Below are 246,589 nucleotides of genomic sequence, written 5' to 3' on the forward strand. Positions count from 1 at the left end.
CGAAGAATTGTGGAGCGTCCTGCAAGCAGCTCGTGACTTAAGACACTAGATTTATCTCCAACACATGGACACACAATTAGAAAAGAAGATTTTGCCTGATTTTTTCTTTCCTACCTTTGTTATTTTTGCTTTTGGAATTGTGAGGGGAGGAAAGAAGAGAAAGTAAAATTACAAGGAAAAGGAAGAGGAAGCAGATGACAGCAGGCTGGGGGGCTGGCTAGAGCGAGAGATGGTACAGACAGTGGGGACGACCACGAGGACGGGCTGCTGGAGCGAGGCCGGGGCAGGAGGAGCACTGGGCCTTCTCTCCTTCCACAGCCAAGACATTCTGCGGCTCCTCAGACCAGCCCCTGCTGGAAAATCCTGCCCCATGAGCAGGGACTGTTCTGTCTGGGAGGTGCTCGGGCGGTATTAAGGCACACCGCCAGGTGAGATTTGCCTGGTGGCCGAGCTTCCTGGCTGTGTTTTTGATGCCAGGTTGTTTGAACTGTGATGAGTTCAAATGTCTCTGCTGGGGTCAGGCACTGTCTCTGAGGGAGGCAGTGTTGAAAAGGAGGCTTCAGCTTTTTTTCTCATTGTTTCAAAAAGCTCATTTGGAGCTTCCTCACTGCGGAATTGATGGAGTGGGGAACTTAATGCGGAAGCATGAACCTGAGTTCTTGGGGGTGGAGTTGTATGGTTTAGTGGAGGAAATTTGGAGACTTTAGTTGTAGCATTGGTTTTGCCAGCAGTGTGACCTTGAGAAGGTCCCCTATCCAGGCCCATAGTCGCACAACTCCTGGAGGGGCTGCTTGCATTGTATTTTTCTATGTGAATGGCGTCCCCTTCAGCCAGGATGTGGTACTGCACAATCCTGCAGGGCTTCGCTGTCTACCTACAAAATCAGGGGTTGGGCAGAATGATCAGATGGGAATTTATAGTCAGAATATTCCTAGCACTGAGAAAAATTTCCATTGTCCAGCAATGGAGCTAGGAGGTTCTTAACAACAGCAACAACAAAAGGGCAACAAAGCTCTCCCCAAATGCACAAGGCTGCCAGGGTGCACAGCTACACCCAGCATGTCCAGGAATTTGCCCCACCAGTGTGTTTTCCTGTGAGAAACATACCACTTGGAAGCATACAGTTCAGTGGCACTAAGTACATTAACACCATCCTGCGATCATCTCCACACTTCTCCAGAACTTTTTTCATCTTGCAAGACTGAAACTCTGTACCCAGTAAACACTAAATCCCATTGCCACCCCCACTCCAGGCCCTGGCAACCACCATATGCTAGTTGCTTTTATTTACTTATGTTTAATTTTGTCTGCTGGCCAGTACAGGGATCGAACCCTGGACCTTGGTGTTATTAGTGCCACGCTCTAACGCTCTAACCAACTGAGCTAACCCGTCAGCCCCTTGAGGTGCTTTTAAATACAATAGTCCATTTAATCCTCTGTCAAAGGCGGGGCTCTCTAGAAGCAGATGCTCAGATAGACTTCAAGGTGTAAGATATTAGGGACCAACGCCCAGTAAAAGAAGGAAAAGGAATCAGGACTGGGGTGAAGGAGAAGTCAAACTGCCAAGCAGACCCAACAAAGTCTTGGCCAGTCCCCCAGGAGCTCTGGGGCATGTATTGACCACCAGGGTGTCCCACATCTTGCCTAAATGGCTGGGTCCTTGTATCCCCACCCTGCTTGCTCGCTCACCGGTTGCAGGCTGCCCTGAGAAGGGTGAGGTCTCGCACAAGGCAGCAGCTGCCGAAGGAGCTGCAGCTGGAGGGGTCTGCTGACCGCCATCTCCCAGCCAGGCAGGTGCGGGCTTTGCAAGGGCTGTCTGGGTCGTGCATCTCCACAACTACCACATAGCAACTCAAAGAGATAAAGAAACTGATCCTCAGAGAGAATAAATGGCATGTCCGAATGTAATACAAGCCATTAGTTGTAAAGCCAGGATCAGAACCTAAGTGTGATGGGGGGAAGGCTTGGTTCCTGATTTGAATAAACACACTTGTAGCAAGCTCGTGCTGGGGGTGAGATGAGAGCAGGAGAGGGATTGGAGATGTGTGACAATGTCCAATATTCAGGACACACACCTAAACCAGGACTGCAACAGAAACCGACCTAGTGTGGTGGAAGGGCTGAGGGGGGACCAGTGAGCTGCCTCTGAGGGTGCTGGGCAGACCTCACAGAAGTGGCCATCAAGTCATGTCCTGAAGAACGATGAGGAGTTTGTTGGGTATGATGGAGAGCGTGGTGTTACAGCCGTGCAAAGGCTTTGCACAAGATGCCTCTGGCTGGAGCGCCAGGTGCTGCCGCTCGGCTCACGATGGCCAGGGCCCCTTGAGAGAGAAGGTGCTGTCACTGGTGTGGAAACACCCGTGGGGTCCCAGTGGCCAGAGCTCCCCACGCCTGCCTGGGAGAAGCATCATAGAGCTGCCTGAAAGCTGCTGCAGGAATTCCAGTCCCTGGAACTTAGATGGGGAAACGGATGTGCTCCTGTCCTCATCTGGGAGTTTGGCTTATTAGCACAGTTCTCCCAGAAAATCTAAGCCAGACGTGCGTGTTGGTTTTTATGTTCTTCCTTTCATGGAACACAAAAGCCCTCCCCCCACCCCTTTAAATATTAAGCCAGATGCCTCAAGTGTGTATCTTCTGACAAAACTCTCCACCACAAAGCTATCTGAGATGGAATGTTCATTTTTCTCTTGATTCCATTATTAGTGTGTCCGAATAACTAAGGCAATTTGATTCATTGTTTAAAAACAAAATGAAACTCAGCCAAACCAGCTATTTGGCACTATGTAGACCCCAAAACATTCAGTTTCTTTTCGCTGAATATCTTCCCTTTAGCAAGTTTTTTTCCCACTTTTTTGGAGTCTGGCCGGTATGGGGATCTGAACCTGTGACCCTGGTGTTATAACATTGCAATCTAACCAACTGAGCTAACCGGTCAGCCCCTAGCCCGATATTTTAACATCATGACGAAGTCAGTGTTTGGTTCCCCTTATTTTTTGTAAGATGGAGTTGTCAGTACATCAACTCACTTATGTAGTGAAAAGAATCTCTGAAGTTCCTCCCAGAGGGCTGGCTGGTTAGCTCAGTTGGTAGAGCATGGTGCTGACAACCCCAAGGTTCAAGGTTTCAGATCCCCGCACTGCCAACTGCCAAAAAAATAAAGTTCCTTCTGGGCCCAACACTCTTAACCTCTGGGGAACATGTCCAGTTTTCTAAATCTTTACATGTTGCACGCAGAGAGAGGTCAGTTCTGACCAGCCGAGAAGTCTTGCATAGTTATGGGATTCCTTGCTGGTCAGTAGGTGGGCACAGGTGATTTGATAGGTGGGTTTCTCCTCTTCCAGGTAGCAGCAAGCTTTGTCCTTGGACTCAGGTTGCAGCAGTTATACTCTGGAGGCCTGGCTCTCGGCTACCCTTCCTGAATGGGTTGCTTCTCGAACAAGAGCTCATATGGGAGAAAAGCACATTGAATTGGCCAAATTCTGCCCAAAGCCTGAGTACAGCTTTCTCATTCCCTGTGTATGGCCAGGGGAATGGGGCCAGGACTGAGTGTGTTCCCTTAGCAAGTCTGAGAGGCTGTGTACAGACACACAGAAGGGCTGACCTCACTCCTCAGACCTCAGGCAGGACTTTGGCTGGCTCCGGGACTGCAGCCTGGCGGAGCTCCTGTCCACCAAAAGAGAAGGGAAGAAAGAGAGAAAAGAGGTGAAAAAGTGGCTGGTTTCAAGGCATATGGCCTGCAGTTCTTCAAATGTTTTTAATTCTTAATTTGCACCTCCCGTTATTATCATTACTGTAGCCAATGGCACTTCTTTTTGTTGTAACACTTGACATTATTTTATGCCTTTGTTCATCCTTTGACTTGCACAAAGGCGTTTTAATTTTAAAAGAAAAGTTGGTCTGGAACAAGTCCTCTGACTTGCAGACTAAGCTGTCTGGCACCCAGTCCGGTCCAACAGGTGTTTGTTGAATGACTAAATGAATGAAGTGATGCCCTTGAAAAAGTTCAGAGAAATCTTTACTCTCAGCCAAGTTTTTTTCCTCCTTCTTTCTTAAATTCGGATTATTATTTATATTATTCTCCGTGGATTTGAAAAGGAAATCGGCAAGGCTGATTTAATTGTCTTGAAGAAACTCTTAACCAGGGCGCTATCTGAAATGGAATGTTCATTTTTCCCTTGATTCGAACACTAGGTTTGAATAACTCGGGCAATTCCACTCGATGATTGAAACGCAGGGGGACCGGGATCCTTTCCAGGTCCCTCCGGCCGTGGAGGAGCCGGGCAGGGTACGGGCGCGGGGCTCTGGTCAAGGACACCACGACCCCCCGGGAGATGCTTCTTGCTCCCGGAGGGTCCCTCGAGCCTCGTCGTCGCGAGTGGCCCAGGCGCCGACTTCGGCGCTGGAGGGACCCAGGGGCCGGCCGGTCCCCAGGGCGAGCGCGAGGGCCCCGCGCAGGTGTCCGGCCTGTGCGCGGGGTGCTCGGGGGTGCCGGGGCCTAGGAGACGCAGAGCCGTTATTGTTACACTGTAACGAGTCTGATTAACATGCTCCCGACACTTTCTCTTAGTTTCTCGGGCTCCTAGCAACAGCGCACAAAGGCGCGGGATTGTCCCGGGCTCCGCGGGGACACGGGGCAGCCTTTGATCTGCCACCGTTACAGCCGGCCTGCGCGACAGGCTCGCGGGCTCCCCCCGGCCCCGGCTCCACGAGCACCTCGGGCGTCCGGGGTCCCGTCGGGCTCCGCGTCCGCTCGCCCCGAGGGCCGCGGGGACGGGGACGAGGACGCGGCGTGTCCCCGCCGCGCGGGCGACCTTCCTCTGACGGGGCGCGCCGGCCCCAGGGTCGCCGGGCCCTTCCCGTCGCAGGAAGCAGGAGGAAAATCCAGCCGGTCCCCTACGAGGGAAAAAATAAAATCCAAACAACCTAAAAAGGAAGGGCGCGAGCGACAGCTCCCGAAAGGTTTGGGAGGGACAAGCGCGTCCTGCAGGCGGCGGCCGCAGAAAGGCGCTAACGGGGTCCAGCGCCGTCCGCAGGTCACTTGATTCCTACTGATCGGGAAGGAGGTGTCGTGACCGAGAGTCGCTGGGATGCAAACGAACAGCAGCAGCAGCGGAAGTCGCGCGTCGCCGCCGGCAGGAAGCGGCCGGGTGCCAGCGCGCGAGCCCCGCGGACGGCTAGGTGTCCGCAAGCGGCGCGTTTCTCGTCCTGTTCGCTCTCGGCTGCCCCACGGCCCCCGCCCCTGCCCCGGTTTAAAATAAAGCGCAGACGGACAGACCACGGCGTTGACGTTTAAACGCCGGGGCCCGGCAACTGCCTTTCCCCACGTCCGCACCTTCCCCCACGGAGCAACGTGAAAACGTCGGGGGAGGCCCGTGCCCCAGAGCCCGGGACAAGGCGCGCGGCCGCGGGCCGCCGGGGACCCTCGCCGCCTTCACGCGCTCACGTCCTCCTGCTGACCTCTAACCTGTTTGGTGCCATCAGCTGCCTTCCTAGGACTAGAGGGAAATAAAGACGGAAGAGTCAGCTCTCTAAGGCAGAACGAAACATGAAAGCAGAGTGTCCCTCAGATACAAAAGCCTGTGTTCTTTTCCTTCCTGTGGCATCGTTAGAAAATTCAGCGTCTCTAAGAAAGTCGGTTCCCCGAACCGCAGCACTGCTGGGGGCAAAGGTGTGGATAAAGCTACACGGTTTTTCTGTTTACCCAGCAAACTACGCCGGGCAACGAGGTACTTTCAGATTCAAACCGGAGGGGGCGAAGTCTTCATTCGACAGGACACTGTGTTCTCAGCCGTCCCTGGAGGGGAGGAGGTGACGGCGGGCGGGGGTCCACACTGGGCCATCTGAAGGGAAGGGTCCCCGATGCCGGGAACTTCCCGACTCGTGCTCCGACCGAGTCCCCCTCACTATTTCAATAAAACATGACAGTATTGATGTAATCCTCTATACATTAAAATGAGGTTGTCACCGATTGTCATTAAGACCTCAGTAAAACAATGAAGACATTATTGCCCCCCCCCCCCCAGGCAAGGTATTAGGGGAATAAAGCAATCTACACCACACGGGTCCTATTGAGATTAATGAAAAAATTATGCAAAAAAAAAAAAATCTCAATTTCATTTTCCCGGGACGGGGCTTCGCATACATGCAGTCAGTCTTGCCTTGCACCTGATGATTTATTAAACTAATCTACGGTGATCACCACGGATGTTCTCAACTCCATCTTGTCCCGGCTCATTTTCTAAGTAATTGTTTCTCATTAGTTCTGATAATGTTTTAATAGTGTTATCCATAATTTAGCCCCCAAGAATTAATAACAGGGGGGTGATATGGCGAACTGGCTTGTGATGAGCTACACAAAATATAAACAGGTATGGTTTTTAATTAATCAGATTAGCTGCAAGTTCCTCTTCCTGTCGTCCATTCCTAATGCAGGGGAGCTGGGCAGAGCTCATGTCCCCAGGATGGGCATTCCCGGCGTGCACGTGGACATCGGCCTGCCCAGCCCTCGCTGCCTCCCACATTCCCGGTACCTTCACCCCCCACCCCCATGGCACCGCAGAGATGCAGTGGGAGAAGAGGGGGGATACCTTCTGTCTCCCAGGATCTCCTTGTCCTGGAGTTTTGTTCTTCAAGGAACGAGGCACAATGGGTCTCTGGCCATGACTGAACACTCTTCTGGGGCCCTCCCTAGGGTCTTGGTTCAGAGAGTGGGGACTTGATCCAGATTTTTGGCTGGGTCCCAGTCTCATGATTCTACCACAATTGGGACCACTGGGTTATGAACAAGATGATAAACCTGACATCTGGGGAAACCTAAACAACAAGATGGTTTTGTTTGAACAAAGTACAGTTTGGGATAAGGGTGTAGAGAGCTGTCCAACATGGCTGGGAGTCTAGGAACCCGCAGGCCTGTTGCTCATGGGGGTCAGGAGACCTTGCCAGGTCTGGTTCTCAGCACCGCCCAGAGACTTGCTCAGGGGTTGCCTTTCCGGAGGTCCCAGTGCCTTCAGCTTGGCACTTGGGGCTCCCGCAGGGGGAGAGCGTGGCTCTAGGTGAGCCCCTGGGCTTGAAGAGGGCCACCAGTATAGGTTTGGGGGCTGCCTGTGTAACTGGGATGGAGACTAGAACGTCCCCTCAAAGGCGAGGAGTTATCTGGATCAACATGAGGATGAAGGGGAGTTAGGCTGAAGTGCAGGCTGCAGCAGGCGAGGGCGAAGGCAGATTCTATTTTCCTCTTCGCTTCCAGTAGTCACTGCCCATGCTTCTTCTAACACCCTGAGTGTGTGTTAGAAGGTATGGCAGGGTCAAAATGAGGAGGCCTTTCTTTTTTGCCTTGTGACTTCCCAGCAGCCCTCCTGTCCCTATGTTCTGAGCAGAGGGGCAGACAGGGTGGCATCCCTGGTCTGGTTTCCTAGTGCACACTGACTCCATGATTCCCAGCCTGGGGGGACACAGCTGCAATGACGGGGGCTGGGGGATTCTCCAGTAGCTGCTGCCCACTGTCCCTGTCCGTAGTCCTGAAGCACAGTTTGGCTGGAGGCCAGTCGTCGCTGAAGTTGGCGACAGGCCATCTTCTTTCTTCCGGCCCTCCGAGTGAGGATGGGGCTAGCTCCCCCTCCTTTCCACCAACTCTGGGGCAGCACAGGGAGACCAAAGTGAAGGGTGACAATGCTCTAACGAGAGGTCAGGGAGGACACACTACCCAAGGCAGGTGGGACACCAGCCTAGTGCGTCCCATCTCAGTCTAAGAGCTGTCTCCTTGTTTGAGAATATTAGTCAGTGTCTCAAGAATGCATTTCCCCAGGACCATCCTGCCTGGATCCGGTTCCTTCCATGTGCCTGTGGGAACTGGATCTTCCCTTCCCTTTCCTGCTGCACACTGGGGTGGGTGAGGGCTGCATGACGGGGGTGGGACTCTCGGACTTTGCTTTGGTGCGACGGTGGTGTCTTTCCCTGTATCTAACCTTCAACTCCACTCACCTCTAGGGCTTCCTGCAGGACTGGAAGTGGGGAAAAGTAGACCCCTGGGTGGGGCACACACTGGGGGCCACGTAGGAAATAAGCAAATAGGGCGTAGGAGGAGGTGAAACATGAAAATAAAAAACAACTGTTTTCTATTTACAAATTTAAATAAACAGAACAGCCTTCCCCGCGGTGTTTGTCTAAGAGGAGCAGCCTTGCTGCTGTGTAGGTCATGAAAAGGTTGGTGTAGAGTTTAAAACTTCCCATTCTGTTAATTTCTTAAAGAACAGTCATCCAAAGTCTCAACACAAAAGCTCATGATTTAATGAGGAACAGAAACAAAATCTCTGATTGTTGGTGTTTCAAACTTCATTGGCGTCCTCTGGCAAGCACAAGTTGACCCTCCGCTGCTTCAATACCCTTTAGCCTTCAATATAAGAGTACATGCTGAATAGGGAACAATGGCTGGTTGTTATGTTTATTTACCCTTACTACAGGCCGGGTTAACCTCTTCAAAACAGCTTTACTAAGCCCGTTAACCACACCACCCATATGACCTGTAGCAGCATCTCTAATGTCATGCAAATCTCACAGGGGGCCATATGCACCAGCTCGGTGGCATTGTGTCTTCTTAGACGCTACAAGTTTATGGCTGAGGGAGCCCTGTCCCAGCCATACATTTACAGGGGGAAATGGGCTCAGTGGCAAACAGTTAAATGGGGAAATAAAAGAAGAGAATGGATGGTCTTGTGTTTCTGCACATTTATTTTTTAATTGCTGGCAACTGTTGACCCAAAGCATTCACCCAGATGGGAGCTTTCGGATTCACCATCTAGACGTTCAAGGATATGGCTGTTTCATCCTGGGAGCGGAGGTGAAGAGCAGTGAGTTTTGAAAGTCCATTTTTAGAAGATATCATTATAAGCCAATACAATACTTAATAACTTTTCTTTTATGCCATCTGTGTGGTTTTTATCAGATTACTAGTGAAATGGATAGGGCTTCTCAATTTTGTTATTATTTTTTAAAGGCCTGGCCTTTCTTAAGATTACTTGTGGTGTCAGCTATACAAATGAACAGCGCAGGAAACACGGACAGGAGAAGCGTGGGGGGAGTAAATGTATTCGGGAAGGATCTGTCTCATCGAAGACCTAAATTCCCTTCACAGCCCATCTTCCCCAAGATTCGATCTCCCTGTGAAATCGTAAGCCCAAATTTTAATACATTAGGAAACAACAATAAAATCATAAGCTTGGACCCCAAAGGAAGAAAGTTCACTTTTAGGGAATAACTGGCCAGTAAAGAAATAAGCAAAACGAAACAAAAATCATGATTAACATGAACTATACATGGAGTGAGGTCCCAATCCGGCACACTAACAAGTTGCCTCGAGTATTGCGGTTTGTCTTTAAGAAGCCCACTGTATATGTTCGGCCCACCCGAGGAGAGCTTCATTTAACGGATCATTTTTCCTTGATGGATGTGGCAAGCGTAACAATGTTCTGGGCCTGCTTCAGTAATGGCATGTCGATCATACTCCCTTGGAAAGTAAAGGCTCCCTGGAAAACAGAGAATACGAACTTCCTGAAAGAATGCTCAGAAATTATAGGCTTCCTTTCTGTGCACACACTTGTCCAACAAGGACATTTTAGATTCCACCTGAATTAAACTGACTTTGCTACCCAACTTTTGAGAAAGCCAAAGTAAATTGCAGGGGAGAGATTTCTTTTTTGCTCCTAAAGAGGAGGAAAAAAAAACCTTCAGTATTTTAATGAAGAGAAAAAACACACCAGACACAAGATATGGGAAACTGTTCATTTAACTCTTGAAATCAAGCAGATAACACCTGTGGAAGGAAAATTTAAGTACTTCCCTATATGGTTGTTGAAATATTGCATAGGGCTTTAAAAGCAATAATATGTTCTGGCTACTGATTATTAAAAAAAATTGTTGATGGCAAAATGCTTCCTCCTTGCTGTAACATAATTGAGGGGTGACAATGTAAGGTGATGAGAAAATGCAAGATAGGATTGTGCCAGGTAAAAAGAGATTAGTCTGTTGGAGTACACTTGGAAAAGACGATTAGAATGACCCAGGGATGTTAAGTCTGTAGCAAAAAATCGTAGGTCTGTTGAATGTTGAGACTGGAAGGCATCTCTAAGATCTCCTTTTATGTGCCCATTTTACAGGTTTTTTAAAACCTTCTACAAATACTTATTGTGTCATGTGACCTAAGCCCTGTTCTAGCTGAGGTAACTGAGGCCCAGGGGAGTTAAATGACCTTCCAAGGTCACGTGACTAAGGAAAAATTAGAGCTGGGGCTAATACTTGGGTCTCAGAACTTCAAACCTTCATTGAAGATCCACACATTAATAACAAGGCAGGTTCTTTAGCGCATCAAAAAAAGACAAACTCAATGGACGAAAGGCAGCATGTGCAGAACGCTATGTTAATGTCTGGCTATTGATGTTCTTTTAATCACTTCCTTTTGCTGCTGACAATCACAGCCCTTCATCTTAACTCTCTTTCCTTGTATCTGTTGGCAAATGTGCTGGTGTGAGTGGGGAGCGGGTGGTCTTTTGTGACCTGGAGGTAGGCCGGAGCAGTCCTCGTCCTTACAGCTGTTGGCCCATTGGCACATACTGCAGCGCACCTCTGGACTGCACAAATGCCGCTCTCAACAGTCGATGAGGTCGTTACTCAAGGCTTTGGGAATAGGTGTGCTGGCATCTCACAATGAGGGCTATGAGGTAGTAATTGAGGGATATACTTAGGATGGAGGTAAAAAAAAAATTGGCGGGGAATCCTTAGCAATGACTTTGGAATTTAACTTTCAATCATGAGAGATTTAAAAGCCTACTAGTATTAGAATTTTCACCACTAGTGCCTAAACTTCTCAGCCTTGGAACGATGCATCTGACTCACGTGAACACCTGTGTGGCCTAAAGTCCTGTACTGTAAGTCACTTTCCAACCCTCTCATTTTTACTATTTATACACCCAGATTGGTTTTTGCCCCATCTCATTCAGCCTAGAGCTAATTTTGGCCATCTCTGTGACCCTGATGAGTCTGATGAATTTGGTTAGACGTGCCAAGGAGGTGCTGTAGGTTAGCATTACATGGAGATGGGGCGTGGGTCACATGCTGTTTTACAAGGCAATCGTCTAGTTTTCTTATTGGAGTAAATGATGAAGACCAAAGGCCTCTTGATTATCTGCCCACCAAGTGGGTTAGGGTCCTGTAAAACAGCACATCTGCCCTGCTATGGCTTAAATAATAGGCTGGAGAGACAGAATTAGCATAGATGCACATGAAATCAAAAAGATGCACAGAGAAGCAAAATGACGGTTCTGGGTCTATGCCATGTTCCCCGAATCTGTTCTGAGTTCCATGTGCACATCAAAGATGAAAAATGCCTCACATAGTTTTTCAAGACAAGGAGATCATTTCTTTCTTCTGTGGTGGCAGATTATACTTGATTTCCTTTATTATGGTTAAGGATGGAAAACAAAATTTAGTATTTTTGTTCTGTTTCTCTCATCCTGCAAATTGAGGATTTTAGTGTTGAATTAGAGTGCCTAATACAAATATCCTCATGCTTTCACGCATCAACTGATGATACGGTTGGTTTTTTAACATATGGATCTACATGTGAAATGTAAATGGTCTATGATGAGGATTTGGAAAAATGCAGTTTGTCAAAAAGCTACTTCAATTTTCGGGGAAAGTTTGACATATTGCCTAATGTATGATTATATATAACCACATGAGAAATGAACATGCCATTTCAAAAAGTAGAAGGAACTTCCATCAGCTTGAAGATTCAGATTATAATTTTGTTTAAAATGCCTTTAAATAGTAACTTGTTCATGGTTAAATACTTTAACAACCACAACTCCTCCAATAATAATAGCTACAATTTTTTGAGCTGAGCAGTTACCAGTCCCGGGGCCTGTGCCTGGCACTTTACACACTTTATTTCATGTAATGCTCATAACAACAGTTTGAAGTAGATAGTATTATCTATCACCACTTAAAATTTTTTTCTTTTTCTTTTTTAATCGTGGTGAAAACACAACCTGAAAATTACCATCTTAGCCCTCTTTTAGTGTACATTCAGTAGTGTTAAATATGTTTATATGGTTGTACAACAGAGCTCTAAAACTTTTTCATCTCACAAAACCGAAGCTTGGTGCCAATTAAACAACTCACCACTTCTGCCTCCCCCCAACCCCTGGCAACCACCATTCTACTTTCTGTTTCTATGAGTTTGTATCCATTCCCATTTTGTAACTGAGGAAACTAAGGCACAGAGAGCTTAAGAAACTTGTGCAAGTCTGCCCTATAGCTTGGAAGTATAGAACAGGGATAAAACTTGTCTGTATCTGATCCAAAGCTTGCACTCTTGAAGGCTTATTGATTGAAAAGTGTTCTCTGAGTGCATTCTGTGACTCCCTGAGTCAGAATCATAGGGTGGAGTAGGGTGGAGGTGACTTATAAAATGCAGATTTCTGGGCCCAGTCCTACATGGTTTGATGCAGAAAGCCTGGACGTTGGCCAGAAATCCTCTGATGATTCTAAAGCACATTCAAGTTTGAGAACCTCTGTGTTTTAGGTCCTCCGGGTAGAAATGTTTAGGCCAGCTTTGACATGCAGGACTACAGAGTGAAGCTCTTCTAGCCTTTTGTAAATGATGCCTTTCTCTTATAAGGCATCCCCAAGCTGCTAATAATGGAATTTTCTTAGGTGCCATCAGTCATCCACACGCCATTCATCCATCAAGGGTGGACTGGGCAGCGTCCTTGTGTCAAGCACTGGGAGAGACACTTGGCATAGAAAGAGGAGTAAGACTCAACCCCTGCCCTAAAGGAGCTTACAGTTTGCTGGAGGAGACAGAAGAAAAGAAGGAGGTGCCACAAAATGCAACAAAAATTAGGGAAAAGGCCAGTGTGGTGAGCACAGAGGCTCTGAGGGCTGCAGCGGCTGCCCTGTCACCAGCCGGGCTCATTGTTGCCCGTGTGTGCTGTTCTCACAAGTGTGATATTGTGTACCCGCAGCCATGCCCCACATTCGCCACAAGAGTCGCATGGAGCTCCGTGCACAATGGGCTTTTAGTCAAGTTACCGATTGTGTTATCTGTTGTAATAAATCACTGTTCAGTCACTTTGGCACATCTTACTAGGCACATGCCTGTGATTGCAACTCCTGGCAGTGCTGGGCAGTCACCGTAGCACACTTGTTATCTGCATGGGAAGGAAAACAATGACTAGTGGGCTGTGGTTTCCCTGACACCTCAGTCACCACCCAGTGATAAGACAGGCACTGGAATAACATTCACTTTACCAGGCCCTAAAGTTGTCATGGGAGAATCCGACTTACTATTTGATGGCCAGAGTGGTGACCATGATGACAGCGATGTTGACAATACTAGTAGTATCTATGGGAAATATTCATATATTCTGCATTTCTGGCATTAGTCCTAGAGAATTGTCTTTCTCTAGAATACTAAAAGTGTAAGTATCTAGAGGCCACAAATTGATCTAATTCTTCCCTACTCTGTTTTCAAGTAACTTCTCTGGGCGTTCAGGGAGTTCTCTCTGGCACATTCCGACGATGGGATTGCTGCGACTCCCTAAGAGAGGGATTTCTCTGTCAGCGTTAATGATGTTTGAGTACAGCTGTCACAGTCCTTCTTTTTCAGGGTGACACCCTTTTCCGCTGTGGTGCTAAGTCTTTTCCTCGATGAATTAATTATTAATCTCACAACAGTTCCCAGTAAATTCCTAAAACTTTTAGTCAGTGTTGGCCATTATCAAATTTCTCTTTAAGATCTTGGCGGTGCCCTCCTTGCTAAATAAAATCTCTCAGCCCCAGCCACGACCTTCTATGATATGGCCCTTCCTTACTAACCGAGTCAACTGCTCCTGATACTCCTCAAAAAAGGGGGAGGACAATGCTCCCACAAAGACCTTCTCATGGGCACCGTTTCATTCATCTTTCTTCCCTATTTTCCAACCTATCCCACTTGGAGAGTCCGTGGACAGGCCCTAGGTTGGCCTTGGCTCCCGCACAATTTGGTTGGGACATTCATTTTAAGGATGTAAGTTGGGTTGTCAGGCACCCAAAGCTCAGTGTGGAGGCTGCCCGGCTCCTAGGCTGGCTAACAGAGGTCTCGTGGGTAGGGTTCCGGGATGTTCTTTGGGGGTTGCACTCTTCTAACAGGGAACATGCTGTTATCTTCCTAAAGCAGATCTGATGGGATCTCCACTTTCTTAAATCTTGCCTTGGCTCTCTTTGGACTTAGAGTCAAGGCAGTCTCTCTAGCAGGGACCCCAAGGCTCCTCATGACAAGACCAGGCCCTGCCCCTCTTCCAGCTTTGTCTCCTGCCAGTACACCGAGGCCCCCATGTGCCAACACACACACACACACACACACACACACACACAAACACACATACACACACACACATAACACGTACAACACGCAGAGCGCACACGCATACAAACACCTCTCCACCTCTGCTGTATGCTCCGTTCTCTGCTCTGAAGGCCCTTTCCCTGTCCAGCAAACTCCTCCTGATGCTTCAGGATGTCAGAATATGTCACCTCTGGAAAGTGTTCCCAGGCCTCCCTGGCAGAGATCATCTCTCTCCTCCCTTTCCTTATACAGCCTCCTTTAGGACAGCCCTTGTCCCTCTATTGTAATTCTTTGTACACACTCCTGTCTTGCTCACTGTGCTGTGAAGCCCTGGAGGCCGGGGGCCAGCACCCAGCACCAGCACACGCAGCTACTCAGGAGATGCTTGGTGGATGCTGACCTGACAATGGTGGAAAAAACGAAACAGACAAAGCAGAGGAGCAAGGCCAACCTGATTGCGTAGGGAGGCACACTTTCGATAGTTGGAGATTTGGGTCATTTTTTTCTTTAATTTTGGACCTTAGGAAGGGACTGTAGTTGTCTGGGCAAAGCTTTGCTATTGTGCGTGACTGCTGGGTCCCTACGTGATCAGGACATGTGCAAAGAGATTCCATCCCAGTTAGTCCCAGGGGCCTGGGGCTCTGCCTCTCTCCCACCATCCAGCTGTGCAGAAGCTCCTGGCTCATATCTGTGACCATCAGCTCATTTGTCATCCAACATGGATTCAGAGCCTACTGGTGCCTGGCATATGTGAGGCACTTGGACTTACTGAAGCAGGGAATAGGGCACACATGGTCCCCGACCTCATGGAACTTCCAGTCTGATGGGGGAAAAGGTATTAAACAAACAACTATAGAAATGACTATATCCTTGCAAGCGAGCATGCACGCTCGAAAAGCAAGGCACAGGGTAGTAGAGAAACACTTAAGAGGGGACCTAGCCTGGTCCCATGTGGCTTCCTTTGGGAAGAGATGTTTACACTGCAGAGGGTGGACTGCAGAGGGTGGGCTGCAGCTAACTAGGGGAAAGGGGCTGGAGGGGGGAGGGAAGAGAGACCAGGGCAACTGCTGGTTCGGGGTGGCCTGAGCTGGTGACTGGGAGAGTGCTACGAGAAGACAGAATCATCCCTGGTCCCCATGAGGCTTTCCAGCTCCTCTCTAACTCTTCTGCAAGTGCCTTCTGGGCCCCTTGATTTTCCCTCATCTGGTAATATTCACTAGTCAGCTGGCCAACACTTGCTGAGCCTCCAATAGGACATAGTGGCTAACCTCAAAAATTGTACAGTAAAGTTGGGTTGGGGTCAGGTTAACTCATGCAGATGGCCTAACAGTCAATGTGCAAGGGAGTACATCACATCTGTGGAGCTACAGAGAGAAGGTGCCATTGAGATGGGGGCAGTTGGGCCAGGGAAGAGCTTTGAAGAACAGGTACTTTTAAAGTCAGGTTTAGAAGGTCAGGGATGCCAACGAATGTCAAGAGAGGGGCATGGGGACCTGGGAGACGTACGGGGGAGGAAGCGTGTGTGGGGCTGGCTTTCTCTGTCTCTGGCCACCAGTGATTCAACAGATAAGCAAAATGAAGGAACACAGGATGAGATACTGGATCTTTCTCTGGATTGTCTATCACTGAAGAGGTTTCTCTAGGGCCCAAAAAAAGGGAGCCTAACATAGCCTAAAGTAAAGCAGTCTGGAAGAGAGAAAACATTTTAAAATATTGGTTCTGCTACTCATTAGCTGCTTGGCTTTCCTAGGACTTCATCTCGACCAGATGAAGCTGGTCTGAAACCCGGTGGAATCGCTGTTCTTGCTGCTTGCACCGGCAGGCCCAGATGTGCTCCCTCCTGGACCCCGAGGGAGGAAGCTGAACCACCGGTTTCCTTTCCTTTGTTCTGGGCATCTGCCCTCTGTGCAGAGGTGGTCTGGTGACCAATAACAGGAAAGCTAGGAGCGGGCCTAGCCCAACTCAGCCTTGCTTGGAGTGGGACCGTCATGGACAGGTTGGCCCAGCACTGGCCCTCTGGGGGTCCAGGGGAGGGGGCAGAGATAGGGGAAGAGATGTCGTTTCCCTTTGAGGAAGAAATAGGAAGACTCCCGTAGCAACTGTAGCCTATACACTAGTTAACTATAGCCTTCAGTAAGCCCTAGGATATTAGTTTCCAAACTGAAAATTGGGCGGCAATATTATTAGGAAGACCCATTCCCCCCCACCCTGAAAAAGAGGTTTTATTTGATAGTACTTTATATGATCACAAAATAGTTTCAAAGACATTTTCTCACTTGTAGTAGGAAGGCGTGATTACTTCAGTTTTACAGATGCAAAAACTGGGGCTCAGTATCAGTTAACCCTTTTAAGGAACTTATGAGAAGGATAGGATTCAAATCTAAGGCTTTTCACCCCAAATCACCAACTCTTGCACTAATCAGTGCGCCCCAAAGTGGGGCTGATAACTCTGGTACCTGAGATGATGATAGAAAAATACTTTTAGTAATAAAAAAATTTTAATATGTATTTACTTTGTATATGCTACATATTTAAAATGTTTATTTTGATGTAGTTTATAAAAAGCAACTAGCACATCCTAACTGCTATTTCGGAGATATTATTACTTATGATGAGGGTGATAAAAGTAACCCAATATAGGTAATGTGCAGATAAGCAAATATCTGAAAATGCAGCTTTAACAACTGAATTTGGGAAAAACTGAAATGGAACATGCTTTCATCCTTAGTTTTTCTTGAAAGCTTTAACTATAATTTTTATGATATTGAAAATACTAAAATAAAGTAATATGTGAGTGACATTTTGTCTTAAAAAAAACAAAGTATTTATTAGGAGGACTGAAGGAAGTGACATTTGATCCTTGCATATGCTTATGAATATCAGTAACCATTTTATAGATAAACATCTTTGAAAATGGTCATGAGGATAGTAAAAGGCTATTACCAAAGACCTGGGAAATAAAGAACTTTTTTTTAACGCTTTAAATTATAGTGATAATTTTATAGATATTTTAATAGTATTTTGAATTAAAATTCAGCCACCATATACTCCTATGTCCAGATAATTTACAGATGCTAATGTATCTCTACGTGAAATTTCTAAAAGTTCAACTGAAGTCATTCAACGTGGACAACAATTCACATTGTGCTAATCTGTCACTTGCACTATCACTGGAATTCAGACAGATGACATTTCCTGGTCTTTGATGGGAAGCTCTTTAAATGATTCATAAGAATATAACAGTTGGAATATCTGAAGGGGGTTGGTTTTGCACATGATTGGGGTGTGCAGGGAGAACTTGGGCAGGAGCACCGTGCTGAGCTGCTGGGGAGGACCCCTTCAGCCCCGCCTCAGAGCACAGGAGCAGAGAGGCGGTGGAATGCGGGGGACCCTGCACCCCAGGCAGCACCGCGGATTTATTTTCCAAGTTCTGAAAGGTGGAAAAGCCTCGAGAAGCTCCTCCTTATCCCTCCCATCCCTTCCCCCGACTTTCCCCTGTAGCTCTCTGGCTTTCAAAACCACAGAGCCATCAACGGGGAACGGAAGGGAGGCCCTCCTTTGCTCCCGGTGCCATCCACCTGCCAGGTCAGTGCTGGCCTGAGAGGATGCGGGGACCATCTGCTCCACGCAGCCCCTCTGTGACTTTCCACCAAACAGAAATAGGAAACTTTCCAGGATGGGCACATTCTGAGGGAGTATTCGGTAGCCAGCGGCTGGAGCAAAAGGGTCACAAAGATACATGGAGAGAAAGGGTCTTGCTTTTCTGGGCTCCCCTTTGAGGCAGCTTGATGTGGAGGTGAGGAATATGGTCTTTGGGCTCAGATGCATCTGAATTTGAAGCCAGGAATGCCTTTTCCTAGCTGTGTGATCCACAGCAAACAAAGTTACCTTTCCTGGCCTCAGTTTCTTCATCTGCAAAATAGGGATGATAATACCCCCCTTGCAGGGGTGTTGTAAGAATTAAGATAATGTATACAATGGCCTGTCACATAACAGGCTCTCAGTAAACGGGAGCTGTTACTGCTACCACCACTGACACTACTGTCACCATTGCTGCTTGGTGTTACTGTCATGACTGCTACCGCTACCATTACCAATACTATGACCTCTACTCTGATCACTATCACCAATACCACGATCACCATCTCCATGATCACTGCCACCACCATGGCTACTAGTACTGCTACTGTTATTCTTGGCCAGAGATTATTTAATTCCATTTTATCACAGCAAGGCCCAGTGAGCACAGCATTTGAATTATAACAGGACTTTATGATTTCAGAGGAGCTTTAAGAGCTTGAAGAGTTTGAGAACCATCCTTGTTTTTGAAAATACAATGAGTAGAGGCAGATTCATGACCCCTCTAAACTCTTATAAATCATAGATTTAGCCATCTCTTTAAGAAACTGGACTCAGGGGTGCTATATATTTGGCAGAGCATCAGTACGAAAACAAATTTTCAAATAATTTAATAATTAGAATATCAGTTGGAAGAGATACTAATCAAATGCAGATGATCTGAAATTGGGGTCCTGGCTTCTACCACAAAAGGAGGTACTGAAACAGTGGACAGACATTTTCAGCAGAGGACGGACAGGAAAAGGAAGAGGTGTAGCAAAGACGAATGGCCAGATGCGTTTGTTAAAAAGGACTAAATTCCTTGGAATGTGGAAGTTGCATGGATATAAAATGAATAGACAGCATTAGCATTTTGCTTTTTAAAAAGGGAGCATGAAATTATTTAGCTTTAGCCCTACATAGGAAATACAGAAATTCATGTGCTGTACTTGGTAAGATTAATCTGGGACTTTACCACGAATTTCAGGAAGTCAGAGGAGAAAAGCAAAGCAGGTTTGGAAGATGGATTTGGCAGGAGCAAGGCAGGAAAGGTCAAGGCGACTAAACAGTAGGGAGGAGAGCTGAGGTGAATGTTTGGGTCAATTATCTTAATATGTGACTGGTACCAAGTCGTCTACTTGCCCAGATGGAGGGTCTCGGTGGACCAGAGCCATCCTTACTTCACATACCGATAGAGAAGCCTGAGGATACCTTCTGCTTTTTAAAATACTTCTCAGAGCCTACGAAATGTAGGCAGCAAGATTTATCATAAAAAATATTCAGGCAGAATGATCAGATAGAATAGACAAGTCTTTATTTTAAATATCTTTTGATAATTTAATCAAGCCAAGAATGCCACATAGAAAGCTATCTACTGAGGTGAAAACAATTGGATTTATAAGCAAATTGAAATCTAAAGGAGTTTCCACACTTGCCAGCACAGTGGACTTTGTGCTTAATTTTCTGGATTTTTTTTTAATGGCTTTATTGAGGTATGACTTGCATACCATAAAATTTACCCACCGTATCATTTGGGATTTTTTAGCAACTATATAGAGTTCTGCAACTACCTTCTCCATCTCAGATTTCTTTTTTGAAACCAGAAATCTTGTTTCAAAAAATTTTTTTAGTTTAAAAACCAACATAAATATATAACAGACCAAATGTTTAATATTTTTATTTAATTTCAAATATTTCATAGCAAATTTAAGCTGCCTATGAGAAAAGCAGATGATGAATGCCATTTTACAGCAGTTGGCGGCTAAGACCAATAATACGAAAGGTCCTCGATTTCATACACTGTAGGCTTATTCTTCCTTTGGAAAACAGATTTAAATGAACTAACATGAACTAGAAGATACTTTGAAAGATTTACTAAAATACTGATACATTTTTCAAAATACAATTGAGGAACAATAACTGATGAAAAAATTTTCTTTCAATTTTTCTAAACAGCAGCAAAAGGACAGTATCATGTACATTGCTAAAAGCACAACCAATAATTTATTTCTAGCACTGTCAGAAACCTGCAAAACAATTAGATAAATAGTATTTACTAAATGTGTTTCTTGTTCCTGTTTCTGTCCAAGATACTGCAGCGAGGTATGTGCTACAGTAGAGAGTTCTTTACTGTCTATAGCAGTGGGGAGAAATGGCCTCACTAATGGAAAAAAATAGAGAATTATCGAAATGCTTGATTTATATTTTTAAGATTCCATTTACCTGCTTTTAATATAGAAAATTATGACAAAATTCTTTAATAAGCACAACAAAAAAATTTTTTTAATGCTCTGAACTTCTCTATTATAATCAGTTAAAGGAGAGAAGGCAAGAGATGGCAGTGGGGTGTGGAGATGATATATGGTGAGAAAGAAAGAGATTTAAAGAAAAAGAGGAAACAAAGAATTCATGGAAAGGAAAAGGCGGGAGCAGGAGGAAAGATGTACGCAGAAACATCCACCCAGACCACACGTGGGAGAAATACGGTAAGAGGAAAAGAGAGAGGAAGGTGTCCAAGGAGTACAATGATCCTGTCATGGCCCTTGCTTGGATCTTGCTCTCACCGACGTTGAAAGCCATGGTGAGTCTGTGCAACCACAGGTAGAACTGAAAACATGACCTTGGGGACCTAGCCTTTGAGCGAGGTGAAACTGAGCTTTGGGCTAGATCTGCCTCTTTGCCAAAGTCCCCAGTCTTGCCCTGGCAGCTTCCAATCTGCTTTGGGAGACTGAGCGAATGATAAAGAGTAACGTGGAATGGGATTTGCAATGAATGGAGCCAGAAAGCCTTCCTGGGGCCAGGCGGGTGGACAAGGCAGGGCGGAATTGCCAAGGAGGAACCGTGGAGGGAAGGACAGGACTTCTTGGCTGCGGAGGCTGAGAACACGGGTGATCTGTGTTCCTTCCTTCCTCATCAGTTTCTGCTCATGCCCCCCAAAAGATATTAACGTGAACTACCTAAATCCACACTTTAGTTGTGACTGAATACTTTTACGGTTCTATCTAGGTCCGGTCATTAGCATGGGTATTCATTGTAATCCAGCTGGAACCACGTTTATGCTAACTATGCTCATAACTTTATTTACAAACTGAGTACTGAATTCTGTCACAGCTCGATCACCACCGTGGCCGTGAGTGACATTGGGCAACTTCTGAACCCTTGCTGGGGTTCATTGTATTTATTTGTAAACTAAAGGGATTTCACCAGAAGATTTCTGAGATTTCATCCAACTAAAAGAATGACAGTTTTTAAAATTGAAATTGAGCCAAAAAAAAAAAAGTCTGAAAAAATGTAACGTAAACTAGAATTTTAAAAAATTCGATTCAAATATCCTTAAGAATGTGTTTTAACTAAGGCCAATGCACTTTTAAAAGCTATCAGATTTAACCTACATTTTAACAATTTCCTTATCCTCAATTGCCACTAAAAAAGAAAAAGGACCTAGATCATGATGAGCACTAGGATTAAATTACCTTGCTTAAATGTTTAAAAACGAGCAATTTGGTGTTAATCAAACCAGTCTTAAAGTAATCATTGGCAGACCCTAAGCTTTTTCGAACAACTGAACTTTTTAAAGTCAAAATTATGGCAGATAGTTTTAAAAATACTTAATGAACAAGGAAATAAAAAGAGAAACGCAATTACTAAAACTCTCAGAAGCAGTTATGTCCCTCCATCTCTCACGTTCACTAGAAATCACTTGGTTCTGATTTAGCGTTCCTGCTCACAAATAAAGGGGAAGGCTGCGGGTGGTGGGGTGGGTGGGTGTGGGAGGACACACTGTCGCCTGTTAGTGGAATCCACTCTCTCAGTTGACAAAGACAACAACCAAATCTTTAGATGGTTTATTTGATCTGTGTGAAAGAGTGGCAGTGGGATTTCTGGCACTTGAATAAGCGGAAACAATATTTTTGGCTAGAGAGACTTCTCCTGAGTTCTCTCAGGGAGCCTTCTAGAAGGCCATCTGGACCAAACAGTATTTCTTTTGTAAAACCCTGCATTTGGAAACACAAATGAAAGGTGTGTGTGCCACAATCAGATACCTATGAAAATAATTTGCTTTCAACGTTTGGGTGAGGGGGGGATTCATTACTGTTTGTAAATTTTCTAGATGAAAAGACTTAAACATGAGGAAAAAATATTTTCTTTTTTCTTTTTTTTATTAAGAGATAAGAACCCAATTTATATTCCAGTAAAAGATGTGCTTGTTAATGTATACTTATTAATTCGCACTTTTGTTCTCTCATGAGTGAAATTAGAATGCTTCAGTTATGTGTGATATTTACAGTTATGATGTCAGGTAGTGACTTTGTTTTTGACCTTTATAATTGTTAATTGAACCTAGATTTTAAAGATGAATACTTCCCCCCCATCCTTGGTCTTTAGCTAGCTTGTGAAGCTATAATGAATGAAAAATATTGAAAAATTTAAACTAAATCCTTCCCAAACCAAATAATGCATTGACAGCAATGATATGAGTCAAGTAGAGTGTTTGGAAAACTGGAAATGAAGCAAAGCCATATTTGTTGCTAGATACGGCAGAAATACGAATGCTCCAGCCAAAGTACCTTTAAACACCTATCGCAGCTAATACATTTTGCTATTCCTTTTCGTTTTTCTGTTAGAGTTTCCATTTGGAAAGAAATGGTAAATTCTTACATTAAGATTTCCTGTGATTAGTGATCATTTTTAAAAAGCAACTGACTGTTTTCGTTAGCTGTCATTTTTGCCTGAAGTGATGAATACAGAAAGAGAAAAAAATTATCACTAAGTTCACCATATACATGTGAAAAAATACACAGTATCATACATACTTGAGTGTATCTATGTTATATAACTATGTATTCTATCATATGTATTTATTTATATACAAATTATAGTTTCTATTGATATAAATTAAGTAGTTATTTGCTTGAGATGTTTACAATGATCCAATTTTCATACTATATAAAATTTTAACTTGATAAAGAACTGTTAAAAATCGTATTTCTTTAAAAGCACTACTAAATTCAGTTTTCAGTGGAGAATTTTCAATATTATTGGAATCACCATTACTATGAAAAATGACATCAAAAATGGAATTAACTTTTAAGAAAATCCTGTATAAATTTAAAATAAATCACATGGTGGCGATTTATCCAGGCTAAAGTATTATACCAAAGAATTTGAAGCTGAAATAATTAATGATACACAGATTATATCTCAAAATACATTTTTCTAAAAGGATGGAAGAGTCAGTTTGATGAATATTGTGGATGCAGACCTCACAAATAATGTCAGCTAAATTAAATATATTGTAGCTTATGAGAATTAAAATAGGAGCACAGATTACATGGCAGGTTTAAACGTTTCCCAACAGATTTTAATAACAGAAGATAACTTTGAATCCCTAATGTCAGTCTATAGCCCTAATTCTTCTTAATGGGGACTGTTGTGCCAGGCACAATTCTTTAGCCTGAAAATATCTTTCAGTTTCCCAAAACAAAGCAGCCACAAGTATCACTATCTGCCAAACAGTGATAGATTACATGAGCTGATTATTATGTTTTTAATTGTAAAGTGGTTTTCACCTGACATTACACTAAGGGGGTCAAACTTTCCTTTGAACTTCTAATTAAAATAAAGCAAGCAAAAAAATTCTGTGATACCAAAGACTGACCCTAATAATTTACCTGCTCATGACCTAAGTATTCCATGAATTTTGTTACTTAAAGAGGACAGGAAGAAAAGGTAGAACTTTTATTTTATAATAATAATAAGCATTATTATTACTAAAGAAAATGCAAATGACCCAGTATTAAATGTGAACTTCAGCTGTATGCTTAGTCTCTCGGGCAGCATATAACTTAAGATGGGAGCAGGAAGAAGGAGAGAAAAGCAAAGATACATAATTTTGTCTCATTGGGTCATTTCTACTTAAAAGCATACTTGAATGAAATTTTCATCAGAGGGGGAAAAAAAGGTCTTTTAGGAATTTATGAGTGTCTCCTTAGGACACAAGCCATCAGTTTCCCCTCTTTGAGAGAGGCATCTGTACTTTGGACAAAGTATCCGAGGGTTCATGTTTTCATCAGTGATTCACATTTGAAATAAAATAGATTAGATGTTTGTTGGAAGCAATACTTTATACACTGAGCCACCTATTTATATGAAATCTTTACAAACAGAACCCACATTATTTAAACCCCAAGATCCCCTCAAGACCCAGAGTCACCTACCTGCAGATCCAATTTTTGTGACCAGCCAGTTTATAGGCAAAGTGAAAGAAACATGCTAACTGGATAAAATAACCATATGTCCCTACTGGAAGCCCCATTACTTGAATCATTTCAACCTTGCTAGACAAAGCACCAGGAGAATTTGCTGTAGGAAATAAACCTCCATGAATGGGGCAGGGAAGAAATTACCTAATAGTTGGTCTCCCCTCTGCTCTAATTTCTACAGTTCTGTGTTAAGAAAAGCCATCCTGCCACACTGTTGTGAAAGCTTATGCCCCAACAAGAGGGTATTTCTTGTTAAGAAGAAACAGCTCTAAATTTAACATTTAAGTTGCCATCATCAAAAGGCATGGACAACTTTGGGACAATTTTCCCCAAGAACAATACTTTCAAGATTCAATGGAAAAGGGTTGTTTTCCTCTTTCAAGAACTTAAATGCCAGGAAAAGAGTGTGGTTTTGGTTTGACTTTTATTTGCTGGCTCCTGAAATTTAGGATAACCTCTCCCATACCCCTAACTGCTTTGCATTGCAAGTGGCCTCCTTGAATGCCATCCAACGTGAAACCTAGTCTGGACGGTAAATGGAGGCAGTGCTAGCCCAGACTGGAATTCTGCTCTGTCTGTCATTTCAATGGTCCACATGCTGCCTTAGTTTACTATTTCAGTAGAAGCGTTTAGCACATGCATATCCACAGCTGGCATGAGGTACATAGCAGAGGTATGGAGCAGTTAGTGCATGTGTGCATAGGCAAGGACACGAGGAGAGTATGTGGAGATATTAGTGTATAGGAATGAAAGAGTCCGTGGCTCTTCTCTCTGGGTAAATATCTCTGTTTATTCATGGGAGATCTTGACTTTGGGGTTAAGATAGAGAAATGGACATAAAATACAGGGTTAACTGAAAAGTATTTTTCTATCAAATGCATTATTTTTCTGATGGCCACTGCTGTTGTGAAATGTACGGATGCTATTTATTATGAAATTGGTATAAGTCCAAATTGGATGTTTCCAATGTAACATATTCTGCCTTTGGATATTAAGTGTGAATTGGTGCAAAAATGAGCCTGCCTGTATGTCAATGTGAGCATGCATGCATGGGAGGGTTGAGGACAGCCCTTCATAGGGAATGACCCATTTAATATCGTTACACACTTTCGCCAGTCCTGGGATTTTCAGGTATTCTTACTACAAGGAACACTTTTCACATGGATGTCACAGGTTCACCAATGAAAATCAGTTTTTTTCTTCCTTTTTTTTTTTTTTGTGGCAGGGGGACATTTAGAACCTTAATAATTTTCCAATATTCTTTCTCTCCTAAGTAATTTTGCATTGTAGGTATCAAAATTTCACTCCTTACAGAAGTCACAAGGCTGAGTTTAGAGATTACCTTTAGGATGGATTTATAAATGCAACTTTCCCTCCTATCCTCTTAAAAAGAGGCAAACGGTATTATTGCAAATAACCTTTAAGATAATTAACTGACAATGCTGCAGCTAGCATAAAATCTTCCTTCAGGCGACACCTAATTTAAGTGTTACTGGCACAAAGTGGAGACAGATTGTGCATTACCACTGCAATATTTACATAGCAGAAACCCACAGAGCAGGAAACGCGAGGCTCAATGATGCACTAAATTAGGAACAACCGTACTCCAGTGTTAATTTGCTTTTCATTCTATCCAAACAGGTCCAGAAATTGGTACAAACACATATACAACCTCCCACTCTTAAATGACTAAACCGGGGGAGATTTTTGTACCCCCCTCCCATATTAAAATAACTTGAAATTTATTTCTTTTCTCCACAAGAACCATTTTGTCAAACTGTGTTTATTTCATTACAACTTGCTCTCTCTTTGATCTAAAATTATTGTCATGTGAATGCTGCACCAAAGTATACAGAGAAAAACTAAACAGCCTTCTCCTATTTTCTCTAGGGCTGCCAATGTACTTTATGAAAAGAACAAAATGAGAGACTTGAGAGCCAGTTAGTGAAATATCTAGAAACACCGGCAGGGCAAATCTACCTTAAGCAATTTTCTCACTGATGAATGTTGTTCTCTCTCCCACCGCCTCAACAGTGAATTTTTAAAAACCATTTAAACAATTTTTTTTTCATTCTTCCCCACAGTATTTTAAACATGCTTCACCCAAGGCATTAACAAAACATTTACCTTCCCTAATTGCTGATGTTCTTTAAAGGCAGCAATCAGCTCTTCAGCCCACTTAGTTTTTTCAGGGGAAGGAGAAAACTGCTCCTGGACCACCGCAATTTGGTTAGGATGGATCACTTGCTTACCTATAAGCAGATTAATAACACAAGAACCACAAAACAACAAACAGATGTTCAAACAAAATGTTTCCACCGTGTGAGGTTCCTGAATGCCTCACAGACTGAATGTTAAATAACTAATTTAGAACTTTTTTAAAGGAAAAAACAAAACAAAACAAAACCTGCAATCAAGCAGGCTTTTCCAGAATACCACATAAGAACAAATAAAACAATGGAAGTAATTGTGTTTCCGATCCTTTAGAAATGCCACCTTAGTGCAGATAATCTCTCATTTTTAGTTACAGGTGGATTGACTAGGCAGCTCGCTGAATAACTGCTTTGGCTGGGATTTTAAGGATAATGTCTGCAAATTAGAGCAATTATTTTGAATTAAAGTAGAAAAAAATTAAATTAGAATTCTTTTGAATTTTATAAATTGTCTTTTTCTTATTTTGTAGGATTATGCCACCTTCCACAATTTCTTCTAGAAGTGGTCTGTTGGTTTTCATAAAGCTTACAGAAGCAGATGTTACGACCATATTAACATCAAATACTGTCTTACAATAATATATTTAATTTTCTTTCTTTTAGATGAATATAATGTATAATTTCTAACCCCTAAAAAAATTGCATTTCAATGAAAATATTTTATTCAGTACTGTAAAGTAGAAGGCAAATTTGAATCCTGTGGCCTCTAGATTACTCCATTAAAGTTTTTTAAAATAAAATAATTACGGAAAGTTTCTCTATTTAAAAACATATCCAGATTCTCCCTTTTGGCTTGCAGAATGAAGATTAGGTATTTCCCCCTTTATAGAAGAACATTACACATCCAGAAGAAATCCTATCTCTGTAGAAATATCTTCCAAAAAGATTTATGATTATTTTTGAAGTTTGAGGATTTTAAATAAAATCATACAAAGATAAGAGTCACAGGATTCTGTGAAATCATGGTCATTAAAAAAACATTTAGCAATCAGGGAAGTTTGGAATCTAATCAGGTCATTAATAAAATGCAAATTAATTTAATGTTATAATAATGATGAGATATTTTATTACATGATAAAGTTATGGACATGTTTGTTTCTTTAAAAATGAATGTACCTTTAATGACCACTTACTCTGCTAAATATATTTGTTGGTCTATCAATTTGCTTTGCTTTTGAAATAGTTGTTTTAACATTTAGCCAGTACAAATTATGTCCTTGATATTTTATAAAATGTAAATTCCTGTTATTGTCATTATTCTGTTGTCAGAAAGAGGAGCAATGTTTGTAAAATTTTTTTTTAGTGTTTCATGAAAAGGTTCATATAGGTAAATATAACAGTATCTTTTCTTTACAATGGCATAATTAAAACATCTTCACATTGCTATTTCATTCATTTTTGTCAGCATATGAGTAAAACATTCAAAAGCTATATAAATAAAGATGCTTTAAATTATTTGAGGGATAATTTCTGGGAACAAATAACATGAATGATGACAAATGAGGGCTTTTTTCAGTAGCCGGTATTGAGATTATATAAGTAATCTAATAGTTGTTACTATATTGTTAATAAAGTATGTCAGTTCTGGTAGTCATTTCCTACTAATTGTTAGACCTGAATTTCATAATTTATGTACATAATTTACACTGATGTGTAAAAAGCCAGATTTCATGGGAACTTCTTGGTTATAGGTACTATAATTTGGGGAGCAAACATAAAATACTTAAAATACTGTGAAGTTATTGATGGCTCTCAAGTACACCTATCTTTTGGCAATGAGGCTAATTTTAAGAAAGATATGTATTAGGTTTTAGAAATTCCTGAATATTCATATGTAAAGTTCTCTTTTGTTGCATCTTATATATTTTAACAACTGTATAACAGATTTTAATACCATGTGGGAACGAAGCAAATATTTTATACAGAAGAGTTGTTATTGACAAGTTACTGAGAGGGTGCAAAATTGGAAGACATTAAAATTTATGACCATGAAATCCTTTTTACAGTACCACTTGATATATCATGCTTTAAATCAATACCTGTCAAGTCTTTTAGGTAACTGTATGATGGTGTCATTTTTGTCTTCTACAAAAGACTGCAAAAAAGAAGAAAACCTATAGTGCTTCATATTTATAATCTATCTTCTCAGCATGTAGTACTGGAGTAACTATAATGACTAAGTCAGCTGTTAAAGCTGTATTCCAAGATTTAGTTTTGGTTTCTTTTTATAAAAAAATTCCCAAAGTTAATGGCCATTTATATAGCCAAAGCATTGATTTAAAACCATGTTACATGGATTATGACCCCATGAAACAATGGCTGCAGAAGAGAACCCATAGCACACTGTTTGGTGCAGGGCTAACTTTTTAAAACTGCAACTCATTAAAAAACACATAATTTTTAAAAGTACAGAAAATCCTTATAGCAAAGACTCAGTCTTCCTTACCAGTGTTATGGATAGCACAGTACTTTCATTGGGTTTTAAACCTTCCAACCACCTAGTTCAGATAGGGTATGCATCTTTCCCTTCCTTTCCCCCCCACTTCCTTCCTTCCCCCATTTCCCCCTCTCTTCCTTTCCTTCTTTCCTATTCTTCTTTTCCTTCCTTTCCTCCCTTCTTACGTGAAGTCCAAGGTATAGCAATTAAATGCAAAACAATTAGGACAAACAGATCATGAGTGGTCTAAAATGCTCATTAAAAAAGCATTTATTTTTGTAAAATACTACAAATAATCTCCTATCTTTATGATCAGATTACCTTTTATTGGTATGTAGAAATATAACTGGGACAACAAAGACCTTCTCTCTAAAAATTGGAAAATGGCTATGAAGTGTGGCTTCCTAGTTTACCGCCTCGATCACTTGAATATATAATGGGCTGTGTGCCCTCTGTGCCTCGCATTCTCCCTGCCTCCATTTTTTTGTGATTTAATACTCCCTGTTGTGGAGAAACAATAGTACCAGGTCCATAAGCTCCTCGTGCTGAGTTGGGCACAGTCTAGACGTTTAAACCTGATTTGAAAGAGCTCGTCTTCTGCAATTGAATTAGGGACCAATTTAATTCAGTCCTGTATCTTGGAGGAACTCTCAAGCTCCCTTAGAAATTCTGGAGCAAACATTTACCCCAGAGGGGGCCGAGGAGACCCAGGTTATCCTGAGTGATGGTGACAGAGGCCAGTGTCAATTCGGTGCTTTCTACTTTTTATTGAATTAGGTCCCATTTCAGAGCAACATCTGGCTGCCTGGCAGCCAGTGCCACACATTTTAGGCCAACAACATCAGGCTCTATTAGATAGATTTCATGGAGGTTTTCTCCAACTTTTCCATTTGGGCCACATCCTAACCAGTCATTGGAAAGAGGCAGGGACAAGCACAACCCTGTGCATGTGGCAAAGGGATTCCTTTCTTTCTCAATCACTCTTAAATATAGGGAAGATTCCTTTATTAACAGTCCAGATAATTGAAAAATATTTCTCTATAAGGGATCCCATTTATTTATTTTTAAAATTGAGGAGAATCATCTTTACTTTAGCTCTTTATGTTAAAAACACAAGAACAAGTGTCAGAGCTTTATTTAATTCTAATATAACATTAAAATTGCTTCTTAAGTCTTTCAATTTTATTTTGAGTTAAATCATCATCCATTAAGATGTCTTTTACCAAATTTGAGGCGACTTTATGAAACATTCCTTTCAGTCACCTCTAACTAGATACATTTTGAACATGTTTTAAAAACGAATGTCAGGATGCTTATCTCTTTTCTGTATTATTTGGGTACATTTGTCATATTAATATTTTTAGGACTTTCAATGCAAGACAAATAGGAATCAAAGAGCTCAGTGGTGATGGTTTCCATGATTGCCAGCGCGTGTGTGTGTAACTGCACACACGTGTTTATGTGTAGAACCCTATTGTGGTTTTAAAAAAATAGCTTTCTGTTGCAAGAACACACTTTTCGGTTGCTCCCCTGGCTCGTGGAGATCTAAGTGGTCGGGCATTACTAATCGGCAGATACTGCCTGTGCCCCAGACTGGAGTGTAAGGGACCTGCTGGTCTTAGTGCCAGCCGACACCCGTAGGTGTCACCAGGTTCACAGACACTTACTGGGAGGTGGGAGAGAAAGAAGGGGCTTGAAGTGGCAGAAAAACAAAAAAGTAGTTTTGAGTGAAAAAACAAATTAAAGAAAATATCACCGAAATTTTTTTTAGAAATGATTTAATATTTTGAATATTTTAGGAAATTTTTCTTCTACCTGTCAACCCAAATTCTTATGGCAATTCACTCAAAACACTTCTGTAACAACCTCATCCCCTCCCCTTAGGTCATCCCAAACTGCAATCAACAAAATACTTAAGAGGACAGAAAAAAAACCAATAACTGATATAAAGAGAAACTAAAATGAGTGAGTTGTTTTTTGACTTGCAGAGCCAGTGAAAAACATGACAATTTGTTTGGCAGGCTGTTATCCTGCATGGCTTTTTCATGTTTCAAATAGTGGAATAAGTATATGAGATATCTGATGGCATTAGAAACAGTAATTTCTGGTTAAAGTTCTATTTTTCTGGAATGTTTGCTAATGTAGACACTGATTTCTAAGATATCAAGAATCATACCAGTGAATCCCATTGCGACTCCTTCTCTCGACTGTCGGAGAAGCCCGTCTACATCCCGAAAGTCAATGTACACCAGATCTATGGCTTGTAGACCAAAGGCCTTTGCGACGACAATAATCTTTTGTCGGGCATAGAGAATATCCTGGGTTTCTTTACTACTTGTTGCACCTGAAAATGGGATGTTGACAGAAAAAGGAGGCTTTAACTTTGGAAACTGAACCCAGATGTTTATTATAAAAACTCAGTTTGTAGAGACATCTATGTCTCCCTGGGAATTGCTTCCAGCAAAACAGTTATTCAAATATAAATGAAGAGAGGGATACGTGGAGGCAAAGGTAAGTCTCATATGTGTCTATTTAACCGGCCGGGCATTTTGCAATATAATTACTTCCACATGCATTAAGAAAAGGCCCCTCCCCTTCAGGAGCTAGAGTCAGGGTCACAAGTACTCCCGATATATTTTTGCCTCTTGTCACCGCTATGGAAGTGTCAATCCAAAGACAGCACCAAAAAGGTGGCCCAGCAGCTGTGCAGGGAAATAGTTAACCTCTCCCACCGAGCACAGAGTTGCGGTGTTGTGGTGGCACTGCCCTGTCCTAACAGAGGTGCCGAGCCAAGCACTCTAAGCTTCAGCATCTGGAGGGAGAACTAGAGGGAATGCAAGGACACATGTTGAGAGAGGCAGAGACTGTCACTATGCCTTCTGTAGCCCACTGAACTGTCGGATACTCAAAAGTCTCCTGGAAAGACTGATATTAAAATAAATTCCTGCTTTTCACCCTGCAGGCAGATGGGTGTCACTGTTTATATTTGAACCATGACACTCACTGCTCAAGGAAAGTGCCTGTCTTCAGGTCCCTAGGACTGTGCTTCTGCAAATGCTTTCTGTGGCCTTGGCCTCTTTTCTGGATGTCCTCACAGTCTCAGGTTGCACAAACACCCAGACCAGAAGCACAGTGCTCGAGGGACGGTGGAAATCAGTGAAAACCAGCATGGTGTCTCAGCAAATAGTTAATAATCAGAGTGCTGAAATATATTTTAAGAGAAATTTAAGGCCTATTTAAAATAACATTTACATACTACATGTAATGTAGAAAATAAGCCATTAATGCAAATGTGAAATTGCCTTAAATTTGTGTTACAAGCCTAGACAGCCCTCAGACTGATGTGAAAACAAAATATTTAAGCAACAACGAGGTTGTTCACATAATATATTTATTAGGAGTAAAGTAGATGCTGTATATTCCTGAACATGCCTGGGGCTGCAACAGGCTTTTTATTAGTTATTTTATAAACGAACAGAAGAAATAATGTAGTGTTCTGACAGAGGACAGCTACGAGGAGTTCTAAATTACCAGGAAGTATTGTCTATTCCGTTGTCATGAAAAACCATTGTCATGGTTGGCAAATATACATTGTCATGTAAATGTCCAGTCCCGAGGGGCAAAGTAAAAATATGAACAGACATACACAGAAAGAGAGAGAGAAAGAAGGAGAGAGAGAAAGGTCTTTGACACCTATGCTGGCTCGAAAGTCTTCTCCTCCAAAAACAACCGCGTCTAGAGAAAGACCTACTCGAGGCCCGATCTTTAGTGTTTCTTCACACACGGTCTGGAAAAGAGCAGAACAGAACCAAGTCTTACAGAAACACATGCACTGAAGAGAAGCGTGGTGCATTTCCGTAACAGAACGCTACTGTAACTCAATACAGTTTGGCTGAAAGCCGTCCTAAAAATGTAGCCCCAATTTCCGCCTTTAGATAGGTATTTAATATTGTCTACGATAATCATACTGTTTGTATTTGCTTCACCTGACGGATTCTATTAATACAATTATTACCACATATTAATATAGTTACAATGTCCAAATCATAGTGCATCCAATTTGTAGAGAAACTTTTGAGTTAACTCATTTTGATTGTACTGTAAGTTATTTATATTTTTCCAAAATTTGTTTTTGCTTTAAGAGGCTCTCAAACAATAAACATAAAACCATAGGACAGGAGGAAGGAATTTTTAAATCAAACTAATTGGATTATTTGCCTTAGGATCAAGTAAATGGTCTCAGGATTAAAGACATATAATACAAAAAGCTACAAGTCCAGAGGGGAAAATAAAAATGCAACAAGTCACCCAAGATGTGTTAATAAAGCACTTTCGACATTTATATACTGAAGTCGAGATTAATAACATTCCTCATAGCACAACTGTGAATCTCGGAAGGTGGAGAGACGTTATATGTGGGTGGGAAAGAAATGAGGGACCGGTGGGGACACTGTTGATTAATTTCAGGCGTTGTAAGTGCTTCTAAGTATGTTATGGAATAAAATGGTGAAACGGTGCTTAAAATTAAATCACTGTATGAATCTGGTTGCATCTAAGGGATGTGCTTTTGACTGTATTCTGAGGATTCTAGGCGGGCTGGGAGAATTTGTGGTTAGGTGAGTACACAAGCTGATCACGAGGCGAGGCTTGCAGCCGCTCCCCAAACGCTTGCACCCGGCCCCTCCTGCAGGCTCCCAGAGGTCTCCAAGTTTCCTCTCGGAGCATTTGCTCACACATTCTCTCTCCAAGTACAGTTCAACTACCTTTTTTTGTTGTTTTTAGTGATTCCTTTTCTCCTGCCCTCTGAAAACAAAAAGGTAGTCTAGAGATTCTGAGAAGGGGGTGGTAGATTGATGTTCACAGCTCAGGTGGAATGACAGGCATATTTTGGAAAACAATATAAATACCCCCTGATAAAGAGGGAAAAAACAAACTAGCTATGAATTTGTTAAGGCAGGTACTTTAAGCAACCACTCAACAGCTGAAAATACTTCAGCTAATCTTCCTGAATTTATATTAAAAATGTTTTATGTTCTAATGTGGCAAATTGAAATAATGTACTCCAAATTATTTGTGTACAATAACTTACAAACAATAATGTTATCCGACAGACATTATGGATAATGTTGCTACAAAGAGGCCAGGAAATTTCCCAATGAAAAGGCAATTGACAGAAAAGAAGAATTCAAAGTTAATTTATAAAGGTGACAAAATAAATTTTTCATGTGCATTTAATCTGTAAATGTAATAATTCAAAGCACATATTTACACAGTGATTATTTAATTAAAATTACTGCTAGGAAAATATTAATATTTTATTTAAATATCTAGGACTGGGAAGCTTTTCCTTTCTACTTAATATTTTTGTTTTCTAAGTTGCTCACAATCTGGTTTTTGGACTATTACAGATGACAAATGGTACTCAAGTTTCCCTTTGCTTATAAATCTTTTTAGAAAAATATTTTAAGTAGATGTTAAATTGAAAACAAAAATTCTCTTTAGGTTATAAGTAAAATACTAACTTACTAACCACATTATAGTTTTCTTACCTTAAAATTGAGCAAACCCATTGCAGTTTCCACAAAAGGGATTAAATTCATTGGTTGTTCAAGTTTTCGGCCTTTTAAGTGGAATGAAAATTTGTCTGAAAACTAAAATCAAAAGTGTCATAGTTGACTATTGGGGGAAAAAAACATACAATCACTGAAATGTAGACACAGAAGTAGTATTTAAGTCTTTGACCTGAGGAAGTAATATCCTAGCCTCTTTCATCCACACAAAAGAATTACAAAAAAAAAAAAAAAAAGACAGAAAAAGAAGAAAGACCAAAGAAAAAAGGTAACAAAGTTCCCACCACACTAAATAGTAAAACCCAAGCATTACAGGTTTTGTTTTTCCCCAAAGGAGCAACTTGAGGCCTAGGAGTTAGAAGGGGAAGGAGAAATTCTCGAGTTTAAATGCTTTCCCTGAAAACATATTTACTTAAGACTTCTCGCCCTTAAATGCAAATGGTAGACCCTCAAAACAACGAAGCCCCGCTCTACGTGCCATTCTGTTTTTGTTTCGGACCCAGCACTGACATCAGTGTGACCGTTCAGCAGCCTTCTCTGTGGAATCCACATTATTCATTACAGCACCCTTACCCTTTGTTCGGAAGGGTTTGCTTCATAATTTTTTAGCTTACCTAGGAAGACCTTAAAAAGGAAGTTTAATTCTTTGAAGACCAAAGCTCGCCAATTTTTTCCATGAGACCAGTTCACAGCTAGCTCTGTGCTGCCAGTGGGGTAGCCCAAATTCCAAAATCTATCATCTGGAAACATACAAAAGCTTTTGCACAGATTCCCCCCCCCCTTTCAAAAGGGGGAAAAACACACTCTAAATTGTAAATCTATTATGTCTATCTAGATCTAATAAGATGTGGGAAGATAAAAAAGAAACACAGGTATGATGAAGATATTTTTGTAAATAAAGATGAAAACATATATATCCATTTTAAATTTAAGGAATATTCAGACATTAATAGATATCAAAGGAAAAGAGAATTTTAATCATCTCTCCATTCAGTCTCAGTTGGGTAAATCATATCTAAGAGATTTGCATAAATATAAACCATCAAAGACTTTTCATCTTCAAAGGGGGTTTCAAGACCCTATAAGCTTTGTACTGTAATCATCACAGGTCACCACCCTGCAGGAATAAGGCTGCTATGGCAACATAAAAAAACTAATGCTTAAGGCTTAGCATAATATTCTGACTAATAGAAAGGAAACTCATTTTAAAAGCTGGCAGCCTATTTACCAGAAGCAGGATTAGAGGTGTTATTTCCCCTTTTAGCTGCCCCCTCCTTGCCTGTGCACCCCCCTCCCCTAAAAAAAATCTAATCACTGAGATCTTTAAAAAGCTTTTGAGCAATTTGCAGTAACTTTACAATTAGGCTAAAATAAATCACAGCTTTCAGTAATGAAGAATTATTCCCAGTTGCTCCCCTGCCCCTCCCTTCAGACAGCATCATCATCACCTCCTTAGAACTTTTCCGGGGAAGGAATAACTCAACCGAAATAGCAAGAAGGAAGAGAAAGCTGCAATTTGAAGGGACAGCACGCATGGTACTTGATGTGAATGAAAATAAAACATAATTCATGTCACATTCAAGCTAGAAAGTGGATAGTGACATATTAGTAGTTTGGGTGTTAAATATGTAGTAGGGGATTTTTTTTTTTTTCTCGTTAAGTAAAGAAAACTTGCAAGGATACTTGCCCCATTCTTTGAGATAATAGTTATAACTACAAAAATCATAAAATGTAAAACTAGGTAAATACTTTACAATATAGTCCCAGTTTTTAGTGAGAAAAATCTCTAATGCCTTTTGTTTTAAAATCAAATAGGGGCACTTAAAAATTAAATATTCTAGCCCTTCCTCCTTCTCCTTCTCCCCCTCTTTCTTAAAAAATTGCATTACGTACTAACACAAAAGGTAACTAGTGGAGAAGTTTCAATTAATTTTTTCAAAAGGAGACGATTAAATGTTTCCGGCCTGGTAAAGTGTTCATTTCAGCGAGGTGGAGGGGACTGGGCGGGGGGAGGAAAAAAGGGGAGAAAATCACAAAGAGATCGGGGAGGAGATGAAGTAGCAGGGCTCAGCAATTCTTTCAATTCCAGCGCACACCCAATAGTGTGTTGGAAGAATGCACACTGTTCGGGATTTGTGGGAGAATTGTCCCGCGACAAAGGAGGCAGAGTTACGCTTGTTATAGTCCAATAAGCCGTGCCAGTCAAACAAGAACCCACACTAGCGACAAAAGGCGAGCAAGAGATTCTCACACAAAAGAAAACAAGTAAGCCCATCTTTCAGTTGTGCATCAGGCTCTGGGTTTTATGCTTCTCATAAATACAAACGAAGAGGAAAAAATAAACAGCCCAAAGACTTCTGCTAACTAGAAGTCCTATTTAAATTTCAGTATGTTGCTCACATCCAAGGATTTAAAACAGTGAACAGAAGCTGAAGGCTGGGGTGGGTTCCCCCCCACCCTTAAATTAAGGGTAAGAATGGTGATAAATAGGCATTAACTATGAAACCAAAAGGGGACAGTGACTCCAGAGTGCATTTCAATCAACTCGAGACATATTTGAATGGGGTTGGACCCTCAAGTCTGTTAACATGCTCCCACCAGTATCTCCCAGCTTCTAAGGGTGACCTTGGAGAAGAGAACTCCAGGTTAGTAAGTAAATACTGACCCTTGAATACAGGACTTCAGAATGAATCCAACACGGAGCTGTCCAATAGAACTATAATGGCAGCTACATATACAATTTTAAATTTTCTAGTGGCTACGTTAAGAGTAAAATGAAACAGGTAAATTTAATTTTAATAATATATTGTATTCAACCCAATACATCCAAAATATTATTTCAGTTGTGATCCATATAAATTTTTGAGATATTTTACATTCTTTTTTCCCCTCAGGGGGTACCGAGTCTTCAAAATCAGATGTGCATTTTACACTTACAGCACATCTCAATTTGTACTGGCCACATTTCAAGTGCTCGCTAGCCACATGTGGCAGGTGGCCACCGCACTAGGCAGCATAGATCCAACATACCTAGGTGCATTTAAAAGGTGAGCAGTTTTGCCAGGTACGACAGCTACTCAGCATATTGCTGTGGATGCATCCACAGCCTTCGAGATGATACTAGATGTGGTTTCTACACCGTCGCTGTCCCTCACCCTGCCACAGACTCTTCCAGCACTCACGCCTCACAGGCTCTCTCTGCCCCAGAGTGGCATAATGAAATGTTTTATTCAACAGAGAGCTGTAGAATAATAGCAACCCCCAAATAAAATCTAACCACCCCCCCACACACACTTTCACAATTAAAACAATCATAGTATAATTAGGCCCATTTCAAAAGTTTTCTTAAGTAATTTGACATGCCAACCACTTTACATTTCAGGATTTTATTGGCTGAAAAGTCTGTCATGAAACACAAACACACCTGTCAGCAATTTAAAAAGGACGCACCAGAGAACTGTTCAGGAAATAATATCTGTGCTAATTAAAACCACTAGTTAAAAGCTTCCTGTCTATTCCTCTAGTTGCCCTAAGGAGTGACCTTTCGCTCCCCTTCTTGGGGTTCATTTTTTCATATGCAGCTAATGTGCTCGCACTGCCCATGATGATTTCAAATGAGTCCCAGAGAGAGCCACTGACGTCAAGGCTCTTCCAGGTGGACGCCTTGGCATAGGGCCTGCCAGGGTGGAAGAAGGGATGATGAAATTCTCATGCAAGCTAGTTTCCAGGGATTACTCTGGGAGGGTTAGTGAGGCGGCTGTTCTGTCCAAACCACAAATCTGATTAGGAGGCAGAAGCATCACTTCAGAAGCAGAGTTGCTCCCTAGAACACTTTGGGCAGAGCCAGGTTCTCCTTGTGTGAAGAAATGGTTTCTCATGCTCACTCCTTTTTCTCAGCGACCTTCCTCTCTGCTCTGTGTATGCATTTTCAGAACCTAGGGCACCCAGATCCATTCTTTCCTAGCGGGTCCTGAGTCTTAACGCAAAGCACTATCTACTCACCCACTGGATTTCTTCAGGACTCTCCACCTTTGGTAGCATCAGGCTGGAAGGAAGGACCCGGGACTGCAGAAGAGTCTCCAGGTCTTCTTCGGCCAGACCACTGGACACTGAGTTGACTCTCACACACTTTTCAGTTGGGCCCAGATCAAAGTCTTCAAGAGTTTTTACTATTCTCAGTCGAGCTTCATTCTATAAGTGGCAATAAAATGTATCTCCTAAGTTTATTTTTATCATCAAGGGGAACACAATCAAATAGTCTATGAAACTGTTATGTGGATTCAGACTCTGAGTACCATTGTTCTATCTACAAATTTCCTGTCCACCAAATAAATAATATTTGAAATAAGTCATCCAGTCTGATAGGTAGTGAGTGACTGATTGATTCCTAGACTTCATTCAAGATGGCTATAACACAGCTGAGATCCGCCATGATGCATACTGGCATACTTCTAAATCGTGTGTCATCTTGCTCATTAGCATTGCTTTCCAGTTGGAAAGGTAAAATTATTAATAGAGAATTATTCATTGATTGAGCACAATTAAGTGCTAAGCACGGTTCTAGGTCCTTCATCTGCATTTTCTCATTAAATAATATAAGAAACTGGATAGCATGGCAGTCTCATCCACCAGCATATTCTCATTAGGGAAAAAATAAGGATTTGATTTTCTTCTGTTTGTTTCCACATGCATCATGCTTTTTTATTCACTTCTTTATTTTACTTTATTTCTTGCAACTGAGTTGAATCTTGACATTCAAGTAAAAAGGCGCTCACAGGAATCTGACACTCCATACTACAAAAAGAGCTCCCGATTACTGCGGTGGAAGACAGTACAGCACCAAGAAATTCCTTCATGAAGTGGTTGACAAATACATTTTTTGTCTTTGATTTGACAGTCTTTGCTCCACAGTTAAGAAAAGCTGAAAGGCTGAAAGTCTGCATCAGTATTTGAACTATCCCCCGCAAAATTGTATGAAGCCAAATATGTAATGTATTAGCTTTGGGGTGGGGTTGATGAAGGTGGGGTGGGGGGAAGAGACAGGAGGGCACTGAAGGGGTGGGGGTTGGAGTCAAGGGAAAGAAAGCACTTGGGGTCATGACTTCCTGCCAATTTCAGTTTCAAAAACAAATTCCTCCAACTTGCAAACAGCCCTCAACAATTTCTCATTGTCAGAATGAACACTTATCAAAAGTGGTTTCATTTGGGAAGGGTTTTTATGATACTAATAAAACTTTAAAGCTTCTCACTGCTGATGAATGTGGTTAAAAAAAAAGTTTTAACAATATATAGCCATTTGAACAGCAATACTTACCTAGGAAAATAGCAAACCAAAGCAAAGACAAAAAAGACTTATTTAAGCCAATACTGAGTCTAAGACCAATCAACAAGACAACCCAGGACAGTAGATTTAAACCAGACGGCTTTAGGTCCTCGACCGAGTGGCAGCAAGGACATCTCCCAGATGTGGTCTGAGTTAAACAGTGTTGAGGAAACCGTAGCTTAGAGTTGTCAGGTCAGATGGAAACGGTACCTGAGAACACCTTAGGACAGTTCTGTGGAGTCCTGATTTACAAAGCTTCAACTGCCTATAATCAGGCCAAGCTTAGACACAAGCAAGAGTGCTTACACCAGCTAAAGTCAGAGATGATGCAGCCAGCAATGGCTTCCACCTGATGGTTCCACATCAGGCCTTTGGATATTCCACAGCTATAAAACTCACCACTTGCTCTACCATGTGCTCTCATTACAGCCATTAAATATAAACATCCTGAAGGTGAAGGGCAGAAGTTAGCTCAATATCAGGGTTCGAAGGCTAGAGCTGCTAGGAGAAATGCTTCCAGCTCTTTGGCAGTGCATGTATTTAGATCAACAGCTTCGGAGAACCTAAAACTTATTGTGCTCTGTGCAGCCCATACATAGCTACAAACTCGGGATAGCTCCAGCTTGTAAACGTGTCCACTTCCAGGTTCTCTTTCATCAGCAAGGCAGCCTTGCGGAGGGTCTATTGGGACAGAGTGAATGGAAAATTGAAGGGAACTCACTAGATTATTTAGGCTGAAATGCATTTTAAAACTTGAATTATTTGAATCATCGTCTCTGTCCTCTACTTTAACCTGCATGTGTGCTCAAGGACAAAGGATCCCTGGCAACATCACCTTCCAAAATTGTTAATGTTGGTGTTAAACAAAATGTGTCCCCTAAGCTGTTTTGTTGTTTCACTTGGATTTGAAGGGGAATGTTTGTTCAAAGCTCATGTTCTAAACCTGTTTGTGATTTTTATCTAAAGTCAGATTGCCATGGTTTCAGCACATTCCGGTTTACTTAGTAAAATTCAGCCCTTGTGAAATTGGCTGCAAATGAAATACCTGATTCCAATTTTTGGCATAATCTGATTAGTACTTTTCATGTTCTAATAATGAGCAGTGAATACTCAGCATTTTATTAGATTTTTTATTTTTTTGGCTCAGAATTAAAACCAAGCTCTTTCCACTTCATCATTCTGTACCTTTCCAAAAAAGATCTGATGATTTTGAGGTATATTGCCACACAACACCCTTATTAACAGGCTGTTGTTTGTTACAATTTACATAAACTAAATGTGCATCCCTCTGGTATGTATCCCAAAATATCCAACAACTTCGCTGAATTTATACCAACCGACAAGCATGTTGACTTTTTTTTTTCTTTTTGGTATTTTAATGGTGAAATATGTTACCGTGCTTGCAAACACACCCATACCATCTGTTGGGTTGAGAGGAAGGCAGTTTCTAAGAACAATTAGGTTTTGTCCTGGGTGTTCAGTTAAAGAGAGTCACAGTCTATCCAGTTGTGAAAAGAAAAAAATTCTGTTCATTCTGTTCTCCTTCAACACACACCTTACTTCCTGCTGCCATCTCTCTCTGTCTCTCTCATTTCCATCACCTCGTCTCCTTCACACTTTCTTTCTCTTCCTCTCTTTTTTCTTTGGCTACTGGTTGGCCATGACCGTTCTCTGATCTCCATCTCGGTAGGTGGATTTGTAAGAGGCCGCCTGGCAGACACCATCTTCTCAGAGGGCTCTCAGGGGGATCTGCTGAGATTATTGGGAGGTAAGATCTCCGTGGAGACAGAGGGACAAGGAAATGAAAGTAAAAGAGGCCACTTAGAAAAGAGCTTCTGGGGGGATGTTATACCCTGGAAGCAACACAGGTTGTTCAAAACAAGGTTTAAGAGGGACTGCATTCTAAATGTGTTAACACTACAAGGACAGCCTTGGCCATTCATTCTCACTGTGGAATGAACTTGTCCCCCTAAGATCTGACAAGCTGGAAAAGACTGGAAAATAGAATTAAGGCCTGTATCAATAGTTACATTAGATCTTTGAAGAGACTAATTACCACAGTGGGTTCCATATCATGTTTGATTCTAGAGGGAGACTCTGCAGAGGTCACAGAGAAAGTTGGTACAGATTAGAATCTTTGCAGGCCCCTTTCTAAAAAACGGTGTTCCCGAAGTTCCCGCACTCAATCGATATTTCGTGCCATGGGCTGCTCAGTGCAGTGGACCAGCAGCTAATAAACTTCTCCTTATCCATAAGCCACTGTATTATGTGACTCTGTCTGGGCCAGGAACCAAGGCGTGCTATGATTTCAGAGACTGGATTCCTATCACCTGGGGAAGAGACATGCTCTGGTGACGTAAGAAAGCGGATAAATCAACCATCACCAAGACCTGCAGACTCCGAAATTAAAGGAGAAAATATGCGTGCAGTTGGTTCACTTGGCACCCATTAAAGCTAATAACTAATCATCTTCGCAAGTTTCTAGCTCAGAATGATCAAATCTGCAAAGAAAACAACATCCGTCCACTTTTACACTCCAGTGGAAGAGGTGGTCCCTCGCGGCGGGGTGGCACAGTCTCGCCATCTGGAGAATAAATCGAGTGTGAAGTACAGTATAGTTTGGGACCAAGCTCCGTGGCGGCAGCTCAGCAGTCAGTTCATTAGTTCCAAACTTGCAGGGATTAGAGCGGCATCAATTCTACTGTCGGATAGGATGAGACAGACAGGATACGAGATTCAAGGAGGATTGTGACAACCAAGAGGAGCCCCTTGGGCTTATTTATAAAACTACAAAGTATAAACATACCCAAATAAGTGCCTTAAATAATAGCATTATCACAGTTTCATAACATCTGAATTAACACCTTTCCCTTCGCTTTCCACCCCCCACTCAAACCTTGAATGTTAATGTATAATTGTTTTCAAAGGAAATCCAGAGCCAAACCTGATGCAACAGGAGCAAGGAGAAAGCTCTGCGGCCGAGCGGAGATTTGGTAATTAAGAAACAGGAGAGACTCCAAGGAGATGCACAACATTTGTGATTTTTTTTAAAAAAAGGAACAATTAATATTTTCATCCTACAAAAGGCAAATTGCTATGCCACATATTCAAGAACACTCGTAAATTCTATCTTTTCTGAATCTGTCTATGTCATCTCATTTCCATTTTATCTAATTCACAAAGTGATGTCACAGGCATGGAGTGGGTCCAAATGTCGAGCAAAACGTCCTGAGATCAGCATCTCTATGAAAGTCTTTTTGAAAATTTCAAGATCAAGTTTGGCTTAAAATTAAACACTCTGAGTGAATTGTTCCGTTTAAGGGTCTCCTTTCTCATATGTGACTTCTTTTTATACATTTATATTCAAAACCGGAAGTGCTTGTGACATAAAACAGGTCAGCACTAGTAAATTATATTGGATTTTTCTTATAAATGTATAAAAATTCATTATAATAATGATCACAGAGACTGTTGTAGTGACTGCATTGAAAAAAAAGGCAAATGAATTCTCACTGATTACAATCTGGTGGTGTGTTTCATTAGGCAAGGTGGTATTGTTGAGTTTTCTATCCCACTGATTTTCCACATGAAAAAAATAAATAAAACTTGGTTTGCTTATTTCTGAAAAAAGAAAATCTACAACAACATTGAACATCCCGTGTGTTAACTGGTTAAAATTTCATATATTGATTCATCCCACAGAGTCTCACATGCCAGGCACCCTGTTACTCTGAAAACACAGATTTTGGTAGATCAAAGTTTTTGATGTGTTAATCATGAAAGATACATTAAAACAAAGGTTTATAGTAAAATTCTAAATCGGCTTTCATTCAAAGGACTAAGAAGGGTCAGGATGTGTACAGATGGGTAGCTTACAATATGTGTAGTTGGCATTTCTGCCCTTCAGAGATTTAACTGAAATAGAGAAAACCTTACAAAAACAACACTAAAATACAATAAATCTACAAAAAGAATTTTGAAGGGCTCTGAGCAATTTTCAAAAGACATTAGGACAATGGCTTTAACTTGAGTCATAAAAGCCTATACACATTTGTTAAAATTCACAGAATGTACATTTTGAATTTGTGCATTTCACTGTATATACATTTTACCTCAAATGCACAAAGAGAACTAGAAACAAATATTGAGTTCTTGTTAATGATAAGCATGCAGAAGTATTTACAGGGAAGTGTACTACTGTCTGCAATTCACTTTGAAATGAATAAAAAAGTAAGTCAAATTGATAGATGGATAGAGGGACAGAGAGATGGACAGGTGTAGTTTAAGACAGGCAGAGAAAATATTAATGGGAGAATACAGAAGGTGGGTATATGGTACTCGCTGTACAATATTTCAACGTTTCTGATGTTTGAAAGTTTTGTAATAAAATTTAGCAAAAAGTTTTAAAATGTGCCTCTAAAATGTTGATAATTTTTGGAGCTGATTTAACAGTACAGGGGAGTCTCTTTACACTACTCTCTTTACATTTGTATATATGTGAATATTTCCACAATAAAAAGTGAAAAGCTAATTAATGACTTAAACTTCATTTTACTTATTATCTGTGGGAAATAATCTTGGGGAAGATTACTTTTAGGTTTGAGATTTTTTTCTTTTTTTTTTGGTAACAGCTTTAATGAGATAAAATTCACATGACATACAATTCGCCCATTTAAAGTGTACAATTGAAAGACTGTTACTGTACAACCAGAGTTGTACAACCATCACCACAATTTTAGAATATATTTATCACACCAAAAATAAACTCTATACTCCTTAGCAATCACTCCCGTTTTCCCCCGGTCTGCCAGCCCTAGGCAACAACCAGTCTACTTTCTGTCTCTATAGATTTCCCTATTCTGGAGTTTATAGATGGAACCATGCAATGTGTGGTCTCTGTCACTGTCTTCTTTCACTTAGTATGTTTCAAGGTTCATCCATGTTGTGGCTTGTATCAGTACTTCCTTCCTTTTAATTGCCTAATAATATCCCACTGTATGGATATATCATACTTTGGTTATTATCAGTTATTAGGCGTTTGGGTTGTTTCTACTTTTTTGGCTCTTATGAGAAATATTGCCACAAGCATTCGTGTTCAAATTTTTGTTTGGACATATTTTCATTTTTCTTGGGTATGCACCTAAAAGAAAGTGGAATTCCTGGGTCATACAGTAACTATATGTGTAGCCTTTTGAGGAACTGTCAACTGTTAAAGTGGCTGCACCAATTTATGTTCCCACCGGCAGTGTATGAGGGTCCCAACAGCTCCACATTCTCACCAGCACTTACTACCATCTGTCTCTTTGATTACAGCCATCCCAAGGGGTGAGAAGTGGCCTCTCATTGTGGCTTTGATTTGCATTTCCCTGATGACTAATGATGTTGAGCATCTTCTTATGTATTTATTGGACATTTTAATGTATCCTCCAGTAAAATGTCTATTCAGTCCTTTGTAAAAATTGTGAAATATATGTAACATAATAATTTTCCATTTTAACCATTTTTAAATGTACAATTCAGTGGTATTAATTACTTTCACAATCTTGTGCAGCCATCACCACTATTTCCAAAACTTTTTATCACCCCAAACAGAAACTCTGTAATCATTAAGCAACAGCTTTCCATTCTCTCTTGCTCCTAGCTTCTAGCAACCTTTAATCTACTTTCTGGAGCTGGCTGGTTAGCCCAGTTGGTTAGAGCATGGTGCTGATAACACCAAGGTCCATGGTTCAATCCTTGTACCAGTGAGAAAAAAACAAACAAACAAAAATAAACTACTTTCTGTATCTATGAATTTGTCTATTCTAGATATTTTATGAGTGAAGTCATGTAATACTTGCCCTTTGGTTCTGGCTTATATCACTGAGCATAATAATGTTTCAAGGTTCATTCATGTTATAGCATATATTGGAACTTCATTCCTTTTTTATGGCTGAGTAATATTCCATTGCGTGTATAGACCACATTTTGTTTATCTGGTGATGGACACTTAGGTTGTTTCTACATTTTGGTTATTATAAACAGTGCTGCTATGAACACTGGCATACAAGTTTCTGTTTGAGTCCCTCTTTTCAGTTCTTTTGGGAATATACCTAGGAGTAGAATTGCTGGTTCATGTAGTAATTCTATGGTTCGTTTTTTGAGGAGTGGCCAAACTGTTTTCCACACTGGCTGAACCAGTTTACATTCCTACGTCAATGCACACGGGTTCAGATATCTCCACATCCTCACCAACCCTTGTTTGTTTCTGTTTTATTTACTTATGTGTGTGTTTGTTTTTGATAACAGCCATCTTAATGGGTGTGATGTGGTAACTGGTTGTGGTTTTGATTCGCATTTCTCTAATGGCTAATGTGCTTATTGGCCATCTGTATAACATCCTTGGAGAAACGTCTATTCAAGTCCTTTGCCCACTTTTAAACTGTATTGTTTGTCTTTCCATTGTTGAGTTATAAGAGTTCTTTATACATTCTGAATATTAAACCCTTATCAGATATTGTAAATATTTTCTCCCATTCTGTAGTTGTCTTTTCACTTTCTTGATAGTGTCCTATGAAGCACCAAAGTTATAATTTTGCTTAAGTCCAATTTATCCATTTTTTTTTCTTTTGTTGTGTGTGTTTTTGTTATCATTTTGGAACCATTGTCTAATTCGAGGTCATGAAGATTTATGCCTATGTCTTCCTCTAGAAGTTTTGAAGGTTAGTTCTAACCTTTACATCTTTGATACATTTTGAGTATATATATTTATATATGGTGTGAGGTAGGGGGCTTCTGATATTTTTATTTTTGTGTTTTCAGTCTTTGTTTTTCAGCAAAATGTGATGACAATACCTTGGGAAGTGGAAAGAAGGGGCTGACTGCCATCAGCCGCCTCACTCTGCTCTGCCCTGGCCCCGACTGGCAACTGCCTGGTGTTCGGCTTTCCTGCTTCCGTAGACCTACGCATCACCTTCCCCCTTCTCTGCCTCTTTCCTCTCCCTTTTCCCCATCTCCTCCTGATGGATTTTCCTCAACTGTATGTGCCACGGCTTGGGCTTCCTTTGAGGACCTTGACAGACTTCCCCATGGGCCTCTGAGGTGCCTCAAACCCAAACCCATATGGTAATGTGGAGCTAGTGCTGAGAGGACCTGCTGCCCGTGCTTTTTACATTTCTTGTTAACTTTATGATTGAGTAGTGTGGCTTTGATGTACACTTTGCTCAACTGGAAAAGACAGAGTATTTGCCTACCAAAGGCTGACTGTCTCAGTGCCAGTAACAACCACCATATTCAGATTTGTCTGTGGAGCTCTGGTGCCTACGTGGTGGGAAGGATCCAGAGAAAAACTGAAAAACACAATCACTCGTCTAGTTGTTTTATGCATCTAAGGCCAAACATTCAGATACCTGGAAACATTCAGATAACTGAGAGCGTTTGTCCCTTTAAGAATGTGTGTGATTCCAAAAAGAAAACTTCCTGAATCCCATGCTCAGATTCTGCCTGATGATCTGGGTCTGGTACATTTAAAATTTTTTAACCAGTAGGAGAGGGATGAATCAAATGCTGTCCACTACACCAGGTGCTGGGGACGGGTTTGGGGGCAGAGGGGAAAGATCTATAAACCGCTGCCTGTTGAACTCTAGGAATTCATCATCTAGTTGTGGCGATGAAAGGCCCATAGAAGAAGTGAAATAACAGTAGCAGCCAGTGAACAGATACAAAGGGTCTGGGGACTCAGAGGCAGGAGACAGCACTTCCAGCAGAGATGGTGGGAGGTGGGGAGGCTGGGACTCGTGCTGGCCTCTGGAGAGGCTGAATGGAATTTCAACAGGTGCAGAGGAAGGGACAGCACCCAGCAGAGAGCCAAAAATGGGCAAAGGGCAGAGGCAGGAATAGTGAGGGAATAAAAAGGCAGATGGTCTGTACATACGAGGTCAGGAAAGGAGGGTGCTCAAACCAGGAGACAGTCAGAAAGACACAGGAGATTCTAAAGGGGCGGGGGCCAGCCTGTGACCTAGAAATACGAGGCCTGAGGCTCTATTCCACTGGGGAGAGAAGATGATGGTGGTGGTCGTACAGGAATTGCAGTCCAGTTGTAAAGTGTCTGCTGAGAAGCTGCCCTGTGCCCTCACTGTGTTTGGGGAGGTTCCAATCCCCCGTATGTGGAGGAGGTCCCCTCAATCCAGCCTGCCCGAGAGCTCCTTCCTTTTATGGTGGGAGGGCGTCTAGTCCCAAAACTCTTCAGTCTTGCCTTTGGAATACATTTTTTTGCACGCGGGTTCCAGACATGGAGGAGTCACAGTCCAGTGCAATGAAAGAGAAATGGAAGCCACACAGCTCCTTCACATGCGTCTTCTCATCAGTCTCCCTGCACCCTGACCTTGGGAGGACAGAGAAGGAGGCTCCCTTCCCCAGCGGGCACAAAGTACAGCCTGGAGCAAAGCTGCCCTCTCCCTCTCAACTGCTATATTTATGTTTCACAACTTCTCTGGGTTAGAGGAGGTAATTAACTGTTTTGGTTAAACGCCCTCCTGCTGGGTCGCAGTCTGCGTGGGAGAATAAAAGTAAACAAGCAAAAGGGAACAGTGTCATCAAAGGACTCTGCACCTACCTTTCTTCATTATGAGGATGAAATCGTGCCATTTGCCACAGGTGCTATGGATCACCTGTGCAGGCAGAGTCCTCGGGCCTTTCATTCTTTTTAGTGGCAAATCGGGAGTGATTGGTTCATAATTTAATGAGGCAGCCTTGCCACGGTGCCAGACCTGCATCAGATAAGAGACATGTCACCTGTCCCCTGGTCTGAGCAATTGTAGAGTGAAGCTTGCTACACATTTTGGCTGATGACTTCCTCTAGTTCTCAAGTCAACTGGAGATACATTACTGGAAACTGTTCAAAACCATCCCCCTGATGTAAATACCAAGAACCAATTTTTTTAAAAAGCAAAAGCTGTCTTCACTTCTGTGGAGGAAAACATTGGTTTCCCTGCCCATCACCCAATTTCAGTGGTGAGTTCTCCGAGGTCGCCCTGGATGGGTTACAAACGGGCTCTGCAGCACACATGCTGCTGCCGGAGGTCCCTGCCTGTGTGCCAATTGCTTCAACAACACTTCTCTCAGGTGCTGACACAAAGAATCCTGTCTCCATAAGTAGGAGGTTATAAAAGTTTATAGATAGAAGTGTAAATGTCTAACAACAAGGCACAAACAGTCCTGCAATGGAAGAAGCCAAGCTAAGGCGAACTTCAGCTCGCTGCGGCATCGAGTCCTTGGCTCCTGGTCTTCCTGAGGAGGCTTTACGCCATGTGGTGGGGCAGTCTCCCAAACGAAGATTCATTAGCTGTTAGTCTTCCTGGCAGCCACGGAAGAAGAAATCGGGCAAAAAAAGGTATGTGATGGCAGAAATAGAACGCAAAGAAATATTTCTTGCAGGTACACGAAAATGGATCACTGTTCTCGTAAACTACTTTTAAAGTAAGAGAGGTCTTAAAACTAAGAGGAATAAGAAAAACTCATGCAATATTGTCTGTTTGTTCCACTTTTGTTTGTTTTGGTGGCCGGCTGGCAAGGGGATCCGAACCAGTGACCTTGGTGTGATAAGGCTGCACTCTGACCAAGTGAGCCAACCCACTAGCCCCACCTTTGTATGTTTTGATTTCTGTTGCATACACTCATACACTCATTTTATAGTAGCTGATCATTTAATTTTATTTTTAATTTTTTGTTGTTGTTTGTCTTACTTCCTATTATTTTCAAAAGAAAAACATAACTAAAAAAGACTTAAGTTTAGGTGGCAAATTGATAGGTATCCTAAAGGGTAGTACTTTTCCTTCCTATTCTTCATTTATTTTCTTTCTCTCCTAAAATCAACAAGGAAAAGACAAGAAAAATATAACGTGGAAGAAAGAATGGAAGAGGATGAAGCATCATGACTCTTTACTTTTAGAAAAAGGCAGACTGAGAGCCACTGGAGAACCGGGGCTTGGTTAAACAAAGGGCGCTCTTCGGGCCGTGGGCGGAGGCTCCTCTGCAGTCCGCGGCGGGCACAGGTGCCCGGAGATGAGCCCGCAGGAGGCCCGCGGCCGGCCGCCTCGCTCACGAACACCGGGAGCGCCGCGTCTATAATGAAATGTTTTCCTCGAGCAGATGTGAGTAAAGCAGTGCGTGGCTGGCTCCGCGCTCGATTTTCTTTTTCCCACCTGTCCTCGTGCCAGCTCTTCCGGGCGGCCTCCCCGGCTGCTGCCAGGTGGACGGCCGCGCATCCACTTGGGTTTTCTTGCCTCTTTCTGCGCCAGGTGAATTTTCATAAAGCATTTAACGTGAGAACAAGCAGGTTAATTCAGCGTGCCGTGAGCCAGGCCCCTGCAACACTGCCATGTTCTGGCTTCCGCGGCAGAGGCCTCGGTCCCAGTGGCGAGGACTCTTGCCAGAGCTGTCTCTGTACAGACACCAGGTGTGATTTAGCATAACAGATCGTGTGGACCCTCAACGGCTTCTATAAAGCGTGCGTGAAAACGCCATGGTGTCCTGCACGCAGGATGAGCACGAGAGTCTCCTGGGCTACAGGTTCCGCCGGGAACGGCCTCTGGACATACAGAAACGGGAGAATCACCCACCTTGCAACGCACGCCTCGTTTCAGGAACGTTCACGTTCTTAACGATATCAGCACCTTGTTAAAATACCCTATCATGTCACAAGGCTGTTTTCCTCTAACAATAGCCAGGCTTTTAAAAATATACAAAAGAGAGTATTTAAAAAATGAAATTATAAGGAAAAAATTTTTAACTGATTAAATATAGCCTTAGAAATATACCTAGTCAATTGCTTGAACCACACTTGAAATCTTAGTTGACAGTGACTTTGAACCCTGATGCTCTGGGTGTCATCACGATGAGGATCCTGCTTGGGGAAGACTTTTGGGGAAGAAGCCAAGCTTTGTGGCTCCCACAGTGTAAAGCTCAGATCTTCCCCAAAGACGGCAAGATCAGTGAGCCTTGAGAAAAGAATGGCCCAAAGATGAGACAAAGGTCACTCCACAGGGAGAGTGGTTCAAGTCACAAGAGGACACAAAAGGTGACTTTAGGAGAAGCTCAGCAGACATAACTGCCGGAATTACCAGTCTTTTTGTCTGGACCACTGCCAGGGGGACGGGACCAATGGCCTACCAATGATGTCCCAGTGCCCATGGCTTTGCAATGACATGCATGTGCTTGGACATTCAAAATCACCTGATAATGATGATGTAAATGTATACACAGTCCTTAAACTTTTCAAAGGGCTTTCATGCCTGTGATTTCATTTGTCCTCACAACAGTCCAAAGATGCCGAACTCTCACGGCCTCCTTCCACGCCAGCCTGGCAACCAGCAAGTCTTGTGTCAAGTCCTCACTGTGCCCAAAGACCGCCTGTGTAAAAGACAGGACAGCCTCTTAACCTCCTGTGCCTCAGTCTCTTCATCTGAAAGATGGAGATCATAACAGTGCCTGACTCAGAGACTAGTGAGGATTAAAATGGTATACCATAAGTGGTTCATAAATGTTAGATTAAAAAAAAAAATATGCTTATTTTAACATGTATGCTAAATTGCTTTTCAAAAAAGGTTCATACACATTTAAACTCCCAATTCCTGTGCCCATTCTCTTGGGTTGTTTCTGAGCTCATATTAGCATATTAGCTTGGCTCTGTTTTCAGTAACCCAATGTCCTCACACCAGGACTGTGACCACATTGAGGACTGGGAATGTAGCTTGAAGCTCTTGTGTCCCCAGTGCCCAACCTAAAGGAAAGCACAGGGAGCTGGTCTCTTGACACTGAGAAGGGTCCCGGAGGGGGGCAGTCTACTCACAGAAAATGGGAGCTAGCCTGTCCATTGATGGGGTTCAAGACACACCACCCCAAAACATGGCACCTTGGCATTTGAGGAAACAGCAGAAGCAAGGAGGTCACTCACACCTTCCCCTTGCCCTTCTCCCCTGGAGCAAGTCATAATTCATTCTACAGGGGCCCTCCCTATACCCAAAGGAAAGGAACATCCTTATCCTCGAAGACAAGAGATGCCAAGAAGAATCTGGACAAGCAGGCCTTGCCAAGTTCACCCTAGTTTATGACCATTAGATCGGACCCCCTTGTCCAATCATACTTCTGCACAGCTGTTCACGCTGCATCAAACCTAAGCATAAAAATACACAGGTTTCCCTCTATCTTTGGGTCTTCATTTCAGAAGGCTTCCATGTCATATAAAACTTATATTAAATAAATGTGTATGCTTTTCTTTTGTTAATCTGTCTTTTATTATAGATGCCTCAGCCATGAACGTTAAGATGGGTGAGGAAAACGATTACTTTTTCTCTCCTACAGCATCTAATTTTATACCTCATTCTGTATGAAATCAGATCTTAACTATCTAAACAGTCTGCTTTCCTCTGGGCGCCGTAGCCTTCAGGTTGCTGGATTCCTTTAGGAATCCAGATAGGCCTAGTATGCTCTCCATCTCTTGATAAAACATCAGAAAAAGCAACCTGCTTTATGCTTTATTCTAACTTAGAAACCTAAACCCTTGAATCTTGAATCAGTGTCTCAGCAGGATCAGAGGGCTACAGGTTGCAGATGGCCATTTACTTACTATAATCTGAAAGACGCTACACTATAGTATGAAAAGTGACCATGTTCCATGTCTTCCTTTGTCCAGCTGCTGCTGTTATGGCTTAGGAGGATAATTTTAAAGATGTAAATTTGGCTGCATACTGGCAAGCCATTAAAAAAATGTAAATTTGGTCTGCTTATAAGCTGATTTCTTTTCTTAAGCCATATTTAATATGTTACAGCAATAAACACTACCTTGGTGCTGTTTAACTAAGAAGGCAGTAGGGAATGAGAAGTTTTTCTACCATTTTTTAGGTTGTGTGCATATGAACCTTTTTGAATGGAGGTGGTTGTGATTCAAAATGTGAATTGTATGCAGTGAGTTCAATTATTAAAATTTTTTTTAAAGAAAGGAGAGCACTGGATAGGGAGAAGAATGAAGGAATGGGTACTGTAAGGAAAAAGAGTTCCATGATGCTTCCTTCCCGGTGTGTCTGATCATCTTGGGGATGTTAGTCCTGTCTCTATAATCACATAGTAACCACATGGATGAGATAAACTCCTGAGATGGGGACTGTAATCTGAAGCCCTCAGAGTTCCTAGCATAGGGCTGGGCACAGAAAAGCTGCCCTGCGTGGGAACACACATACACACACACACACACACACACACACACACATACACACACACACACACACACACACACACACACCATTTTCTCCATATCTGTCAAGTTCTTGCAGCAGCAAGAAGCAAGTGCCCCATCCTTAGGTATGGTGGATTCTTTCTTATATTTTGTAAACATGATCAGTAACTTAGGTCCCGGAGTAAGAATCACAGAGAATGAGAGTCTTGGAGTTCAGAGGGGTCTTTGGAGTTACCCACAGCTTTGTCCAGGGCAAGAGCCCTTTTTATGCTCCTGGCAGTTGATTATCTGCTTCTGCATAACCATGGCCACTGGACAGACTTCCAAATACCTGAGGACGGTCATTATGGTTCTCGTTATGTGTTTTCTAACACTCCTGGTTCTAATGATTGTCTCTCTGAAACCCTATGACACAGATGCAACATCCTGTCACCTCTGAGTTACCCAGGTTTGCAAATGCCCTTTCTAAACTCTACACCAGGGTTCCCTGGTCTTTTTCCGTGCTGCTCCTAGCCTGTGAATGCATTACTTTCTGGTTGGCTGGCTACACTGCTGGCTCATATGGAGGTTGGTAAAAAAAAAAAAAAATGGTATAGTTGACTACAATGTTAGAGTAGCCCTTCATCCACTCAGTATGCTTAACAAATGGCTTTTGTCATAGTCTTCTTGGATCTAACCAATCTTAATACCAATTTTTCAGTTGTCCAAGAGGGTTTTAAGAATATTAAGTGTTTAGCGATTTATGGTGATATGGGAAGAGTACCATATTTAATAGGAGTCATGGTTAACATTCTTCTAAAGCTAGAAAACAATATATGTATTCAGAATTATTATTTTTTTTGGCAACTCATTTTTATCTGCCATGAAAGATATGCCACAAATGATGGCATTCCTGAGATGATAATTCGTAGTGTTTAGGGCCTCAGTTTCTAAACTTACAAGATGAACTCTGAGGTTCTTTCTGGATTCAACATTCAACATTCTCTGTAGAGCCAGTTATCTCAAGAGAATCCCTCCTCCAAATAGTAGAAATATTCACCTTTGTTACTTCCTTTGAATAGAAATGCTAACATATTGCTGGCCTAATATTTCAACTTGGTATGTATTTTATGGTAGAAAAATGTAAAAAATGTAATGTTTTGAGTATTCTTTGGTTTTAAATATAAAAGCTTTCAATCTTTGTAATTTTAAATGAAAATGATGTTTTAAAAAAGTTAGCTGAAACTTAGTATTTACTTTTTTTTTTTTTTTTTTTTGTCTTTTTCGTGACCGGCACTCAGCCAGTGAGTGCACCGGCCAGTCCTATATAGGATCCGAACCCGCGGCGGGAGCGACGCCGCGGAGAGTGCGCCACGGGCTCGGCCCAGTATTTACCTTTATAAATACAACTACTATATGATTATCTATGCATATTCAAAGAACAGATAAAGCTTACCATCTTTAAACTGCAGTAAAGAAGCAATGACGGATATAAAAGCACTGGGATTTTGAGAACTTAAAGGCAGTTGACAGAGAGGACTGTAAATCAGACATATCAGGTAAAAAAAATCATTTCTAAGTTAAAAAACTATTTCTCATTTATGGTTAAGAAACTAGATAATGAACATGTTTTAGTATTTAGCAATTCTAGGTGATATTTGGTTTACTTGATTGGATGGGTTTGGATGGGACACAGTCATATGGTGATTCTGATGGACAGCCTGGGTGGAGAACCCTGCCCCAAAGGCACATGCGTACATGCCTCGCCTGCTGGACATGCAGCCCCCAAACCTCAGGTGGAGAAAGGCCTGCTTGGGAAGAGAGGTCCAGCAGCTCCTTGAGCATTTGCCATAAAAGCTCAAATAGCATTTTATACATCACATAAATCTTTACAAGTTCATTCCATTTTACTATGTAACATTTCTATTTGCAACACTATTGGCAAATATTGTTGCTGAAGCAACTTGTAATCATGATAATTATTGCTATTGGTTGGTGATTTACACTCTGATCCTTATTTTTCTATTCCCACCTATGCACTGCAGGGAGGAACATGAGAGTTAAGCAGGAAGAGAATCATAAGCATTAAAGTGAGAGACCACTGAGGCCAACCCCCTCATTTTACAGCTAAGCAAATTAAGGACCACAGAAATGAAATAATCTCCCCATCACCACCATCTTGGAAGAATTTCATTACTTTTGATGGCACTGTATTCTGACTATAAAAATAATACATATTCTTTATAAGAAAAATTTAAATATAGGAAAGTGCATATATGTGTTTTAACAGATACCTGTAATCCATCATGCTATTACCCCATGACATCACCATTTGGAGCACTGGAGCTGGGCCGTACATAAGCCAGGAAGCCACTTACTTGCTTCGTCCTTTTAATCAATATAGTCACTCAATACTGGTCAATCCTACTCTTCACTTGCCCCCATTTGACTCAGGTCTATTTATTCCTGGACTGACCACCTACCTTATCTATGCAAGATTCTAAGGTTACACTGTAGCTTCTGGAATATTACAAATTCCCTTACATCAACAGCCATTCCATAAAACACCATGTTTGCCGGACTGACGTGTGGCTTCATCCTGCTGACTCTGTCTTACTGCTCCCTTGAGGGGAAGGAAGGCCACACTCCCCTGTATGCAGAGCCAGGAGTAGAGGAAGACATCCTCCTCATCCATGTCCCCACCACCCTTGTCCAACACTGCCACCCATGGGAGTCTTGTGTCAGAATGGAGTCGTCTATTCTGGGACAGCCCTACTCTTCTGCCCTCCCAGGTGTGGGCTCACCAGGAGTGCTGGCACAGCCTTCCTGTCCTCAGAGATGGCTAGCTTCTGGGCTCTCCTGCTTTCTGCTGGGAGGAAGCCTTGGCAGGGATGAGCCTATTTCCTCCCAAGGCTCTTGTGGGCCTGAAGGGTCTCCCAATCTTCTTGCAGCTCCTTTTGCAGCATGAACCAGACACCAGCCAGGTTTCCTTCCTGCAGAACTCTCTGGCTTGGCCCTGGCCCACACCACACACTCAGCCCCGCCCATCTCTCTCGCCAGGCATCGCCCCTCCTAAGGAGGCAGGCCTGAAAGCACCCAGGTGTCCTCATATAAACAACAGGATTGCCCTTTCTTGTCACACACAGAGCTCAGAGGCTCTGATGTGCCAAATACCTGTGTGCTCAGAAAGTTTTATCTTGAGTATGTGTTGGGGGAGTTGATTACAGGACCCCTACTGGCAATTCTAATGACTCATTCATTCATTTACTCATTCACTCATTTTAATTTGTACTTTCCCATAAGTTGGGGGGAAAATGTGCTTACAACTTTCAACACCACTATGTAGCTATGGCAGCAACTCAAAGATTCTAAAATAATGCAACATTTACAGCTTATTTAACCCTTCTTCCTCTTTAAGCAATAAGAACTGATGGAATAAAAAAATATAAACTACTTAATGAAATGATATAAGACAATATCTCAAGATCTGTTAAACTTTTCCATTAACATATAATGGTTAGGTAATGGATTCTTTGGGGTTTTTTCTTTACTGTTTTTCCTTCTCTTTTTTTAAAAGGTGAGTTAAGGAAAGCAGTGGGAGTGAAGAAGGAACAAAAATTTGTTACTGGTTGTGACCAATGACTTGTAAATACCACTACACTTGGACCTGCCTCTTTTGTTTTTTGTTTTTTTTGGTGGTTGGCTGGTGCAGGGATCTGAACCCCGTGACCTGGGTGTTACAACACTGCACTCTAACCACTGAGTACCTGGCCAGCCCTGGTTTTTGTTTCTTTTTCTTTTTTTCTCTTTCCCTTCCGCCCTCCCTTTGTTTCCTTTTTCCCTTTAATAGATCTGATATGACATATCCCAGATTCAGCTGGCTTCTGTTGGTGGTCACATGGAGCCATTATTGACATTTGGCTCCCACTCTATCACTACCAGAAACCAAAGGTTATTGTGAAAGCCACACTCCTAATTCTGATCGTGACAAGTGGTAAATGGCCAGCTTGCCTTGTCCACTTAAGGGAGGAGTTCTTGAGCATCTCGGAAGATAACATCAGGACTAAAGCGTGGTTCAGAAGAAGAAATCTATCTGACAATAAAATTCCTTGTCAAGGTACTTCTCAGTTTTTATATAAATCTGAACACCCTGGCTCAACACTATACCCGGTCTAAGTGTGTGTTCTCCAGGTACTTACTCCATCAGTCCTTACCACCATCTACTGACATGACCCGTCTATATGCTGGTTTCTTCTACCTGGCTAACATGTTGTCATTATTAATAAATGTTTGCTGATTCAAGTTCAATATTAAGAAAAAGAAGTAGAAGCAAGGCAGCAGTGGGGTCTAACATGAAGATGTGGAAGGAGAAACAAGTGGTCTGCCCCAGGGGTCCTGCACCATGGAAGTATGGAACTGCCAGCTAAAATTAAGACCAGTACAGGCAACTGCTTTCATGGTTTCCTCATGGAGTCAACCATCAGAGTGAAGTTGCTCAGATGTCGAAACTACATTGTGAAAAACAAACACGAAAACAATGTGCTGTTATTTAAAAACCACTCATTTGGAAACAAATACATCCAATATTGTAACAAACACTGTAAGCTGTTCATCCTCTATTGTGAGCTAGTAAATTGATTAACATCATATTTTAAAACTGAAATGAAGACTATGTTGGAAAACAGTTATCAAAGATGTACTGAGACAGAGCTCTGAGAATAGGCCAACAAATTCTGGCCAAAAGACCAGATAGTCAACTGTTTGATAAATGCTTAATGAAACAGCAGAATTTTACTGATACTGTTGCTCTAAGAAGCTAAAATACCCTACAACAGAGAGGTTAATTAACAGTGTGGATCTGGTACAGAAACGAAGTTACCAAAACAAAGCTGGGGATGGAGAAATATCAGAACGAAGCCCTTTTTTCTGACAGCGGGTGTTTCCTTCCACCAAAAAATCTTTTTTTTTTTTTTTTTTTTTTTAATTTTATTTTGTCGATATACATTGTAGCTGATTAATGCTCCCCATCACCAAAACCTCCCTCCCTTCTCCCTCCCCCCCTCCCCCCCAACCATGTCCTTTCTGTTTGTTTGTTGTATCAACTTCAAATAATTGTGGTTGTTATATCTTCTTCCCCCCCCCCCCGGTTTGTGTGTGTATGTGTGTATGTGTGTGTGTGAATTTATATATTAATTTTTAGCTCCCACCAATAAGTGAGAACATGTGGTATTTCTCTTTCTGTGCCTGACTTGTTTCACTTAATATAATTCTCTCGAGGTCCATCCATGTTGTTGCAAATGGCAGTATTTCATTCGTTTTTATAGCTGAGTAGTATTCCATTGTGTAGATGTACCACATTTTCCGTATCCACTCATCTGATGATGGGCATTTGGGCTGGTTCCAACTCTTGGCTATTGTAAAGAGTGCTGCGATGAACATTGGGGAACAGGTATACCTTCGACTTGATGATTTCCATTCCTCTGGGTATATTCCCAACAGTGGGATGGCTGGGTCGTATGGTAGATCTATTTGCAATTGTTTAAGGAACCTCCATACCATTTTCCATAGAGGCTGCACCATTTTGCAGTCCCACCAACAATGTATGAGAGTTCCTTTTTCTCCGCAGCCTCGCCAGCATTTATCGTTCATAGTCTTTTGGATTTTAGCCATCCTAACTGGGGTTAGATGGTATCTCAATGTGGTTTTGATTTGCATTTCCCGGATGCTGAGTGATGTTGAGCATTTTTTCATATGTCTGTTGGCCATTTGGATATCTTCCTTAGAGAAATGCCTACTTAGCTCTTTTGCCCATTTTTTAATTGGGTTGCTTGTTTTCTTCTTGTAAAGTTGTTTGAGTTCCTTATATATTCTGGATATTAATCCTTTGTCAGATGTATATTTTGCAAATATTTTCTCCCACTCTGTTGGTTGTCTTTTAACTCTTTTAATTGTTTCTTTTGCTGTGCAGAAGCTTTTTAGTTTGATATAATCCCATTTGTTTATTTTTCCTTTGGTTGCCCGTGCTTTTGGGGTCGTATTCATGAAGTCTGTGCCCAGTCCTATTTCCTGAAGTGTTTCCCCTATGTTTTCTTTAAGAAGTTTAATTGTCTCAGGGTGTATATTTAAATCCTTAATCCATTTTGAGTTGATTTTAGTATATGGTGAGAGGTATGGATCTAGTTTCATTCTCCTGCATAACGATATCCAGTTATCCCAGCACCACTTGCTGAAGAGGCAGTCCCTTCCCCAGTGAATAGGCTTGGTGCCTTTGTCAAAGATCAGATGGCAGTAAGTGTGAGGGTTGATTTCTGGATTCTCTATTCTATTCCATTGGTCAGTGTGTCTGTTTTTATGCCAGTACCATACTGTTTTGGTTATTATAGCTTTGTAGTATAGCTTAAAGTCAGGTAGTGTTATGCCTCCAGCTTTATTTTTTTTGCTCAGCATTGCTTTGGCTATTCGTGGTCTTTTATTGTTCCATATAAATGTCTGAATAGTTTTTTCCATTTCTGAGAAAAATGTCTTTGGAATTTTGATGGGGATTGCATTGAATTTGTATATCACTTTGGGTAGTATGGACATTTTCACTATGTTGATTCTTCCAATCCAAGAGCATGGGATATCTTTCCATCTTCTTGTATCCTCTCTAATTTCTCTCAGCAGTGGTTTGTAGTTCTCATTATAGAGATTTTTCACCTCCTTGGTTAACTCAATTCCTAAGTATTTTATTTTTTTGGTGGCTATTGTAAATGGGCAGGCTTTCTTGATTTCTCCTTCTGCATGTTCACTATTGGAGAAAAGAAATGCTACTGATTTTTGTGTGTTGATTTTGTATCCTGCTACTGTGCTGAAATCATTTATCAATTCCAACAGTTTTTTTGTAGAGGTTTTAGGCTGTTCGATATATAGGATCATGTCATCTGCAAACAGGGACAGTTTGACTTCCTCTTTTCCAATCTGGATGCCCTTTATTTCCTTCTCTTCTCTGATTGCTCTGGCTAGTACTTCCAACACTATGTTGAATAGGAGTGGTGAGAGTGGGCATCCTTGTCTAGTGCCTGTTCTTAAAGGAAAAGCTTTCAGCTTTTCCCCATTCAGGATGATATTGGCAGTGGGTTTGGCATATATGGCTTTAATTATGTTGAGATACTTTCCCTCTATACCTAACTTATAGAGGGTCTTTGTCATGAATGAGTGCTGAACTTTATCAAATGCTTTTTCAGCATCTATAGAGATGATCATATGGTCCTTGTGTTTGAGTTTATTAATATGGTGTATCACATTTATTGATTTGCGTATGTTGAACCAACCTTGCATCCCTGGGATGAATCCCACTTGATCGTGATGAATAATTTTTCGTATGTGTTGCTGTATTCTGTTTGCTAGTATTTTAGTGAGGATTTTTGCATCTATATTCATCAAGGATATCGGCCTGTAGTTTTCTTTTTTGGTTATATCTTTACCTGGTTTTGGTATCAGGATGATGTTTGCTTCATAGAATGAGTTTGGGAGATTTGCGTCCGTTTCAATCTTTTGGAATAGTTTGTAAAGAATCGGTGTCAATTCCTCTTTGAATGTTTGGTAAAATTCTGCTGTGAATCCATCTGGTCCTGGGCTTTTCTTTGTTGGGAGCCTTCTGATAACAGCTTCAATCTCCTTTATTGTTATTGGTCTGTTCAAATTTTCTACGTCTTCACGGTTCAGTTTTGGGAGCTTGTGTGTGTCCAGAAATTTATCCATTTCCTCCAGATTTTCAAATTTGTTGGCGTATAGTTGTTTATAGTAGTCTCGAATGATTCCTTGTATTTCAGATGAATCAGTTGTAATATCGCCTTTTTCATTTCTAATTTTTGTTATTTGAGTCTTCTCTCTTCTTTTTTTTGTTAGCCATGCTAATGGTTTGTCAATTTTATTTATCTTTTCAAAAAACCAACTTTTTGATTCGTTGATCTTTTGAATTGTTTTTTGGTTTTCAATTTCATTCAGTTCTGCTCTGATCTTAATGATTTCTTTCCGTCTGCTAACTTTAGGATTGGATTGTTCTTGTTTTTCTAGTTCTTTAAGGTGAAGTGTTAGGTTGTTCACTTGCCATCTTTCCATTCTTCTGAAGTGAGCATTTAATGCAATAAATTTTCCCCTCAATACTGCTTTTGCAGTATCCCACAGGTTTTGGTATGATGTATCATTGTTTTCATTAGTTTCAATAAACTTTTTGATTTCCTGCTTGATTTCTTCTTGGACCCATATGTCATTAAGTAGAATGCTGTTTAATTTCCATGTGTTTGTATAGTTTCCAGAGTTTTGTTTGTTATTAATTTCTAGTTTTAATCCATTGTGGTCTGAGAAGATACATGGGATAATTCCAATTTTTTTGAATTTATTGAGACTTGATTTGTGACCTAATATGTGATCTATCTTGGAGAATGATCCATGTGCTGATGAGAAGAATGAATATTCTGAGGTTGTTGGGTGGAATGTTCTGTAGATATCTGCCAATTCCAATTGGTCTAGAGTCTTGTTTAGATCTTGTGTTTCTCTACTGATTCTTTGCCTAGATGATCTGTCTAATATTGACAGTGGAGTGTTCAGGTCCCCTGCTATTATGGTATTAGTGTCTATTTCCTTCTTTAGGTCTAATAGAGTTTGTTTTATAAATCTGGCTGCTCCAACATTGGGTGCGTACATATTTATGATTGTTATGTCTTCTTGATGGATCAGTCCTTTTATCATTAAGTAGTGTCCCTCATTGTCTCTTTTTATGGTTTTTAGTTTAAAGTCTATTTTGTCAGATATAAGAATAGCCACTCCAGCTCGTTTTTCTTTTCTGTTTGCATGGTAAATCTTTTTCCATCCTTTCACTCTTAGTCTGTGTGAATCTTTATGGGTGAGGTGGGTCTCTTGTAGGCAGCATATAGTTGGGTCCTGCTTTTTGATCCAGTCAGCCAGTCTGTGTCTTTTAATTGGGGAATTTAAGCCTTTAACATTAAGAGTTGTTATTGAAAGGTGTTGATTTATTCCTAGCATTTTATTGGTTGTTTGGTTGTCTTAGGTGTCTTTTGTTCCTTGCTTTCTGATTTACTGTTTGGTTTCTTTGTTTGTTGGTTCCTTAGGTTGTAGATAGTGTTTTTGTTAGCTTGTTTTCTCTTCATGAATGCCATTTTTATTGTACTAGCGGGTTTAGATTTTTCTTAGGTTTTTATGGCAGTGGTAGTTATTTTTCAGGAACCAAACCCAGTACTCCCTTGAGGATTTCTTGTAAGGGTGGTCTTGTGGTAGTGAACTCCCGCAGTTTTTGTTTGTCTGAGAAATATACTATTTGCCCCTCATTTCGGAAGGATAGCCTTGCAGGGTAGAGTATTCTTGGCTGGCAATCTTTGTCTTTTAGTATTTTGAAAATATCATCCCATTCCTTTCTAGCTTTTAGGGTTTGTGATGAAAAGTCTGATGTTAACCTGATTGGGGCTCCCTTATAGGTGATTTGACGCTTCTCTCTTGCAGCTTTTAAGATTCTCTCTTTGTCTCTGAGTTTTGCCAATTTGACTATGACATGTCTTGGAGAAGGCCTTTTTGGGTTGAATACGTTTGGAGATCGTTGAGCTTCCTGGATCTGAAGATCTGTGATTTTTCCTATACCTGGGAAGTTTTCTGCCACTATTTTGTTGAATATGTTTTCAATGGAATCTCCATTTTCCTCCCCTTCTGGAATACCCATGACTCGGATATTTGAGCGCTTGAGGTTGTCTGATATCTCTCTCAGATTTTCTTCCATGTCCTTGATTCTTTTTTCTTTCTTTTTGTCTGCTTGTGTTATTTCAAACAGCCCATCTTCAAGTTCAGAGGTTCTCTCTTCAACTTCGACAAGCCTGCTGGTTAAACTCTCCATTGTATTTTTTATTTCTCTGAATAACTTCTTCAGTTCAGCAAGTTCTGCTACATTGTTTTTCAGGACATTGATTTCCTTGTATATTTCCTCTTTCAGATCCTGTATACTTTTCCTCATTTCATCATGATGTCTAGCTGAGTTTTCTTGTATCTCATTCAGTTTCCTTAGAATTATCACTCGAAATTCCTTATCAGTTATTTCAAGGGCTTCTTGTTCTATAGGATCTAGAGTATGAGATTTATTAACTTTTGGTGGTGTACTTTCTTGATTTTTTGTATTTCTGGTGTCTTTTTTTTGGTGTTTATTCATTGTGGCAGGGGGTTTCACAGTCCACCGGTTTAAGACTAATGACTAACTAGGATGTTGCTGTGGTTGCCAATTTGGTATGGCTCCCGCCGTGACTGCTCAGTTGGCCTCTAGTGTCTTGTGTGTGTGGTTGCCTCGGGTCTTGGGCTTCTCCGGGGATCCACCTTTCTGGTCAGCTTGGACTCTGCTGGGCTGATGGATCACGTACCACAGGGTGTGTGATCTCTGTTGAGCTTTCACTTTCTGTACAGGACTTCTCCCCGTTCAGTGTGCTCTGGCCCAGGCTGTTAGATCGTGCAGTGGCGACCCCACCGGGTGTGTGGTTTCTGTCGAGTCTCCGCCTCCCTGGCCGCCCGTCTCCCCCCTCTGTGCACACTGTGCTGGGTTGGGGCGTGTCTTCTGCACCCCTCGTCTATCAGCTGGGCCTTCAAGACCCTGCTCAGCACCGCCTCGCCCAGGAAGTCTACCAGGTTTCTGCTAGGCACAGAGGACCAGTCTCTCTGGGTGCCTTTGTAGCACTGTGTAGATCTTTCTCGGGTCTTGTTCACCTTTGTATCCCCCTGGTATAAAACGAGTCTAGTGCCCGCCTGCAGCCTGCTCTCCGGCAGGTTCAAGCAGACCTGGGAACTCTCCTACCACACTATTCCCAACCAGAAATTCGTTAGGCTTTTTTCCAAACTGGTGGTCGCAGAGATGGTATCTGCCTCCCAGTAACAGGAAGTTTACCGGGGCGGAGTCCAGGGTGTGGTGGAGTGACAGTCGGCCCGCCCGTACTTCCTAGCCCTCCCAAAACTGGTCGGGATGCCCCACACCCCCAGCCCTGCCAGAGAACCGTGGAGGGAGTGGGAGAGGAGGTCGGCCCGCAGGGTCCGGAAAGCCCCGCGCCAGGCCAAGCAAATGGGCTCAGTGATGGCCGAGCAGGGCGGAGCTGCCCGCACCTGGGAAAATGGAGGCAGCACCGGGGCAGTGAGTGGCCTGGTGGTGCAGGCGGAAGCCGCGTGGGCATCCACCCCCCGAACAGAGCTTTGCCAGGGATCACTCACAGTGCTGTGCCAGGTCGGGCGCTCGCTCTGTCTCTGGTTTGTTGCCTTCCGTGTTCTCGGCGCTGCCGCCTCGGGCTGTTCAGTCGCGGCGGCGCCGCTCGGGCGCTCCCAGGAGTCTTCTTTAATGCCGGCCTGAAACCTCGAATCCTGGATAGGGCAGCTGGCCGCCTTCAATGCGGCCCCAGCCTCCGGGATCCTGGCTGCATCCACAGCAGCCCTGGCGCCGTGTTCCCTGCTTCAAGACTCACTTTTGCAGCTAAGAATCAGTTCTTTTCCTGCTCCACACTTCAAAGCTGTTGCCTGTAAATGAGGCAGCCTCTCCTGCCGGGGGCAAAGTGGCGTTGAGCCCCCACGACCGGCCAGCAGCAGCAGTCCTCCCTTAAGAGATGGCCAGAGAAAGGTCCACAAGTTTCCCGGCTGCCTGAGGCCCAGTGGCCACCTTTTCCACCTCAGCTACTCCGCGCCAGCCGCCGCAGCCGCCGCCATCTTGAAACCTGGATCCACCAAAAAATCTTAAGAAAATGGTGGTTCTTTCAGAAGGTGGTATTTATAGACAGCTATTATGTGAGAAAAAAATGCTTACTTCAAAAGAGACCTAATATTCCTATTTAATAATAATACTAAATTGTTTTAAGTCAGAGTTCTTTTTATATTTATTATCAGTAAGACCAACCATGACGTCAATAGGAAAAGAGATATTGGAGCTCCCAATTAACGACATCCATCTTCTGAAATATGCTCATCTGAGGTGATAGTTTCCTATCATTGTCATAACAAATCACCACAAACTTGGCAGCTCAAAACAACAGAAATTTACTCTCTCACAGTTCTGGAGACAAGAAATTTGAAATCAAGGTGTCGGCAGGGCTGCAGTACCTCTCCAGAGAATCCTTCCTTGCCTCTCGCAGCTTCTGCTGGCTGTTAGCATCACTCCAGTCTGCCTTTGTCTTCATGGGGCCTTCTTCTCCATGTATCTTCTCCTCTCTGTGTCTCTTCCAAGAACACATGTCATTGCATTTAGGGCCCATCCAGAGAGTCCACGATGATCTCATCTCCAGATCCTTAACTACATCTGCAATGTGACCTTTTTCCAAATAAGGTCATGTTCACAGGGATTCGGACATGAACATCCATCTGAGGCCTCCATTCAATTCACTACAGGAAGCATATTTCATGAACAGTGAAAAACAGTTCCTTAAAAGAGCTACTAAAAAAGTATGTTAACAATGGTGAGTTCTCCCTTTTCCATCTCTCCCCGTCTTCTCTACCTCCATTTAGAGGAACAGTACCTGGACTATTTGAGGTCTTCGGCGAGATCTCTAGGAGTGTAACTGTGTCCCAGGAGACAAGGCTTAGGACTGTCACAGACTCACAGGGTAGGTGAGTTGAACAGAATTTAGAGGTGACTTGGGCAACCCCAGCCTCACATGTAACTCCTCTCTGCAGCGTTCCTGGCCCAAGGGGCACCCATAATCACTGGAATGCCTCCACATCCATCTTCTTGTTCTTGGAGAGCTCTGAATACTGCATTACGTATCACAGTGCTGTCGGGAGCCGTGCTGGCCTTCCGGTTCTTTCTGTGCATGAGGGCCTGTTCTTTCCCACTTCACTGCTCATCCCCACTGGGAGAGCTCCTGGCAGGGGAAGGGAAGATAATCCTTCCAAACCACTCCTCAGGATGTGTGCTTGGAGTAATTCTTTCTACCATGAATGATGCTGGCCCTTCTATTTAGGCCTAATAGATATCTTTCATCATCAAGAGAATGCATTTTTACATGGTTGGCTAAGGTTCAGAATAATAAAATCAGACAATTTTAGGGTTGGAGAAAGCTCCATTATTATCTAGTCATTTTAGAAACAAGGAGACCAAAGTTCCAGAGAGATCGACAAATGACTAAAGGTTACTTGCATGGTGGAGGCAGAGCCAGAACTAGAATGCAAGTCTCCTGGTGCCCAGCACTTGTTCATACGTCACACGTGATGGCCTCCTTGGTGCCACCCAATGACTATGTTCAACAGTACCTACTGTGTGCCTGCTGTTGGCGGACAAGCTCTCTGCTCTCCCAAAGCTGGCACACTTGGGCGATTGAACGACTGAACAGCACCCGAAAGGCTGCAAGGCTCTGATCAGCTGTCATGGGAGTTGGTTGGGAATGAGGTCACCTATTCAGCTCTTGATTCTTCACCCTCCCCTTAGAGGAAGGGTAAAGGAACTGGAGCTAATGTCCCCACCTTAAAAGCTCGTAGAAGCGTCCAATATTATTATTTGAGTCAGAAGCACCTACCTACTGGTCTATTGAAAATAAGTCTCCTCCTTTCTGGTGCCCAACTCCAAGATTAAGCAGGAACCCAAGGTCAACAATGACAACAACACAACAAAGCTTTTTTTAATTAAAATTCATTATTGTTCACAATAAAATAAAGTATATCTCTTGGGAAGAGGAAAGCCATTAACTAGCTACTCATAAATGAGTGAGGCATTTTCTGGTTGACACAGGGAGAGAAAAGACCCAGATGGCAGATGCTTTGGCATAGACTGCTCTGCTCTGGCTGTCTAATATGTTTCTTCACTGTGTTAATTCTTCTTGCATCATAACTGTCATAGCTGTTTGTCTATTTCCAAAGAAGATCAAAAACAAAGGTTTTTGTCTGTAAGATTCCTACCTTCCTCTTTCGACACTGGGGTGGCCTGTTCTCTGGAGAAGGTGACTAAAATGACCCAGGTCCTTTGCTGAAAAATCTCAAAGCGCTGTCCCGTGAAAGATTCAGCATAATCCTTTCCTCATGAAAAAGGAAAGGAGACTTGACTTATGGGCGGTAAGTTACCTGGGCCTGACCTGATGCCTGATGAAGATTCAGGATTTATTTGAAAACAGGTTTTGGCATGTTGGCTGGAGCATGTTGCATTACTGCTGGCTGCAGAGTGAGTCCCGCAGGCTCGCGGCCCTGTCTTCTTTCATGAGGAACCCCTGCCAATCTAGGATCTGCGAACTGCTTCTGCCAGCCAATCTCTAATTTAGCATATGTACAAAGCCAATTTTTGGACACCATGATGGAGCCTGGCACCTCTGCAGCCCTCCATATTTGTAATGCTCACAGTGAAATAACGAGCAACTAGCAAGATAGAAAAAAATATGACATGAAAAGGCTTTCTAACTTCACAGATAAATTGTCTATGTATTATATATGTGAATATGTCTCCCTCCTGCTTTTCCAACATAAACTTCCCCCATGCCTCTCTCCTTGTAGTTATTTCATTTAGATTTTCAATCTGGGATGCACTTAGCAATAGCCAACACTGACAAAGATAAAACCCTGCTCCCCACTGAGAACATCTGATTTTTAAAATGTAGAAATGCTGCTCTTTACAAAATAGGACATTTCCCTTTTAATTAGCTTCAAAATAACACCCAAATAATTTGCAACTAGGAAATGATACCATTTTAGAGCACTTAAAAATAATTCCCATGCATGCAAAACCAATTCAATGACAGTCCCAAGCTAGTGAAACCTTCAGTTTTGAGATAAATTGAGCTGCTTCTGTGGGAGTAGCTGTCATGACCATGGGAAAATTCACATAACCCTCAGGTTTTATCATTGTCTTCACTCAGCAAACCTGTGACAAGGTGTGTTTTGAAATATTTGGAAACAAATGCTAATTGAGTCTCAAGTGTGTCATCCGTCTTTGCTGAAAATGTGGGTCTTCCTGTCTCCTTCCCTCCTATAAATTTTTTGCCAATCATCCAGTTTTTGAACAGTTCTTCAAAAGAGAATAGGTAGCCACAAAAACTCTATAGTGTTATTTCAGGCTATCTTTGAAAATAAATACATATATTGTGCTCACTCACCCTGCAGTCTGCTGGTCCTGAGTCCCCAGATGGGCATCGGGCATCTATCAGGAGGGGCATTTTAATTTTTCTCCGTGTACAAATGAAATAAAATCTCTGAATAAGACTAATAAGTTGGGGGAGACTATGTAATTTTCTGATGTCTATTTCTTCCAAAGCATGGATGCGTGACAACAGCCAACTTCTCAGCTATTTTGGTATGTGAGATCCCTGCTTCCCCACCCAGGTGAGCCATGGCTGGTGGGTATGCCAGCATGGAATGAACGAGCCCTCCCAAACCACAGCCAGTCCTTACATACCATGGCTTCTGTTGGTAGAAAGCAAGAGTCTGAGCCCTGCATGTGCAGGTATAAATATTTCAGGAGCTTGGCTGATGGCAAGCTCTGCACGGTATGCAGAAGCCAAGCTTGATTGCCCTGCCCTGGTGTGGGCTCCCCAGGTGGCAGGGCTGAGAGCGGGCAGCGAGGTTGGTAGGGGGTGGAAGTGAGTGCCTCCAGTCATCATGACTAGCCCCTGGGCTGATTAGTGACAAGGGCTGACAGGCTCCTAAGGGGAGGTCCTGTCCAGTTTCTTTTTGCAGCAGGGATGATGGGCCATGCATGGGGTCCCGAGGCAGAGACGAGGGACTTTGTTGTGTGACTGTGACTACATTCCTCATCAACATGACCACACTCATGGTCTCTTTGGAGGCCACCGACTCGCTGGAGGATTACCATTAAGGGATGTCTGCTCAGTGGCGCCAGGTCCTTTCCCCACCCCTTAGGGGCTCCACCCAAGCCAGACAGAAGGGCAGGGCACCAGCTCCGGGAATTAGAGAGGGGGATCGATATGTGTGTATGGAACACAGTCACGGACAATTGAAAAGGCTCACACGTAACCCCACTGGGAACTGCTTCAAACTGGTCTGTGGTAAATGACTCACGGAACCCAGACCCCAACTTGTCTGCTTGGGCATGGCCAAAGGTGAGGTTCGTAACATTTGTGATTTATTCACAGAGTTAAAGGGGCTAGAAAATATGTAAAAGATTCCAGGACTGGTCCTGAAAATATATAAATAACTACTTAAACAGGGAGGAATTTTTCCCTCCCGAGTGATCTTGGAATGTAGAATTATGAGATAACCACTTTTCAAGTTTAGTGTCAAAGGAAAAGACTGCTTCATTAAAACATAAAGCTTACAACCTGAGCTCCACTGCCTCGGCACCCTGGGACAACTGCCATCTCATAGGTATGTTGAGATTCCTTACTGATGGGCATGTGTTAGATCAGGCAGACCGTGTAAGGGAAACTGTACAGTTCGGAGAACCAAGGCAGACATGGGATTAGAATGCAGATGTTTTGAACTCCTGGCTTTTGGTGAGGTCAGATTGATAAGGATTTTTAAAAAGATAAAATATGTGCTTTAGTTTTATTAAAGTTTAGTAGATTTCAAGAAGTTCAGAGTTGGATTTTAATTTGGGATTCATTTTCATACTTTGTAGTTCTAGTAATGCAGTTAAAATATTGTGTGCTCCAGACTGTTGAGAGTTGGGTTATAAGTCAAAGAGAAAGGTAATTTTTGGATAGAGAGCAGCTGGATCAGTCAAGGCTCTCCAGAGAAACAGGGCTGGTAAAAGATACATAGATGATAGATTTATTTTAAGAAATTGGCTCGTGCAATTGTGGACTGACAAGTCTGAAATCTGCAGGGCAAGCTGGCAGGTTGGAAACTCAGGCAGGAATTTCCTGAGGCAGAATTTCTTCTCCAGGAAACCCCAGTTTTGCTTATAGAGCCTTCAACTGGATGAAGCCCACCCATATTATGGAGGGTAATTTCCTACATATGAATCAATTGACTGTAGGTGTTAACCACACCTATCAAATATCTTCCCAGCAACATCTAGATTAGTGTTTGATTAAATAACTGGGTACTATACCCTAGCCAAGCAGACACATAAAAATTGGCCATCACAGTAGCTTTCTTCCAAACTATGAAGAAATAATAAATGTCTTCAGTCCATGAAGATTCTCGCCTTCTCCCTTTCAGAAGGTCCTTGAAGCTAGTCCCCGACTACTGAGTCATGACAGACTGGTGATCTACAGCCCTTCACAGTCTTCCTCACCAGACAGCCATTCGAATAGGCTTACAGGTCCTGAGCCTTGTGTGGATGCTGAGCAAAAAGGGGACTGGGGAGTAAGCCACAGCACAGGAGAGGAAGCCTAGCTATTCTATCATTTCCATTCTGGGTCCACTAGTGCCTCGGGAGCACTTACTCCAGCTATAGCCAATACGCTAATGGTTATCTGTGCCACCCGCCTGGCCAGTTCCTGGCACATGCTCTCCACCGTGGATATTGTTCTCAAATCGTCACTAAGTGTATCCTTAAACATGATGTGTTCTCGACGCGGGGGTGAACCCTATGAAACGAGATTACTACTATGTTGTACTGGGCCAGTGAGTCATGGCTGTTCTCATTCCAGACAAACATAAGCTTCCTTCCCCACTCATTATATTCCAGATCTTTCCTTTCATAATTTTTATCTTTATAGAAAACTTTAAACAACAAATTATCCCTCATACAAAAGAAGACTAAACCAAAGGGAGAGATAACTTGAAATAAAAATGTATCATTTTGATTCTTATCTCTAAGGTCAACTAATAATAAGTAACATTTACATGGTACCTTATCATCTGTAAAGTGCTTTCACATATACTCATTTTATTTTTCTCCTGGCAGCAGCCTAGGGAGGTTGATGGTATTATCCCCATTTCAGATAACGACACTAAGGCTCAGAGGGGTTAACAGACTTTCCTGATGTCATCAGCCACCAGACTGCCAACCAGGGACTGGAACTGTGATCTTCTGCCTCCAGCATTGCTTTGGGCTACCCAGACTCCTCCAGAGCTTGTTGCTGGTGACCCCCTCAACCCTCAAACCTTAGTTTATGGAGTTACATAAAAGTGGCCAGAATCTGCTTGTCCAATAGCCCATGAAGCAACCATGTGCTTATGGAAAACCTTTGTAGAGGGCAGCATTCGCACACATGGCCTTGTGCCTTTTCTTCACCATGTGTCTTTCCTGGGTGCAGAGAGCTCTACTGGAAATCAGTGGGAGGCCTCTGCACAATAAAAGGGGGTGGGTGGAGAAGCAGGATGTGAATCTATTCCGTAAAGTGAAAACTTACATCCTGACAAATAATTAGGAAAAAATTCAAGGTTGTTTCCTCAGCTGATCATCACTGGCAGAGCCAACTTTGGATTAAACACTTCTGCTCAGTGGTTTTGACATTCTCAGTCAGGCATATCTTGATGAAATTAGAGACGCAGAAAATATTTTTTGATGGAGTGTGGGGACAAAACAGAAGGCAGGCCGATTCTGTGCACAAACTTGTGCAGACTGAGATAAAGAGGAAAAGAGAAACCAAGAGAATGAGGTGCATATGCTCATGTGAGTGTGTGTGTGCGTGTGCGTGTGTGTGTGTGTACATATAAATGAAGGAAGATGAAAGCAAGTGATAGAAGAGGAAAGGCGGGGTTGGGTGATACTAATTAATTAGACTTTAAGATCTTGGCATCAAGAGGTGTGTTTATAAACAGTCTTCACTAAAACATACCTTTCCAACTATTAACTGTTTTATTTGCCAGAAATAGTCTAAGCTCTAATTATTCTGTACTTGTTTCAATCCAAAAGTGGGGAGAGAAATACTAATAAGTGCACATATCCATTCTTATGCTATTATATATATCTGCATAGAGATTAACTTTTCTAATGCTCAACTAATGAAGTAAGGCAAATTCAAACCAATTCACAAAAGGATTAGGTTGGGAGATATTAGTCAGAAGGCTTTCAAACTAATAGAAAAGAAAAACTAGATCAAAGATATAAGAAATATATAAAAAATCCTAATCATTCAGAAATCTCTTAGTAGCATGCTTATGCCAAGCCACCAGCAATCCATCGAGTTTTTCTATTGATATTTAAGCCTAGAAAAGTCTGATCTGTGAGGATAGAATAAATACTTTTGCAGATATGCCAAGTCTTTTTAAAGGAATTATCTCCCATATGTACTTTCTGAGGAAGTAACTAGAGGATATGCTCCCCTAAAATGAGGGAATAAACCAAGAAAAAAGACATGAGAGCCAATAAACAAAAGATCCAACTCAGAAGTTAGGCCAAAGGACTTCCCAGGATGATGGGAAGGGAAGCTACCAAATAACAATTTAGTGGGCAATCAGCTCAGATTGGACCAGTAGATGACAACTTGAGGGGGAAAAAATAGAACTGATAGGTTACTTGATATATTTAAAGACATTTTACAGCTCTGTTGGAGAGTTTGGAATTGAATTATTGATAGATACACAGAAATAAAGCTAATTCAACAGGTGAAAGGATAAACAAACTGTGGTACATTCAGATAATGAAATACTCTTCAGCAATAAAAAGAAGCTAGCTATCAAGCCACAAAAAGACATGGAGGAACCTTAAATGCCTATTGCTAACTGAAAGAAGCCAATCTGACAATGCTACTTACCGCATGATTCCAACTATGTGACATTTTGGAAAAGGGAAACTATAGAGACCAGTGGTTGCCAGGGACATTCTGGGGGCAGGGTAAATAGATGGAGCAGAGGGATATTTTTAGGGTAAGGAAACTATCCTGTATGATACTGTAATGATAGATACATGGCGTTACGCATTTGTCAAAATCCATAAACTATACAATGCCAAGAGTGACTCCTAATGTAAACTATGAACTTGAGTTAATAAAAAAATTTCAAATAAATAAATAAGTAAACCCAAGGCAATTATTAACTTCAGAAAAAAACAAGAAAGCAAATATAACCACATAAGTCATATGGCTCAGTTATGAAAATATTTACATGTCATGTTCTGTAGACATCAAATATTGATATAATCCCAAAATAATTTATATTAGGAGGATGTGTGTCGGGGAGAAGTGTTATAGAGCTCAATCTTCATCTCACATAGAAGGAAGTCAACAGTTAAGATCTTAAATTGAAAAATCAAGACCTAATAGTATAAACCATGCTATGTACAAATATGGAGGTAAACAGCAAGAAAGTTGAAAGTAGTTTCTTCTAGGGAGTAAGACTTGGGGAAGAACAGGGAAGGTTGATTTTCTTTATGAGCTTTGTTGTAACAGAAAGGTGACCCCTAAATCCACTCCTGAAAATGGCAGGATAGCAAGTTTTTGGATAACAGGAGCCTATACTCCATTATTACAAATGGACCAATAGTATTGTGTTCCCAGCCCATCCAAAAACCCCAATCAACTCCCTTAAATAATGTTAACAGAAACAATAATTGCCTCATAACAACCCACTGAGTATTTTCTACATAATATAAAACATGAATTGCCTAATTATTTAACAAATGAACATTCATGGATGTGTTTTGTACAGTATGTGATACTGTACAGTAGCAGATACAATTTATGCTTTCTTTCTATGCCATGTTAAACATGTTGTATCATTGTTTATGTACATTACCATGCTAAGGATCCTTCTTGGAAAACACTGTCACTTACTAACATGAGATGGACATTAGTGACAATGCACATGTTTAAATGACAGTGCCATCCTAGTGGAGAACAGCTGAGCACCCTCCACTCCTCTACTCTGAATTCACACAAAACCTAAATGTTTTTGCCAGCACACACTTGCAAACCATGTTGGAATTTTGCTCTAGATGGTGAATTCTGGGTTAAAAGTTTCTGCAAGTTGTTATAGTGACTACTCTAATGGCGAAAGTTTAGACAGTGCAATATTAGTCTTGTGCTAAGATTGAGAATATGAAGCAACATGACAATGATCCCTTGGAGGGTTACACAACCAAATGAGGAAACAAAACTTTACTCAGGTGTATACAGCTAGGTATACATTGGGGGGGCAGGAGGAAAGGCAAACAAAGTATATGGTAGCAGTACATGGATTGTTACTGTGATAAGTTTCTGAGTAATTTTTTTCCCATTTCTATTATTCTATTACCATTATTATATTTTTGTTTGTACAGTAAAGACATGTAAATGTGGGCATATACAAAAATCAATGGATGCAATAACTGTGAGTGCACGCGAATGCAATACCCCCATCCCTGCCCACTGTGTGATCTTCAGTGCTTGACTGGCTCATGTGCAGTCACTCTAAAGCTCAGGTGCCCTTCACCTGACAAGGCAACCTGCTTCTGGCCTCTGAGCTCATGCAGAAGTGTCAGCTCCCTCATCCTGTGCTAAGAAACAGACACAGCAGCCTACATGTTCTAGCCTAAATATAACAGCAGGTGGAGAGGGCTAGACACTTGGGAAAGGTCGCCTGGGTCAGAGAGAATCCCTGCGTTAGGGAAGCGGGGATTCTCTTCAACCAGTAGCCACTGAGTGCAAATGCCTAACTTTACAGGTATGTATCTGTGAAGGTTAATTTTATGTGTTAATTTGACTGGGCTACAGGATACCCAGAGGGTTGGTAAAACACTATTTCTAGGTGTGTCTGTGAGGTTGTTTTTGGAAAAGATTAGCATTTGAGTCAGTAGACTGAGTAAAAAAGATCTGCCCTCACCAATGTGGGCAGGTATCATCCAATCCATTGAAGGCCCAAATATTTTTAAAAAGGCAAGTAGAACAACAAAAAGTGCAAATTCTCTCTCTCGTTGAGCAGGGACATCCATCTTCTTGGGACCTCGGACATCAGAGCTCCTGGTTCTTGGGCCTTCAATCTCAGACATTTACACATTGACCCCCTGGTTCTCCAGCATTTGGACTCAATGAATTATACAATGAGCTTTTCTGGTTCTCCAGTTTGCAGACAGCAGATAGCAGGGCTTTCCAGCCGCAATAGTCTCAAGAGCCAGTTACCATAATAAATCCCTCTTTATCTATCTATCTATCTATCTATCTATCTATCTATCTATCTATCTATCTATCTATCTATCTATCTATCTATCTATCCTATTGGTTCTGTTTCTCCAGAGAATGCTGGTTAATACTATTCATATTTTATATAAGCGTACTTCAGAAAGTTTGTGGAAAATGGAATTGAAAAATAATACAAATCTTTTCATAAACTTTTAAGTACACACACACACACACACACACACACACACACACATATGCAGTAATAACACAGGTACCTTGCTTTGTATGGTAGGTAGCTGAAGGTCTATTAAATTTTTGTAATATAAATTATACCTTAAAAACACAGGAAAACTCACTATTTAAAAATCCCCTCACAGGGCCGAGCCCGTGGCGCACTTGGGAGAGTGCGGCGCTGGGAGCGCGGCAACGCTCCCGCCGCGGGTTCGGATCCTATATAGGAATGGCCGGTGCACTCACTGGCTGAGTGCCGGTCACGAAAAAGACAAAAAAAAAAAAAAAACCCTCGCAGAGTTTGTTTGTTTGTTTTGATAAGTTATATTTTCTCAAAGAAGAGAATAACAGCAGCATCCCACATTTGTTTTAGACAATTACGGCACATCAGCTTGATGGAATAATAAGCAGTCCTTAACATTTATAATTATGAAGACTGTGGTGATGTGAAAAAATGCTGTGGTGTGTTAAGTGAAAAAGAGCTGAATATAAAATTATATTTAAACTATTACTGTAACTAGGTAAAAATGCATGGAGAAGGGGTGAAAAAAACATGGAACAATGAATGCACTTTTACACACATTACATTTCAATCTCAAGTGGATGAAGTAGAGCTTTGTAAAAAGCAAATCCTGCCTTACAGCTATACAAACTGAAGAAGTTAAAACAACTTCACAACATGTTTTAGCTGAAGTGACGAGTTGCTGTAACAGAGAAACCCTGCAACAGAGGTCAACAGTATAGTAATGCTTTTCCTGTTCATGTTGAATCTTATGTGTGTGTGTGTGTGTCTGTGTGTGTGTGTGTCTTCTGCTCCATGAAGTCTTCAGGGACACAGGCTGCCAGTGGCTCTACCATCTTTAACCCATAACTCCCAAGTTCTGTCTATTAACAACCAGCCCTAGGATGAACAAAGAACATAGAGAGTGCAAAGTTTTTAATGGGCGGGGCACCCACATTCCTTTGGCCAAAACATAATCACAAGACAATATATAACTGCAAAGGAGGTTGGAAAAATATAATCTGTGTGCCAAGGGGGAAAGGAAGTGGGTTTTGGTGACCAGCTGGCTGATGGCTGATCTCTGCCACATAAGTTCTTACATCTGACCAGAAGTAGAGCAAGAATTAGAATCCAGATCTTTCAACTTTAGCTCAGGGCTTAAATTTTCATATTCTCTCTCTCTCTCTCTTTCTCTCTCTCTCTCTCTCTCTCTCTCTCTCTCTCACACACATACACACACACACACACACACACACGCACACACGCACACACGCACACATGCACACGCACAAGGTAAAGATATACATGTTGAAATCTAAACCAAAGAGAGTTCTACATCTAAGGACACCCAAAACACAATCAGATTCTTTTTAGGAAACACATTGTACTCTCAATGAAAATTATCCCTGGGAAAGGAACAGTTACCAGGGATAAATCCAGGTTCTGGAACAGGAAGATTTGGCTAAGAGCTGATTTGGCTGAGAGAGAATGAGCAAATGCCTAGCAATCACATGGCCGTATTCATATTTCCAGCGGCATTCACATCTTTGCTTAGGCATTACCCCATTTTCTATGGGCAAGAGGAAAATAAAATCCTACCTGTAGCATAAATTAAGACCCCCTACCATTTCCCAGGAAATCCCAGCCACAAGGCACTAGAAAAGAGTTGGCATGTTTATCTTCTTTGGGACCTTAGTCAATTTGGGCTGCAATAACAAAATACCATAGACTGAGTGGCTTATAAATAGCATAAATTTCTTTCTCACAGTTCTGGAGTCTGGGAAATCCAACATCAAGGCATTGGCAGATTTGATATCTGGTGAGGACCTGCTTCTTGGTTCACAGCGGCTTCTCGCTGTGTCCTCACAGGGTGGAAGAGGCAAGAGTGCTCACTGGACTTTTTTTTATAAGGTCCCTAATCTCACTCATGAGGGCTCCACCCTCCTCATGACCTAATCACCTTTCAAAGGCCCCCTCTCCAAACATCATCACATTGTGTATTAGATTGCAACCCATGAATTTTGGAGGAACGCAAACACTCAGACCATAGCAGGACCTGTTTTTACTAGGCCTGCACCCGACTCCTCAGGTCCTAAGACACTTGCTTAGTTTCAGAGAATTCCACTGTGGTTATGACCAGCAAAAATAAAGGGCACAATGGTTGGGAGCCATTTTCAAGCAAAAACATCCTAAACAGCACATTAAAATATTATTTTGGGGTAGGCTTCCATTCTCTGAAAGACAGATATCTGTTCCAAGTTTGGCATTTTGATGTCAAATGTTCTCATTGGGTGAAGAAATCAGTTCAAATCAGAACAAATCACCAAGTATTATTGGTCTTTGGTGAGTGTTATTTATGCCAGATATGTAAGTTACATCCAGAGCTTAGATTTGACAATGTGAAACATAAAACTGCTATTTTGTATTTCTCTGTTAATTGCTATTTCATATTCTCATGGTCATATTGCTAAGATTAACCAGTGCGATGCCTGGAACATTTACGCACTTGATAAATACTGAGTCAATAATCATTGTGAACATAATTATTATGTATGTTGTTTCACTAGAATTCAGAAACAACTTAAGTACGGATAACTGTACCTATACAATGTAGCCAGGCAGCTCTGTTCTGACAGGTCTTCTCTGAACTTTTTTTAGGTCCATCCATGCGCTCATTACATCCCTGCGGCCATCCCCACATGTCACTCACACATGTGCACAAGTGTTGCATCTTGCTGTTTACAGGGTTTAGCTCCCTTCCAGGACCGTCAATTCTAATCCGCTGTTCTTGGGAATGCAGCTCCCCAAATCCCTCCATGGAGTGATCCTTACTGTCTTGGTGGTTAGTCAGGTCTAAAGTGCCTCCCCCAGAGGTGGTGTGGGATGATCGATGCATGCTCTGCTACCCCTGGGGCTGCTCAAGAAATTTGTGCTGCAGGAGGCCTGCCCTGGCTCACTCTCTATTTTTTATCTTGATGTTCAGAAAGGGAAACATTGCTGTTAGAATAAAGAAAGCTCTAGGAGGCTTGGTTTCAATGCTCTGAGTTCAGTCTCTGTTTCCAGCTATATGAGCTTGGTTTAAGTTCCTTGATTTTCCAATGGGTTTACCAGCACTTGAACCTGGGATTGTAATAACCCATAATTCTATATAATGAGGAGAGCTGAAATGGCAATTCAAAAGATGGTGTCAAAATTCTTCAGTGAGAAAACTGTCTTTTTTTAAAAAGGTTATTTTAATAATCACCTTCAATATAGTTAGTACAGGAAAGTTAAGGGTAGAAAGAACTATTTTCTGTTCAGTTAAAACAAACAAACAAAAAAAAACTGGTTGGGCCATTTGCTAGTGAAATGATACACCTCGGGGTCAGTGTGGGATGGACTGGGATTGAGACAAAGAAAACCAAATTTCTCTGCACAATAAAAAGAATGTGGAGCTTGGAGCAGTTTGAGAAGGAAGGGGGGAAGGAGTTCAGAGTCCAGAAAGGTGGTAGGATCTTGGTCCATGGCGATGGCCTGCAGACTTCCATTTTAAGTAGCTTATTGTGCTATGATATGACTCCCAAAGGCTGAAGGACTTGGGGACACCAAAGTGGCTGACATGTAGTTTACAGGTAAGATATATTGGGCACCTACTATGTACCTGGCACTATGTTATGCATATAATGTACATATTCTGATTTAATCCTCATACCCACTCTGTTCTGTCACTATCCCCATTTCACAGATGAGGACACTGAAGCTTACTGAAGCTTGCTGAAGCCAGACACTCAGTGAGTCAGTGGCAGAGGCAGAGCCCCAATCTGAGTCTGATTCCAAAGTCCATCTTGTCAGTCACTAGAGCCTATTGTCCCCATGAACACTGAAGCTCATAATATAAGCTAATGAGCAGAAATTATTTGTGCTTTACTAATTAAGGGTGATAAAAGCATCCCAGAAATGCAAAGTACTAATAAATAAATACTACTACTACTAATAATAAATACTACTAATAAATAAATACTAATATTACCATTCTTGCACTAGACCACTGACACTTGAAGACAGCACTGTCATCTAAAATGGAAATGTGACAGACTAACAACAGCTTATTAATGTCAGATGCAAATGATATGGTTAAGTACTCATGTTTGCATTCCACTGGATATTTCTATTCTGAGGACCATGTTCTCAGGCATGATCGCTTGCAAACCAGGTCAGGATCACTTGCAAAACCAGAAGAAAATACAGCTATATCACTTCACTTTTTTTCACTGAGACAATAAGAAGAAAAGTGGTTCACTGTCTTGGTGCACAATTTTAAAGCAGAAATCATGGTGCCTCTACTACCCCTGATTCAAAAAGAAGAAATTATAGCCTTTCATTCTCCTAGCAGGATGTAACTAAGGTTTAGATGAGTGAACAGATGCATGCAAAAATCAGCCACATGCATAGAAAACATTCATCTTCACAATCTGGTAAATCTGCTAGGTATGCATGAAACGGAGCCAAATTGATTTCAGCAGAATGCAATGTCACAGCCTTGGCATGACAGGGACCTTCTTCAGCCTCACTCGTCACCAAGGCTGTTACCATCCAGGGTCCTGGATGTACTGATCACCCAGCGACCTGAGAATCTGTAAGTAGTTTCATAACTGGTGACATAAGTTGCCAAGCCCTAGTTAACCATCTTGTGTTATTTCGTGCTTGGTGGAGGAAAAGAGACCTTTCCTGAGCTTCTCACTACCTGTTCTCTCCTCCCTCCTATAAGAAGTTCATAGAACATGAAATCTGAAAACCGGAAGTATCCTTAGAAATCATCTTGCCCAATTCTTTCATTTTATGGATGAGGTCTAGGGAGGAGAAAAGTCTTGCCCAAGTCCACGTGAGCAATTAATAACGACCGAGGCACCTTCTGATTCCCAAACCCATGCTTTTTTCACCACATGCTGACTCCATTGAAATCTGCACTCAGACTATATAAAAGGAAATTTCTGCAATTCCATAACCCCAAACGTAAGTCTATGAAATATTTATAATGCAAAGGGCTTTACTGAGTCTGCTCTAGGATTTCTTGTTTTTCTGCTGGACCATAAGTCCTCAGACCCATAACAATACAAGTTTACAACCCCTTGTTAGAAAACCTTAGAGACAAACGTGTTTTAGAATTAAGAATTGCTTGGACTTTAGAAAGGTAACATGATACCTAGACAGTCTATTTTATATTCTCCCTCCCCAAAACCTGGAAGAAAATATAGGAATAGTCACCCTAAAGGGATGAAGTCTATAGTCTTACATCAGGTTAGGTCAGGTTTTGCTGCTGAGTGATTCAGCTGCAAACCTGCGATAAAACTTTCAGTTTTCAGAGCTTTTTGTATTTTGGAATTGTGGGTAAAGGACTGTGGATTCATACTACTTTCTTCATACAGGAGGCCTTAAATAAACATCATGAACCAGTTGGCTATCACTTTACCAATCAAAAGGATAGTTTTTCCACTAGAATCATCATGTCAAGACTTTCATTTCTGTGTAGATTTCAGTGATTCCAGCTGCCTCTAAGTTATATCCCAGATAACAAAATGGAACAACCCCCAAGGAACTTGCGTTCAGATGCTGAATGGCCTTTCTGTTTCATGGAGTTTTTATAAAACAGATCCAGCCATGATCACCAGAGGGGCAGATGCTTTAGGAGGCAGCTGGAAGGTTATGTAACACCTGTCCTTCTGGGCATCGGTAAAAGCAGAGCAGAGAGCTCTTGCCACCAGCTCCCCAACAGGCAACTGATCTTGCCTGCCACTTCTGGGCTTTCTCTGGCTCCGACCGCTTCTCAGCTTCTTCTTTCTCATCAAATGGGCAGGTTTCCAGAGCTGTCAGATTTTCTTCTGCCCAAGTTAACAGGGACATTGATTTTGAAGGAAAGGAAGCCCTTCCTCCCACCCCCGTCCTTCCCTGGCTCCTAGCTGAGCCATGCCAGTGTTGTGGCATTGTCCAGTTTTATTAGTACTGCCTGGCTGAGGCCTCCTTTCCCAGGTGGCCCCTGTGATTTCCAGCCCCTTTCCACTTGGCAGGCTGACGTGCATTTCGGTCTCCCAGGGCGAGCCTGCTTACCTGGATAATGGGCACTTGACCCCCTGGTTGCCAAAGTGGGCTTCTGTACCACAGCGGGGCTTGCAGCTGTTTCTATTGTTTTCTGGACTGTTGCTGGGAGGAAGTCCTATAAATGTGACCTTGCTTGGTTGGCTTTGGGATTGACGGAAATCAGGTCACTTTGGGGGTTCTATTGGGCCTGGATGTAGGGGTTTAGAGTGTCACAAGAGGGTCTACAGCACCTGTGGAGGATGCCCTGTGCTCTTCAGAACTGGAACCCAGCTCTCCTAAAATGTTTCATGTGGCATAGGATTGTAGGCACCTGTTTCTTTGAGGAATTTCCCCACAAGGACAGGAGGATGGGATTTTGCTTAGAAAACTGCAAATATCTTCAAAGAAAAAGAACCCATTTCTGCCTTACGGAGCAAACAGAGAGGGTATGTTTGGAGAAGGAAGGAAGGAAAGAAAAGGACTCTGTGTCTGGCGCCATCTGTCTTCCTCATCACCCTCCTCTCCTCTCAGTGACCAGCCTGCCAGCCTGCCAATGGCCTCCCCATCCGCTCCTGCCCAGCTTGAATCCATTTTGCTGCATCCAGAATGATATTTGGTAAAATGCATATCTTGACTGCTTCACCCCCTAGGGCCTTCCAGTATCCTTAGAATACATCTAAAATGCTTACCGTGGTCCTATCCTGCATCAGCTAGCCTCTGCCTGCCTCTCTAGACTCATCTTGCATGATGCCAGTCTCTGAGCACTTTGGCCAAACTGCCATTCCCAGTTTCTTGAAAGTGCCAAGCTTCTTGCAACCTCTGGCCCTTTGTACATGCCTCTGCCTCCACTCAGAGGCTCCCTCTCTGGTCCACTTTCCCCTGCACTCCACATTTAGTGTAATTATCTCCTGTCCATCCTTCAGATCCTGTTTGAATGTCATTTCCACAGGGACTCTTCTCTCCAGGCTGAAGTGCTGTTTTATACACTTACAGCATTCTGTACCTTGTCTTCCCATCACGTATGACAATTCACAACTATACACTTATTTACGTGAGCCAAGGTCCCCATTCCCTGGAACAAAGCTGCTTGGTGGCTTCATCCAGCTTCATGTTTTTTTCCTGAAGCTCCTATGGGCCCTCTCTGATGGCAGACTGGCATGTCTTCCCATGCTCTCATGTTGGCCAAGAGGAACATGTCACACTGGTAATAATGTCAGTAAACTCTGAGGCTGCCGAGGGGAGCAGCAAGTGAAGGCCAAGAGGAAGTCGGCAGAGCCTGAAACCTGCCAGCCCGGGGATCATCTCATCACCGGAGGTGTCAGCCGCCACACCTTGGATGCGAGGGCATAATTGCTGAAAACAGCTAATCACTAACAGTGTGACAGCCAAGGGCCTACAGCCGTCCCTTTCTTCACTTCAAGATCTGTCCCCCCACAAGGGGAAAGGTGCCAAAAGAGGAAGCCAGGCCTAAAGACACAGCTCCTGTCTCACAGAAAGAGAATTTCTTCCCACAACTTTCATGAGATACTTTGGGAACTCTCTATTTATTTATTACCAAGCTTGAAATCTTGATGTTTCAATCCAAATGAACTGCCTCTGGACTTAGAGAAGTGATCTTGAGCCCAGCATAGCAGAGGATGGTCTTCCATGTGACACTGGCCGTTTTCAGAAGGGAGTCACACAAAAGTAACATTTTGCTTTCAGGAGAGTATGTGGAAAAACATGGATTAAATACCCATTGTATAGACACTACTGAATAAGGTTACTGTGGGAAGATTAAAATAAATAACGGTCCTCATAATTGCTCTGTTAAATTATATTTATTATAAATGCATTTATGGTAATTCATTCAAATAAGTGGACAGCTTCATCTAGCAAATGTCCAAATAGATATCAAAACAGAAGTTGTTGCAGGTACCTGGGAGGTGTGTGTGTATAAAATTAATAAGCATAGCAGCTGGATAAATTCAAGCATATCTTTTCCCCCTAATCCACCACCCTCAACCATCTGTCAAGTATCTTTTGTGAGCTTCCAGCTGTGCTAGGTGCTTAGGACACAAATGTGCTGTGGCCTCAAGGAGTTTATATACTAGGGGGAGAAACCCACAAATAAACCAGCAACTGTGCTTTGGAGTAGTAAGTATCCAGACCAGAACTGTCAATATGAGTTTTTTGAAGTCTCAGGGCTGCTTTTGTGCACAGAAAAGATCATGTAGATTATTTTGATTTTAAAATTAATATTAAATTAAAGTTACCATTCAAAAATCCATCTTCCTAAGTCTTTGTGTTCAGCCTATAATCTTATTATTCTATTTGTAAATAAAATTTATTAATTGAAATTGCATAATTGAAACAAGTTGATATCTTACTTGGTGCTGTTACAATTTACTAAATTCCCTTATATTTTCAAAACTATATAAATTTAGGGCTGGCTGCTTAGCTCAGTTGGTTAGAGTGCAGTGTTATAATAACCAAGGTGAAAGGTTCAGATCCTGGTACCAGCCAGCCACCAAAAAATTAATAAAATAAATACACAAACAAATAAATAAATAAATTTAATACATTCATTTCCTTTTTAAGTCCTTTGAATAACTGACCTAACAAGCAAAACCTTCCTAGTGCTTGTCAATCTGTAACAAAATCTTCAACAGTGCTTGTAAATTTATAAATTACTGATGCCATCTCTGGGAATGAGGTTCTTATAGGCCAGATATCTTCTCCATGTACACACAGGCCCAGGTGACTGTTCCTCTGCCAAAAGGATATTGAGTTCTCTCATGGCTGCCATGACCACAGGGAAATTCAGGTTCATACCCTTTGGGTAGAGTTGGTTTTCTCTAGTTTTGTAATCTGGATTGTAATCTAACCTCATTCTTTCCTCTGCTTTGAGTTGTAACCTTCCCACCCAAGTTGCTAACTTTTTCAACTAAGCTCTTTTCATAATTTTCATATTCTTGGTTGTGTCCCAATTATTTTTCTTTTCCCTTTCTAAAAAATATTTTATTGTGGTAAAATACACCTAACACAAAATACATCATTTTAACTGTCTTTAAGTGTACAGTTCAGTGGCATTAAATACATTAACATTGTTGTGCAACCATCAGTACCATCCATCTCCAGAACATTTTTCATATTGTAAAACTAAACCCTGCACCCATTGAACAAACAACCCCCCCATTCCTCCTTCCCCTCAGCCTCTGGAAACCACCATTCTACTTTTGGCCACTATAAATTTGACTACTCTAGGTATCTCATATAAGAGAAATCATACAGAATATGTTTCTGTGACTGGCTTATTTCACTTAGTATAATGTCTTCAAGGTTCATCCACATTGTACCATGTGTCAGAACTTCCTTCCTTTTTAAGGCTGAATAATATTCTATTATACATATATAACATATTTTGTTTATCCATTATCCATCAATGGATACTTGAATTGCTCCCACCTTTTGGCTATTGTGAATAATGCTGCAATGAACACGGTATACTGGGTCTCAATTCTTACAGATAGTTTAATGCCACCCAATGGATTCCACATCAAATTAGACCTTTGTGACTCATGCCAGGGGCCAAGTCTCAGTAAGAAAGCATATAGAAGGTGCCTATTGAGTACTAGGTGCTGAATAGATGTGGACTGGATTTTCTGACCATTGCTCTATCTTAGGAGAAAACAATGAGATGTGGTTTGCAATTACAGTAGGAGATCAGTCACAGGAATTAGCTGTGGAGTCTGAATTGGTTGGAGACAAGGAGGCTACTTTCACCCTCAAATATCATTGCAAGTGGGGTAATTCTACCTCAACAATCCTACGTGAACACTAGCTCTAACTGAAATTTTAGCACTCACTGAAATAGCTGAAATGAGGTCTCTGTACATCCTTCCAACCCTTCAATTTCACTATTGACCATCCATTCATATAACATAAGAATGCAGACATAGGGCTGGCTGGTTAGCTCACTTGGGAGAGGTAGTGCTGAGAACACCAAGATCAAGGGTTCAGATCCCTGTACCCACCAGCTGCCAAAAAAAAAAAAAAAAAAAAAGTGCAGACATAGACATCTAGAGTGAAAATGCGGTTTAGTCTGGCCAGGTCATGTCCATGTGTAAGCAAGATGGCAGGGCTTGCTCTGCACAGACCCCACTGCCCCTATCTATGACCCAGTAACTCAACCACCCAAGGGTGAGAGTAATGCAATAGAAGATTTAGAATATGGTAAAGAAGAAGAAGAGGAGGAAATTAGTAGGTGAATAACTCTAAGTAATAATAGTGTGAAGATATCTAATATTTATTGAGAATATTCTATGTGCCAGTCATTGTGCTAAAGTGGTTCATGAATCTCATTTAATCTTTGTAATAATCCAATGAAGTAGGTATTATTATTGTTTCTGTTTTTAAAGATCAGGAATCTGAGGCTTAATGAAATGAAATATCACTTGCTCAAGGTCAAGAAGGTAACAAAGGTAGGAACTGATCCACCTTTGTTTCTGGTATCTCAGGCCTTAATTACAATGCTAAAGCCACCCAATAGATAACTGAGCAAAGGGTCTAATGAGACAAAATACATGTGGAAACATATTTATCAAACACATCAAAACCCTGCAGTTAATTTAGAAAAAAAACAAATTAAAGCAACAATAAAGTATAGTTTTACCTATGCTTATTTAGTAAAGCAAAGTTAAATGTAATACTTAAAGCAATATTGGTATACTCCAATATTGCTGCTAAAAATGTATTATCAATCTTTGAAAAATAATTTTTTATATATCTCTTCTGTAAAACATTTTGGCAGTACAGTTGGCTCTCCAAATCCGTGGTTACAGCATCTGTGGTTTCCGCATCTGTGGATTCAACCAACCGCAGACAGGAAATATTTGGGAAATAGAGTGCAGTGTTATAATTCAAAGGTTGAGGGTTTGGATCCCATATTGGCCAGCCACCAAAAAAAAAAAAAAAAGAAAAGAAAAGAAAGTATTTTGGGGAAAAAAAATTCCATAAAGTTTCAAAAAGCAAAACTTGAATTTGCTGTGTGCTGAGTATTATGTTGAATCCATGTGAAAAAACTTATGTGTAGCCATTGTATTAGATATTATAAGCAATCTAGAGATGATTTAAAGTCTACAGGAGGAAATGCATGGGTTATATGCAAATGTTATGCCATCTTATATAACAGACTTGAGCATCCATGGATTTTGGTACCCACAAGGAGTCCAGGAACCAATTGCTAATGGATACTGAGGGACAACTGTGTATAAAGAAAGCCATAAAGGGCCGAGCCCGTGGCGCACTTGGTAGAGTGCTGCGCTGGCAGCGCGGCGACGCTCCCGCCGCGGGTTCGGATCCTATATAGGACTGACTGGTGCACTCACTGGCTGAGTGCCCGTCACGAAAAAACGACAAAAATAAAAAATAAAATAAAAGTAAAAAAAAAAAAAAAAAGAAAGCCATAAAAGCATCTCTATCAATTGATCTGGTAATCCCACTCCTAGAAATGTATTCTGAAGAAATAAGCCTGAGAAGAAAAAGTTATATACATGAAGTTTTTTACTGCTAAAATTACAAAATTTTAAATTTATAATAATTATATTATAAAAATTATAGTGAAAAACTAGAAATAATCTAAATATTCAGAAGTAGGGGAATGAATGGCAAACTGAATCGAAGTCAAACTGTTTGGTGCATATTATACACCTGTTAAAATAATTAATACAAAGATTTTTGTAGCAACTTAAAAAGCAGAAAATTATAACAATGCAATCATGTAAAAAATTACAGCTGCAAAGGGATAAAGACTGGAAAAAACCAGGGAAGTATTGAAATGAGTTTAGTGTGAGATTTGTAGATGCAGAATGATTTCTTCCCTTTTAAAAATACTTCTTGTTGCTGTTAAAAGCAGTAAAAATTAAAAATGTCAAGTACATGACAAGATTTGTCCATAAAAATAGGGGCACCTGCTGGGGTGTTTTGATGATTAAATAAGTTAATGGATGCAAACGCACCGAGAAATAATCCCTGCGGGCACTCAGTAGTGTCTCCCTCCTTGTGCTTCTCCTCATCCTGCCTTCCTCCCAGCTTCAGCATCCTGAGAGTGCAGGATCCACACTGGGCACATTGGTGTGGTACAAGTTTCCTGACTCTCTCCTCAAAATTAACTTATTCTTTTCTCCTTGATTATTATATAGTTTTTTAAAGCATATGATATTAACAGTATGGCAGTTCCTCAAAAAAAAAAGAATTACTATATGATCCAGCAATTCCACTTCTAGGTATATATCCAACAGCTACTTGCACACCCATGTTCATAGCAACACTATTCAGAGTAGCCAAAAGGTGGAAGCAACCCAAGTGTCCACTGACAGATGAATGGATAATAAACAAAATGTGGTATACACATACAATGGAATATTATTCAGCCTTAAAAAGGAAGGAAATTCTGATACATGCTACAATGCGAATGAACCTTGAAGACATTATGCTGAGTGAAATAAGCCAATGGCAAAGAGACAAATATTGCATGATTCCATTTATATGAGGTGCCTAGAGCAGTCAAATTCATTAAAACAAAGTAGAATGGTGGTGGCCAGGGGCTGAGGGAGAAGGGAAGGGGAGCTATTGTTTAAGGGGTACAGAGTCTCAAATGAGAAAGGTGAAAAAGTTCTGGAGACGGATGGTGGTGACGGTTGCGTAACAATGTGAATGTTCTTAATATCACTGAAGTATGCACTTAAAAATGATTAAAACGGTAAATATTATGTAACATATATTTTATCACAATTTTTTAAAAAGCATACAGTATTGAACAAGTAGCATATCGACATCTTACCAAGTACTTTCTGGAAGCAATGCCTTAGGTCAAAGATGAAGAAAATGGGAAAATTTCAGGCATCCTGACAGGCCAGACAGGAAGACAGTAGGACAGGTAGCCTTTCAGTCCTCTAAGAACTGCACTGCAGCTGCATAAATCCCGTTATGCTGCCTGCATGTACAGGATTGCTCTGGCCATCTCAGGAGCATAGAAAAAACAGAGGTGAAAGGCCAGCTTGAAGGATGGGGTAGGGTTGTGGTCATGGTAACAGCAGGGGAGAAAGTCATAAAAAGGATGGAGGAAAATCATAAAAATAATAGCAAAAGCATAACCAACAGAGACTGTGTCTCTAAGTGTACCTGCCTAGTCCAAACAACAAGAGTCTGTTCAAGGTCAAATGCAGATCTTTGCAAAAACCCTTGGGAGTCATATAGCCCAAGCTCTTGCCCTGGGTACGTCCTGATGAGTGGCTGCTCGGGGCAGGCAGCTGTGCTTTGCTGATGGGGCACTTGCTCTCTCCCATTTATGCATTGCTAATTCTTATACATTTCTTTCTCCTGTTAAATAAAAATCCAAGTCCTTCGCTGATGGGGTCTGTCCTCACTCCACTCTCTGAAGCAGCACACAGCAATACCACTCTCTTCTCTTGGAAGTCTTTTCCGGTTTCAAGGCTTCACTTCTTCAGGATTAACAAAACCCTCAGCATCTTCAATCATTTCTTGTCCTCTAGTCTATAGCCTCAAGACCTGAACTCCAGCCTTCAGATGTGGTCTGACCAACACTTACCTTCCTTTAGCTGGACGCCGCTCTCCAATTAGGGTGGCTGTTGAACCCCACTGTAATTATTACTGTGATGCCTGCCTGACTCCCGTACTAGACTGTAAACTACTCAACAGTTTAATGTGCAAAGAACCTGGGAGTTTATTAATTTTGTTGTTGATTAATTCAACCCATTGGACCCCCGATATCAACACATGAAACATCTTCTAAATGTAAAATAACATTTGCTGAGTACTTAATCTGTCTTAGGCACTGAGGTAGGTGTTTTACATACATATTTTCATTTAATCCACACATCAACCCTACATGAGAAGTATTGAATTCTCCACTACACATATTATGAAAGTCAGGCCTTAGTTCACACAAATAAGAATCAAATCCAATGTATCTGACACCAAAACCTATATGCTTTCTGCAGTAGTTCCATTTTAGTTAGGATACATTAGGCTGCAAAGATTGCAAAACCTAACCATTTCGGTCTGGCTTAATTAAACACTAAGGACATTTATGTGACAACATCCAGTAGTGGGATGGTGAGACCAGCAGCTCCACAATGTCATCAAGGATGCCTGTTAATTCCTTGCCTGCTTTGCCACCCACAATGTTACCTCTGTTCTAAGGCAGGCTGTCCTTAGTAGGGACTGAACCAACATGCCCCTTTGTCACTGTTAGCAGGAAAGAAAAATTGATTCACATGGTGCTCTTTTAAGATGAATAAAACCCTACTAGAAACCTTCACCAATAGGTTGAAACTTTTCATCAGTGATGAAAAGCAATTGCTGGCAAGGAGGACTGAATTACCCTTTGTTGGCCTAGTCACACTTAGCCCTTGAATTGGGATGAGTTCCCCAAGTTGCACTACCTGATGCTCAATGCAGAGGAGTGGGAAGTGTGATAGACCATGCCACTCCCACCTCTAATCAGAGCAACAAAGTGGCCCATGCCAGGCACAGTGCAGGGTGCTGGCCATACAGAGCCAATCCCTCCCCTTGTGCAGCTTTCAGTCTGGTGTGAAAGACAGGAACTGTACAAGTACTGTAGGTGTGACACATGTTAAAGAAGGGAAAGTACATACAGCACATATAGAACATACAGCTGGGGAAATAACTGTGACTGAGTGGTCGGAAGGCCTCCTAAGGAAGGACAGTCCCAGTGAGACCTGAGGATGCTGGGCAGAGGCAAGAGCACACATGAAGCATGGAGTGGAGAATGAATTGTACATCCCTCACACTCCATCTTAAGCGCTTGGGACACCTTCCAGCCAGAGACAGATCATTTATATCTATCCGCAGCAGGTGAGAACATGCATACCTTTGGCAGGGGGAAAAAGGAAAGAGGCTTACTTAAGAAACCCTTAGTCTGTGAATGAGTCAAGCCTTATACTTTCCCCTTTCTCATTAACCATCCCACTGTTTGTTGGAACTTCCACTGGAGTCTGGACTTACCCCAGAAAGGTGAACTTCAAAGCAGGGTGGTACACTGTGCTATCTCTAAACTTTGAGTTAAGTGTTAACAACAAAGAAGAGTTTGGAATTATTAAGTTAATATGAGGTTTTAAGATTGCTATAGACTAACTATATTCCCCAAATTCACATGTTGAAGCCCTAATTCCCAATGTAATGGTATTAGGAGGTGAGGCCTTTGGGAGCTAATTAGGTCATGAGAGTGGAGCCCTCATGAATGGGATTAGTGCCCTTTTAAGAAGAGATACAGAGAGGGATGATTTCTCTCTCTGCCATGTGAGGGTAGAGCAAGAAGGTGGCCACCTGGAAACCAAGAAGAGAGCCCTCACTATGAATTGGCCAGCACCTTGGTTTTGGACTTCACAGCCACCGGAAATGTGAGAAACAAATGTTTGTTGTTTAAGCTACCCAGTCTATGGTATTTTGATATAGCAGCCCAAACTGACTAAAACAAAGATTATAAGTAAATTTCAATGATCTGTGCTCTCTTATTAGGTGTTTCTATGGATTGTCTTATTCGCTTCTGATTTCAAACCTCAGCATATGCAGAAAGCAATAGTATCAATAAGAACACAAACTGAAGGAGAAAAGGCACAAGCTGCTTACCACGCAGAATTTGAACACAAAGCATTAAGTTCCGCTTTATTTTTCTAAGAAACATTCTATTTAGGATAGCAGTAAATTCTACTTCAAGGAGAATTCTTTCTTTCTATTACTTTCTTTTCCAAAACTTTTGACTCTTTCCAAATCAATCAATAATTATCACATATAGAATTCAGGCTGATTAAAAAAAAATCTGCCTAGTGAAATGACAATAAAAAATGCCTTGGAACAGTATGGTTCTTGTCATGAGGACACACATCTATTTTTCAAATTTATTTTGGTGGTGGAAACTGCACTTCAAACATTAATGTATGACCAGTACAGTGTATTTGATAAATATCAAAGTAATAAGAATGGGCAGGGGGAAAGGGAAAACATTAAGCCTGCATTTAGAAGTCTTTAATAAATGTTCCTCCCAGCTTGAGCTCAGTTGCTTGGAGGCCAGGAGACTGAGGCACTCCAACAGAGAGGTTACGGGGGAGAGGGGGTCTCGTCACAGTGGCCAAGAGCAGCTCCAAGCCCAGACTGAGGACAAAGGTGACCGTTCTTTGAACCTCAGCCTCCCCTTCTGCCCTAACCTCCTCCCTCATACTGGGCCAGCTCCTATTAAACCTTGTTCTCAGGAAAGGCTCTGGTGAGTCTATCCTACCAGTTAGGGAGGGCTCTTTCTGAAGCAAGGGGACAGAAACCCAATTCCTATGGCTTAAGCCAGAAGGGCCTTTACTGACTCCAGTGAGCATTTCCAGGCTGGGATTTCCTTCAGGGACTGCTGGAATCAGGCCCAAGTTATGTCCTCAGGATGGTATTTCTCTCCACCTCTCAGTCCTGACTTCTCCAGGAGCCCCCCAGGCACTGAAGGCTGATACAGCTCCAGGGTCACCACTCAGGTAAGATCCAGCAAGAAAAGCTCTCTCTCTCCCTGCCATTTCTCTCAGGTAGGTCGGAGATCCACTCTGATTGGACTGCCTGACATCACGTGTCCTGGCCAGAGCCAATCACTGGGACTAGAGGAATGCAGCTCACTGATTGGTTAGCCCCGGGCCCCAGACTCCATTGGGGTGAAGCCACACCCAGACCACGTGGGCTGAGACTGAAATCAGGGGCCCAGTTCTGAAGAAGGAACAAAGGCTCAGACGGGCAAAGCACTCATGTCTTCTGTGCTCACTCACATTCTTCCCAGGAGCATTTCCATTTTAGCATGAGCCAAAGCCTTAAAGAAAAAAGGAATCTCAACCGGATTTCCGATCGTGCAGTTTCCAGCTCTCTGCTGAGTTGGCAGTGCAGTGGGCGGCACAGCTTCCTCATACCACCAGGCCACCTGAGGGCACCTGACTCGGTGTGTGCTTGCAGACACCCAGCCTCGTCTCCCACATAAGAAAACACACGACATGTTTACTTCACATGGAAACCCGTACCAGAAAACCGGGGTGTGGACATGATTGATATCCAGGTAATTAGCCAGCCACATCTGTACGTGTGACGGCTATGCACAGGATTATCTACCTCAGTACCTACGTGATTGATCCCCATGTGATTATCTGCCATGAAGATACACCCTTCCCCACTTCCAATGCAATTACCTTCCTCTAGATAGATGAAATTGATGCCCACGTGATGACTTGCTCCAGATACACACATGATTGATGCCCGTGCAATTATCTAGCACAATGATATGCCAGTGATTGATACCCATGTGATTATCTCCTAAGATGATACCCGTGCAAATGAAAATTGGCAAGTCCTGCAAGCTCTAATAATAACCCTCACCAGCAAGGGAAAACCAATCACTAGGACATAAGAAAGAGTCTTCTTTAAAAATAAAAAGGCCACCCATACACTGTTAAGTGTGTATGAGTACATATGTGTATATATGTACATATACAGATCCACCTTTCTGTAGTGCTTAAAGTAAAACTTGGAATAGGACTATAAAGACTAAATAAAATAAATGTCAAGGGCCTTTCCAGATCTAAAAATCTAAGATTCCAGGGTCTAGTAATAACTGAAAAGTGTTACTGATTTCACAGAAAATAGAAGTCATTTATTCACCCATCAATTTGTGGTTTTGTTCATAAGCACTGGTTCCTACAGACTTTGGTGACCATATAAGGAAACCAGGAGTAAGGAATTACTGATGCAAATAACTACAACAGAAGGCGAGGTGCTGACAAATAAATCAGCAAGGCCCCGTTACCAACACTAGTGCTCACGTGGGTGATGCAGACAGGCCACGCTCAGCGTTGCTTCCCAGCCACCACTGCCCTTCCCTTCAAAAGAAAGTCTCTTAAGTAATAGCATGTTTGGTCATTTATCTTGCTCCCTTCTCCCAATTCACTGTTCTTACTTTTGAGAAAAGCATGTAATATCCCCATAGAATTTGATGATTTTCTTTATTGTCAAAAAATGCTAATCCACGAAGAGTCCCTTCCTGGGTAATGTTAACTCAGCTGCCTGTTTTATAATAGGATTATGTTTTCCAGGACTTAAAATTCCCACTTGTTAACTACCAAATAGACTTCTACAACAGCAATAAAATCTAATTTAATCCCTATTGGCATTAACAAAATAGCTGAGGTACAACTTATGTTTAACTACACTTAACACCCTACAACCTTCAATAAATGTATAACATTTCTTTTGAAGTTATAAAAGGAAACTGTTCGGTGGGATAACTGGAGTCTCGTGGGTCCAATCATGCAATATCTCTAAGGCAGAACAAATGTTGTTTACATATGGTAAGGATTATGGGGAAAGTTTGTTTAAACAGATTAATGCATGTTTATGTGTATTAAAATGCTTCCTTTTACATCATACAAATTCAAGTTAAAGTGATCTTCATTTCTTTCACTGGAAAATAATTATAGGGGGAGTCAACTATTTGGTCTATTACCATTTAGTGTAAGAACCTAATTAGGTTAGAATAAATTTCAGAATAGAACACCACACCAAACTGAAAGTAGAAGGCTAATACTAATATTTCACTTTACAAAGTGGGAGGGCACTTTTTGGTGGGTGGGTAAGGATGAAGGAGGGGGAAGGAGCCCCAAATCATCCTGTTGGCCAAAGAGAGTGGTAAACAGATTCCCTTTCGTCCTTGGGCTTTCATTCCTGTATCACTCTGTCTTCAAACATAGAGTTGAGTCGGCACTGAAGGGCTTTCTGGCACTGTAACATCTGAGCACAGTGAAACAGAGACATATTTCTTCATCTGCCCTCCCCTCCACTCCCCTCCTTCTTCAGACAGGTGACTATCAAGAAGCTTATGGTAAGACAGATGGGAACAGAGAAACACTGGCAAATATTGTTTCAAGATGAAGGAGAGGAAAAGAAGGAGGCTGACATGTAACATATCAAAGAATATCCAGGCACTCGGAAGTTGAACATGAATCTCAGGGCAGTCCAACCTCTTTAAAGATGCAAATTGCAGTCAAACACAGAAAACAGTAGGGTTCTGTTTATCCTTTCACAAAGGGTGCAAACTGCTAATCAGGCTCCATTGCTGGGCTGGCCACTTTGTTTATCAATAAACAGGAAGACAGTTAGACTATAATTTTCCTGCCTAGTACTGGTAGCCAAAAGGAAATGCTGGCAGCTTGGTAGTACTGAGTTCCAGTTGCATCAAAACCCAATTATTATTGTAATAATGTACGGGTGTTTGCAAGTTGCACAGGCGTGCTACACATGTCCACAAAATCATGTGAAATATATTGGCAGAGAACGGGCTTGGTGATACATGGACTAAGGGGAGCTGTCAAAATAGGCCTGGTCCTCCAAGAGCTCAGCTGTGGAGTGTTGTTTAAAAAAACACACACCCGCAAAGGAAAATAGTTAATGTGGCAGATACGGGAATCTTCTACATGTTAATACAACATAACAAAAACATGGTTTGACAAAAATCAAACAACAAATAGGAAATAAACTCAGCTCCAAAATGGGAAATTTGATTGGAATATGCTCCAACTGCCACTACAAGTTCTGTTAACACAGAATGCTGGTACACTCTCTAAAAGAGATGTTCAGTTACTCTTATGTCAATGGAGCTACCTTCCTGAGATGCTGTAAGAACTGAAATCTAATGTATAGCACAAGATCCCAAATCTAACATATAACAAAAAGTCAGTCATACATGTGTTTAGGCATTCAAACTGTCCAAATCATGACTTTAGTTCTTTCTTTCATTTTTGTTTCTATGATGCATCTACAAGATGTACTCTGAAATTTATATAACTCCCCAAATGGGGCATATTAATGTTGAAATAATATGTAAGTTAATAACAGTTATCATATATTGGTCACATATAACTCAAGATTTGCCAAGTACCTGCTCTGTACCAGCACTCTGGTAAGCTGTGGGGGATACAATGGCACCCTCTTTACAAAGCTGAGAGTCTACCAGAGAAGCAGACGTGGAAGAAGTCATTTCAGTGAAGTGCAGTGGCTGTCTAATGGAGTAGGTGGGCGTTCACTTTAGCATGTACTCAACAAGTCATCACTACTATGTATGGCTCTCCAAGATGCCAACCCACAGCAACCTGCCTGGCAACTTGACATGGGAAACCTTGGCTCACTTATGCTAGGATGATATTGGACAAGTGAAAATTTGGCAAGTTCTGTATGACTCTGTTAATAACTTTCATTAGCAAGTGCAGTGATCAAAAGTGCAGCACTGTGGTGTGGACTGCCTGGCTTTCCTGATCATTAGCTGTGTGACTTTAGGCAAGTTTGTTAACCTCTCTGTATTCCACTTTCTCATCTGTCAAGAGGGATAAAAATAGCACCTCTTTCATGGAGTTGCTCTGAGGATGAAATGAGTGGAGCACGTAGAGAAAGTGCTGGCACAAAGGAGTACTTACTAAATGTCTCTAGATTTATTCTCAGACCACCTTCAGCACCACGGTCAGCTCCAAAACCTGGCCCCCTTAGACTAGCAGAAGCTGAGAAGAATGACTTTGGGAAACTGCCTTCTTCTGCTCGGGAGTGGGCCAAAATCCAGAGAGGCTGCCATCCTCCAGCCAAACCCAGGAAGGATGTGGGATAATGTCTGCCCTCCCTCTGACCCTCACAGTTAAAGACTAATGCACATCTCCAGTGAAAATGTGGAAAAGCCCAGTCATGGCTCCCAGCCCAGGGAGCCATGACTGCCCTGACCAGTGAGAGTCCCTTGATGGGGTTCTCCCTAACCTTCTCATGTCTTAACTCCAGACTTGGGTTCTTCATACCCACTTCAGGCTCCCTGTGCTCTAACAAACTATGTGTAACAGCTTTTTTCACTCATTGGTCCTGACTCTCTACTTTGCCTTCCCCTATGTGTCTATCCATCAGCAGCTCTAGGAAAGAGAAGCTTTTGGACATCCCCCACTTTCCCTACCCTGCAGACCTGCACCAGTTGGGCTAGATCATCAGCCTTCCCCTGTATCTGTGGAAATGGGGCTAGGTGAAATGGATTAAATGCTATGGAATGCCTACTGGTGTTCAACCCTAGCTTCATTCTTCCACCCTGGGAAGCTCCAAGAATTCACCCTCCAATAGAAACACCTGAGGAGTCCTTAGAAAACCCACTTTTATCTCAGGTCAGCTCCCTGGCCATCCTTCTCTTGAGGCTTTTGAGCTCTTCTGACAGATGTCTAGGGAGGTCTTCTTGGTCTAGTATCTGGAGCTAATCAATAACTTGCCCAACAATACACTGCTGCTTAGGCTACACTTGGTTGGGAATTCAGGGTCTAACTGCTTACTTTTGAAGGTTAATTTCTGACCAGTGAATGGCTAGCAAAATCGCATCACATAAGGAAAATTACAAAAAAAAAAAAAAAAAAAAAAAAAACATTAAAACAGACAGCATATCTTTAGTAGAGAGGCAGGCCTTGTCTTGAGTTAATTCTTGTCTTAACATTTTCCTGGTTTTACCAATAAAATACTATCTTCCCCAGCCTACATAGCAGGCTTAGAATAAAAATTAAACCAGCACCACTATCACCACTCTGAGAAGCTCAGATGCATTTAAAAATACATGGCAAAAGTATGGTATTATTTCCTAACTTTCTGTCTAAATCAGAATATTAAATTATGCCTTAAAATATACCCATGGATTTATTATTGAAAACATGGTGGCATGTAGTACTTTGTTATAAATTTTGGCACAATAAGAAACAAGAGAACCTGAAAAAAATACAATTTTTAAAATATCAAGCATTTTGTTCTGCAAGGTTTCATGCTATCTCCCCTTAATTTTGGTTCTATAGTTACCAGGATTTAGCATACTAAAACCCCTTGGGTTTATTTTGTGAAAGTCACCTGTGGTCCTGGTCCCGTGGTAAAAAATAAAAAAATAAAATTAATAAAATAAATAAAAAATAAAAAAAACCAAGAAGGGATTTTAATTAGTGGCTAAATTTGGAATAAGTTTAATGATGTTCATATAGTCTCCAAGCTATCTCGTACCTCATTTTAGAGGAAATGGCTAGTTTCCACATTTATAAAGCTCCAGCTCAGTTAAACCGGATTCTTTTCTTTCTTTCTTTCTCTCTCTCTCTCTCTCTCTTTTTTTTAATCTTAATTTTGAGCTAGAGCTCAAAGATCTGTTTTATTGCCTAGGCCTGGGCTTTCCAGAGTCAGAAATAGCATGTTATAGATCATACTCAGTCTTACTTAATTGGATTCCTAGGAATTGCAGAAAAAGAAATAACTGGCAACTTAAAGCCTGCATCTCTTTGTAGAGAGACTTTGTTGAGCTCATTAAATGGAAATTGCTGACTATTATGACCCTAATAGAGATATTTGAATCCTTGCATTAAGAAGATTCCTGGTTTGAAGAATAAAACAATAAGAGGAAAAAAGTGGTTTTATAATTTTTATTTTTTTAACAATTACTCTTCAAAGGGAAAAGGTTATTTAAGGGTATAAAGAGACTAATAAAAGACTGAAAACATTTTACTACTTTTATAAAAACCTGGATAGGTTTTTATATCAGAACCTTTAAGGATCAAAAAGACCTTGCAGAGTTCTTAAGCACAGTTCAGCTTTCCATAGTGCTCCAAAAAGACTCACAGATACCCCAATTCCTATTGAAGAAATCTCCCAAGCTCTTAAGTCTTTTAATAAAGGCAAGGCACCTAGGAGGGGAGCCTTCCCATCCTAATTCCACACCCCTATTTTAGAGGAGTCAGCTCCTCATGCCCCTGTACACATTTAATCACTCACTGCACATCAGTCAGCCTCCCCCTGTGGGGAGAATACACCTAGCTGCTCTACTCATTTATTTCAACAAAAGCGACAGCACTGATAAATTTAAAATGTAGCCAAATGGATTTGTATATGTGTATGGCATGTGTATGTCAGTACAAATGGGGCTTTAGTGTCCGTGTACTTATGTGTGTGCATGCCCACCCACAAGAAGGGTAAATGAGAAAGTGCAAAAGAGAGAGAATACATATGCTCAGGATGGGAAAAGATCGCCCATCTGCATGGCAATGAAAGGCACTGCAGAGTAACCCAAGTTAACCAGTTTACAGTAATGTGTCAAAAAATCATATTTATATTAATCAAAGAATAATAATAAGCCAATAACCTTGATTGATATTTGGTGTTTCTTAATGAGCAACTCACACTCGCACATGGAATGACTCCCTCATTCTGCAGAGTCTGCCAAGGTCCTTGTAGGAACTACTGTTTGGGGAAGAGCCACTTCAGGAAGGGATTACTGTGGGGGACACAGTTGCACTCCCCTCACCTTGGCAACATTGCCTCAAATTGTTCTCTCCTCCACCACCGCTAACCTTCCTTGAGGATTCGGGGGTGTCCTGATATCCAGGATGGATGCAGAGAGCAGGGTATTCAATGAACATGACCCACTGGGGTGATCCCAGGGGGCTGCTGAAGCACTGACTGTCGCTTGCAAGGCAAATGGCTTCCTTTTGCTTTTCGTGGTGGAAGGCAGCTGAGACAAGCCAGCCATCCTGGCAGTCCTGGGTCTTCTGCCACGTGGAGCTGGGAGGAGAGCTGCTGCTCTAATCCCCACTCAACCCGGTACTTCCCTTGACCACTCTCTCCCCACACACCCCCCATGACAGCCCCCCCCCATTTCCCATAACAGGGAAACCTGTGTAAGTGGGTCTTGCTCAAGGTCCAGACCCCCGGCCCAGCTCTCATTTGCTCTGAACTGTCCTCAGGCCCTTGCCCTACAGATTTGTTGCCTTCCTTGGCCTAAGAACTGCTCAAGTATCCTGCACAGAAATGCAAAGTAAAACCTATAGCTTAGCAGCTTAAGAAAGACAATTTTCTCTCTGGTATCCTGAGGGGGAGGAAAAAAACAAATAAGATCTTTCTAAGACAGCTGTTTTTAGCCCCCTAGTGTTAAGAAATCTATGAGGGAGCTTGAGTGAAAAAGTGGTATTTTTCTCTTTCTAGAGTCATCTTTAGTTGTCTACCATAGTTGAAGGGGAGTTGCCAAAAATTGGCAAACTCCTTGACATTTAGATAGAAAACTGACCTGTCCCAATATATTACCCTAAGAGAGTCTAAGGTATTAATTAATCTAAGGTATTAATCAATACCAGTAAATCTTGGCATTCTAAGTAGTCATCAGAGACTTGAACTGATGCTTTCAGACCCTTGTCCAGGAAAACAGTTAAGACAATTGCTATTTATGTATTTATCAAACACTCACATGGCATTTATTATATTCTAGGCACTGTTCTAATCACATTACAATATCTTCCAATTTAATTTAATTCTGTGCGGTAGAATACTATTATTACCATTATTACCCTTATTTTACAGAAGAGGAAACTGAGGCATAAAGAGGCAGAATAATTTCCCCAAGGTAATACTGTTAGGACAAAATATTATCAGAAACCAGACACGGGCACAGCCATTTTGGTTCCAAAGACTGTGTTCTTGACCATCAAATTATGTTCTGTATGTTAACGAGATACTATAAGGAACATGCTAACTATCCATTCTCTTTGCTTACTCATTTTCTAAGCCTTCTCTCTTTAAAAATGACACCATTTAAAAACAAACAACAAAAAACTTCAGCACTATTTATATAGCACTTGAGAGTTTACAAAGTGCTTTTCTGTTTGAGCCTCCCAGCTGGCCTTGTGATGGGCGATGTGAGTTTCATTATCACCAACCTCATGGGACAGATTAAGAAAACTGAGGGACCTGAGATCACAGGACTCAAATTCTCTACATAGATAGTGGCAAAACTGGGAAATTTAAATAGGTTTTCTGTTGCCAAGTCCTCTACCCTCTCCACTGAACTGGGTTGCTGCTATCAAATTAAGTTACCCACAAGTGACATCCCAGACTTTACTAGCTTAGGTTCCCAAAAAAAGCCCTCCTTGAATCACAATTCAGAGTTATTCCTTTGGCTTCCTGAACAGGCTTTGTAAGACCCTCATGACCATGAACTCCTAACACACTGTGCTCTTTACAAACCAAATTAGAAAAAAAAAAATGAGATTATGTTCAGGAAAAGTTGCGTCTGTGCTTCAGTGGGCAGCCTTCTCTCGGGAGCCATTGGAGGGTGTGCCTCACCCAGGCACAGAAACACACCCGGAAGTAAAAAGTTCCAGGATGCAGAAAACAGGACATTAATCACATTAGAGAGATGAAGGGAATCTCCAGGGTGGAGGGTAAGGGAGAGTCCAGGATTCCCGTCGTGCCACAGGCCTGAAGGGCAAGCAACACAGACTTCAGGGAATCAGGAGGTTCAGGGAAGAATTTCTTCAAGAAGATCAAACTGACAGAGTACTGGAAGCTCCTGAACATACTAAGAGGAGATTTAGATAATTAGTCAAGAGTGTTGAATCAGGGACAATCTGAATAGAAAATCCAGCCAGAAAAAAAAAAAGATAACTATAAACTCTACCTCCATGGAAAACAACGGGTCAAGCAAAAAAGAAAAGGTTTATTACTACATGGCTCAGCTCTAAATAGTTTTTACACTAATGCTAATCTCACCGAAGTTACAACGTAATTCTATTGGGACAACTGGGGGATGGGCAAGGTTCACAGGGGATAGGGGTAGGATGGTGGGGGAAGGGAGATAAATCCTCATTCCCCATAGCTGGGAGTCAATATATCATGCCTGAAATTGTACATTCCCAGCCCTACCTCATTGTCTAGGGACCAGGTAGACAAAGGTTGAGTGAAATCACATTTTTAACTAAATAAGTTCCATGCAAACATAAGTCATTATTATAATGACTTATACATTTCACCTAATTGTTGAATAAATCCACGTTCATTATAAAAACCTAGAAAACAAAGTTAAACAAAACAAAATGAAACAAAAAGGACCCACTATGCAACCACCTACTAAGAACCTTTTGTACCTGTTTACAAATCAGATATTTTCCAAGGCTCATTTCTCTGATCAAGCCATGAGGATTTCAGCCAGAAGTTACAACCAACCCTAAGGTGCTGTGTGTAGTTTACCATTAAGTAAGGGAAATGGTGATTCATCCATTGGAAGACTATCTTCTATTTTCTTGGCATTTGTCCCAGAAGAAATAAAACCACTACTCCATATAACCAGTCATAAAAGACGAAATAAATTCCTAACTGCACTTTATTGGTCTGAAAAATTTACATCATAATTCTAGAATTATGTAACTCACTTACACTGACGAGCAAATATCATGGCCAAAACTGATTGAGTATCTAGCTCCTTATCTATGCATACACGTATTCACATCTACTGAAGGTCATGATTTTAAAATATATTTTGGTTGGATTCCTCCTTTCTCTTGGAGAAAAGAGACACACACACTCAGAATACATAAAAGGGCAAAAAATATATTAGTAATCAGCAAAAGATAAGTACTATAGAAACTTTCAAACAGTGAGCAAGAGCACCAAACTTAAATTCATTCCTTTTTCCCATCCTAAAATCATGCCATTACCTTCTTGTTTGCCGCCACACCATCCTCACAGTCAAGCACTGCACAATCTACATTCAGGGATGGAATCTTCTTTATTTTCTTTTCATCATTTCCAGGTACATAGAGCACTGCCCTCCGGGGAATGTACTTGTGATTGGATGTGGTACTATATCCAAGCTTGGAGACATCAGCTGCTAATGATGCTTTCCTGAAGGATACATAATTGGGGTTAGTCCTAAGTAGAATTTCTGTATTTATAAATTTGTGAAAAACTTTATTTTAATGCAAAATTAAAATAGAACACATGAGTAATCTTTTATTTATGGCAGAATGCATAAAAACTAGGAAAACAATAATAACAGAAATAAATAACCAATAAACAAAATGTCATTTTTGGCTGAGGTTTAAAAAACAGATAACACTGTTTATTGACATAATCTTCTGAGAGGAGGAAGGTATACTTATTTTTTCCTGGAAAAACACTTCCAGTATCAGTATGCTGTCCAAATAGCATCCATGGAGAAAAAGGTAAGAAATATATATGTGAAAGGTACTAAACAACAATACTATTTACAATTATATGTAAACTAAAAAGTAGAACATAAAAAAACTATGTAAGCATTACTCTATGGGCCCTCTTTCTGCCATTACATCTTTTTAAGTAGGTAAATCAGTGATTCAAGTTCAATTTTAATAACAGATAAGACAGGTTGGCTACTTCTTAAGTGAGTAGAAAGGACAGTGAATGGGAAAAGACCATTACAGCTCTGTAACTGTAAGCAACTTGATTTCTGGAAACTTCAGATTTCTCATCTATAAAAATAATAGTCATTTTGTAGGTTGTTGAGATTAAGTTAAAAGAAATAAAGCACATGAAATGCTTAACCAGTGCCTGGAAGATATTAGCTGCTTGATATGGTGGTGGGCATAGCAGGAATAGTAGCAGCTGCTGTTGTTATTAATGGAGAAACTATAGTTGTCAGTAGCCCCTACCTGCTATGCTTTCTTTCCCTTTCCTAATATACTAAGTTTAGCCTCCTGCGGAAAAAAGAGGACTTGGCTAGCCACAGCCCTTGACTCTAACCTAGTTAGTACACAGTTTATCCTGTGAAAACAGTGCTTTAGCCCATGAGATATGGTAAAGGAATATGAAATCAGCTCTCATAATCAGGACCAGCTACATAATTTGTGGGGCCCAGGGTAAAATGAAAATGCAGAGCCCCTTGTTTAAAACTTATTAGGAATTCCAAGATGGCAATAAAAGAATATTAAAACAAGCGCCATGCCCTTCTAGGAGCACAAGTTGCATATCCATGAAGCCAGTCCTGCCAATGACAGATGAAGCTTTATGTCATGAAGGCTGCCAGTTAAGGAAAGGTTAAAGCCCCAGCAAACTCATAACACCCTACTGTTTTACTTCTGGATAAATAGCATGATGCTTTTCAAAAGTATGTCAGCTGTGTGTGCTCTTTGTGAATGATCCTTTGACACCAGCAGTTAGCAGTTATCCTAAGTTAATGCCACCTTGTGACTTAATGTATCTCAAGAAAAATCACTGTCTTTTAGGGGGCCTAGAAATTTGAGTGAACTTCCTCATTCCCTCTTGCAGCCAACTCTAATAAACTTGAAAACAGGCCTCAAAATCTTATTTTTCTACCATAAGCATTGTACTATATGAGGTATAGTGAGATATAGGTTAATTTTAAACATGTATATGTCTTATAAAACATTTTATTTAATATAAAATATATAATGGCCAGCTTATTGAAGAATGTCTGAAATATGTCATCATTTTTCACTGACTGAAAATACCTGGTTTATCTAAAAACGGGGAGGAAATAAAATGACTTAACAGCAGCAACCACATTTTACATATTATTTACACTGGAAAACAGAATTTGCAACATATACATTTCCCTTATGAGGAAATGTTTGGGGCAAAATCTCTGCTCATCAGGATTTAGTGTAACCACACATATAAAAACCAAAGACAGGGGGAAATGGTACACTGGGAAGAACTAGGAATCCATCTCCATACCTAGACAACAATTGCACTGGCAGAATCTATCTGATATAACTGTTTTGGAACTCTGGGATCTATTGAAGGCTTGCAACTTCCAGGGAAAGGCTTGGATAATAAACTGTGCTTACTTTTGGTCAATTTCAGCTCCTAGCACAGTAGCAGCTACCCATCCATCTGCCACCTCTCAGCCACATGGTAGGCAGCTGTGTACCTGTTCCTGAAGCAACCTGCACACAGCTTGAGGTAGCCAGAGTGAGTAAAAAAGAACCCTGTTCTCTAACTATTAGGGATCTGTGCTCTGACTGATGATTGCTGGTTTTGATCACAGAGGTGCAGACAAACAGGATGGGGTCCATTGTTATTGCATCTCCCTCCATTGTTGTACGTTCCTCGCCCTTTGGCTAAGGTGAATTCCAAGGGATTTAAAGGGCCAGCACCTTCCCCCCACCCCTTTAGTTATTCTCTTTTCCCCCTTTTAGGAGCCAGACATTAAAGACTAGGTCATTCAAAAACAAGTGCATAAATGGAGAAAACTAGAAAATGACCATGCATGGCTGGGGAAGGGCTCAGAAAAGATCTGAGAAGACCTTAAGGTTACATCTCAGGCTGATCTTTAGCACAGACACAGTGTACAACCATCAAAATAAATAAAAAATAAATAACAACAACAACAAAACCCAGACAAATCCTGTGGAAGGGGAAGAATCTAATTAATAGAGTTACCACATTTTTAGATTCAAATGTCCAGCTTTCAACAACAACAACAACAAAATCACAGTGCATACAAAGAAACAGGAAAATATGGCCCAGTCAAAGGAAAAAAACAAGTCAATGGAAACTCTCCTTGAAAAAGACCTGGTGGCAGATATACTAGACAAGGACTTTAAAATAACCATCTTAAAAACGCATAAAGAACTAAAGGAATTTACAGTAAATCAACAGAATGATGTACAAACAAAATGGAAATATTAATAAAAAGAGAGAAAACCTAAAAAGAAACCAAAAAGAAAATCTGGAACTCAAAGTACAATAACTGAAATGAAAAATTCACTAGAGGAATTCACAGGCAGGTATGAACAGGCTGAAAAAAGAATCAGCAAACTTTCAAACAGGACAATGGAAATTATAAAGTGTGAGGAACAGAAAAAAGATTGAAGAAACAAACTGAAGAAAAGTGAACAGAGCCTCAAGGACCTGTAGGACAAACAAGCAGACCACGCACTGTGGGAGTTCCAGAAAGAGAAGAAAGAGAGAAATGGACAAGAGAATACTTGAAAAATCAATGGCTGAAAACTCTCCAAATTTACCAAAAAACATAAATATAAACATTTAAGAAGTTCAATAAACTCCAAGTAAGATGAATCAAAGAGATCCACATTGAGACACACTAAAAGCAAACTTTCAAACAACAAAGACAAAGAGAGAATCTTGAAAATAGAGAGACAAGCAAATTGTCACAAATAAGGTATCTTCAATAATATTATAAGCAGATTCCTCATCAGAAACTTTGGAGGTCAGAAGGCAATGGACCACTATATTTAGAGTGCTAAAAGGAAAAAATGAAAAAATTCTGCCAACCAAGAATCCTACATTCAACAAAACTGTCCTTCAAAAGTGAGGGAGATTTCCCTGTACGGGCCAGCCACCAAAAAAAAAAAAACGAAAGAAAGAAAAAAAAAGAAAAGAAAAGAAAAAGAAAAACGAAAAAAAAGTGAGGGAGAAATTAAGGCATTTCCAGATCAAAAAAAGCTGAGAGAATTTGTTACCACTAGACTTGCCCTGCAAGAAATGTTCAAGGGAGTCCTGCAGGGTGAAATGAAAGGACACTAGACAGTAACTTGAAGCCTTATCAAAAAATAAAAATCACAATAAAAGTAAATACACGGTGAGCATTTATAAACATAACAACAGCTTCTAATTCCACTTTTCGTTTTCTATATGATATAAGAGACTGATATTTTTTTTAAAAGTATTAGTCTAAAAGCTAGTATTATAATATTTGGTTTGTAACCCCCACATTTTGATTACTATATAATTTGAGACTAATGCATTTAAAAGAATGATTATTTTATGTTTTAAGGATGCACAATGTATAAAGATGTAATTCTGTGACATCAGAACCAAAAGGGGTGGGGATGGAGTTGAAAAGGAGCAGAATTTTGTATGTTATGGAAGATAAGATGTTATAAATTCAAATTAGAGTGTTATAACCTTAGGATGTTAAATGTAATCTCCACAGTAACCACAAAGAAAATAGCTACAGAATATGCACAAAAGAAAATGAGAAAGGAATTTAAACATGTTACTACAAAAAACAACTAAACACAAAAGGAGACAGTAATGCAGGGAATGAGGAACAAAAAAGCTATCAGGCATACAGAAAACAAACAATAAAATGACAGAAGTAAGTCCCTCCTTATCAGTAATTACTTTAAATTTAAATAGATTAAACTCTCCAATATGGATTAACTCTCCAATCAAAAGACATAGATTGGCAGAATGGATTAAAAACACATAATTCAACTCTATGTGTCTACAAGAGACTCACTTTAGATTCAAAGACACAAATAGATTAAGAAGGAAAAAATGAAAAAAGCTATTCCATGTAAGTAGTAATCAAAAGAGAGCAGGCGTAATTATACTAATATCAGACAAAATAGACTTTAAATCAAAAAAGTTTACAAGAGACAAAGAAAGACATTATGTGTTAATATAAATACAGCAAGATACAAGAATTATAAACATTATGCACCTAACGACAAGCCATCAAAATACATAAAACAAAAACTAACAGAATTGAAAGGAGAAATAAATAGTTCTACAGTAATATTTGGAGACTTTCAATACTCCACTCTCAATAATGATTAGAACAACTGGACAGAAGATAAATAGGAAAATAGAGGACTTAAACAACACCAACCAACTAGGTCATATAGACATATACAGAACAGCATACAAATTCTTCTCAAGTACACATGAGATATTTTCCAGAATAGACCATATTTTAGGCTACAAATTAAGTGTCAAGAGAGTTAAAAAGATAGATATACAAAATAATTTCTCTGACCATAACAGGATAAAGTTAGCAATCAATAATGAAAGTTAAACTGTAAAATTCACAAATTTATGGGAATTAACACACTTTTAAACAACCAATGGATCAAAGAAGAAATCACAGGAAAAATTAGAAAATATGTAGTGATGAATGAAAATGAAAACACAACATACCAAAACTTATGAGATGCAGCAAAAGCAGTGCTAAGAGGAAAGTTTATTGCTATAAACACTTACCTTAAAAATCAAGAAGGATCTCAAATCAATAACCTAACTTTACAACTTAAGGGAGCAGAAAAAGAAGAGCAAACTAAACCCAAACCTAGCAGAAGGAAGAAAATAAAAAAAATAAGAGCAGAGATAAACAAAATAGAGAAAAGAAAAACAAGAGAAAATCAATGAAACCAGAAGTCAGTTCTTTGAAAAGATCAACAAATTGACAGACTTTTAGCTAGATGGGCTAAGAAAAAAAGAAAAACGTCTCGAATTACTAAAATCAGAAAGAAAAATGGAGACATCACTACTGATTCTACAGAAATAAAAAAGATTATAAGACAGTACTATGAACAACCGTATGCCAGCAAACTAAATAACCTAGATGAAATGGACAAATTCCTAGAAACATAAAACCTACTAAAACTAAATCACAGTCCACGGCCATGCCACACTCAACGTGCCCAATCTCGTCTGATCTCAGAGGCTAAGCAGGGTCAGGCCTGGGTTGTACTTGGATCGGAGATTTCCTGGGAATACTGGGTGCTGTAGGTTTATATGTATATATAAAAAGACTAAATCATGAAGAAGTAGAAAATCTGAATAGACCTATAACTAGTGAAGAGATTGAATACGTAATAAAAAATCTGCTGACAAAGGAAGACCCTGGACCTGATAGTTTCATGAATGAATTCTACTAAACCTTTAAAAAAGAACTAATACCAATCCTTCTCAAACTTTTCCCAAAAATTGAGGAGGAAGAAACACTTCCTAACTCATTCTGTGACTCCAGCATCACCCTGATACCAAAGCCAGGCAAAGACACTACAAGAAAAGAAAACAACAGACCAATATCCCTTATGAACATTGATAGAAAAATCCTCAACAAAATATTAGCAAACTGAACTCAGCAGGATATTGAAAGGATTATACATCATGACCAAGTGGGACTTATTCCTGAAATGCAAGGATGATGTTCAACATATGAAAATCAATCAAGATAATATACCACATTAACAGAATGAAGAGGGGGAAAAAACCCATCTGATCATCCCATTATATGCAGAAAAAGCGTATGACAAAATTGAATAGCTTTTCATGATAAAAACACTCAACACACTAGGAATAGAAGCAAAATACCTCAACATGATGAAGCCATATATGAAAAACCCACACTAAACATCATACTCAATGGTAAAAGACTGAAAGGTTTTCCTCTAAGGTCGAGATAACAAGATAAGGACATCCACTTTGGCCACTTCCATTCAACACAGTACTGAAATTTCTAGCCAGTGCAATTTGGGGGTGTGTGGGAGGGAATGGGGGGAGAAAGAAAGAGAAGCCATATAAATTGAAAAGAAAAAATTAAAATTATCTCTATTAGGAGATGATATGATCTTCTGTGTAGAAAACCCTAAGTAGCAGAATACAAAACCAACACAGAAAAATAAGTTATATTTCTATACGCTAATGATGAACAATCTGAAAAGGAAATTACAAAAACAATTCCATTTACAAAAGCACCAAACAGAATAAAATACCTAGGAATTAACTTAACCAAGGAGGTGAAAGATTTGTACAATGAATACTATGAATGTTTGCTGAAAGAAATTAAAGAAGGCAAAAATAAGTGGAAACACATCCCATGTTCATGGATTAGAAGACGTTGTATTGTTATGATGTCAATACTACTAAAGTGAGCTATGGATTCAATGCAATTCCTATCAAAATCACAATGATGTTTTTTGTAGAAAAAGAAAAACCCACCCAAAATTCATATGGAATCTCAGGAGACACTGAATAGCCAAAACAATCTTGAAAAAGAAGAACAAAACTGAGGGACACATGTCCTGATTTCAAAACAATCAAAACAGTGTGGCATAAAGACAGACATATGGGGGTACTTCAAAAAGTTTGTGGAGAAACAGAATTGAAAGATAATACTAATCTTTCCATGGACTTTTTGAAGTACTCTCATATAGACCAATGTACTAGAATATAGAGCCCAGAAATAAACCCTCACATAATTGGTCAAATGATTTTTGACAAGGTGCCAAGGCCATTAAATGGGGACGGACAGAATATATAAGAATTTGGTTGAGATCCCCATACTGGCCAACTGCCAAAAAAAAAAAAAAAAAAGAATATACAAGAATTAACTCAAAACAGATCAAAGACCTGAATATAAGACCTAAAACTTAGAAGGAAACATAGGGCAAAATTTTCATGACATTGGATCTGGCAATGACTTCTTGGATCTGACACCAAAGGCATGGGCAACAAAAGAAAAAATAAACAAATTGGACTTTATGAAAATTGTAAAAATTTGTGCATCAAAAGACACGGTCAACAGAGTAAAAAGCAATCCACAGAATGGGAGAAAATATTTGCAAATCATATGTCTGATAAGGGATTTTATACAGGATAGAGAACTCCTAAAATTCACCTGTGGATGTATTTCACAGGGCCTAGCTTCCAAAGCCCTGTAGTTCCAAGTATAACCTAACTTTTAAAAATTACATATGGAAATGTCAAGCTTGCAAACAAAAGGAAACTTTCCTCAGGCTAAAGTCTCTGATGTAGATAAGAATTATAACACAGCAAAATTGTTGGCTCAAGGACAGATGCCCTTGGAGCATGTTAACCTAAAGTTATTTGATTGTTATGTAAAAATACTAAGGAAATTGCTGTAGGAAAAGACAGTATTTGCTAAAAACAAGCTTTTGTTGGTGGATTGACTTAACCTTTTGCAAATTGCATTATGGAATGTCATTTTGTTATTTCATTTATGTTACCAGTTTCTATTGTTAAACTATACTTAGCCATAACTCCACCTGTGTTCCTTTTCTGTAACTTTCTGGCCTGGAGAATAAATACTGAGAAAGAACCCCAGTTCAGGGTTATTTTTCCAAGGAGGAATGCCTCTCTCTTGAGGGTTCCTGGAAAATTAACCCTTTTGGGGCTTCTCACTGCTCAGAAGAAATGGGCTTTGAGTAATCCTTTTTGTGTCTCCCTCACCCAGGGGGTGAGAGGTGACAAAGAGAGTGCAACACTCAACAGTGAAACAAACAGATTAAAAATGGGCAAAGGACTTGAATAAACATTTCTCCAAAAAAAGATATACAAATTATCAATAAGCACATGGAAAGATGCTCAATATCACTAATCATTAGGAAAGCACAGATCAAAACTAAAACAAGATACCACCTCACACCCATTAGGGTGGCTGCTAACAAAAGAACGGAAAACAAATGTTAAACACGTGGAGAAACTGGAACCCTTGTGCACTGCTGGTGGGAATGTGAAATGGTACAGCCATTGTGGACAACAGTACAGAGGTTCCTAAAAAAATTAAAAGTAGAACTACTATATGTGCCAGCAATCCACCTTCTGAGTATATATCTGTATTAGTCCATTTATGTTGCTATAACAAGATACGTGGAACTGGGTATTTTATAAAGAATATGAAATTTATTTGCTTACAGTTTCTGAGGTTGGGTAGTCCAAAGTGCATCTGGTGGTGGTGACAGTGACCCAGGGGTCTCAGGTTACAAGATGGTAGAAACAAAAAAAGCAGAGAGAGGGAGAAAGACAGACTCTCCTCTTCTTTTAAAGCCCTCAGAACCACGCCCCTGATCACCATTTTTAATCCATTCACTACTGCACGGTCCTACAATCCAATCACCTCTTCAAGGCTCTTCCTTTCAACTACCATAATAGGATTTCCCACCCTCTTAACAGTCACAGTGGGGGCTAAGTTTCTAATACATAAAACTTGGGGGACACAATTCAAGTGTCAGAGAGTTTTAGGGGGACATAATTCAATCCTCTGCAATATCCAAAGGAAATAAAACCACTGTCTCAAAGAGATGTCTGCACTCCCTTGTTCAAGCATCATTACTCATAATAGCTGAGGTAAGAAAACAACCCAAGTGTCAGTCAACAGAAAAAAGAAAATGTGTTGTTTCTATGTGTGTGTGTGTGTTTGTGTGTACACAAGTATATAGGGAATATAAATGGAATATTATTCAGGCTTAAACAAGAAGGAAAGCATAGGGATGAATATGGAGGATATTATGTTAAGTGGACTAAGCCAGACACAGAAAGACATGACTGCGTGACCTCCCTTATTATGTGGAATCTAAAAAAAGTTGAACTCATAGAAATGGAGTAGAAGAGTGGTTACTAGGGATCAAGAAGATGGGGTGCAGGGTGGAGGAAATGGGGAAATGTTGGCCAAAGGGTACAAACTTGCAGCAAAACGAACAAGCCCCGGAGATCTAATTACAGCACGGTGACTACAGTTAATAATGCACTGTATACTTGAAATTTACTAAGGAAGTAGGTCTTCAGTATTTTCATCACACACACACACACACACACTCACACACAAAAGGTAACCATGTGATGTGATGGATATGCTAAAGCTTGATTGTGGTAATCGTTCTACAATGTATATGACTATCAAACATCACTTTGCACACTTCGAATATATACAATTTTTATTTGTCAATTATACCTCAATAAAGCCAAAAAACTGTTTCTAAAGATATTTAATGCCACATAAAGATAGTTATGGTTGTTATTTTTAAAAAGAAGATATAACATTATATATGCAATAGCATCTCAACTTTGTAAAAAATACAAAGGAAAATATCTAGAAGGAAATACATCAGAATTTTATTAGGGATGTTTCTGAACTGTAGAATTTGAGCTCAAGATTTTTCTGCTTCTGGATACCTTTATCCTATTTTGCACATTTCCTCCTTATTCCTCTTATAATACGGCTGAAAACAAACCCATAAAAGCATTTAAAAGGTTTTAAATGGCAGCATAATATAGTGAAAAGCATGAGGCCAGACTATATAAAATTGCTGATATTTGACCATTTTCAACCTACAGAATAGTAGTTTTGGTTCAACCCAATGTTTTGACTAGTAGTCAGAAGATGGGGTGAGAAGCAAGCATCAATTTCTTCTTCAATGAGAAGAAACATAATACCCACCTCACACAGGTGAAACAGCTACACACACAGGCGGTACAGCCACCTCATACAGATGAAAGCTCACCATAAACAGTAAAATAAGTAGCATGGAGATACAGTTACTATTATTATCTGGCACTTGTCACCATGTGTGCTGCTGGTCATAGCCCAGCACCAAGGATTTTGTGTCCAGTGTCTTCAAGTAGATGATAAGGTCTGCAGAGGGGTGCTTGACACAGGGCCTGCACATTCGAGGGACACATCGCAAGTTGACTTGTGAGCTCAACAAGGCCAGCTCTCTGGAGTGGGTGTGTAGGACTCCTCCACAACCCCACTGTCCTTGTTCTCCTTGTGGAAGAGTCAAGTGTTAGTGGTGATCACAGGTAGGAGGTCATTTTTATTTATTTTCTACTTTGCCATCCTTGAGCCTTTAATCCAACCCATGACCCATTGCTTCTTTTCCTCTGTTCATCCCCTCCTTTCTGTAATACATTCACATCCTCGTGTAGGGCCTAGGTGACTATGAAAGCCTCATAATTATCCTCATTGCCTCCAGTTGGTTCTTTTGCTTGTTCATTTGTTCATTTACTCAGTGAACACTTAGTAGGCACCCTATGGGCCTCCACCAACACACACAGCAGCACCTATGTGCAAATTTTTAAAAAGGCACCCCCTTGCACCTTCCAGGGGATGGAAAAGCAAAGCGGTGCCTCCTGCTCCTGCTCCTGCTCCTGCTGCAGCATGGTTTGGAGCATGGAGACAGGCTGAAGATCAGCCCTTATTCATGCCCCTCTCCAGGCACCCTGCCCAGGGCACACCCTGCACAACTGTATGCAGTGGCCCCGAGCTGCACCGTGCCAGGTGGCACTGTTGGGGAGGTGGCACAAGAGAAACAGGGCATGCTCAGAAGGTGTAGGGAAGCACACCCAGAAGAATGGCCTATAAGACAGGGTCAGGAAAGCTTATGGCCTGTCCATAGCCAAGCTTGAGTGAAAAAGAAGATTGACAGTAACTAAGCTGTTCAGAATAATGAAAAGAAGAAATGGGTTTGGGGATTTGGGCTTCAGGCTCTGTTGCAAACTCTGAGGTCCGGAGGGGGGCTGGCACTGGGCAGGTGGCAGGAGCCCAGTCCTGGCAGTCACGGTTCCGAACGAAAAGGAGGGCTTTCCCAAGCCTCACTCGTCCTTCCTGCTGGCGCGTCCCCTCCTTCCCCCACGCCCGGCTGTTCCAAAATCTGTTCTGCACCAGCGCTGCGTTCAGCACTAACTACTGCATATGAGTACAATTGCAGTAGGTGACAAGATTGAACTTATTTTATTTTATCTTGCATATTTGGAGTTAGAGCCTCTTGATAGTCAACATGTAAATATATTCAAACAATATGCAAAGCAAGGGCTTAAAATGAGTTGGAAAAAATCTGGTAGCCTTATGGTGAGTTCTTTCTGCAGAGGGACCTTTCTTAGCTATGACATCCCAGAGGGGCACCCCCTCCTGGCCTTGTTTCTGTCTTTTTTCCCTCACCAGATACCCTTAATTAACCATTTATATCACTAAAGACATAACTAGTCCCTAGAGTGACGGGGGTTCACACCTTGGGGTCCAATATAGCAATCACCTGGGGAACTTTTAAAAATTGTCAAATTCTGGACCCCATCCATGCAATTAAATTAAATTCACTGGTACTATGCCTCCCCCATCCAGGGGGGACACATTCCATGACCCCCAGTAGATGCCTGAAACCTTGGATAATACAGCACCTCATATAGACTATGTTTTTTCCTGTACATACATACCGATGATAAAGTTTCATGTATAAATCAGGCACAATAAGAGATTAACAACAAAAAGTAATAATAAAATAGAATGGTTATAACAATATGCCAACATTACTATTCTGTACTTTGGTGCCATTACTATGACAAATAAGGGTGAACTGGACACAAGCATTGCAATCCTGCAGCAGTCAATCTGATAACCAGGATGACTACTAAGAGACTAATGGGCGGGCTGCATTTATGGTGTGGATGTGCTAAACAAGGGGTGATTCACATCACAGGCAGAACAGGGCAAGATGGCAGGAGACTTCATCACGCTACTCAGAACGACATGAGATTTAAAACTTATGAGTTGTTTATTGCTGGAATTGTCCGTGTAATATTTTTGGACTGTGGTTGACGGCAGGTAACTGAAACCACAGAAAGCAAAACCGTGGATAAGGGAGGACTGCTGTAATAGGGCCCAGGCTTCAGTATTTTTTAAGCTGTCTAGGTCCTTGTGTTGCTGCAGACCAGCACCACCAGTCTCATATCTATTCTCATGGGAGAATCTCCCACCTTTCGCAAGAGAATCAATTATCATGTGGGAGCTTATTAGCAATGCAGAATCTGGGGCCCCATCCTAGTCCTTCCTAATCAGAATCTGCATAGTGACAAGATCCCCAGGTGATGTCTGTCACATGAAAGCTTGAGAAGCACTAGTCTAGGTTATTGATTCTCAAACCTGTTGGAAAACTGGAATCACCTGGGGAGTTTTCACAAGCTCGTGCCAGAGCCCCAGCCACAGAAAGTGGGATGTAATTGGTCTGGGGTAAGACCTAGGCTTTGGGACTTTTAAAAGTTGCCTACATGATTCTAATGTGCAGCCAAGTTGGAGGACCACCACACTAGATGATTCCAATGCAGGCACTGCCTACATGTAAGAAATTTTGCTTCAATAAAAATTTCTCTTCAGTGAATCATATGCAACCATTATGCACAAGTAAATGCTGTGCATAATGATTGATCATTTCAGCTAACTTGAAAAAAAATTAATGTTTAAAGAAAAGTCTGATAAAAAATTAACAGACTACTAACTATGTTTGAAATAGCAGTAATCAAATAAGCTAATGTTCATTTGAGGATCAGCAATTTAGTATACGACTTCTAAGCCCAAGTTAATGGTTTCCTAGCTGATAGCTAGTACAGAGGTCTCTACCTTGGCTGCACATTACAATCACCTGGGGAACTTTGGGGTGGGGGGAAATCCAGGCCATAGCCCAAACCAATTAAATCAGTCTTAGGGTGAGTCCCAGACATCAATATTTCTTTAAAGCTTCCAGGGAGAAACCAAAGTGCAGCCAAAGTTGAGAATCTCTGCAACAGGGACTATAAGTACAACCTAAGTGTCTTTCTTATTGGTCCTGGAAAGGACTTGGGGTTGTTGGACATTAACAACTCCCACTGCCTAGAAACTTCTGCTCCATAGCCTGATCCACCAAATTGTTCTTCCAGGGCACTGATGCCAGCCAACATACAAGCCCAAGTTCACCATGCACTTTGGTGGTCCGGGTGTTGGTGAACTCTCGACTGGGTTGGTTCCTCTGCCCAGTTCTTCTGGCCTCCTTCTCCTCTGACCTGGGCAGCTGAGGCTCCAGGGCACCCTGATGCTGGGATCTCCTCAAGTTCCAACTCATGCAGATAGAGAAGAAGCTTGCCAGAACCCACACAGGCCTCTAAATCCAGAACATTGGGTGGGCAGAGCAGAACTGAGGGCGGAGGCCTGAGCCGATCTCTCTTCACAAGTAGCAGAAGCTCTCTGAAGCCAACACCAGGCAGGACATGCTGATCGAGGTTCTGGGGACCCTAACTGAGGACTACACATCTTAGCCTCACCCATGGGGGACCCTCAACCAGAACCATAGGCTGGCGGGCTCAGGTGGAACACAGGGAAGGCCAAGGGGCTTCCAAGTTTGTCCCCCTTGTCACAGCTATGCTATCATTTCATAAACAAAAATGCATTTATCCTATAAGTCCTAATACTTTTGAATCATTTAAATGGCAGTCCAGACTTGACCAAGAGAAGAAAATAACTTGATTCCGGGCTTTTAAAAGTTATAATGTCATTCTTAAATTCAAAATGGAGTTTAAAAGTGATTGTTACTAAGATAATATTAACATGGGCAGCACAATTCATTCTAAATCATTTTAATAAATGTAATTAAATTTATCAATAAATTTTAAAGATGTACTAAACCCAGTATCAATCATGTATCCTGTGCATTCGAGCTCCCCACCAGTGCCTATGTAACGGGACTTGTATTAAATACTACTCTGTGTTACTAACTGGATAGTTACCAGAGTATGTAGGAGTGAACCGCTGCCACGCACTGTGCCTTACACGCACCTCTGCACTGTATCTTCCCCATCCTGGCCCAAGACACTATTACCTTACCCCCAACTGGTTTCCTTGGTCCTCTCTGTCCCTCTCCAGTCCCTTCTCCACACCACAGCCAGACTGGACTTTTAAAAATGTAAGTCGAATCATGATAACCATCTGCCTGAGTCCCTTTAATGGCTTTCCTGTGTTCTCATATTAAAACCCGAATTCCCCTCCCTGGCCAACACAGTCCTGGCTGCCTGGCCCATCTGTCCCCCTGTGCTTACTACCCTCAGCCACAGGGATCTGCTCCCACTTCCATGACACACCACATTTTCCTTCCTGCCTTGGGACCTTCCCACATGCTGTCTCCACTTCTCCTGCATCTTAGCATGTGTGGTTCTCTCCCATCCCTCAAGGCTCAGCCTAAATGTCACCTCCTCAGTGAGGGCTTCCCCAACCCCCATCCTGGGATGCTCTACTCCTGCCCGCTCCCTTCACAGACATTTCCCTCTTGAAATGAGTTCGTTATTGGCTTGTTTACTTGGTTATTATCCGTCTTCCACTGGACTGGAAATTTTTCAGTTTTGGCTATCCAGACAGGAACACTCCTCCTATTTGGTGGGATGAGAGTGTCGGCAGGAGGTGGAGACCAAAACATCTTTCTCCCATTCTTTAAGAGCTAGTGGGAGGGCACAGGGCATACGTTTGGCCAGTGAGATGCTGTACCTGGGGCCTTTGAGCCCTGAGGGAGTGATGCAAAGACTGTGGCAGCTGGAGATCTGTCCCAGTGCCACTGATGGCAAAGGAGGGAGGTGACTACAGCAAGTGCCCAGGAACAGTGGAGCTTAGGACAGCAGAGTCAGGGCAGCAGGAGAGGGCATCCTGCCCAGACTGGCTCGTGGCCTGACCTTGGCTGTGTTCTCAGCTGCCTCGTTTGGTCTGCCTGCTTTCCAAACCCAGTTCTCCATCTACTCATGTCCCTCCCAGAAATTTCTTTTCTCCAAAAGTTAGCCCCAGCCAGTGTCAGTCATGTGTGACTCCACACCCTTCATGCCACAGGCTCCTGTGGGCAGGGACCTGTCCATGGAGCTCTGAGCACCATGTCTGGTACATAGAAGGGACTTGGACATTCAAGCTGAAGGAATGACTGGATGGACTCAGCTGGATTGGGTGGTGGGCTGGAGAGTGTTCAAGGAGAAAGGGCCACAATTTCCATTGGCCTCTGCCCTAAGAGGGCTAAAAAGACAGTGGGTGTGATGATTTTAATGCTGTCATAGACTTCACCAAACTGTCTTCCCAATGGGCTGTGCTAATTTACACTCCCACCAGCAGTGTAGGAGTGCATAGCCCGCCACTCTCTTACACACAGCCCTTACATCTTTCCCACCCAGGCTTTGCATGCAGTGTGTGTAATAAGTGAGAATGTACGTCATGAGCAAAGGTCGCTGTGGAAAGGGGCTGGTGACCTGCAGCCCTCAGGAAAGTCTTGTAACTGTCTTATTTGAGCAACAATGAACCAGTAATCCATGGATCGCTTCAAGATCGTCATTCCCCACCTTGAGCTGGTCTATATTCTATCATTTTTAACTCCTGCCTTGTCAAATATTGTTTCTTCTTGTGATAAAATACATATAACATAAAATTTACCATTTTAACTATTTTTAACAGTACAATTCAGTGGCCTTAAGTCATTCACATTGTCGTGCAACCATCATCACCATCCATCTCCAGAACTAAACCAAAATTCTGTAGCCCTGACACACTAACCCCTCGTTCCCCCTCTCCCCAGCCCCTGGACCACCATTCTACTCTGTGTCTATGGATGCAACTGCTCTAGAGACCTCAGTATTTGTCCTTTTAGGACTGACTTATTTCACTCAGCATAATATCCTCAAGGTTTATCCACGTTGTAGCATGTCCGAATTTTTTCCTTTTTAAGGCTGAAGCATATTGCATTGTGTGTACATACCACATTTAATCCATTCATCTGTAGATGGACACTTGGGTTATTTCCACCTTTTGGCTGTTGTGAATAATGCTGCTATGAACATGGGTGTGCAGATATCTGTTTGAGTCCCTGCTTTAATACCTACATAAGGGATCGCTGGATCACATGGTAATTCTGTTTAATTTTCTGAGGAATCACCATACTGCTCTCATGGCAGCTACATCACTTTACCTTTCTACTCAAATATTATTTAAAAAATTTTATGCTGCATCCAAGTCTAGTTACCACTGAAGGGTTGTTTTGGAAGCAGAAAAAAGAATCATCTTTTATGTGTCCTTTAGAAATTCCCTCCACAATTTCTAATGAATTTCAGTAAGTTCTCATTTGTTCTTAAACATAAAAAGTTTTTAAAAAAAAAAATAGGGCATCACTAAAAAATACATCAACAAATTTCCATTTAGGTTACCATACAGAAATGCTAGGTATGAAAGACCTTTTAAACTCCTTTAAGGAGATTTTGACTTTAAGCTGGTAAAGGTCCAAAATTAAAATTTCTTATGGAAAAGTACATACACATCTATAGCACTATGACAGATTCATAGTGGATTCCTCTCTTCAGGGCTGTATCTTTAATCCTTTGAGGGGGCTGAAGGAACATAACTGCTCTATCATCGCCTCTTCCTTGGTTACATACTGGGAAAAACTGAGTTCTGCAGTACAGGACCCCAGGTCTGACCTCATCCGGCAATTCTGATGGTTATAGAAGAATGTGGCACTGAGTGGAGATAAGAGCCCAACTGCCCATCCTTTCCTACCCTCCAAGTGACAGCAAAATTCACCACACTTAGGATATTAATACCTGGGTATTTATGCCAGCATCTATAATAACTGAGGCCTACTTATGTTCTCACCTTGCTAAGTTCCCAAGTGCCCTGAGAGATTCCTTCCCTTCCCTATTTTGAAGAACTATGTTTTGGTTACTATGACAACAATGCATGGAGAAGAGGGAGCTTTCCATAGACATGAGAGTAAAAGAACAGCAATTTGTCCTCCCATTGGCAGAACAGGGCCATTCGGGAGACTGGCATGTGATGCAAACATAAATAAGCATGCAGCCCATCTCAGGAACACCAGGAAGACTGTGCAGGGCATTTCTCTAGCAAAGCAATGATACCACACCTCAATCAAGTGCTCCATTTTGTGCTGAAACGAAGAAACGGTCTTTTGTGTCCAAAGCAGACACACATAGGAGAGTACTTCGTGGTCCACTATGAGTGGCTTCTAAGGAAGGACCCAGGACACAGGATGGGGGTGGGCCACGGGCCAGCCTTTGGGCCATCGCAGGGCACCATGTACAAAGCAGAGGGTGCTGTGTAAGGATTTCCCTCCTGGCCTACCCTTGCCACTCTCTTTGCCACAGAAACCCAGGGGAAAGGGTGGCTGTCAGATAAAGGTAAGACTTAGCAGGAGTAGAGGAAAAAGAGCCGAATCCTATTCTTGTCCAATTTGGTGAAGTTTGTCTCATGTTCTTTCAGTGTGTGGGCTGTACTGCCAGCCCACTACTGTACATCCAGACCATCAGGATGCCAGGGGGCAAAGCACACTCCTAATAGTGACTCCAATTAAGGAAGTCCTTTTTTTGCACAGAATGGGAAAGCAAACAAACATCCATATCAAACATTTAAAGTTAGCCATCATGCTGAGTGAAATAAGCCAGACACAAAAGGACAAATACTGTCTGATTCCCACTCATATGACTGAGGAGCCTAGAGTCATCAAATTCGCACAGGTAAAAAGGTACATGGTGGTTGCCAGGGGCTGGGACAGAAGGGAATAGGAAGTTAATGTTAATGGGTTCAGTTTGGGAGAATGAAAAAGTTCTGGAGACAGATGGTGGTGATGGTTGCACAGCAATGTGAACGTACTTAACGCCCCTGAACCGTACACTTAAAAATGGTTAAAATGGTAGACTTTATGTTATATATATTCTAGCACAATAAAAAAAAATTAAAGTTGTCAAATCTGTTTCCCTTGTGACATCCATGTATCATTTCATAAATAAAAACTTATTGATCAAGTTCAGGATCAATCATGCACTCCATAAATACTGAGTCCACCATGAGCGAGCTGGCCCTTGCTAAGTAAGGGCCACGGGCCAAGAAGCCAAACACGGCCAAGAAGCCAAACACAGCCAAGAAGCCAACTGTCCAGTAGCACTTCCTTGTCCCTCACCGAATCCGCCTGGTATGGCCACAGAGCTCTAGTTGTCCAGGTAGGTGTGTGGCTCATGGGGGAAATCCCAGGAACAGGGAAAGCCCCATCCAACTGTGGTGACCATTAACGGATCCCAAATAAGAACGCAAGTTTTCCATGAAAACAGAGACCTGTGTTTATATCCCACCTGGGCTAGTCTTTGTTAATAAATATGGCAGTGGCAGCTTTCAGAGAGGCTCTACCTCATAGCACTTGGGTGCCTGGTGTCACCTCTGAGGCAAACACAGACACTTTTCTGAAAGGAAGATGAAGATACAGAGCTCAATAGGGGATAAGCCTAAGTCAGACCTGCAGAGGGTGTAGAGGAAGCGGAGGGCAAGGGGAGAGGAGTGAGAAGCAGAATGGGAAAGAGGCAAAAGAGACGGGCAGTGCAGGGAAGTGGGGGTGGGTAAGGACCTGTGAGGGGAGGAAGGGAGGTGGAGGGGAGGGCAAAGACGGGGGAGGGATGGGGCAGAAAAGTGGAGACGGGGACAGGAGTGGAGAGCAGCTTTTTGTTTTTCTGCAAAGCTCCTTGTTTTGTGTTGAAGAGTGGATGACAATAGAGCATGTGCCTGTTAGTGGGTATTCGCCTTAATCCCACTTTCTTGCTCTACTTTTGCTGAGAGAAGGAGGAGCAGAGGTTTCAGCTGATGGAAAACTGGAGGGATTTTTTTCCCCCTGGCGTGACACCGAGGTCAAGAGGGAAAACTGCACTGCTTCACCCAACACACAATGCGATTAGCATCTCTTCTGTTTCTGGGCTGCTTCTAGCTGGCCTCCTGGAAACACAAAGGAGTCAAAGGATGTTGTTCATTAATAGTTAACTATTAATGTCGCTGAGAACTTGGTCCAGGGATGACTGCTCAGGACTCTACCCATAGAGATTTGATAGACGGATTTCCCAGTGTAATTCCAGTGTTGGGAAGCACACGACATGGCAGTGTTTGGGAAATTGTATTTAAAACCTAAAGGACATGCCAGTCAGACTTCCCTTTGCCTCTGTACAGACTGTTTATAATTTTGGATGCTGAAATTCTATGTGTAAGGAATAAAGAAGAAACTCTCTCCATTACTGGCTGAATACTGTCCTCCCCACGTCGCCCCCGCCCAAAAAATTGAGTGGGAAGAACTACTTTCTCAAAATTGTAGACCAGAGGCTTCTAGTTAGCATTTCCTAAGAAGATCTGATTCTAAAACCAGTTGCAGAAAAGACAAATATTTAGTACTTAATGTATTGAAACAGCTAGTGGAGAGTACAGGAAATGTTATTATCACAGGACCACCAGAAATAGCCACTAAACTTTCCCATTTAGAGATTACATTAGCACTTGCTTATTCTGTCTCAAAAGAATAATCCATTTAAAGCTGAGATGATTATTTCCTGGCTTGTTCAGCACTTTAGAGGTAACTGAGCAAACGTGAACTAGAAAGATCAATTTCTCCTTAACTTTTTTTAAAGGTCACGAAAGAAGACTGTCAACCTGACAGATGTAACCATGGATTCTCTTACAGTTTTTCAAAAGCTCAAAGGCTGCTAAACGTGTCAAATTAATGCATCTCCCCCATGACTGGGCTCTTTGATATAAAAGTAATCATGGGAGAATTTTTTTTCCTCTAGAAAATGGCTCTGCAATTTTGAGAAAATAGTTCTTCCCACATCTTAATTTTTTTTTTTTTCAGTAACTGTCATGAAAATGATCTGGCTTAATGGAATCTCCGTTTTCTTCCTAGATTCTCTCAAAAATTCCTTTCAAGTGTCAATCTCAATGAAATGAGGCCAAAATGTTACATAGCTTAGAATTTTGATATTTTGTTAGCCACAGTACCTTGATTATTCTGATTTGTAGATTTTGGGAGAGTTTAATATTGATCTCTTTCTCACACTGAATAATTTTTTAGAAAAAACACAGTCTGAGTTTAATTGTCAGACCCATACCACACACACGAAAGCTGTGAATACAAGCTGTGATCACGAATCACTTGTATGTGGCTTTGATTGTGTGGGACCCACAATAAGATTAAGATTGTTTTTTCCTTCTTAATTATTCAGAGCTAAGTGTGATGAAAATTAAAACTAAACATATGGATACGATCATGGCTTTCTCTAACATATTTTTAAGTATGTTTAATGTACTACAAGCACTCATTCCTTTAAATATCTATTTAAGGCAAGACTTCCTAGAACTTGTTTTAATTTTAAGGGAGCTTAAGATTTTTTTTTTTAATTCAGTGCTACACTTACCAATGCACCAACTCAAAGAGTAAGACAGTTTCTTTCCCCTTTATTTTTACTTCCCAAAAAACCCCACTCTCACTGAATATATATTGTTACTTAGTTTTCAGTGGAATGAACTGGTCAAATTCAGAGAGTAATACTTTCGTTGTAAATAAAAGGAATAAAATTAAAAATTAAAAGGTGACTCCATTCCATAAGCTGTATGTTTATAATATTGGTGTTATGGGGGGTTTTTTGTGACTTGGTTCAGTTTTCTGTGATAATGGCGAGAAAGATGGACTAGGTCATCTAGAAACCCAGACAACCAGAAAATCTTGTGTTTGTCTTTGAAATGTGGTAACTAATGTGAAAAGCGAATTTAATCCTATATTCTGTCTAGACTAACACTGATCTTTATTTGTCTTCCTCTGGAATGTGCTAACGATATGCTAAGACGTAGGTTGCTCAGAAGTGTACTGGGTGACAAGGACAGACCACTTGAGATTGCAAGTTGTTGCAGGTTTTCTGGCACCAAATTGGCAGTCTCCAAATGGTCCCTCCTCTGACTCCGGTTGCAGAAGTGCGAGCAGAGGGCAGAGGACACTGAGATACAAATGAGGAGACCTGAAACATCCCTTACTAGACTGATCTGCCTTGGTCTCAGATCGGCCTGCCTGACACTTTTCCCAGCGAATTCTCTTTGGCATCCTTGTTCCAGTCTCTGTCTCACGTTGTCTTCCCTCCCTTCCCTCTGTGCTCCCCGTATCTCTCGCTGACTCCACATTTAGCCAAACTCACATTTCTTTGCTAATCCCAAGCCCCTAAATGCATTTCCAGGGGGAATTTAATTGCCATATATCTCTCTGAATTGGTCCTTACTCCTCTGGTTACTTAACTTGAGTTAGGCACTTTCTACTCATACAGGTTCCAAGAGGGCTTAGCTCCTTTAGGTCTGACACTGACAGATGCCAAACCCAGTCCCTTCAGCCAGACCAGAAAATCTTGTGTTTGTCTTTGAAATGTGGTAACTAATGTGAAAAGCGAATTTAATCCTATATTCTATCTAGACTAACACTGATCTTTATTTGTCTTCCTCTAGAATGTGCTAACCAATTGGTCCTCACTCCTCTGGTTACTTAACTTGGGTTAGGCACTTTCTACTCATATAGGTTCCAAGAAGGCTTAGCTCCTTTAGGTCTGACACTGACAGATGCCAAACCCAGTCCCTTCAGCCATATCCCGTAGAATCTGACCATCCGTATGGGCCTACCAGCTTCTAGTTAGTTTATGTGTGACCAGGTTTCCCTTGCCAAATCTCTGTGGCCATGATACAAGTTTCAAATGCCAGAGAAAGTAGCAGAACTTTCCTCTCTAACTCTGGTGTAGATGTAATGAGTGACTATCCAAAAACCAAATAAGACAGCAAACTTTCAAGTAGCTCTCCCTGGCATTCAACATTTTAAAGAAATCAGAGGAAAGAAGCAAAACCTTAGAGCTCAGCTTATCCTGATTCTCAGCAAGAACAGCAGACTGCAATAACATCGCAGAGGTACAGGAAAGCAACAGGATATTAAATTACAAAATACCAACATTTGCATAGTAATTCCCACTAATTAAGAAAGAGAGATATAAGTTGTTTGTTATAAACAAAACACCACCGGGTCTTGAGCAAACACCAAGAGCTCACCACGGAGCAGAACCAAGCATTTGTCAAATCGGAGCTACTTTCCAAAGCGGCTCATTGGTATAGCCGCAGAGCATGCATTTTATCACATAGGCTAATAATCCTAGTCATGGCGCCTACATTTTAATCATTTGTTCTGGGCTTGTTTCTCAAACAATTAACACTAATGAATGGCCAGAATACCTCGGATCATATATGTCTAATTGCAGTCAAGAGAAGTTCCTGTCTTCATGTACATTTCAATTTACCTCTGGGGATAATGTTTCTTAATTGTATTTCTTTATACACAAGTGAAGAAAAAGGCAGCTCAGGCAAAAAGAGACTAAGTGTTCTTGTCTCTCTCTTTGTTCCCACAAGAAGCTAAAGTCACTTCAAGAGGCACTTAATCCCATCATCCGCGGTTACAATTGCCTTGCAGCATCAATCAAAAAGAATCTGAAGTAAAATGATGCAGCTATATTGTGTAATTAAAAGCAATTCAGGTAGTTATTGCTTGGGGCCCTTTATGGTCTGAATACTTAAAATGGCCCTGCAGGGATCCTAAACACTGTAGTGTTTTAAATTTGGTCAGCAACAATCTCTCTGTGGAAAAAGAGGAATACGCAAAAAGAAAGAAAAAATCAAACCAAAACAAAAAGCCCACTACCGTCTTCTAATGAAAATTATAAAGCAGAAGAAAAGAAGAGCGAAAGTCTGAAGTGAAAAAACAAAAAACAAAAACAAAAAAACCTCTCAGCTACAAAATGAAATAAACACAGAAGGAAAAAAAGGAGAAAAAAGAAAAACAAATGATGTTTTCCAAATCAAATAGTCCCTGTCCCCATCCAAGTTTTGCACTTAAGAAAAAAGGTGTAATGATATTGGCTGACGCTCTTCAACATGAAGCAGCCTCATAGGATCTATAACACGAAAACAGACTATCTGAAAAATCAAACTTATCAAGAAATGCAGAATAAATTTACGATGTTCTAATTCCACAGTTACTTATGAAGGTAAGATGTGAGAAGTAGTTTTTAAAAGTTTGACATAAACTTATAAAGCAATTAACTTAAATCATTTAAAAAGAAGAAATTAAAGTGCTGAGGCTTTTAGGTTACAGAATTTTGGGCTTTTTAAGCCAATAAGAGATTAACATGGTGTTTTCTGCTGTGTACTTTGAAAAGAATGAAGAGCCACCATTGGCAACAGGCATAATTCTCTGGTTTCGATGCTTGGCTAAAATATTTTTAAGTAAAAACACAACTCCTCAACAGATGTAAGACTAGATGTTAAAATAACAACGTGTATTGTGTAGGTTTTAACATCATTTCCCCTTTTATAATAAAAACGGGAAGGAAGGCTTCCTGTTGATTTATGAAAGAATTTCAAGAAAAAAATTGTAAATGCATGCCTGAATGGGTTGGTGCATGGTAAGAAATTTTGCCAGACAGTCAGTGTAAGGTGCGTTCTGGAAGCAAATGACTCTACTTGGTTATGGAAGTGGTGGAAAGCTCCACTCCACATCACCAGAACAGGGCACTTCACAGCAGCATCTATAAATACGTTGTAAGGCACAAATCAGTGGCAAACTAATTTCTGAGGTACAGATTTCTAAGGCATAAATTAGTGGCAAATGGAATTGTGGCCTGAAAACTACTGTGGGTGAACATGTGAGGGTCCAATTTCAAGTCAAGTGAGATATCCAACAATGCATTGAAACACAGAATTGCCCTAATTATCCACATAAATATTCTAGCAACGTACTTCTCAGAGCAAATGCAGAAAACTGAAAACACAAAAGTACTGCCTCAAAAGTTTAAATCTTATATGAAGTACTGATGCAAAACGGTAGAATGGAACAACCATGTTTCTATCTCTGGGAGAAACAAACTTTTAAAAATCTCATTTTTGGGCTAGCCGGTTAGCTCAGTTGGTCAGAGCACAGCCTTATAACACCAGGGTCAAAGGTTTGGATCCCCATACCGGTCAGCCACCAAAAAAATTGTTTTTAATTAAATAAATAAATAAAAATCTCATTTTAAAAATTTGCCTACCATGCTTTCAACTACATTGATCATATTGTTAGAGATATTACATATGCTTCAGTGGTTTGGGGATGAGAGTTAATTATTTCCTATAAGTTTAAACCGACTTATTATTTAGCAATCACTGTTCAAGTATCCACACAAAATCATTGGCCCTCAAGGGTGGGAGTGAGGGTCTGACATCCTCTGACTGCCATGTTCTTATCAGCCTTACCTTCTAGTGGCCTGGTGAGATGACACACTCTGTGGGACCATGAAGAGGAAGTGGATGACACAGGAGTGCTGTGTGGCTTATCGGAATTTGATTCCCTGTCTCTCCGACACCACCAGCCTTCCCAGAAAATTTATTTTATAAACAGGTATCAGTGCATCTTTGCCACAATCATGCCATCAAAGTTTCTCTTTCATGTCCTATGGTTTTTTCATTAGCTTTTGAATTAAGATCTGCAGGTACTTTCTCTAAGGAAAAGGAAGTGTAAATTTCTAACAAGGGACATTTTAGGAATATCCAAAACTAAACTAAGCAAAAGGGAGAAAAAGGAATTAATAATGGATTTCATGCAAAAGTTTTGGACTGCAATCTGTCTCCAGTGACAATCTTTAACACGATTCCCAACAACAGGTGCTTTATCAATATCATAGTTCTTTCCTCTCACGCCCCAGGTCTGTGTACCGCCCCCTTGTCCTTAATGCTCTCCTGGAATTCCCCAGGGATGGTGCCCACCACAGGCTGCCAGGAGCAGCCCCACAACCAGGCCCTTCAATTCCTGCCATTGATCCAGCTGTGTGCACGCTGGTTAAATGCTGCCAGGTCAAGCTGGAGAGCAGGACTTGAAAATTCATTGCTAATTACTATGATTACAATCTGTGTCTCAAGCAGCCAAAGCCTCCAGGGAGAGTCTACAGGCAACCTGTCTACGAATCAAAAATCTCAGTTTGAGAGATGCAGAATCTATATATGCCGACTTTCCAGCTTGTTAAGTTATAATACAGGCTCCAAGTTGCTGATGTTACCTTCTGAATGTATATGAACTAAGACAAGGCCAGCACATAGAATGTACAAGAAAGACAGAGAGAAAATGACCAAATAGAACCCCAATAGCCAAAAAAAATCCTAACACCAGAGCCTTGCAACATGATGCTGCAGCCAACCCAGTGAGTGGGCACTTAAGGAAAGATGCTTACTGACATCATTGCTCTGCAAAGTACAGGGCAGAGCTTGTCATAAGAATCTGGAACCTCTTGGTACAGATGCTACTTGTGTATTTACTACTGAGTTCTCAAAGGCAGATTAACTTGAGTCAGAGAAAGTAAATTAATAAATATATCTCATCTGACATTAAAGAATAATTTATAAAATGCTAAGACAGTTTTGTTTTCTTAAGTGCATAAAAACATGTTTAAATTAGGTGGATAATTTAGAAATAGGTTGAGGAGCAGCAAGACATATTTACAGGAAGCAACTGGTTTTGCTCTGGAGTACACGGCACATTTTCCTTTCTTCGCAGACTATGTGCAGATATACTTGTCCTTGGCCAGGATTAGACACATACAGTCCTTTCCAGGCATGAAAATTAGAATGGAATTAATCACTCTGAATCATCATGTAGAATTCTAAAGGGACATCTATACTAACGGTAATGTAACTGTGCTAGGCTTCCAGAATGTGGCCAAAACTGAATGTGATCTTGCATTTAAACTGTCACAAGGACTTTTCAGCAGCTGGTAAGCATGCCACAGGCTTCCTGTGTGCCCATAACAAGGATTCTGGAGGGAGACAGGCTTTTCAGGGACACACTGGCCAGTGTGGTCTAAGACAGAAGGCAGAACCTAACCTGTCATTTTTGAGCCTGGCCTGAGTCTACCAACACGTGTTGAACACCACAGAGTCCTTTATAAAAATATGACTTCAAATATTTTCCTTGCCTCATTTCCTTTTTTCAAGTTCACACAGCAGGTCGAAGTGTGTTTATTTGAAAATGCAACCCCTTTTAAAGGGCTTGATTGTTTGACGTCATGAATACTGAAAATAGAAAGTAAAAATTTCGGTATGAACCCATTTTACAAAACACTATTATTTCGTGACTATTCCAGCTTGTTATTTGCTGATTATTCAACATAAGTAGATTTTTAAAAATAGAACTAATTCTACGTTTTAAATTGGGGTAACTTCAGACAGCAATTTTTCTCACTCTAAGAATTAAATGAAATCACAGTGTTAGCTTGACAAAATAAACCATGCCTACATTTTAAAAATGCCACTGATGTATATTCCTCCATACTTTTTGAATTCTCATGACAACTTCTGTGAATGGCACAACAAGAGTCACAGTTGGGCATCCAACTAGTCACAGGATGCCGTGCAGCATAGTGACAGATGTGTTGGCGACTCCTTCCCCTACCTCCTCCAGGAGCCTGCCACTATATTTTCCTTCCTGCTTTTCACAAGAACTTACCAAGCTCTGTGCCAGGCCACTCATAAAGTAAGTCAAAACTTTTGAATCCCTTTTTGGTTTTTTGATTTTCTTTTTTCCATGTACAATGACAGGCTGGCAAGTCCCCTTGAGTCTCTAGGTCTGTTTAGTTTTTTGACATTGACAAGCTTGTGGCAATGTCAAAAAAACTAAACAGACCCAGAGATTCAAGGGGACTTGCCAACCTCTCATTGTACGTGGAAAAAAACAGCATCTACACGAACTTGCATGTGGCCACATTCAGGTTTGTTGATTGACTGACTGACTGCCCAACTTAGCAACTTCCTACTTAGTTAATTGTAGGGACCACCCAAGTCATCATCTGGAGAAATGTCTCCTTTCTCAGTGACCAAGAAACCCTTATTTGTTCCATTTTTCAGACTCTTCTAATAACTGTCTGCCCTAAACTATGCCAATAGCCACATCTGTCCCTTGCAGACTAAAATATGGCTTACTCTATAAGACAGACAAACACAAAATGCACCAAAAATATGCTCTGATCAATACATACAAGTATAGGAAGACTACCCCAGAAATAATTTCAATCAATTTTATACAATCAAATTGTTCTTTCAAGGAGCCCTTAATTTACTCCATCCCTGATTGGGTTATTACATGAATCATGAAGGTTTAACTATTAAGATAAAAGGCAGATATTTCAATCAGGGAATACCCATGATGGTTTAATTAAAGAATTTTTGCATCTCACTTACAGAACATTGCTCCTTGAGTACTTCACAGCATTTATTTAAAATGTCCCAGAGGCAATTAAGCTCTTGATTAACAATAAAATTTTCTTCCTTAACTTCATTCTCAATTACCATGAAGCTCATTTCTTATTGCCTGGAATTTCCAGCACGTCGTACTCAATGGATTTAACTCATAGGTAATTCCATATAAGCCACCAAAAAGGGTAAGAATTGAAATATGCAGAAACTAGCCCTTCCTAAAAGTTGGAGGGCTTAATTGTGTTGCAGTTTGCCTCCCTGTCACCTTCAGCTTCAGCCTGTCCACATCTGTGTTGTGATGACTCCGCTCTGGGCCATGGGAGGGACTTCACGACCAGGACGCAATTCCTAACTCTGAGAATTCAGTTTTCTTGGACTCAGACAAGGGGGAAGGATAGTGATTAATTATCTTGCCCACATGACTCCTCTGGTCTGTGCTTCAAGAAGAAACAAAATGTCATAAGCCCCCAATCTTGTTGTCTCGGAAAGTCTTGTTCCCTTCCTTGGAAAGGAGGTGAGGGGTAGGGAAAGCATAGCAGTTAAGAGTGTGGGCTCTGAAGTCCTGCAGACCCGGAGCTCATGACACCCTAAGCGTGTTACTTAACCTCTCTAAATTTCACATTCATACTAAGAGTTGGATAGAATCTTAGGATTGTTGTAAGAAGTCAATGAAATGATGCACATAAAACACGTGATGAAGTGCCTCAGGCACAGGAAATCCAATCGGTAATAGCGACTGTTACTAAGAAGACACTCTCCCCTCTCCCTCTATGACCTCCGTGTGCTAGACGTCTGGAACAGAGTGTTGCCTAGGACAGAGACAGATGTGGCAGGCACTTTGCCACATCTGGGTAACCCACCTGCCAAGAGGACCAGGGAGCCTGCTTCCATGCTAAGGGGCTGACTGACACTGCAGAAAATAAAGATGGATTTATAGATACTCTCCGATGCCCCACAAATTCTTCAGAACTTAACAACTGGACAAGCTGTATATAAATGTGGGTTTATCTGCAAATTTTCCATCAGCTATAAAATAACATTTCATGGTGCACATTAGTCTACATCTGAAAAGAGAGGAGAATAGAAAGGGTTTTGTCTTTCATTTTATTTTAATGTCAGGCAAAATTTTTTTTAGTACATCATTGATTTGACAAGTAGATGTTGGGCTCCTAAGCTAGGCTCTGGGGAAATCAGAACGAGGAGGAGAGAATTCAGCCTTCAGGGAAGTTTGGTCCAGCCGGGGAGACAGACACAAAATGCTATCGGCCAACACTGGGGAGAGAACAGTGGCTGAAGCCCAGGGGTGGGAGGGGTTTATTCAGCTTGAGACGGGAGGGCGGTGAGAAGACTCAGAGAAGGTTCCTTGGGGGGAGAAGGACAAACTGCAGAGGCAAAAAGAGCACTGTGGGAGCAACAGAGTGAGGCGCATAGGAGGGCCCATCAATTTCATTGCCTCAACGAGCACTGTGGATTTTCCCTTGCAAATGACATGCACACCTCTATCGCTTATCTGTTGATTTCATGCACATGTGGCATTCCCAGGTATAAACACTAGATGTTTAGCAAAACAGTGAAACCCAATATCCTAAAATTATCTGTACCAAAAATGCTTTTTTCTTTGGCTCTCCTATAAGATCATATTCTAAATACCAAAACAGCTTCCTTTTCTGGTGGTGTAGTCTATCACACGGTTAGCAAAAACATGACCCCCAATATCTTAAAATTTTCTCAACCAAAAAGTTCCTTTTTTTGCTCTCTGATAAGATTAATTAATTAATTAATTTACTTATTTTTTAAAAAGATGACCGGTAAGGGGATCTTAACCCTTGGCTTGGTGTTGTCAGCACCATGCTCAGCCAGTGAGTGAACCAGCCACCCCTACATAGGATCCGAACCCATGGCCTTGGTGTTATCAGCACTGCACTCTCCTGAGTGAGCCACGGGCCGGCCCAAGATTAATTTATTCTTTAAAAATTACCTTAGAAATGTATAGGACTTAAGTAATAATTCTATTTCAAAAAGATAACAGTCTTCTTTTAAGAATACCATTAAAGACAACCCTTCTTTAAAATCAGAATTGTATTGGAAAGAGATATAACCAGACTATATTTGTATTACCTGAAGCTTATGAGAAGCATTATTTAGGTACCTACAGTACACTAGGGACTGTGTACCTCTGCACACAGAGATAATATGTTAAAATATAAGGCACCAGGTTTCATACTAAGGCAAACAAACCTAAATTCTCAAAGGCAGATTTTTTTCTTTTTCTTCTAAACGTTTACTGAGTCCTTTATTTGCATCATCTTGCTTAATCCTTTCAACAATCCTACAAAGTAGATACTGTTATTGCTGCCTGTTTTATATATAAAAACACAGGCTTATTTTATTCTGTAATTTAAATTTTCAAACAGGCAGCTGCAGACAATATTATACCACATTTTACAACTGATATCAGCTTTCTCGGGGTATTGCACAAGCCAAAGCATATTAACTCACATCCACAATGACCAGAAAAACTTCACTCTTAAAAAAAATCAAAACAAAGATTCAGGCAAAGAATGATAGGGAAAATGCCCCCCTACCCGCCCCCGCCTTCAAAACCGTCTCTATTTGTGACAGTTTAGAACGGGGGCTTGGCACACTTCTGTCTGAAAGGGCCAGATAGTGAATATTTTGGACTCTGTGGGCTGAGAGACAAACATGAGGATATTATATAGGCACTTGTATAACAAGATAGAATGCAAATTTCCACAATTTTTTTATTTATGAAATTCAAAATAACGAGAGCAATTTTTTTGTAATATAGTTCTACTTATGAGAAGAATGAAATTTTGGCGGGGGATAGCATTTGGCTTAATTGAGGTACAAAGGTAATGTTCCCTCTCATTAAATCATTCATCTTTAAAAAACATTCTTAGGTCGAGGGCTGTATAAAAACAGGTGGCAGACGGGATTTGGCCCGTGGACCCTGGTTTAGAATATTCGTCTATGGGTTTAGCCATAGAAAAAAATGCGTACACCCTGGAGACCCAGAGTTTCACAGAGAGGCTCTAAGTCTACAAAGAAGTACCCTGGTCCCAGGGTAGAATGTGTATCAGCTCTGGTTACTCTCAAAGAGACATCAGCAAGCGGAAAGCTTTCAGGGCCCCCCCTCACACGCTAACTTGGGAAGTTTGAAGTTGCTGCCACGCCTACTAGTTTGTACTGCACTAAAGGAAAGTCAGCTTGGTGTGAATTACAAAAGCCAATGTTAGATTCCTCTGTTTTGTTGCAATTTTAAAAATCTCAATTTCTCCCACTTCCCCTATTCCTCCTGTCCTGATGCTAATAACTTTCTTTTTTGGTAAAGTTTTAACGGATCAGTTTTGTGTTTCTAAGTACAGCAAGTATTTCATTCTCCTTTTAAAATACAAAACCCAGAAACTCTGTCTTTTGTGGGCTCCCTGCTCTTTGTGTGATCACAGGGGAGGGGAGCAGGGGGAGAGGGGAAAGAGGTGAGGAGGGAGGTTATTGGCTCACAAAAGTCCAGACAGTATTTGACTAAAAAAATGCAGAGCAGGGGAGCTGGGTGGAAGAAATGAATCAGAAATCCCACAAACAGAGGAGGGTTATTTTTCTTTTAAAAGATTAAGGATCGTAGGTTTTCATGCTTACTCAGATGGAACAAGAAAAGATTTTAACCTCTTTGCCTCATTCAGTTTAGATCTGAAGAAAATAAAAGTCGAGCACATTCAACACATCCATTATCATTTTCTTCTTCCCTGTAAGATGGTGAGAGGACATCTGGTGAGAGATTCAGGGTTACAGGGTTATTCCAGTCAATAATAATCACAGGGAAGAAACGTCGAAAGCCCACCAAAAACGGAAAGGGAGACAGAAGTTAGACAGCTTTCCCCCCTTTTAATGTGCACAGGCAGTGTAGGTAAAGCTTCCTTGCCACTGTGAATTAAGTTCTGGTTCTAGCATCAAGCCGGACACACTAATTCCAGTTGTTCAGAATGAACAGAGAAATGCACACGGCTATTTCATAAAAGCGTCCAAAGGAACATGAGCTGTTCCTTTCGAGGGAAGGAACCATATTTTCCAAATTAGTTCAACTTGTAGTTGATGGGCTGAATGCCCATTTATCTACCCCGATAATGAACTGGTGCTCCTGATGACTAATAATGCCTTCAGGAAGTAGTTAAATGCCACTATGTTGTACACTGTTAGCGCACAAGATAAAAAGCAAGGGAAATAGGCAAATGAGGAAAAGGAGGAAGTTCAGGCAGTAATTTTGACAATAAAGTGGAAAGAGTTTTAAGTGTTCAAGTTATAACAGGGGTTCAGTCCAGCCTTGGCAGCCCTCTCTGTCTACAGGGACAATTTCGGACAAGGCTGTTAATTTGTCTGGTAGAGTCAACTTCCTAGTAATTAAAATTTCTTATAGATTTTCCCTTCTCTAGCTGTCCCTACTGCATATTACATCATTGGGTTTACGAGATATTAAAAATTAATATAAATCTCTGGTCACAATGACAAAGCAGAAAAGGAGGTAATATTTGAGGGGGAAAAATATGTAGAGACAAATAACTGATTTTAAGAACAATGATTTTAGAAAGTACTCTTTTTGATGCCCCTGCCACTATATTTGTCATATAAGGGATGGTAATTAAATACAGAAATGAATAAATAAATGAATGTAAAAGCCAAATATCTTAGATTAGCTTTATATAAATGTCCGTTCCTTAATCATAGAATATTGATAGTAATTATTTACGAAGCACTTAAAAAATTAGAAGAGCAAGTAGAATTATACTACTTACCTACTAACCAAGGTGCTTCTGTTAATTATTCAAATAAAAAACAGCGACATAGTCAGAAGTTTCAAAAAAAGCTGATGTATTTTTAAATATCTTTGGGTCAAGTATAAAGTTGTCCTTTTGAAACTGATGGGCAGGGAAAAGGTAATGAATGTCTCTTATATTACAGCACTATATTTTCATATTTTAGCTCTATTTTTAAGCTATCAAGATATTTATAACACCTTAAGATTATGGGTGTGTTCCCATATGGATATGAGATCAGGAACTGGCTACAGGTGTTAAAACTCATTTAAAACAGCAAAATTACAAAATAGTGACTCATCATAATCCTCCTGTCCACATAGCTTAAGATACACAGGAAACTGATTTCTCTCTGAAAAGCAAAGAAAGAAAAAATTCATTTAAAATGCTGCCTTATAATGCTTAAATCCCTAAAATAATATGGTGTGAAAGATATAGGAGTCTTGATGGAACACATTGCATCCAGAAAAAAGGAAAAAGGAAGAAAGAAAAGAAAGAAGAACAAACATATCCCCAACAAAAACAAAGCCCCAGCAGAATGTGCTGCAAACATCCTAAGCCATGCAAGTATACCTACACATCCTATGTCTCAAAGTATGCCACGACATTAGCCTCCAGTGGAGCAGCAATTATATCACGTTCTCACTAAACAACTGAAGTACCAGGTCCTCAGATGCTAAGGCAAAGGAAAACCATCTTTGCATGGAGTGTGTCATTCAGTTTACTTCTTAGCTAGAAAACAAAGAGGTTAGAAGTGACAGCACAGGCCTTCTTCTTATTAGCAGATTCCTTGGTTCCTTCCTCCCTTGTCACCCAGCTGGCAGTCCCCAGGGCATGCTTCCCTGCTCCACATGCTCACGTGTCCGTGAGTCCCATGCTGCCACCATTCCCCACCTGCAGCCTCTGTCTTCTCACGCTTTGAAACTAGCGTACAGCCTTCTCCATCAAGTACCTAATGCAGTTGAACTGACTGCAAATGTTTCTGCTTTTTTTGGTGAAATCATCAGCAAGTTTTATTTCAATGCTGTGAGGCATTATTCTTTTTCTTTTAAAGTAGGCTAGAGAGTCATTTATTCTGCTGCTAGGCTTTTTATTTAAGTAAAGAAATGAAAGCCATCTCAACCTTTAAACAAGGCTTTGTTAGCTCTATTTTCATTATACCAATCCATATAACTTTTCCACCCATGTTTATTGTTCTTTATTATAGCTCAGCCTGCCAGTATCTGGCCAATATAAACAAAGTACGATGAAGCCAGTCCCCCCCACAACCCACTTTGGCAGTGGAGCTGATGGAGTATTTTGAGCTGGCTGCCCCTTCCCTAGTCCTGGTGTCCACGCTATTCTCACTGAGAATCCAGGCGTGCTCCTCTGGCCCTTGGCATCCTACAGAATAGTCCTGGGTTGCTTCACTGCTCCCTGAACTTCTGTGGCCTCTGCTCAGTGGCTCCCCTGTCCCCCAGCCTCGCCCACCTGCCATGGGGAGGGAACCACTTCGCCCCTCCTCTTGGCCCAGCATGGCCTGTCCTGAGGAAGGATGGGAGGGAAATTGCTTCAAGTCTCAGTCCCAGGTTCTCACTGGCAAAGAGGTCATTGAGGCAGCCAGATGCTTCTGCCCACCCTGTCACCCTGCTGCTGGGGCTGCCCCCACCAGGGCCCTCTTGCTGCATTTCCTGCCGGGCCTGCCACATCCTCCCCACACTGGCAAGCTGTGGTGCTGGTTGGTTCTACCACAAGTGCTGGTCATATTTTCAAAGGTGAGCCAGATATGGAATGGAATACATCAACGCAGGAAAGCGAGGCCCTTGCTGCCCAACCACAAGGCTGGCTTCCTGAGTGCCCTTCGGTACACCTTGAGATCTGCGGCTACAGTGACAAGCCCTTTGAGAGATAGGCATCCCCCAGTGAGGGGCTGGCCTGGCACAGCAGTAGCCCTGCCAACACGGCACTAGCAGTAGCGGGGAAGGCAGCGCTTGGCGGGCAGGGCAGTAACAGCTCCGAATACTCAGGTACAGGCTGAGAGTGGGCCACGAGTCCTTCTCCCTTCTTCCTAAACTTCACCAATAGTAGAAATCACGCTTTGCTAGTTGACAGAGAAAGAAAAGAACCTTTTCAATGACTCTCTAATGCCTGGCCCACGGGCCAATGGCCGTCTGCACACTCCTTGGTCCCCTCCGGAGGGTGGAGGAGGAGAGATAATGTATCTTCTGGCCTCTCTCTCCTCCTCTCATTTATGTACATTTCTAAAGCCTGATAAACTCTGACAATATGCAGCCTCAAACAGATCCATGTGTCCACTTCTTACTGACCAGATGAAACTATGCCTCAGAGATACAATTATGGCAATTACCTCCAACCACCATTCCTGTGTCTTTTCCTGAATCATAATTGATACTCGAGCAGATGGTTGACAAAGGAGCCCAATCTAAAAGGCTGCTGAAGAAAGGTTTAGTAATTGACCTATAAGCGGAGGGCCTTTGGCTAGGATCACATATACGTTATCTCCATATAAATGGCTGGGTACCATTGTTGGTCACCAACAATGTGTCAGGCATACCGCCACACACAAAGACACCCTCTCCCCCTTTATGGATCACACTTTTAAAAGACAAGAGAAAACAGTCCAGATCATTCTTTTCAGTGCTATTTGTTTCCAGCTTAGGGTGAGAAAGCCCTTTTAATGCAGCCCTTCATCCTGCTCTACAGGAAGAAGACAATTTGATGGTCCTTACCATTCTGCTTTCTCTGGCTCTAATAGCGAGGCCCTGCAGAACTTCCAGAACACAATTATGCAGAAAGAAGTTCTCAGCATTCAAAGCAGAAGGAACAACTGTCTTAGACATGTCAAAAACTGCTGTGTTTAAAAAGAATTGAGAAGGACCCAGTTACATTGAATGGGCTTGGGGAATACCCATCACAAAACTCATTAAGAGAAGTGTAATGGGACCTGTAATACCAATACTAATATCCTCTTCAAATAGAGAAGACCAAAAGGTAGCATTCCCTGTGAGATATATCCTAAGGTAAAAAGGACAATTTTCTTCAGCCAGTATTTATCACATGCTGGCCATGGGAGAGAGAACTAGGCATGTCTTGACCAGGCCACAGGTCTTGCTTGTCTGTTTCAAAAGAAACAGCTCATTTGCTAGGTGCCTACATTTGCTACTTCCTGCATCCTAGATCTGACTTGAAGGAGTTTTGTTTGGAGGAGGGTGATGCATGTTTGTGTTTATTTCTTTTTTTCTGCTTGGTTTCAGAAGATGAGTTGCCCAAAGGACCACAATCCTCCGATTTTACAAGAAGACCTTCCACCCCACCTGCCTGCTGAGACCTTAATCTGAAAAAGAACCTGTACCCCTGGAAGAAATGCAGAGGCAGGCTCGATTTTGTTAAGGAAGTTCTTTCTTCTCAGCAATTACCATGCTGATTTTATAAAAAAGCAACACTTGGAAGAGGAGGGAAATTCACTTTAGGAAGTATTGAAAATATCTGCAATTATGCTTCAAACAAGCAAATGAGGCAGGTTTATTCCCCAGATCTGAAAAGTCTTTGAGGTATTTTCCAGAGGAATGAGGTTCTGAATATACGTCCAGCACTCCTTTCTAGTGGCTCAGCGAAAGCAACGACCAGGTAACTTCCTGCCCCTCATCACGCAAGAAGGAAATGAGGATGTAAATGCTTGACACCCTATAGATCCAGTTTCTTAGGAATAAGGAAGGGGTGGGGAAGGGCACTCACAGGGGGAGCCCCATGGGCCAGGCCTCGGCTGGTGCTTTACCACATTTGGAATTTAATTCTCACACTGAGCCCCGAGCTACCGCTCTGCCTTTTCAGGAGAGGAAGAATAAGTGACAGCCTGTGTCCTTTCCATGACACCACTCCGCCTCCACAGATCTGTCCAGTTTTAAATGTAGCGAAGTCTATCAATCACACAACTTCAGTTAGCATTGCGAGAACTAGGGTGAGGCTGGAGTAATCTATTCAAAGACGTGCTTCAGAAAGAACACATTTCTTCCACAGAGAGTTAAAGCTGATTATCAAAAACTGGGGTACTCAGTGGCTTCCAATATTCGTAATAATCATTATAAATACAAATTAAAAACCAATTACATTGATAACTATAACAATGGCATTATAATACTGTGAGCCTGGCATATAGTAGAAGTTTAATAAATAATATTTGATGAATGGACAAGTTCATTTTTGGGGTCTTAACCTGAAAACACTATCAAATAAGAATCAATGAGAGAAGTCTAACATCTTATTCACTTAAAAATAATAATTTAAGAAAACTCTTATGGTTGTCTATTAAACTTTTATCAGAATAGTATTAATTATCATGAAACATACTCTAAAATTAATTCTGAAATCTTGCCTTAACTTGTTTACATAAATATATCTGATGATGTATAAATTTGTGAAAATAAAACCAGCTACACCATTTTCAACTAAAAAACAAATGCTAAAACTGACAAAGAAAGGATTCTATCTATCCATACTCAAAACAATCTTCTTCAATCAAGACTATTAACGTTTTGTCTTCATGCGCATGGGCAGTGGCTAGATTAACAGGACGGAAAGCAACAGCTCCTTGAATCAACCCAGTGTATCATGGGGGTAAACCAAAGACAAAGGGGGTTTTACACAACCACCACAGTGCCTCCCTGGGAGCCGTTCTGGTCCATCAGAACCCAAATCCAACTTGTCAATGGCACCTAAATATATGGAGACTGAATAGACTTTGCATTTGCAATAATAAACATTATACATTTCCAAAATCAGCTTATAAAATACAGTAGTTATGTGATTGAGTTTTGTAACTGAGCATTTTAAGTATACCCTAACCTGCCTCTATATCAAAATAACCAAAAGAGTTAACACTCCCCACTGGGTTTCTACAGCATGGTACTAAAATGTCCCTTCATCTCTCTGATGACTTCTCAACAAACAAGAAAGTTGGTAAATAAAAGAAAACAAATGACAATAGAATCCCGTTTCCTACCTGATCCTGCCCATACTGGGGTGATTCTTCAACTCTCCCACAACAGCCCCAGTGAAAGCTCACATTGTTAGCCTTCACTTTTCCTTTTCTTGCTTTTGTTCCCCTTGAGAGCTGTCCCTGAAACTGACCCAAGCTGTGAGTTTCTGAGCTAAGAGGCAGGTCCAGGACTTTTAAAAAGTTAACTACGGTAAATCAACATCCTACTTACTGTTGAGTCTTTCCTTCTTTTACATCAAGATTTTGTTTCTGCCACCAACCTGAAAGCAGGCTCTTTCCTACGCCAAGATCCCAGATAACGGTCATGTTTAAAGACCAGCCTTGCTTGTCCAGGATTAGAGCGCTGTCTGCAACATACGCTCCTCTTCACCATAGCCAAGTAGGCCCGATAAATGCTAATACTCAGCAGGACGCATCAAGAACTTTAAGCCTCGGCAATGGCTAAGAAGAAAGTATCACAAATTTACTGAAATTATCTGTGGCACAAAAGAAAAGAGAAGGAATTAATCAAAGTCTCCCTCTTAATGCAATGCTTGATTGAACTACCCCAATCCCTTTTTAAATAGGATACTGGTGGCAAGTGACCCTGACGACATGCCCTAGCGAAGTACATGAGGAACACTTGTTCCATTTTTTTCTTTTATGACCTCATTAAGGAGGATTTTGAAGATTGTTCCTGAATATGAGAACAAAGTGTCTTAAGACATCTCTAGCTTTTTACGTCCTTAGCCTTTTGCTGCTGTGATGGCCTTAGAGTCTGTGTTTACATCTAGGTACACTCTGCTTACCCTCATCTCCCCCCAAAACAACAGCCAAGCAAAATAGTGTGGACAAAAGCAATCAGAGCTGCACACGCCCATAAGCGGAGATGTGCTAGTTTCCTACACTGGGAAGTTTTGCCAAGACCAACTTGGGATCCATTCTTTTCTTCATCTTCTCTGAGTCGTAGCTGCCGTTAATTAGCTCTGGGGGCTGTTTCCAGGCTCTTGTCAAGGGAGGGTGCCGGCTGCCAACCCTGCCTAGTGTGAAAATACTCCACCGACAGGAACATTTTTCTCTAAGTGTTTGTTGATTCCACGCTTCGATTTAATATGGAAGATTATATTTTACGATGAGAAACAAACAGATTTATAACCAAAGACTTGAAAGGAAAGCAGGGAAAAACCAAGCCAAGGACTGAACCTAAATGTAGTATTTTTATTGACTTCTTAGAAACCAAATAACCTGGCATATTAGTGTGTGCATTCTGCAACAGACATTCAGCCCCATTGTACTACTTAGAAGAGAATAAAAAGAAACCCTACTGTTTGAAACCCAGCGGAACATCCCCACAACAGGGCACAACTGTTCCCTCATGCATGAATGGGAAGGAGATGAAAGAAAAGATGGACTTCTGAGGTACAGCAAAAAACAAAGACAACAAAAGTGCTGACCATGAGGGAATGACACAACTCATTGCAGCGAAAAGGATAAGAGAAAGGAGCTCAGACAATGGCGAAGACAGCTAAGTGACACATAGGAGAATTGAAAAATCTACACAAGTGTCTTTTCTCTCTACCCTTGATGAAAAACAATTAAATGTTGGTACATCTGTCATAAAAAAGATCATTGAAACCTGTAACCATCATTATGTATGGTAACTTAACTACCCAAACTGTAACTCTCCAATTAAACTTTGCCACCTCTGATTCTTACTTACCCTTACTAAAATGGAAAGTTTTCATTTCTGTGACGATTTACAACACCTACACACACTGTAACAAATTAGAAAGGCTAAGGGGTACTGAAAATGTTTCTGTGTGCACGTGTATGGAAGCATGGGTACAAAGGTTTAGAACACTGTATGTAAAAGAAGGACCTCAGGAAATTTACATAGAGAAATTCGGCTTTTGTTTATAAAATATTTTCCTCTTGACTCACATTATAATTATAGATATCTAATCTAAATTTCGGATTGATTTTCCTCTAGCAGCAGCTCCAAACATTTTAGCCTTAAATTTATTTGCTCCCAAACCCTACTGCCAAGAGGATATTGTTTGTAAACATTAAATATGAATGAAGAAAGCTCATGATTTAATGCTACTTTTAGGTAAATGCAGTTATTGGTGTGTGGTGGGAATAATTACCTTTTGATGTTTCTGTTTTTCTTAAACAGAGGCACACCTGTCCACACTTCACTAACATTGAGCCCTGCTAATGAAGTGTTCAGTGAGAAAATCCCATTGACCACATATATTAAAAACCTACCATATGAAACCTCACTAGATGTTTATTGCTCCGGAAGTCCACCAGCCTGGGAAAGTCACACCATGTTTTAAAGTAAGCCTCTCGGCCAGCTGCCAAAAAAAAAAAAAAAAAAAAAAAAAAAAACCCAAAACAAAACAAAAAATAAAAGTAAGCTTCTGAGCCTTATTCCTTGCTTGATAATGTGCAGCCCCACACAAGACCCAAAAAAGCAGTTATTGACCCTGTCAGAACGCCTGATTAATGGATAAACGCTGTAACTGATTAGCAGAGAAGTGTGAATTAAAACAGGGCATGGCATCAATAACCAGCCTCTGACAAAGGTAGTTGATGTAAAATGTAAAACAAGAGCCTGCAGCTATATCTCATCAAAGACACACTTTTCTTAAACAGGGAAGAAAAGGGGAAGTAAACAGGCTCAGCGTCCTGTTCTCTGCAATGCTTTAATCTTTTCCTCTTGGTAATGACGCTGGGTGAAGCCACCAGCAAATGGTATGGGGACTCGGTCCTCAGTCCTCCTTCACAGATCAAGCAGTGCAAGGCACTTAAGTGTTTCCATTGTTCCAGGACTTAAAAAGAATGTAAGAAGCCCTGTTCTCTCTTCGTTTTTTCACTAGGAATTCTCTTCACTTATGCCCTTACAGAAAAGTGAACTCTGCTTGCCATAGTGCCCCTGAAGACATGTTATTCACTGGCACTTTGCTTCCATCTGCTTCTGGAAGTAAAAATTCATTCATTCATTCATCCAGCATTTAGTATGGACCAGTTACTGTTCTGGGCTGGAGAATACAAAGATGAATACGGTTTATGGCAGGCTGAGTTGATGCAGACCCACTTCTACTTAAAATACACAGAAATACTAAATAATAATCTAAAACAAAGATTTTTTAAAAAGTTTTCATGCATGGCTATGTTTGAAAGAACGAAGAAAGGGAAAGCCCCAAGTGCCAGAAAGCAGAATCTCCAGGGCTTGGAAGAAACCTTGAGCTGATACTGTGTCCACTGAGGGCTATAAACCCTTGACACTAGAACTAGGGGCTGAAGTGTCCACATCCACCTGAGACAGAAGACACCAGCTTGGGCCTGTGTAAGGTGAGGAGGAAAATGGACCAAACTAGACTCCTTAAGAAGCTACGCGGTCCAAAAAGAGAGAACTAGAAGAACAACGCCCACCAAAGAAATAGCAAGGTAGCCTGAGGTCTGGCTTGGACTCTGAAAAATAACTAAAATGTTTTGTGAGTCATGGAAACTATGAACTGTGCTAAGAGAAAGTGCAGGGATTAAGTTTATACCGCCTGGATGGGCTAGAAGTCAAAAATAGAGAAATTAAAATTAGAAACTCATTCAAGACCCTAGAACAATTGAGTCTTGATTAGCGAAGAAAAATGCAAAGCAGTGCTCCAAGAGTGTATCCACAATCCACGGCACACAGACTCCCAGGGGCAGAAACAACCCCTGCTGAAGATGAGCTCACAATAAATTCAAACCATGTGAGGAAGGAAACCACCATGCACAAGGGCCAGCAAAGTACAACAGAAGGGCCAATGGGTACCTGGGAACTAGAAGTAAGTGAAAACCTCAAAAAGAATCTAATACATATAATGTTTCAAGTTATTGAAGTGATATAAAAAGGAATAGTAACCATTGAAATAATAGAACATTAGTGAAAATGAAAATTAACTTGAAAAATAGCAGTTTTAGAAGGAAAAATTAGAGTGAAATTCATAACTAACATTTTGTAGACTGATATAGCAGATAAAAGAATTAGTGAACTACAGGATGGATGCAGGGACTCATACAGAACATGGCACAGAGGGATAGGAGATGGGAGACACAAAGAAAAGAAACAGGAAAGGCAGCATGAGACCTTACAACAAACGTCCGACGGAGAATAGAAAGAATGAGGACTTGACTGAGACTTTCAGAACTGAAAAAAAATTTAAGTTCTCAGACAGTGAAGTTACAGAACATAATTAAAAATTTTTTTAAAGTAGCAATCAGAAAGAAAAGAAAGATTACCCACGAAAAAAGAATAATTTTGCTGCACAGTAGGATGTTCCCAAGCATCAAAATAAATCCAAAAATAATGGAATAATATTTTCAAATATTGAGGGAAAATAGCCTTTAGCCTTGAATTCAACTAAGTTTTTATTCAAGAGTAGGGGCAACATAAATACATATTCCAGACAAAGGCTGAAGAAAGTTACTACTCTCAGACCTTTACTAAGAGAAGTGACCAAGGATATATTTCAGGATAACAGAGACTCAATCCAGAAAAAAAGAAATGGGATCCAAGAAGCAATGATTAGCGGAGAGGTTGTAAACATGTAAGTAAATCTAGATGAGCCTTTACTATTAAAAGGACAGCAGCAGTAACAATAATGTCTCCTTTAACACAATGTACTAAAAAAAAAACAATGAAAAATTAAGTACCAGACTCTGACAACATACTGGACAGATAACATGAAAACTCGGGGTGGATATCAGGTACTAATATATTATTCTAAGACATTTTGTGTGGAAGGAGAATAGAGATATATCAGTTAACTTCAGATTTTATTAGGGCTGCCAGTTAGCTCAGTTGTTTAGAGCAAAAGGGTTGTCTGAAAGTCTGTACAAAGAGCACTCAGGCCCTCCCTTACCAACCTCCCTCATCCCAGCAGGGCAAAGGAAGTAACTCCCTGGAGAAACTGAACCAAAACAGCTTCCAACTTTTGGATGCAAAACACAGCGATGGGGTGGTGTTGGTCAAAGAGCTGAAATAGGGACCAAGCGAAAGTCAGCTTATGGAATGGTGTGAGTTCCCCAGTCCCCCTCCCGGCCTTGGCTTCTAGAATGCTGGCAGCCGGGTCTTATCGTCTTATCCCCCGAAGCTGGAGAGGGAAGACTTCCTCTCTGAGAAATAGAAGGGCCTAAGGGAGCAGCCCTACAGACAATTATATGTGGTGATGCCCTGGTGAAGCTGGCAGGCCCTCATCTGATAACCTTACAATGAAGCCCATCAATTCGCACACACAAAGAACGCTACATCAATTTTTAAGGTCCTCGTTCTCAAATATGGACTGATAGTCAAGGATCATCAGACATTTAGTGAAAGCCTCTAACACAAAAGATAAAGACCAAAACAGATAATCAGGAAGAACACTCAAGAGAAACAGAGAAGCAGAAGAAAATGAGATGAAACAAAACACTTACTATTAATACTCTAAGGAAAATAAGATATTGCATCTAAAAAACAAGAATAGAATATCATTTATATCATTTACAAAGAAACATTAGAGAACATGGAAAAGCGGTCAGAAATAAAACTATGAAAGCAAAGTAAATGTTCTTTAAAAAAAATTAGTGGAATATAAAGTTGAGGAAATCTTCCAGAAAGGTGAACAGATGAATAGAAGGATTTTTTAAATTAGAGAATAAAACAAATTCAACACCCAAGCAATGAGCGTTCCAGAAAGAGAAACTAGGGGGAAAAAATTGAGAAAAGGAATTTATCAAAGAAATACAAGAAAATCTCCTAGAACTGAAAGATATAAGTTTCCAGACTGAAAGGCCTATTGAGCACCTACATCATTAAGAAGAAATGGTCCCCACCGAAATATGTCAATACAAAGTTTGAGAAGACTAGGGATAAAGAGATCTTAGAATTTTCAAAAGGGGATAAAATTCACATAAAAAAGGATCAAGAATCAAAATGGCACTATTTTGAAGCAATGGCATTCATTAGAAGAAGGTAAGGGAACCAGGCCTTTAACAGTCTCAGGGAAAATGTCTTCCATGAAGTCTGAAGAACACTAAAGACATCTTCAGACTTATAGTTTTTAAAAACATTTACCTTTCATGAACCCCTTTTCATGTAACCACTACAGGATAAACAACCCCAAATGAGGAAATAAGTCAAGAAAAAAGACATGGTTTCGAGATACTGGAAATCCAGAGTACAAAACGGGTGAACACCAGGATTATGGTCAAGGAAAGTCCTAGAAAGATAGATATGCAGCTGGCCTAGAAAGCAACAAGTTTAGGATATTAAGTTCAGGATTCTTTTAAAAAATTAATTAAAAAAAAAAAAAACAGAAAAGATAGATTGCTTAATATTGTCAACTTTGTCAGAGAGTTTGGAGAGAAAATTAGTTTTAGTTAAAGAGTCAACTACTAACTCTAGGGAAATAAAAAATTATACAAGAATGGAAAAAGTTGTACAAGAAAGGAAACTTAATTATAGTGTACTATGTGGCTCAGCTGTGAACAATATTTTCATTGTAAATATAAATATAAACACTGAAAAATAAAAATAAATATATTGTAAAATTATTTTTTAAATAAATATATTGTAAATATAAATATAAATTATATAAACACACATATATAAATAAAATATATAAATAAATTAAATAAATATAAATGTAAATAAATATAAACACTTCAGTGTGCATCAGGGGTACAATACAACAAAAGAGAACTATATCTTCATCTTCCATAATAGGACATCAATGATGCTATAGACTGAATGTTTCTGTTCTCCCCCCCAAAATATTCATACATTGAAATCCTCACCCCTAAAATGATGGTATTAGGAGGTGGGGCCTTTGGTAGGTAATCAGATCACGAAGACAGAGCTCTCATAAATGGGATCAGTGCCCTTACAAAAAAGGCCTGAGAGAGACTTCCCCACTCCTTCCACTTCTTGAGATCTGTCTTTGAACCTGTGCTTTGATCTTGGACTTCCCAGCCTTTAGAACCGCGAGAAATACATTTCTGTTGTTTATAAGCCACACAGTTTATGGTATTTTGTTATAGTAGCCTGAACAGAATAAGACAAATGAGCAGTATCTAAAATTGAAATAAAAATCATCAAGAATAATAGTATATTATTTAGAAGCATGGCAATACAGGCAGATGAAACTGCCAAAAGAGTTAAAAGTCACCTTGGGGAACCAGACTTGGAGTTTTGTAGCTCTTGAAGAATTATTTGACTTTATATCTCTGTAACTTGCATTATTTTGCAGAAATTTAAATTTACATTTTGAAAAAATCAAGCAACATTCCCATACTCTAGCAACAATCAAGCACAGACTGTGTGAAAAAGACACAATTCCTGCCTTTTGTGGCTGTCAAGTTTTAGTTGGACTTACAGACATGTAAAAAGATAAATTGTAACACAACATGGTAAGTGCTAATCCAAGCCATTGTTTAGACCCAAATCGGGAAGGAGAAGTTTGCAAGAAAGCTAATGAATTCAGTTTGATGTACACAAAATTTGAGCCACCACACAAACCTCCAGGTTGAAATAAGATTCTGGAACCATCAAACGTGAAAAGAATGGAATCATCTAAGGAAATGATAGGAGAAAACAGCCACCATGGGCAGTGTCAGGATTTTAGGGCCCAATAAAAGATGGAAAATCCTTTTAGAAAACCATGAAGGACAGTTCAGACAGAAGGATGAAAATCCGGGGAACTAGTATACTTGAGGTAAACAGGTAAGTGAGGAGAGAGTTTTGAAAAGTAGAAGATGATCCGGCACCAAGAGCAGGAGCCACCTGGCCCAAGGATTAAAAATGGGGCCTTAGATTTGACAATTAAGAAGGCATCTGAGATCTTTGGAGAACACTTCCAGAGTCAGAGGGAATGGATGCATTCCTTATGGGCTGAGAATTCAGTGGACTCAATGGGAAGTAGAGAGGGAGGATCTAGATGACACTTCAAGAACTTAGGCATCAGGAGAGGCTGGGAGACATGTCACTAGCTTGAAGAAGACATGCATACAAACATAATACTGTTGACAGAGACGTGTAGAGAGTTATCTTGGGAGGCTGTGGGGAAGAACTCCACAATGAGGCAAGGAGTAAAAAAACAAAAGAGAGAAGGGCTAAATGGTGTGCCAAGACTCTCTGAGGAGAGGGAAAAAAGAACGAGGGGTTGACAATGGGGAGGAAGAATGCCACCTTCTCATTTGAGGAAGGAAGGCAGGAAGAAGGTTCCTTTCCCAGTGCTGAGCGGGGGTGGGGAGGATGAGACAGAGGGAAGTCCTGCGGTTTCCTATAATGCTTAAGTCAGGGCCTGGGAACTCTGGAGACCAATGATTACTTCTTTTTTGCTTAAAGAACAGGATATTTAAATGACAGAGAAATGAGAGACAGGCCATGGAGAAACATGATGGTTAAGAATATGGATTTCGTATGTTCCCCGGCAGTGAGGAAATTTGTTGGGAGCTGTGGTGGTAGCTCAGACGAGAAAGGTGGTGGTGGCAGTAGAGAGACAAAGGGCTGGAGGTGGGAGTTCAGAGGTCATTATAAAAGGACTGGAAAGGAAAAGGGCAAAAAAAGGGACGGGGGAAAACTAAAGGAGTTCGGGAAAGCAATATCCTGGAAGAATAGTCCCCTCTCTTCCCTCTCTTCCCTTCCTAAATAAAAACTCACAAGTTCCCTCATGTCCTACATTGTCTTCATAAGTCTCAATGACAAAGACCACTGATGCAAATGCTGTGCAGTATAAATAATAACAGCTTTATTATTCCCCCAGCTCCACTGGGGCAGAGAAATGTAGCAGACGGTCCCTGGGAAGAGCAAATGTTCTGTACTGCCCTGTGACTGCCCAGCCCAGAATGCAGCCCTGCTACATTGCTCTGGGCCTCTGGAGGGGAAGGAGAAACACTGTCCTATCTCTCAAGTTTCTTTAAAAACAAATAAAAACCAAGGCCACTTATTTAAAAATTGGAAAGAGTGAATGAAATCAGCTACCGAAATGCAGTGACAGGGTCTCTTCTTGACAAGATCTTTCCAATGGCTTCATTCCAGAAAGTGCTTATCTGCATTTCCTTTTTATTGAAAGAATTCACACATAGAAGCCTACAAAGTAAACTCTCACCTCTCATCAAGAGTTTGGGAGAGGCGTGAGCAATCTCCAGGAATTAACAATTTATAAGAGATTACGATATTCCAAAAAAGCTGAGGTGAGAAGAAATGTGGTAAGAGTGAAAACTCTTCTCGACTACAGCTTTTAGGAAGAGACACAGGAATGAAAGGGCAAGGAAATTTTCTTGAGCACCTATTCTTGCTAGGAACTTTCTTGCATGCTGTTTCATGAAAAAGAAAGAAAAGGACAGGAATACAAGCTGAGATGGAACCAATATATTTCCCACTGTCCAGGACATGGACAAAGGCAGGTTCTGAGAATGATGTCAGCTGTGATTGTCTGCTGGGACTTCTGGGACACAGTGCCACAAACTGGGTGGCGTAACCAATGCAAATTTATTCCCTCACAGTTCTGGAGGCCGGGAAGTCTGAAATGGAGGTGTCAGCAGGGTTGGTTCCTTCTGAGGGCTTTGAGAGAAGGATGTGTTCCAGTCCTCTATCCTTGGCTTGCAGATTTGGAATCCTATTTCCAAATAAGGTTACATTCTGAGTAACGGAGGTTAGGACTTCAAAATATGAATTTTGGGGGGACACAATTCAACCCATAACAATAGCTAGTATTTATTGGACTCTTACTGTGTGCCAGGTACTGTGAGTGAATGTTTCATGTAACCTCCTAACAACTATTATCCCCATTTTATAAATGAGGAAGGTGAGGCACAGAAAAGTTGAGCAATTTGTCCAAGATCAAATAGCTGGTGATTAACAGAGCTAGGATTTCAGAACATGATCCTTTTGGGTCCAAGGTGTTAACCACTCTCCGTCCTTTACTCTGTATATAAGAAGACAGTGTAAAAATCCCAGTATTCCACACATTCAGGTATCTTTGTAATAAAATCAATCAATAAATGCCCAAGCGAATGAATGAATGAAGTGCAAGAATGTGGAATGAACAAACTTGATGAATGATTGAGAATACCTACACGGTATGGAGGGACTATTGTCAAAACACCCGGCAGGTTTCTTGGAATCAAGTTTAGGATGAATGCTAAGTAGCATCTAGCAGAAAATATATAGGCTCTGAAGTCCAACATAATGTGTGTTTGGTGGCAGGAGACACATGCATTAATGTTTTTTGTTTGCTTAAACTCTAACGAAACAATTCTGAAACGATTTTCAAATGTAAGGGAGATGATAGCTATACTGGGAAAAACACAATTTGGGCAACTATACAAATCAACTTCCTCCTACCAAGTCAACTGTCATTGCAGTAGCAACATGACTAACTCCCTTTAAAGAGGGAACTTTTTTTAGTAACTGTGTTTCAAACACAGTTCTATTATAGAACATATCATTGTGATAATTCAAAATCATTAATCCAAAAACCAAAGCCAAACCTCTCTAAAAAAAAATCACACTACACTTGCACTTAAAGTACTCAAATTCAACTACTTGTGCTTGGAAGAAAAAAGTCTAAAGAGAAAGAGAAATAATTTGAACAGTATGACTGGCTCAGCCTGCCACTTTACTCACTAATGGTAAGAAGAAAGACATAATCAGTCTATAAAAGTCCTTCCAGATATTCAAGGTTCCATGAGTCTCTATCCTGTCTTGGGGGCTAAGTGTAATGCCTGTGTTTAAAATCAAATTTCTTGGCTGGCTGCTTAGCTCAGTTGGTTAGAGCACAGTGAGGGAGAGTTCAGATACCTGTACTGGCCAGCTGCCAAAAAATAAATCGAATTTTGAAATACTTCTCTTCCTAGAGTCTGACTCTAAATGTAACAACTTTCCTCTTCTGACACTCAGCTGAATAAGTGGAGATCTCCTCCAGTGCTGAAGGGAAAATATCTGTGATCAACTTGGTGACGTGTTGATCTAATGTAACATCATCAGAAATTTGAACTTGACTATCTGTGACTTTCCCTTTATATATTTCCCAAGAAAGATTGAATTACTTCATATCACATTCCACACAAGAATACTCTATCAATAAGCTTTGGTCTTGAAAAACATGGCACAAATAATCCAAAATTACCAAGAATCCAAAAGTCCATAGCATAATTACTGCAGCCCCATGTGAGAGGAGACTCTCAGGAGGCAAACCAGGCAAGAGTGGGAGCCAGAATTTACAAAAAAAGGTTGACACAGTTCTCATATTTTTGCTCTTTGAGGCATATTTGGTTAAGGGGCACATTATATCTTTTTGTGTGGCTTTGCCTTTATTATGTTGTTTTCTAAGTCATGGTAAAATATATGTAACATAACATTTACCACTTTAACCATTTTAGGTAGACAGTTTCATGGCATTAAGTATTTTCCCAATGTTGTACAACCTTCACACTATCTCCAGAACTTCTTCATCATCCCAAATGGAAACAATACTCAGTAAACAACAACTCTCCATTTCCTCCTTTGGTAGCCCCTGGTAACCACCATTCTAATTTCTGTCACTATGAATTTGACTACTGTAGGTAACTTATATCAGCAGAATCACATATTTGTCCTTTTGTGTTTGGCTTATTTTGCTCAGCATAATATCTTCAAGGTTCATTCATGTACATAGCATGTATCAGAATTTCATTCTTTTTTAAGGCCAAATAATATTTCATTGTATGTATTTTCCACATTGTGGTTATCCATTCATCTGTTAATGGCCATTTAGGTTGCTTCCACCTTTTGGCTATCACGAATAATGCTGCTGTGAACATGATGTACCAGCATCTGTTTGAGTCTCTGCTTTCAATTCTTTTGGGTATAGACCTGGATGTGGAATTGCTGTATCACAGGGTAATTCTATGTTTAATACCTTTGTTGTGTTTTGCTTACACATAATATTGTACACATTGTAAATGATGAAAACATAATGGTGTAAGCAGATGCATGCTTGCAGTGTGCTGCGTATAGTGGAGGTAGCTGAGGTTTCAAAATGCCTTAGATGACCAACAGTCACCTCGGTTTTTTTCCGAGTTTGGCTATATGTACAATGCAAATGCTAAGGAGGATTAAAGACTATGCTTAGGATCCCTGCACAGCATGACCTGTATGTGAAAATAGTCGGTCTGTTGACAACAAAGCGCTTAATATTCTAACACAATGAAATGTTCTACCATTGCATGGTACTTCCTTTTAATTTCACCAATTTAAACAACAGCTATTTATTAAGTGTTGACTGTCAAACAGCCCCCAGTCCTGAGATGTAGACCTGGCCCTTCAAGTTTATATGTAGCTGGGCTCATAGAAAGTACCTTAGCTAGGTCAGTTTCCTTGTTCATAGGTCATACTGTGAATATATAACCTGCTAAAGAAAGAAATGCATTGCTGTTAAACAAAAAAGTTAATAAATAGATATGATAATTTCAGTCCTAATTAACATCCAAATTAGTTTACAATCATGATTTAGTTTTATAGAAAATCAACCTATGGCAACTGGGCTGTTTTATAATTCAGAACTAGACTTTAAATGTTTCAAGAACATCCCTATAACTGGGTCTCGGGACTTCCAAAAAGAGAATGAAACCATCAAAAGTAATATAAATAAATTTTTCCTACACTCTTTCCTGAAATGTGTTAGATAAAGGAAAAAGACATCTAAAGGCTGGGAGGAAATGAATGACAACTCTCATTCAGAGTGACAACCCTCATTCAGAGGGAAGATTTGAATGTCATTAACAATACAAAGAAGTCTCACCCTCTTATTGAAGGCTTGAGTATTTACATAAGTAACTTTTACATAAGTAACCTCCACAGGTGGTTTTTTCCTTTATGCAACCTTTCTCTAGAAGTTACTGACAACTGAAAATGCGGGACTATTTCTACATGCATAAGCTCAGGTTCTGTTTTATAAGTATAAGATACATGAAACATAAGCATTCTATATATCTTTATATATACTACTCATTATCATATGTGTATAAATTTTTTAGGACTGTTGACATAAAAGTAGGATTTCCAGCCAGTGGATGGGAGAAGATTAAGGCCAAATTTTCCACTCTACTCTAAACTCAGAAGATGAGCTATGGCTTTGAAGAAAAAAAAAAAAAAAAGCTTTGTATAAAAGAAAAAATATAGATAGATAGATCATCGTTTTGAAGGTATCTCTTATGTAGAGAAAAGAATATAAATAAAAAACAAGTACCTTCCAAAGACAAATGGAAACACAAACTGAGTGGCACAGCAACCCACAAAATAAAAGAATAAATATAGAACTGTGCATGTTTGCATGATAGTTTGGGTCCAATAAAATTTTCACTTCAACTAGATTACATGAAATAGCTTTTTAAGAAAAGAAGCACTTAATATTCTAGGTCAATGAATACTATTCACATGATTCTAGAAAGGTACCAAAGAGTTCATGATAAAAAGTGTTCCCGTCACCCACCCAGTCCCTCTGTCCCTAGTTCACCTCAGTGAAGGCCACTAATATTGACAGCTTCTTGCATAACAAAGTGCTTAGACATAAATCCAGAAGTACTAGAGGCATCTGCAGTTGACCACAGTAAATGAAATGGAGCCAGGACAGGGTATTTTGCTGGGAGCATCTCAGTCTTTTCCCTTCTCACTCCTTCTTTAAGGCAAAAAGCTTCAAAGCTCTCAGAACACTTTTATCTCAAACTTTCAGGGAATTCTGCATGACGCTTGGTTTTTCAACAGTGAGCCAATTTGTTAAAAGCCCTAAGTAAGAAAATTAAATTAAAAAGCAGATTCAAAAGACATATGTGATGAAAACAGTGCCTAACATGTAGTAGATAATCAGTAAGAAGCTGCTGAATGAACGTGAATGTGGCTCTAAAATCTGACATACTTGGGGTTAAGTGTTGGCTGCCACTTACAGTGGGGTGGGGGTGGGGGAGAGAGAGCTCATTAGAGTCTCAATTCACTCCTCTGTAAAATGGGGATAAAAACACATCCTCACATAACTGCTATTACATTGTTGGAATTAAATGAGACAATATACGCAGAGTGGTTAGAGTTCCTGATATGCATTAAGTGCTCTGTGGATGGTAGCTGTCATTGTTGCTGCTGTGAGCTATTTGCAACCTCCTATATACTTTGGTCACAGAGATCATTTGGGGATATGGTGCCCCCCGAGGGCACCCAAGGCTGTCACTGCAATATTTCTAACCTGGGACCATGCCAGGGTGAAATGACAATTGGCATGGGCTCATGGCTGTTTTACATCATCCTCTGCAACATCACTGAACCAATGTCAACTTCCTCTGTACTGAGAGGAAAAAGTCACACTCCAAAACAGACATTGACAAAGGAATCCTGACAATCAGAGAGGAAACAAAAATCTAACTTTTCCATAATGAATGTTAAATCACTTGTTGTAAAGTTCTTTCATGCTGTGTCCAGAGAGACAGTATAGGGACAGTATCCCACAAATACCTTAATACCAAAAAGAAAAGCACTCAGCTGTTGATTCTTGATATTCACTCATTACTCGCTGTAGCAAATTACACATTTGAGTTTACTGAAGCCTTTGGACTAAAGGACAGCCCGTTCCATCCTCAAAATGCAAAAGGCCATGAGCAATGATGTCTTTAAGCACTGCAGTGTGAGGGGACCCCCAGTCCTGTGTGTGTGCTGCTCAGCTGCTGTGTGAAGTTGTCTGTTGTTAGACACACAACAGTTTTGGAGTCAAAACCCCAGACTTTGCAACACAGGTACGGCCTCAGCGAGGTCCTTACTCCCCTACACCACGGGTCCAGTGCCTAGCCATGAATGTTTACAAGTAGCCGTTGCGCACCTTCCTCTTCAATATTTTTACACTGAGTTGTTGCCTTTCCTGTGAAGGAGAAGAGAAGAAATGAGAACGCTGAAAACCATTTGCTTGTGTGTGCTACAATTTAAAATAGGAAAATGTAATGATATTAGGTTTGTTTTTTAAATAGCAATGTTTAAAATTTCTTCCATGTCAATGACAAAAAAAAAAATCTTACTTCTAAAAATGACTCCTTTGTAGAACATCAGGGTTAGTTTCTGAGTGGCACGTTTTTCAAACATTTAATCAGTAATCTGAATATATGTCAACACCTTCTGGCAGTGTGCTATAAAATGTGAACCTTGTCAACAGCAACAGAAAAAGGTGACACACTTGGGACACAGAGCCTTTATGCTAACACACAGTAATAATATAATTTTAAAATTTATCATCTGTTTAGCTGCAAGCAACAACAATTAATCTTTCTGACAAATCATACAATGCTTTATGTAACACCTGGGAAGAAAAACAACGCATTCTAATTTTTACTTCCATTCTCTCCCAGGGCTTTATAGCTACAAATGTGGATAAAGCCACACACAATAAATTTTGTGATTAGGATTAAAATGTTAGCAAAAAATATATCCCTTGTCACCGCATGTTCCTCCTTTCCTCCGTTAATAAAATTACTTAACACGAGAATGTAAGTGAGCAAGTCCCAGAGGAAATGGGGGCCTCAGAGGGTTCGTTTCTGTCACATCAAGTGACATTTTATTCCCAAATCACTTAACCTACGACTTTGCATAACTACTTATAGCTTGAACTTAATGCTGGTGGCGGCCCAGAAATGACACTGATCCCTCAACTAGAAACCCCATCAAAGCATGGCAATCCCAAGCCCACCTGATCCAACAATCTGAACTATACAGCAGGGCAAAATGTCTTCAATACGTTCAGAAGCACGTGAATACATACATGTGTAGGGACTTGTGTTTCATGTGTCCTGTGGGACTTCCTGAGACTTAATGTTAGGCCACATTAACATCCTTAATTAATCTCTTTCCTATTACACATGAAACCAAATGCATGTTGCCAAGTATACCTGGTGCCCTGCAACCTGGTGCTTTAAAAGCCTGCAGGGTAAGGCAGAGCCTACACAAAGGAAGATACAAGTGACAGTAAATCAAAAGCTGCTGACATCCGCAGATAAAACTAAAGGGGAAGGTTGTTGCAGAAAATAGTAAGCCCTTTGTCTGCACACTGTTTTACAACTACTCTTCCAAGACTTTGGTTACACCCATTTTACAGATAAGGAAACCAGAGTGCTGCCATTGCAACTCAGGGGTTCTCCAAATACAAATACAAACCCCATGTGTTTTTTATTTTCACACATCCTAAACATCAACTAAGACTCAAAAATAATAAAGAAGCTAAGAGAGCTTAGCTAAATGGGTTAGGGCATTAGAGTACAATGGCCCGTGGTTTGGAAAAGTACCAGCAGCAGAGACACATGGAAACTACAAGCTCAGCTACAGAACACAGAGGAGATAGGGTCAAAAGAGGCAGTAGGTTATGAAATATAGGTGTGTACATTTGTGAAAAAAATAGAGATTTAAGTATGTGTAGCTCTTTATCTACAGAAATTTCCTTCTTTTCTCATCTTCCTTTTCTTCCTTTTCTTGTTCCTTCTCTCTTGAGTCTAGGCCTCCTAGGATGTGATCAGATTGATTTTTATCATGTACCATGTGTCCTACATATTGGGACCTGAATAGTTGATTTAAATTTGAAATATTTTTACTAATATGATGGTTGTTACATGGTTTTGGTGTCAGACTTCTATATACCCCATAACTTTGTCCATACATTTATTAGAAAAAAATTGTAGAGCCTTTTCTGGAAAAGACTTACCAGAGAAGAGCTTACCATTCCCATAGAAAGTCAGACACTCTGTAGTGGCCATCCTGACTTAGGGACCATTACTTTAAATGTCTGCTTTGAGCCTCTCAGCCAAAGCTTCATTCAAAACTTCCTTTGTCCTTTATTACCATCAGGGCTCAGAACATGATACCCATAAACATGGTACTTATTAAGTTCTTTCTCCCAACTTCCAAAGGAAAAAAAAAATCCCCCACACTTAATCAATTGATATACAAGTTTCTTTTTAATTACACCTATGATTAACATTAAGTCTAAGTCCTAGAACAGAACTCGCCAGCTAGTGGGAAAGGTCCTGACGGCCATGGCACGTCCATAAGAGAAAAGAAACTGTGATAGCTGCAGAAGCAGGAAGGGCACCCTTTGACCTTCTCCCTCTTCCCCTGAGACTCATGTGACAGGTGTCCTGTCCTATACACAGACGGGAAAAAAGTGTCACAAGTCACACCGAGAAGAATCTGAACAAACAGACCTTGCTAAGTCCCCCCCATTTTATTATCATTAGATTATACCTTTTTGTCTTCCAATCATACTTCTGCATGACTGTCCATAAAAATGCAGTTTTCCTGGGTCTTCATTTCTGAAGTCTCTGGTGTCAGGTAAAACTTATATTAAATAAATTTCTATGTTTTTCTCTTGTTACTCTGTCTTTTGTCATAGAGGTGTCAGCCATGGACCTTGTGATGGGTGAGGAAAAGAAATCTTTTCATACTTACAAAATGAACTGATTCCCCAGAAGAAAGGGACCCAGTGACATTCCTTCATGCTCCAGCTCTGAAGAGTTTCTTATGTAGTATTTGAAACGGTAGCAGTCCCCATACCAGCCAGCAGCAAAAACATAAAATAAAATAGGATAAACGGTAGCAGGAACTTTTAAATATGGATACTTTATTTTTAAAGTTAGGATTCTGGAATTAATTCTAGTGCTATGGGGGGACTTGTGGCCCACCCAAGCCACATGGCTCTCCGTGTTGTAAGAACAAGGAAACTGAGCCTGAGGACTTCATGAATTTGCTGAAATCTGTAACTCTTTATCTCCTGACTTCTGGCCCAGTGGCCTCTCCCCTCGGTGCCTCCACAATGCTTAACCATTTTCCTATCCCTAAAAGGCATAAAAATGACTTTCCCACCGAGGAGTTCTTTTCTCCAACTTTCACAGGAAAAAAAAATCCCCCATGCTTAATCAATTATATACAGGGTTCCTTTCAATTACACCTATGATTAATATTAAGTCTAAGGCCTGAAACAGAACTCCCCCGCTAGCGGGAAAGGCACCGATGTCCGCAGCACGTTCACATGAGAACAATTTTTAAAATGTGTTTAATTACAGGGAGCCCCTCACAGCGTGGAACCAGGGCACGTGGATCTCAGAAAGCAATTTTCCATTTAGATTGTGCTCCTCAGCTAATTAACAAACCAAACGGGCCAGCAATCTGGACAAGGAGACAACAAACACCCCACACATTACAACACAGGCAAAGGTATGTGTGAGTCTGAATGGAAATGGAACCTGCAGGAACCCAAATGTGAAAAACAGCCACTTAGAGCAGTGGCCCTGACGGACGGGTAAGTGCCTGACTGGCGAATGACATGCTGGCCTCTCGCTTCGTGGCTGAACCACGGAGACACCATGGCCATCTGCTGCATCTGCGAAGGTCCCCACCATAGACTCAGAGGAAGAAATGCCTGCGTTGGTTACAGCTGTAGCACGTACGAGCTCACAGCTGATGTGTGCTCCAGGCTCTGCCAAGCTTTTAGGCATGACCCTCAATGACTGATATTCTCCCCCAATCGTTCTATCAGATTTCCCAGGTTTTTACAAGAATTAGTTTGTGTAGGAGGTGTGGGACAAGTAAAGGAGGGAGGACACAGAGTGGTCACTGACTTTCAAATGAGCTAAATTCTACTGTGACCATCGAAATGCCTCACAGATGAAGGAAGGAGGTTCCAGTGCCTTGATGGAGGTTTGTGCCAGCCATAAATCCTGCTTAGCTTCCTTCCATTTACAGTTTATGGCATTAACATTTCTTTTGTGCAGGCTGCTGCTGGGAACCTATTGTAAATTTGGGCAATTACGACTTTTGTTCCATCTGTCCCTCCCCTCCCCAGTACTGTAACATCAAAGGTGGCCAATTCAGTAGAGGCCAGCTCTGTCTCTTAAATCCAACCTGAAATATGTTAGAAATCACAGGCTCTGAGTGAAAGGCAGCAGAATAAATCAGAAAGATGCTGCTCTAGCCTTCTAAGAAAGTCTTAAAATAATCTTTCTTAAACCTTCTGCACAATGCTCCCAAGTCAAAGCCTGGATAGGTATTTTAGTGACTCCTTGTCCAAATCCCCCCTAAAGTGGATGTGTGAGTTATTACTGAATCATGTCAAACAGGGAACGTGCCCCAAATGCTGGGGTTTCTACCAGCCCTGCCTCTCCTTGGATTTCGGTGTGCTTAAAATAATCTCTCTTAAGGTATCTGCATAAACCAGAGCAGGTCGCATAACTGCTGCTGTGGGGGATGAGGCAGCCTGAAGAAATCCCAGGATTCTGGTAAAGGCCCCACAGCAGATAAGGAGGGTCTGCTCCCAGCTGGAAGGCTGGGTGTACAACACAGAGCTGCTTCTATTCCTGATAAGCTGTTACTTGCCACAGGGAAGGAAGAAACTACGTGTGTGTGTGTGTGTGTGTGTGTGTGTGTGTGTGTGTGTGTGTGTGTGTGTGTGTGTGTGTGTGTGTGTGTGTGTCTCAGGTATGGGGGGGAATTTCTAGGGCAGGAGGACATTGCATTGGTCGGTTCCATTCTCAAAAGTTTTCTGAGAACCTACTATGTGCAGTGGTGGTCACTGGACTGTGGGGGATACAAAGATGAAGGAGTACAATCCCAGTCTCAAGATACTTAAAATCTAGTGGAAGAGACACGACTAATGACAATGAACATAAGTTGCTTCATAATTAGTTTCATGATATAGATACAAAACACGAGGCTACCATATGACCCGCAATTCCACCCCTAGTCACATACCCAAGAAGAATGAAAATGTATGTCCAACCAAAACCTTGTACACAATAATGCTGTTTATAGCAGCATTATTCAAAAAGCCAAAAGTGGAAATAACCCAAATGTCCATCAGTGGATAAATGGATAAACAAAATGTGGTATATTTATACAATGCAACATTATTCGGCCATAAAAAGGAATGAAGTACTGATGTACAACACCTTGAAAACATTATGCTAAGTGAAAAAAACCAGACACAAAAGGGCACAATTATTTTAATACCATTTATATGTAATGTCTAGAACAGGCAAATCTGTAGATTCAGAAAGTAGATTAGTGGTTGTCAGGCGGAGGGAAGACAGGGACATGGGGAGTGAATGCTAACAGATATGGAGTTTTCTGGGTAGAGGAAAATGTTCTGCAATTAGACAGTGATGATCATTGCACAACTTTGTAAATAGACTGAGAAACACTGAATTGTATACTTTAAAAATCTGGATTTTACTGTATTTGAATTATATCTGGATAACACCATTATTTCTAAATGCTACAGGTGCTTAGGGTTTAGAGTAATCCTGACTAAGGGGACAGGGCTGTCCTATATGGCACCCTGCTGGCATTAACAACATCATCTGGATTCTAAGCACTTTCTTAAAATGAAAGAATAAGTGAATGAGGAAAACAAGTCACTGGATTCATTGTTCACTTCTGTACCTCCTGGCTGTGAAGGATGGACGCTGAGTTTCCACTTTCTGAAACTATTATTACTTGCTGTCCATAGAAACAGCATTCTAAAAACTCAGGGACTTGCAGCTCTGTGCAGCATGCTTTTCAGGCTTCTAGAAACTCCTGCTCTGTGTTCCTGCCTCCCCTGGGCTGTTTCATCATCACGTAGGCGCCCTCTATTTATTTGTCCTTTACACTGTGAGCGCTTTGGGGGCGGCGACTGTGCCTTTCATCTCTATATCCCTAGAACCAGCAGCACATAGAGGGGACTCACCAGGTGACAGCGGAAGGAAGGAAGGAAGGAAGTCACTACTTGTTTATGAGGAGCTTATAGTCTAATCTCAAGCTTTCTCATTTCTCCATTTTCTTATCAGACGGTTTACTGACACTAAAAATATTTTGGTACTCTAGTGCTGTTGTTTTTTTATTTTTTTAGGTTAAAATTGGTCAAATAGTGGCAATTTCATACGGCTCAATCTAATACAAGAAAAAATGTCTTTTAGGTCCTATTTCATTACACAATATGATTTTTTTTAACCTTGGAGTACTGAGCTCCTTCAGGCAGTACCAACAGAGAGATAAGGGAAGCAACTGTGATCCCTGACTGCCTCCTCCGCCCCTGGGAAATCTAGTTTCTATGTAAGAGTTGGTCTGAACTAAAGACTTGTGTCTAAAAATTAGTTTGTATAGTTTATAGCAACTCTAGATCAACTTAAGATATTCATTACGCTACCATGTAGGAGATTCTGAAGCGGGCAGTGAGGGTGTAACTCAAAGCAAGTAATGCAAGAGTTAATCAGGAGAGACACTAAACCCAGAAAGTGCTTATTATCCCGAGCCTTTCTGCATAGCGTCTATACCACCCTGCTGCCTCTAACTAAACAAAACACCGTAGGTCCCAGTATGAGAGAAAGCTTTTGTTCAAGTAGGAGGTTGACAGCTATTTGGGACAGGGGTTTTTGTTTGTTTGTTTGTTATTTAAATAACTTTTTCCCCCTGAGGGAATTGAAAGGGGAAACGTCAAAAGTATGTGATTAATGATTTTTGAAATAGATGGGATCCCCCCTGTTGAACTGAAAAGTATGTATTGAAGAGGAATCCATTCCACTAAATGGTAGATTTTCATATGTAAGTTTGATATTAATTCCTTTAAAAGAGTGTGCTTGTGAGTCAGATAAATTACAGGAAGATCAGTCTAAATACCAACATCCCCGGAAGGGTAGCTGTTCGGGAACATTCTCAAATAGTAATGATAAATAGAACTGGAACACGGATGATTCCATCAATTGATGGTAGGGGGATTCATCAATTCTGACTTGTCCTCCAAGCTGTGCAGTATTAATATGCTTCCTAAAATACATTCAAAATTAAACAAACAAACAAAAATGCCCACACTGTTGCGGATGATGGAAGTTAGTGACTGGAGTGGGGGTAGAGAGGGGAGAATAACAAGGGAAGAATCAAGAAGAGAGGATTTTTTTTTTAAGGTTCCTTTTAACAAGCTGTTTAAGCAAAGACAGAAGCTGAAAACAGTCCATGTAAATACACAGCAAAGAACTCCAAATGCTCAACCAACCACAGCACTGAAAGGCGCTCTCCTGGTACCACCAGGCATGACTGGCTTTAATGCATTTAACAGTAAGAAAGGAGATGGCACCAAATGACCAAAGCACCATGTGAACTTCCCTTGCAGCAAGGAAAGTGGATAACACTTTCCACTGAGGGTGGGGGAGGAGGCGGGGGACAGGTCCAGATAGATAAAATGCTACTTAACACAACAATGTGGATAGCATTGAGGCCACATGCAAATTTCATCCACAGAGCTTGCAAATGGAATGCAATTTACTGCCCAGAGGATGTAACCTATTTGAGTCGAGAGAGTTAATTAATAAAATAGTCTAAAAAGAATGCAGTGTTAATAGCCATCCATCTCCTGGGCTATTTCAACTTGGTTCTTTAAATTTGCTGTTAAACAAAATTCCAAATATTGTTATAGCAATCAGGTATTGGTTACCTTAACAAGAGGCAGGTTTGGTGTTGGTCAAATTTAAGTCCCTTTTAAAAAAAACACTTGAAAAAGTTGAAACTGCTCTTCTCCTCAGAGCTTGTTCCATGATGGATAAATTTCAACTGTAAAGGTTTCAAGTCAGGTCGCATCCAGAAAGTAATAGTAAATCAACCTGCTTGGTAAACATGGTGCTGGATCTTATTTGCAATTACTCAAGTTGAAATAATAGAATACAATCTTTGAAAACCATACTTTCATTTATAGATACAGTTGGGCACATGGGATTTAAACCATTCTCCTTCCTTGCTATATGAATCATGGAATTAAAGATAGCAATAATTTTCATCTCCCATTCTCCTGTTGATTTTTTCTCCCTTTAAGCATGCCTGCAATAAATAATTTTTGTTTTTCGCTGGTAAGAAGAGAAGTTTGAGTCAGATTATTTTGTTTGGGACAACCTGTTGATAATTGCAAGCACACAGTTCAAAACAACTTGCAAATAATATATTCCTGGCTCACCATGGGTCCTCTCCTCCTGAAGCTTCCTGAAGGAGAGAAAGATGCCTCTCCATTCTGTCTTAGTATGCATGTTTCCAGTATCCTGAAACTGAGAATAACATGCATCCATTTTTCAATAATGAGGCTTAAAATGTCAAAGATGCTATAAGAGATTTTTGAGTGGAGGAAGATATTTTATGGATTTGTATTAAGCCCCAAGGACTATTTCCTGGGACCCTGCATTTGCCAAGGATGGAAGGAGCGATCCTTGCGGTGCGTGGCTGATGTTATGGAGAGTGCTTTCAAACCTGAGTGGGCAGGCCTGGAAAATGCAGTTTCACCTTGGCCTCAGTCCCAAGGGTGCATCTGTGCCACTGGCTTTTGTCAGGATGAATGATGGTGTTGAGTCATTTCAGGAAAGCAACTCATCTGCCAACATATGATTGCCAAAATATTCAGAATAATGTAATTTAGCACTTCAATGCATTCTACTTTCTGACTTTACAATAAGGAAAAAAGCAGTCTTCTGGCCCCTCTAGCTTTTGCACTATGCTTTAATTCCCAGGACCAGTAGTTGTCACCATCCTCTATGCCATGCAGGACCTAGAAGAGATCTAGTGAGCATCATTTCTTCTTCTCACTCTTCACATCTCCACTTTCTCATTCCCAGTTCACTTGTTATTCTTACAGACATGCCAAGTTTGTACACTAAAAAAAAATCTGACTAAAGAAAAGCCAAATGAGTGATATAATTAGCAAATGCAAATATGTTAATGCAGATAAAAATATAATTCCTAAAAAGTCCAACTTGTCATATGTAAAATTTTTTAATGACATATCCAAGAAAAATCTGGACATTATGCTGCCAAGAAGGCAATACATTTAAGGCAATCTTACAAAATATATGAAATCACAGACTGTAATACCCTGCAACTATTTTAATTTTAAAAGCTCAGTTTACAAATATATACCAATATTTTTCTCACTTTTAATCACTCCCCCACTGTTTTAGCATAAGAGCTAAAATAACCCAAAACGGCCCCCTAAAACACACACAGCAAGTCTGTTACACAGACCTGAAAAACAAAAAAATGTATGAAGGAAAGAATTTTCAAAATAATCTGAAACAGAGTAGCAAAAAATGTGTGTGGTTTCTAGGGTTTAGCTACTAATAAAAATTTTTCCTGGGAAAATTTTACTTTAAAGCAACTCTAAATGAAAATGCATATAATTAAGGAAAAGACCATTGCTTCAAACAGATTGACTGTCTTTAACAAGTTTCTCTCTTTCTAGCTACTCAGATATGCTATATTTCCTAATTATCACCTTTTAAGGGCCATCTGGGCCCATTCCTCCCCATCAGGGGGCAATTCCATTTGCATTGTTCCCGGGCTTAGTCATGATCAAGTAGTCTGGTGGTAAAGTTCATTAGAAATTAGAACAGAAGCATTCAACCCAACACTGTAAACCAAGTATCTGATACTCAGGCACCCGCAGGAGAGATGATAAGCAAGTCATTCACATTCTCACATAACTAACAAGTCTTCCATGTGCATTTTAGCCAATTGCTTAAAGAAATATTCAGCCTGGTCCCTGACCAGGTATGCAATGAAAATTTGATTAAGTTTCCTCACACTGCAAAGTATTTCTCAATTAAGGCAACATAACCATAGTCCCTTATGTCTTTTGGTTCAAAAGTCTATTAAAAACCCTTTAATGGCTCCCTCATTTAGCCTAACATTCACAAGCAGTATACTACTTCCTTCCTGTAGAGAACACACAAGAATTATCCTAATTGTATTTTTTGTGAAACGAATGCACATTACAGGAAAGAGTGGATCCAACCCACAGACCAACTCTGCCTGACTATAGGTTCCAAAGAGCGTTTCCTTTTGTCCTCATCAAGTGATCACCGTATACATTCACAGGCTCTTTACAAACGTGTTTGTGTGCCAAAGACATGCTTGGCTCATGGATATGCTAGATAGTTTAGGCAGCTGCTCTTCAACAGAACTGATTGTAAAAGGTACGGCTAATTCAAGGCAGGCATATAAAAGGATCCCCGCTTCATACCTCGTAAGGCCTGATACATAAAACCCAGGAAATCGTTACCTGCCTCATCTTGCAATTTCTGAGCCTGGTTTGCAAGGACCATCTTAATCTGCAACACCAGCCTATTGAGATCGAGGAGGAGAGTTCCATGCTGAGACCCACAGTCTCCTCAAGCTACACCTTAGTCTTGCAAATGAAGACAGCTGCAGCGGGCCCTAATCTATGCAAGGCAGGTGTAGCCCCGGGGTTCTCTGCAAGTGACCCTTGGAGCTATTAGGGCTGGGAAGTTAAGAAGTTACTGTTATAAAAAGAACTATTTCATAGCCTCTCATTATCGAGGTTACTAAGCATTTTAAAGGAACAAAGGCTTATTTCCTTCCATTTGTACCTTGATATTCTCCCCTGCCCTCCTGAAATTCCCTTATTTAGACAGTCTCTAATTCTGACCCCAGCTGGACACTAAATCGTGACATAGCTCATTCCCAACTGATACTATTTGTTCAATACTATGTTGAAAAATTGGTTCTATGTCAAGTTCTCTCTCTCTTTTTTTTTTTTTTTTTTTTTTTTTTTGGCTACTGGGCCATTATGGTATCCAAACTGTTGACTTTGGTGTAAGTTCTCTATTTAAAATAACCTGTCCTAAAATCTACTATACAGACATTAGTAGAGATTTCAATAGAAAGTAATACTTATGGGATCTTCCCGAGATTCAATAATGAATAAAAATGATAATTCAATATTGCTTAGTAAATGAATCTACAGCAAAACATTGCTTCATGGAAACTAAGCCAGCAATAATTAACTCAAGAAGTACTCATTGAGTTTGTCTCTCTCTCTCTCTCTCAATCTAAGTGTGTTGAAACAAGTACAACTCCTGGCCTCGGGTGTTCCCCAAAGGACTGTGGAAACAGAACTCCAAAGATGTTTCTGTCCTAACAGGGACTAGGCTGCATCCCTAAAGTCCTTGGCCATGTCACCAGCAAGGCCATGTCACCAGCAGATGCTCCGAGGGGAGGCAGAGCCAATGCTGGGCCAGGCTGCTGAGCTGAGCGCTAAGAGCTGCCAGTTTCTGCAAGTTAGGACGGTGGGATCTGGGATCACAGTTCAAATTGGGCTGCTGTGTGCTCTTGAAGAATTCAGGGCATTGGGATGGTCTGGGTTGGAAGAGGGTCTCCTCCCAGGGCCCCCACCCTCTTCTTGGCTCAGGGTGTGTCCACAACAGCCCCACCCAAGTCTCTGAAACCTGCTTCCCTTTCTTCTGATGTGTAGCACAACACAGAATAATTGCGGAAATCTGGTCTAAGTCAGACAGATGTGGGCTCTGAACCTCTGTCTCCTTGATTAAGATTTTAAGGTTCCCAACAGAGAGGGGATTCAGCAAACCTTAAGGCCATACTCTTATCCACGGGGAAGGTGACCACCCCACTCAACCCCCTAACCTAAAGGAATGACATTTGCTGAGATGAGCTTAAGTTATGTAGGTTTCAACAGAGGAGGCTGTTGAAAACCCCAAATCATTGTATGAGATTACAGCGAAAATTCGTCATTAAATGTCATTTTTTAAGAAAAAAAAAAAAGTTTCGATTTTAAGGCACCCTTTAAAAATCTGGGAGCTGATATATTAGTTTTGAAATAAAAATATAAAATATTTTAAAATTTGGATTTTTTAAAGAATTATTTAAAATTTTTAAAAAGTATCAGTTCTATATTTTTCCTATCCTTCAGTTTTGGAATACACATAATAGGCTTTTTTTTTCCCTTTCAGTTCTTATAGAACTGTTGAGTTTTTATAAAAGTATAAAATTTGAAACAAGTGCAGAAAGCCTGTAAATGTACCAGAAATGCCGGGCTACACTTCCATACCCATTACTTCTAACAATTTCACAAGAAGGAGCACATTTTCATGAGTCGTGTGATGTTTTAAACAACGAGACTCCTATGGGCTTTAATGGAAGTCACACAGCTAAAACTCCATGCACCACTTTGAAAATTTAAGAGTAATTGCTAAGTCCCCCTTAGAGGGTCATAGAAATATTAAAAACCAAAGTATTTTGCTAAGAACTTCAATTATGCCTAAAGGCTTACATCAGATTTTATAAAATGATTGGTCACATATATAATGTACTCTAATACCATTTTATTGGCTGGTTGTTTTCTTTATAAAAGTAGGTCTTTGTGAAGTCCTGTCTCAACAGGAACATACAATACAGTGAACTTCAGCTTGAGTGTTCACTTAAACCCATGGCTCAGTCTTACAGGGGTGGTAGGTGTGAGAAATAAATGGACTTGGGAACACTTTATCTTGTTATTTGTCATTTCAGAGGGGGTCATTTAGTTCACTACATCATCAGGCTGGTAGATTTGGCAGAAATACATTAAACCGTTGAACATAACCTGGTAAACATTCACCCTCAGAATCCATCCTAGACAGACCGCCTCTCTATTGGTGAGGCAGTGCTAGCACTGGCCTGAGAACCCCTTTCCTGGTAGAACCTCTGTCTTCTTTCCAGAATGATGTGCAAGAAGGTTTGTTAATTTGAGGGGAATCCAGCTTTTCTATTTTAAATTTTTTTCATTTTTAAATAACTTCAAACTAACAGAAAAGATGCATGGATAGCACAAAAACTCCTGAATACCCTTAATCCAGATTCACCAACTGTTAACACTGTTAACGTTTTGCCACTTTGCTTTATTATTACTGTTCTCTTGGTCTCTTTATATATATACACATATACGCATCATGTATATACACATATACATATTTATTTTTATATATTACGCATATGTATTTTTTTCCTGAGCCATTTGTAAGCTGTATTCAATACCCTAAATATGTCCCCAAACCAAGGACTGTTTCCTACACAACTTTACTACTATTATCAAAATAAGGAAATAGAACACTGATACAACTCTACAGGCCTTACTCAGATTTCAACAGTTATCCCAATAATGTGCTTTACATCCGTTTTTTTCTGGCCCAAAATCTAATCCAGAATCACTAATTGTATTTAGTAGTTCATGCCTTTTTAGACACAGTAAATTATATTACTACCTCTTTCTTAAGGAGTTTGTTTATACAGAAATGATTGCTCTCATAATCTTCTGATGTTATGGCTCTCATCCAAAATAATCATAAAGGAAAAATTAAAATTTATAGAACAACTCAAATGATCTTTTTTCTTCCTTTCATGGGATAGAAAAGAGCATGTAGGATAGGCTATAGTAAAACATCCTGAAAAATGTGATGCATGTCAACTGGGCAGTTTGTTTATTTGTTCTGAGCCTGATGCTAACGCAACTAAGGCTTCAGACTTGTGAGAGAAAGCCACATGGTCTGTCCTAAGGCCACAGACTGGCCTGTTAGTTTCAGCAGCCATCCCACGACTGTGCTACTGGTCAGAGGGAGGGCTAGATGTCGAGCTTAGGTACTGCATAGACACATGTCAACAGCAACAGAGAACACATTCAGAACCCCAACTCCTACTCCACCCTGCCAGACCATTCTATGACGGAAGCACATTGGGTAACTCAAGGTCTCACATGGTATAAAACAAACAAGCTTTTCTACTAATGGTGACAAATTTTGGATTGGGATAGGAGGTTTGGTCAGTTCACTGACCAGCCTGTGTCAACTATTTTTGGAGGCCTCATGTAAAATCACCTTTTATATGGTTGGTCAGCTTAGGTATCATTCTTTTATTCCAGTGCAATGGGAATATCAGTCAGGCAGCTCTGCTCTTCTATCCCTACTAATGCCATCTCATTAGGATAAATTATTTACCTTCTAACTTGATTCACAAAACAAATGAAAGTAGAATCTGGGAAATGGTAGTATGTTTTTATAGAAGAGTGCACTGCAGCATCAAAGAGCTGCAGGCACAACCACAAAGAAGCACAAAGGGTACTCTAGAAGTCAGTGATGGACGTCTGATATTATCTTGTGAATGTATGCAGGAAACAATATTTGTAAAGAACTTGCTCTCATAGGCATTGTCATATTGAAATTCCCCCACTGGTAGGCCAACTTCAAACCGACATTACTCATGAAAAACCAGTTTGTTTTCAGCCAAACTCATGAATACTAAAGTTTCCAGCACAAATAGCTTAGCATCCTAAATTTTTATATTAACTATAGCCTCAGGAAGGTAATATGGTCATTTAACATTATTTAATGTCCAAGTATACACACAATATACAGCAATATACATAGCTCTTCAGGATGCTGTTTCTCATACCAGGACCTGCATTCTCATACCAAACGTTTTCTTTGAGTGAAGGTTGATAATATGAACCTAGAAATCTGAGGGCAGCCTAAGTGGAATTTTCTATATAACTAATGGCTAGAGATGTTTTTCTTCCCGTTTCAACCAGACGTTTCCCTCCCACCTTTCCCTTCCCATTTTGGAAACAGAAGAAATATTGTTTATATAAAGTGGATTGTGGTTACTCATTACATGACATTTGAACATATGTGTCATTTGCAGATATAACAGGTCTGTGCTTCACCACCCCCTACACAATTACTCAGATCACCATCTGAGGAGCTATAAGAGTGATTCACAAGGAAGAAAGAAAGTCCCAGCACAGTGGACATCTGAGTAACACTGGTAAACAGAAACACACATCTGCCAAGTGAGGAAGTTTCAAGCTGAATACCCTAAAAAATCATGTTGTTAAAGAGGAGTTCTGGGACATCAAGAGCATTTCTTGAGGCTTAAAAGTTTGATTCTCCTTTATAACATGTATCCAAAGCAGAGTTTAATTAGCTATACAATTTCGGTCAAAAGGCTCTTGTCAAAGGAGCAGTATATAGAAATACAAACAAGTTAAAGTATTTTGAGTGAGAAAAAAGCAATTGTTGTATAAATGCTCAGTTTTTCATTACCTGGAGCAAGTGCCCAGCACATAATAGGTCCTCAATAAATGTCTGCTAAATGAACGAATGCTAACAGAATTATCCTGTACTTTCTGTTTGTAAAGAGTTAAATTAAAATATCAGAAGAGTAAAATATTTCACACTAACTCTTACCACCTACCTTTTCTTTAATTATACAAAAGATGATTGTAACAAACCCACTATGTAAATCTCCGCAAACAAAAAAGATAATAATGCTTTCCCAATTTTGGTATGGTCACAGAAAAGGCAAATTGGTGCATAATTAACAATTTGTTGGTGCAAATTCATCTGCATCTTTTAATTGGTGCTAATTAGATTAGGACTAAAATTTCTTTAATCCTCTATCTTGCCTTTTTTGATGCAAACTAATTTTCTCAGCTGGATGTCAAAGTTTCCTATTAATTACACTTTTTTAATGGGAGCTTCTTCAACAATGTAGACTCAAACATATAGACCAAGAGCAGTTTTCAGAAGACCTTGAGGCTACCCTTTTAAAGAAAATAAGGCATGCTGAGAATTGACACAAAGGGAGATAAGGAGTGAATTCACCCAAAATCACTGGTGAATCAACGCTTCCACAATTAGCAAATCAGGGCCTGTCTGATACATGAGAGCCTCTAGCATTTGCTAGCTGTAAATAACCCCCTGTAACATAACTCTGCCACAGTGCAGATGTTACAGCAGACCTGCTGAAACAACAATGACAAAATGTTTAGCCTCATGGTTAAGATAACCTGCTTTTAAATCCCAAGAATATCAGTATGTTGCTGGCTTTTACTCTATATTACCCAGGGGCCATTCGAAATATCAGTAAGCCCATTTCCAATGCAAAACACATGCAAATGTAAACCATCTTAGGTGAATTAAGTTCCACATTTCATATGGTTTTCTCCAAATATTGCAACCCTTCTACAATGGTTAACATGTTGGGAGAAAAAGCCACAAAATACATTCAATATCTTTTATGGCAAGGTGACCCGAAATAAAATTTTATGTAGTCAAGGATTTTTGATAGTTCTGCATCCATTGCTTTACTCTTGCTGTGCAGCAGTGATGATTGAAACCCGATGTGTACTGCAAAAAAAAAGGCTATAAAACATTTTATGTACAAATAAAACGGTAGCCATTAAGTTTTGCTATGATGTCTGAGTAGATATTCAGCATGAAAACATGATAAAACAACTGTAAACTGATTGTGATCAAATGTAATTACAATGACTTGTCTCCAATGAATGACATGAACTAAATACAGTCACAGAGTTCGCCAAAATTACATTGGGCAAAGAACCAAGAGAACACTATATCCTTTCTTCACCAAAGGCATTTTGCCAAATAAAACGCAAACACACAAGCTTTAATAACCACGGCCAAAAAAGCACTTGGGAACTCATTATGGAGACGTTTAAAGCACATACACACATACGCACACATGCACACACATGGACACATGTGTACTCATATTTGATAAAAACTCTTTCATATTAATATAATTCCACTGAAAAAGCCACATATTTGAGATTTTTAATTGGTGCTCCCCAGAAGTAAATCCAAGGAGTGATAGGCAATTATGAGCCTTTTTTTTTTTTCCCTCTCAAAGTCAATGTATTTGGCTGCCTTTCCTGGCATCTTTATTTTGGGGAGGCTGTAAGAAAATCTACTAGAAGATTCTTATGCAGCCCAGAGTAAACAATGACCTGGATTCTGAAATAACCTTCTTTTCAATAAACCAATGAGATGGATTCTTTCCTTGACTCTCTGCTCTTTTTGATGTGACTTACTATTACACTATCTTCAAAAACAGAAAAAAGAAAAAGGACCATTTAGCACTGGAGTCAACACGCAACAATAATTATGGCTGAAACAGCACTAGGAACCCAAGGACCTGGGGGAAAAAAGGGGGGCAACTTGTGCTCTTGGTCCTACTTTTCAACTTTGTCTCATTTTTTGACCTCTAGTCTTGAAATTATAGCAATATTGATACAGGCCATTTGAGAGTATTTTCAAGAAAGCAGAAATCTAATTCCACTCCTAAGTATATATCCCTGCAAAAATATGTGCATATAAAAACTTATACAAAAATGTTCATAGCATTATTGTACTATTATTCGTAAAAGCTGAAAAGTAGGAACAGCCCAAATTTCCGTCAGCAGATCAATGGATAAATAAAATGTGGTATATATGTACAATGGAATATTATTTGACCATAAAAAAGAATGAAGTACTGACACATGCTACAACATGGATGAATCTCTAAAGCGTAATGCAAAGTGAAAGAAGCAAGTCACAGAAGACCATGTATTGTTTGATTCCATGTATATGAAGTGTCCAGAATTGGCAAATTCATAAAGACAGAAAGTGGTTGCCTAGGGCTGGGAGGTTTGGGGGGAAAGGGAGAGGGACTGCTAATGGGTTCATGGTTTCTTTTGGGGCTGATGAAACACTGATACAAATAAAATTTGAATGAATGCACACTTTAAATGGGTAAATCGTATGAGATGTAAATTATATCTCAATAAGGCTGATACCATAAACACATAAAGTATACATACATAAAGTAAAAATCATTTATATTCTGTAATGCAGTGGCCCTGGTCTCCACATCTGTGACAGTAGAAGCTGTAGGGTCAATGGTAAAGATTGATGACTGCTCCAAATACGGCTTTATTTCAATTTTGTCCAACCCTGAAGAGGAAGAATATTAGGAAAAACTCATCCCATACCACTGCCAAAACTGCTCCTGTCAAGGTCACCAATGACCCCTATGTTGTTAAATCCAATAGCCAATTCTTGGTTCCCAAATTACTTGACCCATCAGCAGCAGCATCGGGTACAGTTAATCACCCCCTCCCAATTTGCTGTACTGTTTTCACTTGGTCCAGGACACACAGTACTTGGTTATCATACCATCTTACTGCTCACTATTATTTCTCTGTCTCCTTTGTTGGTTCTTCACCCCAAACCCCACCATATTGGAGTGTCCCACAGTCAGCCCACGGTCCATTCCCAAGTGACCCCACCAGGTCTCTTTGCTTTAAATACTCTGCTAACAACTCCCACTTGTAAATCTCCAATCCCAACCTCTCTCCACCAAACACCAGACTCTTATACTCAACTGCCTACTTGACATCTCCACTTAGAATTCTAGGAGGTATCTCAAATTCAGCATCTCCAAAACTGAACTCCTGACCTCCACATCCCCCACCCCCACCCCCAACAAAAGCATGCTCCATTTGTTGTCAACCCCTTCTCAATGGAGGGCAACTCTCCTTCCAGTCACTCAAGCCAAAAACTGTGACAGTCTTCTTTGACTCCTTTTTTTTTCTGAGAAACATTCAATCTACCAGGAAATCTTGTTGGTTCTGCTTCAAAATACATCCCAAATCCATCTAGTCACTTCTTACTCTGGTTTGAGTCCCATCAGCTCTCATCTGGTTCACCACAACCACCTGCTCACTGGTCTCCAACTTCTAGCCTTGTTCCCAACGCTGTATTCTCAACACAGCTTCTGGAGGGATCCGTTGAAAATACAAGTCCTGTCATGTCTCTCCCTTGCTCAAAAATTCTGCAATGGCTCACCATTTCACTCAGAGTAAAGGCCAACATCCTTACAGCATGATGGAGTTTGGATGTGTTGTCCTCTCCAAAACTCATGTGGAAATTTGATCTCCAATGTGGCAGTGTTGGAAACTGATTGAGTCATGGGGGCGGACCCCTCGTGAATGGATTAATGCTTTGCCTGCGGAAGGGGGGATTAATGAGTGAGTTCTCACTCTATTAGTTCCCACGGGAGCTCGTTGCTTAAAAAGACCCTGGCACCTTCTCTCTCTCTTGCTTCCTCTCTCTTGCTTCCTGTCGCCATGTGATCTGCTTGTACCTGCCGGCTGCCTGCCACTTCTCCATGAATAGAAGCCCCCTGAAGCCCATGACAGATGCAGCTGTCCCAGAATCATAAGCCAAATAAATCTCTGTTCTTTATACTCAGTCTCAGGTATTCTGTTATAGCAACACAAAATGGACTAAAACACAGCAATTCAGCCCCTAATTACCTCTCTATTCTCATCTCCTGCTGTGGCCCCCTCTCTCACTCCACACTAGGCCACGGCCTCCTTGCTATCCACAGGACACAAAGGGCTCTTCTCTCTGCCTAGATCACTCTTCCCCCAGGATACGCAAGGCTAAGATCCTCCCCTCCTTCAAGCTCTTGTTTATATTTCACCTTTGCAATGGGGCTTATCCTTACCACCTGTTTAAAATTGCAACTTACCCCCCAACCCCCTTTCCTTTGCCCATTTCATCTTTTCTTTTATCATGACATTGAACATTTTCTAAAATTCTCCATAATCTACTTATTTATTGTCTCTGTTGTTTACTGTCCATCTGCTTAAATGCAAGCTCCAGGAGGGCAGATCTTTGCTCTGTTCACTGATGGATCCCCTGTTCCTAGGACATGGTGACTCCTAGATACATATTTGTGGCATGAACGAAGGACTGCTGAGAATCCCATCGAACCCATGATCAGCCAACACCTGGTTAATGGCAATATTATGGGTTAAGGGCATAAAATTTCGTTACAGAGATTTTTAAATGAAATGAACAGTGGAGAAAATCGAGCTAAAGTTTTTGCTGCTCTTTAATATTCATTATAGCCCTGAAATACACTAGTTGATATACAGGAGACTCTTCAACTCCACAAGTCTTACAATGAAATTGTGGCTGTTTAGATACACTCATCTAGCAAATGAAAATTCACAGATGAAGAAGGAGAATGAAGTGTAGGTTTCCCAAGAGCTTAAGAACCAATTTTTGGAGGAGATAGGAAAGAACAAATTATAGGAGATGTCCACCAGACTCAAATGATCTTCAAGATGTTCAGAGTTCTATGGTAACCCATGCTATGCAAGGAGAAAAGTTTAAATGACCTGCATATTTCACGTGTAACACTTGTAAGCAAAATGTATTGCTGAGTTTAGAAATAAGAACATATTTATCTTATTCACAATTTACAGTTTTAGAAATGTTATACTGTTCCAGTGAGACTGTTTTAGCACTGCTATATCCTAAGTCAAATATTATATACCACAGTGGATTGAGTTGTGTCCCCTCAAGGTTTAATGTGTTGGAGGCTTGGTCCCCACTGTGACAATGTTAAGAGGGTGAGAAATCCTATTATGGTAATTGAAAGATGGTGCCTTGAAGAGGTGATTAGATTGTGAGGACCCTGCCATAGTGACTGGCTTAATGTTGGTCATGTGTGTGGTTCTGAGGGCTTTAAAAGAAGAGCACATAAGAAAGGAAGGTAGGAAAGAAAGACCACCATAGTGCTGTGATCCAACAGAGGGAGGGAACATTCCTAGGGCTACAAATTGGAGTGGAGGGGGAGGGAGAGGGAGGGAGGGAGGGAGGTTGGAGGATATTTGGGCAGGAACAAAGGGTACAAAAGTAATTGCTGGTAATGGGTATGCATGGGCAGGAGGGGGGACAATCAGCTTTGTATCTCATGAATATTCGTAATAAATAAATAAATAAATAAAAAAGAAGAGCACATAAGTTCTCTCTCTCTGATCTGCCATTTCTGCCACATGAGACCCCTGGGTCGCTGTAACCACCAACAAAACATTCATCAGATGTGTTCCCTGCACTTCAGACTTCCCAGCCTCCAAAACTGTAAGCAATAAATTTTGCTTCTTTATAAGTCATCCAGTTCAAAGTATTTTGCTATAAGCAACAGAAACGGACTAATACATACACTCAAAAATTTTTGTCATGAAGTTTCTAATTAAGACTAAAGAAATTCCCAAAGATCTCAGTAGTCACCTACACTGCATTTGTTTTTCCTTGAGAAGGGCTTTAATAAGGGGCACTATAGCTAATAATAATATTGCTCTGTATAAAAGAGTAATATCTTTTAAAAGGCATGAGATACATCCATCACTCAGTTACTGCCCATGAGGACTGTAGTGCCTGCCTCAGAAGGGACAACTCCATCAAGAAGCATTTTGCCACTCCTGAAGAAGACAGTGAAGGAGGTAAAGGGTAAGTGAAAGTGAGCAGGTGCAATGGGGACTGTGCTTGAGGCTGAAATGCACAGTCCAGGAAATGAGAAGAAGGGGAATCTTTCACACATCCCTTCTCACCTACAAGTTTGGGTCCTTGTCACCTGCCAGTAGGACTTTTGCAATAATTTTCTAGTTTTTGCTTTTTTGTTTCAGTCTTTCCCTTGCTTCTACTAACCCCTGAAATCTATGTTTGCCCACTGCTATGGATTAATTTTCCTGAAATGCAATCATATCCCTCTCCAATCGAAAATGTTCAGCGTCTCCTCCCTGTTTAGTTCAAACTCCTTGGCCTGTAATGGGGAAAACAAACATTATATGAGAAAACAAAAAGGTCAATAAAAAAATTGACAGATTGTGATAAATGCTATAAGGGAAAGAAATAAGACGATGGGATAGAGAATCATAGTGAGGGGTTGAGGGGAAGAGTCATAAAAATAGGAGGGTAGGAAAGGCTTTGGGTCCTCAAGATGAAAAGGAGCAGGAAGCAGGGGGCAGTGGGACAAGCTAGTGCAAAGGTCCTGAGGTAGGAAACAGTGGGCTACACATTAGAGGCAGTGAAGGGAGATCGGTGTGGCTTACAGGGAGTGAGCAAAGGAGAGAAGAGTGGTATTAGATGACACTGGAGAGTCTGGCAAGAGCGAGAAATGCAGGGCGTTTACGGCCACAGTAAAGAGTATGGATTTTATTCCAAGTTCAATGGGAAGCTTTTGAAAGATTATAAGCAGGAAAGTGACATGATATAATTTTCTGGCTTGCTGTTTGAAAAATGAAATGGGGGGATAAGAACAAGGTGAAGAACATTGAAAATATTGAGATTTTTCATGGCCCAGTATCCCCAGTGAGCGGAGACCTAGTATGCTCCCCTGAGTGGAGGGGAGGGTTGAATGGTACAAAGGCACCATGGTCTAGCTGGGATCTCTGGGTTAGTTTTGCAATTAACCGGTGTTTGTTTTTGTTGTTGCTACTGTCTTGACCAAAAACAAATCATACAATTCCAAAGAACAGTAATAGAGAGAAATTTTTATAAATGTGAAATATTCAAACACCCTTGTTTTTTACTTGAATAGTTGAAAGAAAGTGCACATAGGGCTCCTGAATCTCATTGAGGTGGGTAGACGGATGCCTGTTCTTAGACGTGTGTCTAGAAATTGCAGACATGTTTTCTTTCAGGAAATAATAAGCTGCCTTGGGAAATTCTATATAAGATAATTTGGATAGTGAGAACGTGTTAAGTATCATTTATACACATGGAAATTTCTAACAGGCCTCTCACTAAAGTAATAGAACACGAAAATACACCTACAAGGACTAACAGATTGACTAAGCCTAAATTTGTCTTGTGGTTCTAGGAGCCTATCTCTAATCGTGAGGTATGCACTATGTGCCATGCAGAACACTGTTTATATCTCAGTTGTGTGTAGTGGTTCTTAAATGCCAAAAATAGGGATCTTTGTGGGGAATGAAAAAGAAACTTCACATTATCCATGCAATTGGAAGCATACTAAATTAGGGAATCAGTAAATTAGGAAATCTTTTCAGAGGTAAAGAAAATGACACAATGATTTGAAACTACCACCCAATTCTACATTTCCTATCTGGAAAATTAGGGTTCCTTGGAATACCCAACTTTTTCAAGTCTTCATGTATTTTCCCCTTGATTCTTGAAGAATTACTGTGAAAAGAGCCTGTGGGATTTTTGCAAATGGCTAGACAAGGCTCTGGAAGGATGGAAGGACAACGTTCTTATCTTGGTGTCCTTAGCCTCACTCCTCATTAGAAGCTAAGGACCTATAAAAGCACTGCTACCTGCTTCGCCCTGAACCAGCCTGTCCTGCCCTGAAGCCTCTGGTGGCTTTGAACCTGGCTTCCAACCCTCCAACTTTTCATCTAGATTAACACCTTGATTCAGTCATACCACGGCCTTTGAGTTTGGTTTTATCCCTTAATCCTGTTTCCTGGATTGGCTCCAGCACCTTGGACCTGGCCAGGACACCCCCAGCTTGGCATTCCAGAAGCCTGCAGAGTAGCTGGACCCCCTCTTGCCCAGAGAGGGAGTTTAGACACAGGCAATGAAGAGTCTTAGTTCTCTTTCTCCTGTCTACCAGAACACATTCATCTTGTTCAAAAGACAACATTTTATTAAAAGTAAAGATTTGTTTTTGTTCATCTTTTCGTACTTAATTACTTGGCAAACACTAATGAAAAATGATGGGCAAAAGCTTTATTTCTCAGGTGACCACAGAATTCTTCGTGTGTGTGTGTGTGTGTGTGTGTGGTGTGTATATCACCTTTTGTTACAAAACAGATCATATGCCACTTGAAATATTAGAAAGATTTTAGTTTTTAGAAGAAATCAGGTAAAACACGGAATGAGTTGATCAGTAAAAATTAAGAGAAAATGTTCATTTTGACTAAAGAATATTTGATTTAGTTTTAAAAAGCAAGGCATTAGTTTTTTAGATAATATTAAATACAGTGTATATTAAATGACTTTATTAAAATAATTTTTAATGTAAGCACTACAAATTTCTTACCCTAAAATGTTCAATTGTACTCTGCAAACACCCCAAAACTGTCTACAGCTATACCCCCCTGAACATGCCTTATCTTGTCTGAGCTTGGAAGCTGTGCAGGGTCCAGCCTGGTTAATACTTGAATGGGAGACCACTTGGGAATACTGGGTGCTATAGGCTTTACCAAAACAAACACCACCCCAAAACTATCTAGGAAATTGAGGCCAGTACACACACACACACACACATACACACACACTCAAACTACAAATTACTTATTACCATCAAATCCTAGACCTATTACAGTATTAGATGCAGGCAGCCTCTCAGTATTCTTTAAGCAGGACTATACTGTAAATCTTTCCACAACCTGGCTGTGTGTACGCATAACCCCGGTTGTTGCCTACTAATAGCAGATTTAAGATGAAAATGTTAAGTTGACGTTCTTCCACTCTGTTCAGAACATACCTAGCTCCATCCCTATGGGGTGGTTACACACGTCATTTCTGTGCAGAGGTTTTAGTTACATGTGGGAGCTCCCACTGTGTTCTGATAGAGCAGTGATTTCTAAAAGGCCCTGAGTCCATAAGACCCCCAAAGCCCTAAAGCTTCCAAAAGAACCTCCCAACACAACTTGCTTCTCTGCTGTATTTTGGGTCTATGTGAAGGTCATTCAATTTAAGGAGGAAACCCCTCTAAAGCAGAATTCTCACATGTGTGTCAACACTAAGGTGGGGTGCAGGACATTTGGACCCATGTCACATGCAGGATGAGACACATCAGCATGCCTTTCACAAGACCCCCCAAGTATAGCAGCATCACATGACAAACAGGAAAATGACTACAGAGAAGCCCAAATACCACCAGAAGCACCTTTAAAGACAGGACATTTTCACATTTGTTAATGTAGGTAGGTTTGTCCATTTCTGGTGGCTTTTTGGGGGCAGTGGAAATTTTCATATTAATGCTGCAAATTCTGCACCATATTTTGACACCTGCTACATCCGATTCAAACACGGGGAAAAAACATGTCGGCATAATGAAAAACCATTCGTTTTACCCTTTCCCATCCCAGCAGGTACAGCAAGCAATTCCAAGCCTCTTCGCAAATGCATCCAAGGTTAGACATTTTGGAGGGAGGGGCCACCCAGCATCTCATGCCCCAAATCACTGAAGCATTTCAATAGATTGACTGACTGAAAATAATAATTTGTGAAAGAAGGGAGGAAAAACCTTCAGGGAAAAATCCTATGAGATTTGTGAGAGTTTGATGCAGAATAGGTTGTTTCTAGAACTATCTCCAAGAGGCTTATCATGTTGGACCCAATCTTGGGGTCTGCTACAGGTGGCACACCCACCAAGTCATCCAATGCAGTGAAAGTCAGGCTGTTCAAAGCCATCTTGATGTGGTCAAAGTCAGCACTGGGCCCCTTGCTGGGATCTAAGCTTGGAGATGGCAATAGCTTCTCAGGACGCCATCAGTATTTATCTCCAAGTGTCCATCCCCTCTTCCTTTAACCCCCATCGCTACTACCCTCCATATGGGCTTCTCAGCCTTGTTGCCTATACAATGTCCCAAAGCCCAAGGCCCCCCAGGCCAGTCTTCCCCAGGTCTCTTCCCGCAGGTAGACCTGTGTCCGGAGGCCTTGACGTTGTTGCTCTCATTCGGCTCCTCCAAGTGACACCCTCAGTAAAGCCCTCCCCACACATACCAAGGAAATGATTAATCTCTCAGATTAACTGGATAGGCTCAAATATAAAATATTTTTAAAAAACAGTAGGGTCGTTAAAGAGTGACAGATTTAAGCGCCATCTGGGCTCGCTGGTCAGGGTGGCGCGAATTCCATCAAACGGCTGAACGGTGCACGATCTGAGAATCCCATCTGTTTTATCTAACATGAATCAGTCCAACAGTTTGGCCATTTTGATGTTAGAGTTGCTTAAAGAAAACCATCGACATATAATATCTCCTCTAAACTTCTAGAATACAGAAAATGCATACTTGATTATCACAATTAAAGACAGAAATTGAGCTTGATCAGATTCTAAGAACGGCCTCAGTGAAATTCTAAATAGACTTCTTTTCGTAAAATAATTATTTCCCCAGAATTTTTTTTTTAAGTCTTTGGGACTGTATGTGGAGACTTTTCTTAGGGTGATCGTGTGAAAGTTTACTTTAATAATTTTTTTTTTCACTGAAAACTATATTGATAAGATTTTGGATCTTGTAAAATAGGAAAATTTTTTGTTTTCTTTCTCAGTGTAATTCTTCCTCCTCTACTCCCATCATCAAAGTATTTTTATAAAAATAATATGAAAGCATTATTATCAAAAATATTCAAGAATATCATTTAGACAATTTTAATTATGCTTAAGAAACATGTATTTCTTTTCATACCTTTTTTTTTTTTTTCTTTTTAGTAACAAGTAAGGTCTTTCCCTAGTTTTTATAAATTGCTTTTAACTGTTAGCACTTTGGACTGCTTCCCTATCTTGCTGTGCTATAATAATTCTCAGAAACACTAATCACATTTTCCTGTGCCCAGTAATATAGTTCTGCTTCTTATTGGCAGCAGCAAATTGCCCCAAAACAAATACCTTGGCTGCCTAGTCTTTAACAAGTGGGGGGAAAAATTATTATTTTTAAGAGTAAATATATTTTGGCAATTTTGAGATTTCATTAAAAAAAATCATATTTTAACCAGACCACCCTTTAATTGGAAACATTCTTCCGCTGTGATATTGTGATTATAATTTCTGTCTTCAAAAATAAAATATGGGGGGGAGGAATAATTTTCCTATTTTATTATGCTATAACTATGTAACATATTACAGTATCTTACAAACACATGAAAACTAAATAATCATAAAACCAAGATTCATGTAATTGTGCACTAAAAAGGGGATTGCACACTATCACATGATTTTATCCCTGTTTTTTGTCATCTTTTATAGATATCATGTGGGCTTAAAACAACTTCATTCGTCCCAGATTTGTGTTTTCTAGACATTTTACATCCAAATATATTTCTTAAAACAGAATGCTCTGGTAATACAAAGTTGGCACTACGTGGCATGTTATAATTATGTGCATTTATTGTTTTTTCATCTATAAAGCCAGGATAATATCTTCCTGTACAATTCTTTCAGAGACTATATGTAACAATGTTTATAAAAGTATGTTAAAAATTATAAAGTGCTATGCAAAGGTAAGGGATCATTAGTAACAAAAACTACTAAAAAATAAAACATCCTCTCTCCAAATCTCCCTTATGGTTAAATAAAGTATGTTCATATAGATTATTTCTACAGTGGCACTTCACAATTGGAGGGAATTAGATTCCAGAGAAAAATCATTTCTACATTTGATAAATTTGAAAATGCAAAAGCTAACAGTCAAATTCTCAGAAACTTTATTTGTATCCTTTATTTTCCTAAAAGTTGGTGGCCAATTCAGAATACTAGGAGCACATGAAAACTGTTGTCCAAGGCGACTGGTTCCAGAGCCGAATCTGCACCAAGCACGACATCTATGACACTGATTTATCTGGGTAAATGTCAGTGGCCAAGAGTTACGATCCATTTAGGTCACCTACTAAAGCAAATGCTGAGACCACTGGATTTTTCTCTTTTTCCTTTAAGTTTATAAAATAAATCACAAAGAGAGAAAGAACTTTTGAAGGATAAATGCTATTCACAAAGTCCTTAAAGGAGAAAATTTGTACTGATTATTAAAGTTCCATTAAATTCGCAGTTTTATCCCTCCCTGCATCACCTGAAACAAAAGAAATGGGTTCCACCAACAGGCTCCTGGTTTATTCCTCCCCCTGTCCCTTTGGTAATGAAGCCTGCAACATGCTCTGGAATAGCAGTAGTAAAACGGGGTCCCTCGGAGCCCAGCTTTAGTGAAAATGAAGCAGCTCAGGTTGTCCCTGTGAGATGCCAGCTGGCTTCTGCACAAAGGTGACAAGTTTTCTTTGTTTGTGGCTAATCCTTTTGGCTTTCTTAGTGTTCCCAAGTCACACCGACCTTCCATCAGGTAGACACAGTACCCATGCCTGATCCCAATGGCGGGCAGCATGGTGCCCACGTCCCTCGGTGTGTCCCCAACCCCATGGCCTGGAGCGCTTGTTCAGCCGTCACACCAAAAAAAAAAAGGTCGGCTCCACGTCCTCACCAGCCGGTTCTGCTGCTGCTGCCCGGCGGTGGAGTGTGAGGACACGCTAGGCCACGGCACGGGGGATGGGCAGCAATGATGGCTGCGGGCAAAGTGACAAGCAGTCACTGCTGAGGGAGAACTACTGCCGGGACATTCCTCCTTGGCCAGGTAAAATGACCCTGATCAAGCAGCACACCCTCAAGGATGCCACCCAGAAAACATTATTATTTATACCCATTCATGTGGCTAGTATCATACAACACCCTGTTTGCTCCAGTTTCATACACTGTTCAATCAGTGGATGCATATCTTTAGGGTTTATTAAGTAGATGAAAATAGTCCCCTTGGGGTTTGCCTAAGTAGGACAATGTGACTAAGAGAAGGGTGGGCTTGCCCGCCCTGTGCTCTTACAGCACACTCCTTGACAAACAGTCATATTTTGAAAACACAGTTCATTAACCATATCTCATTCCCTGCATTTGGATCCATTTGAGTAATTTTACTTAACCTTGGTTTAAAGAAACATCCAGCCTCCTGCTTCCAGCCTGAGATGTTTTTTCTCTGTACCAGCCGTGACCATCTCAGATCGCAGCACTGTATCTGAAGTCCCTGAACAGTGGCCCGTTGAGAAGTAAATGTAAGCAACAAACCACAAGAGAGAACTACAGCAATAAATGAACAAGGAAAGTTCTCGTGCAATCTGAAAAATACTTGGTTCTTAATAATGTCTCATTATCCCTTACCAAAACTGGTGTAATGCTCAGTGAGAATGGGGAAATATTTTATAAACGTGCTATACTTTATAAATTATTAAATCCCATGGTGGCACAGGACAAAATGGTATCACCCATTTGTCAGGTTGTCCTATAAATCGTACTTTTAAATGTGATAATTTGTTAAATTTGTTACTAGCAATGCTAATGAAAAAAATAAGCCTTCTCCTAAAAACTTTGATTTTCATCTTACTGTGACTATTGCCTGACAATGTTTTAAAGACTTGGAACACATAAATCCAGTTTTTTAAAGCATAAATTCAACAAAATAGAACCAATTCTAACACCAGTAGCTAATCTGACTCTCTATGAAAGTAGCTATAGGGAAGAGATTCTAGGAGAGATCATCTATTTTGGCTTAAGAGAACTGATAAAAGTCTACTCCTCTTTAAAAAAAAATTAACTATTAATAGATTTTGTCAGATTTATTTTTTAAATGAATCTGAGTTCTAACATCTAGTCAAGTTACTAAAAATCACTAAATCTGTGCTGGGATGTACCTTGAATAATCCAAAACTTCTAAAACTTCTGTGGCTTTTAGTAAAAGCATCACAAACTAAACGACAACCAGAGTAAACCTCTTTAAAGGGACAAAACAGCAAGGAAAGGTCAGGGAGCCAAGCAGGTCAACAAAGTCCTTCTTCCCAATTTGGGGTCATTCTTCCCTCCAGCACTGATTGGTCTCCCAATAAATTCCACATTAGCTCCTCCCTTCAGCTGCAGCAGAAACCCTTGAACTGCCTTCTCTCTCCACAAAAGTTTAGTTTGCTGATTGGGCTTGAAACAAAGGGAAGACAGCAGGGGCACAACTTATAAGGGGGCAGGGGAGGCTGACAGGCTATTGTGCTCTGGAGGCATCCACAAGCTGTTAATTCTATTTTAACATCGTTAATAAGACTGTTAACACATCAGACTTTGTTTAGAGACCTTGAAAACATCAACAAACTATTAAACGACCCACCTGAAATAAAATAGTATCCACTTTAGAAGCATCAAAATCATGCTTCAAAAAAAAAAAAAAATCCTTAAAAGAGAAAGACCAAAGAAAGGAAAAAGGCAATCTATTTCTGTAAAATGTGTGCAAAGACCTCAAAATCTTGTGTTTAATACACTTGAAACATCCTTTTTATTATTTCGATTACATTATCTTTGATGTACGGATTTACAAAATAAAGAAGTTATATCAAAATGGAATCACTTCCACGTGCATATGCAAAGAAATGAAAAACACATAAATGTACAAGTTTAATAAAACATTTAAAATGAATAGTCTGACAGATTAACAGCAGTTAATTTTTCAGTAGAATAGAAAAATGTTTTATCTCAGTCTTAAAAAAAATAGGAAAACAATCCATTACAGAACAGAACTTTTTGTATTGTACCCTCGAGTCCAACTAAAAAAACTGTTGAGTAATTTCAGTAAGAGCATGGCTTAAGAGAAATATAATTTTCTGGAAGTTATTTTACTTTTTTTCCCCCTTTTGCTTCACTTTGCTTAACTTTAGGAATTAAGACCTATTCGAAGTAAAAAGTATTATGCTTAAAATTAAGGAAACCAAATAACTCGGTAATCAACATTTAACAATCAATGTTGTTAAAGAAGAAATTATTTCATCTGAATTTTTCAGTGTAAATGTATGTTTGTCAAACTTTTTTTTCAATTGAAATAGCATATTTCTTATGGGATGGTCTACTAAAATTACTATAATTGACATTTAACTATCCTTACATTTAAAATAAAAAACCCAAAATACATTGCAAGGAATTTGTAGTAACATTTTTGAAAACAATTTTTTGGATATTCTATGCATCCGAAATCTAGTGACTGAAAAAATCTGAAGCATTCTGGATGTGGCTTAAAGTATCGATTTTCCAACACACTGTAATACACATTTATACATGTTAATTTTAAATATCCTCGCCTGTGTTTTAAAGGAACAATTACTTAATACTCTTGCCAGCACTGGTGAGGAAAATATAAGAACATGAGAAATTAAAATAGAATAAAATTACGTAGAAGGGATATACAGCTTTTAGAAGAAAGCAAAGAATTCTAGGCAATATTTAAATATTTCCACTCCTTTGAGTGTGGCTATTTGTCGGTGGCCACTGGTGGGTTAGAGTTGGGGGAGATAGTGAATGAAAAGACTACAGAGACCATTCACAAACAAGGAAATTAATATGAGAACACAGGAGTATAAAATTGTGGGTAAATGTGGAGGCAAGTCTAAACGCAATCTCTGCATTGAACACAATGCAGAGATTGTGTTCTCAACAGGTCAAAGGACCAATGAGCAAATGCTGGTACAAGGCATGGGGACTTCGGGCGACACAGTCCGTGAAAGCATCAATCACCACACATTTTTAAAAGTGGAAACCGAGGCAGTTACCCTGAAGGGTGACCGACGGAGGAATAATATTTGGCTACCACTGTTCAATGCTTTTCCCAAATACAATGCTGGGCTTGTTTCTCTGGCTTCCTACAATCTTTCATGTTTCAGATACACACATTTCAATCCAAGTATTTCAGTTGCCATAACAACTTCATAAATTTGTTCTCAGATGTCCTTTTTAATCACATCATTTTTAAAAAGCTGGATGTGTCGGTGGAGAGCCTCAATTATTCTCTTCGCACCTAGCTCCTGAGGAGTCTGGTATTTGTTTCTTTTCCGCTAAGAAGCTCAAACACCTGAAAATAATGTCACTGTCTCCTCTCTCTATCCATAGGCAAAGATTTTTTTAAAAATGTGTTTGTGTGTGGCCTTATTATCAAGTTTTTAAAACCCAGGTGGTATAATGCTCAGAAATCATACCATGGTCCCTAGCAGGGACTGCTAACACTACCCGGGCCTGTACAGCAGGCCCCAGCCCAAAGAGTGTCTGCTTTATTTGCAGATATCAATTATTTATGCTGCCAAACAGGTTTTTGATAGAATCCTAGAGATTTTAATTGGCTTCTGGTGACTATTACTACATAGTATCTTTAAAATATTATCTACCTTATAAGGGGAAAATATAACTATGCTACTATGTAACAGTTTCAACAGCGTGCATTAATTTTTAAACTACTTCAGGATGTTTCAGGAGTTCACGCCAATAAAGAATTAGCCATAGTATTCCTGGTATCGTTAAATAAATGACTTTTGCCAACAGCAACAACCAAACAACAGAAAACAGGATGCCATCAACAAACAGAGAAAGGGTGTCAAAAAATTCAAGCCAGGTTTTTTGCATATGTAGTGAAATTGAAGGCACTTCCCCAGCAAGTATTGAAATGCACAGATAAGAGCACAAAGGGCCTTGAAGTGGTCTGGAGGGTCACAATTTGCTATTAAACACAGCAGATGGAAACCTGTGAAAGTCCACTTAACTGAACTTTAGAATGCTTGAGGGTAAAATCAAATGGAGAGTCATGGACGAGTTAGGGCAATCAGTGATTCCAGACAGTTTTATTTTTTAATTGCACTATCAGTATGTTAGTAGAGAAATACATATTTTTAAGCTTAGAAGATGAGTTAGAACAGGAAAATACTGTTTATAACCTCCATCTGTCAAAAATTAAAATGCAAGGTGAATGTCATGCCACTAAGCACCAGCAAAAAGTAAATATTGGTTATCTTCATGAAAAAGCATAAAAACAGATGTGATATTAAAAGTTAGACCTTTTACTTCAAAAAAATACTAAACTAGTTCTTTGCCACTGGGGGGGGAAATCTCTTTTAATTATGTAAAAAGTGAAGAGAGAGTAGTAGGATTCTTTACCTTTGAATATTAAACTAGGAAGCAGCAGCACCAAAGGCAGGCTTGATCTGTTTTGCCTGAAAAATTAATAGGCTTTACAAGTGCTTTGCAATATAGCCTAGGACGGCCAAAAAAAAGAGGCTCTGGTGACACCAACAGTCCCAGGAACAAAATGCAGCTGTGGAGGAGGGTTTGGGGTTGGGGGGGCTGTTGTTGGTTTGGGGTGCTTTTTGTGGGTTTGTTTTTCGGTCAAACCTCCACGGAGGCCCCCGGCCCACCGCCCGCGGCCACCCCAGCTCCGCGCTCGCACAGGGCGGGGAGGTGAAAGCAGGGGAGGGTCGAGCGCGGGGAGGCCGCGAGTCAGCGTTGCGCCGCGGCCCCGAGCTGCCCCTGTCCCTTCCCTTCTTCCTCCCGCAAGGCGGAGGCGGGAGCAGCGCTTCAAAGGGGACCTGGCGAGTGCGGGGACGGCCTGGCTGTCCCGCTCACGCTCCCTCCAGCCGCGCGACGCACACGGGACGCTCATCATCACTGCCCAACCTAAAGACCCCTCGCGGCACAAAGCCCGCAGCGCTTTCACCTCCCGAGCGGCGCTGCCGACGAGGCCGTCGGGGTTGGGGACGGTGGGGACGGCGCGGCCCCTTCTGTCCCCGCGCCCCACGCCCGCACTCGGGGGCCGGGAGCCCGAGGGCCAGGACGCCGAGGCCCGCAGCACAGACTTGGGTCTGCTGGGACTGGGAGCGATATGGAGACTCGAGGCAAGGACCCCCCAACGAAGCAAACCTGGCTTCTGTGCCTGGGAACCACGGATCGAGAAACTCGCCAAACTAGCCGGAGACCACTGTTTACAAGGAACGAAAGCAGAGCTGCTTAATTCACCCAGTAACAAATCTTAATTGCTCAAAACAAAGCAGCGAGGTTTAGAGAATGCTTCAGAGGCCTTTCCCAACGCGAACTGCACTACAAAGCGCATGGGATACACTCCCCACCCCCGCCCCAAATTTCGGGATCAAAGACCAAGTTAGAACTTTACCTTAATCTTTTTTTTAAAGGGTTTACTTTTTTTCCACTCCCGGAATTACATCAGAATTTAAATAATGTTATTACGATCTAACTATAATATGTTTATTTTACTGCCTTTTTAAAAGACGAGAGAAAGTGACATATGTGCCTTCATACTAAAAGGCCCAAAAGCTGAATTTATAAGAATAACATTACTAAATAATTATATGGAAAGTCAAGAAGGATTTTTGAAAGAGCTATCAAAAGACAATATTTGTATAGAATCTGAGCATTAGCGGAGGGCCTGACACAGCAAAACCATTGTATTTTCCACTAGTTTTGTTTTGCTCTATACAGCTGTGTTTTCACAGATGCAAAGCCATGTGTCTGCACCAAAAGGTTTAGCCCTCCCTTCAGATGTGAATGCAGATCAAAGGTTCAAACACAGAAATACAAGATCCTTTTCCCTTTGGAACATGTTTTTATTTTTCTGCAGTGGCTGCAAACCAGAATTTCCATCTGTTGTCCTTCTGCAGTGTACAGGTTAACCTTAACAGTGGGGCTCAGAGCACTGTTATCTCAGCTAAGAAGTGCACAGATGAAGCAAGTCTGCATGTACCATCTAAGCAGCTCCCCAAGATGTCCATGCAGTTAAGAGAGAAATGAATCAGGCAGGAGCAGAATCCGTTTCAGGTGACATATACAAATTAATGTTTATTTCTTTGCACCATCAGAACAGATGATGAATTTAAGATGGGGTTTTGCTTTTACATCACATGCACCTTGGTAAAGATAATAAAAGTGACTGTGATTTCCTGTCTATGCCTTCTCCCTCCTAGACCCAGCAATATGGAAACAACGTATTTTGCATTTGAATATGGCATGCTGAAAATGCTCTAACAATAGAAAATGATTTGACAAAATAAATCATTAATCTTAAATATATTACATTACAATTTACTAACCCATAATTTTAAATAGAAATATTTTAAAACATTTCTGTTACCTATTATCCTTTTTAATGATTCCCTTATCTTTAATTTCCATTCCTTTTACTGAACATACTCAAATGACTGAAGAAAGAAACAAGTTTCCCTCTGTTACCTACTCTAAAAAAAGGATTTACTGCCATGTAAACATTTGCTTAGGAGAACAGTAAAAATATAGCAATGCAGCTAACAAGGTAGGAGGCTTTGAAGGTATTTTTGCCACGCTTTAAAGGTCACTAAATATTGAGAGAGAGAAATGAACTAGAGAGAAACATATATATGCCTATCTAGCTATCTGTAGAAGATCAAGAGAGGTTAGAGGGATGAATGGATGAATGGAGAGATGACAAATACAAAGCTCTGGCTAGTCCCTTGTCAGATTTTACAGAAGCCAAAAATGGAAAAGTGTCATGGGCTTGTCTGAACGCTAGTGTGTGAGTGCCATCTAGTGATCTTCCTGGAATTGCACCCTAGTGTATACGACTACAAACTTCACCCTACAGCCTGGGGCTTCTTACCCCTATTTCCCCAACCCATTCTGTCTCACCCCAGCACTCCCAACCCTCCTGTCCAGAAACCTGCCCTAATTTAAAAAAAAAAAAAAAAGCCTCAGAAAACAAAGCAGGAAGAGAGATGATTCCAAAGGTGGAGGGTGGGTCTGGCAAAATCAACTATGGTATCAGAGGTCTCCCTGCTGAGGGCTGCATAGGGAAGCTTAAAGGGACCATTTCTACATAAAAATGGTCTTGACCACACCTGAAAGACCAGACTAAGTGAATAGGGAGCCCTGCCGTCCACACACATACCCACTCCCTGTTGCACAGTAATCTTCCCGGAGGGGAATAATCGGCTCTATGGAGGGGTACTCGCTCACTCACAAACATACCTCTTAGGTGTTCTGTAATGAGTCTGGTCCAATGCAACGTAAGTGGTGTCATTTTTACGATGTGAGGCCATCCCCGCTGTCTGACTCCTGGGCGTCTAGGGAGGGCTGTGCCACCAACTGACCACAGGCACCAGAAGCAAGGCCGACAGTTTCCCATGTTTCGAGTACTTACTCAGATTGTAAGCTCCACGGCAGACCAACCCACCAACACTGTGTTGACTGCAATGAGAAAGGACACCAGTCCCAGCTCGGCCAAGCACACCTCCTGGCAGAACCCCTCCAGCCAACCCAGGTGGCCTCCTGCAGTACAAACACATGCGCACCATGGCCTGGGAGGAAGAGGAGAGGCCCACTGCCCAGCACTTGTGTCCCAGCCACTAGAGGCCACTGTCCTGTCTTCATTCTATGAGTCACACTTCTGTGTGTAGACACCTGAAACAGCACACATTATCCTGGCAGTAACAAAATGCAACACCGTAGCTCTTGGCCTCACTCCCATGAGTTCTTAGGCATGGGCGGGAGGGGATTCTTCTGATAGATCAACCACCGCCCAGAAAGAACAGGCTTTGGAGCAGGTCTGGGCCAGAATCCTGATGCTGCCAAGCATCGGCACACAATCCTAGCAGGACACTTAACTCTGGGTGTCGTGCTCATCTGGTATGAAACAGGGGTCACAATACTGATCTCACAGGGCTGCTATCAGAGTTAAGCGAGATGATGTACTCACCAAGTCCCCAGCTCAGAGCCAACCTAGGGGTGGGGCTCACTGATTGACAGAAAGGAGGGAGCTCACCGAGGGAGCCGGCGTGTGACTCAATAGTGCACTGTGCACACTTCCCTGCCCATGTGACTCCATAGTGCACTGTGCACACTTCCCTGCCCGAGCCATGCAAATGTGTGGTGCAGCGTGTGCTTAAGAACCCAGGTTCTAGAGGCAGGCAGACCCAGGTACACAGCACTAGCTTGTCCCCTGTTCGCTGTGTGACCTTGGCCAAGTTTTTAACTTCAGTTAACATGTTTACTCATCTGTAAAACGGGGCTGAAAACAGGACCAAGTTTATGGGACCGTTCTGAGGCAGAAAAGTAGGTAAAGCCCCGAGTACAGTCTGGAACACACGTAGCAGTGTGAGGTTTGAGATATTAACCACTATGCTTGTCCCAGGAGGATTAATATCAGTCCTATCATTTCTCATAGTTATTAATAAAACAAGCTTCCTACATTCCAATTTTACCTGTTGGACTCTGGCAAGGAAGACCCTTGGACATTTTAGTTTTTTAAAATGTTACTTAATCTAAAAAGTGTGACTTGTCCCTTCATCTGGCTCATTGCTCGCTTTGAGGTGGGAGGCCATGTGCTCTGCCCACTTCTATTTTTACCCATTGCCATGTGTACAAGAAATATTCAAGTAGTCCACAGTTGATGTGATGGATCTGGAGACCGCTACAGTGAGTGAGTCCACAGTACCATACAGGCAGCACAATCCAGAGGGAAAGAGAAGACTCGGGAGCAGAAGTGACACGCAAGGCACTGTCTGCTCTCTAGGATGGACCCCAGGACAGGCCTATATATACCCAGCTAAGGATGACCTTTCCCAGCCTCTCCTGTGTCTGGGTGCATTCAAAGGATAATGTCTGGCTGATGGGAGGTGGGCGGGGGAGCCAAAGTGCAGTGTGCCCCATGTGACAGGGAGGTCAGAGCAGCCTTCTCAGGCCACATGTACACCACGTGCTGAGGATGGCTGCACCACAGAGAGAGGAGCCTGGGTCCTACTGAGCCATCATATCGGCTCTGTACCACCTGGCCATGTTTCAGTGAGAGAGAAATAAATTATCTGTGATAAAGTCATCGTATTTGGAGGCCTTTTTGATCACAACACCCACACTTGTATCCTAACTTACATGCTAGTTACTGGATGAGTCTGAATGAAATGGGCACCTCTTGCCCATCGTGCTTGGCACGTCATCACCTGAATCAATCTAAACTGAGCAGCAGGAGGAACAACTGATTCAAAACTATACTGTCAGTCCACGAGGAGATCTGAACCACTGTGAGATCCAAAGTAGAAGAGAAGGTTAATAGAAAATAGCAAGGAGAAAAAGAAAAGGAAAAAAAAAACAACTGAAGAGCAAATGGGAAGCCAAGAAAAGGAGAAAATAATCACAGCAGCTTCTCATGTGGTGTTTTTAAATTTTCAAATAGATGCATGTGATGAAGTAGACATATTTTTAATGAAACATTATGATTTCATTTGATTGCGACAATACTAGTGCATGAACACCACTACCTTCAGATAAGCAGACGGAGGCACGAGTTTCGAGTGGGGTGTTGGGAACCGTGGGTCTGGAACCCAACAGCCCTAGGTATAAGACTTTTTTTTTTTTTTTTGGGCAGTCTTCTCTGTCCCCAGGTTATCAGCCTCATGACAGAGACTCCTCAGCAGTGGCCTGCCACTTAATCCTGCTCTTTTAAAAACAGCACATCCATCATGATAGGCCCATTCTGAAACATCTACAGGCTCTCCAAGCTGCCTACACAGCAACCTCTAAAATCTTTAGCCTAGAATCCAAGGCTCTCCACAAGCTGGAGAGGCCCACGTGCGTCCTTCCAATGCCATTCCCCTCCCTCCCCTCTGCAAACCTTTGCCCTCCAGTCAGCTTCTCGGTCTCTTCCCAATGCACTGTACGTGTTCCTGCCTCGGGGATTTTGCTCACATGGTCCTGCCTCCCCCAGGGCCACCCCCTCCTATGACACATGTGCAAAGCCCACTCCTCCTGGGAGTGTTATTACTGCCATCAGCTTGTCACCTTTTAGGCTGTGTCTCCTTGGCTCATGACTGCAACTCCTCTCATCTTTGTATCAGTCACACAAGGTGGCCAGCACAGCCCTTCCACCTGGTAGAAGGGTGCGCATTATCTTGATTTGGTTGATTTATAGAGAAATAAGCTTCTCTGTAAAGGACCCAGCCAAGAGGCTACCCGCTCTCATGTGAAGGCCTCTTGAGTGACATCACCTGTGAGTGTGGAGGTGAAAGAGGGTGTGACAGACACCGCTCGCAGTTCTGGTGGTGTTGCTGGAACACTCACTGGCCTCATCGGCCCGTGTCTACTCTGTCCCCTGCATCCACAGGTCCTACTTTTGGCAGTTTGATTTTGGCTAGTGGAGGCTATGGTATCATCCCTGTCCAGAGATACCTGGATTTTAATAAAGGATTTCCTTTATTGCTCAGAACCCCTGGCAAGTCACACCAGGCAGGTGAGTCAGGGCGCTCGAGTGCTAGACACAGAAGGTTCACTCCCGTGGTGAACATTTCTTGGTTACTGACTGCCCAAGACCCACTCCACCTCTTGAGGAACTCCTTCATCCACAGCTGACAGTCTGCTGGAATTGCCATCAGGTGCCTGGCTCTTCCAGAGCCAAAGGGTGACCCCATAAGACCCGACACTCCCTCCCTGGCATCTGCATCCTGAGCAGTTCTGGTGGCTGAGCCGAGTCATGGTGGAGGAGGGGTGCTGGTGCCCACATGCCTATAGCTGTGGCCCACTGCCCCTGCCAGCGGGCCACATCCTCGCAGGAAATCCTCCTCTTGCCTACGAGAGCAAGATGAGGTGTCTGTTGCTTACAACCAAGAATCTTAACTGATAGAAAGCCATACCCACAATTTCACTTCAGTCAAAAAATATTTATTCAATTCCTGTGCTCAGCACCAAGACAGGCACTGGGCTTTCAAACAGGTACAGGAAGCAGCCCTACGCTCCAGGAGGCTTAATCAGGCATGAGAGACAGTGCTGGGTGCAAGGGACAATGATCACATACGAGCAAGGTGACAGGAATGCAGAGGGAGGGTGGGTGTAGGAGACTGCTAAGACATCCAAAGAGGAGGATTGGCAGGATTCCACCAGGTGGAAGATGGGGCAGAAGGAGCAGCGATGGCAGACACAGGAAAGAGCTGGGGATATCTCATCACAGTGAGAAGTTTAATACGACTGGAAGGTCAGGGGCATGGGGTGGGAAGGAGATGATTCTGGAAAGGTAATCCTGGTCAGGGTGTAAAGGCCTCTGTATGCCATGTAAGGTCCTCATTGTTCAATGGTGGGAGCTCATGAAGCTTTCAGAGAAGAGAGCAATGAGATTTGTGTTCAGAAAGCTCCTTCTGGGAGGTGGGCGGGAAGGACAAGGGAAGAGGAGACCAGAGCTGGCCGGGAGCCATGCTGGAGATGCGCAGAATCAAAGGATGGAGTCAAGAATAACTCCAAGGATTTCAGCCCCAAGACATGGAAAAGTGGCCTCAGTGTCCGTGGCCTTGATTAGTGCAGTGATCACAACAACACACAGCACAGCGGCCTCCCCGCTTACCTTACTCTTCAGAAGAGCACATCTACCTCTGGCCAAATCAAGTCTCCCCCTCAGGTGACTCAGTTTTGGACTCAGTGTCTGTCTCCCTGGGCAGAGAGGGTAAAAGGGGGTGAGCGCCTGAGGCTTCTAACACTGTCCTTGATCACTTTTCCTCTTGACATCTCTTTTCTCATGAAGAATCAGAGAACATATACCAGGTAAGTCCCCCGTCACTGTTTCAAATTTTCCCCACCCTTCACCCTCTTTCAGTGGCAGATAAGTAAGATTTGCTGAAGAAACGATGACATCGCGAGGCTACGTCTCATTGAAGTCCACTTAACTGTTACAATTGTTTAGCTTTTCTACCTTCATGACATAATTTTTAAGGGTAACTTTATTCTTCAAAGAACTGCACCTGGACTGTCATATGAAAAGTGGGTGCTCATTAGTAGTATTTTAGTTAAAACCTGTTTCCCCACATCATTGTCTTCTGCTAGAAGTGAGCTGGCACAAACAACAAAGGGTTGCTATTAATAGCACAACACAGAACGCAAGCAGGAAACTTGAGTGAAATTATGTTTTTTAAAACCCACTGTTTAGTGCCCAGAAAAGGGACAGACTGTGCAGCATCTGTGCTGGGGGGATATGGAACTAATAAATCATTGCCATTTTTACTACGCACAGGCAGATCTCATGTACATCCAAAGCCAAACACATTTGCTGTCCGAGAAAAATGATTTACGTTCCAGGACTTTTTTTCACTCAACTTGAAAGTTTATGCATTTAGGCATCCTAGATAATTTTATTAATTTAACTCTCCTGTAATCGTTAACAGTTTTTTTTTTTTTTTGATGTGGAGGGGGTTAAGTTAAATTTGTGAATGCAAAATCAATGTAAATATATGTGCATCATGTTGTTCAAACCTAAGTCCAATTTGCAGATGTCAAGTTATTTAACACGTAAGATTGAGCTGAGAAAAAAATGATACTTTGATGCATGTGAAAAAAAACTACTGGTTTTTAAAAACTACTAGTGAAGCAAGATGGCTAACTTTCTATTATCAGTTTAAGAGAGCAGTAAGAATAATGTATCTTTTTATTAAATTAATTTGACCAGAATTAAAGCAAGCTCATAAAAGACCCAATGATAATGCCATACCCTTCTTCAATAAATAACAATCTTATAATGATTTCTGAAGCTTTAGGTACCTTTGGCTGTCCTACCTGTTCTGGAATACAGAAATGTAATAAAAATGGACTTCTAAATAGTAACACAGGCAGTTCCACTAATCAGATTATCGTCATAATGTACTGACAGCAAGAGAAGTCACAGAAAACCAGGCTGACAGGAATATTGTTTCAGAATTCAAAGAACAATGGACTATTTATTTTAGCATTCTGTAATCATTTTACCTACACACTTTTTTTTGAAAACTGGTAAAATTCAGAAAAGAAGAGTTTAGAAGGGTTGACAGATATTCGAGCTTTCAGAACAGTCAATGGCGTTGAGATTTTTGTCCTAGGACTTGAAAAGTTAAAGGCACAGTCCTGCCAATTGTGAGATGCCCTCTCCAACACAGACCACCCACAACTACGGATTTTCCATCTGGTGAACAAAACAGACAGCTCCCTAATTATTTTTAAAAAGGATTTTTCCCCCTAACATACTTTCTTTATTTGTCTGTGACCTGGAACTTAATGGAAAACCTGGTGCATGCCAACTTCATTTCTTGTAATGAAACATCCCATTTTATTGTTTTAACTCGCTTTTTTTTTAAAGCTCTAAGATAGAAATTATTATCCCCACAGCTAGCACACCAAACCACCAAAGCAATTCCGATGAACAACTGTTTTCTCTGAACAGAGAATGTCTTGCTTAAATATTAACCACTGAAGTTTTCTCTCACAACCAAGAGGATGAAAATAGGAGGGAAATTATTTTCAATCGTTCTCAACTGGGCACCCATACTGCTAGTGTCAAAATCTATGGCTTTTCCAACAAGATGGCCACCTCTGCCAAAAGCATGCTCAGAAATGCCAACTGTAATTAAAATCTGGCACCTGTCTTGGGCACCAAATTTGCTTCTAATATCTCCATGTTGAAATGTGTCTCAGCTTTGAGAGGACGTACGATGCTTCTTGCCCTCTGCCCTTCAGAAAAACACTCGAGTGGAAAAATTGACGGCTGTTATCCTGAAAATTAAATTTCTTACATCTTCACTATCCTAAATGTTTTTGTGCTTTCTTTATCTGAATCTATTTAATTAGTCCCAAGAGAATCAGCATACATCCGCACCACACATTTTGTTCTCATAAACCTCAGGAAAAAGAGGCACTGAAATAAGTTCTTCCTACTCTGTAGTTGTATTGGGGGTGGTTATGGCGTGGATAGATTTCGCAAGAGTTTAGATACTGTGGAATTGCAAAGCTATGGTGGGGGTGGGGGGCTACCCTAAGCAGTAAACCTTGATTCCATGCACATTGTTGTGGTCGTCTCTGCTGTCTATGAACAAGCGTGGGTCCCACCTATTGTTTTGTTGAAGTGGGGCTCTCAAAACTAAGGCTTTTTTTGTTTATTGTTTTTAAAGAATCTGTAGGTTTTCTCGAAAAGGAACTCCCTTCTGGTTTCTCTTATGAGCCTTTCAAACACTGCACACCTGGCTCTACTTAGGTGAGGGCAGAGTGGTCCTCAGGCCCCATTCTCATGTTGGAAGATTAAATCTATCGCACAGCTTGGCACCAACAAGCATGACCAATGGACCAAAAGGCCAGAGTGTGCAGATGGCCCAAAAGCAGCCTCACAAGAGCAGAAGAGACCCCACCCACTGCTGTGTCGCTGGGCCTAGAAGAGTGCCTGGCACAGGAAGAGTGCTCATTAAACATCCATTGAAAGACTAGCAGGCAGATCTGGTGTGAGCTCACCTTTGCAAAGCTCCTTATATTAAGATCTATGTGACTGCACTGGCTTCCATGACCAGAGGAACCTGACAAGGTGAATTATAAATCATTGTAAATGCAGGAAGATGTCTTTCTCCCTGGCCTGGTGAGGGGCACAGACACTCAGCCAACTGCAGGGACCTTCTGACCTCTGGCCTGGCCTGAGCCTCCCTCTCAGAAGCTCTGTCCTTCAGCAACACTTCTTACCCCAGGCCACCCTGAGCTCCTATGACACATGACTCATCAGGAGAATTCAAAAGGGGTACAGGGGCGTGACAGACTACTAAAGGTACAAATAGATTTACTATTAAATACAGAAAATATATATTTTATGACAGGGTCTTGCTCAAAATACAAGTAAGTTACCAAGAAGTTGCTTCTTTGAAACTGAAGATAAATTTTTCCAAATGAAAAAAACGTTGCAAATGATGGTTAGGCCCTCAGGATAGCTCACAAAAGCCCACTGAACCTCACAATGTCCCAGAGTGCTACTATTTGTACCATCATGCTCATGGGAAACAGAATCCTAAGTTTATTTATTTGTTTGTTTGTTTTCTTGATCTTGGTGTTATCAACACCATGCTCTAAACCAACTAAGCTAACCAGCCAGCCTGAGAATCCTAAGCTTAAACCAGGGAATTTCTCAGCCATAGGAAAGAAGATACCTTGAACATTGCTAGTAGCTCATTAATACCCCTCACCCCTTTAAAGGAGGCCACCTCCCTGGATCAGAAATTCCCCTAAAAATAGCATATTTCAAAATTTTTTTACTGCAATCCACAGGAAGAAATTTTATATGGAGAGCCCATAAACACACACACACACACACACACGTACGCACCCCCCCATGTATAAAAGAGACAAAACTTTTATAAAAGGAAATGAATGACGAACTCTGAATAGGGTGTTTCTGTCCTATTATAATTCATCTTCAAAAAGGATCATCATGACCCCCCAAATTAATTTCACAGCGCACTCATGGGTTGAGACCCACAGTTTAAAACACCCTTGCCCCAAATGATCTGAACTGAGGAGCACAGGGTAGTGAGTAGTGGCTACTGATGTGAATCCCCAAAACTTCCTACACTGAATGTAGAAATTGTAGTGTATTTATGAACAAAATAAAATTGAGACAATTTCCTGCAAATGGCTCAGAAATGCATGGGTCTTTTGGTACAGGCTTCCGCCTGGTTAAGTAATTCCTTTCTCCTCATTTTCTATCTTGTTGAAGATGTAGGTATTGGCAGAAAACCTGAGGATATAGATAATTATAGATACTAGGTAACACAGACAGAGACTGCAAATTATGCTGGTGAAAAGCCTGAAGATCTGTACATAAAAAAGAAATTTTTTCCGGGTTGTTCAGAATACACAGCTGTCATTCCAATCGAAACCTGGGCTTTGGCACCACAGCAAGGAGGCAAACAGCTGGTCATGAGAACCAGTGATCACTTCCAGCTGCCTCCAGGACCGTGCTGGAGCAGAGCATGCAGAGCTTCTAGCCTCTTGGTATAGACCTACTGCCTTTTCTCTCTGGAGAAAAGTCAAAATGTTCTGGGTGAAGGGATGATTATGGTAACTTCGGGGACAATAAGTACCTCAAAAGATCTCCCAGGAGCCCATGTGTAAAGTCCTCACAAAGGCCAAGCCCAGCAAGCACTTGAGCTCGGCATACTAAAAACAAGCCAAAACTCTGGCTTTCACCCCCAAGATGGAGTCAAGCAACATTCCTAAAACTACTGCCAGACTTCCCATGACTGGCCTTGGCTGACTGTGACAGAACATCCCCAGTGCCCAGGATCATCCTCACATTAGCCAAAGCACAGCCCTGAACGGTCAGAGTGCACAGGTCCTGGGGCCCCATCCTCCCCCGTGAGTGTGGGCCTTTCCATCCCAACAGCTGATGGTCATAAGACGAGGACACTTCCCATTTTTCACTGGGCCCAAGAACCTGGGACCCTCACAGGTATTCTTCCCCAGGCAGGGACAGCTTGTCCTCTTTGAGATGTGTCCTATGGATTTTCATCAACATAGGTATGCATTTTTTGCATTCGGTCACATTTTGTTTGTTTGTTTGTTTGTTTATTATGAATATTCAGGAGTTACAAAGCTGATTGTCACCCCTCACAGCATCATGTGAGGGCCAGATTCCTACTGGCTGTCACATTTCATTTAAACATTCTTTTTTTTTTTTTTTTTCCGTGACCGGCGCTCAGCCAGGGAGTGCACCGCTCATCCTTATATAGGATCTGAACCCGCGGCGCGGGAGCGTCGCTGCGCTGCTAGCGCAGCACGCTACCGAGTGCGCCACGGGCTCAGCCCTCATTTAAACATTCTATTTAAGACATTGGGGAGCATTATTTTCAAATTTAATTTATTTTTTTTAAGTTGCAGATATTACAATAGTTTACTTCTAGATAATTCAGCATATATCTCTAGAAACAAGTTTTCTCCTACATAACCACAATACTATTAGTACAACCAACAAGTTTAACATTGATTCAATAATATAATCAATTCTACTTTTCATATTCAAATTTAATATGAGTATTCAAAAAGTCCTTTTTTTTCCTTTAATTCAAAAGGCATGCAGTGTACTTTGCTATGTCTGTTTAATCTCTTTTATCTAAAGCAGTCCCTCTGTGGGGGGGGTGTGTTTACTTTCATGGCCCTTGACATTTTTGGTGTGGGCTAGTTGTCACATAGAATGTCCCACTTCCCATTCGTGTACTTCCCACTGCATCACAGTGGGAGGCTCATGATATCTGTCTGTGCCATTACTGATGATGAGCAGGTGATGTCTGCTGTATCTCTGCAATATAAAGGTAACTAAAAAGTAGTCTGTAGATGATACTTTGACACTGTAAGACTATCCTGTTCTCCAACAACTTTTCACTTTATGGTCTTAGCATCCTTACTCCACTAAGCTCATCTTTGACTTTTTACTTCTGTATATTCTTTCTTCTTTTGTTGGACTATTTTTAAGAAATAAAGTGAGGTTTTGTATATAATAAATAGTGGGAAGATGTACAATGTCAGTACCAAAATATAAGTAGCTTTGATTCATTTGGGTTCCTTCCTTCATCCATTTACAATTCATTTTAACCTATAGGTTATCAATGATTAATTGCTCATATTTTAAAACCAGCAAAAATCATACTATGTCAACTGGGGGTTTATCAACTTCGAACAATGTGTGACTGTAGGTGTGAACTGGTGATTTGAGAAAAGACTCCTGGCAGGATTGGAAACAAGAATTTTCAGAGAACACTCAATAGAAAACAATTACATATCTTTCATATTTGTTGTGTGGCAATGTGATTCATAAAACCAACTAATGAAAATTCTATGTTAGAAAAACAATAAATTTGAAGCAAAGTAAAACTAGCCACTGATTTTTTTAAGTCCTCCCATAAAGGAAACATTTCTCAGAAATGCATCAGCTTGAGTAGCTTGGATTTGCACCTCCCACCACATATCATATACATCCACGTGTGTATTTATGTTCGTAGGTCTGTATCTGGGTATATGCACATGTATTTCCAGAGCAGTAAAAATCCTATTGGCTTTTAGACAAAATAGCAGGGGTATTGCCTATTAAGTTATCGTTTCCCGGCCTCCACTTTCTAATTGACAACTTCAGGGCTACTTTCATCACTTGTCAACTTCAAACCCACACTCAATTTTTCCTTTTAAACGATGTTGCATCTATAATACAGCAATGCTTCTGACAGTTCAGCACATTCTGCTAGGAATACTTCTTCAGAAGCAAAGCTTAAGAGAGGGTGAAAAGGAGTGAAACCTGCTAAAGGTTTTCACATTTATCAGCTACTCAAAAGAACACTAGAGTGTGGTGTTATAACACCAAGGTCAAGAGTTTGGAACCTTGCACCAGCCAGCTGCAAAAAAAAGAGAAAAAGAACACTGTAGGGAAAAAAAGCTACATTTTCACACAAAATATTTCCCACTAGCCTTAGCAATAATGCAAACTATTTAAAGCAAGTAAATATGAATTTAAATAAAACACAAAAGCATATTTGATACAACAAAAAAATATTTCCAGTCGAACATAGTGAAGCCAGTGAAACATTAAAGGCCACATTTTATGTCGATTAACATACAAAAACCACAGTGAAATATACTTGGCTCCAATCTAAATGATTTTTAAAACCTATGAGCAAAAATATTAAATATTTAAGTATGCAACTACCCAGTCTATTAAATTACCTTTGTGTAAAAAAATAAAATAATAAAATAATCATTTTGGGTAGACAGGTACTTTGAGCATTAGTTTTCATAATTAAAAAGCAAAATCAAAAACAAAAATAAATGAGCAAATTCAAACTTTTATAGTATCAAAAGAGATTAAAATCGCATCATTCTGTTTAATTAAAGTCTAAACTACACAGAATATAAATTTCAACTACACATACAGCATTCACATGCCTGGAATTTTCCCATATAATTTCACTTCCAAATATTTTGTCCCATTATCCACTTCCATAAATATACTCAGATAATGTATTCAAACTGCATATCACTCTGTGGTTCTAAAAATACAGTTATTTGTGTAGGCAAAAGAATGAGTTTTACGCTTTATTTTGATTTTGTTTTTTGGCTTCATTTATTACATATAAAAGCATTTAAGTGATTGGTAAGCCAATGGAATGCTCCTTTAAAAATGACTATAAATGCTTATTATGTTCTAGGACTGGATTTGGCCAAGTATTTACTGTTATGGTTACCAATATTTATCAAGCAATGCATAATTAAAGCATAGTAGAGTTATTCTGGCTTGTTTAGAGGCTCATATTCCAAAGGGTAATGGAATCTACAAATTACAATACACACATTGTGTGGGCATTAAATAACATGCTGTGTATACCTGGAGTGACCACAAGCCCCAGCTTGCCTGGATAGTCCTGGCTGGCTCCTGATAGCCCAGTGTCAATATTAATAGCACCTCTTTCATTCCTAACAGTGTCCAAACGTGGATGATAAATTCTAAGGCCATTATGCTCATCAATATGAAGATTCACAGATTGCTGGTTTTCTAATGGCCTTTATCACTCTCATCAGGGTCTTCAAATAGGTGATCTTTCAAAATACGATTGTGACTTAAAATTTAGTCTCAGATGAAAAAACAAGCAAGAGATGAACTGACATAGACTTGTCAAAAGAGCCCCAGCTCTGCCTCTTAGTTTGGTAGTGGGGAAGTTACATCCGCCTCTGCTCCTTGGTTCCCTGATCTAGCAATGGAGAGGATTAACTGATAGAACATTAATGAGCACAGGAGTCCACCATCACTACGGGGACCTATGAGTCATACTACCCTGGTTCAAATCCTGGCTACATTATTGCTAGCTAAGTTACCTTGGATGGAAAACTTAAACTCTCTGTGGTTGTTTCCTCCTTGGGAAAATGGTGACTATAAATAAAACTTATCTCGCACAGTTGTTGAAAGCACTAGATGAAATAATATTGAAAGTGTTAGCACAGTGCCCAGAACACAGTAAACTCTCAATAAATGTACACACATAGGTGGCTACAGAGTTTCTTCTTTACTATTTCTTTATCAGAATGATGGCTCCATGGGGGGCAGACACTATGTTTTGATCACTGCTAAATCCTTTGTATCTAGCACAGAGTCTAAAACATAGCAGGTAGTTAATAAATATTTGTTCAGATGATTTTGTGAAATGAATAAGGCACACATATGATCTGTGGGTGTGTATATATATATGTGTGTGTGTGTAATTATGTACTAATAAAATTTTCAATTATTTGGAGTAAGAAAAAAGAAGCCCCTGATAATTAGCAAAAAGCATTAAAGAAATGCAGTCAATGACAATTACTTCTCAACCACATAAAGCAAGTAGAAGGAGGTTAACAGGTGTACTTTAATAGCATTGTTGAGCTGACTTCAATAACTAGATAAGATCTGTAATTAGCTTCTTTGTATGCAGATTAATGTATTAATTAATTATTACATTAATTAATGTATTAGTTAGCTTCTTTTGTATTTAGTTTAACGTATCCACTATGCTTGAAAATTGTCCTCTAAAACTTTTCAGAAATATGAATGAAGGTGCATGTATATGGACACACACACACCATTCATACATACACATACAGAGTTTTTATACATTATATTCTATGCCAACTTTCTAAATTTCATGTTACATGAAATCCCACAATCAGAGTTCATCATCATAACGCTTTTAACTTATCAAGACTTCTCTCTTTAAATTCAAACTTATTGTCATGAACTCAATTCAACAAACACTTATTAAGCACTGCTGGCCTCAAGGAATGTATAGTCTAATGGAAAAGACATTTAATCAGGAAGATTCAACACAATGTCAAAAGTGTTGTAAGAATAACAGCTCTAATAGGAACCATGCTAATCACTCAATATATACGAGGGTACTTCAGAAAGTTTGTAGAAAAATAATAATTAAATAATAATTGAAAGATAATACAAATCTTTCCACGAACTTTTTGAATACCCCTCATACTATCTTTAGTCCTTTGTCTGGGTAAAATAAGCAGTAGTATCGCCACCATACACATGAGGAAACTGAGCTGAGGGAGATTAAATAACTTGCCTGAGCTTATATAGCCAATAAACTGAAGAACCAAAATTGAAACCAAATCTGACCAACTCCAAACCCTGTCCTCTTCCTGTCAATCTCCATGGTCTCTCCAAAGGCAAGATAGAGAATTAACAAGAGTGATAGTACAGTAGTAGAGACAACTAGAAGAGAATAGGGAAGGCTTCTAGGACAAGATATCTGTGGAGGTGAGAATGATTTGCTGTGTGAAGAAGACAAGGGAATACAGGGAAAGGAAGAATCTAAGCAAAGCCAGGAGTGAAAGTGAGGTTGGGGGTGCCTGAAATGGTAAGGCTGGACCCTAACATGTAGGAGATAAGGCTGACATGAGGCAGGGGCCAGGTGAGGAAGGCCTGGACTAAAGAATGGGTCCTCACCCTGTAAACAGTGGGGAAGTATCAATGTCACCTTGGGGAAGGCGGGGTGGATTAAAAAATGATGATACGGATTTGAGAAGTATTTGGGTCAACTGGCAGGACATGGTGCTGAAATGAGTTAGGGAGGACTCTCAGGCTGCTGGCTTGGGTGAGAAAGCATGTGATGGCACCGTCATCACCTGAGATAAAGAACCCAGGGGCAGAACCAGCCCTGGCATCCAAAGAGCAGTCACTCACATCTAAGTAAGATTAAGCCAGATTGTGTGTTGAGGGGATCATTTTAGAGCAAGGGGTGTTTCCCTGAAGTTGTCCCTGAATGAATGGGGAAGTCTGGGATGGAGAAGAAGATGCAGAAAAGGAAGAAAAGTGTCAGAGGCCAGAGAACACTATCTGATACCTCCTTCACAGCCTTTGACACATGACACAGGGTCTTGTTGACAGAGTAGGAAAGAAACCCAGAATCCTGACTCCCAGGTCTACATTTTTATCACTTCTGTCACATTCTTTACAAGGTAAAGACAGAATATTATTTTCCCAACTCACATCAAGTATCTCTATTTCTTCCCACCTATTTTATGACATTAAATTTTTTATTTTAAAAAATAAAACTGATATACGCACATTAGAAAATATTCAAATAATCTAGAAAAGCACAAAACAATAATTTTGTCTGGCTTTCTATACTCCAAACTCTCAATCTCTCTCCTCTTTCCATGGGGAAGGTTACCATTGTTAAAGGCTTCTTGTGTATCCTTCCTGAAAAAATTGAATATCTTTATACATATTTTTAATTACACAAATGAGGTCATAGTCTATGCACACTGCTTTGTATATGTAATACTATACCTTGAGAGCCAGTTTGGCATATGGTTGAGAGAACAGCCTCTGGAATCAGAATTCTGGGTCTGAATCCAACCTGTGACACCTACTAGTTGTGTGACCATGGGCAAGTTACTCTGCACCTGTTTCCCAACTGTAAAATAAGGTTAATAATGGTATGCATTTCATAGGACTGTCGTAAGGGTTAAATAAGTTAATATGTCTACAGCAGTCAGAATACTAATTGCCATATACATATTATTACTATTACATGCTCATATCAACACATATAGATCCGATTATTTTATCATTTCTGTTGATCTTCATTCCTTCTTGTAGATCCAAGTTATCATCTGGGGTTACTTCCCTTCAGTCTAGGGAAATTTCTTTAGCATTTCCTGTAGTGCAGATTCCTTGCAACAAGTTCTCTCAGTTTTTGATTAACTGTAACAGTTTTTGTTTTGGCTTCATTTTTGATGGATAGTTTCACTGGACATAGAATTCTGGATTGACAATTTTTTTTTTCTTTCAATGCACATACCTTCTAATCTCCATTGTGTCTAATAAGAAGTCTGCTGTCATCCATATCACTGTTTGCTTATATATGTCTTTTTTTTTCCTCTGGCTGATTTTAAGGTTTTATTTTCAGATTTCAGCAGTGTGCCTCTCATGTGCATGTTTGTGTTTTAAATTGATCTTGCTGGGGGTTTGTTGAGTGATCTGCAAGTTAATACATTTCATCAAATTTGGGAAGTTACTCAAGTTAGACTGCTTGACATTGTCCCACAAATCTCTGAAGCTCTATTCACTTTTCTTCAATCTTTTTCTCTCTGTTCATCAAACTGAGTAATTATTACTGATCTATTTTTTAGTTCACTGACTCTTTTGAAATCTCCTACTAAGCTCATCCAGTACAAATTTTAATTTAGTTAATGTACTTTCCAACTACTTCTTTTCAAAAAATTTATAATTTTCACCATTTTAAAGTATACAATAAAGTGGCATTTAGTACATTTCATAATGTTGTACAAGCATCAACACTAGTTCAAGAACTTTTTCATCACCTCAGAAGGAAACCTTACACCCATTCACTCCCCATTGCCTCCTCTCCCACCCTGGCCCCAGGCAACCACTAACTTTTCAGCTCTTTGTCATAGCTTCTATTGCTAAACTGATACTCACTATCTGTTCATTCATTGTGTGTATATTTTCTATTAAGTTCTTGAATATATTTATGATAGATGCTTTAAGTCCTTGTCTGTTAATTGCAACATCTGGATCATCTTGAGTTTGGCTTCTATTAATTTCTTTTCCCCTGTTTCTTCATCTATCTAGTGATTTTTTTTTCTTTTGGCAGCTGGTCAGTACAGGGAACTGAACCCTTGACCTTGGTATTACAAAGCTATGCTCTAACCAACTGAACTAACCAGCCAACCCTATCTAGTGACTTTTGATAGAACATTACATATCATGAATGAGACATTGTAGAGACTCTGGGTTCTATACAATCCTCTGAAGAGTGATTTTTGTTTGAGCAGACAGTTAACTTGGCTGAACACAAACACACCAAACTCTGTCTCCCTTAGGGTGGGCAGCAGCCAAGATCTTTGCTCTGTTCTTTTGGCTTCCAGCTGCTACTTTTTCACCAGGCCATTTGGGATCTCCCCTGCACATACATAGTTCATAGCCAGCCAATGATTTGTGCCACTTTACATGTAGGTTTTGGTGATCACTCCTCTCTGTGACTTCCCTCCTAACTTTCTGGTTGCTCTGCCAGTCTCCACCTCTGCACTCTAACACCTCGATACAGTAAGGCTGTGGCTTTTTGCCACTTGGGTGGATTTGGGAGTGCCTTCAGGTTAAAAGCCACAAACTTGCAAACCTTATCCATTGCAGTTTGTCTTCAAGGTAGATTCCCCTCCAGTTTCTGCCTGATTTTGCTTGCTCTCCAGTATTATAACAGTTAATTTGATTTTTAAAAATATTTTGTGTGGATCTTATAAACGTTATATACAGGGGGATTAGTGCAATAAAGCTACTCCACTATTCATGGAAACTATCTTATTCTTTTTAACACCTACATCATTACTTTGGTATGATATACCATAATTCATTTAATGAATCTTCAATTTATAGGCACTTTATATTAGTATCTTGCTGGATAACAATAAAAGAATCCTCCTTTCCAACGGTGTCCAAATTAGATGGCTGAAATGTAGAGGTTCAGCATACAGGTTTCAGAAATGGGGATTTGGCCCCTGCTCAGCCCTTAGTAGATGTGTAAATTTGGATAAGTCAATTAACTTCCCTGAATCTCACTTTTCTCATCTGTAAAACAGGCAAAAGAATATTTTCTTCATGATAATATTTAATAAAGCACAGTGCTTGGCATGTAGAAAGAGCTCAAGAGAGTGTAGTCTTCCTCAAGAATAAGAACAGGATTTAGAAGAGCACAGAAGAGCACAGAACTAGGGTTAAGATCAACAGCAAAGGGCACCTGGGAACAAGAGGGCTCAGCTGGAATGGGAAGTCACAGGGGAAAGGTAAAAGAAAAAAAAGAGAGAAGAATAAAGACAGGCCAAAAATAATATGTCTTTGTACTACGTAAGATTCCATCAAATGCTTTTCTTGTTCAGAACTACTTTAGTCAAAACTTGTGAAACAGGCAAAGTTCATCCCTGCCAGCACTCCCCTGGTACCACCCCTTCCACTTTTAGCACTTCTCTGAACCTTCTGGACTCCTACCAGCCTGGTGCCTGGGTTATAACTAATCATTTTTAAAAAGAACTATGCTAACCAGCACCGCTACTAGAGCCTCCCTCAACCCCAGGAAGACCACTTTACACAAATACGTTAATGTTTGCACTATGAGTGACTCCAGAGTAAAGAAGGGGGAGGAGGAATGAAAAAACGGGATGGATTTGAAAGAGGGCTTTTACAATTTATCAGGACAATACCCCTCTCAAAAAGCATTGCTACGGCTCACACGACAGTTAAACAAGTGATGCTCCACACTGCTTTTGAAGCAGAAGATGAGGATTTGTACCCAGCATCCAAATGTGCTTCTTCCAGATGGGAAAAGTCCACTTCCTGCTCAGGCCCCCATCCTCACAGGGGTGCAAGCCTACCTAAGTTGAGAAGTGTGGAAGTTATCAGAACCAAAATGGAGTTACTTGTATTAAAACAAACAAACAAACAAACAAAACCTCTGGCAAATAGAGCAGGAAAAGGCCATGAAGGGAGGGTTCTTATGCATGGATGCCTGATAAAAATTATCACAATGGACTCTGCAAAACCACAACCTTGCACACATGCAAACGTAACCTTGCACAAAAAAATACTTCTGTGAGGACATCCGCCCAGCAACCATCTGTCCAACCTGACACTGTCATCACCCTTGTTATTGATCCTTGTAGCCAAGGATAATCATCCTAAAACAATTATGTGATCTTCCACCACTTTTCCTTTAAAAACCTTTGTCTTCCACCTCCCTGAATATGTATAAGTTTACTATGGTGTGTGTATTCCCCTTGCAATGCCCTGGCCCAAATAAACTACTTTATCTATTTGGCTTCAATTGCTTTTTTTAGGTCAAGAGTAGCCACATCCAACCAACTCTGGGTACTTCTCTGAGCCAGTGGGGGGAGCAGAGCCTTTTGGGCAACACAACTGGAGAACACTCTGTACCTGGTGACTCTAAACTGGTGGGTTAGCAGCAGTCACGTTCAACCAATAAACACCATCTCCAAGCAGAAAGGCACCAGAACATTTTGAGATTCTCAAGAGAGGATCAGCATAAAATTTCCTTGGTAAAGGAAAAAGTATTAACAAGGAAATGGGCTTAAAACAGGTATCCTGGGGCCAGCCCGTGGTTCACCTGAGAGAGTGTGGTGCTGATAACACCAAGGCCACGGGTCCGGATCCCTATATAGGGATGGCCGGTTAGCTCACTTGGGAGAGCATGGTGCTGACAACACCAAGTCAAGGGTTAAGATTGCCTTACTGATCATCTAAAAACAAAAACAAAAAAACCCCAGGAATCCTGAGCAATAGGAGCCCAGGGCCCAGAGGGTGCAGTGGTTTCTCCCAGATAATATTGATGTCTTGGTGTGGGGCCACCTCTCTCCAGCCCAATCCCATCTCAGTCCTCTGGAAAGAAAAAAAGTTTGAGGTGAAGGACAGAAATATTACTGAAGGCTTATACTTTCCTCTGTGGGAGCCCTTCTGAGTCACTCATGAGATTCAGAAGAAATGCTTCCTACTGGCCAGAGAAAAAGACAAGCAGTGAGGTCCACAGACAGAGAAGGGGCTGCAGAAGGAACCAGTGTCTCTCAATGCAACATGACCCAGAAGCAAGAGGACCGCCCACTGTACACCAGGGACAGCTCTGACCAGATGCGGAAGGAGAGGGCCAACCAGGGGCCATTCAGATAACACATCTAACACCTGGAAGAGGTGGGAAGAGCAGGCAGGTGGGGACTTGGAGCACTGAGAGTTAAACAGATACACTTCTACTCGTTAGGAGGCAAAGCCTGGACCCCCCTACCCACCATATAGAGATCATTATGCCCAGGTAGATTCTGTAGACTATGTTTTCACTCTACAGAACGGGTTCCTGAAATCTCACCTAACCTTCTGGTTGTCTTCATGGTTTTAATTAAAGAACCACTCTTAGGATCATCAACAAAAATACTGAAGCTGGGCTGGCCCACTGTCAAGGACATTTGTCATTCTCATGAAATAGAGTTCCCTACACCCTCATAACGTATACCATCTGCTTCTGTAGAATTGCTTGCTTAACCTAAGTAACTCCATTGCTTAAGTAACTCCATTTTGCCCCCTGTCTAACCTGCAGACTACCCCCCCACACCCGTATGAGAAACCACTGACCTTCTCATAGAAACAAAAGACAATTGCATAAAAACAGGAGCCATACACAGTGAATTATTACATGGGAACAGGAACCATACACAATGAAAACTTGTACTCATGACTGCTCGAACGGCTCATTCTCAGCCTAGCTCCCTAGCTTGCTTTGTGCACCTGGACAAACCCGTGTGCCAACGGGATGTAGTTTTTGTCTTTAAAAAAACCCCACAAGACCAAAGTCCAATGCCACTCTTCCTTGTTTGCACCTTGGGAGACGGATGCTGGCCAGCTGGAGTGAATAAAATGCCCTTTTCTGCACAAGTGGTGTGTAAGTGCATTTCTTGTGGGAGGGTGCCTCACAACACTCATAGGCAGCCATGAACCCGGGCCCTGTCCCCACGTCAGGGAACCCTCCACCATAGAAGCCAAATGGAAGCTGCAAATACCTCCCCAATCCCCAGGCCCCAAGGGCTCTGCCTGTCACATACCCCTTCCCCAGTGATACAAAGCAGCAGACACTGGGCAGTAATAGGTGTTTCAAGGTAAAAACCTCCATATTAGCTGTGACACTCAGCTGTCATCACAGTAAACTGTTTTCAACTAACAAAAATATTCACAATTTTACTTGCACTTGTAGAATTGGACTTTCCCTCTCCTCCTCCCCAGCTCCCAATCCATGAAGGCAGAAACAGAAAATAACAATATCACAATAAAGAATAGGAAATAACTGGCCATTGTATCTGCCTTGTATAGACAGATATTTCATGGGATTTAACCACAACATGTAAAGGCACATTGTGATTCGGATAACCTAAAACTTTAAACTATATTATAAACTGATTGCTGTCCAGAGCCTAAAGCTCAGGTTTACAAGCCTGTTCTGCCTTCCTGCAGGCCCTCTGTGCTTATAAATGACACCTTCCAGTATCTTAAAGTCTGAGAGGCAGCTAGTCCTGAATTCTCAGGCTGCTAATGGTTTCACATAAAATGAGCTCCTACCATTTTATTACCACCCTGGTGCAACTTCACAGGTGAGGAGCCACCAGGGAAACGATGAGGACACGTCTCTCACTCCTGGCCTTCGGACTCTTCCAAGCACAAGGAACCTTTCCACTCAACATTTCGAATGACTGCTCCAACTCCCAAGGCTGCTGATTAACCCAAATAGGCTCTACTATGTCACTTAAAGGAACCAGGAGTAAGTCATCAAGTCATCTCTTTGGACAGAGGGGTGATGTGAATTCGCTTCCTAAATTCACAGCTGTAAAGCTGATTAAGCAACTGATCCTTTATATTTTTACTTAAATATACACATTTAATGGGTATCAGTTGATCTTGCATGTTAAGAAATAACTACTGGAAGAATATTAAATTTTACATTCCAATCAGATAAGCCAGACAGCAGTTTTGTATACATGCTTACAACACAAAGATTATTGTACTTGGAAAAGTGATCATGTTAGTAACACAAGTGAAAATGTCCCTATGGGTTCTATAAACTTCATGTTTTAGTACTTCTACGTTTATATGAAGTTTTAACAACACACAACATGCCAAATACAGCACCAATGAGCTGCCTTTGAAAGAAAACAACTCCAAGAAGTCTTCATAACAAGGCTGATTATCAGAAAATCCATGAAATTCACATGTTCAGGTATATCAAACTTGTATGACTAGTTTCTTTGCTTTGAAAGTGACTTATGCAGGCTAAGAAGATAAATGTTGGTCTAAGACTGTTTAACAACATTATTTCTCCTGGAAAAAAAACACCCTAAAAACCATACCAACTAAACATTTTTCAATTTTCAAAGGCAGTTGACTAAAAAATAATAAATGCTTTGGGGGGGAAACTTTATTTTTTCAGTATCTTTTAAAAACACAAAGAGCAAATTAAACTTTAAATGAAAATGTGAAAAGCAATTCAATATGGCAGACACTAACTAGTTTTAAAACTTTTTAAAAATTTAAAATTCAAATAAAACAAAATTCCACATAAATGGCTTACATAAAAAAGTCTTCAAAAAACAACAAAACTAAAAAAATTCACACACACAAAATTTTCCTTTTTAAGACCAATGATCTTCCAGGATCATTTGTCATAGGCTTAGAAGTGGTGAAAACTAAACCAGCTGCCAAAAATTATTTACTTTGTAGCACAAACGACTAAGGATGTAACACCCACTAACTGACCTGCAGAGAAATGCAAGGTTAATTTACTGTGCATGCTTTCGGTTCTACTTCCTATTAAATAATGTTCATCACCATATTCAACCCTTTCTTTGTGCATTTTATCTTAACCACAAAAATAGAGACAAAGAAAGGAACACAGAAAAAAGGAGGCAGGGACAAGAAACAAATCATGATTTCTTGGAAATTTAAGATTATCCCATTAATTAAATCTATGAAGGTACATCATAAATACTTTTTTTCCTCTCAAAAATACAGGATTAAAATTGGAATTACTACAACATTTACTATATTCTTGACATATTTTTATTCACATAGTAGCTTCTGGATCTTTTCAGATTCAAAAGCATCCGCCCAAACACAGAACCAGTGTGAACACAGTGAAGAGAAAGCTTTGAGCACGGAGCCCACACTAGATATGTCGTAACTGTGGACAATCCTGAGAGTGTAGCAACAACAGCAGCCAGGTTATTAGTCTCGAAAATATATAAGTTCTTTGTAACTCAAGCTCTGGAATGTCATCTGTCTTAAATTACATCCACCTGGGATTATGTTCAGATGACCAGTATGGGTAGATTACTGGAACTTGAAAACCTCACTTTTTTGGTAATTGACATTTAAACTGTTTGAAGTTTCTCATTAAGGTCTCTTAACAAATTAACTGCAGATGTAGGAAGCTAAGCATATAGTAGTCAGAGAAATGAAGTCACCTGAATGCTCCAAATAACTAGAACTATTTGAAACATAGTAAGTACATTATAAGGAGAGGATGAACTGGCTGCCCCATAGGCTGCAGAGTTCCCTCACTTTCTCTCTATTCCGATTAGGTTTCCTGCTGCATTTTGAATGTAATTAAAGTAAAAGAAAGGCAAGAGGTTGAAATGACATGGGACTACCACTTAGAGCGGACTGTAGAAATGAAGAGGTAACTGGTGAAGGTTGAGAGAGATTAAACATCTCCCCTGGCCCCCTGTTGCCCACAGGATATGTCTGAAGTCTTGGCCTGGCCTCGGGAGCCCTTCTCAGTCTGGCCCCAACCTACATGCCCACCCTCATGCCCACTGTCTGTGCCACTAGGCCCACACACTCCACAAGGATCTGCTCATAACTCCCTGGTCAGGCCTTTGCACATGCAGTTCCCTCTGCCAGGAACACCTTCCCTCTCTTGTCATCCTCTGAAGTCTGCTCACTTGGGAGGAGTCCATATGCTCTAAAGTCACTCCCGCCTCCATATTCCCACAGCATTCGGTGCTCGTCCCTGCTTCACCACTTGCCATGACATATTCAGTTCAGTCAACACTTACGGCGTATCTACCATGGGCCAATGTACTGTGCTGGCGGCTTGAGGACTAAAATACAATAGTGGCAGAATGACTCTTTCGAGGGTCTCTTCCACACAGTCAGCCCCCTCACTTCTTACTAAGAAGCACTGAATAAAGCACCTTCCGGTGCCTGGCACAGAAAAGAACCTTGGGAAATTTTCCATTCTCCCTTCTTAGGAGCACCCTCATTAATAATGATCAGAGCCTGGGACACAACTCTCACTTTTTGCAGAAGAATGTATAAATGAATGACTGAATAATAAAAAGAAATGCGTCACAGTACCTCTTACTTAAAAATAACACCATTGATGTGTTCTAGAACGTTTTGTTACAAAAAAATTATTCTATGAAGTGTATTTACTTCCTACCTACCTGCATAATAAAATCAATAATGAATTCTGCAAGAAAATAGTTTTGACCTTACTAGAGTAAGAACCAAATTTAAAAACATAGAAAAAAGAGATAAACCACATCGAGTAGTAAACCATATGGCTGTGAGGATAAAAAGATAAATTTCTTATCCCTCAGTAACAATAATCCTGGAAATATTAACATTTTACTAATTCCCTGAAAACAATACACTAATTAATAAAATGCATCTGTGTCAACAGTCCTGCTTCCATCTTTATAAGTTGTTTCGTTGGCTGATGCCTGGGATTCTCATTTAGCACAATAAATGTTTGTGGAGCCTAAAAACTGCTAATCCCTGCTGGTCACTGGCTAGCTGCTAATGCTCGGCGGCTCCCACACAAAGCAGAATGTGTGGGGACATCCAGCTGGTTTCAGCACCTCCCCAGTTCACAGCTCCACCCAGCTGCTGAGAAGGGACAGAAATGAGTAAATGCGGAGCCTTGTCCTCAAGGGGCTTACGGCCCCACAATATCAGACAAACGGCAGAACTCCCAAATAGGGGACTCTGCCCAAAATAAACCTGTGGGCTTATTCCCTAACCCCACGCGGAGAAGGCATGAGTAGAGGGGCTCTTCCACAGCAGCAGCTAGAAACTCAAAATGCTGGCCATAAGTCGACAGGACCAAAGTTGTGAGAGCACGCTTTCTATCACATCTCATTCCAGTAAGAACCAGGAGTGTTTGGGGTAGATGAAGGGGAAATGATAAGGGTTGGGGGAAAAACAAAAACAGAAAAAAAAATTTGAGGATGAAAGTGAATGTCGTTTCGGATCCTGCTAAGATGCCTCCACTGAGCTGAAAGGCCATAACTTTTTTAAAAATACACTTTCTAGATGCTGAGTTGGTTCTGAGTTGAGAAGTGTGTTCAACAGGTGAGAAATTTTGAAATAAACAGAAGGTACCTAGGACAGAGACACTGGCTGGGGAGAAGCTTTAGATCACACTGCCTTAGACTGGCCAGGCTGTCCCCGGGGATACCTCCATGCTGGGTAAAGCCACATTCAGACATTCAGGCCTCCCCTCTGCCCACAACCCAACTGTGCAAACCAACTGTGTAAACCAGTATGCACAGAAGATGCTGCGTTTACACTTTTGAGAACTCTTTCACAAAAGAGAGAATATTGAGGAATCTGAAAACGGCCCTGGCCTGTGTTCAAAAATTCAAGCCAAGAAAGAACCTTCAGATTTGACATCTTAAATTAGCAGGAATGTTTAGACAAATCTATAATCTAGGAAAACATACATACACCCACACTCACGCATAAAAAGTTTGCCTTTCCACCCTCTCATGTCAAATGGATAATTAGTAATGAATTCTGTTTACTGTGGCCATATGATGATGTATTCATTCAAGAATTATCTAACCAGTGCCTATTATATGTCAGGCACTGTGCTGGGCACAGGCACAAAGTGGGGGAGTGTGGAGTTTCCGGTCTACTGAGGGGGACCAAACACACCAGGGAAGTGCACCCATCCCTATCTCATGATAAACCATGTAAGTGCGATGAAGAACAGGACGCTCTGGGGGAGGACAATGGGGTGGGAAGGAGGACACGCTGTGTCATCTCCCTCCCAGGAGGTGGCTGTTATGTATCTATCTGACTTTCTTTTTTACATCCACTGTTTATTGGTGTTCTTATGATCCAGGCGCCATACCTAGCATTCCGTGCCTCATCTCATCATTTAATTCCAAGTGGGCCTTGGACCTGAACCCCCCTGAGCCCAGAGCCCATGGATTTTGTCTTCCCTGCCTGAGGAAACAGAAGGCAGTGATGCCTGGTGAGGGCAGCATGTGAGGAGAGTGGGAGGAGGTGAGATGCCGGAGGAAGAAGGGGCAAGATAATACACACCCCAAGGGCCCAGGGAAGGGTCTGAGGCTTACTATAAATGCAATGGGAAGAAGGGTAAGTAGAGAAGCAAAATGAACCAGTTTGTGCAATCAATGATAGTTTGGAGGAAACCACATGAGATATTACTTCACACTCACAAGGATGGCTACAATAAAAACAATGGAAAATAACAAGTGTTGGTGTGAACATAGAGAAATCTGAACCCTGGTGGGATGCAAAATGGGGTAGCCACTGTGGAAAACAGTCTGATTCCTCAAAAAGTGAAACATAGAACTACCATGTGACCCAGAAATTCCAAGGTATATATACCCAAAATAATGAAAAGAAGAGACTCAAACAAATACTTGCACACCCATGTTCATAGCAGCACTATTCACAACAGCCAAAAGGTGGACGCAACACAAGTGTCCACCAACAAATGAATGGATAAACAAAATGGAGTCTTATCCATGGAATATTAACCATGTAGTATTATCCACGGACTATCCAATGGAATATTCACCCATAAAAAGAAATGAAGTGCTGATTCATGCTACCACATGGATGAGTCTTGAAAACATTATGCTAAGTAAAAGAAGTCACAAAAGGCCACACATATTGTATGATCTCATTTATATGAAATATCCAGAGACAGCAGATTGGTGGCTGCCAGGGGTTGAAGAGACTGGAGGGAATGCAGAATGGCTGCTTAACAGGTATGGGGTTTGCCTTTGGGCTGATGAAAATATTTTGGGACTAGACAGAGGTGACAGTTGCATAACATTGTGAATGCACATTTTAGAATGTTTCATTTTATGTTATGTGAACTTCACCTCGATTTTTTTAAAAAATGGTTTGGAGGGATACCAGTGGACAAAAAAAATCCTTTTCCACAGTGGTCCAGATGAGATATGAGCACTAGGGTGGTGGCGGTGGAGACTAAGATCCAAGACATGTTTTTGGAGGCAGAACCAACAGGACTAGATGATAGAAAACACGTCTTACTATCTATGCAGGCAGCTGTGACATGGGAGGCAATGAGGAAGGAAGCCAATCAAATGGCCTCTCCAGGAGCTCACACCTGAATCCAGAGCACTGGGTGGGTAGGCAGAATAATGGCCTCCCCGAGACATCCATGTCCTCATCCCCAGTGCCTGTGAAAACATTAGGTTACAGGGCAAAAGCCCCTGAAATCAAGGTTTCTAATCAGCTGATCTTCAGTTGGGGAGAACACCCTGGATTGTCCAGGTGGACCCAACATAATCACAAGGGTCCTTCTAAGTGAAAGAGGAAGTCAGAAGAGAGAGAACCAGAGAGACAGCGTGTGAGAATAATTCAACCCACTGTCCCTGGCCTTGAAGATGGAGGAAGGGACCACGAGTCAAAGTATGTGGGCAGCCTCTGGATGCTGGAATAGACAAGGAAACAGATTTTCCTTTAATGCCTTCAGAAAGGAATGCTGCCCTGTGGACATCTTGATTGTAGCACATTGAGACCCATGTCAGTCTTCTGACCTCCAAAAGCATAACATCGCATGTTTGTGTCTTAAGCCTCAAAATTTGAGGTAATCAGTTACAGCAGCAACAGGAAACAAAACAACAGAATAAAGAGCTGGCAACTGAACGGGAAAATCAACAGGCCTGGTGACAGATGGGTGTGGGTGGGAAAGGGAGATGTGGTGTCAGAGACAGCTGGAGTCTTGAGCCAAGATAGAGGTAGGGGCTTCAGAAGGATGAGATAGATGGCTGGCATCTGAGACATCCAGGGAAGGAGGGCTTCCAGGAGGAAGTGGGATTGGCGACGGGCCCTGAAGGATGAGCAGAGTTTGAAGGATAAGGGTGGGAGGGAGAGTGAGACTGAAGCAGAGGACTGAGCAAGTGTGAGGAGCAGTGAGCATCTGGCTGGATGGTCCCAGGCCACAAGATGAGCAGCACAGGGGGTGATGCTGGAAAGACAGATGGTGGGGGAGGATGCATGTGCACGCCACACCCTGCTAAGGGAACTGGACTCTATGCAGCCGATAATCGAAGGTCACCAGGGAATGTGTGCTGTGTGTCATGAGCACAGCCCAGCTTGAGGAAGTTTAAGGTCAGTAAGAAGTGTGTGTCTATGTGCGTATAGGCAGAAGGGGTTGAAGGGTAAGGCTTCTGTCCTGCAACAGGCATGTCACCAGATCACCCTGATGTTCTGCAGCACAGGTAGACACTGGTGATCTGAACTCACTGCCTTCGCCCAGAGGTTCCTGGGGAACACTACAAGCCTCTCCTCTGGTAGAGGAGAAATTCTCTTGATTGGCCAATTCCCTCACACTTACGGCATTTGCAGAAGGCATCTGTTAAAATGTGCAACACTTGGGAAGGGCTACACATAATGACATTAGCACATGCTCGTTTTCTCAGGCTCACGGGTCATTGCTAGGTGGACTGCTGGCTTATGGGATCTAGAACAGGCAGGCCGTAAGAGAGCACTGTGGTCTGAGTTCTGGGGCATTTGTGGGCCAGCTTGAGGGGACTGAGAGGGCTGGGAAGATGGGACAGGAGAAAACTGAAAGGGGTAGGATGTTGGCAAAAATCACGTAACCACTTCTGAGTTGAAATCTTGCAGATCAGACTAAAATTTAGGACAGCTACCTCTTCTTACTCCTTATGAGCTCTCTGAGGTTCTTACTTCTTATGAGAGCTCTGAGGTTCTGCATTCCCAGTACACACCTGAACTATTTCAAAATCCTAGCCCCTCTGTACTGTGTCTGTCACCAGCCACTGGAAACAAACGCTGGAACCAAGCACCTGGCAGCAGTCCCTACTGCAGGGAGAGACAGTATAAAGATGCCACCCCTCCTGGGAATTTAAAAGGAAAGGAACAAAACTGGCTGGTTGGCTCAGTTGGTTAGAGCACAGCCTTGATAACACCAAGGTCACAGGTTCAGATCCTAATACCAGCCAGACACACACACACACACACACACACACACACACACACCCTAAAATCAGAAAAGTTTCTACAGGGAGAGGAACAACACATGATCAAACAAATCCTGCGATAAAACCAATTGAGTGCAGAGTGTACCCATAAGTTTGGGGGAGGCAGATCTTTTATAATCTTCAATCTCTGGTAAAATTGAGCTCAAGTGGACCAAAATAACTCAAAGCCCAAAATGCTATGTATCTTATATTTCTGAATTCTCCAAGGTCTTCTTACTTCAGGGCAGTAATTCCTTTCTAGACTATGGAATGTCAACTGGCAGGGGGTATCTAGTCCATCCTCCCTGTTTTAATGGTGAGGAAAAAATAAGGCTTAGTCTAGACAAGGGCATTAAACTAGGTCAAAGGCTAACTGCAGGGTCAGCATTGGACTTGAACCTGAGTATCCATCCAGGACCTTCCTTCTTAGAGCAGAGTTATTAATTTAATTTTGAACTTTCTTTTTTCACATTTGTAAGAAAAACCTGAATAGCTCTGATAGGGATGTTAAACTCATTCCAATTTGTAGGAGCTAAAATAAGTTTCTACTTTAATCTGAATTAAAAGTATTTTCCTGAAGACAGGAAACCACCCAAGGGTGATCTGTGACTCACTGGTATAATTCAAAGATATTGCTGTTTCAAAAAAATTCACTTTAGGTTCAAACCTTAACATCACATTTCTATGTTCTATATAAAACATGCATGAATAATAGCCAAAAGGTGGCAACAACCCAAGTGTCCAACTGATGAACGGATAAACAAAACGTAGGATAGACAAACAACAGAATATTATTCAGCCTTAAAAAGGAAATTTTGACACATGCTACATAGATGAACTTTGAAGACATTATGCTAAGTGAAATAAGCCAGAAGGGCAACTATTGCATGATTCCGCTTACATGAGCATACAGAATGGTCAAATTCACAGAGACAGAGAGTAGAATAATGATTACAGGAGCTGGGGGGAGGGGTAAACAGGAAGCCGCTGTTTAATGGGTAAGAAATTTCAGTTTGGGAAGATGAAAAATTTCTGAAGATGGGTGGTGGTGATAATAGCACAACATTTTGAATGTACTTAATGCCACTGAACTGTACACTTAAAAACGGTTAAAATGGTAAATTTGGTATTTCTATTTTATCACAATAAAAAAAAATGCACTAATCTCCAGAAACACTACCTTATTTCATTTCCTAAATCTTTTCTTTTTTAATTCAGCAAATTAATACTGGGCACTGCCGAGCACTGTTTTAGGCTCAGGCTATGTAATAGCAATGGAATAAACCAAGCCCCTGCTCTCATGAATATTTGGGGGTTGGGGTGGGGGTGCAGACCGACAATAAACAAATAAGCATGTAATACGTCTGCTGGAAATGGGGCGCTGGATAAAACATGAGGCAGGGCGTAGTAGTGGGAGGGGTGCTATATTGTCCAGGGTGGTCAGGAAAGACCTCTCTGATTGGTGACAGTTGAGCTGAGATGGGAAGGGACAGAGTGCCCTGGACGGGGACAGGGCCCAGCAAGGAGGCCGCTGTAGCTGCAGCAGGTAAAGAGAGAAGAGGTCATGAGGAGGGCCGGGGCACAGAGCTTAAGTTTCCTATAAACTTCTAAAGGGACTGTTCATAGATAGGTATAGAAATACCTCCCCTACCATCCATGCGTCTCTCATTTGTAAACAGGAACAGGAAAAGCAGCCCTGTCCTTTCCGAAAGCCGCGAGTTCGCGAGGGGCAGCCCGCGGCCCGCAGAGCCGCTGCCGTCGCCCATTGCTAGAGCGCCCTCCAGTGCCTCGGTGCGCAAACAGCACTTGGCACGAGAGGTTTGTTTTGTTTTTGTAATTTCCTAAACTGTTGTTTTGCGCCAAAAAATAATGTGGGCATATCTTCCTCCTCACAAAGAATACTGTGAGATTCAATAAGACAAGTCAAGTGTAAGTGTTTTCAAACAAGCCTGCGCTACTTCCAAACCAAAGTGGTACAAAATATAGTGTGCAGTGACACTTTTAATGACCATATAAACTTTAAAAAGGTCCATAGGGAGACCCTTATTAGAAAAAAAATACCATTTTTTAGGAATGTAAAACTGTGAGTTAAGCTCACAGTTAGTCTTCCACTAAACTGTGACCCTCTTATAACTGAGGGCAACAAGTGGGACCAGGAAGCAGGAAGTGTTGTTTAAATTTTTCAATATTTGGGGGTTCTGAATATTAATATTTAAAAAGCATCCTGCAAATACAGAGTACCATAGTCGCTTTTCGTTCTCGATCACAACATAAGAAAAACAGCAAAAACAGACTCACCTATGACAAATATTCTATTAAAATAGAATCTTTACTTTCTCAAGGAGATTGACTTTCATTCCCTTATTACTAATAGGGTACTTCTGTCAATCTTGCAAACCTAACTAAAAGGAAGATGTTACATGTGGTGCAGTTCAGAGGAGAACCTGTAAAAGAGGTAAATTCATGGGCATTTCCAGCCTTACAGGATCAAGGAAAAGACTGCCAGTGGCTGACAAACAGGGGACAGGGTTCTCGCTAGGCCTGGTGCTGCTAGCTGTGTGACTGCAAGACAGTCTCTGCTTACTTTACTGTGCATGGGCCTGCTAACGTGGAGGAAATGGACAGATGAGCCTCCAAATGCATACTGCAATCCAGGCATATACTGACACACTTTCTGGAAGGTGATTTGACAACATACATCAAAAGCTTCAAATGTCCATACTCTTTCACCCAGCAAGTTCACATGTAGAAATTTACCTCCAAGTACATAAGTATGGGTATCCACCGAGATCTGAGGATGGAGACTTTAATCTCCACATTTGCCAAGAAAGAAAACTTGGAAAAAGACTAAATGAACAACTGTGGTTATACACAAATACGCGTATATGTGCTACAGTCGTGGGACAACAGCAACATCAATGCTCCTAGATTGGGTTAACATTCTAAAATTAAAATGTAAACCAAAGCAACTAAATTAAAAGCTATTTTCTAAACCTGGTTTATGGGGGGATGGGGGAGAGGAGGAAAGGAAAGAAAAAAAGAATCTCAATTCTGGGGCCCATTTATTGTCTACAGCATCCAAGTAAGTTATTTAATTGATAAGCCATAAAACATTCAAGTAATAACATGAAATAAATCAAACCTGTTTGAATTATAATGGACTTAAATTCACACCCAAGTGACCTATATGAAAACACAAACACTATTTCCTTGTTATCTTCTTTACTGCCTAACAACATTCTAAACTTAACCTGTCAAGATCATGAGCAATACGTAGAATAAATGAGCAATGTGTAACAAAAGAACACAGCTCCAGGTGTATTCAGGGGTAGCAAAACACATTGTTTTTACAATTAACCACTCTTCAAATCTTAAAAAAAATTCATCAAACCTACCAACAACCCCTGCCCAAGGAGCCCAGCTTTCTTCTACCGGCCTTAGAAACCTGCACTCCTAAAAGTTCAGCCACAGGCACCTGCGGGCTTCCCCATGGGGAGTCGAAGATAAAATGGCAGCTCCTACAGAGCAGCCACCGAAACATTTAGTTAAGGGAACTGTGTGACCAAAGGCTGTTTTCAAAAATTACATCAATCAGACTTTGGCTGTTCCAAAGCCATCACTGGAGAAAATAGCCATTCAGGAAACTGTTGATGCTGGGGCAGTGTCAGCTCTTCCGTGAACACTACATCACTGACATCTGTCGTGTCTTTGGCCAGGCTCATTCACAACCAAGCCTATGCGCTGACCTTCTAGGCTTCAAATGTAACTTCTGAGAATACTCCATCTTCGGGTTTCCTGTTATCAGCAGCTCACCTCCCTGGATTTCTAGAATAATGAAGTACTTGTGCCAGTCTCAAACATTCTGCAAAATAGGGGTACTCAGGAGAGTTCCTTGAGGGGTAGTCTTCAAGATGGCCACAGTTATGCAGAATTGAGTCCAGTCAAGCATGTATGATGAAATTGTCCTCAACTCCCCTCTGGATCCACAGGGCAAAGGAATAGAGGGAGAAGACTCTTTTGTCTGGAGTTCTTCAGGTCTAGCCTCTCCTGATTTCTTGGCCTCTCCCACGGAAACCATTTGGGCTACCCGGTGTCCTCTAGGCCTCAGGCACACAGATGGCTCTAGTCCACAGCAAACCTCTACGACAGGGTAATGGCACAGCAGGAGCACAAGCCCTACATATCTGCAACAGAGCCAAGGTGACGAGGTACAAGAATTTCCCCTTGCAGCTAACCTGCTCCTGGAGGAGTCCCCATGCACTTCTGTGCCTTCCAGTTCAGGCCCAGCTCCCACATTCAGTCCTGGCTCCCCAGTTTGACTGCTGCCCTCTAGTTTTTGCTCTGGGAAATCTCATTTCCCACTAACTTCTCTGTCTAGCCCAGGCATGTCCCCTGCCCTCAATCTACTCCTGGTCTCTATTCAGACGCCTGCCCTCCTGGTGTTGCCTGTTCCTTCAAGTCACCTTCCTCTTTCTCTTCAGCCCCACTCTCAACAGTGGCCCTTCTTTCTCCATTAAAGCATTCTGAATACTCTCTGTCTCTCCTAGAGAGCCATTCCAGAAGGCTTCAAATATTGAGCCTGTGGTCTATTGTGTTAGATCATCGGTCCTTCCATTCTATCTTCTATCAAGTACTGTCCTCTGGGCTCTGTACTGTGCCCTGTACTCACCCTCTGCAACCGCATCCTCCCCCCTATTCATAATGTGCATCCTTCTTCATCCTTCAGTCCTTCACTCCCCTACCTCTAGGGTGAGCAGCCATCCAGTTTGCCCAGAACTGAGGGTTTCCTGGGATGTGGGACTTCCCATGCTAAAACTGGACAGCCCCAGGCAAACTGAGATGGTTGGTCCCCCTACCTCCCTGGACCACTTAAAGTAACTTTCTGACCCACACCCAAAACATCCTTTTTGTTTATAGCATTCCCTTTTAGCTTCTCACATACATTTGGGCAACGGAAGTCAACTTCTAATGATTCCAGTAAACACTTCAAAATATCTAACACTTCACATTGACCTTTTAATACCAGTTCAAGTGACAAAGAACACATATTCATTCTTATTCTGACTTAGTTCTTTTTAAAATAATCATTTTTAAATGTCTCTGTCCTTTTCACTCCTGCCCCCTTTTTAGCAAGGTCTCTCCCGTTTCTCGCGCTCTGCCTCCATTCTTCTCTGCCTTTCTCTCCCCTTTGCTCCCCTCTTCTCCCACTTCCATCCTCCCTTTGCATCCCTTCCCTCTCTTCTTCCCTTAATGGCCTTATAGTGGCACAGAGGGACAGCAGTGGCTGTCACAGTAACCTCAGAAGGCTTCAAAGATGGCCAACCCTATAAAAAGGCCCATTGGGATGCCCTCAGGCCTCTTTCCCCAGCCCTGTAGGCTGTTCCCATACTGTCCCACTCATGTTTACTCAGAATCTTAGGTATTTAGCTTGTATTTGTCACTTCTTTAAACTGTCTTCATCTGGTTTTTCTTTAGCAGGTTCCTCTCTACCCTGGCACTGCAAAATGACAGGCCCTTCCCAGCACACTCCTTCACGGCTTCCTCTGAACTTATACAGTCGCTGAGCCCTTCTCCTTTCAGAGGAGTTTTTAGAGTTTTACTACTAATTACTTTGGAAAACAGAGTATCAAGATAAAAAATGAGAAGCAATCATAGGTATCAGAAATCTGGCAAAATTTGCTAGAGGCAGCTAAAACAATCCTTAGAGGGAAATTTATTATGAAATGCTTATATTTAAAAAGTAGAAAGGTCTAAAACCAATTATCTAAATTTTCACCTTAAGAAACTAGAAAAAAAGGACAAATCAAACCTAAGCTGAAGGTAGGAAATAATATAGAACAGAAATCAATGAAACAGGAAAACAATTGAGAAAATCCATAAAACCAAAAAATAGTGCTTTAAGAACAAAAAGGGCTGGCTGGTTAGCTCAGTTGGTTAGAGAGCAGCCTTATAGCACCCAGGTCACGGGTTTGGATCCCCCTACCGGCCAGCCACCAAAAAAAAAAAAAAAAAAAAGAACGAAAGAACTGATAAAATTCTAGCCAGACTGACCAAACAGAAAAGAAAGACAAATATCAGGGATGAGAGAGGGCACATCACTACCGATGATACAAACATTAAAGAGATGATAGGGCTGGAGGTGGGTGAAAGGATTAATTGCAAATGGGCTCAAAAGAATGTTGGGGGATGATAGAAATTTGGGGTGAGATCTAAAACTGGATTGTAGTGATGGTTACATAATCCCATATATTTATTAGAAATTATTTAATCATATATTTATAAAGGGTGAATTTTCTTTTTTTTTTTCTTCTTCTTTTTCCCTTTTTTTTGGTGTGTGTGTCTTTCTAGTGACCAGCCGCACCGCGCTCAGCCAGTGAGCGCACCAGCCATCCCTATATGGGATCTGAACCCGCAGCGGGAGCGTTGCTGCGCTCCCAGCGCCGCACTCTCCCAAGTGCGCCACGGTGTCAGCCCAAAGGGTGAATTTTCTGGTATATAAATTATACCCCCATAAACCTATAAGAAAAAGGGTAAGAAATTATCATGAACAACTCTATGCCTGTGAATTTAACAACTTAGTTGAAATGGACACATTCCTTAAAAGATCTGAATTCCCAAAGCTCACTCAAGACGAACTAGGTAACCTGTATAACATTACATCTATTAAAGAAAATTGTATCTGTAGTTTAAAACGTTTTCCACAAAGAATACTCCAGGTGCAAATATTCAAGGAAATATATTACTATTCTATGCAAACTGTTCAAGGAAATAGAAGAAGAGAGAACACTTTCCAACTCAATCTGTGTGGCCACCATTTACCCCAATATCAAAACCAGACCAAGACAATGTAAGAAAGTTTAGGCTAATATTCCTTATAGCATAGATACAAATAATTTTAACAAAATTTTAGCCCGTTCAGTCCGAAAATATATAAACTAATACATCATAATCAAGTGGAGTTTATTCCAGGAATGCAAGGTCAGATTAACGTAAAAAAATCAATCACTGTAAATCACCATGTTAACACACTAAAGAAGAAAAGCCATATGATTGTCACAATAGATGCTAAAAAAAATTTTTATAAATTCAAATCTATTCTTGTTCAAAACTCTAAGCAGGGGTGACTTCAGCAAAAACTACAGAGAAAGGACCTTTGAAAATCCTATCCTCCAGAAAAGCAATGAGAATATTGGCAATAACTGTCAACATCAACCTTTTCAGAACTCTAGAAATTAACTAAAGCTTTGCAGCAATCTGGGGAGCAATTATTCACGAAAAATGGATGAATATCAGTATGAACAGCAAGTTTTGTGGGGTTTTAACTTACCCTACTTTCCCCTCTCTTCTCCCCTCCTAAGTCTGTGGGAGCCTTGAAAAGCAACAGCCCACAATCACAGTGAAAACCAGCAGCCTGACAGACATTGGAGGGGGCAGAACAGGACTAGAGTTCTTTCAAATCCCTGCTCCTGGAGAATGTCACTATTTGACCTGTCTGGTGGTTCCCTGGAAGAACCCCATTTGCAAGGCTGTCTTAATTTGACCCAACTCAGAACTCCCACAGTGGGAACAGCATTTTCCCTGAGGGCATTTCTTGAAACAATCAGAAGCAACTATTTAATATCACAGCTAAGTGAGATGGAAGATAACTGTTGGGGTAAATGAAAGGCTAGCCAAGAAACTAAAAAGGAAAAACTGGAGAATGAGATGTCCATAGAAGGCTTTGAAAAGCTCTGATTTATTCCTGGGAATCTAGAAGGCCACACACATGTGTAGGGCTGTGAGCATGCTCAGGAAAGACCTGAGAAAACCCTAAGCTCTCATGTCTAGTTAACCTTCAGTCTCTGTATAAGCAGGAAGTGAAGGCAAAGGCAGAGTTAGTTGTAGACTGTGGGCTGAGTGTTGAAGAATGCCCCAATACACACAGAGTACCTCAGCAAAGACTAGGAAACTTACTGGTTTCAGGCATTTAAAAAAAACCTCTATACAATCACTAGCTTACTACTAAGCAAACCAAGCAGACTTCAGTGGTCACACATGACAAAGAATACATGCAGAATTAGTTCATTAGTCACTAAGTAAACAATAACAAACAGTAACAACAATAAACCCTGGGAAAAGGGAAGAATCTGACTTCCAAAACTGCCACATTACATTATTTAAGATGTCCAGTTTTCAATAAAAATTTACTGGATATGCAAATAAACAAGAAAGTACGGCCCATACATAGAGGTAAAAAACAATCAATACAAACCATCCCTGAGGAAGTCCAGATGCTGGACTGACTAGTTAAATCAGCTATTTTAAATATGTTCAAAAACTAAAGGAAACCATGTATACAGAATTAAAGTTTGAGAATGATGTCTCAGTAAATAGAGAATATCAATAAAGAGAGAGAAATTATAGAAAAGAACCAAATAGAAATTCTGGATTGGAAAGTACAATAAGTGAAATGAAAACGATTTGAGCTGGGCAAAGGAGGAATCAGCAAACTCAAAGATAGGTCATCAGTGGAGATTATCCAGCCTGAGGAACAAAAAGAAAAATGAGTGAAGAAAAATGAACAAAGATTCTCAAAGACTATGGGACACAGACACCATAAATTATATCAACATACACACACTGGGAGTCCCAGAAAAAGAGGAGAGAGATAAGGAAACAAGAAAGACTTTTTCAAAAAACAATAGCAGAAAACTCCCTGAATTTGATATACAATAGTCCCCCCTTATTTACGGGTGATACGGTCCAAGACCCCCAGTGGATGCCTAAAACCCTGGATAGTACCTGAACCTGATTGCTGTCAATCAAAATACATTTCTGTTCATGTCTTCCACCCACAAATCTTACGCTTTTTCCATCTTAACTAATCATGTACCATGGCCATAACTTTTGCAGTTCGAGGTGTGACAGCAAAACTAGCACAAATTTCTTTTTTTCTTCTTCACAATGTCATGAATAAAAGACTCTTTTTCACTGCAGATCTTCACAATCTCGGCATATGATTTTTTTTCTTCTCTTCGACATACCCAAATTTCCACTATTATTACTCTTGTGCTTTGGGACCATTATTAAGTAAAATAAGAGTTACTTGAACACAAGCCCTGTGATACCAAAACAGTCTGTCTGATAAATGAAACAGCTACTAAGTGACTCACGGATGGGCAGCATATACAGCAATGGATGCACTGCACAAAGGAATGATTCATGTCCTGGGCAGACAGAACAGGACAGCGAGTATTCATCATGTTACTCAAAATAAAGTGCAATTTAAAACTTATGAATTATTTATTTCTGGAATTTTCTATTTAATATTTTCAGACCACAATTCACCACGGGTAACTGAAACAGCAGAAAGCAAAAACATGTGTAAGGGGTCACTACTGTATACACATACAAGAAACTCAACAAACTCCAAGTTAGATAAAACTCAGAGATCCACACATGTCATAATAAAACTGCTGAAAGACAAAGAGAAAATCTTGAAAGCAGAAAGTGAAAAATGACTCGTCACATACATGGGATCCTAATAAAATTAACAACTGACTTCTCAACAGAAATAACAGCAAAAAGACAGTGAGAAAACATATTCAAAGTGTTCAAAGAAAAAAACTGCTAACCAAGAATCTTATATCCAGCAAAACTATTTTTCAAAAATGAACGTACAATAAAGACATTCCCCGGTAAAGAAAAACTAAGAGAATTTGTTGCTCTAAGACCCACCTTACAAGGAAGTCTTTTAGGCTGAAAGCAAGTGATCCCAAACAATAATTAAAATTCACACACACATACATAGTAATTGTAAAGGTAATTAAAACAGTGTAAATGCATATTTCTTTTCCTGTCTTCTCTTAATTAATTTAAAAAGCAATTGTATAAAATAATATTATACAATTGTATTGATAGGCCTATAACATACAGAAATGTAATATATTTGCTAATAACAGCAGAAGGAGGTAGGTGGGAGCAAAGGTATACTGGACAAAAGAAATGGCACCAGGCGGTAGTCCATAGGTACAAATGAGAAGAACCAGAAGTGGTAAATAAGAAGGTGAATATAACAAATACTATAAAATTAAGTGTGTGCATTTACATCACTTTTCTTCTCTAAGTTTCTTTATAAGAAATAAAATGATATAAAATAATAATTACAATAATGTATTACTAGGTTTGTAACATATATAGATATAATATGTATGACAATATTATCACAAAAAGAAGAAAAGGGAAAGAGTTATATAGAAGTAGCATTACTATATCTCCTGAAATTAAGTAAGTATAAATCAAAAGTAGATTCTAATAAGTTAAGACATATATGGTAACATATATACAATGAAATACTATCCAGCCATAAAAAAAAAAATGAAATTCTTATACATGTTATAACAGGGGTGAGCCTTGAAAATATTATGCTAAGTGAAATAAGCAAAAAAAAAAAAAAGAATATTGTATGATTCCACTTATATGAAATATCTAGAACAAGCAAATTCATAGAGACAGACAGTAGAATAGAGGTTGCCAGGCACTGAGGGGAGGTATTGCTTAATGAGTTCAAAGTTTCTGTTTGTGGTGAAGAAAAACTTTTGTAAATAAATAATGGTGCTAGTTGGACCACATTGTGAATGTAGTAATGCCACTAGATTGTACACTTAAAATGGTTAAAGTGGCAAATTTTTGTGATATATAAAGTACCACAACTTTTTTTAAAAGATGTATATGGTAAGCCCCCAAACTACTAAAAACAACCAAACCTCAAAATACATAGTAAAAAAATCAAATCATTAAAGAAATTAAAAATAGTACATTAGAAAATATTCACTTAATGCAAAAGAAAGCAGTAAAGAAGAAATAAAGGAACAACAAAAAAATGAGACATACAGATACCACACTAAATAAAGACATTATATGAAAGAAAACCTACAGACTAATATCTCTCATAAATATATATGTAAAAACTGCAACAAAACATAAGCAAATCAAATCCAACAATGTACAAATATAATTATATGCCAAGACCAAGTGAGATTTATTACAATTATGCAAGACTGGTTCGATATTCAAAAATCATTAATAAAATCTGCCACATCAACTGGCTAGAGAAGAAAAATCATATGATCATACCAATTGATGCAGAAACAGCATTTGACAAAATCCAATACCATTAAAGACAAAAACAAAACACAAACAAAAAAACCCTCTCAGCAAATAGGGAATAGAGGGGAACTTACTCAACTTATAAAGAATATCTAATTAAAAACATACAGCTAACATCACACTTAATGGTGAGAAACTGGATGTTTTCCCTGAGATTGGGAACAAGGCAAGAATGTCTCCTCTCACTACTCCTATTTAATATCTTATTGGAAGTACTAGCTAGTGCAATAAGATAAGAAAAGAAAAGGTATACAGATTGGGAAGGCAAAAATAAAACTTTCTTTGTTTTTAAATGTCAGAATTGTCTGTGTACAAAATCCCAAAGAATCAACAACAAAAAAATGTGCAATTATTAAGTGATTATAGTAAGGTTACAGAATATAAAATTAATATTTAAAGTCTACTGCTTTTCTGTATATCAGCAATGAACAATTGGAACTTGAAATAAAAATGCAATGCCATTTACAAATCATCCAAAAAATAAAATACTTAGGATCTATATGCAGAGAACTAAAACCTCAGATGAAAGAAATCAAGAGCTAAATAAATGGAGAACTATTCCATGTTCATAGATTGGAACACTCAATATTGGTAAGATGTCAGTTCTTCCCAACTGATTCTATGAATTCGATGTAATCCCAATCAAAATCCCAGCAAGTTATTTTGTGAATATCAACAAACTGGTTCTAATTTAGTAAGGGAAGGCAAAAGACCAAGAACTGCCAACACAACACAAAAGAAGAACAAAGTTAGAGAACTGACACTTCCTGACTTCAAGACTTAATATAAAGCTACAGTAATAAAGACAGCATGGTATTTGCAAAAGAATAGACACATAGATCTATATAATAAGATACAGAGCCTACAAATAGATTCACACAAATATAGCCAATTGATCTTTGACAAAACAGCAAGTGTGATTTAATGGAGAAAAGATAGTTTTCTCAACAAAATGGCTGGAACAATTGGATACCAATGTGCAAAATGAATTGGACACAGATCTTACACCTATCACAAAAATTAACTCAAAATGGATCATAGACTCAAGTATGAAATACAATACTATAAAACTTTTAGAAGAAAATATAGGAGAAAACCTATGTGGCCTTGGGTTTGGCAATGAGTTTTTAGATACAACACCAAAAGCATGATCCATAAAAGAATAAAATAATACACTGGACTTCATTAAAATTACAAATTTCTGTTCTGCAAAAGATACTGCTAAGAGAATGCAAAGACAAGCCACAGGATGGGAAAAAATATTTGCGAAACACAGAGCTGATAAAGGACCTATAGCTAAAATACACAAACAATACTTAAAACATAATAAGAAAACAAACAGCTTGTAAGACACAGGAAAGAAACAAAGTGTTTTTCTACTCTTACAGCAATGAACACTTCCATGACCAGATGTGTGGTCGGTTTTCCCCACACACCAAGCAATTCTACTTTCCAGCAGACACCAACTGTCTGTCCTATAATTCAATTCAATTCCAACTACCTGTAGTTAGCTCCAGATCCTACGCACTGAGGATTCAGTCCCACAAGACTGCCCCCACTTCAGAGGTCAACTGCAAGCCACAGGTTGTTTTTACCTGCTTTTAAATTGGGAGTTCCCAAGACCATCTCCTTGGGTTCAATTAATTTGCTAGGAACAGCTCACAGAACTCAGAGAAATATGTCTACTGGTTTATTATAAAGGATATTGCCAAGGGTACACATGAACACAGATGGAAGAGATGCAAAGGGCAAGGCATACGGGAAGAAGCAGGGAGCTTCCATGCCCTCACCTCTCACACCACCCTCCAAGAACCTCCACATTTCAGCAGTCTAGAGCGCTCCAAATCCTGTCCTCTTGGGTTTTTATGAAAGCTTCACTATGTAGGCATGATTGATTACATCATTGGCCACGGTGATCAACTCAACCTTCAGTCCCCTCTCACCGCCCCAGACTTTGGGACAGTGGGGGTGGGGTTGAAAGTTCCAACCCTCTGATCCTGCCTTGGTCTTTCTGGTGACCATCCCCTATTCTGAAACTATCTAGGAACCCCCAACCACCAGTCATCTCATTAGCATACAAAAGACAGTCTCATCACTCTGGAGATTCCAAGGGTTTTAGGAGCTGTGTGCCAGGAACCAGGGGCAGAGACCAAATATATATTTCTTATCACATCACAATATCACAAAACCCAATTAAGAAATGGGCAGAAGATCCGAATAGACACTTCACTAAAGAAGATATACAGATGGCAAATAAGCATATGAAAAGGTGCTCAACATCATTTGTCATCAGGGAATTTCAAGTTAAAACAAATTAACAAGTTAAAACAAGATACTAATACATACCTATTAGAATGGTTAAACTTTAAAAAAAAAAACTGGTGAGGATGAGGAACAACAGGAATTCTCATTCATTGATGCTGAGAATGTAAAATGGCATAGCCACTTTGGAAGACAGTTTGGTAGTTTCTTGTGAAACTAAATATAATCTTACCATACACTTCAGCAATCATACTCCTAGATATTTACCCAATTGACTTGAAAACACATGTCCATACAAAAACCAGATGTATGTAGCAGCCTTATTCATAATCAACAAAAACTGGAAACAACCAAAATGTCGTTCAGTACGTGAATGGATAAACAAACTGTGGTACATCTATGCAATGGAATATTATTCAGCAATAAAAAGAAATGAGTTATCAAGCCACAAAAAGACATGAAGGAACTTTAAATGCATATTGCTAAGTGGAAGAACACAGTCAAAAAAGACTACATACTGTATAATTACGATTATATGACATTCTGGTAACGGCAAAACTATAGAGACAGTAAAATGATCAGTGTTTGCCAGGAGTCTGGGAGGAAGAGGCTAGATGAATAGATCAAGCACAGGGGATTTTTCGGGAAGTGAACTTATTCTGTATGTTACTATAATACTGTAATGGTAGATACATGACATTATGCATTTGCCAAAACCTATAGAACTTTGTAGTACAAAGAATGAACCTCAATATATGTGATCTAAAAAAAAAAAAAAATCAGTTGGGACATAGGGGGATCCCAGGAAAAAAATGCTGACTGGGACAACAGAATCTAACTGTATTACAAAAACATGAAACAAACTCACTGAAGGGGACAGGGAGAAAAAGGTGCCAACCTCAGTAACTGGGAATTAGTGGAATTTGTAAGACTAAAGAGAAAGGAACTGCACATGAGCACTGTACTTTAGTAGATAAAGTTCTTTCCCACAGGGTACAGGTTAACAATCCTGATGCTGCTGCATATATGTATGCTCGAATTGAACAATTACATAAATAAATGGCAGACGGTGGGAGCCAGGTTCCTCACTGTTGGAATGAGAATTTACAAACAAGCACGGGGAAGACGCTAGACTGATCCATGTTGTAATGGATAAGACTTGGAGACACCCTTATAAATTCATGTTTAGCTTAATATAGATACAGATGGCTACATACACAAATATTTGTAGATATGCATATATACAAGGGTTAGTATTCATTCACACATATATTTCTTTGCTGTGTCAGCAGGAGAGTTATACACCCCCACCTTGAGGGCAGGGTATTTACATAAATTCAGCAGTAGCCACCGAGAGCAGTTTGGTTGAAGAAAAGACAGGAAGGGAACGGCACTACAACAGAAGCATATTAGAGGGTTGGAAAGAGGGGTACAGAATGGCCTCTGCCTACCCAGCAATGGTGCTTATACTCTAAACGCAGAATGAAAAAGCCACCAGAAGCAGTATCAGCCTGCTGGCCTGAAGCCAAAGTGCAACCCAAGTGAGGCAGAAATAAAGGCATTGCTAAGCAGAATTGTCTAAGTTGACACTTGGCCCCTTTACTTCTTAGTCCCAGTGTGTTCTGATTTAACACCTGGTTAGGCTCCATAAAGCCCCATGGATGAAGGTGTGCTACCCATGGCCTTGGTGGAGAATGTGCAGGCACGTTGAGAATGAACCCGTGTACTAAAAGAAGTGAAGAGCATTGTGTTAAGCCCCAAGCCTGTTAGAAGTGGTGTCTGTGTGTGGTCACTGGACCCACTGCTGAGCAGGCCACAGAGGCCGGACCCTTCACAGGTGAGAAAGGGAACCTTCTGGATGGGCCTGGGTACAACCCCTCAGCTGCTCCTCTGGTTCCAGGGGCGATCCTCTGAGCTAGGGCCCTGTGCCAGGGGCAGTGGATGAAATGGGAGAGTGAGATGCATAAGACCAGGGAGGTCCCACCATGAGACACAAGTGAGTCGAGAAGCGCAGAGCGAACAGATGTAAAAAGTTCCTGGCCAGGAGCCCTACACTGGGTTTCTGAACCGAACTCTGCCACTACTAGTCACAGGGCTTTGAGAGAGTCACTTAACCTCGGTGAGCCTCAGTGCACTCATCCTTATAAACATGACACCCAACTTCACAGGGTGGCCAGGAGAACCAATCGAGATCATGTGTGTGCGTGTAGTTGGAAACGGGCAAGTGCTAGACCGGCGGTCCTACGAGTGTGGTCCGAGGAAGCCTGGGGTCCCTGAGACCCTTTGAGAGGCTCTGCTCGGTCCTCCATTTTCCAACTAGTGTCTACATCTTAGTGAGCCCAGAATTTTTCAAATTCTTCCTCCAAAACAGCTGTTATGAGACTCTAGTTGGCCTTTATTAAACCAAAAAAATTTTCAAAAATATAAAACCATGCCACTCTTTTCACCCTTTGTGGGGTGTGGTTATTTTTCATTAAACATGTCATTTGTATTAGAATTGAAAGGGTTTGTTATTTTAAGATGAATATTTTTAAATTTAAACTCCTAATACTGTAAAAGTCGATAGATATAAGCAAAAGCCCTTTGGGGTCCTCAGTCATTTTTAGGCGTGTAAAGGGGTCCTGAGATCAAACAGTTTGGGAACCGCTATGCTAAACGCACGAACGGCGGTGTCCTCAGGCGACCCCCCTCAGAGACGACTCCAGGACCCTTTTCACAACATCCGCGCCATCGTCTGCCATTCGTGAGGGGAGGGTAGTTTTGTTTCCTGGGGCTGACAGAGCCCAGGTAACTCGATCTCACGTTTGTACCCATTTTCCGGGTCCAAGCAAGGGCCTTCGCACAGGGAGGCACGGCGGTAGGCGACCTTGGGCACAGGTCGAGCCGGCGCGCGGGAGGCGCACGGTGCTCCCGGCCGCCTTCCCTCGAGGGCTCGGGGAGGCCGCGCCCGACCGCAAGGCTGCGCCGGGAGCCGACCCTCGAGCCCGGGCTGGACGGCGGGGAAATAGGGACCTGCACTCACAGCCTCAGCAGCGACTCCGCCGCCGCTCCGCGCGCCGCCCTCCGCAGCAGCCGCAGCGCCATCTTCCCGACAGGCGCGTCCCGCCCCCGCCACGCCCCGTCCCACTTAGCCCCGCCCCTCCCCTCCTCCGCCCCGCCCCTCCGGCCCCGCCCTCCCTCCCTGCACCGGCCCCGCCCCGCGCGAACCCGGACTGGGCCCCTCCACTAGGCCCGGGGCTACCTGCCCGACCCCGCCGGGCGTCCGGGCGCTTGGGACATTCGTCCCCGCCGCCGTGGCGGCGGAGCAGACGATCCGAATGGAAGGCTCTTCCTTGAGCCATTTCTCTGGTGACTGAATACAAGTCTCTGAACTTCAGGGTTTTTGGCAGCGACTGTGGAGAGACTTTGCATTTTCCCAACCAGAAGAGGCCACATTTTCTCGGGATTTCTTTGTTGGTTTTGCTGTGAAAATGCCGTGTACCACCGTTCGTGAGCCCCACCATGTGCGCGCCTTGGTTAACAATCTAGGAGTGGTGAAGGAAAATGCAGTGGGACTCCATTCTGGAACATACTCGTACTTGCCAGAAACAGGGTCAGAACAGCCGCTGGCCGCTTTCTGAGCGGAGAAACGCTTGCTGGAGACGGGCAGCTAACGCAGCCCCTCCCGCTCCCTCCCGCCGGCCGTTCAGCAGCGGGCAGAACGCTGAGGTGTCGCCTCAGGCTGAACGTCACCCGCTCCCCTCCTCGCCCCATCCGGCCACGCCTGCACCTGCCGCCCGTCCCCGTTACCCGTGCCACCCTGGACCGTTTCTTTTCCTTCCCGTTCTGCATTTTTCTTTTTCGAGTGTGACTACGTTGCATTTATTCTCTGAATCTACACCTGCAAACATTTCGCAGAACCTTCCATTGGAAGCTGAATTGTGCTTCTGGATGGAAGCACTGACAGTTTAAAACAAACAAGACCTGTGCAGCCAGAGTGGGTTTCCAGCTCTTTGGAACTCACGTGACTGAGCGCATGGATGGTGAACTTATGCTGGGCAGAAAGAAGCATTCTTGTCACGTCCAAAACCAACAAGGAAACTGCTCAACCCCTCCGTGTCCCTCCCCCGCTGCCACTGCATGGACCACAGGCCTCGCCTAGCTCTACTGCATCCGCGCTCTCTAGTCTCTTCCCTAGTCTCAGCCAGTGCCCGGCCCAGCCATACTGGAGCCGGAGGCAAAGGAAAGATCAGTAACACAGATCCTATCTTTAATTAAAATTGTGATATTTTGTTCATAATGGAATTTTTCCATTACCTTGACTTTCAGAATATTGTATTGAAATAGTATTTATCTTAATTATTAAGGGTTTGGGATCCTGCCCCTTAAATTTTGCACTGGAAGCTAGTGCTTCACTCAACTTACCTAGCCACCAGCATCTTTTACCTGGATTATTCCAAAGCCTTCTTGCTCCCATTCTTCCTTCCTACAATCAACCCATTGCTGTACATCCCAGCTGGCAGGTGTAGATTCGGAGAATGAATGGAACGTAGTCACATTTGAAAAAGAAAAATGCAGAGTGGGAAGGAAAAGAAATGGTCAGGGGTAACATGATGCAGTTCCCATTTCCAGAGTTTACTAGCTGTGTGACTTTGGGCTAGTTACTTAACCTCTCTGTGTTTCTGTTTCCTCATCTAAAAAATGGGAGTATAAATAGTACTCACTTCATAAAATCTGAGCAAGTGCTCAGTTGTGTTAATCATTTCTTCTTATTATTATTATCACATCGGTTCCCTTCTTAAAACCTTTTGGTGGCTTCCAGTGGGAAGCATTTTGAATAAAATCTGAATTTTTCATCAGGACCCCCAAGGCCTCACATGGTTGCCTCTGCCTGGTCTCTCCAACCTTCTCTCCATCCGCTTGTCTTCCTTCCTTGTGTTTTAAGTTCACTAAACCCTCTCCCACGTTGAGGCCTTCATACATGCTGTTCCTATCCCCCAGATACTCATAGCTACAGCTTCTCATCTTCCAGGATGTTCAGCCTGCATGCCATCTGCTCGCAGGGCCTGTGCTAACAACCTAAACTGTCCCCTCCCATCTATTTTACTGTCACAGCAACCTGACCATCTCCATCACAATGTCTATGTGTTTGTGGATTTACTTCTTTATTGTGGACTTTCCCCCAGTGGTTCTCAGAGTGTAGGGTGAAGGTAAGATTATTGCCCATCAATCAGGTGGGCTTTTGGGGTACAGTATTGTCATTTAGTGGGCAGGGCTAGAGATGTGCTGGGCAGCCCCACTTGAAGAAGGGCAGCTGGTGTACTGGTTTAGAAACACCATCTGTAGGTCTAGACCAAAAGCTCAACTTGTCGCTGCAGTGCCCCAGCACCTGGCTCAGTGACTCATACCTGGCAGGTGTTCAATAAATGTAAGATGAAAATGTCCCATCAGCCTCATTATAGTTCTGAAAACTGCCATATGACTGTTCTTCTTAAAAATGCCTTGGACCTAAAAGTAGGTCCGGCATTGACTTATTTGCTAACTGATTCCATTTCTTTCAGACTCTGCTGGAAGAAATTGTGGCTGTGCCCGTTCTCACCAGGAACATGGTTTTATTGAGATACTTGACAAGATTACTAACTTGTAGGTTTTAAGAACTATTTTTTAATTCTAGTATATGTTGAAATAAAGCTTTGTTAATTTTATCTACATAGTATGTGGATTTGGGGAGGAAGTGTTTCCAAATATAATAGAGAAAGGGATCCAGATTTCCTTCTTTGAGGCTTGTCAAATCTGTCTTTACTCATAGCCTCCAAAACTGACAAGAAAAATAAATACATAAATAAAAGTACATATTTCTCCAAAGACATTAAGAAAGCATATGAAATTTAGCAGAGCGAAAAAGTCTGTGAGACACATTATCCTGTTGAGTTGGCAGCCTGGCAGGTTAAGAACCTGGCAGGGATCTGGGTAAGTGGGATGGGGGTTCAACTAGAAACATCACACCGCTAGTGCATGATGGGCTTAGGGGTGGGCATGGTGGGGACTAATCAACCAACACTGACCACCGTTTAAGCTGGGTGGTGGGTATGGAGTGGGAATGGGGTTTATGATGTGTTTCTCTACTTTGTCTATGTTGGAAAATATTCTTAGTAAAAAGTTAAAGACAAAACGTCAACTTATGCATTACATAGAAAGAGCCAGAAGGTGAATTTACCCAAAGCCAATGGAGGTGAAGACTCAGGGCCCATGACTTGTACAGACAGACCCCTTCTAAGTCCCTGGCAATGTGTTTGCAAGGTCATTTGTTTGGAAAAATGTAGAAAAAAAAAGATATTTTAACTACAATTGGTTAATATTCTGTCTCTGTCTACTCCGACTTTCCTTCTCTAGGACTTCCTCTGTGTTGGGTGGTGTTGCAGTGGCCACAGTCATTTTGGGGTCCAACTAAGGAAAACAGAGCTACGATATATACTTGGTTCGGGTTTAGTAGAATATGTTTATGTGATTTGTAATCACTTCCATGTTTGTTTATTAGCAGTGCTGATTTACAATGACTTCCAGGAACACTCCTACTACCCACTGTGGTGACTCACTTGCATTAAGGTGCAAGGTCAGAGGTCATAGACCAATAAAAATGTGCCCTAGGGCACCTGGCACCAGAAGCCAGGTAATAGAGGAGAAACAACATTTGAAAAGTACAGAGCCATAGACCATCTGTGGACAAGTCTTCTAGTCATTAAATGTGTAAAATGGTAAGCAGAGAATTTGGTTCTTATTTGTGTCTGGTCAACATGAGAGTTCCCTCTGTCAGGAGCAGACTCTAAAAGCGTGGCGAGAGCTCACACAGTGTGCAGCTTGGCTGGAACCACTTCTCCCAGGATTTCCTTGCCTGTGTGGTTCCAGGTTGGGGTTGTTCACAAGACACCCTTGGGTGAGAGCTGGAAGGTGGAAGTGAAGAGGCAGCCATTCCGCTGCATGGGCCGGTGAGGGGCAGCAGGCCCTGTGTCCCTGTGTGCGGCTGTGGTCTGAGGGCCCACCCTGCTGCCACCGGGCTGCACTGTTAACTTCCTCCCTTTCAGGACTGTTTACAAATCTCTTTACATTCACATCTACCCATTTTTTCAACTCAACCAAACAAACGTTTATTGACATTTTTCCTTAAGAAGGCGCCTAAGGGAAATTCTGACCCGTGGGTCAACAGGGATGAAGCTTGAGGACATCATGTTAAGTGAAATAGCCAGACGCCAAAGGACGAATGCTGCACAATTCCACTTATATGGGGAACCTAGGGTAGTGACACCCAGAGTCAGAAAGCAGAAGGTGCTTGTCAGGCTGGGGGGCAGGGAACTGGGAGCTCTGTTTAATGGGGAGAGAGTTTCAGCTGGGGATGATGAAAAAGTTCTGGAGATGGGTGGTGGTGATGGTTGCCCAGGAGTATGAATGTTCTTAACACCACTGAACTCAACACTTAAAAATGGTTAAAGTGGTAAATTTTGTTATGTGTTATGTGTATTTCTCCTCACCCATCACTAAGTTCATGGCTGAGGCCTCTGTAATAAAGGACATTAACAAAACAGAGGCATACAGATTTATTTAATACAAGTTTCACAAGTCACAAGGGCCTTCGTAAGGGAATGGAGACCCAAACAAACTGGGAAACTTGTGTGTTTCTATGCCTAGGTTTGATGGAGAGCAGATATTCATGGAGAAATGTGATCGGAGGACAAAAGGGTGTGATCTAGTGGTAATAATTGCAAGAACTTAGCAAGGCCTGTACGTCCGAGTCTTCTCTGTGTCCCTGTGTCTTCGGAGATAACGATGATCCCTTCCTCTGGGTAAAGGGAGAACACTTCTCAAATGAAGGTCTTATGATTTGCTATGCAGGAGCGGGTGAGGGGAAGGTGGGAGACGACTTCCTGCTTCTGCTGTTTTCTCAAATGCCAAGATGCCATATTGCGGGGTAGCATGTCCTGAACCCTATCCACCACAGTGAAAAAATTTTAAAAGAAGCCATCTGTCTAGCTGAAGATGCAGACAGGTACATGGGGAAACGGATGGGTGCTGTGGTCTGCTGGTGATGTGAGGGAAGGGATACAGAAGAAGAAGGAACGCTGCAATTCCTTCTGCACGAGAGGGGCAGGAACAGGGGACTTTGCAGAGAAGGGAATGGCGACCAGGACCAGGAGGCTGAGTCGGTGCAAGTCTTTAGGGGAAGAGTAGAGCAGGCAGAGAAACCCACAGCAGAGCCCCGAGGGGCTGTCTGAGGCCACGCTGCAAATGAGCTGAATGCTGAAGCCAGTGTTGCCCAGAATAAACATGGGTCTCCTGAATGGAAATGCGTTACAATTCCACACGTGCTCTTGTAATTGCAATGAAACTCAGAAACTCTCACTGCTAATGTGAGAAATATTTGATTTTATTATCAGCTCATCTTTTGGCAAATAGGCACACCCAAGGAGATACTGGCTAAGAATATCTAATCAACCCATGATTCACTGTAACATTTAAATAGCTTTCAAGTCAGAAAGAGCAGGGACAAGTAAGAAAAATGAAGCTGCATTATCCTTTCCTTACGAACACTGACGGCTCTTTATCAGAATCCATTTTTTCCTTCCTTTTGGTGTCTGGCCAATGTAGGTTATTTTCACCAAAGTTGAGTCTCAAAGGCTGAGCGGGCCGGTGTCACTGATTTAAGACTTCAGAATATCACACTTAGAAAGAGGCATATTAGAAGTCTGTGGAATAATTTTTAAACAGTGGCACAGATAGAGCTACACTCTGAGATCATCCATCCCTCCTGCTGCTAGGATACAAAACCCTCCCAGCCTCACCTCCCGGCACAGCTGCCTTTGATAGCAGGGATGACTGTGTCTGGCCTCCTTGGAGAGACAGGAGGAGACTGTCTCTCAGATTTAGGCCAAATGCAGAATCACTAATGACCACATCGTGGGCCTTAGCTTCCTCTCTATAAACTGAGGAAGTTAGACTGGATGACCTCGAAAATTCCTCTGCCTCCCCAAAACCAGGAGTCTGACTTTATAACTAAATCCTTTTCTAATCTCAGCCTCCAAAACTGTGCTGCAGCTCCCCCTAGTGTCAGCAGCAGATGGTGCCCCCACGTCCCTGAGGCTCTTTGTGCCCCACCTCCCGGATCCCTTCTTCCTTTTATCCACAGCACTGCCCACTTCCAAATTACTAGATCGTGTACTTATTTATGATGTCTTTGCTGAATGCAAGCTCCAGCAGGGAAAGGTCTTGGCCTGTTTGACTCACTAATGTATCCCAAGCACCTGCCTGGCGGGACAATGGATATTCAACACATTTGCTGGATTCAAAGTGCTGAATCTTGAGCCATCTTCTGCCAAATTTATTCTTTCCATAATTTCCCCTGTTATTTTCACTTACTTTGTAGATCGGTCATTATCTTATTCCCCAGTCGCTGTTTCTTAATTCCTTAATGTGGTCGCCACCCCCGTGATGTCCATGTCTTAATCCCCAGAACCTGTGAATATGTCCCATTGCAGGTGTGATTAAGTCAAGGGTCTTGAGATGGGGAGAATATTCTGGATTATCTGGGTGGACCCAGTAACCACAGGGAGAGTCAGATCAATGTGATGGGTCTGTGACATGAAAGCAGAGGTCGGAGTGATCTGGGCCACCTCTAGAAGGCATGTAGGCAGCCTCTAGAAGCTGGAAAAGGCGAGGAAACAACTTCTCCCCTCGAGCCTCCAGAGGAATGCAGCTTTGCTGACACCTTGATTTTGTCCCCGTGAGAAATGTTTTGTCCTCCAGAACTGTAAGGTAATAAAATTACATTGTTTTTAAGCCACTTAGTTTGTGGTTATGTATTACAGCAGCCATAGGAACTAATACACATAGTAAATAAAAGCAGACCTTCTCATGAATTCCTCTGTGTCTAAGCCAGTTCTTAAAGACTGCTTTTAAGGCCGTTTATAAGTCCAAAGTGACACTATATTGTTCAAATGACCACAAATTCCTCTGTCAGTGCCTGGCAGAATTAACGTGCTTTTGCTTTGGCCAGAGCTTCCTTGAGTATGAACATCTCTAAAGAGTAAAAGCTTCAGTAATTTTTCAAGATGGAATTGGAACCCTTTCTCTGTGGGCTGTTTTAAAAGCACTGAACTGATTAAATAGAGACAGAGAGCAGTATCACTGCCTGAAGTCATACTATGTGTTTACATGTTTACTGATTGCCACTGCTGTCGTTCCACTTATTTATGGTCTGTTACTTTCCATTAGAATGTAAGCTTCATGAGGGGGGGAACCAGGTTTGCTTTGTTTGCTACTGTATTTTCAATGCCTAAATGATGCCTGAGACACAGTAGGTGCTAAATAAATATTTGTTGAGTGAATGACTGAGAAGTTGACTAGTTAAAAAAATACCAGCAAATGTTTCACAACATTTTGGCCTACCTGGAAGAAAAAATAAATGATAGAAATCCACATGCAGTTTAAAATGTTGAGATTCAAGGGGGAAAATTGCGGTTAGTTGTGAGTTTAGGAGGCAATGAACAAGGAGAGGTGAGAGTGGGGGAAGCACAGGAGTTATTTCCAGCTTCACAATTCAAGTGTTGGGGAAATAAAAAAGGACATTGGCCTGTTACAAGAATCTATTAAGAATTTTGGTTTTTAACTTACAGAGTCAGCGGGGAAGGCCTTTCTTGGCTGCTACCAGGCATCCCTTTGAAAAATAAGCAATATAACCTGTGAAAAAATTTACGTTATCCACGGCATCATTGTTTGTTACAGCAAAATATTGAAAATAAAATCTAAATGCCTATCTACAGGGGACCAATTTTCGAAAGTATAGTACCTGAAACAACAGAAAAGTATGCAACCATAAGAGAATAAGGACTGTCTCCATGTACTATGTGTTTCACATTTTCTTTTTATTGTCATAAATATACATAACAAATTTACCATTTTAACCATTTGAACTGTACAGTTCTGTGTCATAAGTTCATTCACATTGTCGGTCAACCATCACCACAACCCATCTCCAGAACATCTTCATCTTCCTAAATTAAAACTCTGTCTCCATTAAACACTCAATCTCATGCCCCGCAGCCCCCAGCGCCTGGCACCCAGCATTCCACTTTCTGTCTCTGTGAATGTGACTACTCTAGGGACCTCATAGAAGAGGAGTATGTTTGTTCTTTTGTAACTGGTTTATTTTACTGAGGATAATGTTTTCAGGCACATTCATATTATATTTATTTATTTTTAACTGTGAAAGGATTAAATGCTGATGACAAGGGTTACCTGTCAGGGGAGGCAGAAACAGATCAAGTGGAGATAAGAGGTTGGAAGAACATTTTTACTGTATCTTTGCAATTTTTAATTTTTGAGCCATATATGGTATTACTTATTCGAAATGCTGAATTTTAATCATATGAATAATAAGGTAAACAAGAAAAGGGAAACTGCAGCCTCACCTTCGTGAAGCTGTGGGTCACTACCTGGAGCTGACCAAGAGCTCCCCATGCACCATCCTTGTCTGTGGAGAGTACAATACTATATGCATTTTTGCATTTTGTGGCCACTGAGTTTTATGTAGTTTCCACATCCCATACTGGATTAAAAACTCCCCAAGTCTAGCCTGTGTTTCACACACAGTGGGCCCAGCGACTTGCACAGTTGACAGAGGGCTGGCAGCCTCTGTGGAGGTGATACTTGGTAAGATGTGTCACGTTGAACCATATAATGAAGGCTGTTTGGTTAAGACCCTCTGGGTTGTATGAGATTATCTTTAATGCATCAGACAAGAAGATTGTTAACCAGTCTTATTACTGACAATTTGCTATTTCCATGATAGGGCAGGCAGATGATTTGAGGATTATCCGGTCGCTGACAAATCCCCTGGGCCCTGACAATCTCGTTTAGAAAAGAATCAAATCTGTTTATTGCTGATAATAGATGGCATGCCCCCAGGTTTGCTTGTAAGTAATATGTGCATTGGTTTTTATTTTTCTTTTAGCAACACGAGCCAACTTGGATTCATCTTGATAAACTAGACATTTGGGACTTTATGTGATCTAATTGCTCTGAGCTGTTCCTTAATCCCCATTTGCTCAATCGTTGCACCCCTGCCCACAATTGCACATACTGCCTTGATCCAGAATTGCAAAATGGCCCCGCCAACAAAGGAGCCTCATAATCGATCATGTGGCTGAGATTCTCTAGGGCACTCTTTCTTGTTCTTACTTGTTCTAAGAATTATTTAAACAGAAGAACAAAGCCAATCTTAAACTTGTTGCTGTGATAAGGCAAACTCTGAAGACAAAAGCCATTCATCTTTGTATTCCTAGCAAGAGGTATGGTGGCTAACACCTAATAGGTTCATGTAGGATTGCCTTGTTCATAAGCTATCGTAATTGCCCCTGCAAAATGTTCTCAGATATCTGAACTTTAGTAGACAGCATTTGGAAACCCAAATAGAGATTAAATTAGATCTCTGATTCCTTTCGATTTATAAGAAATCAAATGCCAGATGGCAAATTTTAGACCTATGCATATTGTTAGTATTTAATTTTATCCATAATATCACAAGACTGATTATTTTTTAAGGTATCACTGCACAAGAAAAAATTTCTAAGCGTAAGTTACTTTCTCACTTAGCAAGATCTGCCTGACCCTTGGTCTTTTGGCTCCTTCTGCATGTAAGTTGCAGATGAAATCCGACAAACCAGCCCCAGACTGAGAAATAACTCTGGGCACTTATAGTGCGCCTGCTGCCTGGGGATCTGTTAGTACCAGCCTGAGGAAGAAGGCAGTCATTGGGATCCAAACTCATCTCTCCCTTTGTCCTTCTAATTTTCCACCTAATGAAACGTTACCACTAGCCATAGCTTCCAGTGTTCAAATAAGGCCCCAACTGGAGGTTTTGTTATTAGTTTCCTTAGAATTAGTGGAGTTTTTGAATTCCTCAGGCAAAAAGGCCAAACTGTTAAACTTCTATTTCTCCCTTTCTTTAATATTCCATTTAGTGTTATATTAGTAATAATATGAAGGCACTTCAAGAAATTCCTGGAAAAAGAGAATCAAAATACGAATCTTTCCATGAACTTTTTGAAGTACCCTTGTAGATGTTTATCATGGACAAATTGAAACATACATAAATAAATGAATAGGGGCATGGGGTGAAAGTTAACACCTGAAAGTAACTTAATATTCTGATGTCTTCCTTATAGACATGTCTTGGGCACTTTTCTGTGTGTGTGTTTATCTAGACAGATAGACAGATGACAGACAGATAGATACACACAAATATAGTTCTTAACAAAAATAACATCATATATTCTTGTTTTGAAATTTGCTTTTCTTCCCTCAATGAATCACTGAAACCTATATTTTAGGTAATGTAAAATTCCAACACACATGGGAATATTCAGATTTTTCTGGGAAGGAAAAGAAGCAAAATAGATATGTAAAAATACTGAAGACAAATCCAGAGAAAGTGCCTCTGTGAGCTGAGAAAATGAGCTCAGAGCATTGTGAAGTTAGTTTCCTCTAATTCAAACAGTTCAACTCTGGCAAACTTTGAAAAATACTTTCACACCATAAATTTTATAAGAATACAGCTGCGAAATTCTCCTATTGTTATGCAGTCCTAAGCTTAAAGTTTGCAAAATAGAGTTTTTGCTGCTGCTGCTTCTTTTTTAAAAAAGCCTTTTAATTTAACTTATTGACCCCAGTATTTTTGCTACATCCATTGCTAGGATCAAATCATTATACTTTTCAAAAGTGTTCCTTTATCCTGAGGTCAAACGAATGTGAAATATGAGAAAGTTATAAAAAGACTGAAATCTAGAACACCCATAACCCTGATGTACTTTATCCAAATTTTTATAACTTTGAAGTGCCCTGAATACAGAAAGAATGCAGAGCTTTTATTTTCCAGCCAGAAAAACCACACATGCAAAAGAATAAGAAAGTATCGTTCTCATTTCTGTAGTCAACTTCTCAATCCAAAAAAAAAGGAAGTGGGGAAGGATCCAAGTCAAGCCAACGAAAATAAACGATTGCCATTGTTTATCCAGAAAATAATGCGTTGAGATATTTTTCCCCAAAGAGCTAAACGAAAACAAAGAAGATCCCTGGCTCAGTTTATTTCCTAGAGGAGAAATTCTTTAACATTTGTTTATTTTGTAAAAAATACCAATGACAAATTGGCACAGACAATTCCTCCCTCTTTGTGCAGTGGGAAAGCAGAGTCCAAACTGTCTGGCTTGCAGCTGGAATAGAGTTTGCTGTCTGGAGTTGCCCCATCTTGTCCGATGACTGTGAGATTCCCAAGGTCCTTCAACTGTGTCCCACATGAATAACCCAAAGTGAGGGATTTGGGTTGGATGGATGGGTTGCGACCAGACAACGGAAGACTTTGAAATCCAGGCAGTGGAGTTGAGACTTGACTCTCCGTGTTGCAGATGGAGTTGATGACTCCAATTCTTCCCCTTCTCTGCAGCCACACCCCTGTCCTAGGTTCAGTGTGTGCAGACTATAGAGGAGAGACCTCCTCATCCCTTGACTTTAAGCTCAGCCCATAACTGCATATCAGTTCTAGCTCTGGGCCTGGAGGGGCTTTGCTTGAGTCGGCTTGCTCTCCTGTACAGCTGCCATCACTGTAAGAAGAGCATGTCCTGGCAAAGCTCATTATGGCAAGGAGGATGAGAGACCTGTGGAGCTGAGTTGCCCCACAGAGCTGCAGGGGAACAGAGCTGCCCCAGCTCCCCAGCCTGCAGCCCAGCCCAGCCAGATCAGCCGAACCTCAGCAGACACATGAACGCATCGGCAGTAATAACTATCTGCTGGGTTAAGCCCCTGAGTTTTGGAATGCTCTGTTATGCCACATTATTGTGGTAATATAAATTAATACATACTTTTAAGCAAAAAGAATCAATTTCTTTAAAAAAAAAAAAAAGAGCAAAGAACAAGCTGTACTATAGGGAGTTGAATGTGTGGC

General features: G+C 41.0%; 1 protein-coding gene across 2 annotated transcripts; it reads right to left on the reverse strand.

Annotated features, from left to right (window-relative positions):
* Positions 1-8,264: 8,264 nt before the first annotated feature.
* CLYBL (citramalyl-CoA lyase) lies at positions 8,265-234,721 on the reverse strand. 2 transcript variants are annotated; one of them, XM_063103080.1, is made up of 8 exons: positions 234,647-234,721; positions 101,989-102,175; positions 38,703-38,891; positions 34,680-34,781; positions 32,824-32,917; positions 31,307-31,474; positions 26,608-26,732; positions 8,265-9,521 (listed from the first exon to the last, which is right to left on the reverse strand). In XM_063103080.1, the coding sequence occupies exons 1-8, from the start codon at positions 234,706-234,708 to the stop codon at positions 9,426-9,428; spliced, it is 1,023 nt and encodes a 340-aa protein (XP_062959150.1). In that variant the 5' UTR covers positions 234,709-234,721; the 3' UTR covers positions 8,265-9,425. The 2 variants fall into 2 exon arrangements, with proteins under 2 accessions (XP_062959150.1, XP_062959151.1); XM_063103081.1 differs by lacking the exon at positions 34,680-34,781.
* Positions 234,722-246,589: the final 11,868 nt, after the last annotated feature.

This window comes from Cynocephalus volans, chromosome 7, assembly GCF_027409185.1.
Source record: "Cynocephalus volans isolate mCynVol1 chromosome 7, mCynVol1.pri, whole genome shotgun sequence".
NCBI lineage: Eukaryota > Metazoa > Chordata > Mammalia > Dermoptera > Cynocephalidae > Cynocephalus > Cynocephalus volans.

Coding starts and splice junctions, on each gene's coding strand:
- CLYBL (XM_063103080.1), bottom strand. CDS start 234,708: ATGGCGCTGCGGCTGCTGCGGAGGGCGGCGCGCGGAGCGGCGGCGGAG. Junction 38,892..101,988: donor GTGTGGCGGCAAACAAGAAG/GTAATGGCATGA, acceptor TGCCACTTATAG/AATGAAGCTCGACTGAGAAT. Junction 26,733..31,306: donor AGTCGCAATGGGATTCACTG/GTATGATTCTTG, acceptor ATCTGCTTATAG/GTAAGCAAGTGATCCATCCT.